Source organism: Marmota monax, unplaced genomic scaffold (genome assembly GCF_021218885.2).
Source record: "Marmota monax isolate L192 unplaced genomic scaffold, Marmota_monax_Labrador192_F-V1.1 WCK01_AAM20220418_F8-fsc00127, whole genome shotgun sequence".
Taxonomy (NCBI): Eukaryota; Metazoa; Chordata; class Mammalia; order Rodentia; family Sciuridae; genus Marmota; species Marmota monax.
The window spans coordinates 2267499-2539895 of record NW_026692894.1 but is presented as its reverse complement, the minus strand read 5'-3'; the positions used below and the strand labels follow the sequence as shown (position 1 = coordinate 2539895).

Here is a 272397-nt window from a genome sequence, read left to right as displayed (position 1 = left end):
AGGTGTACGCCTGTAATCCCCGAATCTCAGGAGGCTGAAGCAGGAGGATTGCAAGTTCAAAGCCAGCCACAGCAACTTAGCAAGGCCTTAAGCAACTCAGTGAAACCTTGTCTCTTATAAAGTATAAAAAAAGGGCTGGGGATGTGGCTCAGTGGTTAAGCACCCCTGGGTTTAATCCCTGGTACCCCCCCCCAAAAAAAAAAATCAACCTAAGATGAGTTTATTTCATGCATTACGCAGAAAGGCTACAGAGCACCTGACAGGTGGTGGTAGAATTTATTTCTGTCTAATGACTGTTCTGCTCTGCATATCTTCCACTTGCCTCCCCAGATCCATTCTTTACCCCATTTCATTCTTAACTGATAGGAGAAATTTTAATACCAAAGGAAGATTTTATGTGTGAGGTTAGAGATCTAAGAGAACATTTTTGCTACTCTTATTTCTAAGACTCTTGAGGTCCTTCCAGAACCAGACAAGAATAAAAGTCACAAAGACATGACATGTGATGCCTCAAAATGTTCCCCCAAACCCGATCACTCAGAGACTGGATATCTAGGCAGGTTGCTGTACAGTGGAGGTCATGGGGGGGGGGGCGGTGGGTAACTGAAGGGTCTTAGTCCTTAGCAGACTCTTTGTTCCTCTGCTCATGACCATGGAGGATGCCCGGCTCCACCAGCCATCTCACATAGAATTCCAGCAATGGTCCAGATGAGATGGTGGAAGTGCACAGACCCATACTGCTCTGAATAAGCCTGTGAGTGCAGGTTCTTTTCATCAGCCAGATGTAAAACTGAACTGCTGTCCTCGCTCCCTTCAGTTCACAAATATAATAGCAACTTCATTATCTTGTGTTTTGAGAGGCTTGGGAACTCAAAACAAAAACAAAAACAAACAAACAAAAAAAACTTAACACCAAGAAACCAAATAAGCCCATGAATAATTAGACAAATGAATTTGACACTGCTTAAAAGAAAAAATACAAGTGGCCAACAAATATATGAAAAAATATTCAATATCATTAGCAATTAAGGAAATACAAATCAAAACTACACTGAGATTTCATCTCACACCAGTCAAAAGGGCAGTCATCAAGAGTACAAATAATAGCTGGGTGCAGTGGCGCACACCTGTAATCCCGGCGGCTGGGAAGGTGGAGGCAGGAGGATCTTGAGTTCAAAGCCAGCCTCAGCAAGCAACTAAGTGAGGCCCTAAGCAACTCAGTGAGACCCTGTCTCTGAATAAAATACAAAATAGGGCTAAGGATGTGGCTCAGTGGTCAAGTGCCCCAGTACCCCCCTCCCCCAAAAAGAATATAAATAATAAATACTAGAGAGTATGTGGAGAAAAAGAAACACTTTTACATTGTTAGTGGGATTGTAAATTAGTTCCACCACTATGGAAATCAGTATGGAGGTTCTTCAAAAAACCAGGCCTGGAACTACCACATGATTCAGCTATACGGCTTCTTGGTATTTATTCTGAAGAATTAAAATTATCATACTAAAGTGATACATGCATACCCATGTTTATAGCAGCACCATCCACAATAGCCAAACTAAGGAACCAGCCTAGGTGTACATCAATGGATGAATGGATAAAGAAAATATAGTATAGATACACAATGGAGATTTATCATTTGCAGGAAAATGGATGGGAAAGTCTTGGGGAGTGATATGAGCCAAAGTGTATTGTTTTATTGTGTGCATGTATGAATATGTAACAACAAATCCCACCATTATATACAAGAATAATGCACCAATAAAAATGTGGAAAGAGAAAAAAAAGAAAAAGAAACAAAAATTATTAAAAAATAAAATCTGCTTTTGGTCCAAGAGAGAGGCTTGAGGTCGTACATAAGAAAAGCAATATAGGAAGCACTAGAGATGGAATGCAAAGATAAAGGATTAGCTCGGACTGTACTTGAAAGTGAAATTCTCCCTCATTTACATTACCCGGGGATCATCTGGGTGTTGAGCATTTTCCCTGGGATCTGCACCATGCTTTCATCACAAGAAGTCATAGATGTTTATTGCAAAGACTGCCACTAACACTGGAGCACAAATTAGACACTTCATGTGAGCTTTGGAAAAGAGCTGAAGCTTTGTTTCCCTCCTAGTCACAGCCAGTCCTGGATGCAATGGGTCACACATCACTAATTACAAACAAGCAGACAATGGCGTTTGTTTCTCGCTCTGAGAATCCGAGCTTCGTTCCCACTCAGATCTGAAATGCATTTGAACCATAATAGAAAGCAGAGCTAAGTGCTTTGGGGCTTTACAATGCACCCAGAAAAGCAGAAGCAAGTGGAAAAACCCAATCTAAGTTTTCGAAAATGAAGTACCTACTACGCGTGGGTTGCTTTATATGTTTTGTCTCTAGTAGGTGAAATAATCATGCAAGTTCACTCTGCATCCTGTTAACCGTGGTTTATAGTTGAGAACACTGAAGCTTGGCGTGGTTATTTCCACATGGGCAGGGCCACCCAGTTAACAAGGGTTTTAGATGGGATGTAATATTATGTCCATCTGGCTCCAAAGCCCAGGCAGCATCAATCATCTCACCATGTGGCTAATTTCCCCCCAGAATTGAGGAATATTTAACTTTCTTCTTGGGTACACATTAATAGGGATGGAAGGAAGGTCTTGCTTCATGTCGACTTTGGCCTTCCACTGAAACTACATTTGAACTGCCTCGGATAAATACTATTTCTGTAACTTTCTCCTATTATTTCTTATTTCTGAGAAGTTCTTGCTTATGTCTGATCCAAATATTTTCTTGCTGTAGTTTAAAGTCTTTCTCTCCTGTTAGGCTCTTTTTTGGTGGGAGAGCGGCTTTACATACAAGCAAGTCACAGACCTATGGGTTGTGAAGTTGTCACTTTTTAGCCCTCAATAAAGTAGAAAACTTCTCCCTGTCAGTCCAGGTAACCCAAGCAACCATAGGAAATCCGACTGTTGTCTGTTGGGATTTGGTGTGGTTTTTAACCTTTCCTGCCTCTGCCAAACAAAAATTCTACTTGCAATTCATCTATCTTCAGTATTTTTTTTTAATAATCAGCCTCATCCCCTATCCTTGCACCATCCCCCAATCCTCAACCATCCTTGGATTAAAAGATAAGTTAAAGAAACAGGAGGTGGAGGTAAAGGGAGTTGGGTTGATATAAAAATGCAAACATCAATCACTGTATGAAATGTCTTTGCTGACAAATACCCTTGTGGAGATCCAGCAGATAGGAACACGGAAGACCAGAAGAGCTAAAGAGGCCACCTCTTTCACCTGGCCCTTTGGCTGCCAATCGACACACCTGGCTGAGTCTGTGTGCAGCCAGTGGAGCTATTCCTGTGGTTGGAAGATCAAAGCAAAAAAGTCCGCCTCAGTCTGGTCCAGCTCATCTGGGAATGAGAGCCGAGCGGAGGGAGGTTGCCCACCGTGGACGGAGATCAGAGGGAGGGCTGGGCAGTGTGGTCGGTGGTTGGTAGCAAGATTCCAGTGCAGGGCCAGGGAAGGCTCTGCAAGGCAGCCAAGGAGCTAGATGGCAAGCTCCAGGCTGGGTTCAGAGGAAGCCACTGGGAAACCAGGATTCTGGGAAGATCAGGGAGCTGATGAACTCCTACCGTTGGCATCTGATGCTCTGCATGCACTGGGAGGGGAGCAGAAGCCTGCAGGGCTGTCTTCTCTGGCTCCTCGAGACATCCCTCAGCTGTTACATCCCTTCCCAGGGCTCAGCCTCCACGTGAATCAAGATGCTCCTGCTGCTGTCTCTGTGTCTCTGGAGTGACAGACTCCTATTTTAACCACAGCCGAAAGTGTCTCATTTAATATCTGAGGCTGAACTTGCCACTCACCTCTTCAAGACTGCCTTTCCTGCTTTACTCCCATCTTTAAAAAAAAAAAAAAAAAACTTTTTTAGTTGTATGCAGACACAACATCTTTATTTTATTTATTTATATGTGGTGCCGAGGATCAAACCTAGTGCCTCACAAGTGCTAGGTGAATGCTCTACCATTGAGCCACAACCCCAGCCCTTTACTCAACTATCTTGATCACTAGTGTGACCACTGCCACTTCTCCCAAACTAGAGGATCCGGAATCCTCTGATCCTCTCACACCCAGATCCCACCCTCATCTGCACCCATACTGTCACCATCCCCTCATTCAGTTCAGGTGTCCCTCCTTGTTCCTTGGAGGAAGAAAACAGCTCACCACGAGCTTACCTCCTCCCTAAACTCTCTGAGTGTGGCATGCCCTGGTATTTGTTGGGCACAGACAAGATTTGTCCTTCATCCTTTGACCCCCAACTAACCTGCCTGACTTCACAGCCTATCAGCCTTCCTCCCATCCCTGCAGTCCCGGCTTGGAATCTGCCGGCTGAGCCTTGAGCCCTGGCTTCTTGGGCAAGGTTTTGATGTCCTAGGAGTGATAGCTAATGAGAGGCATCTGGTTGTGTTTGCATACTCATAATTGACGTTCTGATCTCAGTGGAATGGTGTATATATTTATATATACCACACATATATGTGCACACACACACACACACAAATGCACCTGTGCACCTGCACATATGTCTTATATAAGAAGTATCCACTGGGCACTTGCCTTGTGGGTAGGTTGGGTAGGTACCATTCAAAATGTTTATGAACATTAACTCACTGATTCCTTTTTCAGGCCCTCTGAGTTAGTTATTATTATTAGTTCCCATTTATGAGGAAATAAAAACACAGACATGAAGAACTGTCTCAAAGTTGCATCACTAGGAAGTGGCAGAACCTGGATTTGAACCCCTGCTGTGGAACTCCAGAACACACACTAGGAGCTGTGTGATGCTACACCCTGTCATCCCTTGACCCCGCAGCACACTTCCTCATCAGGGGAGCGCCTCTACTGGCCACCATGGGGGTCCACCCACCACACAACTAATATTAGCCTTTCCTTTGAGAACCCTGAAAAAATGATAACTGGGAGGATTTGGGGTTCTGGTCCAAATTCTCCACTGTTCAGGGGAGTGACATATTCCCAATCACACAGGAGGCCTGACAATCCCAGCCTAGAACCTCCACATTGCTTTTATTTTATGTTTCTGGACATAATTTCACAATCAATATGCCCTCATTGCCTTTCTTCTGATTCCAGACTCTCACAATTTTACTGTATTTCAGAAAGGAAAAAAAAGAGTGTACATTAAATTTATTATTAGTAGTACATGTTTGTACACACATATACTCTACTATATAAAGCAAGATAAGCCCTCGAGATTCTCCATAGTGAGTTTTGCTTGTTTGTTTTGTTTTTTGTGGCGCTGGGGATTGAACCCAGGGCCTCACACATGCTAGGCAAGCACTCTACCCCAGAGCTGTATCTCCAGCCCTTTTTATTACGTATTGAGATGGGCTGGCCTTGATCTTGCCATCCTCCCCTCCTGCCTCAGGCTCCTGAGTATCTGGAACCCCAGGCAAGTGAGCTCTTCATCTCCAGTTCAACTCTGCTTTGCTCTCCCTTGGCTTCTGGCCATAACTTCCTTCCCAGTTCCTGTTGATCTTATCTAGGTTAGAAACGTGGAAGCAGTGTCTCAAAGAGCTAAATACCTTAATGTGCCTGTGCTCATCGGTTACTAATGCCCAGTGAATGCAAACAAGAACTAACAAAGGCAGGAGGATAAACACATTTAAGCCAGACCTATTTTCAGAGAAATAATTTAAAGACGGTTCAAAAACACAAGAATAATGATTTCCCCATGGAGACACTGTGTGCTCGCTGGCTCTATAACTTTGGCCTAACATGCAGAATCCCATAAAAAGTTAGGGGCAAGATGAAAAGAAACAAGTAGTGCACCATGGAAGGAAGCCATTTGTGCTAGAGCAGAATATTCCTCCCCAAAATTACCCAGCGGGAGTCGTCTGTCTGGGGACTCCCGGCGCCTGCTGCTGTCTAAGGAAACCCCGTGTACAGATGCTGGGGTCCACAGAGGACTCCTAAAGGTGGCTTTTTGGATGAGCTTCTTTGTCTGCCCACAAGGTAAGTTTATCTGTGTTTACTTGTTTCCTTTTTTGCAGATAAAACAAGAAAGCAGACATGCAGTTGGGGAGTCGGGGGTGGATGGGGGGAGGTGGATGGCCTGGTCCCCTGGAGTGAGGCCAGAGTTACTCGGTAAACCTTTCTTTCTGACTCTGGCAATGTCCGCCCTCTGCACCTCGGAATCACTGGAAACCAACACAGGTGTTAGCATCTGGAAGGAGGATTCAGCCCAATCCTGAAGGCTACCTTTAGGCTTTCCTACCCACCCCCCTCCAGGAGCCCATATTTGGCAGAGGAGAGTAGGGAGAAATTAGCACAGCCAACTCCATCTGTTCTGATCTGCTCTTAAGTCCTCCACTGGGAAACAGCATCAGGGATGGCAACAGCCCTGACATCTTCCCCCTGGTCTAAGGTTTCTAGGCTCTAGGGGTCCATCAAAAGTAATGAGTTGTTTTCAGTATTTCAAGAAAGCTTTTTAAAAAAGAAGGAGGAGGAGGAGAAGAAGAAAAAAAGCTGGTCTCTTCTGTAATAAGACTGTACATGTTGGCTAAAGAATAGGGTTCTTAGCTTATGGCTAGCATCATACCAATTTGGAATGTCACAATGCTATTAAATCCCGCTCCCAAGGGCTAATTGGCTATTTATGGCAATGGAGGGCTTGCAGGGACTTTTTTTTTTTAGGGCTTCAGACCTGGATGACAGAGCCCACTGTGTGTGTCCTCACTCCTGGCTTTAGGTGTCTGAGAGCGACAACCTGCCTTCATCCTGAATTAGGCACTCCTGGGTCCTCTTGGGCTCCTGGCTTATCACCCTGCCCACAGATGAGGGACTGGAGGGAGCACAAGGACAGGGACGCCCTGGGTTCCCTCCCTTGTGTGCAGGCTGAAGCTTTGAGGATGACAAAGAATCAGAACCAAGGATGGGAATCCTGCAAGCTCAAGAAAGTGCCTTGATTTATGAAAAAGGAAGAAAAATCCCCAAAGACAAGGCAGAAAGGGAAGCATAGATGCTCATCTGGCTGAAAGTCAAGTTCAGGAGCTTCCGGAGCTTCCCAGACTCGAGATTCTCACTTTCCCCATGTCTTAGGTGGTGTTCCCCAGGGGACACCCGAAACAATGACTTATGTATGAGTCATTTATTATGAAATTGCTCCTGGGAATACCCATGAGGGAGGGGGATCTGGACAGGGAAGGGAAGGGAGAAAAACACGGGGTCATTTCAGGAAAAAGTCTAGTGGGGGAGGTCTGACTCCTCAGGTGCCTCTGGCCTGGAAGTCCTGCCCCATTCTGACTTCAGGTACTTCAGGAGTGGAGGGGGAAGGTGGTCACAACCCAAGGAAAATGAGCTGGACTTTAATGCTCCCCATGTCACAGTCATTCATGGCTTTACAACCTCTTGGGTAGGGAGAGGGTCACAAGCAAATTCTGTGGGGCAGGGGAGGGGATGAGGAAGTACAAGGGTGAGCGACTGAAATCATGACAAGAAAAAAGAAGGAGAGAGGGCCACCCGGGAATGGACATCCTCTGTCACCACCCAGCTCCCACGCACAGATTCTTGTCTCTGACCTGCCCTCTCTGGACTGCTCAGTCCTGGGCATTTGGTTTGGAACTGACCACTCAGACTCTGACCTAAGATTATGTCCGTTTAACCTCTCAGTCTGGACCCTGATGGCTGTGGGTCTATCCTGGAAGGAGAACCCCCCATACCATGCCCTACCCACTGAGGCAGAAGGCAAGAGAGACACGAGGTGTAGCCCAGCTCATGGTCACGTTGCCCTGTGCTTTGGATTCACACCCTTTGTGGATCCTACTTTAGAGACCAAAGGGCCTTCCAGGGTCTACACAGCGGGTTGCTGCATGCTGTACGTCCAAGTCCTGATTATCTGTCAGGATGGTTGAGGGGGAAAGGGGCATTTCACTTGTATTTGTGAGCTTGATGGTTTTCTATATTTGTCAGATGAAAAAGCAGAAAATAACAGCAATAATGTATAAAGGTGTGCTATTGTTGAGTGAAGAAATCCATTTTCACTTAGAGCAAACTTCACTACTTGACCATGCCAAGTTTGTTTGCACTGGTGATAACAAATGACAATGACTATTGGGATTAGCGTAAGAACAGCTAGTGCCATGTGTCACGCTCTGTACCCCACACTCATTATGATGTCATTATTTCTACTACCACCATTTTGTACAGGCAGAGGTCCACGCACAGAGAAGTCAGGTCATGTGACCAATCCACACAGCCGCTAAGGCACAGCAAGAGGATCAAACCTAGGCAGGTTCCCCTCCTGAGCCTTTTGCTCACATGGCTGTCCACTGTCAGTTGCTGCTACAGACATGCGGAAAGGCTGAGAAGTTTTAAGAAAACAAAACCAGAGAATTATTTCTGCTGTGGATTCCTTACTTCAGGAGTGGAGGGGGAAGGTGCCACAGGACACTTATGGACAAGAATAAAATGACCAGAATGGCCCTCTGAGTGGCTTTGATCTGGTCTCAAAGGCACAACCTTAATGGAGATGCAGCTCACTGAACAATTAAAGAAAACCCTCGAGTAGACAAATATGTACCATTGTAGCTCTGACCCATATTCTTGTTTACTTCACCCAATTGTTTTCCAACAGGTATCCATTTTTTCTTTAGATTCAAAGAAAAGTCTGGAAAAAATGAGAGGGGGGGTGCGTAAAGGGAACTGGGAGGGCCCCATGAGGGTGACTTGGCTTATGCACACATTCTGGGGCATCCTCAGATGACAAGGGTAAAAATCCTCACGCAAGATCTCCACACCTAAGGTTGCAGGGCTCCTACAATTTGGCTTTCTGGCCGTAAAGGGGCACAGTTTAGAAACAGATGTAGACGCTCGTCTGTAGAAAAAGAGAAGGACCCTCTGTGAAGTTCAGATTCTATTTTTTAACTTGATGACCACAGAAAGATAATCTGACTTGTTTGAGAAAGCTTATTTTTAATCTTTTAGAAATGACTGCTTTCTACTAAAAAAGGGAGACTTGGGGGAAATAGAAATAGTTATCTGTGGGTGATTTATAAAGCCAGCTATTTCGGGGGATTAAAACTGTCTACCTTGGTTTGAGTTATTTGATTATTTAAAAACTCGAATGAGCATAAGGCAGTTAATTTGTTGGCTTTCTGGTTGGCCTCTGTGTCATCATGTCCCCCTACAGACGAGTTCTGGGGAGATTTGTCTGGGGTGGCCCTCGGTGGAGTTTGAGCCTGAAATAACACTTAGTTCCTCTTCCTCCCGACAGGCCCCCTCCTCGGGGCCTTTCACAATGGTTGCCTTTGAGCCCAGAGATCCTCAGTCATGCAGGCCTCTGTCTAAGTCTCTGAGGAAAATGCTGGAATCCCTTGGAACCGAGCGGAACTGGAAGGGGAGACGTCATTATCCCAGAGCTGACTGTAAATTGTGCTGTTTAGTCTGTAAAGCAATTAGGTCTGGGGAGTGTAACGTGATCCTTTTTGGCCTTTGTGGCCTCTGTAGGTCTGTGGGGTTTTTTTGCTGGGCACTAACACAGAGCTTTCGGCCAGTATCCTGCACTCCTTAAGCCAAACTGATGCTTCAAAACAGGGCAGCTTTCCTGTAATCAGTGGAGTGGCTGTTTTTCCAAGGGGCCTGAGCTGGGTATTCAAGGACCTGGGTTCAAATTCCAGCTCTGCTTCTTATTATTTAACCTGAAGCAGGGTCTGTCTCTATGGCTCCCCTGAGCAAGGTTCAATTTCATTAAACTGGCCTCAAAGTCTCTTCCACGCAGGTGTAGCTGAATTGTGCAAGGCCTGGTCTGGGTGCGATGTGAATTCTCCAAAATCCATCCGGGTACCTGTACAGTGTGGCCAGTTACTGCTTGGTGGGTGGCAGCCATGTTGAAATGGGCGCCATTGTTTCTATCTGCTTCTTGAGCACGCTGGTGGCCGGAGACCTTTTCCATATGTTCTCCCTTAACCTTTCTGTGGAATTCTTGCTGTGCCCTCTACTGTCCTATAAAATGTACATCTTCCCTGCTCTCCTCTACCATGGTATCCTGGCTGTTTCCTGCATACCCCTTAGCCCTAATATTAACTTGATGTACCTCTTACCTGTCTTCCTCACTAGGTTGTGAGCTTCCTGAAGGTGTGACCGTGGTGGCTTTATCTCACAGTACCCTGGAACCAGTATAGAGCCTGGCACATAGCAACCATTCAGTAGATATTTTGTAGGATGAATGAAAGGAAAACAATCCATGCCCAATAGGCAGGTTGGAGCAGATATTCTTTTCCTTGTCTACCTGATAAAAGATCAAGGTCAGGGTCCCATCCTTGAAAGGTCCAACAGGGCAGCTTCATCCCTGGTGCCTTCTGAGTACATCTTCACACCCTCAGTGCTCAACCTTGGACTCTACAAATGGACTTGTTGCTTATTCATGAATAAAAAGTCACCTTTGGGGGCTGGGGCGTAGTTCAGAGGTAAAGTGCTTGGGAAGCACAGGCGAAGGCCTGTTTGATCCTTGGCATCATTTAAAAAGAAAAGAAAAAAGAAATAACATTCTCTTTCATTTATGCTACTGTTATTTTAGATCCTCTGCTACATGTAGCCAAAAGTTATTTAGCTGATACGCCAGAGAAATTGGGCTCAAGGGCAGCTGGAATGGGCTAGAGATTTCTTTGGAACAACAAATAAAATAATGAGGAGTGTGTGTGTTTGTGTGTGTATGTGTGAATGTGTATGTGTGTGTGTGTGTGAGAGACAGAGGGCGGGGGGGGTTCACAGGAATCCTGGGTGTGTTTAGTGCAGGAGGAATCTCTCTCCATCCCAGGGAAAGATGGGGCATGAGGAATCCTCTCGTTTCACTGTGTGTTGAGCCGAGTCCTCTGTTCTCTGTGCGGACTCCAGTACACATTTGTTTTAAATTATTCCCTAATTGCTTAAGTGTCTGTGGTGTCGTTTCTCTTAACTTGGGGCCTGGAGGGTGGAAAGAGGGAATCTCACTGTCAGCTGCCCCCTGCCTCTAGGGTGGAGCCCCTCACAGGGACTCCCCCTGCTAGGCCTAGAGAGGCTGGTGGGTTAGAAAGCTGAGACCCTGGGGCGTGAGAAATGGGATGACCACTGGGCTTCCCTTCTAATCCTCCAAATTCCAAGGCCAAACTTGGTGCTGTGTTGGGAAATCCGGCTGTTTTGCTTTCGTGGCAATGCTAACATATACCTCATTAGTCTGTTTGTCTTAAAATCCACCCACTCTTCAAAAGAAAAAGAAAATAGCCAGGGCTTAAAATAGTTCAGTTGTCTGTGTGGGGAGCCATTGCCAGGGCCTTAATAAATACAGAAACCTCTTCTTCGTCTTTGCTGGACCCGCTTCTGGGGCAAAGAGCCGCAGAGACTTGGCCAGGGCTCTCCCTGCTGGGACCATGGGTGGGCTCTTGTGGCTGCAGGGAGGCAGGGCTGCGCATTGAGTGGCAGATAGGAGTCAGACTGCCAGGGAGGAAGAGGCCCTGGAAATCATGGAGCTGAGCCCCTACTGTTTACACCTGAGATAGCAGTGGACCAGAGAGGGTGCACGACTCACCCAAGGTCTCCCAGCTTGGAGTGACACAGCAGTAACTGGAGCACGTCCTAGTTGGCTCGTTTCCCACTGAAAGGTGAAGTCAGAAGAGTCCAACCTCCATGTGTCATCGATGGTCCTTTGGGGATCTTACTCACTGATCTCTTCCTACCCCAATCCAGTGACTTCTGTGTTCCTCTCATCTGCAAGAAAGGTTGGTCGGTTGTTGAATCCTTACTCTAGGCCTTGACCCTGTGTTCTGATGGGAGCTCATTTGATCTTTACGTCAACTTTATGAAGTTGTCATAGCTGTCAAATAACTATAAAGGCTATTAGTAGGCATGATCAACAGATGACTACCATGTCCCTTCTGAGGCTCTGAGAGGTCAAGTTATAAGTGAATGGCCCTGAATCACAGAGTGTGCCAGTGGTGGGGCTGAGACTGGGATCCAGGGATTCTTGTCCTCTGACTCTGGAGTTCATGACACCTTAGCCTTCTAGACTTGTAACACCTTCCCCTTTTGGTTCCAGGATCCAGTGCTGCTCACCAAACATCAGTCGACCCTGACCCTGGAGCAGTTTGTCTTTGGTGAGAATGGAGTTACAGGGATCCATTCACAGTTTCTGGTCTCTCCTGCTTAGTGGGCATACTTGTGGCCCCTGTGTAAAGAATACTTGTGTGTCCCTCTGGGTCACTCCTCTTGATCCAGACAACAGGAGAAGGCACCTCGACAGATCTAGGCTGCTGTGTGAGTTGCTCTGCCACTGGGAATGTGTCACCCAGCATAGCCTGTGGTGCTCAAAGTGTCTGTGGCACACTGGATGCTATCCGGAGCCTCTGCCAGCATTAATATGTGGATCACAGCACAGACTGTCGGGATTTTGAGCAAAGATGTGCCACTCTGTGTGTGGATGATGGCTCTTCTTTGAGAAATGGCTTTGTCTCGCTGCTGGGGCTTAGTGGAGGCAGGTTACCACATGAACTAAGTGGCCTATCATGAACCCAGTGTCTTCGTCTGACACATTGAACCATAAAGTTGGTTATGGGTATATCACTCCTTCATCAGAGGGAAGTGGTTAGTGTACACATGTTTGGGTTCAAGCTGGTCCCGAGACACCAGGAAATTGCATGAACAAGTGGCCCAGGTACCAAGGCCCAGAGTCCTGCTCATAGCTGGCTTCATGGGTTTGTGACCTACACAGTCTCATAGGGCCTGTGCTCAGAAGGGGTCCTTCTTTGGCATAATGTTTGGTTGTCTCTGTCTTAATCATTTTTAACCAAGGAACCTTCAATTTCATTTTGTTCTGGACGTGTCTATGAAGGTGTTCCCGCAAGAGATTAGCATGTGAATCAGTAGATTGAATAAAGAAGATCTGCCCTCGCCAATGTGGGCAGACACCCTTCAATCCACTAAGGACCGGAATAGAACAAAGGGGTGAAGGGAAGGAGGATTCTCTGTGTGTGCGCATGTGTGCGCTGGGACGGCCACTTTCCCCTGCCCCCTGACACCAGAGCTCCTGCTTCCTGGACCTGTGGACTCTAGGATTTAACCAAGAGTCAAAGCAGCACCTTGGGTTTCCAGCCCTGGACCCAGCCTGAGTCACGACAGCTTGCCTGGTTTTCTAGCTTGCGGATGACAGAGTGTGGGATTCTCAGTCTCCATCATCGTGGGAGCTAATTCTCGTAATAAATCTCTGATATGTCTATATATAGCCTATTGTTTCTGTTCCTCTGGAGAGCCCTGAGTAATGTAAGCGCTCTTGTTCCCATAGACAGGATTCAGAGGTCCTGGAATCAAGGCATGGGAATGGAGTGGGTTCCCTTCTATCACCACCAGTGAACAGTTTGCTTCTCGTCCCTGAACCTTGGGCTCCTTTTGTCTAAAGTGTGTAGTTTCCAGAGATGGGGGGCATCCACCACAGCACTGATTCTGTTATCCCAGAAGTTGGAACTGCCCTCGGGCCTCTGGGCACTCCTTTTGCCAGGGATCGACAACAAAGAAGGTGCTGCTGAGCTCACGGCAGTGCTGGGTCTGGTTGAGGGAAGTCGGCTGCTGCTTTCTCCAGGGTGGGGATAAAGGGGAGTAGGTGGGATGTCTGGGACGCAGAGATCCTTTGGGGGAAATCCTGGTCCTCCAGTGTCCTGGGATAAGTCAAAGGTAAAGTCCAAGGAGCTGGTACAGCCTGGGCTGTTCGCGCCCAGATCCTGTGGGGTGAAGGTGGGTAACCCCATCAAGTAAGGAGGCTTGGCCACTTACCAAGGGCAAAGGAAATATTGAATGGGTAGTAGAAGAAGGAGCCACACAGGCCATCTTGGACCATCTGGCCAACTGCAGAAGTGAGAACTATAATAATTGTGAGCATTTCTTTCTTATTTTTCTGTGAATAGGTTGACCTACTTCTCTTTTTTTTCTCCTCCCTTTTCCCACTTCTTTACCATCTAAAATAAGATGTGTTAATGGTCGTTTACTTTGTATCTTAGTATTTGAATGACTCAGCCCCCAAAAAGAATGAACATCACCCACAGATGGATTAAATAACAGAACAAAGCCAAAACCAAAAGTTTCATAGAGAAGGGAGAAGGTTACTGTGGCTCTGATGGCACCTGAGACAACTTCATCACACAAGGCAAAATGGATATTGAGTATGCTTAAAATAAATATGTATGGGCCGGGTGCAGTGGCGCACACCTGTAATCCCAGCGGCTTGGGAGGCTGAGGCAGGAGGATCGAGAGTTCAAAGCCAGCCTCAGCAATGGTGAGGCACTAAGCAACTCAGTGAGACCCTGTCTCTAAATAAAATACAAAACAGGGCTGGGGATGTGGCTCAGTGGTTGAGTCCCCAGTATCAAACAAAAAAGAAAGAAAGAAATATGTTTGGATGCCAGGTTTTCATGGGGTGGATTCTGGTAGCCTTTTATTCTACATTTTAACTTAGCTAAGCAGAACCTGTTTCCCTGAGTTTTCTTCTCTGTATGATTTCAGGTTAGGGTTGGCCTCATTGGCATAATATTTGAAAGGCAGCAGTGAAGCTATTGCCATTTATGCTCTGGGCAGGTGCTGTTGCAACTTATGGACGTGGTGATAATCTGTTGGTGAGGCTAGAAGCTGGGCACATAGCTACCGGTTCTCACCTGGTACCCTCCTTCCTTCTCTGCATCCTGGGCCAGGTGCAGATGGAGCTGTGTATAAAAGTGCCAGTTGTCCCACAGGTCACTTGTGTCATTAAGCATCGAGGTGGTGAGATGCAGAAATGGCTCCAATTTGCCCTTCCAGGTTTTAACCTTGGTCTCCCTCGCCTCACATCCAGATTTCACACCCCACCTCCAGCTCTGCAAACATTGGGCCAATGCCTGGTGTAGATATGGTAGCCTCAACAGAGAGCATCTTCCACTCCCAGCGACACATGCCAGGTCTCACCACTGTAATAAATCTCTTAACTTTATGTCACTCAGAGTGGTTCATCTTTCTTTCTTTTTTTTAAAACTTGTTCTTTTTACTTATACATGACCATAGAATGTATTTTGATGTATCATACATACTTGGATTATAACTTTATGTTCTTGGGGTTGAACATGATATGGAGTTTCACTGGTCGTATATTCATATATAAATATAGGAAAGTTCTGACCAATTCATTCTACTGTCTTTTCTGTTCTCATTCCCCATCCCTTCTCTTCATTCCTATTTATCTAATCCAATGAAATTCTATTCTTTCCTCCTCCCCCTGTCCCTTATTGTGTGTTATCATCCACATATCAGCAAGAACATTGGACCTTCGGTGTTTTGGGATTGGCTTATTTCACTTAGCATGACAGTCTCCAGTTACATCCATTTACTGGCAAATGCCATCATTTCCTTTTTTGTTTATGGCTGAGTAATATTCCATGTGTATATATACATCACATTTTCTTTATCCATTCTTCTGTGGAACGGCACCTACGTTGGTTCCATAGATTAGCTATTGTGAATTGAGCTGCTATAAACATTGATTGGCTGCATCACTGTAGTATGCTAATTTTAAGTCCTTCAGGTATATGCCAAAGAGCCGGATAATTGGGTCAAGTTTTCCATTCCAAGTTTTCTGAGGAATCTACATATTGCTTTCCAGAGTGGTTATACCAATTTGCAGTCCCAGCAATATATGCAGTCCCCCACATCCTCTCCAAAATTTATTGTTACTTGTATTCTGGATAATTGCCTTTGTGACTGGAGTGAGATGAAATCTCTGTATAGTTTTAATTTGCATTTCTCTAATTGCTAGAGATGTTGGGTTCTTCTTTCTTGATTGAACCCAGACTACACCTAGACTGATAGATGGTCTTTCAAAATCCTATTATATTCATCACCCCACTTAATTTCACCCCACTTAGTAGTATATACAGTAACCCCTTTAGGTATATACTACTAACCTCATTTCAAACATAAGAGATTTGATATTAGAGAGGTTAAGTGACTTTCCCAAAGTCATACAGAGATTAAATAGCCAAAGTAAGACTCAAAGCCAGATCTAAAAGATTCTGAGTTCAAATCTCTATGGTCCCCAAACATAATTATATTGCTGAATATGCATCCTTGTTGCTGTTTCTGGTCCTTGTGTAAGAAGAGGTTTAAAAAATAGATTTCATGGGTGACGGTCATGAGATCAACTTTCCTTTTATCTCCTGCTACCCTCTTCTACCTATGGTGTGTGTTTTCCCCTGATACTACATAAAAACTCAGGCTCAGTGACTTTTCTGGTCATTGGTAGTTGATAGAAAATTCTGCAAACATGTTAAGGAGTCAATCATAGTCTCCGTTTAAATTATCCATTTGGCATATTAGTTAGCACTTAAATTTACAGTTAAATTAAGAATTCCTGACCCTCTCTCTCCACACCACCTCATTTGGCTGAAATTGGCTACAGTCTAACTGCCTTTGGGGAAAGGATGTGGTCAGCAGCCTTCTCTCTTTCTGTCCTGATTTTTCCCCTACCCACTTTCCTCCCCAGGATTGGATTTGGGAGGAAGGAAGAGAGATAGGGACTAAAACAAACAAAGCTTTGCCTTCCATAATTGACATACCATAATATCCACCCCTTGAAAGTGTATAATTCAATGATTTTTTGGTAGAATCACAGAGTTCTATAAGGATCATAATTTTAACTCTATTAGAACATTTCTATTACTCCCAAAATTATTCTCCAGCCCATTTGAAGCGAACCCTCTTCCTTATTCCAAGGTAACCCGGATCTGTTTTCTGTGTGAATTTGTCTTTTCCAGACATTTCCTATAAATGACATCATACAACATGCAGTATTTTGTGTCTGGATTCTTTCACTTACCATAATGTTTAGGAAGTTCATCCATGCTGTGATGTGAATCATAAATTTTCTCTTTTTTATTGTTGAATATTGTTCTATTGTGTGGACATACCATATCTCATTTATCCATTCACAATGATGATATTTGGGTTGTTATCAATTTTTTTGACTATTATAAACATGCCACTATGAACATTTGCATGAGTCTTTGTGTAGATGTCTTATGTTATTTCTTTGGGTTTATTCTTTTATAAACATCATATTGTATTGATTATTGTAGCTTTATAGTAAGTTTTGAAGTCATGTAATATAAATACTCTTTGTTCTTCATTTTTAAATTTGTATGGCTTCTTCTAGTTCCTTGGAATTTCTATATAAATTTTAATTTTTTATTTGCTAAAAAATAAAAAAACAGAAAACCCTGCTGAAATTTTGATAAGGAGAAATGTCATTGTCTTAGTTTGTTTTGTGTTGTTATAGTGAAATACCTGAGGCTGGCTAATATAGAGAGAAGAGAAGCTTATTGGCTCATGATGTCTGGTGAACTTCCAAGCACCATGGTTCCAGTTCTGCCTAAAGCCACCCTGTCTGTGTTACCATATGGTAAAGAAGTGCAAAGGGCAATGTCTGTGTGCAGAGGGGCCATGCACATTGGGTGACCTCGCTTGATAGCACACTGCTTTCACAAGACCTAGTTCACTCCTTGAGGCCAGCATTAATCTCTTCTGACCCATGACCCCATGATCTAACCACCTTCCACTGGGTCTCATCTCCTAAAAGTTCTACCACTTCTCACATCACTACACTGGAGAACTAAGCTTCTAGCACACTTAACTTTGGGAAATACACTTAAACCTTATCTAAACCATAGCAATCTTAATAATATTGCATCTTCTTAATGCAAGACCATTTAGAAGTATGTTGCTTAATTTCCATATATTTAAGAATTTCACAGATTTATTTTTGTGGTTCTTTTATAGTTTAATGCCTTTACGATAAAATTCCATAATTTATATGATTTCAATCCTTTTAAGTGTGTTGATTTTAATCATATTGATTTTAAAATTTTAAGTTTTATAGCCTTGTCCATGTTTTTTCCTAGAGAACATTCCAGTGTGTTAGACTAGAAATGGTATTAGAGAAAGGTATTTTGCAGTGATGAGATGTTTATCCAATGGCTGCTGAATGTGTATGGTTTTCAAGCACGTTTGAAGTATTCTCCAGGAATTTTTTTTTTTTCAGAGAGAGAGAGAATTTTTAAATTTTCTTTTTAGTTTTCGGTGGACACAACATCTTTATTTCATTTTTATGTGGTGCTGAGGATCGAATCCAGTGCCCCATGCATACCAGGTGAGCACGCTACCACTTGAGCCACATCCTCAGCCCCTCTCCAGGAATTTTTGAGTCCTGTTATTATTGATTATATCTTCCTGATGTATTTACCATTTTGTCTTTATAAAATATGCTCCTCTGTTTCTATACTATTTCCAGTTCTGAAGTCTATTTTGTCTGATATTAATATAGCCACTCCAGTGCTATTATGGATACAAGCCCATAAAATAAATCAACACACACACACACACACACACACATTTGTTTTTCTATAATAGAATAACAGAGACTGAGTAATTTATAAAGAACAGAAATTTATCTTCTCATAGTTTTGGAGGTTCGGAAGTCCAAGATCATAGTGCTGGTGGGTTGATTTTCTGGCAAGGGCTGCACTCTTTGCAAGGGAGGAATGCTGTATTCTTACATGGTGGAAGGCAGATGGGCAAGTTAGCCAAGTGCTATATAAAGGTTTTTTAATAAGGGCTTAATCCTTTCACAGGGAGAAGCCCTCATGGCCTAATAACCTTTGAAAGACTCCAACTCTTAATACTATCACATTGGTAACACCTGAGTTTTGCAGGAGACACATCAAACCATAATAGGCACATGCACATGTGGGTGCCCACACCCCCACACAAAATGTTGGTTTACATTGAGTTGGTTGGTATAGTTGTTCAAGTCATATGTGTGCTTGCCAAATTACTGCCTAGTGTCTTAATCAATTATTGAGAGTAGGATATTGAATCGTCAAGTATCATTGTTAAACTTTCTGTTTTTCCTCATAAGTTCCCTCACTTTTTGCTTTATGAATTTTGGGGTTCTGTTATTATTTATTATATTTTCCTGATGTGTTGATCATTTTGCCTTTATAAATTATCCTTCTTTGTTTCTGATACTATTTCTAGTTCTGAAGTTTATTTTGTCTGATATTAATGTAGCCACTCCTGTTCTATTATGGATACTGTTTACATGGTATTATGTCCTTTTCCATCCTTTTGCTTTTTACCAATTTGTATCTTTGAATCTAGGATGTGTTTCTTGCAGACAGCATTCAATTGATTCTTGCTTTTTAAATACAGTTGATAATCTCTGCCTTTTCATTATGTTTTAGGCCATTCATATTTAATATGCTTTTTCAAAATTTCTTTTTCTTTTTGTAATTGTAGATGGACAGCATGGCTTTATTTTATTTGTTTATTTTTATGTGGTGCTGAGAATCAAACACTGTGCCTCACGCATGCTAGGCAAGCACTCTGCCGCTGAGCTACAGCCCCAGCCCTAATATGCTTATTTTTGTGGTTGGATTTTTTTATTAACATTTTGCAATTTTTTCTGGTTGTTTTTTATTACTCCTTGACTATTTTCTTTCTGTGATAAATAAGTTTTTAAGGGTATCATTTTGATTTCTTTCTTAAGAACTACATTTTGGGGGTTATTTTGTATTTATTTATTTAGGTACCAGGGATTGAATCCAGAGGCACTTAACCATTGAGCCACATCCCCAGCCCTTTTTATTTGAGACAAGTTCTCACTAAGTTGATTAGGGCCTTGTCAAGTTGCTAAGGCTGACTTTGAACTTGTAATCCTCCTCCCTCTGCTCCTGAGCCACTAGGATTATGGATGTGTGCCACTGTGCCTGACTTATTTGGTCTAATTTTTAAAAGACTGTCTTGCTGGATGTGGAATTATTGGTTTACAACATTTTTACTTTTCTAGTTTTAATTTATTTATTTGATAGTGGGGATTGAACCCAGAGGCACTTTACCATTCAGTTACATCCCAGACCTCTTTTTTTTTTAATTCTGACAAAGGGTCTCACTACTTTGCTTATGACCTTGGTAAGTTGATGAGGCTGGCCTCATGCCTCATCAGGTTATCCTCTTGCCTCAGCTTCCCATTGCTGGTGTTACAGGTGTGTGCCACCATACTGGGATGGTTCACAATATCTTTAGGACTTTGAATGAATACTTTATTGCTTTCTGGTCTCCATCGCTCAGATGAAAACACAACCATTAATCATGTTGATGTTCCCTAGGTGTGCTATTTTTCTTTTTGCTTCCTTGAAGAATTTCTCTTTGTTTTTTTTAAGAGTTTGACTGCTGGGCATGGTGGTGCATGCCTGTAATCCCAACAGATCAGGAGGCTGAGACAGGAGGATCAGGATTGTGAGTTCAAAGCCAGCCTCAGCAAAAGCCAGGCTCTAAGCAACTCAGTGAGACCCTGACTCTAAATGAAATACAAAATAAGGCTGGGGACATGTCTCAGTGGTCGAGTGCCCTGAGTTTAATCCCTGGTACCAAAAAAGAAAAAAGAAAAAGTTTGATTATGATTTGTTTAGTCAATGCCTTTATTTATGTTTATCCCATTTAAAGTCTATTGAGTTTCTTGGGATCACTAGATTAAAACTTTCAGAAATGTTTTCCCCTCTCTCCTGGGATTTCTATAGGTGAATTTTGGCACAGTTTATGTTACTTCAAAGATTTCTGAAGGTTCATTCATTTTTTTTCTCTCTGTTTTTCAGATTGGTATTTCTATTGATCTATCCCTAAGTTCACCTATTCTTTATTTTTCCATCTTGGATGATCTTTTGATCCATTAGTGAGGTTTTTTTTTTAGTTGTACTTTGAAACTCCTGAATTTTCATTTGGATCTCTTCTTTGTAGTTGCCAGGTCCTAGCTGAGAATCTCTATTTGTTGATTCATTGTTGTCACACTTTCCTACATCTTTAAACATGGCTTTCTTCTGCTTTTTAAACACATTTATTTTAAACATTTATCTGCTAAATCCAGCATTTTAGGACATTCAAGACAATTTGTATCAATTGCATTTTTTTCTCATATATGAGTCCAACTTTATTATTTGTGTGTCTTGTAATTTTTGTTGAAAACTAAACATTTAAGAGAACCTGTTGTAGCAACTTCTGTTTCTGATTTTATTAGCCCTGGATGGTTGCTGTTGTTTCATTTACACATTTACTATTTACTTGGTTAAAACTGTTAAGATGCGCAGTATGCAGACATTGATGTCTCTGCTTTATTTTGTTTTTAATAATTTCATTTATAAGTTTTTACTTTTATTTATAAGGTGGACTTCCTTGTGTTTGCATGGTGGAGTGATGAACCAAAGACCTGACTCAGCCTCCACCTAGAGCACCAGAGTCCTTCAATTCTTACCCCAAGTTCAACAATTTTTAAAGTATAGACACTTCTCAGGTTCTTGGACATCTTTGGCTATGTCCAGAGTGCTGAAATGACTGCTTCTGTCCACATATCCAGATTCATATGGCTTTGGGAGATCAGGCTTGTTGATCCCCTCACTTAGCCAAAGCTAGATGCCCCTCCTTCCACAGGGAAGATTTTACTTGACGGGTACTGTTGAAAACGGCTCCGCCAGATACTTTCTCGTAAGCCCTCTGGTGGGTTCTCTTCCATTGGCCCCTCTAACGGATCCTTCTATGATTTTGGCCGTGCATTCTCTTCTTTTAACTGATTCTTCTCCCATTGGTTTTCTAAAAGTCTATTTCATAACAATTCTTGATAATTTCTCCCAGGTAGTCTTCTTGGATGAGATCTAAATGGAGTTCCAGTTCACTTCCTCTGTCCTATTGACCACACATGGTCCTTAGACAACAGGCATTCAATCTTGTCTTGGAAAGTTCAAGGAAAGCCAGCCCTTCCAACAAAAAAACTGCCCTCCTTCAATCTACCACCAAATCAAATCTCCATCTGTGTCTCTTGTCTTCCAGGTTTCCAAGGCTGAAGTCCAATGTGGTCCCCAATTCCCAACTTTTGGGAGTCCTTAGGTGAAGTCCTTGAGTCACACTCTGCAGCTCTCCTGGTTGTGGGGGTGGGGAAAGGAAACCCAGTGCAGGTCTCTCAAAGAAATCCTTCCAACATTCTTTTTCAACCAACACTTGCAAGGCTTTTTATAAACTCCTTATAAAAAGGTGGTTTTAGAGGCATGAAGCTGGGTTCTCAGGTATTTCCTTTTGAAAACCTGCTTCTTACTCTGAAACATTATTTTAGAGTTTCTTATCTATTGTATCTTGCTGCCTCATTAAAAATTCCAATTCAGCATCCTGTTACACGCGTGTTTATTTTCAGAGACTTTTCCTAGCCCCTTTCAGACTAAACAACGTTTCTTAAAGTTATGGTTGTTCATAGATGTTATGTGAAAAATGGCTCCTGTGAGGAAATCACTTTGAGCAACACCACGTGAAGCAAAGTCAGGTGGCCCCTTTAGCTACAGGGATTCTCAGAACCTTGGTTATGCTAATGTGAACTGTGAAGTTGCAGCAGGGAGCTCTGTGGAATATATCATTTTTATCAAACTTTTTCACCAGGCCAGGCCCCTTCCTAACCTTTTTGGTAAACCATTTCAATGGAGTAGCATTCTGTAGGAGATAATTTTGAAATATCGACCCTAAAGGTACCAGTGGAAAGGGCAGGTATTTTTCTTCCTCATCCAGAGACCTCCCCTCAGGTCAGCCACGCATTGCCCTGACCTGCTAAATAAAGCAGTCTGAGCATTTCAAACATTTGTGATTTTTAAAAACTTGAATTGTAATAGGGCTTGATTGTGAGGTCCTTCCAGTGGACTCCGGAACCGCTTTGGTTGGGTACCCTTCTTATTCTTCTTACACCTCACACCTTTCTAAAGTGCCTGTCAGGAGGGGTTCTTTGTGCTTCTTCTTCTTCTTCTTCTTCTTCTTCTTCTTCTTCTTCTTCTTCTTCTTCTTCTTCTTCTTTATTTGGTACAGGGGGTTGAACTTAGGGGCACTCGACCACTGAACCACATTCTCAGCCCTATTTTTGTTTTTTATTTAGAGACAGGGTCTCACTGAATTGCTTAGGGCCTCACCATTGCTGAAGCTGGCTTTGAACTCGTGATCTTCCTGCTTCAGCCTCCTGAGCCACTGGGATTCTTTTTCTTCTTTTAAGGAAGGTAAGAAAGGTCTTCACTCTAGAGTCCCAAACCACAGATATACAGCAGTAAAACAAGCCTAATAGGTGCTTATGACCTCCACCCCCATGTGTGAAAACCTGTGCTTATGAACATTTAACACAGAGAAGGATGCGTTAAGTACGCAAATGTCCTGTGCTCTTCTGAGGGCATTCGGGGTGAGTTTTATCTGTGTATGATGTGTACACACAGCTGAGGAGACCAGTTGCTGGGAACTTTCCAAAAGGAATGAATGGGATGAAACAGTCTGCCAACTTACCGAGTGGTAATTAAGAACAGATTCTTAACATCATCACTTCACCATTTTTAAGATATTTTCCTTCAAAAGACAAAACCAATGAATGACGAAACATGTCACGCTTCTCCTGGAGTCCCTCAGTCTTCCAAAAGTCCCTGTTCAATTGCACACACACATATATGGCAGCCCAAGACACACCTACCTGAACATTGTGAACAGTGTCGGATGATTTTTCAATGGATAAAAGGGTGTGTGTGGGGGGGGATGTGTGTGTGTGTGTGTGTTGCCCATCTTCACCCCCAATATAGTTCTCAGGAAGATTTCTTTCTTTTAAATATTCCCCATACAATTTCATCCTGAAAATGACTGGATAAAATATAATTTTGTGTATGATCATGATAGTGCAAGATTCTGGTTCCAGAAATAACAAAAATAAGCAGCTCTGTCTACTAGTGGGTATGGCCTTCCCCACCCTGGGGACCATGGACTCTGATCATGGACTGTGTGTGCAGGGGTGTCAGGAAGGATTCCACCCCCTTCCCTGCCCACTCAAGCACTCTGCTTACTGCCTGGTATTCCTTCCCACATCTGGCCAGGTGTGGCACATTGGGTCAGAGTTTGCCTTCCTGGCCTCTGAAGGGGGCCACATACCAGATTAGACACACGCGTGGCCTGCCTCACTGTGGGGGTGGAGATGGAGGGCTGCCGCCAAGCTGTCCCAGGATTGTGTGTCTTGTGGTTAAACACTTAGGGCTCTGACGTAGGCAAGGCAGCAGAGCTGACCCTCAAAGCCGCTGCAAACAACCTGAGAAGGCCTCTCAAAAATGTAGTCCCTTGCCTCCAAAGGAGATGGTCTGTAAGGGGGGCAATTTTCCAATCGCTGCCTATTTGGTGTGGTCATGTCTGAGCCAGGGGAGATTTCTTAACTCTGGGCAAAGAGATTTGCAGAAAACAGGATGCCAGGAACCTGGGGAATTAAATGTTAATGTTAAGTGCATTCTTGGTATTAACAAACAGAGGAATGGTGTGTGTTGGGGGTGGGGAGGAGGTGGAGATAGGAAGTGGGGAAGAGAGGAAAAGGTATTTAAGAATAGTGGACATCTGTAAGGTGCAGATATCCCATCATTTAATCCTCACTCTAGCACCATGGATTGATTCTCCTATTAATCAGTATCTTGCAGGGAAGCTAAATGATATTCTTAGCTGCAAGAATCAGAGCTGGGATTAAAACGAGGATTTTCCAAAGCCATATTCTGAGGCCTTTCTATTACACTTCGAGACGAGAGATTAAAATATCTTCAAGCCGCTGTAACATCTACTTCATGTCCTGCTAAAAGACACATTGTAGGAAGAAATTGTAGCAGCTACGGGCTTTCTCTTTCTTTGGGTGTCCTTGGAAGTGACTGTTCGATAATAGACGATGAGGAGTCCTATCCTAAAAAAATGAGGATTATTTACTTTATTGTTAGTGAGAAAAGCATGATCACTCTATGATCAGACCCATGCTCAGAACACCTGATGAATGATGTGTCTGTGCTAAACTGGGTCCAGTTCAGAACAAACTTCTGCCTTCTGTGTATTAATAGCATCCTTGATAATGGAGTTCACCCTCTCCCTGAGCAGAGCACCCTGGGGGGTCAACAGTCCAAGTGGTGTTAAATGTTAGTCTTATCTGAGAAAACACTTTCACAGGAACATCTAAGATAATGTTGGGCTCAATATCTGGGTACCTCGGCCCAGTCAAGTTGACACATGAAATTAATCATTGCAGACAGTGAGCTTTAGAAAGTTACTTGCCATGCTTTAGGTCACACAGCAGTGAGTGGTGGGGCTGGGGATTCAGCCGAGGTCTCCTATTCTAACATTTGATTCCCTTTACCGTTGCCCATAGCCCACATAAGTCAATCGGGCCAAAGCATATGTTATTCATGGAGAGCATCATATTGGTTACATGACATTCTCTTTAGTCTTTCCTGAGTGTTGCTATGGCTCAAGCGTAGACTAGGAGCTCTACCCTCAGCAAGTAAGCAAGGAGGAGGCTTTGTGAAGCCTGAGATAGTCTGTGCCTTGGAAGTACGTGTTGGCCTTTGGAATCTGTGTCAAGGTCACTGAGCTGTTTGAGGACACTGCACCAAGCAGGCCCACTTTTCCAGATGGGTACTATGCTATACACTGTCTCCTTATATTGTTCAGGGAATAGTCTTGGAATATACAAGTGAAGAAAGATGGAAGCCCATACCTGGTGGTCCTGAGAATAAGAGCGCCCCCCCACCTATGTTAGGGCTCTCTGTTAGGGTTGGGGTGGAGGGTGAATAGATGACCTTGGAGACGACTCTTTCAGACTTACCAACCTCAAAAACAGCTCCATAGTGCTGAGAGGCACACAGTTCACAAAATCCTCTGTCTTACTGAGTAAGAGCACCTAGTCACGGATGGGGATGACTCATCTGTGTTCTATGACTCCTCAGCCTCTCTTCTTCTCTTCCCCTGTTCCCATCCTTGTCACACCCCTGAACTGCCACCTTTAAATCTGTGACCCTACCTCACCTCTTCTTTAATTCTATTCGCTCTCACTTCAACTGGACTGAAGTCACTCATTCCCACTTATTCTGTTGCTGTTAATTTCTATCAGTTCAACTATGTTTCCTCTAATTCCTGGACAATTCGAGTGGTGGAATTAGAGTGCAGAAGTGATTTCCTAGGGAGGCTGGTTGCACTATAGCTCCTGATAAATACAAGTGGGTCTTTCATAAAACCCTCTTGTGCCTCAGAAACTTTTCTGTGTCCTTTTTCTTTACAATAATAATTAATAGATCTCATTTATTTAATACACTGGTAAAGTCAGACAATAAGCAGTCAGAATAAAAGGATTAAAGTTGAGAGGGAAATGGTGATAGGAGTACAGACTTATGTACAGAGCTAATGGTTGCCTTTCTCAGTCACTGAGCATATGGTGGCATTAAAAAGAAAGGGTGAGATCACTAGAGGAAATCTGTGATGCTCGGGAAAGGGCTGGCTGCTGACAGAACCCTGGGGACATTGACCTTGGAGAAGAAGAGAAACTAGGAGGAGAAGTGCATAAGGGATGGAGGGATGGGCTGATGTCCAGGAGACAGGGGAGTGCTTGCAGAAAGGGAAGGTCTCTGCATTCCAAAGACGTGAGAATGAGGAATGTCAAGATCGGAGTCACCTAAAAGTCCAAGTGATTTTAGAGCAGCTGCAGGGATTTAGGGCAGGATGTCAGAGGGTTGCTGGGGAAAGCAGGGGCTTAGGAGAGAAAGGGAACTGGACTTAATTGTGAGTGGACTGTGGCACTTTTAAGTTCTAGAATTTACTTGCAATTGGTTTTATCTTGGTTGAATTAAATTGAATTCACAATGAGTTGGGAGGAATGAGGATCCTTCATTGAGTTTTTTTTTTTTTTGTGTGTGTGTGTGTTATTGAAGATGTTGCAGAAGATACACAGATTTGGAGTAAGAAAACTAGATTCGGGTCCAAGTTCCCTCATTTGCTGACTGTGTTGTCTTGGGTAAGACTCTTATCACAGATCCCTTTCCTTACAACAACAACAAAAGAGTGAACCAAAGATGTGAGGTTCAGAGAAGACATATATGAACAAGTTTTGGAAACTGTAAAGAATTAAGCAAGTGCAAGTCATCATGTTAAAGACCACTGTCACATTGGTAAGCCAATGCTCAGTAACTGTTCCAATATTTTGGTGAATTGATGAGAGTATCAGGTAAGATTACATTTGGCCATAAATGGCAGAAGCCTCAAGGATATGCAGGGGTTTCTTTTTCTTATAGAACAAGAAGTCTGAAGAAGGTGGAGCCACTTATGGATGTCATCTAGTGTTCGATCTCCTACTTTCCTGAAAATGGCTTTTGTTCTCAAGGTTGCAAGACGGCTGCCTCATGACCAAGAATCATATCTATACTCCAGGGGAGAAGAAAGGGGACAAGGAGGAATAAGAAACTTTAAAGAGCTGAAGGCGCATGCCACTTGAATTTGACCTTTTCTAAAAAAGTTTTGTGGCAGCTCCTCCTGCCTTCCTCATTCTAATCTCACTGGTCAGAATGGGGTCTCCTAGCTGTCCCTGGATACAGGGGGATCTGGAGTGGTGAAAACTGCAGATTTCCAGCTTCTGTACTCCAGGAAGGCAAGGGAGAAGGGGCTTGCCAATGGAGTTCTGGAAACCAATTCACATGTCTGCTGCAAGGCAGAACTCACTTTGCCAATGGAGCCCTGTCTTGAGGGAGAAGATGGGGGAACAGTGAGATATGATGCTCAGGAGAACAACCCAACAGTGACCAAACAGCAGAGCTCTGGGGCCTTCCATGGTCAGATCAAAACAGTTTGGCTAATCCCTAGACTTGGCTCCTTCTGACAAGCAGCCCTAACCAGCTGCAAATGAAAGGGTGAACACATCCTAAGTCCTGGGGTCCCTCCTGTACTGTAGCTGGGGTTAAGGAACATCTCTACTTCCACACCATTCAGCAACAGAAGGTTCACAAAAGTTGTGCTTTAATGATGATTCTCACTTATCCTTGCCTCATCTCATTAATTCGGGGGACTATATATCCATACAGTTTTGTTATCTACCTGGATAAATAATTTGCATATCATGTGTTCCATTTTAAAGTTCATTCTCCAATCCTTGGGAGCCTAGAAGAATAAAACATACTGGAGGATGGCCCCTAAACTAAGCCATTTCCTCTAGCTCCTTCAGCAGGCTGGAGAAATAACTACTGAATTCCAGACCCAAATGCCCAGAAGATTCTGTACAAGTCACCATGGTGATGGAAAGGGAGGTCTTTTAGAGTGGGACTCCTGAGTGTGGGGGAAATGGGAGAAGATCAAGGACTCACCAGGAGGTGAGTGCTGGCAATCACGGAGGAGAGGGTTGCTTTTGACTGAGATCATTTCCAGTCCAGTCAAGGAGATGGACCACAATCACATTTTTTAAAAAAAATTAAACGTAATTTTTAGAAGTATGAATAAGAGCTATTGTAAAAGGCTCCAACTATGTATATAAAGCAATGAAGTAAGATGAATTGACTGGCACACAGTTGGAAAAGCTATACAGAAGCAGGGAGTGTGGAATATAATTTAATAAAAATAAACTTTTAATATATATATACACACATACTCCCAAAAAAGAAATGGAAAAGTTGTTAGGGTGTGGACCAGGGCTTCTAATTAGCTGCTGGACGGTGCCTGATCCCTCTCCTCTCTTGCTGGGCACTTTCTTGGGACATATTGTTCCAGAAGGGGCACTTTGGTGCAGAGAGGGGATTTCCCCTCCTGTTCAGCTGGGTTCCCACCAGCCTTTTGCCCGCCGCCCAGGGCAGGAGCAGAGGAGAACCCCACCACGCAGGTGACCACTTTTGCCTCCTTGACTCTGACATGCTTCCTACCAGGGGGAACCCTGAAAAGGCTCCTTGCCCAAGTGGGGAACAGCTACCCTTATTGTGTGCCTCGCCCTGCCTGCTGCTCTCTCCCTCCCTCCCTCCTCTCCGTTCTGTTCTAAAAGTGTGAAAATTACAAATCCCAGAGAACTGCAATCAGAACTCTACCTAGGGAAAATTCAGAGTATCCTTGCCATAAATATCCTGCTCCAAGGCGCCTGACGTCAGAGCGGGGCGGGCGGGCGGCGCGAGGCCGGGCGGGAGGGAGCGCCGGGGCTCCTCTGGAGTACAGTCGAGGACAGAGCGAGCGGCGGCGGAGAGCCGAGCGGCCTCCCTGCTGGGGACCCGAGCTGCGGAGCCGCGACGCGCCATGGGGGCCTCGGGGTAGGTGTCGCGCCGCGCTCCGGAGCCGGTGGCCTGGAGGCATCGCCACGCTTTCCGCCCTTCACTTTTGGACTGCGGAGCGCGCACTGGAGAGCAGCACCTCCGCGGGCCGGTTGTTTTGTTTCTCTCTCCAAAGTGTTTGCAGGAGCACGGACACTGGAGCAGGCTCCCGGGGCCTGTGTCTGCCAGTGTGTGTATGGGTGTGATTGGGCGTGTTTGCATTGGGCTTGTGTGAGTCTGTGCGGGCACATCTGGACACAGGAAATGTCTTTGGAAAACTTTAAAATTTTTTTTTTTTTTTTTTTTGTGTGTGTGTGTGCGGCTTTGAAATCAGACTCCTACGTTGTTGTCACAAGTGGACAGATATAGACAGTGGCTCCCAAGCTGAAAACTTTTCCGGGGTGGCTTTTCCCGGTCCAGTTTGTGCCTTCATTCCGGTGGACCCCAGTCTTCACAAGCCCCCCGGCTTCCACTTGGAGGCCTTTCCTCTGGTCGGCAAGCAGGGCAGCCCAAGCAGGGGCTGAGGTTCTTGTTCTAAGGGCAATGGGACTGGGCCACCAAGGAGCATCCCCAGAAAGGGAATCTCTGGGATGCTTGGCACCTGTGACTGGAGCCCGACCTCAGGCCAGGTTGTGGTCCTGACCTCTCCAGCAATGGGTCTCTGACTTAACTGGGAAAGGAAGGATCTGGTCTGGTGGCAGGTAAATTGTAAGGAGGATGCGGAGGATGGAGGAGGTGGTGGTGGCCCCAGGTTGTGGCCCTGTGTCCAGCTCTGCCCCAGAACCTGGAGCAGGGTAACATTTCTGCCACATGTGCCCTTGGTGGCGTGAGCTCCAGGTTCTCCTAGAGTGCTTGGTGTGGTCCCCCAAACAAGATGCAAACTACTAACATAAAGAGATGTGTCTGTGCTGTGGGATGGAGGAAGGGGGGCAGTGAGGGAGAGCGAGAGAGATTTTTATCAAAATTGAACACAGATTGCTGAGGTCTGGGCTTGATTTAACTCTTCGCTCTCTGCCGTGGCCACTTCTCTACAGTTGTGTGGTGGATTCAGAAAGTTCCCTGGAGGGTGGCAAGGAAAAATCACACCTCTTCAGGAAAGAGTCCCCGGAGATTTTCCTGGAAGCCCACAGAGGAATGAAAACAACTTCCCATCTTTAAAATATTTCAAGTTTTGTGTTTACTGACTTCTGAGTTTGGTGTCAGTTTCTTGGATTTCCGTTTTCCCCCAGGACCTAGATGGGGAACAGCGTTCAACTAGGGCAGTGAGGCAAGGGGCTGTGGGTGGCAGGGACTAGTGGGCTCTGGATTGCACAGCGCAGGACACACTGCGTTTCGGTAGCTGGGACCCAGGAGCAAGTGACCGCAAGAGAGCTTGGATTGTCAGCTTGTCTCTCGCCAGGTCTCTGGTTTTGTAGTTTGCAGTGGGAGCCAACCTACAGCATTTGGGTGGGAGAAAGATTACTGGACTCTCCCTATGTCCTAGAAAAAACGAGAGAATGAAGGGACACGGGGAGGAAATCTGGAAATAAAAACAGACCCACAGGAAGTTGAGATTTGGGAAGGATTTTAGAAATTATACAAATTGAACCCCAGGGAAGTGCCATAAACGACAGAGCAGGCAGCAATGTCAGACATGGACTCGTTTAACTTCAGGCGTGTGTCGCCCACTGGAGTGTGGGGAAGAAGGAAATCATCCCGTGGACCATGTAAACAAGAGTGCGTGTAAACAGGGGCCGCCGGGTCCCCACGAGATGACAGCACGCACATGACTGCGTGGTGATTGGCATGGCTTCAGGCTTAGAGGCATCAATGGCCCATTTCTTCATCTGGGCTGGGAACTTCATCCCACCCCCATTTCTTCCTCTAAAAAAACAACTGTGCTATTATTGTCTTGCTCCCTGGTAGCTGCACACTCTGGCCCCTAACTTCTAGCCAGTTTTTAGGACTTTCCTTCTGGATCTTTGGATGCTGAGGGAATACTTGTGCCCCCATCAGGACAAAAAGGGGAGAGAAAATTCTCCTGAGCCTTAGGGCTCAGGAAGGGGGAGGCTGTGAGGGCAGGACCAGTAGTTGGAAGCCGGTAGATGTTTTTGCCTTTGGAGGTTGATGGGGGGTGGTTGAAATACTACTGCTCTCTGTGAGAACATCCCTCCCGGTCCATCTTCTTCCCAATTCCCTGTCTTCGATGTTTTTTGACTTAACATTGTCCTCATTACTGAACAAGTTTGGGTCCAGGGTAAGGAATGAAGATAAAGGCTAAGGTGGCCTCCTAGGGGAACAGATAGTGAGGGTTGTGAGGCTTTCTTCTTTAATTTTAGTAGAGCCAATGGAAGTAACAAGTTGAACTGTTCTCATTTGTTCCCATTATTAAAAAAAAAAAAAAATAGAAGACTAAATACCCCGGGGCGGGGTGGGGGGGCAGAGGAGATCCATCAGATAGGACTTCTAGAAATACTCTTGATCCGGCATAGGAATCCTCAGGGAGAGCTTGACCCGAGGGTTAGGCTTTCAACTCTTTCAAAGTGTGGAGTTTCTCCAGAGGGTGAGTGGAATCCTGGCCCCTCTGGGTTTGCCCTGAGAGACATCTCATCCACCTCAGACCCAGGATGAATTCCCAGGCCACCAACTCGTGGGCTGATATGGAAGTCATCTTACTGTTCCTTCTATCAGCTCCAGCCTCTGGCCAGCTCTTTATCCTCTCTGAGATCAGATTCATTAAGGAGGGTACATCCTCAGGCATTTTTGAAGGTTCAAAGGACAAACACACCCAGCAGAATGAACAACGGAGAGGTTGTCCTTGGCTTTGGTAGCAGTTGACCCTCTAGGTCTTAATAGCCAGAGACTCTGTCCAGGACCCTGTGCCACTTACCTCTGGACCTCAAATGCAGCGTGGCCCAATGGAAAGAGCACAGACTTGCTAGCAGAGCACTCTGGGAGAGAACTGAGATCCATGGAAATTGGAAGCCTGGCGTGCATTACTTATTCCTTCTGGGCTTCAGCTTCCTCATCGGTAAACTGAAGATAAATTCAAGGTTATTATAAAAATGACATTTATGCAGAAGGACCAAGAAGGAAGCCAGGGATACTTAATAAATTGAATGTCATTTAAAAAAAATTTTTCAATTTTTCAGCCAGCAGGAGCCAATGTTATTTAGAAAGGACCCTCGCCCCCGCCCCCGCCAATCTGTCCTCATATTTTCCATGATTGTAGGCCAGTGGCTGGAGTTGCTAGGGCGCAGGTTGCCTTTCCTTCCTCCCTCTAGGAAAGGTGACCAATGAGGATTATCCATGAGCATGACCTGGTCCATTATCCTGAGGGGTGGAGGAAGCCTCAGTCATCCTGGAGAGCTGACCTGCAAATCATTCCCGTGTTGGAGCTATGTGGGGAGGGAGGAGGGCAGCTGAGCAGGCTGTGTGTGTGTGGTAGGGAGGGGGGAAGGGTTGCAAGGTGGGCGTGGTCAAGAACCAATTGAATCTGGAAGAACAAACGTGAAAGCAGAGGTTGGCCAGGCAGCCCTTGCTTCTGGAGGGTGCTCAGGTCAGAGTAAGGGAGAGGCTGTTGGGCTGTGAAGAGTGGGGGGCTCCAGCCTTTGTAAACATGCCTGGTGGGTGCGGGTGGGGGCTGCCCCCTGAACCCTGCTGGATACATTATCCAGGGGAGTGACTCCTCGGGGGAAGGAAGGAGAATCTGATGCTGGAAAGAGCAGCTGCAGGTCCTCTTGGCCCAACCCAGAGCTTCTAAGTTATCCTTCAAGTTGACATTTAAGACTTTGAAGATCACATTTGTTTTTGTTTTGTTCAAGCTCTCTCTTTAACCGTGGCCTGGGATGACTTTTAAGCTTTTAGAGGCTCAGCCAGTGGCCAACTTCTCTTGAGATGGCCCAGATTGGGGGTCAGTGAATTCCTCCCTCCTGGCAGCATCTATTTCTCCAACTCGCTCCTCACATTTTTTGGTTTGTTTTACATTTCATTATGAGGTTCTAAAACTGCACAGTAAGATGTTGTGGAGGGAGGAAGTGTCTTGGCTTTGAACTTGTGCATGATTACATGAGTGCTGCCCAAGGCTTATCAGAACAGTCTGATAAGTCATTAGCTGGTGTTGTGGGTTTCTTTCTAGGTTGACAGAGAGAGGGAGAGACTGATAGACAGACATCTGGGAAAAACAAACTTTAGGTAGTTTTATGTCTCTTTATATCTTGGCCTAGAGCCACACCTGTAATCCCAGTGGTTAGGGAGGCTGAGGCAGGAGGATCATGAGTTCAAGGTTAGCCTCAGCAATTTAGCCAGGCCCTGTCTTAAAAAAAAAAAAAAGGCGGGGTGTGTGTGTGTGTGTGTGTGTGTGTGTGTGCTGGGGATGTGGTTCAGTGGTTAAGTGCCCCTGGGTTCAATCCCTGGTTAAAAAAAAAAAAAAATCTTGGTCTATGAGAATCTGAATAACGTGTAGGCTACCCTGTGGTTCTGTGAAAAGAGCTGTAGAGTCAAGCATACTAGGATTTGAGTTTGGGCACCACCAGGCCATAAGCCGTTCAACCTCTCTGAGCCCTTTTCATCTGTTAAATGAGAAACATAATTATTCTGTTTTCCCAGCATTGTTCTGAAGATGGAATGAAATCGTCCATGGACAGGACCTAGGAAAGTCCTTGGTTGCCCTTCCTGTCTTCCGTTCTAAGCTCAGGAAAGGACGTGGATTTGGACATTTGTCCATAAGACAGAGTAAGCAAACCACTTATTTGAGGCTTAACAACAGTGCTCAGAGGTGAGATGTCCCCGCCTGGAGATGGAGACCTTTATTACAACAGCAGAGCACAGCTCAGTACTCCCCAGCCAAGCAAAAGGCAGCACCCTGTGACTCTCTGTGGAAATAAATGAAAGGGCAGCATCTTACTTACCCGTGAACCTGGGCTAACAGAGAATTCCCTGCAGATCTTGTTTCGAAAACCCCCAAAACTGTCTTGTTCAAAGAATCAAAGTCAAACCTTGGTTTAAAAAAATCATTGAGGCAGCCCCTAACATAACCCAATCATAATGGCACGGTTTAATGACAACAATACTTTACATTTTTGTAACATTCTACAATATGAAAGGTACAAGCTTTCATTTAAACAGCATCTTACTATGAGATTGGTATTAACCTCACTTTACAGCCCAGACTCTGAGGACTTCAAAGATTTACCCTATTTTACATAACAAGTAAATGGAAGACACAGAAATCAAGCTTTTATCCAAGCAGTGGGTCTCAACCCTGCCTGCACCTTAGAGTCACATGGGGGAGTGGTTATGCGCCCATGCTATGTCAATTATATTGGAACCTAGGGGGTGGGAAGGGTGTGTGGGGGAGCCCATGTATCCACAGTTCTATAACCTCCCCAAGTGATCTGAAATCATAGACCAGTTGAGAACCCTGATCTAATGGGAACATAAACAGCACCAAGTAGGCTCCAGGACACTGGCATGGGCAAAAGGAACAGGTAAGACTTGGCCTGGAGTTAAACTCTGTGAAGGCAGGGACTTTGTATCTGGAGCCTAGAATACTGTCAGGAAGACACTCAGTGGACATTGGCTAACTGGATGAATGAACAAAATACTGTAAATAGAAGTTGGTAACATTGACATACATCTCCAACCTGTCACCCTGTTTTATAAATAAAGTTTTATTGGAACACAGCCATGCCAATTTGGTTATGAATTATCTATGGCTATTTTCCATGTTGCTGTGGCAGCATTAAGTAGACGTAACAGAGACTGTATGGCCTACAAAGCTGAAAATATTTACTTTCTTGTACCTTCCATGAAAGATTTGCTGGTTTCTGTACTGGGTTTGACATGAACAGAGCAAGTGTCACTGAGGGAAGATCACTACAGCATAGCCATTATGTTCCAGGAACAGGACACAGTGGTGCACCCTGTAATCCCAGGTACGTGGGAGGCTGAGGTAGGAGGATTGTAAATGCAAGTGCAGCTTGGGCAACTTAATGAGATCCTGTTTCAAAATAAAAGATAAAAAGGGCTGGGGATAACAAAAACATACCATTCTAGAATCAGAAAAACCTGTGTGCCATTTCTGAATTCCCACTTACTTATTGTAAGAATTTATAAATTATTTTGCATTTTCAGTTCTTAGTTTTCTCATCTGAAAAATGGGGATGATAATAAAATAATACCTCCCTCACAACATAGTTTTGTGGGTTGTGAGCCCCTAGCCAAGAGCCTTGGCTAGGATGATTGTTAGCCAAGAAGAGGGAAAACTAAGTAAATCTACATCCATTATCATGAGACAGAACAAAGGCTGTATAGGAGCAAATTAGTAAGTAACTCTGTGTGGTAAAGACCGACCTGAGATTTCCAAGATATGGGGTGTCCTTTCAAGACAGAAGCGGGGAGCCAAGATGGCGGATTAGGAGCAGGCAACATTTCCAGCTTCTCTGTGGCTCAGAATCAATACAGCATGGGTCAGGTCTCAGAGTACATGAATGAGCTGCTCCTGTATGATCACTGCTGTCAATCAACACTTCCCATCATTCCTTAAGAGTGGACATAGGTCTTGTGGCACTGAATTTAGTCATAAGAATGTTCTTCTTCTGTAACCTTATGCATAGATCTCTCTACCCAAAAGACCCTTCCCCAGTCCTATCTTCCTGGCCTACTCATCCTTCAAGGCTTACTCAGTTGTCTCCTTCTCTCAAGCTCTCTCTGCAGGCCTTCTTACAACCACTCCTTCCTTCTTAATTCCATGAACTTGGCACACAACTCTGTCATGGATTTAACAGTCAAGGAAGGACTAAGTCTCCAAGCCTTCTACACGATTGGAGTTCATAAAACTCAAATTGCAATGTAGAATCCACACTTGGGTAGCCAATTGGCATCAGTTAGACCCTTAATCCAATGCAGTAGTTTCTGGGTCAACCCTTGAGGAATAAGATGTGCTCCAGTGTGGATGGAATTGCAAGAGCCAATACCCACAACCAACCCAATGGACAAGAGCTACCCAGTTTACAGACTGTGTAGACACTTTGTGTCCTCATCCCTCCGTTCTCTGAGGGCCCCTACCATCTGGAACACTTCTACTAGTGACTAGCCAGGGATGGGGAAAGATGGAAGAAACTTAAAACCAACTCTTTGACTTCTTGTGAGCAGATGTGGTGAAAAGTTGGGTTTTGGCTTCCCTGAGCTTTTTGTATATATGTGCCAAGATAATTGGGAGTTGGCTTGGTATGGCTGGCTTTCATTAGAGCAGTAATAGAGGGAAGCATGGTCACAGATTTAGCAAAGAGCAGGTAATTCCCACCTTTGCTCTTCTACTAGGGAATGTGTTGCATAGTTTTTATAGATTTTAGAGGCAAATCTTTTTTAGTGGCAGATATATATTATCCATGGAATAATGTTAAAATGAAGTTCTTTTCTAATGGTTATGGAGAAAAGTATGCAAAACCCTTCACCTGGAATTAAATATTTCTTTTGATCATCCTCAAATGGACAATTAGGAGCTGCCTAAAGGGGAAGAAGGAGAGAAAATGAAATGGTATTTTCATATAGGCCCCCCCCTCACATGGTGCTAAGTGAGTCATTTTAAAAATCTTATTGATTATTTGATTTTTACATATTATAAAAGCAATTCTTCCTTGATTAAAGGAGTAGATTAATATCATGCAAAGACGAGTAGAACACTCATCCTATGCCCCCCCACCATACCTTGGCAATTAGTGTTCATATCTGGTAGCTGGACTTAAAGTTAAGTTAAAAGCCTTGCTATTCCTCTGTGCATCTAAATATCTACAGGTGTATGAACAGGCACAGGGCCGTGCGGCTTGCGTATTTGGTTCTCACTGAAATTGAATCTTTCTGTGCATGCTACTCTGCAACCTACTTTCCTTCTTCTCAACCATATGTTGAGGGTATCACTACAGAATGGATCTAACTTTTAAAAAATTTGTTGATTTCTTTATGCCTGGACATACACAGCTCTACCTTTTGGAGATCATGTTTTGCTTGCTAGTCCCCACTCATTTTTCCTTCAGTCAGTTATTAAATGAGGTTTCACCCTGACCCTGCCAGACCAAGTATCCTACATCACCTGGGAAGGCTTTGCTTGGGCTCAGGCTGCAGGATGGCCACACAGCTTGGTGGACCACCTGGGAATGAATGACTCCAGGCTATGTGTGCTTTTCTCTCCCCAGGGAAGCTTGGGGTGTCACACCCCATGGCTGCCTACGTTGGTCAGCTTTTCGTAACTCTAACAAATACCTGAGGTGATCAACTGACAAAGAAGAAAGGTTTATTTGGGTTCACAGTTTTGGAGGTTTCAGACCCTGGTGGGTTGGCCCTGTTGTTCTTGAGCCTATGACAAGGCCACAAATCACGGGGGGGGAAGTTCACAGTGGAGCCAAGCTCTCCACCTCATGGTGCAGAAAAGGAAAAGAAAGGGGCTGGGGCATACCCCGGGCACACCCCTAAGACCTGAAGACCTCCTACTAGACCCCACCTCTTAAAGGTCCACCATCTCCTAGTAGTACCATGCTGGGCCTTTAGTGGCCCATAGGTCTTAGGAGGACATTACAGATCAAAACTGTCAGCAGTGCCCTCTCTGCTCACCAGAGTCAGCCTTGCCTCCTTGGGTCTCCTTAATCCCTGAATATGTTGGCCAGGAAGCACCAAGACTGATAAACTGGATTGGAGAAGAGTCCTACTGGAGTAAGTGAGGCCGCATGGTCTCATGGTCATGTGTTTGGACTCTACACTCAGATCATCTGGCTGGATTCAAATCTCTGTGTGGTAGATAATGGGCAGCACCACCCAGACCCCTAGGCACCCGGTCCTCAGCCGCAGGGAGTGCTGGCCACTGTCAGCCCTCCTTGGAATTAACTCTCTCTGCCACCGTCACTGCTGACCACACTGCCCTCCTGGGTCACCCCCAAGCAGTGGCTGGGGAAGCTACGATGGCCTAATATGGGGACATTCTGAGGAGCATCCCAGCTTCCCATGGGCCTGCAGGAGGCTGCGCTGGAGCTAGGTCCTCTTGTCCCCACTCAGTGCGGCCTTTGCCCTCCCCTCCCTCTTCCAGGCCACCGTCCAAGAGCCCTTCTTGATTAACCTCCTGCCCCCAACACTGTGTCTCATGACCTGCCCCTGAGGACCCTGCTTTGCCATTGAATAACTTGCCCAACAAGACACACTTGTGTCTGTGCTCCAGGTTTTTCACCTGTGAAAGGGAGATCATAACATTCCCTTCTTTACAGGGTCACTGAGACAGTTAAGTGGGAAGGGGTAGAGCCTGGTAAGACTCCATGAGATTTGATGATATTATGTGAATTTGCTTGGGAGGAGCGATTATTTTCTGTCTCTGTTGTAGCTATGTGAGACTATGAAAAAATGCATTTTTTTTGTTTTGTTTTTGCTGAGTTCTATTCCATGTGCTTTCTAGGTGAACATCAACTGATTTTTCTGTAAATAGAGTTGTATCATAACTGGGCAGAGTGAGCGAAAGTCCTGACTTTTAATGTCAAATTCGCATTTGTCTCCCGCCCCATCTGAGGGGTGTGGGCATATCTGGGTGGAAGCATGACCAGATAGCTTTGTTGCTGTCCTGTCTGGAGACAGGGGACTAGACAAGTTGACCTTTGTGGATTCCTCTTCATCTTAGTGGTGCTTTTGCAGTATGTAAAGGGTGGTCTCAGGGGACCTTGCTGGTTGGTCCTCTAGGAGCCTGCATAGGTCCCCTGTCTGCATAGATATTCACATCGTGCCTGCGTGGGTCTCTCTGCCAAGCCTGATTCTGCCTTATAGGTGTTCATTTCTTACTCCTTTGTCCCAGGCACAGGCTGTCTTTGGCACTATGCTTTGAATATTCTGCCTCTCAGGTTATGCGCCCTGATTGCTCAGCCTGAGTGCCAAAGCAGAGCTTGCCTATGTGACAAATGCTTGATGTGCCAGGCCCAGGGACCCAGACTCATAGCCACCATCTGAACACATTCCCGGGGCAGTGTGAGCCCTGCTTCTGGGTTCCTCCCAGAGCCATATCCCCCAGCCTCGGGTCCCCTTGTCTGGAGCAGGGAGGGAAGAAAGTGACTCCAGGTCAGTGGGGAGAAGTGTCAAAATTTTCCCAGTGCCAGAGGCAGATTGGCATTTAGTTGGAAACAAATTCAGAGTTTTCTGTGCACCTTGGACAGTAGAAGGACCAGCCATTTTAACGCTCCTTTTTTCATCTCCATCAATAGATTTATGAGCCTGCCTCCTACCATGAGGCATTGTTCTGGCATTTTCCCAGAGATAGAGTTGGAAACCCCTTCGCCACTCTAAGACACCCAATCGATGATTTACCATCAGCACTGCCCCGAACAGAGGTAATGTTACTGATGCCCATGGTGGCCTCAGTGGAAGCTGGGGCTGATGGAACCAATGGACAGACAGGATTTCATGACTGTGAGAGGCATTGTAAGGCCAGTTTTTCCAGATCATGGGCCCTGGGTTCAGATGGCCTCATTTCTAATGCTGACTCTACTTCTTGCTCTCTGTGACCTTGAGCGGATCACTTCTTCTCTCTGTGCCTTAGTTTCTCCATCTGTAAAATGAGTTTTAAGTGGATAAAATGAATGCCTTACGTGGTTTAAAAGAAAAGGAAGAAGGTACTCAAAGCCGTGTCTGGCACATAAAGCACTAAGAATTGTTGACGTTGTTGACGGCGATGATGGAGAACAGGTACCATGTCTCCTCAGCTCTTCTCCCCACCATCCCTGCGGGTGCCTGGCATACAGCAGGAGCTCAGCAGACATTTATTAAATAAGGTGTCCCACTGCTTGTTTAAGCTAAGTGTCTGCCTACTTAGTCTGTTCAACTCTTTACCAAAGAAAGAAATGTATTTTCCTCTTTAAAACTTTGTATGAACTTCTTTTGAAGTTCAACCTAATTCAGAAAATACACTATTTATAAGGACATTGCTCATTTCACAAACTAGACACCTGGGTAACCAGCACCCTACTCAAAAATTGGAACATTCCAAGCCCTTCCTCCCTCTACTCCATGCCTTCTCCAAGAAGGCCCCTGTACCTGCTTCTGGTTACTGCCCTTCCGTAATCCTGTCTCCTAACATTATTGATTAGTGTCTCCTGTTCTTGAACTTTGTTTAAATGGAATCATGCAGGGGATTCTTGTCATATGGCTTTTTGTGCTCACCATCATTGTTGTGTTCTCACTATTGTGTAATATTCCATTACATGGATCTAGTACTCTTTATCCATTCTTCTGTTGATGGACATTTAGATGTTCTCCAGGTTTGGGGCTGTTGTGAATAGTGTTGCAGTGCACGCCTGTGCACCCGTTGGGTAAACTCAGGGATGCATTTCTGTTGGTACATTCCTGGGAGGGACCTGCTGGATCATTGGAAATGTACATGCTCAGCTTGAGGAGTACTGCCACTCTTATGAAAGGTTTACCATGTTTTCTGTTTTCTTTAAAGATAGGAAGCAGGTACAACTGGGTCATGAAGAGGCTTGAGACCTGGTGAGATACCATCCTCTACACCCTTTCTGTCTGAGAGTTCACATGTTCTGGAACCTGCTGGATGATTCGGTCCTCTATCCAAGGGACTGTTCCAGGCATTTCCACTTATTCTGCTTCACCAGCTCCTCACAGCAGCACCACGAGTTGGGTCTTATTTTACAGGCAAGGAGAGTGAGAGTTGTATGAGGAAACTTGAGTGATTTTCCAAAGATCACATAAGAAACTGTCAGTCAGGAGAGGAAACAGGATGCCCAAATCTAAGACTCATGCCTTTTGGGAACCCCTGGTGACTCATTTTGGTTTCAGGGTGAGCACTGTAAAGAAAGACGCAGACGTAGGGACTGTTCCCTTAGGACTTGGGTGGGCTCTGGCCTGATGACTATGACAAGTTCTGCAGAAGGGAGCAGGAATAAGGCAACCCGATGACCTTGGGAAGCCAAATTGCTTTCCTACCCAGGGGCTGTTGGAGAAAGTCATGAATTTCCCGGAAGGCCAGGGAGACCACATAATTTGCTGTCTGAATCAGGACTCGTTCGAGAGTGAAAGGGCCACTAACTGGATGGGACAGTAGGGAAATAGTGTTAATTGAGACTTTACCAGGTAAGCTGGGATGTATGCTTACTCTCTGGAAGTCTGAGTGGGCATCACTGACCTGGTCACTGAGACTGAATGGGCCATTTTTAACTCCTTCAGAACATGGTGTGGAGTTTGCCCTGAGGTCATGTACTTCTAGTCTTCTCTGGATTTGGCTCAGACAGAGGCTCTTCCTCTGCTCTCCACACATTCCTGGCTCAAATGGGACTTCCTTTGACAGATGCATTCACCTTTGAGATTTGTCTGCCATTGAAGCTTCTAGAAGGCTAGGCCTGTGCCTTAGCCACTGTGGCATTTATAGCACCTACCTTAGGCACAGAGTTAGCTCTCGGGAATAATTTGCTGACAGTATACACCATTTATCAATGTGGTCCTTCCTCTCTCCCTCCCTCCTTCCCTCCCTTCTTTTCTTCCTATAGAACAAGAGGTTAGTTTAGATTCTTTCTTCTTTTTCTTAGTTGGTTATGGTTCCGTTGACCTGGAAGAGAAGTCTGTGTGTGTGTGTGTGTGTGTGTGTGCACATGCACAACCCAAAGTGACAAAGATTAAAAGTGATCAATTTAATTAGTAGCAGATGATGCTATACCATGGCACTTGGTGTGAGGATCTGGGTTTGAACTCTTGCGTTCCTCTAGTTAGCTGAACCACCTTCCATGAGCTACTGAGCTTTTCTAAGCCTCAGTTTTAGTCCTGTGTGAAATGGAAATGACAGAATGACAGTAATCCCTGTGGTATAGGATGGAAGTGAGTCTGAACAATATATGCTTATGAAAATCGCTTGGTGCACTGCAAAGCACTGAATGATTCTGTTGGTAGTGGTTTGGGTTGTTCAAAAATATTTGAGAAGGTGCTGGGTGGAAGAGACTCTTGTGTTGAGTCAGGCTCTGGGAGTGAATCTCAGGGAGATAAAAACTCTCTCCTACATCCAGGACTCTGGTCTCTTAAGTGACAGTGTATGTGTGGCAAGCCCACAGGACTGGGAAATTTTATTAATAAGTCAGGGAGGAATCAGCAAATTCTTCAAGGCCTTAGGGATTGGATGCGGGTGTCCAAGCTAAGGATGCAAAGGATAATTAATTTCTTATTAAGTTCACAGCTGCATTCCACTGGAACAACAGCAAGAAGCATTTGAGAGCCTGTGGAGGCTTAGTAGCTTTGGTATAGCACCGTGGCTTCTAGCTCAGATTCTGGGAATCAGACTACTAGGATCCCAATTCAAATTTCACTACTTTAATAAGAGGTAGCCTTGGAAACTGAGTCTCAGTTTTTTCACCTGTAAAATATGATAGTAATTAGTGTCTACCCACAAAGGCAGATAAAATTAAGGCATGCAAAGTACTTAGTGCCTGGAAAAATGTTCACTCCTTAAATATTTGTTATTATTATTTGCCAGATCATTTCTTTTCACTTGGAATGCTAGGTACTATATGGTGCTAATGTAGTACCTATAGAAGGAAAAATTGTTTTGAGATGGGGAAAGTCAGAGAGGGCTTCATGGAAAAGAGGCATCCCATGGTATATTTTATTTTTATTTTTGGGTACTGGAGATTGAACCCAGAAGTGATTTACCACTGAGCTACATCTCTAGCCCTTTTTAAAAATGTTTATTTTGAGACACTACATTGCTTAGGGTCTCATTAAGTGCTGAGGCTGGCCTCAAACTTGTGATCCTCCTGCCTCAGCCTTCCAAGTTGCTGGGATTACAGACATGTGCCACTGTACCCAGCTCCAAGGTATATATTTTAGAGATCTTTATATCCTGAGCAAGAAGGGTCTTTCGTTTTCATCATTACCCTGATGTTAAAGCTTGAAGAAGACTCAGTATAGAAGAACTCCAATCCCTAAAGAAATAGAGTGCTCTTGGAACTAGGAAATTGAATAACATGTAATCTCCGCTCTCATGCACTTCCAAACTGGTTCACCCATTTGCCACCATCGTTGTGCCAGGGACTTACACATAGACAAATCCCCAAGGTTCTCAGCAGTATCATAGTGGAAAGATCTAGAAAGGAAGAATACTATCCCATCTGATGAATGTTTATGAGAGAGGAATGCTCAAAGTTGAGGGATTTATATTACATTTAAGAGTTTTGGGGTGTGTGAAGACATTATGGAGTGTCTTCACTGCTGGGAAGGTAAATACATGGTGCTTTCTGCAGCAGGAAGATGGGTCAGTGGTTTGTGAGGTCCACAGGTTTTGTATCTTTCAGGTAAAGGTGCACAATGAAAACGTTCAGAACTCTTTTTAGACAACATCAACAACATCTAAAAATGGTATCCCTGCCCCATTGCCTGGGGACTGTGGGAATCACTGCTTCCTCCCTAATCTCATGGCTCATTCAAAGACTCACAACCAGTATGCAAGGAAGGCTTCCCTCTGCATCCGTCTACAGCTCTTCCCCATCCCCAAGTGTTCCAGTGGAGAAGTGAGGAGATGCCCAACCCTGTCCAACTTTTACAAATTAAAAGTTCTTTTGGTTTCTCAACACATGGGAATATGGTTCTAATATTAAGGTAAGCCTATTGAAAGATAAGTCTATTGAAATGATAAGCCTATGAAAAGATACTTTCCTTGGAATCAGGGAACTACATAAATTAAATCACAAGGAGATTCAGTTTTATATTCTTCATATTGGAAAAAAACCCTTATGTTCATTATATTAGCTGTCAAGCCAAAAATAACCGCTTTTCACTGTGGGTAAAATTAAACTGATATGGACATTTCAGAGGGCAATTGGGTACTAGCTAAGAAAATTGAAGATACACTTATCCTATGACCCAGCAATTTCACTTCTGTGTAAGACTAGAGAAATTCTAACACGTGGGAAAATGAGATATGTTCAAGAATATTCACTATGGCATTTTTTTTTTTTTTGGTACCAGAGATTGAACTTGAGGGCACTCAACCACAGAGCCACGTCCCCAGCCCTATTTTGTATTTTATTTAGAGATAGGGTCTCACTGAGTTGCTTAGCGCCTGAGACTTTTGCTGAGACTGGCTTTGAACTCATGATCCTCCAGCCTCAGCCTCCCGAGCTGCTCAGATTATAGGCATGAGCCACTGTGCCAGGCTACGGCATGGTTTTTTAAAAGTTAAAAAGCAACCCAGATATCTGTCATCAACAAGAAGACTGGTTAAATAATTTGATACACACAAATAATGGAATACGGTGGGAAAATTGAGGGTTCTAGAAAGACATGCGCCCATGAGGTTGTACTCTCAGAAACAATTAAGTGCAAAAAACAAGTTGCAGAAGGATGCCATAGCTATTCAGTTTAAAACCATGCAAAATAATACTCTTACTTGCAAATAGTTCAATGTGTGATTAAAGTATAAAATCATGTTTGGGAATAACCACAGATTAGTGAGTTGGCCTCTTCTAGGGAAGGAGCAAGAAAGGCTTGGGAGGGGTATTTATATCTGTAATATTTTATTTCTGCTCCTGAGTGATAGGTACACAAATGTTTATTTTACTATATTTTTTAATTATCTAAAATATATTTTAGTTTTTAAAAAGTTAATTTTTAGACACAGGCACAACTCCTAATCCATCTCCTCTGCCTATGGGCAGAGAGACACGCTGAAGAGCAAACATGAAGCTGTTCCCCTTGCTCCAGGTTCATCCGGGACATTTTAGGTAGATGTGACATCTCTAAATAGGCCACACGTGCATGGTCATTGCTGTTTCTGAACAAAAAATCTTGTCCTATTTATTTTTTTTTCTGACTTGTGGATTTGTTGGGATCATACTTTGGAAATGTTGGTGGAAAGACAAAACAGGGTCATCGTAACAGAAACCCACAGCCTTTCTCGGGCTCGTTCCCATAGTGCAGATCGCTGCAACCACCTCTCCCCAGGCCCTTCCTTGGGAGTTTCTGGAATTTCTTGCACGTGCTAGAAAGTGACCATAACAATGAGCCATGGTCTCAGGTGCCTCAGGAGGGAAGGATCTCCTCCTCCCACCAGAACTGCCCGGTCTCCATGAAGCTCTCCCTCCCTTGGACTTTAATTCACAGGCAGCCAGCGGGGACTCGGGTCTTTTGTCAACATCCTGCCCTGGAGTGGGAAAGTGCCCGCTGCTGGGAATAGCTTTGCTCCTGCTTGAGGGCACCTGCCATGCTTGTTTCTCCTCTGGACACCAAAGTGAAAAGCAGGGGGGTTAGCTCAGGTGTGTGCCTCACGCTTTATTATAGCCCCTGTCCCTGGGAATCTGGTCTGAGCCCAACCCAGGTGACACTGTGTGGGCCTCGAGCGCCCCATCAATCCTCCACTGTGCAGCCTCTGTCCTTGACCCAGCCTTTAGAACCTCACCTCCCAGTTCCATCACAGGGAGCCCCTGTCCAACTGTATGGCACCTGCACTGCAGACTGGGGTTGTGGGTGGCTTTCCTGTTGGCATCCCGCTTGTTTCTGCAGCATATGATTCACCTTAATTAAAAAGAGGAAAATCACAGGAAATGGGGACGTGTTGGAGCAAATCCTGGGAGCAGGTTGCTCTGAGAAGGTCTGTTGTAGTCTCTATCAGCCGATCCAGGTAGGAAAGAGTCCCCGCTCCCAAAGGGTATGACTGATCAAAATGTAACAAAAGGGCTATGGACAGATCAGGGAGGAGAGGCGACAGTGTGGCACCCAGGGATAGGCAACTCCAGGAAGCGGTTACCAAGCCTGTACCTGAGGGAGGGGCAGGGGAAGGGAGCCAGTCATCAGAGTCCCATGCCAGCCAAAGCCATGGAAGTGGGGCCACTTGGCAGGTGCTGTGGCTCAGCAGATAGGGAAGGTGACGTGGAAGAACCCCCCGAGGGCCTCTCCTCCTACTGTCCAGTTAACTGCTCTTGCTTGCCACTGGCCAAGTCCCACTGGGCACCAAAAGCCCAAGCATCTGGGTGATCCATTTCATACAGGTGAGTCTCCGGGGCCAGGAGCATGGAGGAAAGCAGGGAGCAGGTGCAGAGGGCAAGCGGAGGGTAGCTGGTGCCGTATCTATTTCATATGCCTTGCATCTAAAAAGAGGGGTCTGTGGATTCACCCTGTGGTGATGGATCCGGGGCTTTGTTTGCTGTTGAAAAGGCAGGTGTTTTGAGTGAGGTCTGAAGATCCAGTATTGGTTGTGCTTTAAATACTTGGCAATCCATAGAGTGGATGTGTGTTCCTTCGCGTGGCTGGGCTTGGTGGTCTCTGGTGTCAGGTTGTGGACTGGAGACCTGACCCACTCCCAGGCCAAGTGGCATACATTATGGTGATCATAGGAGTTCCGAAGAGTAAGGACATGACACCGAGGATGCTCTTGCCTGGACTCACCCTGCCAGCCTCCTCCCGGCTCTACTGTGATGGGCAACACATTACTCTCGCCCCAAGGCTTGCCCAAGCACGTCTTGTGCCAGAAAGGCAACCTTGAAAGAGTGTCCCTGCATGGTGGAGACTCAGTCTCTAAGCACAATGGCAAAACATAGAGGAAGCAAATAATATTTCTGAGCTCCTGGGGGAGTCCAGGGGTTGCCCTCAAGAATTCCCAGTCCATTAAGTGAATCACGCTGTACACACCAAAGAGTCACTTGAAAAACAACTTAGCAACAAGAAAAGGGTTCATATATACAAACAAAGAAAGGTGAATGAATGAGCCATTCAATTTGGTGAACTTTGGAGGCAGAGAGTCCCTGTTCTATATGTAGTAGCTGTGTGACCTTAGATAAGTCACTTGACCTCTCTCAGTAGGCCTTAGGTTCCTCACCTGTAGAATGGGTGAAATGAAGGTGCATTGCTCATTGGGTGACCGGGAGGATGGCATGTGAGGGACAATATCTCACACAGAATCGGAAGTGCTCCGGGAATTCTGGTTGTTATCAACATTATTGTTTTTCTTTTCTGAAGGTAAATGCCAACCATGTCTTGGAAAGAGGAGTAAACACTCCAAAAATCCAGGAGCCTCGGCCCCTCGCTTGACTCTGTGAATTCTCTATTCGTTGCCCTTTTCTGACCAACGTCACAGGCCTCAGTTCCTGGACTCACACTCAGGACCCGTCTGCTTGGTCCCCTCTAGGTGGAAAGTCATAAAAGGTTTAGGAGGCAAATAAATCTAAAGAGGTCATCTATTGTAGTGCTTTCCAAACTGTGTTTGAGAGAATGCCAGGTTCTCACAATGGTCCTAGAGGGGAAAAAAAAAATACAACAAAACATTTGTGGTTAAGACATTTGAGCAACACCCTCTGTCTCCCCTCCTCTTACCCCTGCAGAGCCACAGTGCTCAGAGAAGCACTGCGGTAATAAACTGGTTTCAAATTGTCTAAATAGCACTCCCCCATTTATTTATCCAAAGAACTTTTTTCCTGGGACACCCTGCAGAACTAGTTTTTGAGGTTTGTATCAGTTACAATTTGTGTTCAGCTACATGGAGAAGGAACTTCAGAGTTTCTCTGTCATCTAGGTTTTTGTTTTGTTTTGTTTTTATTGTATAAGTTACCCCATGTAGCTTATACAGTGAGTTCAGCAGACACCGTTCAAAGTTGGTAGAGTGGTTTGAGTGTCATCTAGGGATCTCTCTCTGCTTCAGCCTTCTTTAGAATGAGATTGTTGTCTCTGAGCTGCACTCTAAAGAATGAGACTTTTGTCTGTGCATTGTTTCATGGTTACAAGACGAATGCATCACCTCTATGTTCACATCTGCATTTCAGGTAGGAAGAAAGGATATTATGAGGCTGAGGTTGTAACTCAGTGGTATAGTGCTTGCCTAGCATGTGTGAGGCCCTGGATTCAATCCTCAGTACCACATAACAATAAATGTAAAACAAAGGTATTTTAAAAAAGAATATTATGAAGCACAGAAGGTACACACTAGCTACTTCTTTAACAAGCTTTTATGCAAAGCCTGTCCAGAAATTGGCCAGAACTATTCCATAGACGTCCCAAACTGCAACAGAGTCTAGAGGGAAGCAGAACATTTTTTAACTGGGCATGTTACTTTTTCATACAAGAGGCAAGGATCTATTAGTATGGCAAAAGGAGAGACAAAGATAGAGGGGGCAATCAGCATTGCGTGCCACATTGATCAAACCTTTGCTTCTTTCTTCCACCGGTGGATTCTGAAAGCATCCCAGGTAAAACAAAATCAAAACAAAGCAAAACAAAAAGCTTTATAATCAATAGAAAATGCCAATGATAAGCCACAAACCACTTGCGGCTCAGAGACCCCAGGTAGAAGATGCAGTTGGTGCCTGAGGCTAGATCCCCCCGTCGCCGGTTACTCTGGCCATGGCACACACCTGGTGGACTACCCTTGGCTTACAGCATCCCTCCATGAGAGGTGCCTGGGAGTTTCGCTCTAGTTGCCTGCGTCTTGCCTGCATCCTGCGCCACTAACTGAAGATGAAGGGGACAGAAGCCCTGCTCCGTTGCCCCTATGAGCAAACATGCACTTCACCCTCCGGAGCTCTGCGAAGACAGGCTGAAGTCAGCTCTTCCCTGCCCTCTGGTTCCCCCTGCCTGGTTCAGGGTGTGCTGAGGTCAATAAACTGCGCATGCGCATCCTCAGCTCTGCTGAGGACCCAACCTCGCTGAAGTGCTCTTCATTTCCCTTCAAGGGCTTTGCCTCAGTCCCGTTTGGTGGGCACTGGTGTACTTGGGCTAGGTCTAGGGGGTGAGGCAGCTCCACCTTCCACCTGCTATGGCGGGGAGGGCTGTTTGCAGCCAAGGACATCTGTGGACTCCTTAGCCCACCAGAGCAGGGGAGTCCAGCATGGCCTCCTCTCAAGGAGGATATTCTTAGAAACATTGATGTGCATTCTTAAGCCCGTGAACTGTTTGAAGGGACTTGTCATGTGTGGGGTGTGTGTGTGTGTGTTGGTGTGTGTGTGTGTTGTGATTTTCCATCCTGTGGCAATGGCAGCTGGGTATTTATAGCTGGATCCACAGGGCCATTCTCACGTGGCTAAAGAAAATGAGAACCTCATGTGGAGCGTGTTTTGTTTTCTCTCTCTGCCTCTGCCATCGCAAGCCCTCTAGTCCTTAAACCGTTGCTGTAACTAGAGCCACCCTGAGCATCGCTACCATGGAGAGGTTATGTAAATTCACTATTTCAGGAAAAAAGTGCCTGTTCTCCTTCAGACAGGCCGCAGGGAAAATGAGAGGACTGTTGGGGAGAGCTCGTGGGTGGCACCATAGGGTAGCTCTGCCCAGGACCATCCTGGCTGGAAAGTCTCTCCAGATGAACCTCAGGGAATGTGGATTCCTTAAATCGCCCCATGAGCCCTCTGCTCTTTTGAAAGAAAGCTATTTCTTTCTCTTTGTGTTTCTGTATTCTTAGGTCTTTAATCTGTGTTTGGTCTTCTGAGTTGGACTGAGAATACCCTCGGCTGTGATCTGTTTGCTCAGGTCACTGGGGCTCTTGGGGGGCTGTAGTAACTCAGGCCTGGCTTCCTCCAGAATGGCTAAAGAACAGCTCCTAGACAGCAGGGTTGGGAGTTTGCCTGATGTGTCCTGAGGAGCCTGCAGGCTTCCCAGCAGTGTTAAGCTGAAGACTTGGATGGACTCATGACCCCTGTGAACCCTCTATGACTTCATTCTGGAGGTCTGGGGCCCACATGTCCACACTCTGCACCTGAGCAGCTGAAATGGCAGAGGATGCATTTGTGTGGTAGGGGTGTGGAGTGGGGTGGTGTAGAACAAATTGAGGCCCTAGAGAGAGAACGGGGAAGGGAACTTGAACTTAACTGCCTTGAACTCTGGGAGTCGGGGGAACCTATGTCTTCCCATTCCCCAGTCATGCCCAGAGATGTCACTGCAGCTGACCCACTATATGGAGGGCTTTCTAATCTCCCACTCTTCAAATTCTTCCATCAGTACCTGCCTTCCTGAGGGCCCACTTCTCTGGGCTAAACACTTGAACACTTTCAAACATTTCATTCTCACTACAACTCCACACGGCGGCTGTTAACCCATTTTATAGAAAAAGAAACTGAGGTTCTGAGAGATAAGGAGACTTGCCTGGAGTCACATAGTTAGTTAATGGTACTGAGGGGCTTCCCAGTACTGTGACCGTGACCCCAGGGCCCACACTGTCCTGCCCCTACTGTCAACCTTTGTGATGAACTCGACCACCAACCTCCTGACTTCCCCTGTGTGGTGACTCTCTGGCCTCAACAAACATTATTCAGTCTCTATCACCTCTATTCACAGAATGGAAGGTGACTTCATTGTGGGGCCAGAGTCACTGTGGACTGCTGGTAACTTGAACTACCTAGTTAGTCCTGCATGTTAACCCTGCCAACCCTCGGCTCTGTTGCAAACATACCCTCAACTTCCTTTCCTGCCTCCTTCCTCACCCAATCCTGTGAGCACTAGAGGATTTCCAAAACTACGGTAGAGCCAGCCATTCATCAGTCTTTGTCCTGTTTCCAAGAATCCCAAATATACAAGAATCCCTCATTGAAAACCAAGCATTCTTGAGGAAAGTGGGTGTCACCACGACAGCAGGATTCCTCACGCTGGGAAACAGGATCCTGGAGCAGCCCAGGACTTCAGAGTCAGAAGGAAGTGGATTGGCTCGTAGTTACCTGCCAGCAGCTCCTCAGCCTCTCTCAAAGCCCAAGTGGGGAACTCACCTTCCCAGTTCCTCTGAGGGCTCTAACCTGATGACGTTTCCTCTGGACAGAGAAGGAGCAAAGAGGCAGATTTGGGGTGTATGTGTGTGCGTGCATGCACACAGTTCTCACCTCCAGGACACAATCTGTGCAGTTCCTATTGGCATGAGCCACTAACTGCATGCAGAGCCATCTAGTGAATTTTGGGGGTGCTCATGGATCTCCTAGGAGCAAGGAGTCTTTCCATGGTGAGGAAGCACTTCCTCCCACGCAGGGCAGCTCAGTTTATTAGAGGTCCAAGGCCAGTGCAGAGGAAAGCTACTCAAGGACTTTTAGAAAGCAGCCTCTCCTGCATATGCAGATTCATAGGCTGGAAACAGAGGACTAGAACCAAGAGGAAGCACGTGAGGTGGGTGAGCAGCGTGGATGTGGAGTGAGTTACAATCAAGAAAAGCTTTAGAAGGATAGGAAGGGTTTTTTGTTTTGTTTTGTTTAGGCAGTTTTCCCTCTTGAGCATAAAAAAGTTCAGGTTCATCATAGAAAACCCCTAGAAGCAGAAGACAAAAATAAAATTAGCCTTAAAGTCCATCACCAGAGGACCAGAAGGGGGGTGGATTTTTCACTCTCCCCACCCTCAGCCCCCAGCTCCCACCTGGTCACAAAACACCACACCTGGAGAACATGTTTTCCCAGGTCAGTTAACATCTGGCAAGTAACATTTCCAGTCTTTTCTCTCTGCATACATTTTTAAAGAGGTACCTTGTATATACAGAGGTGAGTCAGCTTTGTATTCTGGTTTTATACCTTGCCATCTTTGGAAATTACCATCACCAACTTTGCAAATGAGAGAAGTTTTGAGCTTGGTGTGGGGAAGGTGTTGGTCGTGAGAGGACTCAAAACGGGGAGAAAAGGATCCTTAAACACCAGGATGTGATTAATCCAATAGAAACACTGGAGTACCCCAGGGGATGGAAGGTCTTTCAAATGAAGAGGACCTACAATTCCGCCTTATGGCTCCCGCAAGAACTGTGGACAGCAGCTGAGCAAGCTCTTGCCTTGATCATAACCTGCGTCCCCGCCCTGAATAGAGCAATGAGACCATTTCTGAGTCTTGGTGTTGAATAGGCATTGAATGGAGCACTTGATATAGGATTGAGTTTTACAACTGAGATGTAGGTGGTTAGATCTCCATCTTGCAGACTTGGAAACAGGTTTAGAAAAATTAAGACCCTTGAGCCAGGTCCCTCTTGACAGCAGCAGAGTGGCCATTTAAACTCATTCATCTTTCTCTGAACCACACCTTCCCATTCCAGAAAAGAGTGGGGCTCCTGATTACACAATCTTTGCTAAGACTTTCCAGATGGACTCACCACCGAACAAGGGGGCACTTCTAGCAGTTCCAACCAGGATAGGTCATCTGAATAAAGTGTGCTTCCCCAAGGGAGGGAGCTCCATTGCTTAAGCCCTGCTGTCTGGAATGTGGACCAAACACATTTGAAGGACTCAGTAATCCTAGTGTGCCTCTACCCTTTGATTCTTCTTCCAGGAAGTTTTCCAGGCTGAATTTCACACAACACTCATTCTCCACCCGCCACTCCCCATGCTTTTCAGTATTAGTCTGCTCCAGTTTGGAGCCATTCAATAGTTGATATTGTAGCCACATGTCACCTTAGGAGCCCTCTCTTAGAGATTTAGAATAAGCGAGCTGAATCCAACCCCCAACAAGCAGAGGGCAGTGGTTCTTAAATTGTGGGTGCTCTGAAACCAGTGGTTTCAACATCACTTGGGAACTTGGTAGAAGTGACAATTTTGGGCCACTCTAGACTCCTGAATCAAATTCTAGAGATGCAGCCCAACAGCATGAGCTTGATCAGACTCCTATGGAAGAGAGTCTGGCACCCGCTGAAGTCTAAGAACCACTGGTCTTAAGATCTCAAAGAGATGGTGGTTGAGATTTTTCATGTCATCTCTAGCTCTGAGTTCCCATTTCCATCCAATGAGTTAGGTGTATTAATTAGCCCTTGATCACAAGCAGGGTGACCCAGAAGTTAAAAACATGGACTCTGGAGCCGGAATACTTGGGCTTCTGTTCTGCTTCCCTGGCTCACTCAGTGTGTGGGTACCCCAGCGTGAGAGCCTTAGATTCCCTCTTCCAAGACCTCATCTCCTTAACATGGGATACTAATGATGTCCCCCTTAGGCCACTGTAAGTGCTCAGTGAGACTGGGCATGGTAAGCATGTGCACAGTGCCTGGCACATAGGAAGTCCATGGTGAATGTCATGTGCTATTATCAGTTTCATGCAAAACAACTCTCTTTTGCATTATGCTGACCCATTTGTGGGATCTAGCCTCCAGCCCCTAACTTATGTGCATACTTGCCTGCACACACACACACACACACACACACACATTTGCACAAGGACTTTGTGAACATGGTCAACTTTAAAGCTCTGGGGAGACTGATGGTGTTTACATTACAATAAGGCAAACAATTTGAAACTGAATACTAGACATCCTTGTTCTAAAAGAGATTGCTTGGCCAAAAGTCATGTCATCTGGCCTTCTTCCTCTCTCCCTTGGTGCTGGACAAAACCCCAAACAAATGAGTCCCCTCTCTGGATCATGCTGAGCAGTTGGGCTCTTTTATTCCCCAGCCCCACTCCTCAACTCCGCTTCTTGCTTCACTTTGCAAATCTAAAGACATCTTCCAGATAATGGACCATCCCCATCTGATTCCTGAGCGGCATTCCTCCTGCACAGAAAGAAGAGAGCAGCGGTGAAATTTAGTTCTCTATAGATACGAACTGGGCTAACCCTCAAAGTGCTCTGGTGGTAGAGTTTTGGTTTATCTGTAATTTTTCCATCACTCTGTCAATGTTCTTCCTGCCCTTTATTCTAACCCTCCATACCCACATAACTAGCCATTTGTTTTAACCAGGGTTTTTTTTAACCTTGGTATTAGGCCAAATAATTCTTTGTGGTGTGGGACCATGCTGTGTACTGTCCAATGTTCAGTAGCATTCCTGTCCTGTGTCCAGTAGATGATAATAGCATTGTCCAGTTGTGACAACCCAAGACATTTCCCCAAATCACCCAATGTCCCCTGGAGGTAGGTTGTGGGGTGGGGAATACACCCCATTGACAGCCACTAAGCTAAATGCTTCCTGTAATAGTTTAAGCTCAGAACATCTTATTCTGCCCCAGAGTTTATCTCTGCAGTGTATTTAAGGTCAGAAGACTGGGTGTATCTATTGACAAGAGAGATAACAGAGTCCCAGCAGTCTCTGGCTCACCCTGGATTTTCAGGGGGAACCATCAGCGCTGTGTAATTGCATTTCCTCAAAGGCTCCACATGTCACCCGTCTGCATCTGAGCAAAGGACATCTTGCTCTGGACCCTCTCCAGTCCTCTTGACCCTCCCCATGGAGCAGGAAACATCACAGGCACCAGGGAATGAATGGCCTTTGGTTTTTTGGCTTATAAATACTCACATTGCATTTCTAGTACTGAGATTTTTTTTTTTTTCCTTAATCATGTTTAACATTCCTGTTGCCATAGTGGAAACTTTTGTTCTTTGGAGAGCTTCCCATTCCAGGTCCAGGTCAGATTCCTCAGCAGAACTCTGAACATTTTCTAGGGAAGTTTCGCTAGTGAGATTGTACCTTTAATGCATTTACACATCTGTGGTTGGATTCTGGATAAAGACTCCCAGGACCCCAAGATAAATAACTGTGACTCTCAATGGGACACCAGTATCCAAATCCTTTTATGGTTCTATTAGTTCTGTGGATGTGTCTCCTCCACTCTAGCATCTCAAATCCAAGTTGAACAGCCAGCGCTTCAGTCAGTCTAAACTAGATTATGCTTGATAACATACAATTTCCACATTCCGACAGCTTAGGATAACAGGAGTTTATTTCTTATTCAGGCTACCTATTATTGGTCAGCAGAGGCAGAGGGGCTCTGCTGTGCTCATTCTAGTCACCAAGGAACCCAGGCTGGCAGAACTGATGTCACCTCAGATGCTAATGTTGCCTGGGCTAGAGGAAAAGAGAGCCTGGTCCTGCTGACTAAAAGCTCTAGACCACTAAGAACCTGCAGGCCAGCAGGGAAGAGCTCATGTTGCAGCTTAAGTCTGAAGGCAAGGTGGGGGTGAGATCTTTCTTCTTTGGGGGACCCTCGGTCTTTTGAGGTTTTCAACTGTTTGGATGGACACATTATGGCAGGTGATCTACTTTATGCAAAGTCTACTGATGTAAATGTAGATCTCATCTAAAAAAATCATCTTCATGAAACATCTAGACTCATGTTGGACCAAATATCTGTTTCCATGGCCTGTCCAAGCTAACGCATAAAATTAACCATCACAACATTTGATTTCTACTTTTAGCTCATGGACCCGAATTAACCTTGTGGCCACCCTCAAAAACAGACTGGCCAGGAAGTATTTTCTGACACGTGCCTGGAGCTAGGGTTGAGGATCAATAACTAGCACAACTATAAATAATTTTATCTGAGGATGAAGGAAAGCATCACTCTGTGGTATCCCCATTTGAAATGCTTGCTGCTTGGTGGATGCAGAACGAGCCCTCACCTTAGACCCACATGCCCTCCTTTTATTTGTAGGAGATGGAAAGGAAGGAGATGGGGTAGGACGTGGCTTGGCCTCCCTGGTGACTAATTTGATTACTATTACTGAACATCTTCCTCTGTTTTGTCCTGATCTCGTTCCAAGTTCTCTCTGTGGGGTGTTGTATCCAAGAATCATTTATATCATTGGTGTCATTAAAGAATGCTTTGCTAATTAATTTGGTCTTTGTGGTTTACTTTGGGTTCCATCCCTTGAACTTGACTTTTCCTGCTTGGATCAGACTCATCGGAAAGGGCTCAGGAGCCAGCTGTCATCCTGCCACTGTCTCATTCTGTGTTTTTGACAAGTTCCTTCCCAGTCTGGACTCTGGTTTTCCTGGCTGACAAGGGAAGAGTTGGAGCAATGTGATCTAGAATTTTCCTCCTAGCTCTGGCATTTTGTATGCCTTTGGTCCACACCCTGTCCGGGTGGCCCCGATGCCAGGGCTTGTGCACTGGCTGCCTGATTTGGTCCAGCTGAGAGGATTCTGGTAGCAGGGTCTTCCTTCATGAAGGTGGCAGAATTGCTTTGGGTTCTAATTTGAAGCTGTGGCCTCATTAGCACCCTGACCTGCTGCACACCCCAGCCAAGAGACCACATGGTATGCACCAGCCAGGAAGGATCACCCTGGTGCCCACTGTGCCTCTGCCTGGCTGGAGAGGGAGTTGAGGGCAAGGGTATGTTGAGTCAGAGCACTGGGAGGCATGAGGAGGTGGAGGGCAAGATGGCAATGATCTGGCTGAGCTAAAAGGGGACCTTGCCAGCCTTTCAGTGCCATTTTGGGTAAACCTAACATTCAAAGGTCAGAGTTGCAAGAACTCCCAAACACTAATAGTCATAATTGATGCTTCTGATTTCCACCCAGTGACATGAAGTTCAAATGAGAAGATGTGTGATGAAGTGCTGCAAATCCACACTTGACCTCAAACAATAACAACTGTTATTATCATGTGCTGTTTTATTTCACCAATGTTGGGTGCTAGGTGCAGGGGATAGCAAAGTGACCAAAGGCACTAATCTAATCGGAATATAGTGTGGTGAGAGCTCTACTATCATGCTCTGGATGGTGTCTTAGTCGGTTTGGGCTGCTGCAACAAAATACCAGAGACTGGCAGACTCACACAATGAACAGGTTTCCCACAGTTCTGGAGGCTGGGAGGTCCCTGATGAAGGCAGCAGCAGATTTGATATCTGGTAAGGGTCTGCTTTCTGGTTCCTAGATGGCTATCTTTGCACTATGTCCTTACATGGGTAAGGGGTGAAGCAGCTCTATGGGGTGTCCTACCTAGGGGCACTAGTCCCATTCAGTAGGGCCCCACCCTCATGACCTGACCACCTCCCCAAAGCCCCACTGCCTAATGCCATCATATGGGGGAATAGGCCTCAACATGTGAATTCTGGGGAGACACAAACATTCAGACCATGGGCCAGGGCAAAGCTTTGGGGAGCTCAGAGAAGGGAGCAATCATTTCTGCTTGCTGGGTTAGAAGGCTCCATAGCAGCAGTGAATTGGGCCTGGTCTTGAAAGGCATCAAAGTCTTTAGAGGAGGAAAGAGAGGGCGTCCCTGGCAGAAGGCACCGGTTGAACAAATGGCAGAAAACTGGATAGGCTCATGGAAACCTCTGGTAGTCTGGCCTGGTTGCTGGGTGGGGTGGGTGGGACAGTGTGGGAGGGAAGCTGCAGAAGGATTTGAAGATCAAATTATGAAGGGTCTTAAATAACATAGGAGGAATTTGGACTTCATTGCATTTTTTTTAATTACTAGGTTTTGATTTTTTTTTCAGTTTTGACTGAAAGAAAAAAAAACCTGTTTTTTTTTTTGGGGGGGGGTGTTTGTTTGTTTTTATATTTTCTTCAAAGCCTGCCTCTGGGTCTATAATAGGTAAACCTGTACTCAAATAGATTTAATTACAGTTCTGTTGCCCTGTTGTGTTAATTTTGGTCTCTCCTGCCTCTTAGAACTTCCTTGAAGAATACTGCCCCTTCTTGATATAGTCTGGATTGTTTGAAACATTTGAATGGGAGATAGGATTTGGAAGCTTTATTATTTTTTTTTTTTTTACTCTTTCTAAAGAATAACTGCTTATTTGGGAATGTGGAAGATGCAGAAAACTATAAAGATGAAAAATAAAAAGCATAAGTAATTCCACTCTCCAGACAAAGTGGGTGTCAGCATTGGGGGCAGGGGATTTCCTTCCACTGAGCATTTTGAGGGCAGACACCTTATCCTGAATGTCCCCTGTCCTAAGGCCTGAACTTGATCCTGGTGGGTATTTCAGCTGTAGTTGCAGATTGACATAGTGTGGCTCTCACACTGTGTGGCTCTTCCAAGAAGCTTAGTGGCTGACACCCAGTATAGTGGCTCTTATTCAGTCCTAACGTGCCCACTCATTTCCTGTGGGACTGGCATTCACTAGGCCTCAGCTTCCTCATCTATAAAATGGGAACAATGACTACCACCAATAGTGGTAGCTACCTCCTGAAGTTCCTGCTTCTTCCTGCAGAGCCCTTAGGACACTGTGAGTCATTCATATTTGTTACCAGGTAAGTGATGCACTGCCTGGGTGAGTCCAGCTCCGACTAGGCTCTGCAGTGGTCAAACCCACTCCTGGAGAAGGGGCTCTCTGCCCCTGTTCTGCACGTATGGAAGATAGACAAGTTTGTGAGTCCTCAGGACCAGGCTCGTGCCAAGTCAGGGTCCTGGAGCTTGTTCGGAGCTTTTCCCTGGAGGATGCTGGCTCACCCTCCCTCTCTTCCTTCCTCCCTCCTTCCTAGGTTTCCACCCCCCTGCAGACTCTCTCCAGCAGGCTTTCCCTTTAAGAAAGACAGCTGGATTCTGTGCTACTCTGACAGCCAGCCCTGCCTCCCCTGCTGGGTGCTGCCTGGGCTGCAGCTGGGACCCTCCTGGGCTTGATTTGAGAGCTGGAGCTTCCAGAGGAGGAGGCGGGGGTTGCTTTGAATCAAGTGCACACTACCAGAAATCCATGTCCACGAAAGGACTCCTACTGTGGCCCCGGGTTCCTACTGCCCAGCTCTGGCTCTGGGACATAAGAGGATCATTCTTGAGGACTGAGCTCAGGATCCCTAAAAAGAAAGTTGGAAAATAGCTCGATGAACTTGGTAAGTGAAAGATTCTCATGCTGCTTCTTCCTCCCTGGATTGGAGATGGCAGATGTAGGGTTGAGTGCTGGTGATTCTCGCCAGTGGGATCCGGCAGGCAAATGTGAGAAGGAGACGGAGGTGGGGGCTGGGATCCCCAGTGGGCAGCAAGCCTTGAACTTGGGGATAGCCCCGGTCCCTCCACCCAGTGGTTGTCACCCTGGAGGCAGGGAGCTGAGGATTGACATCTGGACATTGCTGGAACCTGGCCAAATGAGTGAAGATCAGGAAAGGGAAGATGTCAGATTTCTCCCTCATTTGGAGAAAACAGTGTGGCCAGTAAGGACTGTTTGTTGAAGATGCCCAAAGCCAAATGACATTTGCAGTCTAAGGGTGAGTGACCCTGTGAGTCTATCTCAGCAAGTGAATCAGGCCAATTTCTCTTCCTCCTGGGTAAGGGGACAGACCAGGCCTTGAGCTTGCTCCCTAGGTTCCCAAGAGGCCTGTGTTTTCCCCTTGGACTGGGGGTAGCTGCCCATGAGCATCAGGCAGTGTCGTAGTGGAGGGGGGCAGGTCTGCCGAGGGCAGGAAAGAATGGAGAGCCTGTTACTGCTCAAGCCTGGGAACACTGCCTCTGGGGGAGGCCCACGCTAGCCAGAGCTGGCACGAGGAGGAATGGGGGAGAGGGCTGCACAGCCGGAGAATGGCTGAGCCAGCACCCCTACCCTCTGCAGAGCACACGGGCCCTGGCCCCGTCTCCTATGGACACAGGTGAGCTGCTTGGCCTTGAGTGCCCAGGTCCAGTTTGGAAGGCTGGGCTCTTTGCCAAAGGGTGGCCTCCCATGGAGGAGGCTGAACATAATACCATCCTCAGCCCTGGCGCTTATCCGAGGCTGGGGTTTCTGGATCAGAGAAGCTCTCTACGGAATTCTGCTTCGACAGATGTTTTCTGTGTTCCTCCTTGTGCCAGACTCTGTGCTAGAAATTTACCAAAACAGAACATGCCATGAAGGAATTGAGAGGGTGTGAAGATCTGGCGAGAGGTCTTACATATGGAAGTGAAGCCATCTTTGCAAAGTAACAATGGGAGTTACCATTTATTTGGTCCTTGAATGCACCTATCGTTGTGCCAAGGGCTCTCTGTCTCATTTCATGCTTGCAGGAATTCTTTGAGCCATGAATAAGTTTGTAAGTTTTACAGATGAAGCAACTAAGACTCAGAAGTTAAGGATCTGATGGAGGAGACAGCTGATGGACTGCAGAGCCAGGACTTGAGCATCTCCTTTCATTCATTCATTCAACCAAGTTGTTCTGATGACTTACCGTGCACCAGCTGTGTGTTGGTCACTGGAGACAGAGCTGGGTCAAAGGCCAATAAAAGCCCAAACCAGCCTACCTCCATAGCCTGGGTCCTCACTTGCACACAGAGTCATTCACACTGGGGCCCAAAGACCCTTGGAAGGACTGTGTGAGTGTTTTCTCCAAGGTCTGAGAACTCTGCTTTGGAATTCTTTTTTTCCTTGAGAAATGTTACATTTTGTTTTCATTTTAGTAATAACTTAAAAATTCTGAATCAACCGACCACCATATAACCTTCCGTTGGCATGAGATTTTAGCCTCCGAGTTGGTGTTTCCATACAAGTTGGCATCAAGTGGTTTCCTGAAATGATAGTGTTTAACTTTTAAATGCTTTGTTGCTTAAGCTGGGTTCTGCATTGTATGCGCAGAAGGCCCAAAGTACCCAATGTTCAGAAAGGCTACACTGATTCTACTGCAGGAAGGAAGGGGTGTGATAAGGGTGTCCTAAGAAAATGTGGTGTGATGTTCCATCTCCTTGGGGACAAAGCAGGTTCCAAACCTTCCAGTCTCCTGGTCTCAGCCTCAGGATGAACCCAGGGCAGAGACTCAGAAAGGAAGGAGTAATCCAGGAGAGAGGAAGGTCCCCAAATTTGGAACTGAGCTCCTGGCTTCTGATTCAGTGTGTCTGACCTCCACGGAGGACTTGGCCGATGGGACGTCTTACGCTGAGTCTAGGAAGTGGGAGTAGGCCTCCCAGGAACACTGTTCCTCCCAAAATGTGATGTTCTCTGGTCATTCACAACTTCCGGCCTCTGTGGTGGGGTCAGCTGTTAGGCAAAGGTGGCCATAGAGTGATCCCGGATGTAGGGAGCTATGAATGTGACTCAGGCCTCACCGCCCCAAGCGTACCCAGGACACACTGCGTTGTCTTAGTTCCTTGACCCAGATGGTACTGGGTGACCAGAACCCCTCCTGGATCAGATTTTCCACCAGGGCAGGAGGCTGGAGAGAAGCCACTCAGCACTTACAACTCCTCTTTCTCCTCCATCTCCTTTTCTTCCTTCTCCTGATGAGGGGTTGAGTTTTGCCAAGAGGCAGCCTGGTGGGGCGGGTGGGGGGAGGTCAGACCTACTTTTGCATGATTGACCAACGTACCTTCGCTCTCTCTCTGTTCCCGGGCCTCAGCTGGGTCCTGGGCAATCACCCTGGGGTTCTTTGTTCATGTTCTACATTATTGGATCTCCAAATGTGTCTTGGCCAAAGGCAAGCTATTTATTCTTGGGGCCACCAGGTCTCTGTCTCACCACTTGGCTCTGCCATTGAAACAGCCACAATCTTTAAACAAATGGGCATGGCTGGGCTCCAGATAAACTGTAGTTCCAAAAATAGGCAGAGGCCAGGTTTGGCCTGTGGGGCATAGTTTGCTAGCCCCTAACCAGATGGAGTCAGCCTCCCATGGAAAGCATGGCCTGCTTTGCTCCTGGGCAGGACAGCCCCCCCCCCCCCCACTTCTGCAGCCCCACCCTGCAGCCCCACTGTGCTGCCACCTGCCTCGAGCATCCTCTTCTCTCCCTTCCTCCCGGCCTTTGCCTTGATGGTGTCCTCCACCCGGACTGCCTCCCGCAGCCTCTCTGCTTGTAAGAGTTGGACTCTGTATTCCAGTCAGATGATCCCTTTTTGTGTCCTGCCCTGACGTCCCACATCTTAACCCTCACCAAGAGGACTTCCTTCTCTTCTCTCTGACCCCATTGCTTGGCACCTGTCTCACTAGTGACCATTTTACGCTATGCTTCAGCAATTTGTTGCCAACTTTATCTCCTTAAGGGCCGGAAGGACAACAGGGCTTGTCTGTCTGCTGCCTCCCCCACCTCCAGCTCCGTGCCTGTCAGGAACTATTGTGAGCAGAAATCCTGCTGACCTCTCTCTTTTCCTTCTGGAGTCTGCAGCAAGGGATATTTGGGGTTCAGTGTGCCATTTTAGGAAATCAGGATCGCATCACCTATTAGACACTAGAAGTAGCTAAATCCACCACTGGCCTTGAGTCCTGAGCCTTCCCAGACCCTGTGCCCCATGACCAAGGGTCCCTGTTTATTTTGACGTCCTGCGTGAGGCATGAGAGATCTGGGTTTCAAAGAAGGATTTTTTTTGTTTTTCCTAGCAGCCACTGAAGGCCAGGCCCCTGCCAGCTCCTGGGCTCCCATGTTAGCATTTTGAGATAATTAAGAAAACAAACCCCAATCCTGGGCAGATGGCTGTGCAGCTAGGGGACGGACCCAGGAGGCTGTGTCAGCATGCAGGAGAGGCCCTACAGAGAAGGAGCTGAAAGGGGAGGTGAGAGCCAGGCAGGACCCATTGTTGCCTTTTCAGCAAGAGTAAGTGCCAAGGAAGTCACACGGGGTAACCAGCTCCAGGCTGGGTCCAGACACAGTTCCTGCTCTTCCTCTCCCTTTTCAGGGTGTTTGTAGAATGGAGAGGTTGGCTGGGGGAGAACAGGGGAGGAGAGACAGAGGACACTTTCTTGGGCCTTGCTAGTCTTTTTTTCAGAGCCAGGCTGTCCCCAGTGTCTAGTGACTTGAGGAGCATGACAAGAGATGACCTGGGATGGCTTTAGTGAGGGGCCAAGAGCTGACCTGCCACCTGCCAAGGGGGAGCCGATGCTGCTCATCGGGTGTGAATTTTAAAAGGGCTTTTGTTCATTAGGAGAATGACAGTTAACTAGGCTACTGCAGAAGTAGCCCAGCTCTGCCGGGGGTGGGGGACACTCACCACTGTCACCACCACTCCAACCATGAATGTCATCAGGCATTTTGAGCTCCGGAGGTTGCAGGAGCACAGGTAGGAGTGGCCGTGTCTGTATGGGAGTGTCCAGCCTGTCATCCGCTCCCAGGTGTGCAAGCCCCACAGGCAGGGTGGGGTCACGCATCCTCTTAGATGGGGGATTCTCTCATAGTTTGCAACCTGAACTCCACATGCAGGAATCTCTGTGCCTCTTGGGCTGAACAGGGCAGGAGACCCTTTAGACCCCACTGCTAAGTGGCCAGGGAAAATTATTTGTGAACTTCCATTTTCTGATGGGAAATGGGCCGATGCCCACTTTTATGTGTCCTGTAGGTGCAGGCGAGCTGGTGAATATTATACAAGGGGTAGATCATGCCTGGCTCAAGGGGCCTGACGCCCCTCTCTGTTCGACGCCTGTCTGGGTTCAGCCTTTGCCCGGTGGCTTGGAATCTGGCTGCCCTGAGAGATGGTGGGGAGAAACAACAACCATGATTGGCATCTGCTCCAGTGGGAAGGAGAGGCCTGGGGAGGAAGTGGTTTTAGGGTCAGCTCTTGGTATCTGGCATGACTAGTCCAGCCAACTGACAGTTGGCAGATATTTTTTGAATTTAAAGAGCTTTCTCTTTGTCCCTGGGAATTTCTGAATTTTATCACTCATTGTACAAAGCACAGCAGTGAGTATCTGGGGCCATTTGGGGAGAGCAGGGCTCTCCAAAGGTGTGGTGTTCTACAGCTGAAGAGGATTTGGGGGGCTTTTGAAGAGCCTTGGTTCTCTCCTGCCTCTCTTTTTGAGTTTTCAGCCGAATCCTCAAGAACTGATGTGTAGCTTGTATGACCCATAGCTCTTCCTTCTTGGGGACCAGATGCAATGCCACCTGACCCTCCTAAAATTCCCAAATTCCTGCACAACAGGCTAATTTGGTTTCTGCTTTCAATGATGATATTTTCTCACTTCATGCTAGGAGTATTTACACATAAAAATTTAGGAAAGTACACATAAAAATCAGATGTGATGCTAAGTGAAACAAGCCAATCCCGGAAAACCAAAGGCCAAATGTTCTGTCTGATATGTGGATGCTAACACACAACAAGGGGTGGGGAATAGAAGTTCATTGGATTAGACAAAGGGGAATGAAGTGAAAGGAGGGGGGACAGGAAAAGGAATGATAGTAGAATGAACCGGACAGAACTTTCTTATCTTCACATATGAATCCACGACCAGTGTTAACTCCACATCCCATGTAACCCCAAGAATGGGAAGTGATACTCCATGTATGTATAAATGTCAAAATACATTCCACTGTCTTATATAACTAAAAATAACAAGTAAAAATATTGAAGAAAGAAAGAAAGAAAGAAAGAAGCACTCTGCAGAGCCCTAGGGAAATTTAAATTTTAAAAAAAAGATGTGAAATGTGAAAAAGTCTTCTAGTGGGAATCAAGTAATGATAGCAAGAATGCACAGCCATAGGTTTACCTATGTTCACCTTGGCAGATCTGAATCTTTAAAAAAAAAAGTTTCTCAGTATACTCCAGACTTTAAAGAGAAAATCTGATATACAGATTAAGAGAAATTGTAAATTAGTTTCTGAAATATAAGGGGATATCATTTAAAGAGAGGGGTGGTGCAGCTTGTACCACCTCAGGAATCACCAAATTTATTGGAAATATTCATTAGTGAATATTGGCTAAGATTTGGGGAATTTTTTTAATTTTTGTGTTGCATTTTGTAGTTGTTTTCACTACACACACTATCTTAGGTTACAACTCAGGGGAAACCAAGAATCGCCCAGGGTTTGTTGTGTGTCTGCAGTCTACTAATAGAGAAGAGCTCTGTGCTGTGAATCTGAGGGTGGGGTTCTAGAAAGGACTCTGTCATGAGTTTGCTAAGGGGCCTGGGACAGGTGGATGCTTCTGGGGCTTCAGCTTCTCACCTGTAAAATGGTCTTGACAGTAGGTACCTCTGTTCTCAGCCGCTGTCCACAGCACTGTGGGAGCCCCCCTGCAGGTCCATCAGAGCAAAGAGCTGAGTTTGTTCACAGGTAGGCATCTCAAGAGGGGAGGCACAGCTGTTAGGGACTGGAGAGAACCATCTTTTCGAGAGTCAGCTAATCGGAGCTGGGCTCCTGCAATGGCACTTATTTTCTCCAGAGAGCAGCAGCCTTCACACCTTGGCTCTCTGTGTGTGGGTCTATGGATGGGCCCCAGGCTTTGGAGGGAGTGGCAAGAAGCTGCTCCTTGGCTCCTTTCCTCGGGGTCCTGGGCTGCAATTCAGCCTCCATCTTTCTCTGTGAAGTGTGCTTCCCCTTGAACTTCTGAACATAAAATCTCTTAATGGGTCAAAAGGGGATTTGGAAAATCTCAGGTCCAGTTTTAGAATGCCAAGAGAGTGAACCCCCATGACCTGGGTGGCTTCTCAGGTCTTTTGCACTTGAGCTGCCCAGGCCTCCCATGCCCCGCCTCTTCCCATTCTCCCTCCTGCCCTGCCCACTACCCAAGGGCCCATACCTAGGGAATAGCAGCCATCCTCCAAACTCAGCTCAAACATTGCCACTTTTATAAAGTATCTCTAACCCCTCTTCATTCCCCAGTTTCAGGTAGGTGTGGTTCTTTCCCACTGCCATTCCCCAATGTCCCCCAAGAGCACAGTGTTTGAAAACGACTGTTCTGTCTAACCACTCAGCTTCCTGAATGCAAGGATCCGACAGGTTCAGTTTTACTTTCCTAGTTTTGTCCATTTAGGCTGCGATAGGAAAAGACCACAGATTGGTCATTTGTAAACAATAGACATTTAGTTCTCATGGTTCTGGAGTCTGTAATGTCCAAGATCAAGGTACCAGCAGAATGGTGTCTGGTGAGAGATCCCATTTGCTTCCAAGATGGTGCCATGTTGCTGATCCTCTGGGCGGGGGATGGTGGTGAATGCTGTGTCCTCATATGGTAGAAGGGACAGAAGGGCAAAAGGAGCCCAGGCTGGTTCCCTCCACGCATTTTATAAGGCACTTTTTCATTCATGAATGTGGAGCAACTATGACTTAGTCACTTCCTCCAAGGCCCCACATCTGAATACCACCATAATGGGTTAAATTTCCACACGTAAATTTTGAGGTGGTCACCGACATGGAAACCACAGCATAGTTCCAGTGACAGGGTCTAGCACATGGTAGATCTCGTTAAATATTTGCTGAATGAATGCACTCATAAATAAATACCAGAAATGTGAGGGGGAACCTATAGGCTTTATAGTTTTTCACTTAGAAGGAAGCAAGAGTGGCCAGTGTTTGGATCATTTATCCAGGGGCTGGCTTTATGAAATGGTGTCCAAACAGACCACTCTAATCGGCATCTCCCCCTTGTGTAATATGGCCCCTGGCAGAAGCCTGGGAAAGGGGCTGTGTATTCCATGTGGGGTGTATGGCTGGACAGCTTAGGTGCCTGTGGCCTGTGCGGGCATCGAGTATGGAACAAGACTGCTTTGCTGTAGATAACAAGAACCACAAACTTTGGCACCCACTGTCTCTCCTTCTGGCCACTTCCGCAGTGGTGTGTGATCCTGTGGCTGTGCCCAGGGCATCCTGAGGGAGTATGATTTTGTGGGGGGCGATGGAAAATGGACAGAACCCCACTGTTTGTTCCCATGCCCATGCTAGAGGCTGAGCCCTACCTTGTTTGGGAAAGTTATAGACTGTGAAGTTTTTCATACTTACCAACAGGAAGTTGGGCAATAGGAATTTTTATGAATGTCATTGGGATAAGAGAGGAGCAAGAGTTCCTCGGGGACAGGAGTGACTGTTCCTCCAGGGTGTTTGTATATCCTTCGGTGCACTCATGCACTTCCTGAGGGGCTTCTGCATATGTGTCTGTCCCCATTCTAGGCACTGAAGATGCAGATGGATCCACATTCTTGCCTTCCCAGGACTTAGTTTCCAGTAAATGTCCCAGCACATGGAGAGGACCGCGTCCTCCTTAGAGCCATTTGGAGCCAGCCCTTGGTGAGAAGCACCACATTCCCAGTGTTAGCTCCTGTGTTCTGCAGGTGGTGGCTCTCAGGGAGTACCTTGGTCCCACGCCTTCCCAGTTTTTCTGCCTAGATTCTGTCCATCCATGCTCCTGTCACACCCTGTGCAGTTCCCCGGAGATGCTGCTGCCCCTCCCTGGTATTTCACTCACGTTGTGGCCCTACTGTGCACAGTGCCTAGCACCAAGTGGGAGCCCAAGCTGGGGGACCAAGGAAGTCATGACGCCAATTCCTGGTTCCATGTTTCCTCCTCTCCATCCACAGTGAAGCCTGAGTGTCTGTTTCCATCTCTTTCCGGGTCAGTCATGGAGAGGGATGGACCCCTAGGGGAAGTCGCTAATAAATTGGGGCATTGTAAAAAGTTAGAGAAATGAGAGAAGCTCTTGGGTGGCGTCACTGTCCCTCAGTGTGTCTTCTCTGTGACTCGGTCCCATGAAGTTCTTTTGCTCTAGCACATACTGCCTCCCCCAGACCTGGGCTGGGTGGGCTGCAGGGCTGGCGGAGCTGGGCTCTGAGGCCGCATGCTTTTTGCCTTCCTTTTCATGAGTGGGGACAAAGTGATGCTGGGGGCAGCCAGCCCTGCAGCCCTCTAGCTCAGGCAGCCCAGCTGAGCCGACGGGAGAGCAGGCCGCCTGGGAATAGCTGGGAAGCAAATCCAGGCCTGGGGCTCCCCTCCTCCAAGGCCAGGATGTGGCGTGGGACCCGGGCCGGCAGAGGTTCCCACTGCTTAGCTCCTGCTCTCCCAAATGCTTCAGGCCCAGCCAGCGACTCTCAGCAAGGAGGGGTGGGGGAGGCCTCAGCTGCCTCGGTCAAGACCTTGTCAGGACCAGGGCAGCCCCACAGTCACATACCTCTGACATTTGTCCTACACCTGGACAGCTGCCAGTGGCCCTGCAGCCCAGCCTTGCCTTGATGGGGGAGGAGAGTCCAGGATTAACCACATCCAGACCTCGCCTGAATCGGCTGGAGGCTGGTCCTTTCTGATCAGTCAGCAGCTGTCAATCATGTACTATATTTACAGACGTCACCTCCTGGAAGCCTCTCGTCAATGTGGGGGTACAGGCATCAGCTCCATTTCCCAGATGAGGAAACGGGGGCCTGTGGGGTTACAGAACTTGCCCAAGTTTTTATAGTGAGTAAGGGAAGCTGCATCTATTTGTTCTTTATTGCAAGGGCCTGTTATGCGCTGGGCAGTAATTCTAGTTATTATGGATCCAACAATGAATGAGGGCCAAAAATGCCCCATGCAGTTTACATTCCAATGGGAGGAAGATAATAAATACATAAAATATATAACCTCCCAGCTGGCGACGGGTCTGTATGGAAAATGAAGAGAAGGGGGGGGGCGGTTTCTGTGTGGGGCCTACGACACGGTGTGCCATCATTCACACTCAGAGCTGATTACGTGCCTGATCACCACGTGCTTCTCACTCACAAATTACTATTAGTGTTCTCACCTTCAGAGGGGGACACAGGCACAGGGCAGGCAGATAACTTGCCGGATGTGCCCCCTGCTGAGAAGTGGTGCTCCAAGTGCATGTAGGCAGTCTCCTCCGGAGCTCCGGCTCCAGCTACCAAGGCCACAGGGACAATAAGTGGGTATAGAAGTGAGGAACAGGTCAGGTGCATATTCTGTGGGGACAGAGAAGTGAGCCAAAGAGAAGGATTCTATGAGGTTTGTGGAAATGTAAGGTCAGGAGGGAGTGGACCCAAGGGAGGGGTGAGTCCCCACCATGCCTCCCTCCACCTCTTGTCCCAATCAGTCTCTGGGGGTCCTCCCAAGATTCAGATAGATCTGAAAAAAAGGGGCTGTTCTTTTGTTCTTTTCTCCCTCCTTGTTAGTGTGGGAATAACCTACCAGTCCTGACGATGGTGCTTACAGGATAGGATGCTAGAGCTCTATTTATTGAAGACTTAATGAAATGGGTAGTGAAAATGAAGACATTACACTCAGATATACAGTGAAAAGTAATCGTTTCCTTTTTAGCTTTTTGGAGTACTGGGGATGGAACCCAGGGGTGCTTCACCACTGAGCTACAACCCCTGCTCTTTTAATTTTTTGTATTTTGAGACATGGTCTCAGTAAATTGCTGAGGCTGGCCTCAAACTTGTGATCCTCCTTCCTCAGCCTCCCAAATCACTGGGATTACAGGTGGACACCATCACACTTGGCAAAGGAATCATTTCCTATAATGGATAACTTGCCATAGAAACCCTGGTAAACAAAGGTACTTTGGTCTCTGATTGAAGACAATTCTTCCCATCCAGTCGCTGTGCAGACTTCCTGTGAAGACGTTTCCCCATTCCCTCCTTCCCTGTGTGGTCTGGTCTCCTGGGAAGCTCCAGCATGCTCAAGGCAGCCAGGAAAGGGCCTTGGACATGGGCAGGGCTGCAGCTGGCTGACACTGTGATGTGCCTTGTTTGCCCTGCTGCATGGGCCCCTGCTGGCATCCACTATGGGGCCAGGGCAGGTCTGATCCTGAGGCTTTTGAGGGATCTGACACTCACTGCTCCAGCTTAGGGCTTCCTCAGTTCGCCTGGGTCTTCCAGGACAACCTGGCGCCTGCACAGGCCTCAAATGTCTAGCTGTGGCTCTGGGATGTGAGGGCTGTAGGTGGTGGCCCTTGGGGGGCCCCGGGCAGCTCCCTCAGCTATTGCTAACCTACCTCTGGCAGAGCCGCGTTGCTCTGAGGCAGGCCTTCCCCAGGGCCTTGGCATTTCCCAGCATGTACCCCTCTGCTGGGACCCTGCAAGTCACTGGGTGATTCCTAATGGCACCACAGTCCCCGGGGAAAGGAGTGCAGTCCTGGCCGTTCACTCCCTTTTCCTCCCAGTTCTGAGGTAGGCACTCTGTTGTCCTTCCAGTCTAGAGAGAGCACCACCTCCTGTCCACCGTCCCCCACTCTATTGCCCTTTGGTCTGGGAGCCGCATCTTCCTTTCCCTGAGAAGATAAGGGCCTGGGCTGGCTCTGACATTAGAAGGGTACAAAAGGGAAAAGAAAGAATCACTTGGATTTCCCCAGGGAAAATACATTGGGAAATATTTTAAATATGAATTTTTAAAATCCCCTCTTTTGAGTCTGTGGCGAGGTGGGTCCTGTTCTCTCTCTTAACCAAGAAAGGTGTCAGCCTTGAAGAAGTCAAGTGACTTCCCCAAGATCTTGCAGTGAGTGGAAGAGCCAAGTCGAAATCCAAACATTCTAGACTCTCAAACCCCATAGTATTCCCGAAGTTTTCTGCTTTTCAGGATGGAGCCTTGTGCAAAGATTCTTTAGCTAGAAATCAGTCATGTGAGACCTGGTCCCTAAGGAATGTCCAAAATCCTTAAAGAAAGGATTATGGCCCGCGGGCTACTGTCATGGGAATCTCCTTGCATTTGGTCTTCAAGTTCTCTGCCATCTGTATGTATTTGAATGCCAACATCTTTCTTTGTCCATTTATTTGGACACAATGATCTTTTACTACCTGTTCAGGGGACTGTGCTGGACAAAAACACCAGGTGATGATTCCCCAGCCCCTGCCCCCATCCCCGCCCCTGCAGCTGACCCACAAGCATTTACTTATTTTTTATATACTTGTACTAGGGATTGAACCCAAGGTACTTAACCATTGAACCACATCCCCAGCGCCACCCCCACCCCATTTTTTTTTTTTTAATATTTTGAGACTGGGTCTTGCTAAGTTGCTTAGGGTCTTGCTAAATTGCTGAGACTGACCTCAGCTTCCCGAGCAGCTGGGATTACAGAGGTCTTTGACTTGCAGCTGTGGCTCCTGCTTGCAAAGCCTGGTCCAGCCCTCGCTCAGTCCCCGTGTCAGACAGAGCCCCACCGTCTTCTCTCTGCCATCGAGGTCTGTGGTACATTTGAAAACAGCCCTGGTCTTTGGCTGTGCTGGAGTTGAAAGGTCGCAGGGTATCTGGGCAGCAAGTAAAAATAATCAAGAGGAAGTCAATGTTTTCTATACAAATTTAACTTTTATTCCACAATCAGCATCATGTTGTTGGTGTTAAATGTTAAATAAAAGGAAGGGGGAACATCCAGCCACCATCATACCCTGTGCATATGAGCACAGGTTCGTTTTCCCAAAAGCCAATGCAGGCTGAGCATTCTGTGATGGAACGGCTGGAAAGAAAGGGAGAAAGTCAGCGAGGCGTGATGAGGATGACCTGGAGTGTCTGGAGCCAGCCAGCCACAAGATCAATTTCAGGCTTCCTGATCTTCTTCTTTAAGACTCATCTCTGGGGTTGCCTCCTCCAGGAAGCCCTCCCTGGTGGGCTCATGAACAATCAGCTATCGCGGGTGTCTCTCTATGCTCCCATCAGTGAGCCCATTCCCCACACCATGTGCTTCCTGCATTGCATTATGACTGTCTTTTATCTGTGCCTGACTGTCCTACTAGCCTCAAGCCCTAAGTCCTCAGGATCGCACTGTCTTTGTTTTGTTACGTCCAGTGCCTGGTACATCCAAGCAGGTCAATCAGTGTTGCTCAAGATGCTCATAAAGCTAAGATGCCCGACACAGGGGCCAGGCAGTGACAGAAGGTGGCATTCCTCGAGGCTTAACCAATCTCTAAAGTCCGAAGGGTGGAACACAGTGTGGACTCATGAAGCTCATTGTCCATGCCTGGTATAGTGTGTTTTCTTTCATGGGTACGAGAGAGAGAAGTGAGGTGAGGCTGCAGCTTGACACAACTGGGAGAGCTCTTCTCATGCTGGAAGTCCAGCTGAGTGTGAGAAGGGCCCTTTTCTCTCCTATGACCCTGTGAGCGCCCGTCACCTGACTCTAAACCAAGTGCTCTGTCCTTGCCCTGCAGGAGGGCAGGGCTACGGGCACAGAGCCTGGGCATGGAACAGGCACTCAGTGAGCCTGCGTGGAGGAGTGTGATGGATGGAAGGATGGATACATGAAGGAAGGGGCTCTGCAATCATGGAAGGTCATCAGGGAACACTGGAGGGGAGAAGCATGAACCTAGCTATGAAGGAGGGCAGGCGTGGGTCAGCATAGACGGCAGAGGGGGCGTGAGGTTGGGCCATGGGAGGGAGGCCCTGGGAGCCCCCCTTCACCTGAGAAGCTCTAACCAGATGGCCACAGTGATGCTGACGCAGAATGGCCATCTCTTGGGGACGAGGGAACCTGGGGGACAGGGACAGTGGGAAGTCATGCAAAGACATGGGCCTAAAGAGAGGATTCCCCCTCTTATTCCTCTTCCTTGCCTCCAGCACTTAGAACTGGAGACATTGCTAAGATTCCTCCAGTGCCTGGGGCAGGGGTGGGGGTGGGGGCAGTTCTAAGGAGGGAGTCTGGGCACAGGCTTGTGGAGCGCCTAGAGAGGAGGGGCGGGGAGGAGAAAATCACAAGCTAGGACAGAGGAAGTTCTATTTTGGGTGACTGAACCTCAGGCCCTCTGCCGGCCAGACTGCGCAGCCCCTCGCCCTCTGCCCAGGGTTCACTCCTCCTGCTTCTGTGGACTGGCTTCTGCTCCCTTTTGGCTCATGTCCCTGCATCCTTGAAGACTTGGTTCAGTCTCACTTTGCGTTTCTCCTCTTAGTATTTTTGCTGGCATCCGAAGCCTCCCCCAGCCTCTCCTGATTCAGCTCATAAGAAACACATGCGGTCACTCACTGGGATCCCTATTTGACACCAGAAGAGGCTGGTGGAGCAATGTGGGCGAGAAACCAGTGTGGGTGGTGAAGCCCTACCTGGAATCACGTGTCCCCGACTCAGGAGCCTGTGCTCACCTGTTCCTTTAGCTACACAGCCTTCTCTTGCAATCAGAAAGAATCTGGGGTGGGGATGGGCGGTCTACACTTTGACAAGCCCACTAGGAGATTCTGGTGCACGTGGAAGTTGAGAACCACTGGTGTAGCTGATTTGGTTCCAACTTGGCGGAAACCTCCTCATCCACCCTAAATTTAGGGAAAGCCTATTTGCTGATGGCCATTACTCATGCTTACTGTTCTGTTTGTTGGCTCTGCACGCTCAAGGCAAGATTCTCAAGTTTCCTGAACACTTGATTCCTTGATTGCAAAATAGGAGCAATTCCAACCCTTCTAGAGAAGCTCCGGCTTCTTGTTTCCAAGAGAGGATCTTTTGTGCTCCTCAACACTGACTGGTGACATCTCAGCATCACCTGGGGAAGGAACTATTGCTCCCTCTTCAGACAAAGTCAGTGGACCCACACGCCTTCCCTCCTCTCGAATCTTCCCTGATGAACCTTCCATGATTTCAAGGTCCCTTCTTCCGTGTTCATCCATCCATCCATCCATCCATCCATCCACTCCTCCATGCAGGCTCACTAAGTGCCCACTCCATACCCAGGCTCTGTGCCACCCAGCGGGGATTCCAGTGTGAAAACCACACAGCCCCACCCCCTGCAGTGTAAGGACAGGGCACTAGACTTGGAGGCAGTCATTCGAGGACAGGCTCAGGGATTGAATGGATGGAGATGGGGAACCTCAGCAGCTCACTCTCCAGCCTCCCTCTCCCCTCACTTCCTCAAGGAAAGAAGCGTGGCATCTGACCCAGGACTCTTGGAGAAGTCAGGCCAACTCCCTCTTCCCCTCTCTTGGATCTGTCACCTACAGGGTGGGGGCATCCGGCTTGGCTCTTGGTGGTGAAGTGAGGAGCCTGCTCCAGGGCACAGGTCCAGTTACCCTCCTATGGTGGTGATTGGGTATGTGAATTGTCCTTGCTCATGAGCAGAACATTAGGAAGGTTCACTGGCCAGAGATCCAGAGCCACATGCTCCCGACTGCTTTCTCAGAAACTTGGCTTATATTTTGACCTCCCTCTGTTTGCTTTAAATATCTGTTTCTCCATTGGTCCTGAACCTGAGCAAGAAAAGAAGAGTTTTCTGTATGAGTCCCGCAACATCCCAGCGCCATGGACCGGACAGGGTTATTATTGAATGTAATGCAATGGCATGTCCAGGCCTGTGAGCTCATCAGTGCTCAGCGAACACTGGTGCACTGGGTTCAAACCAAGCCCTCTCTGATAAGCACTACGTCTCCCTGAGGGACTGACCTCCAAGCCCCAAACCTCTCCCTGTGGCTCCACCCTGGATGTTAACTCCTCAATCACCACTTAAAGGAAGTCAGTAAATGCAATGCCTTTGGTGGTGATTCACAAAGGATCTGAAGACGAGAGATGCACGTGGGCTGTGGAGGGAGGCACATCTGGTTCTAAGCACAGCTTTACCATCAGCGAGTACTGTGGCCTTGCCTCGTCAGCTCAACCTCTGTGGGCTTAGCTTCTTGGAGTGTCAAATAGGGATCTGGTGATGAGACCCTGCTGTGTTTCTTGTGAGTCGAATCAGGACACCTAAAGCACCTCGGATGGTGGCGGGCCCAGAGGAGGAATGAGGATAAATTGCAGGTGTTTTAAAATAAATCCCAGGTTGTGCTGCTGCTGGCCAAGGACACATGGTGAGAAGGTCAGAACAGGTCAGCTCTGACTTGAAGGGAACACCGTGCAGCTGGCTGATTGTTAGAGGAGTCCCTGCACCTGGAAAGTTCAGTGTTTGGCAGTTACCTACAAGTCACCATCCCCCGGAGAGATCTCCCAAAGACGGGAGCCTGGCAGGATGACCGGCCCTTTCCCTGGATTGAGAAGTGTCCCAGGAGGTGGGACTTTCAGTTTTATAGGACCATCCTGTCTCCCCTCAAGCCCACCTGGAGATTCTGTTTTAGTTGGTTGGAACCGGGATCCATGTATCAGTACTTTCTCAGAATGCCTGGTGACTCCACCTGGTAGCTAGGTGTGCTCATGATTCTGGGGGAAAAGGGGGGGGTGAAAGAAAAAGATGGGGCGAGGAGGAAAGAAGCTGGGTAAAATGCTGCAAAACAGGGCTAGAAGAGAGGTGAGGAAGAATTCAACAGTGAGCATCCAGAACACGCACATGGAGAGCTTGTTGAAATGCAGATGGCTGGGTCCTCACCCCACACACGTCAGTCAAACTCAGAGCCTAAGCCACTAGGAGACTCTGGATGCACTGCAGTTTGAGATCTTCTGCCGGAAATGGGAAAACCAAAAGGTAAAGCAAGAGAAGAGACTGGGAAACCCAGCAGTGGTCCAGGCAGGTAGCTTGGTGAGTGCATTTGACCTGAGGCCAAGAGGAGGAGTAAGAGGGGAGCAGTGGGGTCCAAAAGAAGTGGGCCAGCCCGGGCCTGGGCTTGAGGTCAGCCAAACGAGTAAAACAGGATGGTGTCTTGCAGAAACGATTCCAAGCTTATAGCCTGTGGAAGCTCAGGGTGAGTTTGAGACCAGGGCACCGCTGCTAGCCAAATGAGCAGGACAGTGCACGCCCAGCCTCCCAGAGGGTGTGACAACCCAGTCACACCCCGTGTGCCTGAATGGAGCCTGAGGGTGCACACGTGGGAAAGCACAGACCTGCCCCAGGAAGCATTTCCGAGTGTGGAGAATCTGGATAATCCTGGGAGCTTTGGCCAGCCTGTCAAAACCTGCCGCTAATCCCAGCTGGGAAGGGTACACACCCTTTTGTTTGTGACCTTGACCAGGTCATTTGACTTCTCTGTATTCAGGTTTCCTTGTCCTCAAAATTGGGGTACTAATGCTTTTAAGTTTCATGTGAGCATTAAATGAGATAATACATAATGCCTAGGATATAGCAGTTCTCTAGGCAAAGGAAGAGTTAACAGTGCTTCTGTGGTTTTGAACCTCAGGCCTGTGGTGTCATTCCCTGAGGACAGCAGGGGTGTGTGGTCTGAAGGGCAAGGGAGAAAGAGTCCATGGGTGGGGGGGAGTTGAGAGGACCCGCATCAGCTCATCTGAATGGAAATGTACACAGTTGGAAAAACAGAACTGGAGACCAGGGAAAGGAGGGTCGGAGTGATTATCGCTGAACGAATCTGAAATAAGGAGATGGACACGGGGTTTCTAGGGGGAGAAAGGACACGGGAGAAGGGCAGACAGGCAGGGTCTGAGCTTTGGCAGAGCTCCAGCCTATCTAAGGGCCAGGCTTTGTGCTGGGCACCAGGGTTCCTGTTAAACTGGACAGTGTCTGTCCCTGGAGGAAGAGGGTCACAGGCCAGTGAGAGTGAGTGTAATTCAGGAAGCAATAGGTTTGACAATGGGAGGAACCAGGGTGCCGTGCAGGGGGAAGGGCAGCAGGAAAGGCTTCCAGCAGGAAGTGAGACTGGCAGGTGAGGGTCACAGGAGGGGCAGGGGTGGGATGGCTGGGGGTGGCTCCTGGGATGTCTTCCAGGGGAGTCAAAGAGGCCAGAGGAAGCATGGGGTAAGTGGGTCAGATTTCACATGGTCACACCTTGGAGAAGGAGAACTGAGCAGAGGGCCTTGGAAGGGTGACGGGAAGCAAAGTGGTGACCAATGGTTTCCAGGATGAGCAGGTCCCGGGCCTCACTCAGCCGCTGTAGGGAGACCCCTACAGTGGGGAGAATTGGGGTGGAGCTGGCAGGGTGTCAAGGTGGAAGAGAGGTGATCTGGACAGGAGTTCATGCAGCCGGGCTTGGTGGTGCACACCTGTAATCCCAACAACTCATGACGCTGAGGCAGGAGGATGGCACATTCCAGACCAGCCCAGGAAATTTAGCGACACCCTTTCTCAAAAATAAGAAGGGCTGGGGATATAGCTCAGTAGTAAAGCACCTCTAGATTTGATCCCCAGTACCTGCCCTTTCTGCCAAATTAAAAAAAAAAAAAACAGGAAAAGAAATGAGTGCTGTGAGTATTACTCCAGGGCCTGGAGACCTCTCTGGAGGTGGCCTGGTTCCTAGAGGAGACTTCAGCTTCTCAAGCCCTGGATCAGAGCCTCTTTCTCTTGGTGGAAGCACCCATCCCTTGAAACACAGAGAAGACAAATATCTCTTCTGCTTTGCCTACAAGGTGCCTGAGGTTAATGGGATGGGGGCCAGGGATTAAAAACTGGAAACAAAGAAATCAAAGTGCCTGTGCAGAGCTGGGAATTCCAAGGTCTGCTTTACCTTGCAGATTTACAAAGGAGCATTCCTTTGCCTCTTGCTGAGTGTCACTTGAGACACCTCTCCAGGGTGTTTGGCCAAGGTCTGGATGCCTTGAGCATCAGGGAGAGAGGGTGGAAGGGTCTGTGGCGTTCGCATGGTGATTTCTTCTGAGGAGTTGATCCCTTTCTTCACACTCAGCCATGAGGGTTCATTCATTCAGGAGACCTCGCTGAGGACTGAGGACCTGCCACATACAAGGCACTGTGCCAGGAGCTATTCTCATGGGGCCAGAGTCAAGATAGGGGGGAAAAGTTTGTTGTTATAAAAAATATAATTCAAGAAATCAAATAACACCAAGTGCCATGAAGTAGTATATAACGAAGTATCTTATAAACAAAGCAGAAAGGGCTCTTGGGAGCATTGGGGAGAATTTGGGTAGGATGGAAGGCTTCTTGCAGAAGGTGGGATCTGCGTGGGGAATGGAGGGGAGGAGGCAAAGGTGGGCAGGTGATGGGATGGGAGGACACATGGAGGTGGCAGGAGCCATCTTTTACTGTATTTCAAAGCTAAGCTCTTCTCCCGCTTTTATTACCTAATTGCAGAAGGATGAAGGACATATAATCTGTGCAAGTTTAATTTAATGTTATGTCTTTGATTATATGTCTTATAATCGATAGGGTCAAGAGTTCAGGAAATATAGCAACTCATTTAACCCATCAGCTCTTATCAAATTCCTGCTGTGTTGCTGTGGAAAGATCGCCACCGAGGGAGTTGGAGATAAAAACGGAAGTGTCCAAGCCCTCTAGGAATTTCAGTCCCTTGAGCCCTGATGTATTTAGGGAGGAGTGAGTGGGACAGGGTGATTGGAAACCAGGGGGTGTGGGGTGGAGGAGTGAGGTGGAATGAGGAAGGATCAGGGTGGGGGAAGCCCCGTAGTTACTTAAAAGTGGATCAAGGCTGTTTGAGCAGGAAGCCACCCCAGATTAAAGTAACTTGTCTCTGTTCAGTCCTGACCATTCGGGGACTAGAGGTTACATTTTTGGAAACACACTGGGAGTGGTTGTCCTTCCTGGGAAAGATCACTTAGGATGGGCCCCGTAGAGATGGGCAGGACCAGCTGCATGACCCAGTATAAGAGTAAACTGCGAGCCTCCCTGTTGGAAACGTATTTGAAATTTCAAGACGCAATGGCAGAACCTTAAACCAAGTGCCCAGCTCACACACTCAAGATGCTGGCTCCAAGCCAACGGGACTGCCTGGACCTCTCTGGGACTGTGTGGTAAGACGGCGACGTGGGGCATTGAATCTCTCTGTGCAAGTGCTGAGTATTTCCTGAGGGCTGGGTTGGGAGATGAGTGCCATGTCTCCAGGAGCACCTACTGTTTACAGCAGTGCTACCATTTACACACTGCAATCTCCACGCGACAGGAAGGCTGTATCTTGAGTTTGGGAATTGGAGTTTTCACATGTCTTATGAATTTCACTAACTTGGACAAGTTCCTGACCTTCTCTGAGCCTTAAATTCCCTCCATATAAAAATGGCATCATGATACCAACTTGGCAGGATGTTGGTATAATTAAATGAAATAAGAAGTCTGAGAGTTTGAGCCCAGCCTAGCTCTTAATAAATGTTAGTATCCTTCTTTAGAGAAACGTGTTGAATATTTATTTTATTTTTTAATTTTCTTGAAGCACAGAGGATTGAAATAGTTTGGGATACATCCTTGTCATTAATTTGCTTTTCCGTCTCTGGCTTATTGGGGAAGCGGGTGAAACATACCACCCTGATTTCAAAGAGCAGAGGCAGTGGGAGGGCGTGCTCCATCGTACAGCCAGGAGAAATCCAGTCCCATCTGACTTACAAGCTGAATCTGAGTAGGATTGGAACTAGATGGCTTACTATTAGCCTCATTGGGGTATCATCTAGTTTTGCACCTCAGTGTTCTCATCAGCCCCAAGTCCTGACCTCAATGGGTCACCGTGAGATGATAATGTGAATACTCAGCCTCTGGTCCATCCTTTGATAGTCCTTCAAATAGTCTTTGCTCCTCATCCACAGCATGGTTTGTGGAAAACTGAAGAAAAGACATTAGAAACATTCCTAAATATTATGCTTGGGCAACTCTTTTATCAACTAAGAGTGGGTTTGTTAGAAATTGGCATGGGTGCTGCTTTTCAGTGGTCTTGTACCTCTGGTCCTATATTTTGGGGAGCTGGAAGGTTGTCTTTCTGCTTAGGATTGAAAGTCAGTGCAATTGTGTGTATTTGCTTCTTGGAGATAAACATGCAAAAACACACAGTACATGGGCTCATACACCACCCCACATGCACATGTATCACCTACATATGCACCCCACACATACCACTTACACGTACACCCACACTACATATATGCAAGCACTGCCTGCACACACCACCTACACATACACACATAAACAGACATGCACAAAATACACGTGCTGCACACACACCAACCCACATAAACACCCCACCTCTGAGCCCACGGTCAACCCTCACATGCTAGCTTGCGTTAGTCTCTCCACTGCGTCTCCTTCCCTCCCTCTGCAATCTTGCCTGAGCATCTCCTCTACTTGCTTATCCAGTGTGTGAGGATTAGGTGTCTCCCCTGTCCCACCCCGTGCACCCCACTCCCAGTGCCTTGTCTTGAAGACTCCAGGTCATGGCTTCCATTCTTCATCCCCTTGGCCAACCCATTGCCTCTCACGGATTCCTGGACTGTAACTCAGGCTTCCTGGGCCCTGTTCCTGCTCTCCCAGAGTCCTTACTGCGTCACTTCTGTCCTACATCTGGAGACATTTGGGTGGAGCCAGGCCATGCCTGTGGGTGCTCTGCTAAGCTTCTCCCTACTGCTTATCCAGTTATGAGCACTCAGTTCTCTCCATGCGGGTCCATCCCTGGACTTAGCAACCTCTATGCGGAGCCAGGGGCCAGGAAAGGGGAAGAGGGCTCAGTGTGAGGCCCTGCCATGGCAGGCCCTTTGATACCTGCTCTTCATTTGGGGCTCACAGTAGCCCTGGGAGGTGGGCTTTATCATCCCATGTGCCCACGAGAAGTAAGTAACTTAAAGTATGAAAGTGTGTACTACACAGAGTACCAGTGTACCACCTGCCTCATGGAACAGGAGACCTACTGAGCCTCAGGCTCCGGTGGGGAGTCCTTGCTCTCCAATCCCCAATCCCCAGACTATGGAGTCTTTCCCAAGATCTATAAGTGGCTTATTATATTAGTAGTTTTCTGCAGGGTAACCAGCATCAGTGATCTCTGTCCTTGGTGGTTTTAATATAGTAAGGCTATGAGTAGAACTGTTTTGTTTGTTTTATACAGTTTTATTGAGGTGTGATTGGCTCCACCATATGAGTAAAGTATATAATAAGTTTTGACATTTGTATAGACCCTTGAAACCATTACCACAATCAACATAATGTGTCTATCATCTGCAAGAGTTCCCTCTTATAAACCACCCTCCCTCCCCCACTACCTTTCCACAGGCAATTACTGATCTGCTTTTTTACTATAAATTTTCTAGAATTTTAGGTAAATAGAATCACATAATATGTAGTGTCTTGTCTTCTGGCTTTTTTCACATAGCATAATTATCCTGAGATTCATCACCAGACAGTAGAGAGCAATAGTCATTCCTTCTCCTTGTTGAGTCGTGGTCTGCCATATGGATCTACTGCACAGTTTACTGATTTACCTGGTGATGGGCATTCAGGTTGCTTCTGGTTTGGAGCTATGGCACATAAAACTGCTGTGAGCATTCATGAGCAAGTCTTTGGACATATGCTTTCATTTCTCTTGGGAAAATACCTGGGAGTGGAAGGGCAGGGTCATATGTGAATGTGTGTTTGACTTTTTAAGATACTGCCAAACTGTTTACTGCAGCAGCCGTACCATTTCACATTCCCGCCAGCAGCAGTGTGAGAGAGCTCCCTGTCTTACATGTCCTCTCCAGCACTTGGCTGTAGATCTGATTTCGAGGCTTGGTGGGTATGGAACTTGTGAGCCCCCAATGGCCAAGCCCAACAGTTGAAGCAGGTGGCTTTCAGGTTGGACTGGGAAACCTTGGAAGGATCCCAAAGCAAGGACAGCAGAATCAGGGGTTTTCTAGAAGCATTCTTCAAATTGCTGTTTGCAGGATGGCTGGCGAAGGTCAGGGAATGAGAGGTTGGCACTAGCTTCAGCATGAGATCACATGGTCTGGACCAGGCCTGTCGATGTCTGAGAATAAAACAAAACCAAGCTACATCCCCAGCTCTTTTTATTTTTTAATTTGAGACAGAGTCTTGCTAAGTTTCCCAGGCCGGCCTTAAACTTGTGATCCTCTGAGCTCGATCTCTGGACCCAGGGGGATTACAGGCATGTGCCACCATGCTTGGCTTATTTTAGGCATTTTGGGGAAAGGTGGCAAGAGTTGTTAACAAGAAGGGGCATGAGGATCAATGAGCAGTCAGAGGGGACTGTGACCTTGGGAGACTAAAGCTCTGTGAGGGCAGGAGCTATGTCTGATGGATCTACCTTTACAGCCTCGCACCAAGAGCCAGGCAGAGAGTAAGTGCTGAGAAATCAGTGGTTGAATGGATAATGACCAAGTGCGCAAATTATGAGCTCATGGGACCTCATGGGATATGATTCACCTCAACCAGCATCTGTCAACACCGTGTGGATTTTGTAGCACAGATCTGAGTGTCAGGGGTAGAAGGAACTCCTGAGACTATGTGGTTTGACCTATTCATTTGCAGATGAGTTCTAAAGAAACTATGTTCTCTTGTCCAAGGTCATTCAGATAGGCTCATAGACCAAAGCTGGACCCTATTCTAGGTCTCTTTTAGCAATAACCTGTTTTTCTTCCCTGGGAACATAGTGATTCATAGATCTTTGGGATGTCATTCTGCAAACATTCCTCGGACTTAAACGTTGGTCCTTGGCTCATCATAACCTATCCACAGTTTATTTGTCTCGTTATTTCCCTTCCCCACAAACTGAACTCTTATTTATCATGTATTTTTCTAGTTCTTAGTAATGCATTTAGGTGTTCAGCAACTATTTGTTAGAATGAATGAATGAACAGATGGAATTGTGTGAACAAGGTGAGTGGGGAGGAGAGGTCACCTTGGACCTACATGTGCAACCACATTTGTCTCTTAGGAGACAGCTCAGCTCACATATCCCCTCTCCCCTCCCAATGGCACCCCTAAGCAGGTAGATGTACCTATGGTCCAGGATTTTGGTCTAGCCAGCCCCAGGGCACAGGCACAGCCTTTTCTGGTGTGAACGTAGGCTGCTGAGAGGGGTGAGCTGGAGTGTAAGAGAATAGCATGAGCCTAGGGCCCTTGTGCACAGGCCCAGCTGGGTTCCAGGACAGGCTTGCCATCAGGATCATGAGTGAGAGAATGCCTTTTGTCCTGGGACCACAGAGAAAGAGGACCACAAGGAGTGGCCAGTGGGGTTCTCATGGCCAGGCTGTGGGGTGGTGCTGGGCTCTCAGCACAGTGGGGCTCTCAAGTAGGAGACCAAGGTATAGAGCGACGGAGGAAGCTGGCTGCCATTTCCTCTGCACCACTTCACTTCTGACAGTCCCCTGTGCGGGAGCTGGAGGAGGGGTTGGCTTCCTGGAGGCAGAGGGTTGCCCGGTGGAGGCTGGTTTCTCTTTGGCCAGCTCGAGTGGGCAGCAGATCTTGGGTGTCGAAACTCCTTCTTCTCTCAGTTCACAGCTGTCGCCCACAGAGCTCCCCACACCCATCACTCTCAGCCAACTCCTTGTTTTACGTGCCCAGTACATGTCTTGCCAAGGTCCCCTTATCTTGCACCCATGCCAGCGTCTCCCTCCTTACCCTCCTCCAGGACACCTCTGACACCATTCCTTCCTCTCTATTGGGGGCCTTTCAGGATCTCATTAACTTTCATTCCAATGGACAGAGTGGCCACTGACTCTCTCACTTGTCTGCTTCTCCTGCCTGTAATCCACCCCATGTGCTGCCACCAGGAATGTCTGGCCAATATCAGTTCTGACCAGACCCCACAGATTCTTTCTTCTAAAAGTCAATGAGCTATTCAGCCACACGACAAACACCGACCACTGAAGGCCCTGCACTCAAGGCTTTCCTTCATCTGGCCCTCGTCTTGTTGCCAAATGCATTTCTTTGAATCCTACATTGCAGCTTAGAAAGAGTGACTTCCCTTAGCCCCTTGCTCACCTGGGGACATGGTTGGTGCCAGGTCCTCGTTCTGGCACAGCCTTTGTTGAGAATACCCTCTTGGACCCCCATTGCCATATTCCAACCTTCTCCTCCGTGGCCCAGCTTCAGTGCTGCCTCGTCTGGTGAGTACTCCACATCACCCCAGCCTGAACTCATGTCCCTCCCTGCAGTCCCAGGGCTGGCGTGGCACCTCCCCTCCTCCCTCACGTCCGAGGGCTGCCTTGCAGGGATGTCATGGGACGGGGCTCCCTGGACCAGACACAGCTGAGGTCTGGGCTCCCTCTGAACATCTCTCTGACCCTCGGATTCCTTCCACCGTAGAAAGGGGAGGTCAGATTCCCAGAAGAACACATCCCGGGTGGTGCACCAGCAATTGTAACTTTATTGGGATCCTAATCCCTAGGCTCGAGCACAGCTTTCCCAGTTCAGTGGGTCAGACAAGGACAAGGGACAGGCCAGTGTGACATATTAAGTCAACCCAAATGGATGCTGATGTAGATTAAAGATAATTAGATATTGTCAATAACATGGAAATCAACCTAATAGCACAGTGACTGGCAGCGTGTTTCTGCGACAGGCCAGGTAGTAAGTATTTTTGGCTTTGTGAGCCATGTGGTCTCTGTTGCTTGAAAATAGCCTCAGTCAATACTTACACCAACGGGCATGGCTGTGCGCCACTAAAGCCGTATTTACAAAGACGGTCTGCGGTCTGGCTTTGGCTCCGGTAGTCTAGGCCAACCCTTGTAATGTTATATAAAACTCATTCATATATAAACTTTTTGAAACATATAAGTCAACACTCAGGCATTTTTGCAGTTTCTATGTGGCTTTTAACAACATCAACTTCTACGAGGCAATTATTCTAGGTGGTTTATAAATATTAACCAATTCAGTCCTCACGGCAACCCAATGCAGTATGTACTCTTATTATTTCTTCCGTCTTACAGATGAGGAAACTGAGGCTCAGAGAGGCTAAGTAACTTGTCTGAAATCACATAGTTTAAGCTCATGGCAAGTGGTTTCAGGACAGAAGTGGGTGTAAGGAGATTATGAGGGACCTAGTTTGTTGCCCACAGAGCCCAAGGGGATGGTCTTCAGATGCTTGGGGTGGGAGCAGGCGTGGTGTAGGTGGACGGAGGGCCTAACATGTCGCCTGGGATGGAAAAGCCACTTCCCTGCTGTGGGGAGCCAGACACAGGGTAACCTGGGCCTGGGCCACTTCTTAGGTGACTCCCCAGGGCACAGGAGGGCCAATGACAGGAAGCATCTCTGCCTGAGGAGCAGGAAATGGTTTTCATTCCTTCTGCTTCACACAGGGCTCAGGGAGGCTCTGGGCCCAGCCTCAGGGGACCTGGTGGAGAGAGGAAGGCAGAGAAGCAGGCTCCCTGGATGCCTTCAGTTGTGGCCACAAACCAGGGTGTTTGACCCGCCAGTTCCCTTTGCCTGTTGACTGAGCTACAAAGGGACAAAGCCACCAGCCAGGACTCTGTCCCACTCGGTGCCATGCTGGTCTTCCCTCCCTCCATCCTTAGCCCGTGCTGTTCCCCTCTCTGGGACACCTGTGCCATCCCTAACCCCTCCTCAATTCTCTCATCTCTTTTAAGATTGGCCCAATGTCACCTCCTGGGAGCCTGCTTCCCCTTCACCACCCCCAGGCTGGGCAAGGTCCCCCGCACAGTGCCACCCCAACTCCTCTCTCTACCTTCCGTCCTGTCACTGCCTTCGTGTCCCTGGCTCTCCCACTAGGAGGGGACCTCCTGGAGGGAGGGCCTGTTTGCCCCGTGTCCTCATCACCGAGGTCGGTATCTAGCACTTGGGATAGAGGCTGGTGAAAAGCAGGTGTGTGTGAAGGTGACACTACTGCCTGAAACCCAGCCTCCCCACTTACAGGGCTTGGTCCTTGGGCAAGTTGCCTGGCCTTTGGGCGTCTTGACGATGGTGGTCAGTGATGTTGGTGAAGAGTTGGGGGGATGAAGGAGGTAATGCAGGCAGTGGTCGTTACCTGCCTGGCCTCTAGGAGGCACTGTGGAGGAGGCCAAACAGAGAGAGTCAGAAGCGTGTCCTTGCCTTGTTACCCTCAAGTGAGGAAGGGGGGAAGGGGACAAGAGAAGGCACTTTGAATGCCCCAAAGCCACAACATCAACCAAAAGAACTGAAGGATTCGTCAGGGTCTGGATCTGGATTGTCCCCAAAAAACTCGTGTGTTGAAAGCATGGTCCCCAGTGCAGCAGGGCTCCGAGGTGGGGCTTTGAGGCAAGAGTGGATCATGAGGGCTCTGACCTCATCAGCAGATGGAACCACTGATAGCTGGATGAACAACTGGAAGGTGGGATCTAGTGGGAGGTAGTAGGTCACTGGGGCGGGCCCTGGAAGGGTTTATCTAGTCCCTGGACTCTCCACCCCTGGTCCTCTCTGCTTCCTGGCCACCAGCAGCTGAGCAGCTTTCCTCCGCCACACCCTGCCACCATGATGTTCTTCTGTCTTACCTCAGGCCCAGGGCAATGGAGTCGGCTGACCATGGACTGAGACCTCTACAATTGTGAGCCAAAATAAATCTTTCCTCCTCTAAGTCTGTTATCAGGTATTTTTTGGTCACAGCAATAAGCTGACTAACAAAGGGGCTTATGAGTTAGCTTTGGTCGTGACAGGAGCACTGGACTTGGAGTCACAATATTTACTTGGGAGTCCTAGCTCTGTCTCTGAGTAGCTGGGTGTTGTTGACCAAACTGTCACAGCTCCTAAAGACCCAACACCAAATCAACTGTGAGGGGGGATTGTAATCATAACCACCTCCCAAGGTCACTATGAAGCTGCGGTGAGATAGCAGAGCCACAGAACACCTGGCCCAGCTCCCAGGAAATGCAGAATCTGAGTTAGTGAATCAGAATCTGCCAAATACTTGAGAAAACTCTGAGTAGAACTCAGCCTGGGGTATTGGACATGTGTCCTTGTCCTATTGCTTAATAGTTTACCAATCTAGAGTTGTACAGTCCTGGGTTTGAATCCTAACTATGTCATTAGCTAGCAGTATAGCCATGCAAGTTATTTAACCTCTCTAAATTTTGTTGTTGTTTTCCTGTTAATTACTTCTTTAAAATGAAACCACCTATCTCAGACACTTGTGGGCTAAAATGTAGGTACAGCCCAGTGTCTGGCACATAACAAAGTCTGAAGTATTAGCATTAATCTGTACTTTCTGAAGTTTGAAGAAGAAGCATTAATGATATAGTAAATCCCAAAATGTAAAAACTGGTATGTGGGGTGGCTTGGGGGTAAGGATCAGGCTTTTCATCTTTGCAGGCCAAATAGGAAGAATGAGATCAAGTTAGGAGTCCTTTAGTCTTGGGGTGGAGTGTGGGGCAGTGCTCAGTTCAGTTTGAGGAGAGTCCATTGGGAATGGGACAGTGGGAAGGGTCAAGGCTTCTAGGATCCTTGAAGGTCTTTACCAAAAGCCAGCACTGTGCAGAGAGGAAACTGAGTCCCAAAGAGAACGCCATGGTCCCCTGACTCATGACTGCTAATGACAGAGATGGGACCAGTCCTTGTCTCCGAGATAAAGCAATTCATTTCTGCACGGTGTGGGAGAGGGCTGTGACAGGGGTCACAGGAGTGGAGGAGACCCTTCGAGGGGGCTCACAGACCTCACAGGAGGCGCTGGCCAGATGGCTGGTGGTGTAGGGGCTGACAGTCCTGAGAAGACCTTGTCCCCACAGGAAGAAGGGAGGGAGCAAGGAAGCAGGATGTGGAGGGCAGGGAGCTGTCAGCGCCAGGAATCTTTCACAGAGAGAAAAGGGGCTGCGAGTGGAGGTGGGCTAAATCCCCCAACCCACCCCCCTCCTGAGGTCCAGCCCCCTGGGTTTCCTTCTGTTTTCTTCTGTTGCTTCTCAATTCTACTCTGAGGTGGAAACTGCCATTGTTCCTGTTCCCAAAGGGCTTTTGTAGAGACAAAACTCTCTGGCCACCTGGCCTCTCCCACTCCCTCAGGGGTTAGGACCAGGATTTTTTTTTCTCCCTCCTCCCTTTCCTTCTTTTCTTGTTTTTTAAAATTTTATTTTTAATGGATACATAATAAATGTACATTTTAAAAATATGTATTTTTTTATTGTAGCTGGACACAATATTTTATTTTATTTATTTTCACGTGGTGCTGAGGATCGAACCCAGTGCCTCACGTGTGCCAGGCAAATGCTCTACCGCTGAGCCCCAGCCCCAGCCCCTAGTTGTACATTTTTTGGGGGGTCCAGTACGATGTTTTGATGCCTGTCTGCCTGATGCAATGATCAAATCAGGGCAATAGGCCTATCTATCACCTCCAACATTTGTCATTGCTATGCATACGTTTCTAATAAGAGAGAGCTCAGTGCCCCGCGAGGAGCCCCACTCTGGCCTAGATTTCCCATTTACGGAAGGCACAGCTGGGTGACTTCTTAAATCTGGCTGGGCCAATTCCTACAAGGCCAGGCCCGGGTACCTCGGCCTGGAGAAGGAAGAGCTGCAGCTCTGGGCAGGGCAGCCTTGCCTTGCTGGTAACACTGACAGCGAAGCCCCAGCAGCAGTTCTGATCTTTATCTCGTGAGTGGCCAGGTTTTCCAGGTGTTTTACTTCCATTGCTTCATAGACTCCTCACCAAAACCTAAAAAAAAGGAGGAAGTTGCTGTGATTATTTTGGTATCACAGAGGAGCAACCCGAGGCCCTCAGAAGCTAAGAGTCATGACCAAGGTCACCAGGCAGAAAGGTGAGGCCAGGAGTCCCAGCCCCATCTGTCTGACTGCAAGGCCTCTGCAACCAGGAAGCTGGAGTGCAGGGGGGTTAGAGCAGGGCAGGTGAGAAGTCGGGCTTTGGAAGATAGAAGTGGTTCCTACAGATGGAGGAGAGGCCGGTGGACTTTGGGATCTCCCTTAGTCTCTGCTCCTCTAGAGGGGTCTTGAGACTAGAGCAGGCCTTCCTTCCTTCCTTCCTTCCTTCCTTCCTTCCTTCCTTCCTTCCACCCTTCCCTTCTTCCCTGCCTCCCATCATCCTTCCCTCCCCTCTTCCCTCCCTCCCTTTCTCCCTTCCATCCTTCCTTCCTTCCTTCCTTCCTTCCACTGATTGAACCAGGGGTAGTCTACCACTGAGCTGTATCCCCAGCCCTTTTTACATTTTATTGAAAGGCAGGGTCTCCCTTTGTTGTTGAGGCTGGTTTTGAACTTGTGATCCTCCTGCCTCAGCCTCCCAAGTATCTGGAACTTCAGGCTCTTGCCACCATCCCCAGCTGAAACTAGAGGTATTTCTAAACTAAGCTACAGGGGCTGGCTTCTTTAGCAGAGGGAGGTTATTGGGGGCCTATGGGCAAGATGAGAAAAAAGGTCCATTGACAGATGAAGACAAGCTCTGGTGGGACAGTGACTGGACACAGCTGGCCGCTGGAGTGTCCTCGGTTTTCATCCCAGCTCTATCTCTAGCTGTGTGACCTTAGATAGGACGTTTCCTCTTTGATCTTCGGTTCTCCGAGCTGTGCCCTGAAGCTCCGTGCTTTCTGAGGCTCCCTCCTGCTGACAGCCTGTGGTTTCAGCCTTGGATGTTCAGATGGGGCCTCCAGAAGGGGAGGCAAGAAAAGACTTAAGAGGGCGTCTCTGGGAGGAGAGTTGTCTTTTGGAACGTAAACAGACCTGGGAGCCTCAAACAGGCAGCCCCTTAAAAGGGCAAATATGTGCGTGCCCGGAGTGGGACAGGCCTTGCTCTTGGGGGATGGAACTTCTCTCTGGAGGGAGAAGTTTCTACCGTGTCTACCTTTCCCCTCCACTCCCTGTGCTTAGGGAGATGTTGAAACTATTCAATAACAGGTGTGGCCTGGACGTGAACCAGTCAGAGCAGTCAGGCTGTGAACAGGAGGTATAAGTTTGGACCAGAGTGTCCAAAGGTTGGACAGCCCAACCCCTGCGCATGATTTTTCCAGAAAAGTCTGGCTTAGGCGCTAAAGAGCCAAGAGTTGGATGGGGCATGTTGAGTGGGGGAGGCAGGAAGAGGGGACTACTATCCTCCCAGACATCAGCCTGTCCCCCTAGAGCCCTGCCATGCTGCCACCCAGCCTCACCACACCTTCATGCCCTACATGACGCAGTCCAGCTGACCAGCTGCTGGTGCACTGCAGAGCCTTAGGAGACAAAGGGGAGCTGGTCTGTATTCTGTGTGGTCATCCCCTGCTCCATAACAGGCAGGATACCTCCCTGGAGCCTGTTCCTGTCTGCCTGAGGACATGGAGCCTGACTGTCGGCCATCAGGGCTTTGTCTCACACACTCTTGGCCCCTGGCTACCAAGTCCTGTGGAAGTCTCCCTTCCTCTACATTTTCCTCAGCTGCCAGCCTGTCCCAGGCCTTGGGTCCATGTGCCAGGATCACTGTGTTCACCTGCCGTCTGCCTCCCTACCTTCAGACCCTGGGACTGATTCTCATTCCCTACAAAAGTTCCTGATGGCTTGTCACCTGGTGACAGAGATTTCAATCAGTAGTGCCTGACTGAATATTAAGGACCCGTCTTTCCCCCTTTTCCATGAGCATAGGTCATTTCCCAACTGACCAAGAGACATGTACTCAGCACAAACTAAGCACAAGTACTTTATTAGCTATAGAAGTGAAGTGGGTGTCAAGAAGCAGGAGACAGGACCCCTGCCCTCCAGGGGCCTTTGCTGTATTCATGACGGGCAATATGATAATTAGAAGATGTCCTTAGACAATGTGTTTTTTGAGGGTTGCCTAGGTCCGTTAAAAGACTTGTCACAAATCTTGTAAAAACAAAACAAAACATAACATAAAAACAGAGCCAATAAAAAGTTCTAGAATGACAATTAAAATAGATCATGATTTATGTGAAAAGCCGGATGTTACAGTAAATTATTACATGGATAGAGTTCAGAAATAAAGCAATGTTCTCTAGAAGTTATCTTGAGTTCACTAGGAACAAGTTATACCACATGTATCTTGTTGTTTTTTTCTTTGATAAGGTTCTAGAGCTCGGTGCAGAGGAATGCCCTAGATTTAGCATACCTTGAGTTCCACAGGGTTTTAGGAAAAAATTTTTCATTTTGTCATCATAGAAAAGAGGGCTGGATAGAAGCATAGTCATGTGGCTTTCGAGCTGGTTGAAGCAGTGAACCGTGAGAGTATTGATGAATAGTTCTCTGGCATTCTGAGATGAGGTGGTTGTGTTATGGGGCTGAATGTCTTTGTCATTGTTGACATGTTCAGTGACGATGTGGATGATGGCCATAGACCTTCTAATCAAGTCAGTGATCTGAATCAAGGAGAAACAGCTAAGAAGAATTGATCCCCCGCCCCCAAATGAATACCATCCAACAGAGAGAAATAGTCTTATATTTATGTTGCAAAACTTCAGATCTATAAGTATGGGATGGGGAAAATCTAGCTGGGCCTTGTTGCTATTTCACATTTATCCAAGTACAACAGGCTGGGCAGAAAACTGAGCAGATGTCAGAACCTCCAATCCTCTGTCTGTGGGAGGCCCCTGAACTAGGAGCTGTGCCACAGAGTCACCTTGGGGCTTTCCCTGCCAGCCCACCTCCACCCGTCCCTCCCTATTGGATGGTGCTTTTAAATCAGTCACTCCCAGATCCTGCAGCGAGTCGAGTGAGTGAACCCTCTTGGAAACTGCTCTTGCAGAGGGCGGGGAATCAGGTCCTGTCTGCACAGTCATGGAGAGGGTAACTAAGTGCCAGCTCTGAGCACCTCGAAGTCACATTCTGTGATTACAGCCCTCCTCCAGGGGCAAAGAGAGGGATGTGGAAGTGTCTGTGGCAGAAAACACTCGGGCACGGTAGGAAGGACATATAAATGCCTCCAGGTGGAAGGAGCTGGAAGAAACAGAGGCAGTGGGGGAAAGGGAGGCAGCCTTGGCTATTGGTTGTGAGCACCTGGCAGCTGAGGGACAAGGATTCTGAAGGCAGAGTGACCTCTGCCCCCACCTGCCTGACCGACATGCCTGATTGCCGGTGCTGTCTGTCTTGCTTCCTAGATCGTGATGAGGACCTGAGCATCTGCCTGCTGACAACCCCGGCCTAAAGTGACCATGGCCCCCCGCAAGAGGAGCCGCCATGGCCTGGGCTTCCTGTGCTGCTTTGGGGGCAATGACCTCCCTGAGATCAACCTCCGGGACAACCACCCTCTGCAGTACATGGAGTTCAGCAGCCCCATCCCCAACCCGGAAGAGCTTAATGTCTGCTTCGCAGAGCTGGTGGTGAGTGGGTGAGGGGCAGATGACGGCGGGGAGGGGGCAGATGGACAAGCAGAGTGGAACAGAGTGAGAGCCCATGAGCCGGGTCTCCACCTCTCAAGGCTCCTCTTGGGGCTGAGGCAGTCCCCCTGAAACATTTCAGCAATGCAGAAGAAGTCTCTCACTGGGGTGGGCATCATGCAATGGTCCCCAGAAGAAGAGACCCACCTCCTATTCCCTGGGAATTCTCAGTCACATGGTAGCAGTTGGGCTGTCATAGAATGGAGCAGATCCAAATTTTTGTGAAATTAGGCAGTGAAGAGTCTCGGAGAACATCAGAACCCTCAATACCTTTCCCTCTTCTGCTTTCTGGAGTTTCCTCTGGGCCTCTTGACCTCAGGACAGAAGAAAGGACAGGGTGGGATTCTTTAGGCAAAATTGGGCACCTTGGAACAGGCTGTGAGTGGCAAAAATATGGAGGTAGAGGAGTCTAGATCACACCCAGGATCTGATTCAGGTCTGGGATGACCAAGCCCTACGTCTCGCTGGGTTGACCACAGGTGTCATTCACATTGGCACCAGACCTTCCTGACCCCTGGTAGTGCCCATCCAGACCAGAGGCTCCGCCTGACATTGTGAGGATGACCACACAGACAGAAGAGGATGGAAGCACAATTCCCTTTTGGAGGTTCCATGATGATCCAAAGCCTGCCCACCAGGAGAGGCCCGGGCCTGAATCCCGACTTAGGGCCAGAAGCCCAGTTGCTCTGCCACTAGCTCTTGGTTCCTTATGCTCATGGCTGGCCTGTAGTCAAGACATAGAAAAATGGTACAGGTGGTTTGGAATGTGACTTATACATGCTTTTGCTATGAGATAAGGCTGGTGGAGGCAATCCAGTCCCACACATGAGACCCTCTAGGTTATCTAAAAAAGGTGTCCAGCTTCCTTCTCACCTCAGGAAAACTCACTGTTTCCAGATTTATTCCTTTCTCCAGAATAGGATCGGGGAACAAACATTTGGTACTGTAAGTAGTGTTTGGAGTCTGTCTGATATTAGGGATGTTTTCCTAATGTAAGTTTGGAAAGGATGTGACAAGAATTGTTCCCCTTTTTACCCTTTTTGTCCAACAAGTATTTACTGAGCATCTTGGGTGGGCAGGATCCTCACAAGGTACTTTGGCAAAAGCAAGGGTGACTTGGACAAGGCTTGCCTGCAAGGGGTCGGGTGTCAGGTATCCATCAAACAAATGAAAAGCCTTTCTTAGAGAGACTGCCATGCTCTGGGCCCTGCAGGGTCCCAGATATTTAGAGATGGTCTGACAGACAGGGCCCTGCATCCAGAAGGGGAAGTCATCCCGGTAACACTGGTCTGGAAAGCAGTGACAGAGTGGTAAGTCAGGACAGGGAACACTCAGGGGGCTGTGGGAGCTTTAGTCTAGTCAGGGAGGTCACAATGGCCTCCGTGAAGCAGCATTTCCATTGAGACCCCAAAGCCGAGTGAGGTTAGGTAAGTGGATGGGGAGGTAGAATAGAGAGGCTCCTTTGAAGAAGAAACAGCCTAGGGGAGAGTTTCAGGTTAAAATAGAGCTAGGTCATTTTGGGAGGCACAGCAAAAGTCAGAACAACTAAGAATTTGGGCCTGAATTCTAGGGAATCCTAGGAAATCTACGAGGTTGAGCCCCAGTGGAAATTCCCTGGAGGTTTTCAGGTGATCCATCTGCTTTCTTAAAAGACCATTCAGGGTATCTGTTGAAGAAGGGGTTTGTGCTGATCAGTAGGGGGCTGTTGTAGGCCACCAGGCTAGAGGCAGTAGTGGTTTGGACCAAAGTCATGAGGAAGGAGAATGGCAGATTTAGGAGGGATTTAGAAGGAAGGGTAAAAGGCAGGAATCATGGACACCCAGGCTGCTGAGATGAGGAGCTGGGTGGGTGCTGGGGCCCTGCACAAGATAGATACATAGGAGAAGGCTCAAGCTTAGGGGGCTGAGATGATGAATTCAATTTGCTTTTCTCTCTATGCTTCAGTTTCCTCATCTGTAAAATGGGTTGTTGCATGATTCAAATAAATGAATAATAGCACTTTCAACAGTGCCTGGCACATGGTAATGTGACTTACGTGTATGAGAAACCTGAAGAGCAGCAAAGGGGAAAAGTACTGGAGTCAGCTGGGTCTCAGGATCTGGTGGGCTGGAGGAATAGGTCTATGAGGTGTTGGCATAATAACCAAGTCCTTGGGAATGAATGTGAAGCCTGGAGGGAGAACAGAGAAGGACACTGTACCATGTCCCAAGCTTTTGAAGACAGAAGAGACATCATCAAGGGAGCCTGAGCAGAAACATAAAATGAAGTGCATGGGACTGCCCGAGAGTGTGGCTGCTGAAGGGACCACAGAACAGGTTCCATAAGGAGGGAGAGGTCAGCAAAGTCCCATGCTTCCTGGGCTGAGGAGAATGGCCAAGAGATTCCCATTGATGGAGAAATGGAGACTGCTGGCAAGTGCCTGAATATCCAGAATACAAGACCAGACGTAATCCAGGAAGGGAGCGATGGTTCCTACCAGGGAAGGTCAGAGAAGGCTCGCTAGAGGAAGCCGGCGTTGAGCCATGGGAGTTACACCATGGTCCTTAGCCTGGTTGGTAAGAAGAGGAACAGATTTGAAGAAGGGCTGAGTTTGTGCTGGAAAATGTCAGGTTAGGTACATGCAAGTGTCATTTTTCTTTGGTTTCTGATCCTGACCATGGAAAGGAAACCTCAAACAGTGTTCTGATGATTTTTTTTTATTGATTTTTTTAAAATACACGACAGAGGAATGCATTACAATTCTTATTACATATATAGAGCACAGTTTTTCATATCTTTGTATATAAAGTATGTTCACGCCAATTCTTATTACACATATATACCACAATTTTTCATATCTCTGTATATAAAAGTAGGTTGACACCCAATTCGTGTCTTCATACATGTACTTTGAATAATGATATCCATCACATTCCACCATCCTTGCTAATCCCCTGCCTCCTCCCTTTGACCAAGGACATTTCTGGAATATGGAGAGAACCCTTCTAGGTGTCAACCTTTGTTTGACACTAAATCTGCAAAAGTCGTTAGTTCCCAAAGCAGGTGAACTGATGGGCGTTATTTCACATTCTCATTGTATGCATGCACCATCCAAATGACAGCCACAGGCCACATGCAGCTACTGACTGGTCTGAACGGCATGAACTATCAAGGAAAATCCATACTGGATTTTGAACACTTAATTTGAGAAAAGGAATATAAAATATTTTACTGATAAATTTTTACATCAAATATCTGTTGAAATAGTCATGTTTTAGGTGTATTGGCTCAAAAATGTATTTGAGTTAACTTCACTTATTAAAATTTATTATAGTTTTAATGAGGCTAAAACATGTTTAAAATCTATATTGCCCATATTATATTCCTATTGATAGTTCTGGTCTAGGAGAAGGAAAGTCTTAATTGTTTTCCCTTGAATGGAAGTATCCAGAAACGGTTGTAGATGTTGAGATTTAAGACCCTTAAACTACCTTAGTTTTGCTTTCACTGTTGCATTTGAAAATATAAAGTGCATTTAGTAGTATTATGCTTTGTTGTCTTCTTGTGGGTTTTGTTTTTGATTTTTAAAATGTGCACAATTTAATTGAATAGCACACCATGTTCCCAGTAGCCTGTTAACTGTTATCTTTGATGAGCCCTGGGGTTGCTGATGAATTATAGGAAAAAAAACTTCAAAAAGAGCTTTTGTAGGGACCACCTACCATAGCAAATCTGGAAACTCACCCAAACTACGACAGAGTAACCCCCAAATGTGACAACTGCAGAAGCTTCCAGTTCTATTTTCCAGAAATGGTGGGCCCACCTGGAGGAGGCCCCAGCTTTGTGCACGGGCAGCCCTGTGGTGGAGAGGCTAATTCTAGCGGGCACTCCCTCCAGGGGAAGTGGATCAAGGCTGCCCTTGATGTAGCATGCCCTCTGCTCAGCCCCTTGTCCTCACCTGCTCTCCTGGGCCCCTGCTGGAACCCACACGGAGGTTGGGAAAGCCAGAGGTTTTCTGGGGGAGAGACTCAAAAGGCAGTAGATTTGAAGAACAGGGCAAGCATCTGAGAGAGAGGCAGGACTTGCTCTGTAAACAGCCCCTCTCTTTGTCCAGCCTTGTCCTGTGATGTTGGCAAGTATAGGAAGGCTCTGAGCAGGAAGACCTGAAACCCTGGGCAAGAGGATTAGGGAGTAGGGCCAGCGAAGGTCAGGAAATGGGGTGAGCTGGAGGAGAAGAATGGACTTGTCCAGATAAGCCAGGGGTGGACAGGAAGTAAGGGAGTTTGAGTAGAAGTACAGGCTGGGTTGGAACAAGGGATAGGGAAGAAATTCCCCATCTTATCTTTGGTGTTCTTTGGGAGAAAGATAGTAGGCCAAGGCATAGGTTTGGGGGCATTCTAAATTCCGGTAGGGCTGAATATTCTACTCTCAACCATCGCTGGGTTTCAGACATGATTTTTCTTATTGCCTTTGCAGGATGAATTGGATCTCACAGACAAAAACCGGGAGGCTGTGTTTGCACTGCCCCCTGAGAAGAAATGGCAGATCTACTGCAGCAAGAAGAAGGTGACCCCCTTTCTCACCCTTCCAGCCGCATCCCGGGGCCACAGCCAGGGCCAACTCTTGATGCCTTAGTCAAACATTTGTTCAACAGATAGTCTTATGAGCTAGTGCCCTTCTAGGTGTGGGAGGAACAACAGGCAAAAACAGGAAAAAAAAAAAAAAGGCTTGGGGTCACATGTCCATCCTTGGTCTCCTCACTGTCGTGCCTTCCTTCTTTTCCTTTAAAGAAGCTGTGGGTGTCTTGCCTGTTGCCCTCCCTACAAAGGCCAGTGCCAGGCTCCATTGGGTTTCACCTCTGTCTGCTTCTCAGCATTCCCTCCTCCGGCTCTGCAGCCCCTCGGTTCATCTCCTCCTCTCCTAACCTCTCTTATCTCCTTTATTTTAGCTTTTCTGTTTCTTTTACTTTCTATTTTTCTTTTCTTGGTTCACCTTTCTCCCCTCCCTCCATTTTTCAGACTGCAGTTACGGCTCCTTTTCCCAACCTCAGAGTATGGGTATTTGGGGTGAGGATCTGGATACTCCCCCGTCCCCTGGAGAAGACAGGCAGGTCCAGGTGGGGTCTGAGCTGACCCTCTTTCCACTCCCCGTGCCCATTCATAGCTCTTAGTTTACTCTTCCTGGTCAGGATATTTGTCCCATCCCAGGGCTCCATACTGAGCCAGGCTGACCTTATCATGGCAGGTCATAGAATCATAGACCCTTTCAGAACTGGAGGGAACCTGAGAAACAATCCTCTCAAGTCCTTTATTACATAGGAATCAGGGGAGGCCTAGAGAGACCATGGGCTCACCCAGTCACCCACCAGTGACAGCAGGCAGCCAGACCACTGCTGGGGACAAAAGAGCCTCAAGGCACACACTGTAAGACTTTGTTTAATATTGCACGACATGTTTATGTCGTGCAGAATACAATGGTCAGTGTCTACTAACATAAGAAAAGCAGGCCTTGAAAAAGCTCAAGTCTTGGAAGAAAGGAAGAGGAAGGAGGAGAAAATAAACTTTAGGAGCAATTAATCATACTTCATGAGTCTCCGCTTTCCAAATTGATTACTATAGAGTTCCCTTAATATAATCTCTTGTGTAGCTCAAGTAAAAGATTTGTTAAAATATAAGGGCATCTCACAGTACTTTGAAAACCAAATTGTGTATGATTTCCCCATCTACTCTGACACCTGTCTGTCTTCCCACGTGGCAATTTCTGTGTCTCCCCACCTGTCTTAGCCTCACGATTTCAATAACTCTACCCAGTCCTCTTAACCATCCCCCACCCACAGCCTTCTGTTAGATGCCCGCCCCCAGGTTCATTACGGACAGTTCTATAGAACATGTTCCACTCTTTCTCCAGCACTGGACTGTTATAGCAAAGGCAGGATGACTTTTTACTCAGTACCTTCAGGCCTCACCATTGACTGGCATTCAGTAGGTATTCATAAAATGCATATGGAATGGATAGAATAATAAGCCAGCAAATGCAAGAAACTGTATGTTTCCTGATTCCATTGTTTTTGCTGGTGCAATTCCTCCCCAAGGTAGAAGACGGAGTATATGGCATTTACTCACGAAGATTTTAACACATAAAGCCCTATGAGGTCGCTAAGACCAGAACAGGGGCAGGTTTTGCACTGGTCTAAAATTTGCTTGAGTAGGCAGAGCTGAGGGACCAGGGTCAGCTGGCAGGTGGCAGAAGGGAGGGTTTTTCAGGGAGGTTCTGGAGGAGGTGAGTTTTTATGTAGATTTGCAAGCAGGAGATTACAAATCTTGACAGCAGATGAGAAAAGTATCCAAAGTGACCACGGCACAGGGACAGAAAGGAACAGGATGTGTGTCACGCCCAGAGGCAGATCCATTTGGCTGGAGAAGGCTGGATTTCTTTCAACATTAATGGCTTTTGAACTCCACCATGCTGTCCCAAGCAAGGGGAAGAGCTAAGCCTTTCTCTTAGGGATTGAAAGCCACCCGAAGGTCCTCTGCACTGCTGCCCAGCTGGCCAACCCACTTCATTCTGGGAAGTTTGACAGTGAATGAATCACAGGCAGAGAAGGGGTTTCTAAGCCTTTCTAGAACCCATGTCTTGGGATTTGATTTCTTTTTTGTAGTTGCTATTTATTGAGTACCTCCTGTGTGTTTTGCACTACACCAAATGCTTTATATCATTATTCCCAAACTGAAAGACCGAATTTCTAAATTTCCAAACCGCCATAGACCAGTACTGTTGTATGATATAAGAATGACATCAGCCAAAAATGAAAGATGTACAAAATATAGGCAAAAATTTGTATTAGACACAACAGTCATAAAATTACATTTTATTAAGTGTAGGTAGAACAGTTATAGCAGGAGAAAAGAGTTTTAAAAACAGTACATGCCCTCCATTGGAAGTGTCTGCCTGCATAGTTTCTGCCTGTGTCATTAGTGGGTCACAAGATTCAGTGTTTGTTGTCGATTTTATCAAGGAAGAAACAGGAGCCTGGGGAGGTTTTGCATCTTGCTCTAGTTATCCACTGTGGGCAGGGCTGGGAACATTCCCTCTGCTGACTTCAAATAGAGCTCAGGGTCACAGGCCATGGGTCTTGCCAGTTGATCCATACCATCCTTCTTCTTGTTCCAGGAGCAAGAGGACCCCAACAAACTGGCAACCAGCTGGCCTGACTATTACATCGAACGCATCAACTCCATGGCTGCGGTGAGCGGCTGGTCCTCTCCTTCTCTCTCTCCACCTGGAGAGAGTAAGAGAGAGTCAGACCCCTCCGTTCTCTCCGTGTCCTACTGAGGTGTAGAGGTTTTCCATTACTCCTGAGAACTCATCATAATCCACCCCTCCTCTGTGCAACTTCAGAGTGCCCCAACTATTTAAGCATTTATTAACCCATCTGGATGTCACCCAGGCTTGGGAAATAGGTTGGGCCAGTAATTCTTCCTATTTCACAGAAGAAGATAGTGAAGTCCTAGACCAGAACCTGGGTCCCCTCAGACCCTCTGTCTTAGTAAACTAATCCCTGAGGCCTTACTCTTCCTGAGGTGAGGGTGCCCCTGAGTCAAGCCTGGGTTAGGGGACAGGTGGCCCAGTGTGACCAGTTGACCAGTATCCCCTCTTACCTGCTGGCTCCTCAGATGCAGAGTCTGTATGCGTTTGATGAGGAGGAGACAGAGATGAGGAACCAGATCGTGGAAGACCTGAAGACGGCGCTGCGGACACAGCCCATGAGGTGACTGGGCCTCTTTCCTTCCTCACTTCGAGTCCTTGCCCAGGTGGTCCCCTGATGTGCTCTGCTCCTATGCTGGCCCTTGCCAGTTCTACCTGACATTCCTAGACTCTACCTCACCCTTTCACTTCCAGCTCCGTCTCCCCTCTGCTGGGTCGCTGCGAGCTGCTGGGGTGGGGGTGGGGGGAGTAGAACCCGGGAGAGGTTCAGATAAGCCTCGGGTCCTCAGGAGCTCTCTAAAGAGGGATCAAGGGCAGGCCCTTGGTATTTGGAGGAAGAATAGAACAGGAGGGTGGCCAGATGGACAAAGCATGTAAGGAAGGACTTCCTAAGAATGAGGGGACAGGGTGAGTGCCCCAGTCAGGGAGAAAGTGGGTGTGGGTTAAGAATGACTTCAACCAGGATCGGGGGATATAGAGTCAATGCATGAGCTTTGACCATCTCTGAGTGGAAGCCATGGGGGCTGCAGAAAGGAGATGGGTGTCTCCGGTGCCATAGGAGGACTCCTCCTACCTCCCAGACCACAGTGTATAGGGCCCCAAAAGAGCATGAGCTGTAAAGGGTTCCTTGCCTTTGGCTCTGGATGTATCCAGGCACGTGCAGGAACTAGTTGGTGAGAGGTGATTGTTAAATCTTCAGCAATGGGGCACACTAGTTATTAAACCTATTAATTACATAAACTTACAATTAATTAAATTATATCAAAACCAATACTTGAAACATATAAGTCTCTAATTCTTTTTCCACATTTTGCTATTACATATGCTCTTCACTATTGAATTTACACTCTTGAATTTATGCCCTTTATGTGTGTATGGTGGAAACACGGCCTAAATGAGGCATCTCTTTCCAACTCCATGTTCAATGACATCACCACGGATAGCTTGAAATCAGCTAGGCTAGGAGCATTTATGTCCTGGAAATGGGCAAAGAGTACAATCAGGTCTTTTCTGCTCTCTCTCTTTCCCTAAGGAACTAGTTATTAGCATGTGTCACCTGTCCGCTGCGGGGGTATATATGCATTGTCCTGGTCCTGGTTGAGCTCTCTGCCCTGGGACCTGGAAACAGCCTTCAGGAGGGTGGAGCATCCACATCCCTGTGTCCCTCTGCGCAGGTGGGGGTCAGTCTGGGAAGGACATGCATGCAGGAAAGAATGAGGTGCTCACAAAGTAAAGAGGTCGAGGGAAGTTGCCAAGTTCGTCCACTTCAATTCATTTTTAATTTCCTTAATAAAATCTAGATTACAAAAATTACACATAGTCATTGTGGAATTTTGTAGCATACAGAAGAGCATCTGTTAGAAAAAAGGAAAAAAATCTATTATTAATTCGAGAGCATATTCTAGGCATATTTGCATCATAGGTATAATACAAAATACTTATAAATATATTTATCTATTGATTATAGATAATGTTCCCTAAGATCAATTTATAACCATTTCCTCAGTTCTTTGGGTATTATTCTACTGTATCAAGAACTGTAAACCTTCTTTTGTGTGTTGCCTTGGAGTCTGGCACCCAGATGAAACCTATGGAGTGTTTCTCAGAAATGATGTTTTTTAAATAATAAAAGAGATAAATAGGTAGGGTTAAAAAATAAACAAATTCAATTAAAATATAGTTACCAATATTAAAAATGCATGAGATAGCAATAAATGTGCCTCTTTATGCTTTCCACAGCAATAGCTGGCACCAGATCTGATAACAACCACCATAATCTTGACATGCTGTTGGGTATAAATGATTTTGAGATCCCAGCAAAAACTATAATTTGATATGAAAATAGCAGTGGTTTGTTTGGGTGACAGAGTTACATATTCTTCTAATAGCACTCTCTTTGATAGCCTGCACTCATTATTGAGGGAAATGCTTAATTTCAGTTAGAGGTTTTCAAAAATAAAAATGTAAATGTCTTTTCCCCTCCCAGTGCTTGGATCCCTGAATGCTATCTATAGACTCTTTGCAGAAACACAAACTACAGGTTAAGAAACCCTGAACTAAATAGATTTTAATGTTTTCTGCTAACATTCATGATAACTTTGCTATTTTCTTGAGGATCTCCTGAAATATAGTTTTCTAGCCTTGGTCCCTTAGCTCAGTGAGTCTGACGGCCCCTCTGTATTAAAATCTTTCTTGTGCTCTGATTAAGTTCTTCTAATTCCCATTCTCATTAGAGATGGATCTTTAGGTTTGCTGGCCATAATAATTGTGATCATTCCTTCACCTCCATCCCATTTAAACTATGCAATTGAGAGTCAATGCTATGCAAATGCACACTATTTAAAATGCCAATAAAACATGAGTTTTCTGTGAGGACGATAGGGTTTCAGTGCTTTGGGTAAACTTTATAAATGAACCAAGCAACTGCTGTAGATGGGACGTGGTCCATGGCAGGTCACAGGTCATGAGGTGGCTATTTGCAAAATGTACACAGAATGACCTTCAGGATGCCTCTTTTGCTAACGCCTCTGGCTGATAGGTTTGTGACCCGCTTCATCGAGCTGGAGGGCTTGACCTGTCTGCTAAATTTCCTCCGGAGTATGGACCATGCCACCTGTGAGAGCCGCATCCACACCTCCCTCATCGGCTGCATCAAGGCACTGATGAACAACTCCCAGGGGCGAGCTCATGTGCTGGCCCAGCCCGAGGCCATCAGCACCATTGCCCAGAGTCTGCGCACAGAGAACAGCAAGACCAAGGTGGCCGTGCTGGAGATCCTGGGCGCTGTGTGCCTCGTCCCTGGAGGCCACAAGAAGGTGCTGCAGGCCATGCTACACTACCAGGTGTACGCAGCAGAGAGGACGCGCTTCCAGGTGAGAAGTGTGACTCTAGGTGGTGGTGCCAACAGGGTGGGCAGAGGTGACACATACTGGTGGCAAGGGACAGTAATGGAAACTGGAGGAAAAGGAGTCATCATGGGTGGCATGCTTGCTTGGGGAAGGAAGAGAGGACTGGGAACCAGGGGACTTACTTCCAAAGACATGATGGGTGTAGCTGGGGAAATGGGCTGGTCTCCACGAGACTGTGAGTTCCTGGAATATTTGTTGGCCTCATCTTTGTGGTTCTGCATCCCTGCACCTAGTGCCTGGCTCATGGTAGGGTCTCAGTCAAGAATTGAATGTAGGGCAATTGCTGGGGTCAAGATTCTAGGCTCAAAGCCTGGACCAGTGCCTAATGAGGGGACACTGGGACAGCACTGAGCCATGCCATTCTCTTTTTTTCTCTCTGACCTACCCAGAAAGTAATATATAAAGTATCTCAGCACAGTGCCTGGCACAGAGCAGGCCTCAAACTCTATGACTTATTGTCTGAATAGGCTTTTGGTTGATTCTGTCAGCAAACATTTCTGAGTAGCTGCTCTGTGCAGAAAGTAGCCCATAATCCTTTGCAGAAGTTGTAAAAGGAAGGGAAGGTAGCATCCATGCCATCGGGAGCTGGGGAGGGAGTCAACACACGCTACAGCTGGATCTGGCCCTGCAGCCCTGCTCAGCTGTAGAAACTGAGCCTGGGGGCCTCGAGGGCAGGAAGGCAGGTGGGGCAGAGACAGGCATGGAGAGGCACCGGAAGTTCCCACCTGAGGTGAGGTCTGAGGTGGTCCCAGATAAGCTCAGATATGTGATTGGACAGAGAGAGCAGAGGAGACCTCTAGAGACATCAGGAGCAAAGGGGTGGAAACTGTTCTTGTAGGACCCTGACCCCTGCTCCTGCCCTGTCCTACCTTCCCATCCAGACTCTGCTGAATGAGCTAGATCGAAGTTTGGGCCGGTACCGGGATGAAGTGAATCTGAAAACAGCCATCATGTCCTTTATCAACGCTGTCCTCAATGCTGGAGCCGGAGAGGTGAGGCACCTTGACCTTGCCTTTGCTGGCTCCCGATTTCTGACCCTGGGGTACAGTGTGTGTGAGTGTCTTCTTCCTGAGGAAGTGCCATCTGAGAGGAGGGCCATCTGGTCCATGTGCCTGTTACTGCCAACATCACCTTGCGATTATCTTTAGAACCTATTGTTTCCTTCACTTGGGGCCAAGAAAGAATAGTTTGTCATGACCCTCATCATTGCTAGGGCAATACCACTGCAGACCTGGACTGCACGAAACTCACTGCTTATCAGAGGCTCCTCAAAGCTGCCCTGAGGACTGTCTGGCTTTTCTTGACTTTATCTAAACCTGGGAGGGCTCCTGGGGAGTTTCCTGCAGAGGTGGCATGGTGCATTATGTGTACCGTGGTCACACTCCCAGCTGGGCTAGCTGGTGATGGCTTAGGTGGTGGGGGATTGTTTATGGGAGGATGTCAAGTTTTGACCCTTCTTTCTAGAGCTTTCTAGAAACCTGCTTCTGAATTTCTTTATTTTTAAAAAATATTTATTTTTTTTTTCATTTTAGTTCTTTGATTTTCACAACACCTTTATTTTTTATTTACTTATTTTTATGTGGTGCTGAGAATCAAAGCCAGGGCCTTGCCCATGCTAGGCGAGTGCTCTACCACTGAGCCACAACCCCGGCCCCTGAATTGATTTCTGAGTTGGCTGGTCTTGCTTTTCTAGCACCTTCTATTAGGAGGTGTGGTTTCTGGTTTCCCTTCAGATCAAAATGTAATTCTCAGAATATTAAGATAGCAACATTAGAAGAAATTGAAGAGCAGATGAACACTCCCCCTTCCAATTCTAAGGCAATCAGATGAACCCCATCAAGGTGAACTTGAAGGACAAAAAGGGCAAAGAAAGCAACTGAATGATCTAACTTTTCCCTTTTCTCTGCCAGCATACATTTTTTACATGCAAATATGATGACAGAATTAGGCGAGGTAGGAATGGGGAATAATCTGTCCCTGAGATACTGACATCACAGCTCTGTATGGTTGTCATCCATTCTGATTGGGAGTAGTCACATCACGGCAGGTAATTTTTATGAACATCACCTGTACCAGTAAGTTAGTGTTATGACCATTTAACAAATGAGGAATCCAAGGCTTTGCCAAGGTCAAAACACTACGAAGAGACCGAGTAGGGATTTAACCCAAGGTCTCCCTGACTCCTAAGCTCATGCCCAGGTCACTCTGCCGTGCTGCTTCTTGATGCCAAAAGCTAAGAGAACATTGGTAAGGGGCTAGAAGGAAGTGACGTGGGAGACCTAAAAGGAACTGGGCAGTGGGCTTGCTTAGAGGAATAACAAGGTCAAGGTTATCTTGTTCCATCCTGCTTTAGAACCCTGGGACTTGAAGCAGCTCAAGTGAGTTTGCTGCTGGCGAGGTGGGACGATGGCTGGGGTGTGGACAAGGGGTCCCCAGGGGATTCTCTTGGGCATAAGACCAACCACTCAATTCCGTGCTGTTTTGGTGACCCCCAGGATAATCTGGAGTTTCGTCTACATCTACGGTATGAATTCCTGATGCTGGGGATACAGCCTGTGATCGATAAGCTCCGACAACACGAGAACGCCATCCTGGACAAGTAAGGCCCCAGCCACCCAGCCCCACGGCAAACGGGTAGGGACAGTGTCTCAGTTGGAGATGGCCAGGACCATTGTGAAAGCTGCCCTTCCCTGCCATATCCAGCTGTGTATGGGGCAGGTGTGCCCTAGCCTGTCCCCTGTGCTGACCTTGACTCATCACCTAGTGTATAGGCAGGTGAACCCAGTAGTTCTCAACCATGCCAGCACTGCCCCCTGGGGGACACTTGAAAATATGTGGGACTGTTCTTTGATTTTCAAGTTGGTTGGTTGGGGACAAGAACGCTAAACGCCCTGCAGTACACTCTTGCTCAGAAAAGAAAAGCCCATCCAAGATGCATATGATAAAGCCTTTGCTGATCAAAGAGCAGAGGTAGATTCTTGTGTTACCAATGAGTCCCCTCCGGTTCAGTCCCATTAGCACAGGCTATTATTGCACTGGGTCGCAAGGGGGAGAGGATGTCTGGGGAGGAGCGAGCCTGTGTGTTGATGGGGTGGGAAATAAGGGAGACATTAGCTTGAGGGCTGACCTGGGGACAGTAGAAGGACACTGGGAAAGATGGATGGAGGGCAGCAGTTCTTGACTGAGGGCAACTGTATCCCCCAGGAGACCCTCAGCCCTGCCTGGAGACATTTTGGGTTGTCACTCTTGGGGGAGGAGAGGTGTGGGCATCTAGTGGGTAGCAACCAAGATGCTCAACACTTCACAGACATCAGTCTTCCACAGTCAAGGGTAATGGAGCCTAAAATGTCACTAGTGTCAAAACTGAGAAATGCTGACCTTAGAAGATAGGACCCTGGGATGACCTCCCTGAAGGAAGGTCTCGGGCTCTTATAAAGGGCAGGTATTGGCTTCTATCCAGTAGCTTCTCTCTTTTGCCTTAGCCTCACCTGAGTTAAACTTTGAGATTTTGCCAGTCGGGGGAGGTGGTTGAAGGGGCTTAATCCCCAATCAGGGATGTCCTGGCTGTAATGTCTACCCGCTCTGTTCCCCCATCCTCTCTAGGCATTTAGACTTCTTTGAGATGGTCCGGAACGAGGACGACCTGGAGCTAGCCCGGAGGTTCGACATGGTGAGGAGCCTCTGGGGATGGGGTGATTGCAGTGGGGTCCCAGGCAACCACATAACCACTGCTCTGGGTCCTGTGTTGGGGTGAGTCCAGTGTTGGTTGGGTCCCTAGGGGTGCCACATGGCTGGGTCCTATTTCTGGAACTCTTGTGGTATGCTGGCTCCGGTGGCCCCACCTGATGGGCCACACCTGGACATCTGTCCCTAAGGAGACCAAAATGCCACAAAGAAAGACTGTCATAATCTTGTATACAATTAGTCTCAAAATCTTTCTAGGGCTGACTTTCTTCTTGCCTTCTGGAAGTTTTCTGAATCACCTCTCTCCATCCCTAACCAGCTCATGCTTAGAAAACCAAATCATTTTAGCTGTAGCAACTCTGAAGACACACCCCTCCCATGCTTAAACATCACGTAATAAAATCCCTACCTAAACCGAAGCCGCCTCCTGGGCTGGAGGGTGCTTCAAGGCACCAAGAACTACCCCCCCACCCCCACCCCCGTTGTATTTTCACAAAAGCCCGGGATTTTATACATAACAAAGTGGGGGTGGAGAGGAGGAGCATCTTGCCTGTTGTCCACAGCTGGTGAGTAGATCTGGGACTTCAACCCAGTTGGTGGGCCTGGGCCGCCCCAGGACAGGTGCTACCCTGGAGCATCTCTGCCCGCCCCCTTCCTTCCCTTAGTTTGGATCAGTAGTTCTCAACCAGGGCTGGTTTGGTCACTCCCACCACCCAGGGCACATCTGCTGAAGCTGGAGAAGTTTTTGATTGTGACAACTTAGGGAGGCGCAGGGGAGGATGCCACTGGTATCTGGTGGGCAGAGGTCAAGGACATTGCTGCACATCCTGCAGTGCACAGGATGGCTCCAACAGCAGGCAGTCATCCAGCCCACGGTGACAATGTCCCTGGTTTAGGTGATTAACATCCCTGCCCTCCTCCTTTTTAAGTCTCAGCCAGAAGTGTGGGAGAAAAGCTGTCCTGAGAGAGGAGGCAGCGAGGAAGGAAGCAGGGCTTTCTCCCCGCTCTTCTCTTTCTCTGCTGCCTGTCTGTCCCCACTCACCGTGCCCCTGTTCCCTCAGGTGCACATCGACACCAAGAGTGCTTCCCAGATGTTCGATCTGATCCACAAGAAGCTGAAGCACACTGAGGCCTACCCATGCCTGCTGTCTGTCCTGCACCACTGCCTGCAGATGCCCTGTGAGTACCCTGCGCTCATGCTTGCCTACTGGGCCTGAGATCCCCCCAGGGCAGGTTGAGATGAGACTTTGGGACCTCTCTGGGCAGGTGAGACTGCCCACATATCCCTCTGCACTTACCCTTGGGAGGCCAGACCACATGATGCAGGCCCCTCCCTTACCTCCCTTCTTGGGGGTCACGATGTCCAGTGTCACCCAGTAGAGGAGCTGGGATTGGGCCTGAGCAACTCTAACATCCTTGTCAACAAAACAGTAGCTTGATCATTGCAAAATCAAATAGCTCTGCTATTTCTTCATGACAAAGACCATCTTAATTCTCAAAAGAAGTTTTGTGCTTGCAGAGGTAGCTAAGATGTGCAATGAGCATGTTCTTTTTTTTTTTTTTTTAAGGTTCTATCACTTTTTTATTTAGTCTTTGCTGACTCTCACCCTAACGCCTTTGCCCCTGCTTCTTTAGGTATCCCAAATAGCATCTCAGAAGCAGGTGTCTAAGTTCTTAAGATACAGGTGTGTGCAGTGATTGATTAAATTACCAACAGCAACCCCAGGATGCAGGTTGAAATGAGCTTTAACTACACCGCTTGGTACTCTAGCTTTTCACAAAGCAGAATATTTTTTTGTATTCCATTGGCCCATCCTAATGGCCAGCTGAATTGGTGGTGTGCTGAATTGGTGGTGATAGAGGTTTGGTGATCCCAGGGATGGTGTCTACAGATACAATTTATTGTGTGCCAACTTTGGGCCTGACATGACGTGAGGTTCTTTAGCATATCATCCCTGAACTTCAGAATGACCTGAGAACTGTATACTAAGGTTTGCAGTTTTGTCTCTATTTTGCAACCAATGGATCTGAGGCTAAACAAGTTCTTCCGTAGAGAATTTTCCTTTCTCTGGGGATAGGACTTTAGGTGAAAAATGTTCTTTTTACCTGGTGAAAAGTAAATGAGTGACACTGTCACTTGGTAACGCATGTGTTGGTGAAACAGTGGAAAGTAAGACAGAGACAATGAGTGGGACCAGGAAGTGATCAGTTCTCTAAAACTCAGCTCAGAAGGTCATCAGGGAAGACGGGGAAGGCCCCAGAAAGCTGGCTGCTTTTGCTCCCAGTGGTTCCCAAGTCTGGTGTTCCATGAGCAATGCGCGTGGGTCTCTCTACTCTGCCCCCAAATGAGGTTTTGAAGACAATCTGTCAACTCTTGGGTGGAATTTGAAGTCAGGATTTCATTGGTTGACTTCTGTTGGGGGTCTGTGGAGATGAAGTGTGTGGCCTCAAGGACCAGAGAAGACCTAGGGTCTGTCATGTCGAGCTGGACTAGGACTCGAGAGGATGGGAGTGGGGCCTTGTGAGATCAGGCACAGTGTATCATGCCTTTGCCTTCATAGTTCAAGGTCACCTCAGCCAATAAATCCTCCTGGGTTCCATTAACCACTTCTTTGACTCATTTTGAGGTGCTCTCTGTGCACACCTGTAATCAGTTTCCTTTCATCTTCCTCTGTAGAGCAATAACATAGATAATCCTAAAATTTTTTAAAAATATCTTCCCCCGAAGACTTCATTATTTAGAGCATGTAATATTTCAAAACAGGTGCTTCTCATAGATAATGTAAAAAGCAATTTACATTCTGAGAGTATAGTATGGCCGGGGTCCCAAGAGGGAAGAAAGGCAGCCAGGAAGCATTTCATAGAGAGAGAAGTACGTTAGCAGGGTTGATGGTTCACAGAAGGTCCACTGCAGGTAATCAGGAGACGGCTGGGTTCGGGGGTCTCCATTCTCACAGCGGCATCGCACCTTCCATCAGACTAGGAGCTTACCAAGCAGGAGGAAGGGGTGCCTCACCAGCAGAGCCTAGGAGGTCCCTCTGGGGCGGTGTCTCCAGGATCTCCAGGGCTGCGTTACAGATATGGGGCTGTCTTCCCTCAGACAAGCGTAACGGAGGCTACTTCCAGCAGTGGCAGCTCCTGGATCGGATCCTCCAGCAGATTGTCCTCCAGGATGAGCGAGGTGTAGACCCTGACCTGGCTCCACTGGAGAACTTCAATGTCAAGAACATCGTTAACATGTGAGTCGTGGCCGGCCTTTGATCTGTCTCTCTCTCCCACTCTGGGTCTCACCAGTGCCGCCTCCGCTCCCTCTCTCTACCCAGACACCCCCAAGTGAGCAGCATTGTTCAGTCGAACTCTCCAGGATAAAGGAGAAGCTGCACATCTGAACTGTCCAATGCAGGAGCCAAATGTGGCTATTGAGTACTTGACATGTGGCTAGTGTGACTGAGGAACTGAATTTTAAATTTGAACAGCAACATGACATGTGGCCAATGATTAGCGTCAGGCAGCACAGGTGTGTAGGTTGTGTTCTCGACTCTCGATGACCCTGTGTGGGTTGGATGGAGGGGTTATTTAAACAAGTCCACACGGCGCTGAGCAGGAAACTGTGGCACATGGGCTAACTTCCACCTTCCAGCTTGTTTTTATATGGCCCATGAGCTAAGAGTAACTTTTGTATTTTAAACACAAACGCAAGAATATGTGACAGAGACTAGACATGGTGTGTAAAAACCTAAAATATTTACTCTGGCCCATTACAGAAAGTTTGCCCACCACTGACAGAGAGCATGGCCATTTGACCATGAGCATGTTGAATGAGGTGGTCAGAGCCTGAAACCATCTGGCTTATATTTTACCCACCCTGGATATAGAGGAATACAGAGAATCTAAATTTACACCTGTTAATTAATAAAATGACCTTAACATGCTAACTATTTTTTTCTTTTGTACCAGGGATTGAATTCAGGGAACTCAACTACTAAGCCACATCCCCCTTTTTTTATTTTTTTTCAATTTTGAGATAGAGTCTTACTAGGTTGCTTACATTCTCGCTACATTGCTGAGGCTGGCTTTGAACTTGCAGTCCTCCTGTCCTAGCCTCCTGAGCTGCTGGGATTACAGGCATGCATCACCATGCCTAGCTAACACACTGATTTTTAATTTTAAACTTTTACTTAACTTTGGGTATGATTCTGAGCCAGTTTTTCTTAAGGAGATAATTGGGCTCTCATTGAATCATTATATTGCTTTCCGATGCCATGTAGAATGTGAATTCTGAATATTGTTTTCCTTTGCACAATTCATCGGATATTGATTTAGTTAAAACCTGAACGGGTATGTTGGGCCAGGGCAACTAGTAAAGCAATCAAAAGGCAGCTTGTTTTATTTTCTGCTAATTTTTTTACACTATCAGAGGGGATGCTTTTCTACTACCAGAGAATGTCAACTCATTAGGTCTAGCAAAGGCTTTGCTGTTTCTTGGGCAATGGAAGTCCTAAGATCACGTTAAGTTGTTGCGGCCAGGAGGGCTAGTCCTAGGTGTAAAAGGACTTCTGGGCTTGATAAAGCTTTCAATCTCTCCCCTTTACTGATTGGGGCCTGGGGAGGCTGAGATGTGTGGGTGAGAGAGATGTTGGCTTCTTTGATCTATTCCATTTCTCTTCTAATTCCTTCTATTTCCCACCCCTCTTTCCACCAGCTAGTCAGTTTCTGACCCTTCTAAAGGCAGCCTTGGGGCAAGAAGGAAAATGGGAAAAGGTCATTATTGATTGATCAGGCAACATCTTCCTGCTCTCTGAGCACAGCTCAGGCATCAAGATGTCATGTGTTCCTGGGATCTTCAGTAGCCCCTTGATGGGTGCTTCTCACTGCAATAGCCAGCTCGCAGTCATTCGGGGGTTTCCCCAGCTCTCTGGCTGGCTGCTTCCAGCCGTCTCATCAGCCCCTGTGTCACTGGCTGTCCTGTGCACATCGACTCACAGTGTGGACTTTCCCAGTTTCCTCCCAGGTGGACCCTTGGGCAGGACTTACAGTGGCTACAGCCCAGTTCCTCCCTGAGGCTCGTGTCTGGCCCATGGGCATTTTTTACACCTCTCATGGCAGGAAACCTAGGAGTGCCAGCAGCTCCCAGCTCATCAGCCTTTCCTGATCAATTCTCCTCCACCCACTGGATTTCCTGGGTCCAAGCCAGAACCCAGTCTACTCTGTCTCCCTCCTTTTGTCAAGGAACCTGGGCCCAAATCTCATGGGCCCAGAGAAAACCCTTTCCTGGATGGTGGAGGAGGAGGTAGCATCCCAGTGACCACAGCAATCACTGCAAAGAAATCCCATCACCAAATCCTTCCCCTCTCTATACCCCCTCCCTCTTTCTCTCCTTGATGTGGTTGAGCAGGCCAAAAGTCGTGGATCTAACTGGCTCACACATTCACATTCACAAAAGACTGTGGGATCTCACTTTGCATCTTAACCCTCATATATCTTGATGTCTAGGTAAAAGCTTACTTCTGCTACCTTGTGACAGGAGTCTGACATGAATGAGGACATCCTGTATTTTAGATGTGTCCCCTCTCTACCTAGTTGTTCTGTGTTTTGGGGGGTGAGCAGTTTCTCTTGCTGTTACACATTGGTCTTCGGAAGCCTGCACCATGATAGAGCTAGCATTTCTATCTCAGATGCACAGGCCTATTTTTATAAAGGGATACGAGAGTCGTACAACTAAGGAAAGCATGAGATGCAGTCCTAGTTCTGCCGTGGGTTAGCTGTCATCCCCATCTCTGTTCTCTGAGTCTCAGTTCCTTCAAAGACTTAGCTTATAAGGTGTCTCCAGGTCCTTCCTACTCCATGTGAGGACTGGGCAAGAACAGAGACCTGGACAGAGATCGGAGAAGTTAAAATTCCTGCCTCCTTGACGTGGCTAGGCAGTTTGGAGATCAGGGTACATGAACACAGGGCCTGTCTTCTGGGAGCTGTGAATGCTGGGCAAGGGTCACATGGCCCCCTTCCTCTCGCTCCCCCACTTCACCAGGCTCATCAATGAGAATGAGGTGAAACAGTGGCGTGACCAGGCTGAGAAGTTCCGGAAAGGTGAGAGGTTCTGCCCAAGCCTGCTGCGCTCCCCACCCCCAGCCCCACCTGGGACCCCATCTCCTGCCATGGAGAGGGCTGCAGACCCACACCCGCTCCTCCTCCTCCCTGGCCCCTCCCCCATGCCAGAACACATGGAGCTTGTGAGTCGGCTGGAGAGAAAGGAGAGGGAGTGTGAGACCAAGACGCTGGAGAAGGAAGAGATGATGCGGACGCTGAACAAGATGAAGGACAAGCTGGCCCGAGAGTCCCAGGAGCTGCGTCAGGCTAAGGGACAAGTGGCAGAGCTGGTCGCCCAACTCAGTGAGATCTCGGTATGTGGTCACTCTCTTCCCTTTGATGTGGCTCAGCTGAGACCCTAGGCTTTGGAACAGGGTGGGCAGAGTAGGCGTGGGGAGGAGCCAAGGCCCCCAAAATGAAGGAGAAAAGAAAGGGGGACCTCAGGTCAGGACCCAAAGGACCCCTGAGGCTGTATGTGTGCCACCTTATGTTCATTAGAAACACAATGCCCCTTGCTCTGGATGACATTATCCCAGGAAAGGCCCTTGGATAGGAAAGTGCGGGTGGGATATCTGCTCCCCCTTACCCTCGCAGCTGGATGTCCTTGTGCAGTCTGTAGCATGAACAACTGTATGCACCAACCCAGCTGCTTTATTGTGATGACTGTGACTGATTTTCCAGTGTCTGTTTGACTATGTGGGAGGTAAGAGCAGGATTTGGGGTCTAGGATAGATGGAAACTAAGTAAAGAAGGAAATGGTGGTGGGAACTGGTTGGCATCAATGCTGATGGCTTGAACCTTTTGATTTTTCTGTCTCCTTACAGACGGGCCCTGTATCTTCCCCCCCTCCCCCTGGAGGTCCACTTCCCTTGTCTTCGTCGGTGACAACCAACGACCTGCCTCCACCCCCACCTCCTCTCCCCTTTTCCTGTTGCCCCCCACCTCCACCCCCACCCCCACCACCTGGAGGGCCTCCCACACCCCCCGGCGCCCCACCTTGCTTCAGCATGGGCCTCCCCCTCCCTCAGGACCCCTTCCCCAGCAGTGATGTCCCACTCAGGAAAAAGCGTGTCCCCCAACCTTCCCACCCACTGAAGTCCTTCAACTGGGTCAAGCTGAATGAGGTGAGTGGCCAGGAAGGGGGCAGCTGGTCCATTCTCCTGCAGCCAGTGGAGGTCAGACCTCTGCATTGTCTCTTGCTTGACGTCTTCCCCAGGGTTGGGCCCCATCTTTGGTGGTGGGGGGATGGAGTCACAGTTGATGCAGATGAGAGGGTTGCTGCAGCCAGCAGCTCAGCAACCAGGTGCCCTGGGGAGAACGTCTGCATTGGGAGAGATGCTAGGCGTGGGCTCTGCCCATGTCAACAAAGCTACCTGGAAGAGGAGCTTGTGTGTGCTGAGGGCTGACAGAGTGGCGGAGAGCTCAGGGCCTGCGCCAGGCAGGCTGCTCTCTGGACACAACAGGGCTGGGCTAGAATTTCAAGGAGAGGGTTGATTTGAGGGAAAGGGTGGAAAATATAGGCAGAACTGGGGCTGAGGTCCAGATGTTGGTGAAGATCAGGGCAGTGTGTACAAAGGACTGAAGAGTTCAACGGGAAGATAGAGCCATTTTGGCCTCCTCCTGGGAGAGCTGCATACAGTGTTTACATTTCTAGAGCAACAGTGAGAGGCCCTCTAATAAATCACCAATAATCACTAATAATCACCAATCCCAGGCCCAGGGGTGGGAGTTGATTCTTCTATTGATTCACAAGCTTATAGATGCCCCGGGTCTCAGTGGACCCCTAATAATTGAACAATTTGGACAAAGTCCTCCCCCTGGTTCTTGAATAATGGCAAATCTTACTAAGAGAACCACTGGTTTGGTCCCCGGGGCAAATACACTCAGGGTAACTGGTTTCTGCTACCCTGGTCTTGCCGTGTAGGCACCAACTTGGGGCTGGGGTTCATGGATCTCCTTGGACTCTGTTATAGGGGCCTGTTGAACTAACTCACAGGGAATCCATAACTTAGCATTGTGTTGGAGTGTCAGTGAACTCAGATGGAGACTTAAGGCGGAGGAGAGATAAGTAGATAGAGATTTCTAAGCCAGGGGCCTGCTGTTGGTTAGATGGCCCTTCCTGATGGTGGACTAGCTGGCCAGCCAGGCTGAGGTCTGCTTTGCCTAGAACTTTCCACTGGGGATATGATAATGCTAAAGGTGAGAGATGGCACTGCCCCATGAGAGCTTAGAATCTGGCAAATTAGGAAGGTGGTCAGGAAACAGCTAGAGATCTTGACCACATGGGTCAGGGGAGAGGTTTGAACTTTGAACCAAACCCAGTTTGACTCAACTACCTGTCTACATCACTCATCTGTAACTCAGTTTCTTCTCTGCGAGGCCATCTCTACGATTCCTTCCACCTCTGGTCTTCTAAACTATGTGGAAACCCACAGCGTGGACACATCTCCCTTATAGTCTCCCAGGCCTCCGATCATATCCAAGTGGTTGGGTTTTAGAGTCACCTGTTAGCAGCATTTAAAAACAAGACTGTAAAAACTCAGGACAGCTGTACTGCACAGTTGTGGCCCGTGGATGCTTCTCCATGGCCAGAAAAGCAATGATAGCTCAGAAGGCAGAGGGCTCTCTAGACCCAAAGCCATTGCTATGTGGGAATGATCACGGTTCATGAGCAGACTCAACGTTTTTTATTGTGGCCAAGGAGAAATAATATTTTTGTCTCCCATGCTTACCAAAAATTTAAGGTTTTAAAAATGTCATTTTAAGTTCTCATGTGTGCTCATGGTTAAGGAATCCACACAAAGCAGCTGATTTTAGGGGAGGAACTTTTCACTGTTAGGGAGCTTTGGGCTTAGGATTTTCTCTGGGGTCCACTAATAGTAAAGGCCACATGAATTCCCTAGGGACCCAAAGCAGGCCAGAGCAGGCCAAAGCAGGCCAAAGCATCATTACCAGATGGGAAGGTGTCATTTTGATGGAGTGGATGCCTGGGAACATTCATGGGAATTGTAGACTTTCTTGGCAGAGCAGGGTAGAGGGGCATCGAGAAGTATTTGAGAACTTGCTATCCTGTCCCTAATTTTTTAATTGTGCAAAAAGGGCAGATTTTTTAATTGTTTGGGCTTCAGCTTCCCTATCAGTAAAATGGGGGTAATGCTGATATCCATTTCAAAAGGTGGTTGTGAGGATCACTTGAATTAATATATGTTAAAGACTCGAACAGAGACTTGACACATAGGAAGCCCTAATAATAATAATGTCAGATTAGTTATTAGTGGCACTGCCATGTGTGCCCTAAGTATGCTCTCACGATGACCCAGGGAGGTAGGCATCCTGAGACTCAGCTTCCTTTTGTGTGACGTGGGTAAGAAGAGAATCCCTCTGTGCCCACAGACCCACGTGGTGGCAGGGCTGGGGACGTCAGCCCGCCGGCTCAGCCTGTTCCCACAGGCAATGCTCTATGAGGAAGATGTGATGAAATGTGTTTCTGAGAAAGATAAAGGCTAACTGTAGAGGTCCAGAAGTCCCAGGAATCAAGACTAGAGATGATGGGGTCTTGGCCAGGGTGATGGAAAAACTAAATTTGGGAATTATGATACACGATGGGCACCTCGGGGTGACGCAATGACGGTTAGGTAGTGGAGAATATCAGGAACACACTGACCTCTCTCTGGCTCCAGACCTCAGGGAGACCTCCAGGAAGAGCCACAAATCCTTCTGGAAGATGTGAGGAAGCTGGGGTAGGGGGGCTGTGTTTGGAGAAAATGAGAGAGGGCCCAGGTGATCTGTCTGGTGCCTCACGGGAAGTTCTTCCCCATGTTCGACACCCAGCGCTCTGTTCTAGCCCTTTCTTCTTAACCTGACCTCATGAAGAATAAGGAGGATGGGAAGATTTAGCTCTGTGGGCCTCCCTCTCCCCACCTCCACCCCCAGGCCTGGATTTATGCGGTTTTCCTGTCAAGGCGACGATGCTGGGTCACTCAGCGCCCCACACTCCTGCAGCCAGCGCCCCTCCCTGCTTCTCTGATTCAGGTCCCCCTCCCATCTCTCTCTTCCTCCCACATCCCCTTGCCAGGAGCCCAGTCCCTCTCCCCAGTCTCCTTCCTCTACCCCACGCATGCTCCTGGGTATGTATGTACACACACACTCACTCTGGTCTTTTCTGCCATGAAAAGAATGCGTCTGTGTTGGGATTGGCCAGTTGCCTGTATTCCTTACTGCTCTGAGCTTCCCAGCCAGGCATTCCTCACGAGGGTCCCTGGCCTTCAGAAGGCCACAGGAATGTCCCCACCCCCTGACTCTAGCCTAGCCTCCCCCTTTCAGAGTTTAAGAAAATAAAAGTGAGTGAAAGGTACGCTTCTCTCTCCAAGCCTCGCTGAGGGGGACGAGGAGGAGTTATTCAGAAGGTCCCCTGGCTGCCCTCTAGGCAGAGGAGGCAGGAGGTTCTCTTTTCAAGGACAGCATGCTCTGGATGAGGTGAAGATTCCCAGGAGCCCAAGGGTGGAGCATACTGGTGGGGGAGGGTGCACCACACTCAAGTCCTCTTAGTCCATACTGCTGTCTCCTAAGCCATTAGCAGAGTGTCACGAGACTGCTGGACTGTTTCTGGCTTGGCTAACGGGTCCTTTCCAGACCCCAGTGCAAGGGTCCTACAGGGAGGGTGGTACTGTCTCAACTGAGAGACATTAGGACAGAAAGTTCTGGGCCCATCCCAGTCATTAAGGATGGGGACACCTTCCCTGGGTCTGACCACAGGAAGTTGTGGCAAAGCCTGGATGTTCTGAGCAGTCACTACAGGGGCCAGGGTGTCCCAACCTTTGGCATTCATCCACTTTTTGGTTATCTGGGAGAGGAGGAGGAAGACCTTGGGAAATGAAATAGCCAGCCATCTCAAACAGGAAATGCAGCCTGTGCAAAAGCTTTGAGGATCCCAAATCTGTGTGCACTCTGATCCTCCCAGGGATTCCAACCAGGGCGGGAGCAGCTTCTAGCCAACTCTGCCCTTCATGGAGAGTCGGCCCATGCAGGTGGGCGGTTCCTCTGCTTTCCTGTCTCCTACCCATCACTCAGTGCTTCCAGTGATTTCTGAGATGAGCTTACAGTGGCCCCCATGAAAGGGAAGAGAAGGAAGCTGTCTTGGGGCTCTACCCTGGAGCAGCATGTTAAAGAGGGGCAGAGGTTGGAGGGGTAGGAACTGACCCCTTTCTGAAAGTCTGAAAGCCTGGCCATTGTAGTAGGTGTCCCTAGGGGACAGATGCATTGGGCATCTTCCTGATGAAGGCGTTAGATCAATCATAGGTTTTTTTTTTTTTTTTTTTCCCCTGTCCTGAATCCTAGGAGCGTGTCCCTGGCACCATATGGAATGAGATTGATGACATGCAGGTATTTCAGATTCTGGACCTAGAGGATTTTGAAAAAATGTTTTCCGCCTATCAGAGGCACCAGGTAAGACCTTGCTCCCTCTGGCCTCTTGGGCCTTGACTTCTGGTCTTAATTCCACACTCCACACTCTTGGAAGTCAGACCCTCGCCTTCCTCTTACCATCCTGTCCCCTTCCTCTTTACCTCCCTCCCTCCATCCTCCCCTCCCCGATTGGTTTTTCCTTCTGCACATGAATTCTGAATGATTTTGTTCTTGATGAGATTCCATGTTTGTACTGAGGACCTAGATAAGAATGGGAGGTGTGTAGTCCAGCAAGGGAAATGCCACAATGTTTTAGTTACAGACCAAATGACGAAGTAGTATGATGCCATTTCTCATTGTCATCCTGGGGTACTGGAGGTAGAGTCCCAAGGCCTGGCCACCACTGACCCTTACTGTTTGGCCTGGGATTTGGAGACTAACCTAGAAGTTGTGTAACTTTCAAACCACTTTCCCAACCATGTTCTTATCTCCCAACACCCCCACCATGGTCTGTTGAGCAGAAGATGTTAACACTGCAAGGAAGGAGGGGTTCCGGGGGGTGCTGCTCTATGTCGCGTCAGGGGGCTTAAGCTGGACCAGGCCCTCAAAGGCCAGGAGAGGCCCTGGTCTGCTCCACTGGCTCTGTGTACACACAGCTGGACAGAGTCTGGCTCTAAAGCTACAAAGTTAGGGGAGTAGGTTGGTGGCCAAACACAGGGCATTCCTGAGGCATAGGCCTTCGACTGTGCTGGGCACCTGCGGAGAAGCCAGAAGTGCTGATTCTCAGACCCCATCCTCAAGTATCGAATGTACTTCATGACATGGGTGGAGGGTCAGGAGTCTGAGTATAACTAGCACATCTGGGGCCCTTCCCCATTAAGTCCAGTTTGAGAACACCCAGTCTGAGGCTGGAAGGCCCTTGCTTTCTCTCTGGCCTGCTCCCAGGGGCTGCCTCCTGCTGGGGTTGTGTTACCATCCTCCTGTTCTCTCTGCTCAGTCCAGGCTTCCAGACTGGAGGACTTCTAGTACCAGTGATGGGTCTTGGGCCTCCTGGGTCCTGGGCAGTGGCTAGATGCTATGACCTTGCTCCCACAGGTGTCCTACCCTGCTCGGGCCTGTGGATGACCCTTCCGGAGGGCAATCAGGGCCAAGGACATGTGTGACTGTTCTCCCTGGGCTCTGGTCAAAGAGGTGGGGGTGGTGTCAGGCTCAGGCCATCTTGGGATTCTAGAAAAAAACAAGTGACTGTTTATTTAGTTGTAGGTACCAAGGCATTTGAAGGTCCACTCCTAATTCCAGGAGCCAATATCTGGGTCAGGCTGGCATGCCCACTGGGAGTGGCCAGGGCTGTGGGGACTAAAGGAGCCCTGCTGAGCATGGTGCTCGTGGGAACTGGAGCTCCCTGGTGGGTTCTGGGGACAGAGGGAGTGTGCAGGAATGGGTGGGAGTCAGGTGTGATCATCACTCACCTCCCCTAGTTTGAGAGTCTTCCTTCAGGTCAGAGTTCTGGCCTGGCCTGGCCAGTCTCCAAGGCTCTGTGGTGGCTGGGCTGGGGACCAGTCAGAAGAGTTGGTGTGAGGTTTAGGACAAGCTGGGTGTAGGGCCTTCTGGTTTGATGAGTTGAGCAGGAGTTAAGACTGAAAGACCCTCGTCCTGCCTCACCCCTCGGAGCCCAGTCAGTGCAGCCCTGATCCGGGGCTGGGTTCAGCCAGAATACTGTCACTCAGGAGCAGCCCAGTCTCTGTAACTGAAATGACAGCAGCCAAACTGGGGTGACCTCAGGGTCTGTGTTTCCCTTGTCACCTCCTCTTCCTGTCTCCAGGTCCTGGATGGTGGGTGGTGGGCCAGGGGAGGTCCTGGGAGCCATGGCCTTCCCTCTGTGTCCTGGGCAGGTTCTGAGTTGGTAGCTTCAACTCCATCAGGGTCAGGAAGGGAGGACACAGATGCAGCTGTGCCTTCTTGGTTCCCTTAGACACTGAAGGATAAAGGGCAAGGAGCAAGCTAGGGAGACCTGCCCCCCTGCCCTGATGCACACAGCTTCCACAAGCTCCGTTTCAAGTTCTCACCTATGATGAGAAAGAGGAGCTCATGCCAGGTGGAGAGATGCCCTCTGCCCTCTGGGCAGATTCTCAGCAGAGGAGAGGGAAGAGTGGGTGTCAAGGCCTGGGCTGGGGGAGCTCAGCTTGCTCCCCTGATGGAGGATCAGCTGGGCCCAGAGCATGGGGAGGAGCTGCCTGATCTCTGCATGTCTGGCTTCTCTGTGGTGCATGTCCAGGGATACTTCTGGGTTCCTGTTTCCAATCATGGGGGTCTCCAGGGGACAAGTGGATAGTGTAGATGCTGAGGGTGCCCATGTCTGTCCTGCTGCTCCAGGTCCCCAAAACTTTTGACTAACGTTGTGCATGTTTAATTCTCTGTTGGCTGTGGCTGCTGCCTACCTAGGAGCTGATAACTAATCCTCCTCAGCAGGTGAGTCACTCTCAGGGCTCTCATCATTTCAGGTGATGAGCCCACTCTCCTGGGCTGATGCCCTGAAGTGGGCCCAAAACAAGGGTTTGCCCATTTCACCTCCTACCTTCTTACTCATCTGTGGACATCCAGATAGGGGGGCATGCAGGAGGGCCCCCAAAGAGAAAAAAGAAACCTAGGAAAGGGAGGGTGGTGCAGAAGACCTCCGCCAGCAATGGGGGCTGTTTAGGGAGAAAGGAGAAAGCTTCTCGGTCTGCGTCTCTCCTGCCAGGCCCACGGCGAGGCTTTCCTGAAGGTCTGCCTAGGTGGGCACTGCCAACTCCAGGGGCCTAACTTCCAAAGATAAACATGCGAGTAGCGGCCCCTGGAGCTGGGCACCATGGAGCCACACAGGTTCTGTGGAGGAAGTCTCCAGAGTAGGCAGAGTCCACCCGAGAGCCTCACCATCTCCCTCTCCAAGGCCCAAGGCAAGAAGGGGTAGAATCTTTGAGTTCTTGAGAATCTGCTGGAACCCCAGAGGGGAGAATTCTGCTTGGAATTTTGCCCCAGTTTCTGCACCCACCACATGGATGCCCTTTGCCCTGGGCATGTTGGGCATCACCTGAAATCCCTGGGAGTTGGAGGCCGTGGCCTTATGGGGCTTGGACCAACGTCTCATGATCAGCTTGGGGGGGTTGTCTGAGAGGAGGGCATGATGAGTGGGGCTTGATCCTGTGGGGGACATGGTAGGTCATGTCACATTACCTAAAGTCACAGGGATCAGTCAGACCTCTCCCCATTAGAACAGCCCCTTCCACAGGTTACTCAGGGAGGATAATGTCTAAAAGGGTGGTCTTCACTCTCTCCACCAATGCTTTCTAGCTTGTGGTAAAATCCCAGATCCTTCCTGTGAGAGCTAGTTATTCAACACTGTCCTCTTCTCCATCTTCTTCTTTCCTCCTTCCTCCCCCTTCTATTCTAAGTATCCCCAGGTTGGTAGGAGGGTGGCTCCTGGCGGGTGGTCAAGAAGACGACTGGGGAAGGCATACATCTCAATGCTTCCCCTGGACTCATTGCAGAAGGAGTTGGGCTCCACAGAGGACATCTACCTGGCCTCCCGCAAGGTCAAAGAGCTGTCAGTCATTGATGGCCGGAGGGCGCAGAACTGTATCATTCTTCTCTCCAAGTACGTGCTAGCCCTGTCCCTAAGGCCCCTCCAAGAGAGGTTCTGCTGGGAAAGAGTGGGCCCTCCAGGGAGCACGGTCCAAGATGGGGCTAAGGCAGAAGGAAGTTGCGCTGAGTGTCTAACAAGAGGGGTGGCAGAGGAATGGGGTGATGGCATCTCTGGCCTCCTCCTTTGCTGTCCCTTGGGAAGGGAATGGACACTGATCTTGAGTCCTCTCCTGGGAGTCCCTCGTTAAGCAGCAGCCTGGGGCTGTGCAAACAGGAAACTGCCCCAGTCACCAGGCCCCTGACCAGCCTGGTCAGCGTCTGGCAGCTGAGCTGCTCTAAGCCCGTGGAGGGCCCCACTCAGCTCAGGCCACAGAGCAGCATGATCTCAGCCCCTAGGCATTTCCCGCTCCCGCAGAACAAACAGGGCAGTATCTGCACTAACAGCACAGCTTCTGTGCGGGGTCTCCCCCCAGTCAGGGTCAGGGGCACCGCCTCCCGTACTATTCTTAGTGTTGCCCCCAGTTGCCTCTGGGACATCTGCTCCTCTGTGCTCCCACAAGGCCCCAAGCCTCAGTTTCTTTCATTTGATGGTGGGATGTGCTGGATCTCTGGGGCTCCCGTGGGTGTGGGTGTGCATATGGAGGGGCTGGGGAAGGCTGTCAGGCGTGTAGGGGGCTGGCTTCTCCCTGTCCCAGACGGCAAGACCGATTGGAGCAGCTGTGTGGGAGCCAGGAACTGTCAGGGACCGAGAGCAACTCTGTCTCCTGAGAATGAAAGGGGGAGGAAACTCCCCTCAGAAGGCCTGTCCTCCCATGGCGGTGCTATAGATCTTTAGGCATGAGGAGGAGTCTGCACTGGTGATGTCCCTTCTACACCCAAATGCCCCTAGCAGCTCTGACAAAGCCTCAAGCAAGACACCAGTGGCTCAAGTCTCCACTGAGACACTAAAATACTTGTTTTCAAGTAGATGGGATGACTCATATTAGTTTAGTCTAATAAGGCGTGGACAGAGCGCCATCAGCATACTCCCAAGTCCACGTTCAGGACAGATAAGAGGCTGAGACTGTGTCATCTGGAGAAGGAGGTTTGGGGGTGTCTTAGCTGAGGGGCCAGACCGGGCTGCTCAGTGGTGGGCTTTGTCTCAGGTTGAAGCTTTCTAACGAGGAGATCCGGCAGGCCATTTTGAAGATGGATGAGCAGGAGGACCTTGCTAAGGACATGCTGGAGCAGGTGAGGAACCTCATGGGAAGGAAGAGAGCTGAACCTGGGGATAGCCAGCCCCACCCCTTCCCCACGGCCCCCAGAGAGGCTGAGACTCTTGGGGCAAGGAGAAGGCAGGCTGGAGTAGTTGGGGAAAAGGTTTCTAGAAACTTCCCTGGACTAACCTTTCTGGGGGAAGGGTGGAAAAGGCTGCCAGAGATCCTTGAGGCCTCTGGAAGGAGGTATGAGGTCTCAAAGCAAACTCAAGGTGAACAGTGGTCACATCTTCCCAAATCTCTTCTACCTCAATTTGCTGTGTCCTTTAAGAGAAACCTAGAAAACAATTGGACTTCATTAAAATTAAGAGCCACCATCTATCAAAGGCACTGTTACTAGAATGAAAAGACAAGCCAAGAAGAAGTTTATTGCCGTACACATGTGTGTACACACACACACACACACACCCCTACACATCAATGAAAAAATGGCAAACACATCAACTTTTAAAAATAAGCAAAAGACTTGATGAAGCACTTAATGAAAGGATTTCCAAGTGGCCAGCGAACTTGTGAAAAGGTACACAGTGCTATTGGCCATTAGAGAGACCAGGAGCCACAGGAGTAGCTAATACACACCCCAGTAGCTAAAATTAGGAAGATGGACAGTACCAGGTGCTGTGAGGACATGAAACCATTGAGATTCTCAGGCGGTGCATGTGGAGGCTAAACACCTGCCTACCCTCTGCCCACTAACCCCGCACTTCAGTGTAGGCGCAAGAGGAACTGGTACCAATACTGACTAAAATACATACACCAGAATATTTATAGCAACTTTATTTATAAAGCCCCCAAGGTGTGAACAACTGTCCATTGATAGGAAAGTTGTTATAAATAAATAGAATAAATAGTCTGGTATTAGCAATAAATAAGTACCAAATTACCAATACACAGTAAGGATGAATCTTAGACTTTATGTTGAACAAAACAAAACAAAACACCATATAGCATCATAGCCCATTTTCTGGGCTATAACAAAATATGTGAAACTGACTAATTTATAAATAATAGAAGTTTATCTATTTAGCTCATAGTTCTGGAGGCTGGAAATCTGCTTGGCATCTGGTGGGGACCTCGTGCCACAGCATAGCAAGGTGGAAGGCATCCCGTGATGGGACAGAGCAAGTATGCTTCTTGGGTCCCTTTTCCTCTTATGATAAAGCCACTCATACCATTATGGACGCCCCACCCTAGTGATCTCATCTAATCCTACTTTCCTCCCAAAGGCCCATCTCTGAATATCATTCACATGTGATTTGGGGATTAAATTTCGAACACGTGACATTTGGGGGCCATGTTAATCCATAGCACACAGAATGAGGTCGTTTATACAGTGTTTAAGGTGATACAATTCAGCTGAGCTGTATTAGGGGGCTTTCTGAAATGAAGCAAGGGAACTCTCTAAGGGGAAGGAAATATTTTTTACTTTATTCTTACTGTACAGTGAAAGGTCTTGACAAAACCCAATGAACTGCACATTTAAAATGGGTACATTTTATTTCATGGAGATTATAGCGCAATAAAGTTTGCTCAAAAAGAAAAATCATCCAGCTGTGTGGAATTACTGATTTTAAGTAATTTCTTAATTTTAATTCAGAATAATGTACGTCACTGTATGTAAGCTATATCTGTTTTAAAAGGCGAAAAGAAAAAAGAAAGAGGTGCCATCCTCTCAGCACTGGTCCACACGAGAGCACCTGTCTCTGAGCCTTCCTCGTCGGGTGCACCCATCCGAGCACCTGGGCTTCTCATGCTCTGCACCCCCCGCCCCCCCCAGCTGCTCACCAGGTTCTTGTCTGACTTGCCCCTGCTCTTTGCAGCTCCTCAAGTTCATCCCGGAGAAGAGTGACGTTGACCTCCTGGAGGAGCACAAACACGAGCTGGAGCGCATGGCCCGCGCCGACCGCTTCCTCTATGAGATGAGCAGGTTGGGGAAACGGGAAGGAGGTGGCGGGCCCAAGAGGGGGCCAGAGCTGGCTCCTGGGGCTGGGGCTGGTGGCGGTGGCCTTCTGATGTAGCTCACTCTGTCCACAGGATCGACCACTACCAGCAGCGACTGCAGGCCCTCTTCTTTAAGAAGAAGTTCCAGGACCGACTGACTGAGGCCAAGCCCAAAGTTGAAGGTATGGCTGAGGGCTGGGGGAGGGCTGGGATGGACAGGCATCTGGGAACCCATGAATGGGGCAGAGGGAAGCTCCTTCCTTATTCTTAACCCAAAAGGGAAAAAGAAAGGCAAACAAAATTTAAACTGTGATGTTGTAGAAAAATGTGCTTATTTGTATTAATCTCTGTGCCGACCATGTGACACATTTCTGTGTCTCAGCATGCAAACTCTCTGCCCTGGAGAGCATCCTGTCCCACTGTGGAACAGAAACAAGGAGAAGATAATAGCTGCACCTAGAACAGCACCTGGTGCACATTGAGCTCATCTGTTTTGCTCACCTGAGAGGTGCTAAGTTCATAGAATACCTCTGGGCACATTAATTCATGTTTGAGCTACTAAGAAGTAAAAAACTACATACGGTGATTCATGGAGGTATCTGATTTTCTGAGGCAGGAAAACCCCTTCAAAACAGGCCATTTCAGATGGGAAATCCTTAATCTCTGCCTGGTATGGTGGTGCACAACTGTAATCCTAGCTACCCAGGAGGCTGAGGCAGGAGGATTGCAAGTTCAAGGGCAGTTTCTACAATGCACTGAGACTCTGTCTCAAAATAAAGAGGGCTAGGGTACAGCTTAGTGGTGGAGTGCCCACTGGGCTCAGTCACCAGTACCACAAAACAAAAACAAAAACTGAAAACCAACAAGAATTATGATTTCTGACAACCATGTACCAAGCATTATGCAAAAAGAAAAAGGTGTCATTTGGTCCTTATAACAGTCCCATGTGTGAGTGCTATCGTCACCCTCTATGTGCCTCCTTTCTCATCTCTGAAGTAGGACTGTGGTAGTTGCCTGGTGACTCTGGCAGTTGTCACTGGTGGGTGGTGGAGCCAGGGTAAGGATGCACTTGCTGTCTTCCTAACCCACGCCTTTCCCCTGGTCCAGTGACTGTCCACAGGACATCTTCCTGGGGATGCCTGTTGGGATGGCAGAGGAGGGAGGAGCAGAGAGTTGCAGAAAAGGCAGGAGGGCAGGATGGGGACAAAGGCTGGGAAGCCCAGCAGAGGGGAACAAGAGAGCCTGTGTCCCAGATGCTGAGGGTGCAGGGCTTGGGGCAGAGCAGAGCATGGGCCCCCCCTGCTGGACGCCAGGGTCAGTCAGCCCTCCCTGGCAGTCAGTCTAGGGAGTGGACCTTGGTGGAGTCCAGTGGGCGGCTTCCAGGAGGCTTCTGGGGAAGGATGGAGCATGGAGAGCTAAAGGCAGACACTTTCTGTAACCTGAACCCTGTCCCCCGTCATACCATCCTCAGGCAGTGAGGGACCTGCAGGTGTGTTTAGAGATAATGGGTCTGAGAGAGAAGGAAAAACTCAGGAGTGACTCTCCATCCCTAAGCTCTGGTGGTATCTCCTCGCCCTCTGACCAGGGTGATTCCTTATCTTCATCTCCTGCCATACACAGCCTTTGGGGCACGAGGCACAGATAAGGCGTTCAGCCCAAGATGTGTGCGCTCAACAGTTAGTGTGTCCTGGCTCATTGGAGCAAATGGGAGCAACTGCCATTGGAGCTTCAGAAGCAGAACAGCTTAGCCATGGGGTAGGATCAGTTCCAGCTTCCCATTCCTGCTCCTAAGTGCTTCCTGATAGTCTGGGGATGTTCTGGAAGGTCTCCCTTTAATATCAAGCTTCATAGAGCAAGATGAGTTTGGAAGACAAAAGTGCTGGGAAAGTCACTCTCCAAAAGCTGTGCTGCCTAAGACTCGCTCTGCTGGAGGACGTCTGAGGGCGAGGTAGAGAGGGCTGGGTTGGCTATTATAGAATCAGATCCTGTGCTTGATTCCGGGTAGAGAATTATGCAGCAGCTGAGTCACACTCTCCTTTCCAGTTCTTCCAGGAAATATTCCCGGAGGATCCAAGATGGAGCCTATCCTAGCTGGGTCCCGGGCCAGTGACAGCCATCCTCTCATCCTCCAGCAGGGACTCTGGGTCAACTTACCTAAAGCCAATGCACCAACTTGGACAAATTTGCCCGTTCTATGAATATATTCATGAACATATCCTGAAATATATTCCTATGAACACGTTCATTGCTGAGTATACCAAATTTACTGATTCTTATTATGTATTATTATGAATACATCCTCTGAATACAGTCAAGATGAATATGGTTGCAAATGTAATATTCTTATGAATATATTCATGAATATATTCTTCTTGAGTGTATCTCAAATGTCAGGACTGCATAGGGGAGTTTTCCCATTGACACTGATTTCCTTTGAACCCCTGTCATTTTCTGTTTGGCCGACATTTTAGCATTTTTTTAGGATCCCTTTGCAGATTTTTCAAATAGCATATCAACCTTAGAAAAATTATCCCAAGGAATATAAATTGCCAGAAACTTTTAGAACTATTTTTTTCCAAATGAACTTTTTATTGAAATAGGACAAAGCACAGAGGAGAGACCCACTTGATGAATTGTTATAAAGTGAACTCCATATACTCACACCTGCTCAGACCTGGAAGGTTTCCAGACCCCCAGACTCCTCTGTGCATCTTTCTCCTAAATGTTGCCCCCTTCCAACTATTAAGGCCTCCCTCTTCTCCAAAGAGACTTTTAGTAATTTTTTTGTTATGAAATTTACATAAGTGGAGTTATAGGTTCTGAATAATTTCATGCTGGCTTATTTTGCTCAACATTATGGCAGAACTTAAAATTTTTAAGTGCTAGGTTTAGGAAGGAAAAGTATCATATTCATAGAAAGGACATAATAATCATTTTATGCATGAAAAGGTTTTTTCAAGTATGTTCTTGGGAAAAGTATTGGTGCTGTCCGAGAAGACTGGTGCCTTGGTCTTGGTGAGTTCGTCTGTGTCCGTGGAGCTGGAAACTTGGAGATGAGAAGTGGGAAAGCCTCTGGCCCACAAGAGTTGACATTGGACAGTGGCTCTCTGAACTCTATCGTGGCATCTTCTTGGGGTGTAAGGGGAGCAGCTGCCCTGCTCAGGCTCTGACCTGTCCCCCCTTTCCCAGCCATCCTGCTGGCCTCCCGGGAGCTGACTCGCAGCAAGCGTCTGAAGCAGATGTTAGAGGTTGTCCTGGCCATTGGCAACTTCATGAACAAGGGGCAGCGCGGGGGCGCCTATGGGTTTCGGGTGGCCAGCCTCAACAAGATTGCTGACACCAAGTCCAGCATTGACAGGTGGGGACCTGTTTGCCTCCTTAGCCTCCAACTCACCTCACCCTTGACCTCTCTCCCCAAGACTCCCTGCCTGTTTCCCTTTGCCTTCTACCTGGGTCTCCTCCTGACCCTCATTCTGCTTCCTGGTCCCTCACCCCTGACCTGTCATCCACAGAAACATCTCTCTGCTCCATTACCTGATCATGATTCTGGAGAAGCATTTCCCTGACATCCTAAACATGCCTTCGGAACTGCAGCATCTTCCAGAAGCCGCCAAAGTCAAGTGAGGGGTCCCTCTAAGATGTCCTTATCCCCATGATGACATGCACCTTGGGCTAACTAGGAGTGGGCAGCAATCCAGGGGCTGCTTTTGGGAGAACCAGACAGTTTGCTCTTAGATCCTTATTTCAGTGATGCTTCCAGAAAATACCAAAAGAGGAGTGGGGAAGTAAGCTAGGAAGAAACGGAATGCCCAAAACAGGGACCTTGGTAAGCCAGTTACCACAGTAGGAAAGTGGCACCAAGCCCCACTAGGCGACTCCAGGAGGTTGGATATCCCACCCACGGGGTAAGGGCGCTGGGGCAGTCACACAGTATCCTGTGTCATTTATTGGCTGAGGGCATCTCAGGAGGCTAGAACTCTCTGATCATGGGTACAGGTTGAGGAGGCTACCCCAGAAAAAGTGCTCACCCAGCTGGAAGAGTTGGGGCCATGTTAATGGATGGATGGAGGACACAGCATGGGGCATCAACAGCCTCTGCTACCGAAATCAGACCTGAACCCAAGGGCTGATAGAAACCATCTCCAGTGGAACCCGAAATGTAAATGGCTAATAGGTATCCAATGCTTGCTGCATACAAAGTATCCTGTGTCTTCCTTCTGTTGCTATCACATAATACCCGAGACTGGGTAATTTATAAAAAATAGTTCATTTGACTTACAATTCTGGAGGCTGGGCTGTCCAAGAGCATGGCCTCAGGGTCTGCTTAGCATCTGGTGTATCATCACATGGCAGATGACATAATACTGCAAGACAGCAAGTGTTATTGCTAGCTTGGGTCTCTTGTCCTTATAAAGCCACTGATAACATCATGGGGGTCCTTACCCTTATGACCTCATCTAATCCTGATTATCTCTCATCAGCCCTAATTCCAGATGCCATTAATATAACTTTATACAGGAACTTTTGGGGACACATTCAAGCCACAGAATCCTGTTAAGAGCTAATAAGCAGTACCTGATACTAATAAAAAATAGAAGTCTGAGCCAGAGAGCATGCGTTAGAAAATATGGAGCATGGTATTTCTGATCCAAAAGGGTCTATGCAACAGAACTCTATGCACCAGCAGGCAGAAGGAAAGTGATTTTTCTAGGGCCACCTGTTAGTAGCCTAAGCAGAGCTGAGACTGAGGTCCACAGACCCCCAGGCCACTGTGCTTAGTGCTGCTGTCCATCTGAACCAGCCTCAGGTCCTCCTCCACCATGCAGAGCTAGTGACCTCCTCTCCCTCCTGTCTCTCCACAGCCTGGCGGAGCTGGAGAAGGAGGTTAGCAACCTGAGGAGGGGCCTGAGAGCTGTCGAGGTGGTGAGTACGTCATCAAGCATGCCTGGGCTTGAGGGGATGCTGTTAGAGAAACAGCTGCCCATGCTGTCCACTCTGGATCGACAGTAGACCCCAGCCTGAGGCACTTCTGTGACCTAAAGCTCCTGGCTGAGGTCCAGCAATTGGCACAGTGAACACAGCCCTTAGAAAAAGATGATTGAATTATCTGGGGTTTAGGTTTCGGCCCCCACAGAGGGGACAACTGAAGTTGTTTCTATATTCCTGTCCAACATGATGTTCATATGGAAGGGGATGGAGTGAACTATAAATCTGCCATGTTGTAGTTCAATTCAAGTGGATAGGAAAGCGGAGAACTGGCTAGGAATAAGGGTCATGCAGGGTTGCAGAGAGGTCTGCTGGCCCCAGAAAATTCTTCCTCATGTCTCTTCACCCCACTGGGTCAGTGGGGGACCCACTGATGTCCTTGCTGGAGGCTCAGGTGTCCTGGTCCATTTAGGATGCCATGAACAGAGTCGCTTATAAATAAGAGAAATGGCTCCCAGATCTGAAGTCCAGGAAGTGTAAGATCGAGTTGCCAGCTGATTCAGTGTCTGGTGAGGGCTTGTTCCTCAGAGATGGCACCTTCTTGCTGTACCCTCACATGGTGGGAAGGACAAATGGGCTCCTGTGGGTCTTTATTATAAGGGTATTCATCCCATTCACATAGACTCTGCCCTCATGAACCACCACAGCTCAAAGACTCCATCTTTCTAATACCACCCTGTTGGGAGAGCAGAATTTCAACCCATGAATTTGGAGGAAACACACAGACCATAGCACCCGTCTTTGGCCTTTCTCATTCTTGCTCTGATGCTTCTCAGCTAATACCATCTCTGGCTCTAGGCAAGGCAGGCCCAGTATTGGGATGTCCTCAACCTCTTGCCCCTTACCCCTCCAAAACCTTTCCCCTCTTCCTTGTAGGGAAAGGGAAAGTGTGAGTGGGAAATGGACTTCAAGAAAGAAGTGACATCAAGTATAAGAAATAACCTTTTGCCACATTGCGGCAAGGGGTGATTTCCAAACATCCAACTTGTTAGTGTGGTCCATGGACCAGGAGCATGTGCACCAGTTAGGAGCTTTAGAAAACATATATTTTAAATCTTCACATGACTCCCTGGGGGTCTTGTTACAATGTAGATTCTCACCCAATAGGTCTGGGGTGGGCCTGAGTCTATGCATTTATTAAGATTTCCCAGGTGATGCTACTGGTCCCAGAACACATTCTGTGCAGCAAGGCTCTTGAAAAAGAAAGATGACATTGGTAGGTGAGGGCATAGAGGTGGGTGAAGTGGTGGATAACTCTTATTCTGTACTACCCTGAGGACTGTGAACTCTAGGTGTTCCCTCTTCCAAAGGGAGGCTCAATGTCCCATGAGTGGCAAATGGGGGTGGTGATGATCCCTGAATTCCTGATTCGGAATCACTCTTCCTTCTCAGGAGCTGGAGTATCAGAGACGCCAGGTGCGGGAGCCCAATGACAAGTTTGTCCCAGTCATGAGCGACTTCATCACAGTATCCAGCTTCAGCTTCTCAGAGCTGGAAGACCAACTGAATGAAGCCAGGGACAAGGTAAGGGTGTCCCAAGTGCCCCTTGACCCCAGCCGGACCCTGAGCTCCACTGTTCTTCATCTCAGCTGTGTCTAGCAGAGCTCCTTCACCCCTGCCTCCCACAGACAGCCCAGGGGGAACAACCCCAGAGCCACAGAGCTTTGAGGAGGAACTGTCCCCTCACTCCTGCAGGATGAGTGAGCATATTGTACCCATATGGATAACCACATACTGCAAAGAACACAGTCCGCTTATCAGGGTTCAGGTACCACCCTCCTTACAGGTTCGCTAAGGTTTCACAAGCCCACTCAACAAATAGGACATGGAGGCGACATGCCCATGATGGCCAGCTATGAGTGATGGAATCGGCTGAGGAGCCTAACTCTGCATTGCAGCTTTGGACTTGATTGCTTTGCTTTTCCCAGCCGCTTAGGCTGATCTGCACATAGGCCCCGCATGTGGGGGCTTTTGTAAACTGGATTCTTATTCAGGAGGCTTGGTGTGGGGCCTGAGACTCGGCATTCCTAACCAGCATCCAAGAAGTGCAGAGGCTGCTGGCCCAGGGAGAACGCTGAGTTTCGAGGTGTTCCTTAGAGGCTGTTGCTTGGGTTGAACTAGAGATGGAAGCTTTCAGTCCAAACAGGGCCGGACACGTGTAACTATTCCCTTGCATCTATTCTCATTTACTCCCACAATAGCACTACAGATTCTGTTATTTCCATCTTACAGATGAGGAAGTTGAGGCACAGAAGAGTTTAATAAGTAACCCAATAACTAAATGATCTCAGGTTCAGTCTGACTGGGCAGTTCCTGACCTCAGAAAGGGCTTCCCAAGGTCTACACTTCATGACCTGGACCTTCGCCACAGCAGACCCAGAGGTGTCCTTGAGGTGGCCTGACAGTCAGTCCAAATCCCACCTCCCCAGGTGTGGGCCTCAAGCTTTTCCTTAGCTTTGTCCTTATGCATATGATAATGGGGTCTCCCCACTTCCTATAGTCCTGGGCTTTGGACTGGGCCGTGTTCTGGCTGGAGCCCAGCTAACCACAGAGCTGAGCCCCCTTGCTTGATGACTCTCCACCAACCTGTTCCCTCCCTGCACAGTTTGCCAAGGCACTGATGCACTTCGGGGAACATGACAGCAAGATGCAGCCCGACGAGTTCTTTGGCATCTTTGACACCTTCCTGCAGTCCTTCTCAGAGGCCCGGCAGGACTTGGAGGCCATGAGGAGGAGGAAAGAGGAGGAGGAACGGCGGGCACGCATGGAAGCCATGGTGAGGTTGGGCCTGGGGCAGGATAAGGGCAGAGGGGAGGGCCTGAGCGGAAGGTCAGGGCAGGGAGCCACTTGGGGGGAGGGTCAGGGCAGGGAGCCACTTGAGGGTAGAATTGTTGGGCTGAGGGGGAAGGGACTGGGGCACACTGGAGGTGCCAATGCCCATCCTGAAAGACAGCAGTGAGAGGTGAGAGGTTGGGGCATCCTGAGAAGTAAGGTGGGGGTGTAAGTGAAGCACCCCAGTCCAGGGGTGGGCCCCCAGCTGTCAGGCCATCGGTGCAGCAAGGGGACTGTGCAGCTGCCCTGCCTTGGCCCCTGTCCCTGAGGGGGCTCCAGCTTCTCGACCCCCACCCCCAGCTGAAGGAGCAGCGGGAGCGGGAGCGGTGGCAACGGCAGCGGAAGGTCCTGGCGAGCAGCACCCTGGAGGAGGGAGGAGAGTTCGACGACCTGGTGTCGGCCCTGCGCTCTGGAGAGGTGTTCGACAAGGACTTGAGCAAGCTCAAGCGCAGCCGCAAGCGTTCAGGGAGCCAGGCCCCAGAAGCCACCCGTGAAAGGGCCATTAACAGGCTAAATTACTGACCTGGGGAATGGCCATGTGGGCAGCCAGGAGACAGGGACAGCTGAGAGGGGCTGAGTGGAGGAGGAGGAATTCGAGCCCCAGGCTGGGCCCTGGGTAAGGCTGGGTGGGGTTGGTCCAGGTGTCTCCTCACACTTACCTTAAGGGACTCTGCTCACCTCCTCCACATTGATCGTTCTGATCCTAGCTCCTGGGGGGAGCCTCTGGGGTTGGCTTGGATATCCCTGGCAGGTCCTGGCCAGGCAATCTCAGACTGAGGGGCCCTGTTCCTGCTCCCCGCCCTGGGCAAACCCACGTTAGCACAGAACTGTTCCAAGTCTAGACTGGAGAGGTCCATGGACCTTGTCCCAATCTGATCTCCTGTGCAGTGGGGAGTAATGGTGGTTGGGCCTCTGAAAGCCAGGGGGAGGGAATCCAGGCTTCTATCGCTGAAGAGGAGGCTCAGTGGAACATGAATCTGGGAGCAAACTTTTTTCTTGGCTGGAAACCGAAGAGGCCTTATATAAGATGAAGGTGATGTACGGACCAAAGTCAGCAGGACAGAGTAGCAGTGCCTGTTTCCCACAGTGTCAGTCCTTTGGTCCCTCTCCCTTCCCTATCCCCATGTCCATCCTATCTACTAATCTGCAATCCAGCAAATGTACCCCGGGGTTCCCAGGACTATGACTCACTACGAGGTGCTTGACAAGTCTGGTGAGGGAGGGAGTAAAAGATGACTTCATGTGTCCTCACACTTCATGTCTTGGGCAAGGGATCCTGTGACAACTCCCTATTGTCCTGAAGTGAGGGTGACCGCACATGTTGCTAGAGTTCCTGGGAGCCCCTCACCAGAGGGTGACACTTGAAAGCCTAGTTCCATGTAACAGTTCCCTGGGCTCCACACCTTTTGAACACCTACCTGCCCCAGGGCAGAAGTCACAGAGGCCTCCCGCCTGTCCAGGCTGCAGATTTCTTGGAACCATGAAAAGTTGGCTGAGGCTGGCCCTGGGAAGTTGGTTCCTGAGGGCCAAAGCTACCCTCTGCATTTACAGTCACCTCTAAGGATGGTCCCCCTGGAGGCATTCAAAGTCGGGGCTAAGAGGACAGGCAGGGAACACTGGGGAGATGGGGAGACAAGGCCACTGACTTCCTTGCTGAGCACAGTGCTTGAAGAAGCCCAGGGAGGACAGCTGTGAGAAGGCGCCCACTTCCACCTCTGGTGGTCAGTTTGGTTCTTGCAAAGGGGCCCATACTGGTCCTCCTGTCCACCACCTTCATTTTGTCCATACTGAGTTGTGCTTGGCAGGTCAGCAGAACAGCTGTATCTGGACAGGTTTTCTTTCTTCCAAACGGAGGAGGGTGAGATCAGCTCCATCAAGGCCTGTATTTTCTATACACATACCTTCAGGCTAGCCCTGCCTGATCTGCACCATCAGCTGGCTCCTGGTCCCTTCCCTTTATAGTTCTCATCTTCCAATCCCATCTTCCTGGCTCAGGGTCGTTGCCAGTGGACAGAGTGGTGGGCTGGGCTCATTTTTGAGCTGCCCATCTTGGGTCTTTTCCCTATATCAGATTCCTGGGGTGGGATCATAGTAGCTGTGGGGGAAGAAACACAGGGTCAGTGAGGCCAGCATGTGAGTTGGTTTGAGGAGGAGGTTATTAGTGTTTTGGTGGGAGGGATCCGAGCAAGTGCAAGCTTGGTCAGCATAGGTGTGAAGAGGCCATCCTGGGACCTAGGAGAGGATTAGGCAAAGGCTTAGGCTTCTAAGAAGAGCAGTTGCTGAGAGCTTTGTTACCTCCATCTGTACCCCAAGAACCTCTGCTGCAAGCAGTGGGCTCTGGGAGGATGGGGGTTCATGATGGGGTTTCCTAAGGTCCTCTCCCAAACTGACTGGGCTGAGTCAGCCAGGGGCAGCGAAAGGGGAGGGCTCTACTTCTGTCCAACCAGCACCATCCAAATCTTGGCATTCCCAACTACCATGGAAGCCCAGATATGCACCAGCAAAGACATGGAATATGGAAGCTGTTCAAGACACACTCAATTCTCAGCAAGGCAGGGTTTAGTTTAACTGTTTACAGGGGACACATTCTTCCAGAACCCAGCCTTCTCACCCCCAAAATATTTTTTTTCTATTTATTATTTTCTGGATCTGGCCAGTGGCTCTGGCACTAGATGCCACTGTGGCCAGATCTCCAACAGTGCCTTGGACTATGGACCATCACGGTCAAATCAATAAGGCGGCCCTGGTGCCCAAAGTAGGTAGCGGGGTTGGTCCTTGGTGTTAAATGATTAAGCCTGTATATATGTTCCTTGGTTTTGCTTTCCCCAGGATTCCTGAAACCTTCTTACCCATTTGGGGGTAAATTCCTCTAGCTAATTTGTGTCCACTGTAAAATTTATAGTCAACCTCATATGACCCTTCTCAACAGTGGCAGCAGCACCATCTCCCCTGCCCATGATGGATGTATTTAGGGGAGTAAGAAAATTCTCCAGGTGGATGGAGAAGGGTCTGGTCTGGGTTCTCCCCATACCCCTCCCATTGCCACCAACTGGGCAGCCATAACCATCTCTCTCCACCCTCTACAAGGGACCCCTACCAAACTTCACGGCAAGGCTGCTCTCACCAGCTATCTCAGATGACAACTGAGGCTCATGTACAAAATCTGCAGTGTCCTTTTTACCTGCACCTTTTTTTATAAGAATATATTGTAATACTAAAAAATATTAAATCCATACCATCCCTATCCAGGCTGCTAGAAACTTGTGCTTCCTCCCAGAGGGGACTTGAGGTGGGCTGGGAAATGGTCACAGTGGGGCATGTGCTACAGCCAGCTGGTACCGGCTCCACAAAAGTCCGCAGTGTTACGTGGAGAGCTAGAATTGGGAGTATTTGTATCAGGAAATTGCTTTTCAGAGCTGGTTGTTCAACCTTTGCCAGCAACCTCAGCAGGGTCACCACTGAGGAGACCCCCACAGGAGCCCATTCACATTAGAGAACCCAGGGGGCCAGGCCAGTGTTTGGGGGTGTGGAAACAGGAGTCTCCAAATCATTCCTGGTTACCAGTAGCTGGTGATACAAGCAAGGTGGCTGGGGTGCATCACCCCTACCTGACAAAATTCCTCTTAGAGTGCATTCTCACACCTCCCACTCCCCACGGTGGGAGGGGGAACGGGCATATGGAGAGAATGCTATTGGCCTTGCCAGGGTCTCCCTGCTTTTCTTGGGGAGCGGGTCTGTGGGATGGATTGAGGCGGAATGAACCGTAGCAGCCCAACACCCCCAGATACAGTCCTTGTTCTTGCCTCTCCAAATTTGGCACCATGGCTTTATTTGTCTTGAGGGCGAAGATCATCTTCAACTCTCTTCTTTCCCTGACATATTCCAGAATAAAGAGGTGTGTGTGGGTGGAAGGCAGTGAGCAGGTGTGGGGTAAGCAGTCAGCCAAGGGTCCCCAGGGGACCCCAACACGTGCATTCTGTGTAAGAGGGGGACAAGGTAAGAGAGCTGGCGGGTCAGTGAAATTGTTAAGTCCAAAGCCTATAGGTGGCATCGGCCACAGACTAGGGCCAAAGGAAGGGGCAACTGGCTCTTTGGAAAGAGGGATGGCAGGAACAGGGGGGACGGCACAGGGCTGTGGCCACATGAGATCGGGAAGGCCACACTATTGGAGAGAAGCTGTGACACATTCTTAAGCAAGCTTGTGCTTTTCCCTTCTCAAAGTGGGTTCCTCTGCTTAATTAGCCCTTATTTTCTCCCCAGGAACCAGGGGAAGAGAGAACCCAAAATGAGTAGTTACGGGTTGGGTTTCCAGAAGCTAGTGTCTCCAACAGTTCAAAAGTAACACCTGGTTTTCCTGTCACCTGGTGATGCTCTCTGTAGTCCCCTCCATTACCTCAGCGTCTTTGGAAGACTTAAAGGTCTATGGCATCCTCTCGGCGTAAAGGGGACTTCACAGGTTATTATAAATCATCTAGCAGCAAAGGGACAGGCTCTAAGCCCGATGGAAGTCCCCCCGCTGGCCTCCAGTCTTGCTGATGAGTTTGACCTCCCCCACCACGATGTCCCTGCTGACAGCCTTGCACATGTCATACAGAGTGAGGGCGGCCACCGCAGCAGAGGTCAGCGCCTCCATCTCCACCCCGGTGGGGCCCCGAGCCCGACAAGTGGCCTGGATTACTGCAGCGTGGCGCGAGCTGTCCAGTTCCAGCTGCACCTGGACGTGGTTCAGGGCCACATGGTGGCACAGAGGAATGAGCTGGCTGGTGATCTTAGCCGCCTGGATTCCAGCCAGCTGGGCCACCACCAGGGCATCTCCCTTCTTTAGCTGGTTCTGTTGGACAAGTTTGAAGGCTACAGGTCCCAGGAGGACCACAGCTGAGGCCACGGCCACCCGCTCCGTGTCTGGTTTCCCACCCACATCTACCATCGCTGCCTGTCCTTCCGAGTCCACATGTGTTAGCTGGTCTGAGGTCGACCAGGGTCCTGAGTGGGCAGCAGGAACCCGTGACCCTGGGCTAAGGCACTTTGAATTGGTGTCCGAATCTGCATGGGAGCTGTAGTGTCTCTGAGGGCAGCCAGACCCCATCCACGAATGGGTCTGGGGGATGCCATGTCCTTTCCAAAAAGTTGCCATCTGGTTGGAGAAACTCACTGTGGGTCTCAGACCTTGAACATGGAGGGGGTCCCTGGAGAAAATGCTCAGGCTGGCTGGTGGGGAAGAATCTTGGAGCAGCAAAAAGAACTCTGGAAGACAAGAAGGAAGAGAAGAGAGACTAAGTCCAAAATATAGTCTTTTTTCCCTACCTGTTCTCTCCAACCGTCTCCCTGCCCCACCTCAAGTTCTCTTTCACACTGAGGGAAAAAGACAAGAACAAAAAAACAGTGAGAAGAAACAAGACAGAAGACAGACAGAGGTGCCCACAGTTCACGCTTATAGCCTTTTGCCAGGCAATGATGGTGCAGGGTCATCCCTGTCTTCCCTTTGTCACACAATCTTCCAAAATTCCCTTAAGTACCACCTAAGGCCTGAAGGCTGGAGTGTGGATTGAATGAATCCTCAGTGTCCCTTCATTTTCTTAAAAGAAAACTGTAGTTGGTCTCCCCATAAATTATCAATTATAGCTATTTTCTTCTTCACGTTCCCTACCAAGAACTAGTAGAAATCATTTAGTGTACAGACCAGACATAAAAAATACTTGAACTACTTAAAAAATGCCTTTCAAGTTCCCTCTGGCACATCAAAAGTGCACATAAACTAATAGGTTGAGTCCAAGGGTCCAGAAGACCTTGGGAACTTTGCAGGCTCTTGCTGTTGTCCAAATGGTGGCCAAGAGACCAACAACATCAGTGCCATGTTAGAACTCATTAGAGATGAAGAATCCCACTCTAGTCCTCCTAAATCAGAATCTAAAACAAGATCCCCAAGTGGTTCATATGTACATGGAAGTCTGCGAGGCTCTGTCCTAGAAACTTGGGCTTTATAGCAACAGACAAGTCCGTGACCCTACATCCCTGAGAGTAATGGAGTTCCTTATGAAGTCAGGTCTCCCAGCTTCTGACTTTCCATCACACTTTGATCCCCAGCCTTGTCGATATCAGAAGCATACCCTCCCTTCTTGGGGGATCATCAAGGTGCTCCCCTCTCCTTGCCGTGAAGGTGCATCAGCACAGGCTAAGACCCACCAAGAGGACCACACTGCTGAAGTGGAGGCACAGGGAGGTGCTCACGGTGGCGCTTCCCTGGAGAGCTGCCTTCTGGGGTGGCTGGTGTGCTAAGGCTGTCTCTAGCTCGCTCCAGCGTGCATTCCTTTGCTCCAATCTCTGGAGAAAAGAACCCTTTGTTCCAGTTTTAATCATTGTGTTCTCTTGACTAATGGTCTGATTTAAGGGGCCCAGGACTGGATGTGACACAGGGTCAAGGCCTCACCTGCTCTATCTTGGCTCTGTGCCAGAAAGGCACAGTGGCCTTCCAGCTCTTCATGGACTGGCCCAGTTCCCTAGGATAGGAGACCACACATGGCTTTACAAAGGGGTGATGCTTCCCGTGCACACTTCCTAGAGTTCAGGAATTGGGAGGTTAAGATCCTAGCCATCTCCTGCCTGAAATGACTAGTAACATTGTGGCAGCTGCCTCCGTCTGTGCCTGGCACAGATGCACAGCACCAACCTCCAGGGCCAGTGGTCCAGGCGCATGGGCATGGATTACTCCATACTGCAGTGGGCAGAGCCTGTGATTGTGTCCAAGCTAGAAGATTCCAGAACTGAGGAAAGGGTCTCTACTTTAACCAAGAGCTTCACTCTCAAGGGACAACTAACTTAGTGACCATTAGGTAGTCCCTAATGTTCTGCCCTGATTTCTGGTGGGACAGAAGTAATTTCTGTGGCATGTATTGAGATGGGGAGCAGCGGGCAGGGAAGAGAAGAAAAAGTCAAGGCTGGAGGGGGTAAGAAAAGGCGAAGGAGTAGAAGAAAAACAAAATAAAGAACTCCAGGATGAGGTGCAGGAGCTGGGGTGCCTTGTGGCAGGGCCCCACCCCACAGGACCCCCCAATGACAAGGGTGAGTGGTTTACGTACTGATGGGTCACCCACCGATGAGGATCATGGGCCGGTTCTTCATCTGGGAAATACTGAACATGCCTGGGGTAGGGAAGGATGGGGAGGGAGAGGAGAGGGAGGGGCAGAGAAAAGGCAGGAGAGGAGAGTTCACTAAAACGAACGGGAGGCCCATGTGCTCCGACAGCCCTGCACATGCGCTAGCTGGACAAAAAGCCCCCACATGCACACAGCCACATCACCCAGGACAGAGGACAGTCTGGATGCCCAGGGCACTGTACTCCCTAACAGAAGACAACACGTGGAAATAGGAAATGGCAACCCTCTTCTCCAGCCGGTAACAGCCCAATAGAATTTCAGGTCCTCCTGTGCAGCCTCTTCCATGCTCACTTCCCCAAAGGAGAACCACCACCCCAAGTCCAGAGCTCCAGAAGCGAGTTGCAGCAGGGACACTTAGACCCACCAGCTTCTTCCCGGGCTTTCACTCTGCTCACCCCTAATTCTGAACCTCCCTCCTGCTGACCACAGCACCTCCCTGGCCTTCCCACTCCCGGCCTTACCTGCATGACGTGGCTTCTTCCTGCCCACTGCAGCCCCAATGATTTTCAGCAGCTCCTCCTCAGAGGCCCCTGCCCGCAGGTGGTCCCGCAGTGATACCTCCGAGTTCCCAAAGAGGCACACCTGTGTGGGGTCAGGACAACAGGCCCCTCGCCACTGAGCCTGAGCACCAATGTCTGAGCCTCCCTTGCAGGATCATACACAAAGCAGGAAACCCAGCCATGAGGGGCAGAGGGTGATGAATGGAGGGGTCAGAGAGGCTGAAGCAAAAGCAGACTTCCTGAGGCCCATGTCTGATTTAGTCATATTTCCTTTAGTGAACACATCATACTTTGAAAAGTTAAATAGAGCTGGGTGTAGTGGTGCACATCTGAATCCCAGTGACTCGGGAAGTTGAGGCAGGAGGATTGCAAAATTCAAGGGCAGCCTCAGCAACCTAGTGAGGCCCTAAGCAACTTAGGAAGACCCTGTCTAAAATAAAAAAATAAGAAGGGGGCTGGGGATGTGGCTCAAGCGGCAGAGTGCTTGCCTGGCATGCACGGGGCTCTGGGTTCGATCCTCAGCACCATATACAATAAAGATGTTGTGTCCACCAAAAACTGAAAAATGAATATTAAAAAATTCTCTCTCCCCTCCCCCCCCCCCAAAAAAAAAAGAAAAAAGAAATAAGAAGGCCTGGGGTATATAGCTCAGGGTTCAATCCCTAGTACCACACATATTCACAAAAAAATGTCAAACAGACGCCAACAGAGATAATACAAAAAATCCAGGTCCGTATCTTGCTTTGAAACGTTCAATGGAACAGCCTCTTTACCATGAGTGGACCCCAATAAGTTGTAACTGAGTCCTTAGACAGGACTCGCATATCCATCTCACCTCGGCACCTCTTGGTCATTTCACTGGTGGACGTTACCACCTGCCCCACTTCTATTCAAGCCTGTGAGCCCCACTGGGTAGCTAGGCATTTGAGGGCTGGAAGAGATGACACTCTGGTCATTCAAGCTTCACTCAGGGCTTCCCAGCTTTTGTGAGGGGCTGGGCACTACAGGGACTCAGGGACGGATGAGGCAGGGTCAGATGAGCAGTCCTGAGATGAGAACCAAGAGGAGAGATGGGCGGGACATTTCCTCTCTCTGCTTGACATCTCTGGTGGGAGTGGCTTCTCCTCACAGCTGCCAACAATGTCAAGCAGGCCCCCTCTCCTCCAATGCCCGAGCCCTCACTGGGTGACATCACGTCCTGCCTTTTCCACCTAGGTGGCAACAGCTATTCGCTGCTGCTCATCAGAGTGCCTCTATGCGACTTGCAGGTTCCCTTCACCCACACACTACACACAGCCTCCTCGTTACAGTCTTTCCAGAAACCCACCCTCCATTTCCTGCTGGGATACAGGCAGCAGCTTCAGTCCAAGTCAATTCTATGTTTCCAGCCCAGGAAAGTCCCCAAATCTTTTCAACAACCCTCTGGGTGGTTCATTTTGGATGTTAAACTTGATGCACCCAAACTCAGTTCCTCACCTCAATCCTCAGCAGCCACTTCAACACCTTCCTTTCCTCCTCTCCACATCCCGAGCTCTTTGATTCTCAAATCTTCACCTCACACTCCTGAGTGCTTGGGGCACTGCTGAATCATCGTCTAATCAGTCTTCCTTATCTTTAAATCCAGGACAATGGGACTCATGCCTCCCCTTGTTCAGAAACCTTACGAACTCATTCTGAACCAAAGTCCTGTATCATGTGGTCTCCTCGCCTCTGACTTCAATCACTTATGAGCCTCAAGTACACACTCTCCCTCTTCACTCCTACCCCACCATCCTTCCAGGTCCCCAGAGATGTAGTGCTCTTCAGGGTCCAGCACCCTCACTGCCTGTCCAGACACACATCTGGCACAATTGTGGGTCTCTGAGTACCTCCTCTTTGGGCTCACCAGTGAGTTTTTAAGGCCTTAAAGGGAGCAGGCTCTTGCCTTCCCCACAGGGCTGAACACACAGAACATGTTTATCAGATGGGAGGAATGGATGTTGGCTTCAGAGCCGAGCCCCAGGCCCGGTGGAGGGGCTGATCCGGGTGGGTGTGGGGCAAAGTGCACACTGGTCCTTCAGCCCTCCCCCTGGGAGCCCTGAAGCTGGATAGGGGCTCCCAATAAACCAGAAGCTACTTCAGGGGCCCAAGAGAAGAAAAGAGGGAGGGAGTCTGGGTCACAGTGGCTCAGGGGCCATGAGTCCACTGCTCCCATGCTCCCTCCAGATCTGACATTATTGCATCAACCTGTAACCTGCTGCCTCCTCTCCAATCAGGGCTCGGCGGGGGGAAATGAGAGCACAAGGCAGCGAGGGGTCCTTGTGGAGGAGGGGTGCTCACCTTGAGGTTCCCATCAGCTGTGATCCGCAGGCGGTTGCAGGTACCACAGAAGTGCTCAGACATGGATGTGATAAAGCTGACCTGGCCTAGGAAGCCGGGGATTCTGAAGGCCTAGGAGGAGAAGGGCAGCAGAGGCATGGGGACGGGCTATTGGGCCAAGCATGCCTTCCTCCTAACAGGACCCCCTACTCCATAGCCTGCTCTGAGGAGCTCAGGGGAAGGTGGCACCCAAGGCCCTGATGAAAGACAACACCAGTGTGATGAACGACTGGTGCCTGGCTTGCCCTAGAGGGACCTACTGAGATACAGGGACCTGTGGGCAGCACATCTAGAGGCCAGGTAGAGAGGGACAGCAGGCCCTCCAGCTACCTGCTGGAGTGTAACCCTCAGAAGAGATGAAGCCTCATCCCAGCCTCATCTGCTGGCTCATCCAGGCACAGGAGGAGGTCACCAAGGCACTGCTGAAACACACCACCCTCATGCAGCCCCTGCCTGCTCTCCATCTGGGAGCAGAGGCCAGCGGCCTCCCCAGCCTCTCCTTAACCTTGGCTGTGCTGCATTCCTCCTCTGGCAGCTTCTCCAGCTCTGGCCACTGCTGCCGGATGGTGTCCAGCATCTCCTTGTAGCTGACCATCTTCTTGAAGTTCCACTTGTTGCCTATATTTGGGTTGGGGGTAGCAGGGGGAGCTCTTGAGTCACAGAATTGAAGGGTTCTTCCAGTCCATTTTCCCATGCAGCACAGGAACTAGACTCCAGCCCCTTGGATGGGAGGACAGGGACCCCTGCTCAAAATGGGGGACTAATCACACTCCACTGAGAATGCCCAGCACAACGCTGAGCCAGCACCAGCCATGCCCCTCCCACCATCCCTGCGGTCAGCAGTACCCACAGGGTGAGCCCAACCTTGTACACCTCACTCAACCCCAGACCCAATTTCCTTACCCTTGCCTGCCACCCCTGTCACTGACCGTCAAAGGGCATGTACTCTATGAAGCGTATGTCCAGGGGGAGTCCCTTGGTCAGGGTCACGAAGTCCAAGAGCTCGTCCTCGTTCAGACCTCGCATCACCACGCAGTTCACCTGGCCAGGGGCCATGGGACCATGAGGGACAACCCAACATTCTCTTGGGATGACCTTTAGGGCTCTAGCAACTGCAGAGGTCTTCCACTGGGGGACCCAGTCGGTGCCTCTCCCCCCAATTCTCCTTAAGTTGGAGGATTCCCTGGGGCCATGCAGTGTGAAGGGAAGTAGTGAGAGATACACTTCAGCTGTCCTGGCCGGGGACATTGTCCCCAGGGCCAGGGGAACCATGTGAGAGTGGAAGGCCAAGTCAGGTGGGAGAGAGGAGAAGTCAGCGATGTGGTAAGTCCTCACCTTCACAGGGCTGTAGCCCAGCTCGATGGCCTTGTGGATGCCCTCCATGACCTTGTGGAAGCCTGCAGGGAGGGAGAGAGAATCAAGGACCCAGGAACTTCCTCTCCCCCACCGCAGGGAGCCTCGCAGAACACTTCGTCTGCAGAGGGCAAGCATTTTCTATAACAGGTTAGAGAATAAACATGTAAGGTTTTGCAAGCCAAGAGGTACAATCAAGGATTCCACATAGGTAAATGCCATGTAGTATTTTTTGACTAAATTCAAAGTTTGATAATAAAATATCTTTTGTAATACAGATCTACAATAGGATGGAAGGAGGAAATAATTTTTTTAATAAGGATACTATTTTGCTTAATTGGGGTTCACAATTAATGTTCCCAATCATTAATTCCAAATGTTATCTGTAAATCCATTCTGGGTTCAAAGGCCGTACAAATAGATGGCGGGTAGATCTGGCCTGTGGGCTGCTGTGTGCCAGCCCCTGATCTAGCTGAACCCTCATGTCTGGATGAGAAAGTTGAGGGCCAGGGGAGGAACTGACCTGTAGGGGAACCGGGGAGTAGTCTCCCTCTCATAGAATGCAGGTTTCCACCTCTCTCCCGGCTCCCTTCCCTGTCCTTCATCAGCAGTCTGTCCTTCATTCACTCAGCATATACTCTGAGCACCAATCGTGTGGGTGCTGCTCCAGGGCTGGTAAGCCATTACTATGTCTGTTGTTGTCACCTCCCTCTGTAGTTAACCTTGGGCTGTGCCCAGGCCATCCTGAAACTCCTAAGGCACCCAATCATCTGAGCACCAACTGCATGCCGGCCCCTCCCCACTTGAGTTGCTGCAGTCTGGGTGGTGGCCCCAAGGGAGGGCACCTGTTGATAGTCTCTGTTTCTTACAGCGTTTCTGGTTGCCCAGTGAGGGAGGGCAAGGACAGGAATGTGCAGTTTTTATAGAGGACACTGCTAGCCTAATCAAGGACCAAAGTTCCCTTCTAAAGCACTATTCCCAAAGGCAGGTGACAAGAGAGTGAACAGGGGGACGATCTGATGTCAGGACATGCTATCTCCAACATATGCGCCAGGGAAGGACAAACCAGGAGAGGGGAGTAAATGGACATGGAGGTCAAGCCCACAGATGTCCCTTCTGCTTCCCACCCAGAGCCTTTGCAGGTTCTCTGCTCGCCATCCCCTCGGAGTGGGGTCCCTTGCACCAAATCCTCTGGGTTCTTCAAGGTCAGTACAAATGCCTCCAGGTTGACGAGGAGTTCTCTCCTCCAGGTGGCACTTCGTCAGTACCACCAGACAAGCAAAGGTTGTCTGGATACTTCAACTTTTGGTCCTTAGTAGCCTGTCGGGTCAGGGCAAGGTCACATGTGTCTTCTGTCCCCTGCACAGCATGTAGAGCAGCCCTTTTTAGAGGAAGGAGGCTTGGTGCTTCCTCAACACTCAGAAGAGCGTAAACAGGGAGCCACATACCAGCAAAGGGGAGGAAAGAGGATGGGGGAAGGATATTGACACTTTTTCCAAAAAAGTGCCCCAGCCCTGAAGCTTCCACGCCTAGGAGGCCAGACCCTGGCCCAGAGAGACCAGTAGGTCAAGGATGGCTCTACCTGTCTACCTCAGCACCCCCCTCCAACCCTCCAAGGCCACCAAGCAGGAAGAGGGTGTGGGAGTGTATACAGGAGGGGTGAACGAGAGAGGCTTATATCCAGTTGGACACAGGACAACCATAGGGGACTGCTGGGAACCCCTCCCAGCAGGGCCCACCCTGGCTCTGCCATCTCGGGTGGTTACTTCCATCATGGTCTGGCCCACATTTCTTCAGAGCTCACCTTAAGGTGACCAACTCAGCCAGTTTGCCAGAGACTGGTTTTAAAACCCAAAGGCTTTCATTCTGGAAATCCTCTCAGTCCTGGGCAAACTGCAGCTGAGTTTGGGAGTCAGGGAGAGCTGGGTCGTCCTGGTTAGTTAGTATTTGCATTTGGCTCATCTACAGCCAGTGACTGGGCCCCTCACTCAGCCCCAGCCATGCAGGAACTTGAGAGGAACACCCACCCCAACCCGAGTCTGATCACCTTTCCTGCGGACGACGAACTCAAACTTGGCTGGCACCAGGGTGTCCAGGCTGATGTTGATGGCAGTGAGACCTGCTTTCTGAAGTGCAGGCAGCAGCCGCGCTAGGTTGATGCCATTGGTGGTGACCCCGATGGTCTTCAGCCCTTCCAGCCGGTGCAGCTGGGCTGCAGAGACAGCGCGGGGTGGGAGACATCAGTGTTTGCCTTGGTGAAGCCAGGAGAAAGGCTGGAAGGCAAGGCTCAGACCAGAGAGAGGGAGGGAGTAGGGGTTCTCTCAACCTGTTAACCAGACTTGGCTAAATAAAAAGTGTCAGAATAAAAACCATGGCAACAATCACCAAGAAATGAAATATTGACAGCTCACTCAGGGCTGGGTGCTCCGCAGGCACAGCTTGCTCAAGCCTCCCACAGCCATCAGCATTATTTAGTAGATGCTATGGGCTCAGGTCTGGAATGTGCCCAAAGTTCCACTTGCCAGAGGCTTGGTTCCTAAGGTGGTGCTATTGGAAAGAAGTGGAAGCTTTAAGATGTGGGACCTAGTTGGGGGTCCAAAAAATTGTTCAAAGTCTCGCAGCTTCTAAGAACAGCTGAGATTCAGGTCCATGTGTCCTTGAATCTAGGACTGTGTTCCCAACATCCAACACAGGGCCTGTGTGACTCTGTCTAACAAAAACAAAACTTGAGTTCAAATTAAGTACTCTTTGACACCCCCACCCCACAACTCCCTAGGAATAAGGATCAGAAATTTATAGCTGCAGCGGAAGGTGAGAAAAAATTTCACCAATGGCCCAGAGTGACAAAGAAAGGGTGGAAGATAGAAAGTGGATGGAATCAGATGGAGAGATGACCACAGCCCAAATGCACCCGAAGAGGGTTCTGTAAAAAGGTGCAGGTGACCAGTATGTGCCAAGCTTGGCAGTCTGTGTGCAAGAAGCAGAGGGATCTCAAGGCAGGTCAGGAAGCTGCCTGGCTGGGGATCATATCCAGATAAGCTGGGCAAGCTGGCCTCACTCCTTCCCTGAGAGCAGGGGAAGGGAGCGGAAGCAGGGCTACAGCAGCAAGGTGGACACTACGGCAGCCCGCAGGGAAAGCCCTGGAGTGCTGCGGGTCCCCTTGCAAATCAAAACCCACAGATGCTCCAGTCCCTTTTATAAGAGGGCAGAGAATATTCATCTAACCACTGCACATCCTCCCGTATCTCTAGGTTCCTTATCATACCTAATACAACGTAAGAACTATGTAAACAGTTTATACTACAGAGGTTAGAGAATAACGACAAGTCAAGTCTGCTCATGTTTAATACAGATGAAAACGAGGCAGGTCAAAGGACCTAGTGCATGTCAGCAACAGCTTAGTGTTTTTCACTGAATAACTCTGATCCATGGTTGGTTGGTTCTGTGCATGCAGAAACTGATACAGAGGGCTGACTATAGCTACAGAAAAAGAAAACATGACAGGAAGCACAATGTACACATGGAAAATGAGCAAGGTGCAAAACTGAGCAAAAGGAATTCCTGAAGAACTGCACACGAAACAAAAGACCAAAAAAACCCACAACCCAAACAAACAAAAAACCCCACCTGGTGCTAAGGATATAGCTCAGTTGGTAGCGTGCTTGCCTCAGATGCACAAGGATCTGGGTTCAATCCCTAACACTGCACACCCACCTGCTCACATTCAAATCCAATTAATGTCCAGAGACAAGATAAACCGTGTGCTGTAGTTTGGATGCTGAATATCTCTCAAAGACCCACAGGTTAAAAGCTTGGTCCCTAGGGTCGCACTGTTAGGAAGGGCAGGACCTTAGGGGAGGTCCTTAAATCACTGAGGGTGTGTCCTCAGGAAGGGTCTTTGGGACTCTGCTCATCTTATCTCTGATCCTGGTTCAAAACGCACGGGGCTGTGACCACTCACTTCTCTCTCACAAGCTCCAGCCACTGCCATCCACTGTCCTCACCAGAGACAAAAACCCACTGGATCTCGAACTTGAACCTCCAGAAGTATGAGTGAAATAAATATTTTCTCTTTAAAAATTAGTTGCCTCAGGTATTTCACTGAAGTAATATAAAACTGACACTGTCAACATGTTCACAGCAGTTATCTTTGACCAGAAGGATTATAGGTGATTGTTTTTAAAAAATTTACCTACATTTATTTTTTTTCTATGAATAATTTTTCTTTAATAATGTCAGAACACACACACACACACACACACACACACACACACACCCACCCCTTGGTTTGTAGTTGACTTTGTGCTACTGGATAGTAACACTGACTAGGTCTTTCCATCCTGAGACAGGTGCTTCCATCAAACTAGGGAATGGATGGCTCCTGGTGGAGAACCAGCCTAGTTTCCCATGAGAGCAGACACCAGGAGTAAAGCATCCTAGCAAAGCTGGACTGAGAAAAAGGCAAAAAGATTACCAAGTTAATTGTTTTGGTAGGATTGCATGGGAATGCACATGCTCATGGTAGAGGAGAAAAAAATCCTGGGGAGAAGTTAGAGTATGGAACTTTAAAAGGCTTTGACCTAGAATTTCACTTTTATGAATTTAACTTAAGGAAATAATCGGGGCTGTGAACTATCGCTATCGACAAGCTTATGGCAAACTGCAGAGCAACACGTAATAAAGCAAAGGCAGGCAGGACACAAAACAAAATGTTGACAGTGGTCACACACATGGGCAGTGGCAATATTCTTTTTGCTCATCTGAAATATATATATATATATATATTAAAAGAACATAAGAGTTTAAAAATAGCGGCTATGTGAAAAAGCAGAGAGGAACTTCACTCTGGTTCTGCCAACAAGGAAAATTAGCAGTGCTCATTGGCTACCCCTGGAGAAATGTAAAAATCCATCCTGGAGAAATGTAAAAAAAAAAAAATCTTGAGAAACTCACAGGAAGATGAAAGCTACTCTGAACTGGTGTCTGTGTGTGTGTGTGTGGGGGAGGGCAGCTGGGTCCACTGGCAGGGAATGTGAGCAGAGAAAGGAAAGCAAGGCAGTGTGAGCTCCCTTCTTGCTCCTCCACTGCCACCTGGACACAATCACTGAGGTCCCCTTACTGAAGAATCTGTGGCAAATGCTCAACAGAACCAGTTTGGGAGCCCTCGGGAGGTGAACTCGGGAACCTGCCAAGCCCTACTGGGAGAGGAGGTGGGGACAGCAGGTGGGTACTGACCATCCCCTGTGTTCACTCCCCCCATGCTCCCCCTCCAAAGGCTAGGGGACTGTGGATTAAAATTAGGGGTGACCATCTCCTCCCAACTCTACTTCTCACTGAGGACTTCAGGCAAAGACCCACAGGAGGGCCACCTGCACAGCGCCGCAGCACGCCCTCTCATTGCAAGTTCAGTGAAGGAGAGATCTGGTGAGCTCCAAGATAAATAATATTGATATGAAATAAAGTAGATTCTAAAAGTGTAAAAAGGAACAAGACAAAATATTAAATAAAAACATAATTGTGATATAAAGAATGCAGATGACAGAGTCATGGACACAGAGAAATCAAGTGATCTCGAAGACAGGGCTAGGCAGTCCTCAGGAAAATGAGGAAGAAAGGAAGAAATCAAAATATAACTTAGGATGAAGGCCACAGGTAGGAGGAGCAACACTCAGACAGCAGAGTTTTTTAGGGGGAAGATTTAATGGAGAGAAGGATATACATGAAGAAATAATGGAGAAAATTTCCCCCAAGCTTATGACAAACATTTTAGGATTAAAAGCAAAATATTGGGCTGGGATTGTGGCTCAGCGGTAGAGCGCTTTGCCTAGCACAGGCAGGACCCGGGTTCGATCCCCAGCACCTCATAAAAATAAAGGCATTGTGTTGTGTCCATCTACACCTAATAAATAAATAAATATATATATTTTTTTTTTTAAAAAAAAGGTTTAGGAAAAAAAAAAAAAAAGCAAAATGTTGCTGTACGAGGTGCTATGGGAACTGTTTGCCTAGCTGGGTTTGTGTTTTCTTTTCGTTCCATTCCTTTTTTTTTTTTTTTTTTTTAATATTTACTTTTCAGTTGTAGTTGGACACAAAACCTTTATTTTATTTATTTATTTTTATGTGGTGCTGAGGATCAAACTCAGGGCCTCGCATGTGCTAGATGAGCATTCTACTGCTGAGCCACAAACCCAGCCCTCACCATCCCTTCTTTCTCTGCCACTATTTCTTCCTTTTGGAATGAGAATGTCTACTCTTGCCATTTTATAATGGATCTGTGTATCTTGCTTTTGGTTTTTACAAGAGTATACTTTGAGTCTCAGATGAGACTCTGGACTTAGACTTTTGGGCAATGCTGGAGCTGTTAAGGCTATGGGACTCTAGGAGATAAACTAAATGCACTTGAACCGTAAGAAGAAATGAGCTCTTGGTGGCCCAGGGCAGAATGTTAATAGCCTGGATATGAGGTGTCCCCCAAAAGGTCCTGTGTTAATAATGCAGCAATGTTCAGAGGTGAAAGGACTGGACTGTGAGAGCTATAACCTAATCAGTCCATCCTAATTTGAATGGACTAACTGGGTGGGAACTGCAGGCAGGTGGGACATGGCTGGAAGAGAGTACAGAGGGACAACTACTTCATAAAGCAATGCCAAGTTGTTTTCCAAAGTCAAATATTCACATGTTCTATGAGCCAGCGATTCTGCTCCTAGAGAAATCGTATAGGAAATGTGAGAATAACAGTGTTCAAGGGTGAATTTTCCCCACAGCCCCTTCCCCTTTTCTCTCTGCTTTGTGGCCACCATGAACAATGGAGCAGTGCTTCTCCCGCATGCCCTTCCACTAGGAAGGTCTGTGTCACCTTGGGCCTAGGGCAATGCAGTCAACCCACCCTGAACTGAACCCCTGAAAACATGAGCCAAAACAAACTGTCCTCCTGTAAAATGAATTTTAAAAAGTGAAATTTTATTGATACCAACAGAACAATTGAGGAAAATCTTATTCAAGATAGACTACTAAATACTACAGTAAAATTCAAGGAAATCAGATTTAAAAAAAAAATATTATTAATAACTTTCAAAGTAAAAGAACGGAACACCTTAAAGGACCAAGGACCAAAATGACATGAGACCTCTCTCATGTGATATTGACTATAAAAGACAACTGGGTGGTATTTTTTTGTGTGTGGGGGTGCTGGTTATTGAACCCAGGGTCTCACCTGCTCTGTAAGTGCTCTGCCACTGAACTATACTTGAAATACACCCAAAGTACAAGAACGCTAAAAAGTTTGAAGTAAAAAGATGAAAAAAGATATAGCAGACATAATAAACGCTGATACAACTTTGGTAAAATAAAACTCATATATTACCACTAAGGTCTCATTAAAGAGAAAAATTTAGTTAGTACATAATGGCAAAAGGTTCAATTTACCAAAAAGACACAACACCTCTAAACATGTATGTACCTAGTGAAGTTGCTTCAAATGTATAAACTAAAAAGCAACAGAGGGGCTGGGGTTGTGGCTCAGTGGTAGAGAGCTTGCCTCGTACATGTAAGGCACTAGGTTCAATCCTCAGCACCACATAAAAATAAATAAGCAAAATAAAGTTACTGTGCCCATGTATAACTAAAAAAAGTATTTTAAATAAATAAATAAACATAAAAAGCAACAGAATCCCTGGGAGAAATTAACAAATCTATTCATTTATTATTGGCAGGTCAAGAAGACACAAACCCAGCAAAGATCATGACAACACAAAGGGCTGAACACTAGAATCACCAATTTTATAACCCAATGGATGAATATATAGAATTCTACATCCAACAATCGGAGAACAGTTTTCTCAAGTATGCTCAAAACATCCATGGAAACTTCCAAAACATCCATGGAAACTTCCATAAAACAAGCCTCAACAGATTGTGAAGAAGTACTGACTTGTAGTTAACATTCTCTTATCACCACTAATTATCCAACACTGCACACCTGAGGTCCTGGATATGGTGATAGAACAAGAAAATTAAAGGCATATTGGATCAAAAAGAAAAGACCCAGCTTTTAGTTACAGATTATACAGTTGTTAGCATAGGAAAATTAAAAAAATTAAACAGCCTCTGTTTAATTTCTCGATGGAAGAGTTGGGTAACAAAGAAATGTACCAGAAAAAAAAAAAAAAATCAGATTTTTTTTGTTGTTGTTGTTGTTGTTGTTTTGGTTTTTTTAATGACCCTGTCAGGATCCCAGCATAAAATTGAGTTCACCTCAGATGGCTAAATTAGACTACGATAAAAGCTGCTTATAAAGGTATGAGCAGGATGCAAGGACCCAACAACGCACAGTATGGTACTCGGACTAGTGACACCAGGGATCCATTACCATGCCTAGGGCCAAAGATACAGGGGAAAACCCAGCACAGAATAGGAGAAGGGGCCAAAAGACAAGAGACCCTACACAATGTGATCCCTGAGCAAAGAGCAGGACAAAGGAGGAAGATAGCTCTAGGGGCTATGAGCAAAACTGATGTTAATTCTTCCCAATTCAATGCAATTAAGACCCCAGGAGGTTTATCCATGTTACTTGATAAACTGATCCTAAAATTTAAATGGCCAAAGCTTAACACAGCTAAAGCACTGTTGAAAAATAAAAAGGAATTGCCCTACTCAATAATGGATATATTCTGAAGCTAGAATGATTAAGATAGTGCAATACTGGCATGAAGACAAAAACTGAGCAATAAATAGAACATAGTACAACATGAAACAGATCAATACCTATATGACAAATTTATGGGAGGAAATGGGGACTGTGCAATACAAGGAACTAGAAAAAGTGGCCATCTGTATGGAAAAATATTAAATTGGACTCCTAAAAATCATCCATAGATGAACTAAGAATTTTAATGCAAAACTTTAATTTTTTTTAAGCAGAAAAAGAACAGTTCATTTGACCTTGGGTTAGATGTTAATTAATAAGAAAACGCTTAATTACTTAATATCTGCTACTGTTCAAAAGTATCATTATTCAAAGTAGAGCTTATTTTTGCAAACTGGGAGAAGATATTTGCAATATATACAAATAACCTTTACCAAATCAATGTGAAAGGACAAATAACCAAGTAGAAAAATGTGAAAAAGCATGATCAGGTATTACACAGAAATACACATGGCTAGTTAACATGTGAAGAGATACTGGACCTCATTTCTAACATGAGAATATAAATCGAGACCATAGTGAAACATGATTTTACACATTTAATTGGCAAAAATCAAGAATAGTACCACAAGCGTTAAAGAAGCTGCTGAGCAGAATCTGTATTGTTGGTGAGAATACAGAGGGACAACTACTTCATAAAGCAATGCCAAGTTGTTTTCCAAAGTCAAATATTCACATGTTCTATGAGCCAGCAATTCTGCTCCTAGAGAAACCATACAGGAAATGTGAGAATAACAGTGTTCAAAATAGCACTATTTACAAACCCAAAAACCGGTAACCAACTCAAATGCTCACTAAAACATACATCATAGTCATATAATAGAACAGTAGCTCACAGAGAACAGGGAAAGGATGACTCTGGATACCACGCATGAATTTCACTGACATCAAAACCGTAGCCCTGAAATGCTGTATGTTTACGTACAGCACATTTATGAAGTTCAAAAACACTACAGCTGATTTTGTAAAACCAAGGGAAAGATAAACACAGTTTATGAGTGTTTGCCTCAGGTGGTAGTGGGGGGAAAGGGGACAGGATCAGGAAGGGCACAAAGGTGGTTAGAAGTTGTTACCAGTGTTCTTACTCTTAAGAAAAAAGATTGGTCAGAGAGTGAGTTTCCTTAGGAACTGATAACATTATTAAGACAAATGAGAGTAAAGGAAATCAAGTCACATATAGACTAGTGATGAAAATACCTCAAGAACCAAGGAGTTTATTTAATAGATTTCTACACAAGTGGACTCCATCAAAAATAAAAGAAAAAACATCACACTTCTCAAAGTCTGCAGGGGCTGCCCATTGCAGTAGGCTCTCCTGGGCTTTAAGGTGTGAGATCTGCCTCTTCTCTATAAGCAAGAGGGAAGGAGTGAGGGGGGAAGGAAAGAAGAAACGGAAGACAAAGACAGAAGGGGAGAGAGAAGAAAAAGTGGAGACTGCAGCACTGACAGTGACAAGCCATTCTGAAGTCACCACACGTACAAGGCTTTGCAAACCCCTCAACACCATCACGCACGTGCGTACCTGGTTTCCTCTCCCTTGTTTCTTTTGGGGAGTCCCTAACTTTCACTCTCCAACATGGCAGCTGCTAGTCATGAGGCTGTTCATACCGAGAAGGTAATAAAACGAGTTTCACAGCCACATTAGTCACAAGTTAAGTGCTTGAGAGCTACTGTGCCTAGTGGCTACCATAGCAGACCACGAAGACCTTCCCATCATCTAGGACAGTTCTAGTGGACGACAGGACTTCACACCCACCTGAACTGAAAGGAAGGGGCAGAGGAATGTGTGCAGAGGCAGAGTGGAAAAAGGCTCAGGGAAGAGGGTGGCTGTGAGTGTCACAGGGACGGCAGACAGAGGGTGCCAGAGAGCTGCGTGGTGCAGACCCAAGGGTGGGGAGAGCCCTGCCGCACTCAGGTGGGGAGAGCTTGGGCAGGAGTGAACAGGACCTCAAGCTCCACTGAAACCTGTGAGCTGCCACCATCCTTCCACTTTGCCACCTGGGAAGGTGGAGACAAATGTATGTTAATGAACATCCTTCCACAGGCTGGGCTTCTACTTCCTAACCCCAGCCCAGTCCTCACTCCCCAGGAGCACCTACCTGCCCTGCCCTTAAGGAGGTTTTGCTGTGAGGAAGCCCCTCTGGGGAAGACCAGAGGGGCCAGGGGAGGACAGAAAGCGCTCCACAGGAGGTCAAAGCAGGGAAGCTGCCATACTTTGAAGCACTGGAGGAGGGAGGAAGTGGGGAAGAGGGAAATCCTCAGGAGCAGGTCACAGTAGGCAGGTCCTTGTCCTAACCTGTCCATGGGTGCCTGTCAGCACATCACAGCAGGAAAGGGAAAGGTCCTTAAAGTTGACGAGGAGGCTGAGGAAGGGAAGGGGAAGAACATGAAGAAATTCATGGGAGCAAGGAGTGGTGGAACTGGGAACTAGGGCTGCCAAGCTCCCTGGCTCCTGCTCTTCTCACTGTGCAAGCTGATGGCCGCCTTCCATGGACAGCTCAGAGTCCCCACACCATGCTGACCAGCCAGTCATCCTTCTTCCCTTGGCTCCTCCACAGGCCTGGCATGGAGCACTGGGTTTGAAGGTGGAACCCACGCTGTGGCAGGGGACCAAGGAAGTGGCCTAAATGAGGGGGCTGGACTTGGCAACCAGGCGGCTACAGCCCTTTTCCTGGAATCCAGGAAGTCTTTCAGTTCTGAGGACCTGCAGCTGCACAGGAATGCTAGCAGGAGCCCAGGTTGAGTGACCTGTGGGGACTGAGGGTTTTCAGAGGGCCCTGGCCCTGGGCTCCTCCTTGGTACTCCCACAGCACCTGGCCTTCGCTAGGTGAGCCTCAGCACATGGCCAGCAAGCCACTCCAGCAGCTGCCTCCTGCCGTGGGCTGCGCAGCAGCGAGGCCTGCAGCTCGGCTCCCACGTCTTCACGCTCCCACACGGTACCAGGCCTTTGAGGAGGTTCTCACCAGAACATCTACCGAACCCGTGAATGAGGCAGTGCTGAGGAGATCCCATCCAGAGCAGCTGGGAAGGAGGCAGCACCCAAAACATGGAACCTTATTTTCCTTTGATTCCATTATTCATAACAACATGAACGAAGGTCTCTCTCTGCCTGTCTTGGGGATTCAAAGCAGCACAAAGTGAGAGGCCTGTAGAGCACCAGCTGAGTGCTGGTCACTCCTTCTCACTCCCTCCTCAGGTCAACCCTGTAAGATTGTACCCTCAAGGCCTCAAGGCTTAGGATGAATCTTAAAAGTTGCCTAAAGATACACTGTCAGTAAGAGTCATAGCTGAGATTCAAACAGAAGGATGTCTTACTCCAGAGAATGGGCTTTCACCCACCCTGCATTCGTTCAACAGTGAGCACCAAAGTACACCTCAGGCCCAGTTTAGGAGCTGGGAACAAACCCTGCCCTGCAACCTGAGCGTCCATGGTAAAGGAAGAGCTAGACCACTAAAAAAAAACAAACATGCGGACAAATAATCCAGGATGAAATAAATGTTACAAAGAAAATTAAACTAGAGTAAGGGGGAGAGAGCAAGGATTGCCATACTTTTTTCTGTGAAAATCCAAATAATAGACATTTTCAGCCTGTCTGGCCAGTTTTGCAACACAGTCTTTATTGCCCATGGCTGCTTTTGCAGAATTGAGTAGTTGCAATATGGAAATAATTGGGCATGGCTATGTTCCAATAAAACTATTAATGGACAAACTTAGGATTTCATATGAATTTCATGTGGTAGAAACTGTTAAACTGTTATTCTTTTGATTCCCCACCACCACCATTTAGAAATATAAAAACCATTCCCAGTTTGTAAGTCATATAAAAAACATGTGGTGAACCAAATTTGGCCCCTGGGCTGCCGCTTGCCAATTTCTGGGAGGAGGAGTGACTGGGTGTATGGGTGGGATGTACTTTAGACAGAATGGTCAAGGAAAGCTTTGCTGAGGAGCTGAAATTTGAGCAGAGACCTAAAGGAGGTCAAGCAGTGAGCCCCAAGCTCCCCTGGAAGGGAACAGTGAGCATGAAAACCTGGCTGTGTGTCTGGAGAGGAGGGAGGAGGCAGAGAGGCAGACAAGAGGTCATGGACATCAGTCATGTGGGCTGACTGGGGAGGACTTTGGTCTCAATGTGACAGCAAGCCACTGGGATTTGGATTGAGCAGCTTTGTGACCCTGGACAAGCTGAATCTCTCCATGACTCCTTTTCTCATCAAAAAAGGAATAATAAATAGCACTCCTTATAGGACCAAGTGAACATAATGTCCAAATGTCCAAATGAATGACAACTGCCAATATTAAGGTTAACATCTGAGTTCAGCTGGAGGAGGCAGGAGATGCGAGATGGTGATGACATTTGTCCAACTCACCCACAATGTCCACCACATCTGGTCGGATGAGAGGCTCTCCACCTGTGAGCCGGATCTTATCAACACCTTCTTTCACAAAAAGCCGGGCAAGGGTCAGGATCTCCTCTGTAGTCAGCAGGTCAGCCTTGGGGGTTAAGGGGACACCCTCTTCAGGCATGCAGTATTGGCCTGAGGGAAGGAAGGGGATGAGGTGGTAGGAAATAGGTATGGCCGGCAGGCAGGCCCAGGATGTCCCTGCTCCCCAGCTTCCCATTAGGTCAACAGTTCCCCTAAACCCTGTCTAGACACTGGGGAGAGATCTCACCAAGTCAGAAGTCCTATAAATCCCTGCCTCCCTCTTCTCATCTTACTGGGCCCCGCAACCTGGCCTGACCATCCCTCTGTGGGGAGCTGAAAGTAAGGGTTTAACCAAATTAACTGGCTGGGGGCACAGGAACGCTGGTCCCTCAGCCTGGGGTAGGGTCTGCCTAGAAGGGTTAGGACCCTGGGCCCACTTCTGCTGGTGTTATTCGTTCTCCTCCCCTACCTAGTTGTGGCAGTCACTTCTCTTTGGGCATGTCATGAGTGAGAGTATTCCTCTCTGGTCTGGTGAAAGCCACTGTCCTCTGTAGACACAAGTGCCCTCAAATCCACCCTATCTATTACAGGTTATGAGTCTCACTTCACAGGCTGGAAAACTGAGGTGCTCCTTGTCCAGGGTGAGGTAGCAGAAGGGGTAAACAGGTGAGCTGCAGAACAGAAGGAGCACCATTTCTGGGCACCACTTCCTAGAGTGCAGCTTTTTTAAGGGTTGGGTCAAGATGTTATCACAAAGTCAAGCAGCATGTTGGGTCCAGATGTGGATTCCAGAGACTGGGAAGAATAGGTTAAAAAATATAAGAATGCAGCACATGTAGTATGTTTGGTTAAACATTTACCAAATTCGTGTATGTGTGTGTGTGTGTGTTTATTGACCCATGAAGCAAATATATTTCTTATTATGAGATAGAGTAGGAGGGAGGGAAGGAAAGAAGGGGAGGAGAGAAGGGAAAGGGAGAAGGAGGAGTAAGGGGGAAAGGGAGAAGGAGGAGTAAGGGGCAAAGAAAGAAGGGAGGAGGGAAAGAAAGACTCAACTCTGGAAGTCCCCATAGCAGGGGTCACTCACCTAGAATGCTCCCTGCAGGGAATTATGAATGCTCTGTGTGTCAGCATGGTTTGGGGTGATTGGGACATCTCATGGCTGACAGTGTTGACCTCAGGCGCTGCTATATATATATATATATCACCCTTTATAATGTCAACCACCCCGCCCCTGGCCATGTCCTGGACTTTTAGAAATGGAAGGGAAACAGGAGGAAGGAGGACTGAAGACTGAGAGGTCCGGGACCCAATCACAGTACTGTTCTCAAATATAATCTCAGTAGGACTGACCTTCCAGAATCCTGAAACTCAGCCTTGACCTCTCTAGGCCCTCAAAGCCTGCCTGGCTTGGCCAGCAAGGCAGGTGGGTGAGGAAGTTGGAAGACCAACATCAGAGGACCAAAGTGGCTTTCTGGTCATGGGGAGATTTCAGAAGCCACTTCAGGAAAGGGACAACAGCCCAGAGTGAGCCCAGAGAGGGCTCAGGATGGAGACTCACATCGGAGGTTGCACTTCTCGGTGAGGGAGATCCGCAGGTAGTTGTGTTGCCGGCCGAAGTTGTCTGTGAGGAAGGTGGAGAAAGGGGCCACATGCTCCTTCAGGAATGGCTTCCGCCTAGACAGGTCCTGCAAGGACAGGGCAGGGGGAATCATGGGACAGACTTCCAGGATAGGGGAGGCAGGAGGAGACCCACCTGGGGTGAACTCAAGGGCCCAAGGTGAACAGCCCCTCCCCCACCTCTTACATGTGGATAGCACTTCTAAACTATTTATCTGGGCCCTGCAACTTCAGGGGAGTTGGGATTGTCCCTCTGATTGAGAGACTAGGAAACAGACTGGAGGGAAGGACCCTTCTCCTAGACACTTGGCTGAGGATAGGGAATTCTGGTTGGGCAGCAAGTGGAGTCAAGGGTGGGTAGGGATTCTTTCAGTCCTTATTCTTTGTTCTACCTAGTGCCAGAAGGAAGGATTAGCACATATTGTGTGGGGCCAACAGGGAGGAGATTGCTGCAGGCTCCAAACAAGGCCCAAACCAGTTCTGGGGAGAGAAAGGGAGCCAACCCTGCTTGTTCTACAGCTAGTCTGATTTGTCTCCTGCTCAGCCCTCTCCCCTTTCCAGAGCCCAGAGAATGACAATCCGAACAGCAGTGAGATCACTGCTCCTGGTGGTAACACTTGCCAATCTTAAGGTTCCCAAAGAATGTTCTCTGTCCAATTCCCACACCCACCCATAAGGGGTCATTATAACCAAGGCGAGGATGGAGTCCAAGTACACACTAGCAGAATCAGGATTCAAATTCAGGACTTCTCATTCTATGTTCTTTCTTCTAATTCCAGTAGGTAGGACAATGACTAACCTCTAGGACAAAGAATCACGACCCTGGCACCTATCTGTGAGGTCTATGGACAGAGCTCTGGGCTGGGGGCAAGAACCTTGATTTCTGGGCCAGGAGTGACCAGATATAAAAAATTTCTTGATTTTTCCTGGTCTGCTTTCCCACTGTCAAATAAGAACAAGGTTATAGGTCAAGGTTGTCTTGCTAGAAGTAAAGAAGCCGGTAACTTAATAACCAGGATCATCATGATCTTGCCACTTAAGAGCGGAAGGCCTCTGGCCTTCTAGAAGTCCAGGGTAGCTGTGTGCTATACCTAGGAGGAAGAAACTGATAAGTCACCTCAGCCCTGGCTGCACATTAAAATCATTTGGGGAGTACAAGAAAAAAGTTCCACTGGATTCCATCTGAATCCAGATCTTTGTGATCTTTCCAGGAGATTCCAAAGTGAGCCAGGTTTAGGAGTCATTAATTCAATCAAAGATAGAAGGGGCGTGAGTGTGAGAATGGGTAGGTGGGGTCATGATTTTTCTGGGCCCAAAAAACTTTCCTCACTACTAACTACCCCTCCAAGGGTTTCTCCTTGGAGAAACCCTGCTCACAGTCCCATAGGGAGCAAGCAACTTTCACTTCTCTAAACTGCAGGCTGCTATGATTCTAAGTCACTTCCCTTAGAAAAGTCAGGGGTTGCACTATCATCTAAAATCCCACTGACCATTAAAGTCCAGGAGATGAGACAAGGAGGTGAATCCAGAATTAAAAGAGGCAATCAGTATAGATAGGAAATCAAGTCAGATGGGGTCAAAGAGGCCAATTTGAGTTCAGGAAGTTGGAAACTGCCCCCTGAGGGACTGAAATGCCTTCAGAGTCTTCCTCTACCCTATCAAGATAACCTGACCCTGCTTTGACCTGTTGCTAAGGTAACCTGTCCCAGGAACTGCCCCCCCCTCCCTGCCCCAATCCATCTACTTCTCACTTTTTGGATGTCCCACCATCCCACTGAGCATCTCCTGGGCCTAGTCACTAGGCAGGAAGAACAGAAATAAGAGAGCAGGAGGACAAAGGAAGTCTAGGACATATTTAAAAAAGGCAGGACACCTTGATTCTTGGGATACCAGGATACCAGCTATGGCCCCCCACTCCCTCCTGGGAGAAGTCTATGTTACCCTTTTTAAATGAACCCTGCTTTATATGCTTGCCTTGGCGTGCTTCTCTAATATTCAAACTTCCACATGTGAGGGAGCAGAACTCGTCACCGATAACCAGCGGTATCAGAGGGACCCAGGTTTATGGCAGAGCTGCATCCCTTTCCCCTCAACAGCTATTTGCAATGTAATCATGTTGATCACCACAGGCTCTCTACCTCCTCACCTGCCAAGATGTTTTGCTTACTCTAACAGAAGGTGGGGAGTGGCTGGGTGAAGGAGCCGCCAAAATAAATCTGGGAATCGAGCAGGTGAGAGGACCAAGGAGCATGACTTGGCAGAAACCAGAGAACTGGAGGAGCAGGGAGCGGTGGGGAGTGCTCTCAGGCCCTCCATCCTGCCTCTCCTCCCACACTGCAGGTCCTACTTGCCTTCTCTCATTCTTTTTCTCTTTTCCTTAAATCTTCTGGAGGGAAAAAAAAAATATCCACACCAAAGTCATCCAGGATTCAGAGGGGATTATTGGGCGGACAGGGGCCTCACTCACTCAGGACTGGCTGGGGCATGTCAAGGAAGTGGAAAGCTCCAGGCTGCCCACATTCCCAGGGCCCCAACCTGGAGCAGGCAGCTTCCCCTGCAGGAAGCCCTCTCACAGGATTTCATATCTCCCGCATGGAGCAAAGTACGTTGGTACCAAGTGTTGAACCGTCGTGTCAAGGCCTATCTAATGGAATGAGAAAGGTGGCGTATGGAAAATCCACTTACACTGCTTCTGGGCTGGTCTCTGCTATAAAAACAGCTTAACCTAATACAAGGTTCTCAATCTTGGCTGCACATCAAAGTCACCTGAAGAGCTTCTAGAAGTCCTAAGGACAGAGCCCCACCCCAAAGATTCTTACTCAATTGAGAATGCAGCCAGGGTTCACCATGGGTGTAGTGACACCAGGATCAGGTGCCATTCTAGTTTGAGGGTGGTAGTCATGATTCATGAGATAGGTAAACCTGGATTATAAACCTCAACTTGCTGTTGAGCAGGTGTCCTGAGTTCTCTGAACTTTTAAGTTTCTTCCTCTAGAAAGTGGAGATAATAATCCTGTTATTCTACTCTTAATCCTATTATTCTATTCAGTTGGAGGAGTTCCTGACACATAAGTAATCACTGTCACTTTCTTAACTCCTACATCAGATGTATGTGTCCAACTCTACTAATGGCACATGGCTTGCGACTGACTTTCAGATCTGCCACCACATTACCCAAAGAAGGACATAGGGGGTCCAAGTTCCTCTAAGACCACTGATACTAGTGCTACTAACCAGGCTCTAGGCAGCCTTCCATATGCTACTGTTTATCTCTTATATATCCCATACTCACTGGGGTACAGGAGGTGGGAAAGGGTATTACCAAGGCAGTTAAGGGAAGAACTTCACCCTTAAGGGCATTTGGCTGGAAAGGTAAAGGCCAGCTACCCAATAGCTCTAGAATCTAGATAGAATAGCAGGGTTACTTAAGAGAAAAAAAACACATGCCAAACTAATTTATCAATGGTCCCAATTTACCTGCTATTGGGATGATGTATTACCACGGATTCCTCAAAATTAATCTATTCAGTAAGAGGACACAAAGTACCTGGAGCTTCAGAAGAAAGAGGGGTAAACCTGGGCTGCACTAAATCCTGCAGAGAGGGTTGTGTGGGCCACCCCAATCACTGTGGCAGGTCCCCACTTACCTAGACACCACCATGACCCTTTTGTACCTGTGGAAGCTGTTCAACCTGTCTTCAGACCCAGCCAAGAATTCCCCCTTCCACTGTCTTCACAGCCAATTCCCACTTACTTCTCACTTCTCCCTCTCATGGCCACATCCGGACACAAACAATGCCCAGTGACTTTTCATTCTGGCTCTTCCAAAACAGATCCCTGTGAGGGGTGGGGAAAGGGACTCCACTGAAAGGGAAGGTGGGACAGGGGTTCCAGATGCCCCCACCCCTGCTCTTATCAACTGGAAAGCTCTGTGGATGAGTTCATCAGATATATATATCTCATCACACCTCTGAGATTCTCTTGAAGATGGATTTCTGTACCCTCTCCTACTGCATGAGCTAGTCCAACCTTCTGAATTTGTAGACATGAAGCAAGGAAAAGTGACAGTCCCACAACCAGGTGAAATTGGAGGCAGATGGAGAATGACAGTAGGACTCCCTGTCCAGTGCTCAGCCTGCTATTCCCATACTCTCTACTTGCATTTCAAGAAGTCAAATACATCTGCTGATGCCCCTGCCCACACAGCTGTGTGTCAAGTGCCATAGGGAAATACCTAGAAAGGCAGAGGAGTTCCCAGTATTCAGAAATCAGATGTGATTGTTCAGCTGATAGGACCATCCTGCATGTCTGGGAGACTGGGGAGAAACTGATAGGACAGCGCCTGCCAAGGATAGCAAGGATAATAATTAGCACAAATGCTTATGTAACACAGAGGAAAGTCTGGCACATGGAGGTGCTAAGTATATATGTTAGAATATATTAACTGTTAACATCCTATATGGCACAGATGCTGTGAGAAAACAGAGGTTCTGAGAAGTAACTTGCTGAAACTCAAACTTCTAATAAGGGGCAGGATTCAAACCCTGCCCCAGAGCCTATCTCTGTTCTTCCTGCTACATCCAATCTGCCCTTGCAGGGTAAACAAAGAGTAGCACAGCTCCTCTCCCCAGGATCCACATAAAGTTCTTTCTCCCTTGCTTTACAGTAACCTGAGGGATGATATAGCTGAACCACTTCACCTGAAAATACAGGTCCTACCCACCTGATTCTATTTATTGTGAGGACTAAAGGAGACCATGTATTATTAAGTCACCTAGCATAGGCCCTCTCATGAAAAGTACAAAATAAGGGGGAAGGGTAAGGAAACTTCCCTTTTTGAATTCTTTAAAGATATCGCAGTCATCTCTGAACTTCACTGAGGAAGAGATGGGAAAGCAAAGTTCAAGGATACTAAATTTTTTCTATTTCCAAAAGCAATGCTTATCTTAGGATCCTAGAGCGGCTGAGATTTAGGGAAAGCAAGTGCTCTGGACACAAGCCCACCCTCTCATTGAGAAAGATGGAGAGGTCAATGATTGAGTGATCCAAAGAATCCCAGGACATGCTCTGTCCTGGAAGACTAGAAAAGAAGTAGATTAATCTAGAAAAGATGTTTACCAAATGTAAAAAGATGCTGCGCAAATTTTTCTCTAATCACATGACCAAAACAACAATAAACTTAGAACTTGTTAGGACATGAAAGGCTCTGTGGGGCACTGTCAAGGATGGAGGGCTCCTACCCCAAATCCTAAAGAGAGGCAGAAATCCTTAACCCGGAAAAAGCCACGTCCTGCTCTGTAACCTCTAGAATGAGGCTGAACCCTCCCAAGGGAAACAAAGATGAGGCAGAAAGAGCAAGCAAAAGGACACAGCACAAAGCCCTGCGATTACAAAGTAATAACTGACTGTTGGTGACATTTTTAGTGTCACATTATGATGAAGCTGTTATCACAGGAACACCTTATCACACACAGACACCCTCCACTCAGGGCATAACGAGAGAAAAGGTAAAAAAGTGAGACGGGGCTGAGGAGTACTTACAAAACACCTCACAAGATGCAAAGTCCCATTCCTTGGCGGCCCCTATTTTCTGCAAACTGAGTCCTGGAAGCGGGTAACAGGTCTGGGACGGGGGTTCTGAAGCGAGCCTCCAAGGAGCCGCTCCTGCTGGGCTAGCAGGTGAGCCCAAGCAGCCCATCTGGGGAACACATTCGCTGCCTGCCTGAACGCCAAGAGGGTCCCAGAAGGGGCTCGGAGTACAGATCTGGTGCTTCTCTAGGGAAGGGGTGAAATGCTCCGGCCTGGACGGGAAAGGTGCGGGTGCAGGGGGCTCACCTCTGTGGCGAGTTGGGAGGGCTCCCCGGGGTGGGGCTGCGTCACAGGAGCCCCGGAGCTGCAGCCCCGGACACTGGACCGCACGAGCCGCTCCAGCATCCGGGACACGGGCCTCGCCGCCATGAAGCCTGCCCGCGGGGAGCCCCTCGGCGGTGGCCGGCCACGGAGCGCTCTAGCCCCGGCCTCCGCTGCCTGGGTCGTCCGGGAGAGGGCGGCGCCCGCGCAGCCAATCGGCGAGGGCGCCGCGCGGCCTTCTGGGAGCTGTAGTCCTCTTGTCCCCCCCTTTGCCGGGGCAGGGTGCTCTTTCTTGGGCAGAAGCGTCAACTCCAGGGTAACAGCAAAGCTCTTTTTGTCCAGCCTTCTCTGGTCCTGAATTTAGAACGTGCTGTGACAGGTGGAAAGCGCTATAGTCAGGGTAGGAAGAGGGCCAGGAGAAAAGGGCACTGCCTTGGGTGCAGGATTTAAGGGAGTGCCAGTAAAACTCAATTACTAAGGTCAAATTTCAGTGCTGTATTGCGAAAATTCAAAGTTAATGCAAAAACAAACAAACAAAACCCACCAACCATGAAATATTGAATTTTACACAAAAACGAGACCGATCTTACAGCTGGAGGACTCGCCTCACTCACTTCTATCCTCCTTCAAAGAAGAAATAGGTAGACATTCGGGAAAGAAAATAGGATTTTAATCCACGAGTTCTGCATATTTATTCAGGCCTGTCTTGCCCTAAGCCAGTCTCTCTTCCAGGCCTGTTATTCCCACAAATTCCTGGGAAATTTATAAATCTACCACTGCATTGTTAATTCGTCCCCCAACAATTAGATTAAGCAAAGAGGTACCACATCTTTTTTTTTTTTTTTCTTTTTTTGGGTATAGGGGTTTGAACTCAGGGGCACTCAACCATTGAGTCACATCCCCAGCTCTATTTTATTTTTATTTAGAGACAGGGTCTCACCGAGTTGCTTAGCACCTCGCTTTTGCTGAGGGTGGCTTTGAATTTATAATCCTCCCGTCTCAGGCTCTTGAGCCGCTGGGATTACAGGCATTGGACACCTTGCCTTGCAAGGTACCACGTCTGGTTGAACCTATAATTGAGGGAACTTTCTGGTGCTATTGATCATGTAACAAATACCATATCAACCTAAGAATTCTGAGGTTGACCAGACCACCAAGACACTATCTTGAAATGACCAGACTGATACCATTCCTATATAACCTTTCCATACCCACTCCTCACCCAGTTTCCTTTAAAAGAAGAACTAGGAAACCCCTCTCCCATCGAAGGCATCTCTGACATTCAGGATAGCCCTATTCTCCCTTAAATGTCTATTTCTTGCTTTACCACCCAAATCATCTCTTTTCAGATCTCTCTCCCTCTCCCTTGAATTTGTATCTACTTTCCTAAATAAACCTACCTTTGGATAGTGCTAAAATTCTTTTCTGTTATGTATGTCAAGAACCCCGCTGCTCCAGAGTCAAATTTACCCTTCTCTCCCAAAATTCTTCTGACCCTTCTTAGGAGACACCTTTTCCTATCATAACATCCTCTCTGCCCTAGCCCAGACTCTGGTTGTAGGACAGTCAGTTCCCTCTTTCAAGATACCCTTCTCTGATTGTGCCCACAAAGGACTCTAACAATCCTTCCCTCTTGTTTCAGAAAAGGTGTTAATAGAAGAAGTCAAAGGAGGAGTGGAAATGGCTTTTGGAATGCTTCCTACACACCAGGCACTACAGTAAACATCATTGAAGACAACAATGCTGGCATCAATGGTGTGTTCATTTTACAAGTGAGGAAACAGGCTTAGGGAGGCTTGGCAACTTTCATAAGGGCACATACCCGATAGGTGTCAGAACTGGATTTCAAATTGAGAATAATCCAACTCCAACAAGTATACACTTAAGATTCAGTATGTGTCAAAGGAAATAGTGGTGGTTTCAGAAAGTCTCTGAAAAAAAAAAGTCTTTTGAGATTTTGGATGATAATGCATACTTAATAATGAATTTAAATACTAAGCAGCATTATGCTCAAATCAGTCTGTCCCTTATATCCAAAACATAATTGCCATGGAATTGCAGAATCAAACTATCAGAACAGACTTGCTGCCAGTGTATATTAGGAAATGGCATGATGCCCGTCTCGAAGAATTGAGAGATTAGTCAGGGAGGAAAGAATAATTGACTATAACTGACTTTTACAAATGCAGACTGACTTTTACAAATGCAGAGAGGCTATCAGAAAGGTTGGGATGATTTTAGTTTTAGATTCAGGCCGAGTTTCTCATAGCAATACACAAAGTTCAGACAACACATGGTAGTAGTAGTTATGTCCAATCTGTTTGAAACTGGTGGGATAGGTCTGACAGTCTGTTTTCAAGGGGCCCGAGGACCCACAGAGGACTGATCAAACTCTGCCCACTTAAATGTATCTGAATTTTTCAGCAGAACTGAGTTGGGAGTGAGGACAGCTACCATATTTAAAATGCATGAGGCCTGAAGAACCCTCAGGAGTGTTCTCAACCTCAGGCAAGAAGGACCTCATTTTCATATAACAAAATGAACTTGATACAGCAGCAAATCCCTAGAATTTGAAGGAAGCAGAACATCTGTGTTGGTTTTTAATCAGGTCTATTAGTTTCCTGTGGCTGCTATAACAAACTACCACAAATAGTTTAAAACAGTATATTCTCTTATGGTTCTGGAGGCTAGAAGTTTGAAGTCTTAACAGAACAAAAATCAAGATATGCTGACAGGACACACTACTTCCAGGGGTTCCATTAGAGTGTTTCAGTTGCCTTTTCCTGTATCTGGAGTCACATTCCCTGGTTCATGTACCTCTCCCTCCTTCAAATAGTGTAGCATCTTCTGTGATTGCTTCCATCACATGGCCTCTTGTTTTAAGAGTATAAGAGGGAGGCTAAGGGAAATGTATCATTTTACTTAGGGTTCACTTAGGTAAGTGCTTTTATCATGAACCTTTTTGGGGGTTGAGGGATGGAAGACAGTTGGGAGCAGGGAACTGAGGATAGGGTAATGAGAGAAGTATCCCCGCTGGCCAGGGACTAGACAGACCACTAAAGGTAATTATGGTGTGTTAAATCTTTTAAATGGGTCTTCCAAGGCAATCTTATGCCTTCCAAAGGCATCCCCCATTTTTGAGCCCATAAACTGCTGCCAGCTGCAGGAAACTTTTCTAGATTCCAGCCTCTTCATCCAAATTGCAGTAGGCCCAAGGGAAGGGATAAACTCTTTAAAATGTTTTTGTCGGTGCATTATAATTATACATATTGGTGGAATTCACTTTGACACATTTATACATACATGTAATATTTTTTGCTACATTTTCACTCCCTAGTTCTCTCCCTTTCCCTCCTTTATTCCCTCCCTGTTCTTTTACTTCACGGGTCTTCATTTTTCAATGGGTGCATTATATACATAAAAGTGGAATTTGTTCTGATGTATTCAATATACAAGCACATGAGCACAATTTGGTTAATTTCATTCTGCAGTTCCTCCCCTTTCCCATCTCTCTTCCCCCCAAAGTCTCCTTTCTCTACTCCACTGTTCTCCCATTTTTGTGGATCCCCCACATACATTTTTAATTCCTTATTTATCTGTAGTTTCTGCATACGAGAGAAAATATTTGACCCTTGACTTTGAGTCTGGTTTATTTCACTTAGCAAGATGTTTTCCAGTTCCTTCCATTTACCAGCAATTGATGTAATTTCATTCTTTATGAATAAAACTCCATTGTGCATATCTGTCACATTTTCTTTATTCATTCAATCTGTTGGCAAGTACCTGGGCAGGTTTTGTAACTTGGCTACCATGAATTATGCTGCTACAAACATTGACATGCATGTATCACTATAGCGTGCCGATTTTAGTTCTCTTGGATAAGTATTGAGGAGTGAGATAGCTGAAAAGTGAATTAAACAGACATTTCCGGAAAGAAATATAAGTGGCCAATAAAAATAGGAAAAAAGGTCCAAAATTCCCAGCAATCAGGGAAATGCAAATCAAAACTACATTGAGATTTCATCTTACTCCAGTTAGAATGGCAATCATCAAGAACACACATAATAAATGCTAGCAAGGATGGGGGTGGGTAAGTATACTCATACATTGTCGGGTGGGACTGCAAATTTGCACAACCACTTTGGAAATTTCTCCACGAACTCACCTGTTATAGACACTTGGAACTCTGGTGTTGAACAAGACCTTTAAAGCTTACTCAGGTTAGTTTGTAAGATGAAATCTCTATAATATTGCAAATGTAGACACCTCTAATGCAGGTAGACTCACTGGCTTCCTGATATTCCCATCTTAAATGCTTTCCTAAAATTCTTATTTGTATTGAGCAAAAATATATCTCTTGTTGTCAACATATGGTGATTATCTTTAGGATTGATCCTTTAAGTTACCATGTGAAGGCATAAGATTGCCTTTAGGGACCCATTTCAAAGATTTAACACACTATAAACTCTAGTAGTCTGGTCTCTGGCCAATTGATAAATATTTCTCTCATTGTTCTACCACCTGTTCCCTCCCCACCTGTCTTCCATCCTTCACTTCCCAATATGGATTCGTGATTAAGTGTTGTGATAGAGATTTATTTCCACATCTCCAGGCATTAAGAGCTCACAGACCAGAAAAGGACTTTGATCTGAAGAGTCCTTGGATATGTGGTGGGGGGCGGGGAATCTAGAGACCCCTGAAATTGGATGCATAGTATTGTATATATACCTTTTTTTTCCCACGGGTTCAAAGAGGCCCAAGACTGTGCCTCCCAGATATGGGGCATCCTGGTCCAGAAATCACCCTCTGTAATTTCTTCCTGTTGCCCCTCTATTCTGCCCCTGGAGCCCTCTCTATGCCCTCTTTTGTTCAAGAGCTCTCCTCTTCACAATAGTAGCAGTTATTGACAAGCCTTGTAGACATTATGGGAATCACTGCAGCATTGTCCTCTATCTTCCCAAGTACAACCGAGTTTAAGTCCTATGGCTGATTGCTCTTTTGCAAAATGATGGCAATAGTAACTCCTTTCTCACAAGTTTTTCTGGAGCTTTGTTACCCAACAGAACCTGCAAGGGTGGAAATATTCCAAGTCTTCCTGTGGCTGTTGAGTACTCAAAATGTGACTACTGTAACCGAGGAATTGAATTTTAAATTCAAATTAATTTGTGTGTCAACAGTCGCATGTGAATACTCTCTATTGTTCACTGCTGTTCTAGAACCTGATTTCCTCCAAAAAGATGACAAATTAATCCTCCCCCGGCATCGGTTTGTAACTTGCTTATAATCAACACAGCAAGACGAAAGTGTGCTACAAGACATCTGAGTCTAGATCAGAAAAATAGGATCTAACTTCCACCTCACAACTCACCTCTAGTAATCTGTTCTCTCACTGATTAGGAGATATTTGCTCCTTATACCCCATCCATTCTCTCCCCACATGTGTAAATCTCCTAACTCTCCAAAAAGATCTAGGATGGGATTTCTGATCATTTGTCAGATTTCCCTTAAAAATTCTGCTGAGATAGTATCTTGCCAACTTGCTTAGACTGTCCTGCAACCCATGATCCTCGGTCTCAGCCTCCCACATAGCTGGGATTACAAGCACACACCACTGTGCCTGGCTGCCATCTGTTCTTGCTGGTTCCCCAAGTCAAAAATTTTCCCTTATGTCCATTGCTAATAGTGGCCATTACAACAGAGTGATATAATTCATACTTTCTGCATTATAAGCCTTTGAGGGCTGGTGCCAAATCTAAATCATCTGCAATCAGAGCACCTGGTGTGGTGTTTAATGAACTGTATGTTCCCAGTAAGTGTGCATTAAACTATGGTTTCCATATTCTTGGATTGCCACTCCAGTGAGGTGGCTGTATCAGTCAGGAGGGTCCAAATTGTACTGTTAACACTTGTAGATTTCGGCTGTTGAGGTGTTAGGGTGATTCTCTCACTTGTGTACGTGTCCAGCAAGGGCTAGCTGGGGACTTTGTTTCCCATCAGTGTTGTCATCTCTCAGGGTCCCAGGCTGATGGGGCAGTTAATATCTGCATACAACATGGATGGTTACCAAGAGGGGAAAAGAGTGGCACAGAACAAATGGCTTTAGAGCTTCTTCCTGAATTTGCCACATATTACTGTCTGAAGTATGTCACGTGGCCACATCTAATTTCAAAGGGAAAAGAAGTTTAGTCTTATCAATAGAGGAAGCAGATATTTGTGAGCAGTAAGATGAACTTGCCACAGGAGCAAATTTTCCCTCACACTCTAATGTATCATTCAGGTTCCCATTCTCCTGGACAAGGCTTGGGTTTTCTCGATCCTGTCACTCCCATTGCAGGCTGGAACAGTCATGGCAGCCTGGGTCCCTGTCAATCATAGTCCTAGCACCATGACATGCAGGGCTCAGCATTCTCTTGTTTTGAGTCTGTCAGTAAAATTAAGAACATTTCTGAAAATCTCTAATTCAGCTGTTCTCAAGCTGGATTTCCAAGGTCAAAACGATTTTCCTAATAACAGAAAGCTATTGTTTGCCATTTCCACTTTCCTGCTCTTATGACTACACAGGGGAATTTTCCAGGGGCTACAGAATGGGGCGATTCTAGATGAGGCTGCATGCAGAAGCAGAGATGAGAATCCAGCTGCCTTCTGCTAAACCGCACATTAAAGACATCTGCAAAAATTAAGTAAATGCCATTCCTAGTTTGTTTTGGAAAATAGTTATTTTAATAAAAGCATTCTGTTAATGTGTAATCGGTATTATTGGCATTTTAAATAAGTATTTTAAAGACTTCTCAGCTTTAATTTGTAGTATAGCTGTAATATAGCCAATTAATATTAAATGTTTCAAGATACCTATTGTATGATGTGTTTGCTATAGTAATTGTGTATTCTTGAAAATTCCCAAGAGCAGATTTTAAGGGTTGTTATTACAAAAAAAATGAGATAATGCAAAATGCAATATGCATTATAGCCATCCCACAATGCATATATATTTCAAAAAATATTGAATATTACAAATAATTTTTATTTTTCAATTAGATTTTAAACTAAAAAATTTGAGACAAAAAGTTTGATAATTGTTGCCTTAATACATATTCCTATGTCTTTTGGAGACCCAGAAGTATCCTAACAATGGGATTTTGTTTTGTGGAACTAAACTCAGGCATGCTCTACCACTGAGCTGCCTCCCCAACCCTTTAATTTTGAGATAGACTCGCTAAATTGCCCAGGCTGGCCTCAAACTTGTGACTCTCCTGCCTCAGCCTCTGAGTAGCTGGGATCATAGGCATATCTCACTGCATCTGGCTTAATAGTTTTTCATAACTGCTGTGTGTCCACTCATCCCTTCAAACTATTAAAATAGAGTGGAACAAATACATGCCTCTCCTCCATTCCCTAGAATCTTGGAGTGGCTTCCAGCTTTGCTAAGGAGATAACATGGGGATGATGGCTTCAGGGGTTCTTTCATGGCTGACCAGGTTCAACATGAGCCCCCTGCTGGGGAATTAGCCCTGTGTTTCACTTCCACCTTCTTGCATATAATGTCTCCCTGCCCCCCACCCCATTTAGGATTCTGATTAGAAATCAAAAACTGGTCTTCAGATTTGTTGTGAAGTCAATCATAAAAACAACAGAGCACTTGCTTATGTGTTATGATACTGTTTAGGGGGCAAGGGGTCCTTTACCATAGTCACTGAAACCATCTTTTCCCATATGAAAGAACTTGAAGAGATTAGTTCCTTGGGGTTCAAACAGTTTTTATTATAATTAGGTGATTCCTATAAGGGATCCACGGGTTCATTACAAACCATGAATACCTCAGCTCTAATTAGTTTAATTATGTGCCTAAAATAGGTAGCTGCTGAGAACATTAATAGGAAGTAGGATAGGTAGGTGTGGAAATGAGGGGGGAAGACTTAGAAGGTTCAGGGAATGCCAAGGAGGATGGGTCCCAACAGGGCCCCACAAGACAGATCTTCTAGATCTTTCTCAGCGGTCCTGTAACCCTATTATGAAACCACCCTGAACTGTTTGTCTTGCTGATCTCCTCCTGGTGTATGGTAGGTCTTCAATGAAAAGATAGGGCTTTGTTCCCTTCCCTTAAGTCGGGGCTGGACTAGGACCTCCTCCGCAAGCAAGATCCGGTTATACTGTCTGGGTCATGTGATTGATTGATAATTACTCCAATCAGCTTTAAGTGAGTGGGGAATATCCCAGAAGGTCTTCCTGCTTGTAGAACTGAACTGGCCAGAACCTGCGACTTGTCCTCCTGGAGCAGCTAGGGAGGGGCAAGCCTTTGTGGGTAGGCAAATAATGAATCAGGAAAAGCTCAGCCTTGGCAGTGGGGTGATCTGACTGCCAGTCCTCACTTGCTACAAATTTATTGCCTAATCTTGGGTCAGTTAAGTTCTCTGCTTTCCTCATATGCCAAAGGGAAAGCTGCCTGTTTTTTACCCATTTCATAATGTGGCAATTGCCAAAAACAAAACAAAAGTTTTAAAAACACAACCAAACTTGCTGTATTAAAATCCAAGATGAAACAAAGTTAAGGAAACTGTCTAGAGCCAGGCGCCGTGGCGCACTCCTGTAATCCCAGCAGCTCAGGGGGCTGAGGCAGGAGAATCGCTAGTTCAAAGCCAGCCTCAGCAATGGCGAGGTGCTAAGCAACTCAGTGAGACCCTGTGTCTAAGTAACACACAAAATAGGGTTGGGGATGTGGCTCAGTGGTCGAGTACCCCCGAGTTCAATCCCCAGGATCAAAAAAGAAAAAAAAAAACTGGTCTAAGGGTACATAGCTAGAAGTGGCAAGGCTTGAGATTGGAATCTGAAAGTCCAGCTCCAGAATCCAGCTTGAAGCACTATGCTCTGCAGGTGTCCTTGTCCCTAATTGCATTCCTGCACATAGTCCCTTTATAAAGTCTCTTCCAGTGTCCCTTTGACTCTCCCATCTTTCCTGCTGTTCTGCACAATATGCTGTTGATTTCCACAATGTCACATCATAGTTAAGAGGGGCAGAGGAATACCTAAAAAAACTAAGGTTGAGTTATAAAGAACTTTGTTTTATCAACGCCAAAGCCAAGTTTTAGGTAAATAAATTCTATTAATCTAAATGTAAAATATAATCTGATTTATTAAAAAAGAATATTATGGAGTTGAAGTGAATGAGATCAGGAGTTCAAAATTTCTCATATGAAGGCTGAGGGGCTGAGGTAAATTTTTTGAATTTAGAAGTATTTCAGAGTTTTGAAAAATCATACTGAATATTGTACATATTGAATGCATCTGTGAAAGTGGATGGACACAGCACCTATCACAGAGACTGGAAAAGCCTCAAGTAGTCAATTAAATTTTCTGGAAGAAAACATTCACACCAAGTGATATAGATAATTGTCACATTTCTCACAACTAAAACACTCAGGGTCACTCCAGGTGAATTGGGCTGCACAAAATAATCACACAGAGACAGAGATACCTTTTTCTTTGGGTCCTGTGATGGCTCCTCTGATCTTAGGGGTTCATGGAAAGAGAGAGCGAGCATTGGCTGAACCCTTTTATGGAGGAGAAGCCACTCAAATAAGGCAAGGGGTCAGACATACCTTCTGCTTCCCAGGCTGGAACAATGTCCAAGTCACCACGAAATGTAGTGATTGGTCAGAGCCTCTTGCTTCAGGACTGGAAGGCGAGGGTCATTCAGAGCGACTCCCCACAGATAATGTTTACACATAGTTCACAGCAGAAGGTCATGCCACGCTGACATTGAAGTACAGAAATGCTTTCAGTTTTTACAAGTTGTTTGGATTCTGGAATTACATCCAAAGGACTACAGTCTCAGTAATACAAAACTGAGTTAAGATAAACTTGTTTCATCAGCAAGAAAGTTGCACATTTTCTTTTTCTACTTCTAGTTCTCTCCCCAGGAAAGATCAAAGATCAAGGCTGTTTTTCTTTGGTCTTGATCTGGAAGATTTGTTTTTCCTCTGAAGACGGGTGATGGGGGCAGACCCTGCACTGTGAAACTCCTTGATGCTAAGAACTCACAGTTGCTTTGGCCACAGGGTGTGCTTCCAGAAGACTCCATCTTCTCCATGTTGCTCTGGGCTCAGAAGGCGGCCCTGCAGGGATGAACTTCATCCTATGGCTTCTGAGTTGGTGCCATGGGGAGACCTGGCAAGAGACCAGAGGGAGGAAAAGAGATGTGGGGGCATCAGGCTTACGGCTCTTTCTTTGGGTGGCTGCGTCTCTCAATGTCATTGCTTCCCTCAAGATGGTTCTCCTGGGCCTGAGACTGAGAGCTGTCCCCACAACGCAACCTACCTCAGACCTCAAGCCTCTGCAGCCGCCATACATCTCTGGCCAGCAGGGATTGCAAGGGCAGCACACCCTGGCTGGCCGTGCACCACCAGTACTGCCCATTCTGTGCCCAAGGAGCTGCAGAAGCTCAAGGCCAAGACCAGCTTCTCATCAGAGCAAATGGAGCTGCTCCCCTGGAAGTTTAAGCACCTGAGGGGAGACCAGCCCACCATTTACAAGGAGAACCTGGAGCTTAGCCAGAGCCCATTCAAAATCAGCCCCGCCTTCTTTAATAAGAATCAGTGTGAGGGGCCCAGAGGCCTGGCTGATTAGAGCCATTTTGAGGACTTCCTGTCCTTCGCATCCTAATTTCAGCCTATTGACCACCACCCTGAGCAAGGATCAGGTGGAGCCGTCTCAGGGAAGCTGAGATTTCTGTTCCACTTGTAGGACTCCATAGTGACAGCCGCATCATGCTGGAAGAATAGTGAAATGTGAAGTGTTTGAGGAACTTCTCTCTGCAATGTCCCATATTGAGAAGTGTCAGCGCGCTCCATGGCACATGGGGCCACAAAGGAAGGTGGTATGGGGCAGATGGAACCCTATCAGGTGCACGAGGGGATCACTTTTGAGAACTTCCTGAAAATCTGGCAGGGACTCGACCTCCAGACCAAGATGCACCTTGGCTTCCTTAACATGGAAACCATCGCCCTTTGCCACTGATCTGAGAGAAGCCACCGTTTGTGAGGGGACAGCCTCCACGTGGCCTGGAACAGCTGAGACCTGGTGGATAGCCTTTTGCTGCAGGTCCTATAAATAGTCAATGATCATCCACTCGTCTGTGCCCTTCAGGGCATGGTATGTGGGACTTTGCCTTTTTATTTATCTCTAACAATTTAAAAAAACAGAAGGTTAATGAAAGGAGGGGAAGATTTACTAATGAAGGGGGAGGAGGTTTGTTAATGAAGTGGGAGGAGGTTTGTTAATTAAGGGGGAGGGGAAGGTCCTCCCCACATGGCCCTGTCTCCTCCTGGATGCAGTATAGGATCCCCTCCCCTTGCTCCTTCAGCCTAGGAATGTACACCTCATGTCCCAAACAGACATTGATGTGCAATTACTACCTCCAGGAGGTCATGCTTTCCCTTGGGGGTTCCCTACACCCAGTTATCACTTTTATCTCACTTTATTAATCTCTCCCCATTTTAGTGTCCTCTGGGTCCTCACAGGACTGGCACAAAAGCCAAGATCAATTAAGAAGTGATAGCAGTTGAACCTATCTGTGTCTATAAGTTGAATTTGAATACTACTTCTAAGAAGTAATTTAATTGACACTTATGCAGAAATAGTATCATTTAAAAACCATTTGTCTATTAAGGAATGGTTTTATAGAAAAATTATGAACTCAACTTTCTCAATATGGGTAATTGATGCTACGCATCTTAAATCCTTCCTGGAACCATACAGGCATGATGTTGCAAGTCCTAGGGACTCGATGCCATGACTGTGGAAGATGTCTGGGGCTGACCTTCATCCTGCTTGGTTTTAGGGCAGGACAACAGTACTTGGACCAGGATGTACTATCCCGCATGGTCTGGGGATGGTGTCCTATCTGGGCAGTGTCTCTAACAATCACATTACATTCTTTATCACCACAAGAAATATAATGCAAGCCTGGCTCAGGGGAGGGGGTCTCTACACATGTACAGGTTACGTGAATACAAAGACTGACCAGGACTGATGTGCTAAGGGAAGGCCTCAGAAGAAAACCATTTGTGCTTCCAGAAGGCCCCCCACTCCTGGAGAGGCTCAGTAGGCCAGGGAACTTGCAACCCTTCCAAGGTGGATGGGTAGATAGCATAGGGCAGTGATTATGAGCATTAACTCTAGAGCCAGGATGCTCAGGGTCAGATGCTTTCTCCAGCGCTTACCAGATATGTGGCTCTGACAGGTGAGAATATCCCTCTATGCCTCAGTTTCTTCATAATCAAAGGGGGCAATGGTACCTTTGACTCTTGGGAGTCAGGAGAGAGGAAGGAAGCAATCATTGCCTGCTGGCACATCAACTTTCTGAGTTTTGTTCAAAAAGAAGTATCACATGATCTCACTTATATGTTGAATAATTTGAAAAATAAGTCAACTACAGAGATGGAGAATGAACTTATACATACCATGGGTAGAAAAGAGGAAATGGGAAGATGTAGATCAGAGGATACAAAATCATATACAAAATCATAGAATGGAGGATGAGCAAGTTTAGAGATTTGATTGCAACTTGAGGACTAAGGTAGTAAAATTTCATTAGGCATTTTTAAAATAAGTAGATTTTAGGGGTGGTAGGTGTAGCTTGTCTAGTATATGTGAGGACCTGGATTTAATACCTAGTATTTCCAAAAATAAATTATTTAGAAAGTTGGTTTTAGCTGCTCTTGTCATCTTGCCACATACTCAAGAAACTGAAATGATGTATTAACCTGCCTCACTGTCTGAATCATTTCACTATGTGTCTGAACATGTTATAAACCTCAGATTTTCTTTTTAAAGTTGACTGACAGTTCTGGAATCAGTAATTTCCTGTCTGGGCCCAAGGATCCTTGTTTACTTTCAGGACAATTTTTCCCCTGGCACATGGTTCATGATCAATAAACGTGGAGGAATGATGCCGGTACAGGTGCATGCAGGAAAAGAGGTCAAGACATTGGGCTCCGTTTTAACAGAGCATACAGAGCTCAGTTGTGGAAAGAAAGAAATGTATGGCCTAACAAGGTGTTGACTGTGGCCCTCCCCAGCTTATGCAACCAAGGGTCAAAGGGCGAGCTCTGGGGTAACTGCTACACCTCTCCCTGCTATCACCCCCGATTCTGGCCTCCATTTCAGGAAGAGAAAGTGAAGCCAAGAAAAGCTTATCTATAAGTCAATTGGACCAGTCCCTTCTCTGTTGTTCTGTAAGGATTACCCCTCGGGCACATTGTATTTCCATCTACTTTATTACACTGAAGCCTCTAGCTAATATCTCCTTGAAGAGACTTTCCAAAGGCCCCTTTCATGACCTTAGCCTTGTGACAGTGAAAGAAGAAAGGGGTCCTGGGTGGGGTTGGTGTGGCATGCACCCAGCTAACACCCTCCCCCTGGCTCTCTGGAGTTCATGGAGGGTGATGACTCCACAGCTCGGCTGGTTCTTGCCCCCTGCACTCTGAGTGTTTCTTCCATTCAAGAACTTGCTCTGTAAGCACAGGGGCATGAGCACTGGTGGAAAGCATGCCTGCAGAGGCAGCCTGCACCAACAGGGCATGGCCGTTAGTGGCTACATGGTACAGCATCAGTTTCTCAGGGGGGTCCAGAAAAATTAAGGCTCCAAATTATAAAGCATCTTGCTGGTCAGTGCCTTCTAGCTGCCTTTTTTCCTACCTCCCTCATCTATTCCACCTGTCATTGTAGCATTCTCCTCCCAAATAAAGTAGCAGGACTCAAGTATCTGTCTAGGATCTGCTTTTAGAGAAATCCAAACTAAGACAGTTGAATGGGAAGAAAAATATAGTCGGCATTTGCTCTCTCTTACATCCTATTTACTCTCCTACCCACCCATGGCCACAGAAACTGTCATTCTGAAACTCCTAAGACTATCACGCATCCAATGATTTTGTTCTCTTACTTGATCTATTGGTAGCACTTGACTAACCCTTTCCTCCTGGGAAACACATTTCTCTTTGCTTCTGGAACAGAATTTTCCCCTAGTTTTCCTCTCACTGCTGAGATTTCTGACGTGGTCTCATTCAAAGATGCCCTTTCCACTTCTCCCTTAAGTGTCCATGGCCCCCCAAACTTCACCATAACCCTCTTCCATTTCCCCACACCCCCACACTTACTGAGTGGTCCCACCAACTTCAGTAGCTGTGATGATGAATGCCCGTCCATCCACCTCTTCCACCCAGGCCTGTTTTGAGCTCCTCTTTCTGCATTTAACTGCTTAACGAGGTACAAATCCTAGAAGAGTCCATGGTTGTCATTCACCTACGCCCACCAGCTGAAGTCTTTGTGGAAGGACATTCCCTTCCTCCAAGAAATTGTGCAGAGGAAGAGAGAACAATGAGAAGGCAGAGTTGAGAGCACTTATGGGCTGTTTTTGATAAGCACTCCAACTGAAATCAAAGGTAAAAATACACAACAAGCCCAGTTTCTAAGAGGAGGGAAAGACAAGGAGGAAGGAAGAAGATAGGTTCAGATTCCAAAACACTTAAAGGCATCAGCAAAGTAAGCCAGATGACTTGCATTTCCACCTTGAGGGGAAGGCAAAATCATTTGCAGGGGGTGTAGTCAAAAGGAAGATTCAAGGATGGAAATAAAATTTTGGAATGGGTTATCAGTTTGTGTTAAGCTTTCCTTTGCCTAAATCCTAACTGATTGTTAGAAAAGCAATTAGCTGATATCCTTGAAAGTCTGAAGGCAGACCCGAGTGTAGACAGATATCGCTCCATGGGCTCAGGAGATCATCCAGACTGGGCTGCCTGTGGTTCTCTTGTCCTCCCCAGATCCATGGGTTTCAGCAGCTGTAGTTATCATACTCGCACTGTGACATCCAGAGGGAGCGTGTCCCCTAGGGATCCTGCAGAAGAGAGGACATGTGTTTCTCAGAAATCCCTGCATTTGTCTCCTCTGACTCATGGCCTGACTGGCTTTAAGCCCATCGGTGCCAAGTACCCAAACCTGCCCAAACAGTCTCATTGAGAAAGGGGAAAAGGTACTTCCTTGAAAGTCTGGGAAAGGGGAGAATGGATGCTAGAAGTCCACCAACAAATATTTACACTCTTATCTGAGTAACACGCAAGTAGCAAAGGTCAGAAGATTTGCTAAGGTGTGACTGTGAAGCGAGCCTTCTGATGAGCTTGCAAGAGAGGCATCTATAGTGGTTGCAAGCCTCCTTGCTTTATGATCGGCTCCAGCAGTCCCAGTAGGCAGTGGTGGGAGTGCAAAGTGAGCGATTAGATTGATCCAAAGTTGGAGGTTTTCCAGGTACACACTCTGTAAGGAGAACTGGGCAAGATTCAAGTCGAGGGTAATAGAGTGTTTGAAGTGATGGATGGAAGAAGAGGAGAATTTGGAAGGAAGCTGATAGATAAAGTGGAGTGTCTTCAGAGACTGAATGTTCAGATGAGCTCAGACGGCTGATGGGGAGGCAGAGACGCCTGGGTGCATACACATCAGCCAGCAGGCGAGGCCCGGTGTGCTGCAAAGAGAAAGAGAAAGCAATTGAGAAAGGAGAAGGGTACAATACTGCCGTATAAAACTCAGAGGGACAGTGACAGACAGGGGTGTCCTGGGCTCTATTTTATATATGAAGACATTGCCACATGTGTGGCAAGTTATAAAGGCTTCATGGCAACAAATGTCTCAAAGTCCACACCGGCCTCAGAAATCTGATATTTATTCCTTGATATTTTCCATGCCCCGAGAATCATTTTCTCCAGATGTCAGTCCAGCTGGGTTCTTTAAGTCCAACAGCTACTGGACATCTACCCTCTTGCTTTTGAAATGAAACCTAATAATTCTGAGACTTCAGTTTTCTTTCAGCCAGGGAATCTGAAAAAGGGTTGGGCTATTTTACCCTTTTCTTTCAAAGATGTATCAGGCCACTTTGGTTCTTAAGACAGAAAAGAATGGATTGGGAGGATGAAGAAATAGATATATTCTAACCACTTCTTTATAACCAGACTCTTACTCCAGGCTCAGGATATATGCACAAGATTTCTATATAATAAGCAGGCAGAAGGAATCTAAAGTCCTAGGTTGAATGATTTGCTCAACCACTTACATGCTTGATGAATTGAATCCAATGATCTGAGTCAGCAGAGCCTCAGTTTCTACATATGTATGAAGAGTGTGATAACAGGCTCTGTACCAGGGGTCAGCAGTCTTTTCCCATGGAGGTTCAAACAGAAAATTTTCATATCATATACAAATATTAAGTTGAGATGAAACATAGGCCTCATTGTAAATACCTTAGGTTTGGCAAGCCATGTGGCCTGTGTTAAAACTACTGAATCTGTTTTGGAGCGTCTAAGCAGACACTTAACACCTTAAGAAAATGAGAATGAACTTTTTCCATAAAATTAAAAAAAAATTAATGGCACTGAAGGATTTGACCCACTAAAATATAGAAAGGGTTATGGAGAGGATCTCGTAGCCAGGGTTCCTGACGTCCCAGTTACCTAACTTTGGCCACTAACTGGACTAATCACTTCTGTGGGCTGAGCTTAACTCTGACTTGTTTCATCTTCCCCACACCCATCCTCAAATGATGTTAGTGACCAAGACCTACTCTGCCAAGTGAAAGATTCTCCACCTGCCACTGCTTCCCAGAGTTAGCTTAGATGCCTGCGCTACCTGCACCACTGGATGGTGGTGCCTTGAGCCCTCAAATATGACACAAATTATACCATATCCATAGAAAATAAAGTGCAAGTCTGTTGTGTTAACATACAACAGGACTATTAAAAAAAACAAGTGAATAGATAAACTTGTGCTCCGCTTAGACCCCATGTAGTAGGGAGACACATTTAAGCCTGGCATATGGTACCATTAAGTCTGACACGAAATACAAGCTAATCTAATTGATAAAGAAACACACATAAGCCTGACAGGAGCTTATCTTTCACTCCCATCATGGCTGGTGTCTACTGGGGTTGGAGGGTAGGTGGGGTAGAGCCTGTTCCATGCAGCCACTCAGAGATTCAATCTTCATGTGAGTCCATCATTTTTGCCTAAATACAAAAAAAAAAAAAAAAAAAGCAGATTAGGCAGAGTAGGAAAGGGGTGGGAAGAGGAAGGAGGTATGGAGGGTGGTGTGGGGAGATTTCCCTGGATAGGACAAAGTCACTGTCATCTGTTTCATTGTCAGATCACATGGCCAAACTGGAGTGCAAAGTAGATTGTGAAACGTGGGTCTAGACAAAGGCAGGTTTGTTGAATCTCAGAAGGTCAAGGCTCCTATGTTCTCTCTCATGTGTGGAAGTTAGAGAAAAAAAGGAAAAAGCTGGGGGGGGGGGCAGATTCTTATGAAAATGAGAGAGATCAATGGGAGAAAAGGGATTGGGAAGAGGGAAGTTGGGGGAAGTGCTGGGGAGTCATATTGGCCAATCATATTATACCGTGAGCACGTACAATTATGTCAATAAATTCCACCATTACGTGCAACTATAATGTACCAATAAAAAACATGGGGGGAAAAAAGCAGCAGTCTTGTTGTACATACAGGCAAATGGCCACAGTGGGGATGCACTATACAACAGGCAGGATGCTCTGAGAATTACGTTTCCCAGTGGACCACTGATGCTATTTCTGCTGGGATGCAATTCTCTATGGGCCTCATTGTTGCAGTAGAGGCTCTTTTTTATGGATGTCTGTACTACAAATGGTCTTGGGAGGTGGAGAGCAGTTTGCCTTCCTGGACAATAAAGACAATTTCTCAGTGGGGCAGTGGTTAGGCAGGCTTCCCGGCAACATCTTTAAGGATTCAGGTTTTCAAAGGTTGGGGCTTCCAAGGTGCCACAAGACCTATAGTAATCTTAGCTCCTACTGCGACCAGGGTAGCACTGTCCCATGGAATTGGTAGGCATCAGGAGAGCTCAAACACTGAACTCATGCTTCCTGCTGTAAGTGATAATGTCCTTTCTCTCTCGCCCCAGCCTTGTGCCTCCTGGAAGCATCATGAAACTGTCAGACTAATGTCCTAGCTTGTAAACAATTCAAGTCTTTTGAGAATTACCTATTTATTATGGTCGAACCTAATGCATGTCTCTGGCTAGTCAACCATTTTTAACCTATGGTATCCCAAATAGTAGAGTTGGTTTAGGCTTAAGTTAAAACCCCTTGCTTCAGCTAAATGAAATGATGGAATGGTAATGGTATAAACTTTAAAGTCCCTAAGCACATGTAGCCTGATGTGAGGGCCTCCACAGGGTGTAATTCTAGTATTCACATCATCATCTACAAATAAGCAATGTGGCCATGGTAAAGATAAGATCTCATTGTATTCACCAAAGTAAAAAGTGCCATTATTTTAGGTGTCACTGAGAACGAAAAAAGCTACCAATTATGACTAAATGTTCTCTTGTTATTCTATTTTGTATTGTAAAATTAATGAAAAAGCTCTTTTCTACTTAAGACAGAGAAAGGAAAATTCTACCAAAAAAGTACGACAAAATGTTCTCTTGCTATTGTGACTTTTTAATTGTATTATTTATTGAATGAACTCTTGTTCTTAAGGCAGATATACAGTATATCAACCTTGCGTACACACAAGGGAAATAGCTGTTTCTATTCAACATGATACTGGGAAGTCTAGCCAGCATACTAAGAAAAAAAAGACAAAACAGACAAATTAGAGAGGAAGAAAAACCATTGGCAGACATTATTCACATAGACAGTCCTAAAGAATATAAAATAAAAGCTACCATTAACTTTGCCATACGAGGTGAATTTACAAATAGATTTCCATGTGCTAGCAATAAACAATTATTTGGAAAGAAATGTCATGCACAATATGACCCAAAATTCCATGAAGGATTTAGAGAGAAATCAAATAGAACATGTAGAAGATCTATGCTCACAACTATAAAACATCACAGAGAAATCAAAGACCTAAATAAACGGAGAGCTAGACTGCATTCATAGATTGGAAGAGTCAATATTAAGATGTCAATTTTTTCCAAATTGATCTTTGAATTCAACAGAATCCCTAAATCCCTAGCAGCTTTTTTTAGACATAGAAGAGCCAATTCTACAATTTATAAAGAGAAGCAAAGCAACAAAACTAGTCAAAACGGTTTTAAAAACAAGAACAAAGTTGGAAGACAAACACTCCTTGATTTCCAGATTTACTTTAAAGCTCTTGCAATTGAAATAGCATGGACCGGTAAGAGTAGAGAAATAGATCAATGCAAGTGGATAGAAAATAGACCTACAATTTACATGGTCAATTGATTTTTAATAAAGGGACACTCTCTTCAACAAATAGTAATGAAAGAATTGGACATTAACCCATCACTTGTACCATAAATTAAACAGAGATGGACTATTGGCTTTGTCGTAAATATCAAATCCCATAAAACTCCTACAGGAAAACTGGAGAAAATCTTTATGACCTTGGGTTTGGCAGAGGTTTCATAGATGAGATACAAAATTATGCCCCATAAAAGAAACAATCTGACAAGTTGGACTTTGTAAAATTTAAGAATTGAAAGACATCTTAAGAAAATGAAAAACCAAACCACAAAATGAGAGATGCCATTTGTAAAGCACATATTTGATAAAGGATAGAATACAGAAAGAACTCTCATAACTCAAAGAGAGCAACATAAACCACCCATTAAAAATGATTTGGAAATTCCATCAAAGAAGATATATGGGTATCAAAGAAACAGATGAAGATGTCGAGCAGGATTAGCTCAGAAAAGCAAATTAAAATTACAAAGATGGGGTAGGGAGAAGTGGTGGTGAATAGCAGGTACTAAAGCACAGCTTTATAGGACTAAATGCTGGTGTTCTATAGCACACTGGGATGACTAATTCACAATAATCTGTTATGTATTTTATAAATAACTAGGAGAGGAGCTTGAAAATTCCAAACAAAATGATATAGAAACGTCAATCAGTACATATCATATGTGTATTGAAGTATTACTCTAGCTACAAATACGTACAACTATTACCTGTTAATCAAAAATGTCAAGATAAAAATGCTAACTACCCTAATTTGATCATTACACAGTGAATGATCACACTGTATCCAGTAAATATGTGTAATTAAGTTAGGAACACCATGTAATACCACTACAAACTAACATAATGACTAATTTTTAAAAGCTGACCATACCAAGAGCTGGTGGGGCTTTAGAGTATCTGGAATTTTCATTCATCACTGGTGTGAATTTAAAAATGGGGCACACACTTTGGAAAGCAGCTTAGTAGTTTCTTCAAAATTTAAAACTATATTTACCATATGGCCCAGCAATCCTACTTCCAAGTGTATGTCTATGAGAAAGGAAATTACATCTTCACACAAAATCCTATGCCTGAACATTTATGACTTTACTCATGATTGTCAGAAACTAGAAACAATCCTAACAGTCTACATTGGGTAGTGAATGGGTAAACAAATCATGGTATAGCTCTGCTATATAATACTAAACAATGATCTAATGATAGATGCAAAAACATAATCTAGGTGATAAAAGGCTGTGTGACTTTCATGGTTTGGGTTTGGAATTTGCCCCAAAGCTCACATATTAAAGGTATGGACCTCAGTACAGCAAGATAGAAGCTGGGCTTTTAGGCAGTGATGGGATCATAAGGGGTTTGACCCCATCAGTGGTTGAACTCCCTGACAGCTGAATGGACTACTGGGAGGAGGGACTAGTGGGTGGAAGTAGGTCTGTGGGGAATGTGTTCTAGAAGATTTATTTTTCCTGGCCTCTGCTTCCTGGCTGCCACAACTTTCCACCATGTTATTTCTGCCTTGGCAACAGCTGACCAGTGTGCACCTCTGACACCATGATCCAAAATAAATCTTTCCTCCTCCAAGTTGTTCTTGTGAGATAATTTGGTTCCAATGACAAAAAGCCAACTAACACGATGACATTATAGAAAAGTTGATAGAAAATAGATTGGTGTGGGTAGGGCAGTGACTACAAGGGCATAAGGAAACATCATGGTGGATCTGTGACTGTACGTTTTTAACAATTTATAGACATTTGTATCTACAATGGATGAACTTCACTGTATGTCAATTATAACTTAATATCAAGGTTTAAAAATGAAAGCCAGGTGTAACTTGTTACTAAAAGCTTTCCCATTGAACCTAAATTCTGGGAACCATTTCCAGGGGGAGTTGATGTTGGTTTTTGCGGAGTCTCGCATTCCTCTGGGTTACCAGGAGCCTTGGTGATATTCTTAAGAGTTCTCCATTATTGTCTCTGAATTTTTCTGCCAAAGCTTTTGATGCTCATTCTGTAAATTTTGATGCATTTTACTGATCTAAAAGATGAAAAAAAAAAAGAGACATTTTCAGACAATACTCCTTTCTGATGACATACCGGACTACCATAAGCCCTCAATGCTTCAGTCAACAGGACACTTACAGGCCATTTCAATGAGCGCTGGTATCTAAGTGTGAGGAAAGGCAACAACTGCACCACAGCAGCCTCTTGGCCAGCAGCGATTGGCCAAAACCATCCACTTCAGAGCTATTAAAATGTGAAAAAGGTTCATCTTCAAATTGATGAGGTTTCATTACTGGGGGGAGCTGGATTCCAAATGCCCTTTGGAAAATCTTGTGGAGGAAAGTGACATAATAGAATTAGCGTTTGAAATTTTACAGAGTAACTACCTTTTCAATGATTTTAGGTAATGAGTACATCTGGTATGAAATCCAAAACATAAAACAATATAGGGAAAATTATGTTTCCTCTAAGTCCTAATCCATAAAAACCAAGCTCCCCTCCTCCTGAGGGGAGCCACTATTTAAGATTCTTCTGGAAACAAGGCAGAGATGGAAGAGGGAGGAGCAAAAGGCCATATGTCATCTAGGATGAAACGACAGGGGGAGGAGCATCGAAGACAAATTCAGAGTAGGGGAGTATCAAGAACTGCTTTTGTTTATAGCTAATACAATCTAAAAGACAGTGACCTAAGTAAAAAAAAAAAATTGATATTTTCTCATAAAGGAAATTTGGGTGGGCCTGGCTGGCTGATGTAGTCTGTTTTTGATAGTCAGGATTATGTTATATTTCAGCTGTACCATCCTTAGCATGTTGCTTTCACCTGCAAGTTGCCTCAAGGCTGCAAAATGACTGCTGTTCTGAGCATCACATCTAAGTACCAAAAGGAAAAAAGAAGGAACCAAAGCATGCGTGTTTACATCTCCCATATGGCCTAATGCAGATGAGCTTTGTCCTTCTCCCGTTTGCTATCTGTACCACATGCTGTCCAGGATGGGCTACGTTACTGCTCTTATCGATTTTCTGATTGGTTTAAGCCAATAGGGATCTGCGACAAGAGGTTAGGCTATGGGAAGGGAACCCTCTTCCTACAAAATCATCTCTTGTTGGCTTTTGACATGAGGGCGTCTGTTCAAGGCAGTCTGCCCTATCAGACCCTTTCCTTACTGTTTGAGCATATTCTAATCCTGTGCTATTCGTGATTTCTTCGTATTCTTGTCTGTTTATATACCAGTTCTAAGTTAGACTTGATAGCTAAGAGATAAGAGTGGTGGGAACATGAGGTTAAGAGGATAATTGTATAAACTGGGCCTACTGTGCTGACCCCTAGGTGTTCTCTTTAAAAAGAGAATTTACCTGCAGCCCTGCCTGCCATATCAACAGGATATGCTACATTCCCCAGCAAACAACCTGTCATCTACAGAAGTGCAGGCCCAAAGACTCCTCCTCGATGATTAGATGAGCATGTTACCCTGAAGGGGAGTTTTTGTGACCCTTACATAGACCAGATTGCAAGTCTCATGGGACTGGACAATTAGAAGCAAAGCCCCAACCACAAAGTCTGTAAGAACAAGTTCCAGTTAGAACAGTCAGCATGGACCAAAGTAACTCAGTAACCGTGGGTCTTTTTAACATTATAACAACCAAACTCCCCTCCATGGGGCAAGACCCTGTGTCATGAGGACTTGAAAGTCTGATGCAATTCTACCATCAATTGAATGTCAAGAGGGACACAGGCAGAACTCTCTGGAAACTTCCCTGGGACTCCCCCAGTAAAACAGGAAGGTCATGCTGTCCCTTTCCCTTTGAGGGAACTCACTCTCCCTTCTCTCATGAGAGTGTCCCTTTTTACTTTTATCCTATATCATCTAATAGACTCGTGGCCTGTTATGAGCGACTCATCTCAAATCCTCCTTGTGTGGTTGCAGAAACTGGTGACTGAGGACATGTACAGTTGCTTGGGCTCCACAGATGGCCTTGCTGTGCAACATACTGACTTCAGTGAGCCATCTGGCAGGAACACCAAGGCAGACCTGTTCCCGGGAGACATGGGACTCCCACGTTGGCTCAAAGGCAACACAGCAGCTTTGCCTAATTTCATTACAACTTTTCCCTTTGTTTATCCTTCACTCATACTAAGTTAGGTCTAAAGAGCCTCCAGCCCTTCCCAACTCTTCCCTATTTTATTTTCTAGTCATTTCTATAAATAAAACCCTTGGACATTTATTCTGATCTTGGCACTTATATTCGGAGTGACCCAGACTAATACAGTGGCAATTGTAACAGTACCCATCTCACAGCTGTTGAAAGGATACCTGAGTCAATTTAATATGAATATGTTAGTGCTCCACAAATCGTGATAAGTCAGTCCATTTCAGTTATTCCTATTACTAAAGACAGAACTTGTGTTCCATGTCTAGCATTATAGCAGATTAGATAATCCAGAACTGCCATTAAAAAATACCATTAAAGTATGATTAAATATAAAAAAATAGTCTAAATGCATGGCCGAGTTATAAGACATAAATCCTAGGGACCAAAATGGAGAGGGAGTGAGACAGAGCACTAGTCTTACATTTTCTGCAGCTGTCCTTAGAGGGACTGTTCCCAAGGCCCCAAGGAAACCTTTGCACATTAAGCTGAGAGCTGTCAAGAACTTCTTCAGAAAAACGGTAGGAATGAAAAAACCAAAATTATCCCGTCAGCCAAGAAGGATCTCAAGGAAGCCTGTTGGTCTTCGCTTGTATCTGGACAATGACAGAGGATGCCCCGAGACACCTGCTTTCCCTAAAGGAAAAGGGATGTGTGACTAAGAACCCCTAAGCAGGTAATATCTGTGACAAAGTGAATGCAAATCCTCTGGAGGGACAAAACCTCAGTTCAGGATTTCCAGGGTTCCCTTCCAGCTCTAAAGATAAACTTATAATCCAAAAGTCACAGAATATACAAGGAAATAAATCCACCATGAGTAAGACTTAGCAATGCAAAGAGCAAGGCTAGGTTACCAACAATAAGGATAATTGTTTCTCAAAATTCAGTCTGTTTAATCGCTATAATTGGAATTTTGTAAAACATAAGTTTCTCAAAAAGAACCATATACATTTTAAAAAGTTTCTTAGCCAAGGTTCTACATAAAGCTGAGCCTGAGACAAGTATTAAGATGGTGATGTTTTCTTCCTCACCTTCATCTTACTGGCTTGCAACCCCTGGGTAGAATATAAAAGCCAGTGCGACAAGAAAAGATGTGAAGCAATGTGGTGTCATGAGAAGTCATGAAGAGCTGGTCGCTTAGCTGGTGTGTTTGCTTAGGGCCTTTCTGAAGTTTTCAGAAACATTTGATTAGAAGGGAGAAGGGGCAATTTATCTGCTTAGCTTCCTCCTGTTTCACATTTCCCGTGGTGCGAATGACTCCCCATGGATACCTTATTCACTCTGTGCCACTCAGGAAACCAGATCCTATTCCCAGAAGTGGAGGAGCAACTTGGTGCAGACAAGCATGTCCTGTGAGATGTGAGGGTCATGTCATCGCAGGCCTCCAGCCAGTCCAGGGAGCTTGGTCAACAAAAGCAAGAGTGCCTGCTCACTTTAGCCAGAGTTCGGGAGCAGGATGGATTTTGAGAAAAGGGAGGCAGTTTGAGGATACAAAGTTTGAGTCTGATGAGCCACCGAGATGAAGAAAAACTTCCTGGTGGATAGATTAATCAGATCCAGATAAAGACGGCATTGAGAACGGGAAGAGATAACTTTAGAGGTTATTTCTCTGTGCAATAATCTGGGCAAGGAAACACATCACCAACAAAAAGGTAGGAAGGAAGATCAGAGAGAAGTGGTTCTTCCACATCCATTGAGAATTTCAGAAGGTGCAGTGGGCAAGAATCAGATTACATTGATAAAGCATATGGGTCCTTCGATTCAGCTTCTATGTGACATTTTTGACGTTCAAGGGCATCTTTTAGGCATAGGGAAGATCACTTGGTTGGGTTTGATTTGTTTTATTAAAATCATATTTTTTTAAATGCCAATTTCCTTAATTCCTAGATTAATCAAATTTTATGTGATTTTTAACCCAGTAAATTTTATATAAATTATTTTCAGGAAGACTTTAATATAAATTGGACTGATTACTTAAGTTTACTTAATTAAAATCAAATTCCCTTGAGTTGAACAGACTAATTTCCTTTAAACACTTTAAAAACATTCGTAAATTTAATATTCAGTTTTTCTTTACAAAGTTAAAATGCCTAAACTTACGAGTCAAGAAATTAATCCTTCCCATGTTATTAAGCAACTCTTAAAATGGTTAAAGGAACTTATTAAACAGTGATTATAAATTAAATCACTTCCTCTTTTATCATTCAACTTCAAATCAAGCATACATTTAATTTGAAATCACAAGCCAATCTGTCATTTACTTTAATATGCCAAATTCAATTATATTTTACAAGCATTTTAAATACCCAACATTGCAGAGATTATCTTGAATGTAACACAAGCTAATTAATGCCATGGGTTTCATATATTTTATGATTTCTATAGTTCTGGGGTTAAGAGATACTTAACCCATTAAGCTTTACTGTAACTTTAGGTTATTGAGACAGTAAGTCACAATGACTGATTTTCACCAGAAGCAAGTTGGAATTTCTTACTGGTTAGAGAGATTTGGTACAGGGTTATCAGGCCCAGAGCTTCCCATGTCCAAAGTGATTCTTCCCATAGTGCAGATTGACATATCCAGTCTAGTTTTTGACATGTCTAGATTATAGGAGTCCCCCTAGGACATCCTCAGATGGGGTTGGCGTCTCCTGTCTAAATTATACCATCAGGTAACAATGCAAGCTTTCAGTTTTGATTACTTGATTTGAGGTATCTGAATTTTGCAATCCCCTCATTAACTTCATTACTGATTGACTGAACTATGTTTATTTTTCTCCCAAAAAAGTATTTGGAGAATCCCAGCAGACTGTTCTTTTTCTTTGGCTAAACACTGATATGCAGAATAAACACAAGGAAAAAAGTCATAAACTCCCCAAAATGATAGATTATCAGATTGGAATGATAAATAGCAGACTTCTAACACTTAAGTATCTTTAAGTGCTGAGAAGTAATAATGAACCTATAAAATTTTATACCCAGTCAAGCTATCATTTGGGAATAAGGAACAAGTCATTTTCAGAAATCAGACTAGATTTACTAGGCTCTTACTGGGGAAAAAAAAAAAAAAACACAACAACTGTTGAACTACATGGATCCTTCACTAAGAAGACTCTTGCCATTTGCTCTCTGCAACTCAGGAATGAGATGGATTTGCAATAACATGTTACACATTTCTGTTATTAATATCCAAATATGTTATCCAATCCTGGGAACCAAAAGTTTATGTGGTGAGGAAGATTTATACTCAAGATCAAAAGAAATGAAACTCAAGAAGGAATGGAAAGGAAATTAAGAATTTGAATCTAAGTGACCACTGATTGTATAAAAAAAATAAATCACTCTTTGGAAGTTTAAACAAAGTAGAAATACAATGTACACCAACAAGCATAAAAAATTCAGCAGGTGATATGTTCAAGTTTTGGCAGCTAGGAGGAGGAGATTAGAATGTAGATACTGTTGATACTGCACCCAGATCCTCTCAGCCCACCCAAGTTCACTGGCAGTTGTGGTAGGAATTTTCAAAAAGCTGACAGCTACCGTTTATACTTGACTCTTCTATGAAGGATGCCTTTCTCCTGTATCAAACTTGCTCTCCTTCAACAGATGCAGCCTAAAAAGTTTGGGGGAGTTCACTCCCAGGGGTACTTTCAAGCAATGGAGTAGTCAATAGCTAGATGTCCCGACTTCCTTATCCCCTGCTGGGAGAATTGTCAGGCACATTGTTCCTGATTGCTCTGGGGTTTGTGCCCCAGTTGCCCACACTACTGAGTAACCCAATCACAACTGCTCCCTGGGTTGGTTCCGTCTCACTTTCCCATGGCTTCATTTGTGTTTCCTGACATCACTTTCCAAATGCTAGTTCCAAAGTACTTGTTTGAAGGGCAGCTTTTCAGAGAATCCAAATGATATACTAATTAGCTTTAAAATTTAATTCAGACATGCCTGCAACAATTTTAAGAACAATTACTAAAATGATGGATAGAATGTGTAACTTCCAAACAAGTTTAGTAGGAAAAAGAAAAAAGCCCCAAGTTAATAAAGACGAGAGAGGAGTGGAGGGGAATAAATGAACTTCACAAAGGGTAGATATTATATTTTAGACTGAGATGACAAGAGTATACCTAGATTTTTATGCTACTAAGAAAAAAGCTACTCATTACAGCATGAATTATAAGCATTCTAATTTCAAAGATTAAAATGTGTCGTAATTGATGAAATTTGGTGGTACAAAGAAATATTCTAGAAATATACTCAATAATCATAATTAATACCGATGGGCTAAGTCATTTAAAATATCAGATTGTCTAATTGGCTTATGAACAGCATACAGCTAATCTTTTAAGTATAAGTGATTACTTCAAGCATGAAAGGTCACACATAAAAGAATGTGAAAGAAGATAATACTATGCAAATACTAACCGAAACAAAGCAAGCGTAACTATCTCACAATGAAAGACTATTTCTAGAAATTTTTGCATAAGGTTTAGTCCCGAATAATAAAATTCATAGGCAGATATGACATTTCTAATCACTATATACCTAAGAGTCTCACAAAGTATACCAGCAAAACAAAAAGGGAAAATGTCAAGTGTCTGCAATGGAAGAGTTTGTTTTTAAAAAAAAAAAAAAAAACAAACTTAAATTTTGGTAGATCAATAAAAAAAACAAATCCTTGGAAGATGTTAATAACTGATAAAATGAATATATTGAAACAAACCAAATTTTAAAATATAAACTTTATTCAAGCACTTGAAACAATTATGAAAAAAATCAGTCACAAAAAACTGCAAATCCTCACAAATACTTAAAGAATCAATATACAGATTATATTATCTGAGTAAAGTACAATTAAGTTAGAAAGCACACGAAAATATTAAAATACATTAAGTTTTAAAGCATTGCTAAGTTGTTCTTGGGTCAAACATGATGTTTAAGGAATCTTAGGAAATATCTCGAATAATGAAAGTCTATATATCAAAATTCACAAGGGACAGCTAAAACAGTATTTTGAGAAATTTACAGTCTCATGCTTAAAATCTGAAAATTTGAGTTCATTATTCAATTCAAGAAATTAGAATGAGAACAGAGTCCAAAGGTAATTAAGTTGAGGACAATAAAGATAAGACCAACAATTGTGATAGCTGCATTATTAGACTCAATTCCTCACTGTTTTAGGATTACTTTATACACCTGCACCTTTGACCCACATAGATACTGCATGGAAGGAACTGCCAAGTTCTCCGGTAGAATGTAGTAGTTCCCTGCCCCACTCAACAGGGCAGGAGTCAACGGAATGCTGGTAAATCCAACAGGAGCAGGGGACTGGCCAGACATCTGCTTATGCAGTTCAGCTTGGTGTCTTGCGTGTTCGCTGTTCAACAGAAGATCATGCCTCAAGTCCAAGGAGGAAAAGACCCAAACAGGACCTGCAACTTGGTGCCTTGAGCCCACATTTCAGCCTAGCCCAGCCGAGTACAGCAGATTCACCACCTTTAGTAAGAAATGTTTAGTTAGATTCAGAGTCTTGGCACTGTGTGATGCAGCATTATTGCAGCAATATCCAATTCTCTAGTCAAAATATGTAATAGGGCAAACCTAAAATATCTTTTGAAAAGACAATTACAAACTTTTGCCAAAAATAGGGTGGCAGAGAAAGAACTAGAGCAAGGGGATCAAATGACCCATCCAAGGATGAGAAGAGGACAGACTAGAAAAGTCATCTAAAGTCTCACGTCAGGGGACTTTAGAGTGAAAGAATGCCTTAAACAATGGTGCTAATAAATTTGAAGACAAATAAAACGGACAATGTCCTAGAGAAAACAGCTTATTGAAATGGGTTGGGAAAAAAAATAGAAAGTCTGAATAGAAAATGACTATTTCTTAAATGAAATAGTAATTTGGCTTCTAATACAATAGGTGGAATAAATATTAGACAACCACTCTACTCCATCCAAACACTACAGAAAAAAACCTGTAGCCTCACACCCTAGTTTTCATGACATTTTTTAAATCCCACTGAATAGTTTTTACTATTTCCACAAGGTCAGTGGAAATCATGTGGGAGTCTATACCTCCATGTCCACCCAAGACTAATGCTGTGATGGTCTGAGGAGGCCTCACGGGGTTGAGACTTTCACCATCACCTCTACCCCATGGTGGTACTGGGGACCCTCTGGGGCACCGAAGGCCATTTTGTCTGCCAGTCTTACTCCTTCCCCTTCCAAGTGAGTGGCCTGTGGGAGCCAGAATTCCCACCCTTGCCCAACAGCAATGGGGAGCCCTCCCTTTTAGGTGTCCATGAGCGCCAAATGGAAACCTGAACTTCATAGTGAGATACTACTCCACTATCATTAGGATGGATAGCATTGTATTGACAAGGATGTACTATCTATACTCTGGATGGGAAGGTGAAATGGTACTGCCATGGTGGAAAAATATGGTGGTTCTTCAGAAACAAAAAAGAAACAAAACCAAAAAAGACTTACTACATCATGCAGCAATTCTATGCCTCAAAAAAAAAAAAAATTAAAGTAAGGTCTCAAAGGTATTTATGTGTCTTTTATAGCAGCATTATTCACAATGGCTAGAAATATGAAAGCAACTCAATTGTTTAACAGATAAACAAATGTGGGGTGGAATATTGCTAAGCGAAGAAAGTCACTCCTGCAAAACTAAATGCCAAATGTTTTGATTAGTGGACGCTGATCTATGATGGGGGGGCATGGAAAGAATGGGGGAACTTTGGGTTGGGCAAAGGGGAGGGTGGGGAGGGGTTATGGGGGTAGGAAATATGGTGGAATGTGATGGACATCATTACCCTAGGTATCTGTACGATTGCACAAATGGTGTATCTCTACATCATGTAGAACCAGAATTGAGATGTTGTGCTTCGTGTACGATAGTTATGACTGAATGCATTTCGGTTTAAGTAGAACAAAGAAATGAAAAATAAGAGTAAAATAAATAAAATTCCTATGGAAAAATAGACCAGAATAGCCAAAGCAATCCCAGTAAAAGGATAAAAGTTGGGAGGCATCAAGATACCCAACTTCAAATCACACTACAGAGCTGTAGAGATAAAAACAGCATGGTACTGTTATTTAAAAAAAAGATACATGGACCAGTGGAATGTAATAACAGACAAATTCATGCAGCTAAAGTCATTTGAGTATCAAAAACAGACATTGGAGAAAAAGACAGCTTCTTTAGCAAAAGATGATGGAAAAACTGGATATCCATAAGTTTAAGAATGACAGTAAATCCCTTTCTCACACCTTTCACAAAAAAACCCCAAATGGATCGAAGATTTAGGTATTAGACCGATAAATGGAATGACATTAAAGTTTTTTCAGAACAATTAACAGCATCAAGACAGCTTATGGAAAGGAAAAAACATCTTTGCCAACTATTCTTCCAAAGGAGGATTAATATCTAGAATACATAAAGAACTAATAGTAAAAAGGAACCCATTCAATAGGCAAATGAACTGAACAGACAATTCTCAAAAGAAATACAAATGGCCAATAATTATATGAAAAAAATGTTCAAAATCCTTAGTCTATTAGGGAAATGCAAATCAATACTAGAGATTCCATCTAGCTCTAGTCAGAATCGCAATGACCAAGAATACTAGTAACAACTGCTGGAGAGTACATAGGCAAAGAGAAAAACTTACACACTGTTAGAATTGTATGTAGTACAGCCACTATAGAAAAATCAGTATGGAAGCTCTTCACTGACTCAGCTACATCATTCCTTGGAACTTGTCCGGGAAAATTAAAGTCAGCATACTATATAGCAATATATGCATGTGCATTCACAATAGTCAAGCTATGGAACCAGCCTAGGTATCCATCAACAGATGCACAGATGAAGAAAAATGTGTCACACACACATTGGAGTTATATTTAGTCATGATTAAAATTATGCCATTTTGCAGGAAAATGGATGGAACTGGAAAGTGTCTTATTAAGCAAAATAAGCCAGTCTCAAAAAAAAAAGTCATGTTTTCTCATCTTATGTGGAAGTTAGAATGAAGGGGGAAAAAAGAGGAGTCTCATGAAAATAAGGGAGTGGATGAGGCTGGGAGAGGAAGGAGAGGAAAGAGGAGATACTGAATAATGAAACTGAATTAAATATGTTATGTAAAAGGATAAATATGTCACAATATATTCCACTATTATATATATAAAAAAGCAAACAATTGAGCTGGTGGCACATCCCAGTGCTTTGAAAAGCGCTTTAGGAGGCGGAGGCAGGAGGATTGTGAGTTCAAAGCCAGCCTCAGCAATGGAGAGGCGCTAAGCAACTCAGCAAGACCCTGTCTCTAAATAAAATGCAGAGTAGGGCTGGGGATGTTGAGAAACTGATGTGACTCCATTTTTGAGAAACCAGCCTCTACCTCAGAACAAGGCCTGTCCAAAGGGGGAAATGAGAAACTGAGACAACCCTTGTTCTTGGAAAACCCACAGAGTGTTCCTAGGCATATAGCTACCCTGCTGAGTCACAATGGGAAAGGCCTTCGGAGCCAGATATCCCTGACTGCAGTGCCAGATGTCCTTGACTCAGCAATGCAAGTTTCTGGAAAGACCAAAGAATGCTTGAGGCCTCAGTTCTGACAATAATGACACACAAAAACAACCAATCAGTGTGAGACAAGGAAGCTATCTGGAATGCCAGGCAGCCCTCCCAGTAGTCCCAGTGATAGATAACATGTTAAGAAATCGTGTGGTTTATCACGTACACCCCTCAAGACTTAAACCAGTCAGTTCAAATGAATCCACCTCTTGAACTAACCAATCACCCCTTCCTAACTTGTTCCTGCCATGAATGTACTAATCATTGTACTAATCAATGCTAAGAGTTGTTGATTTTCCCGAGGTATAGAATGATTTGCTGTGTGATGTTTAGAGTATCCCCAAAACATAAAATCTTGGACTCACAACCATTTCTGAAGCAGCAGTCCCGAGGAGTGAGTCCAGACTTGAGCTTGTAATAAAGATGCTTGTGTGATTGCATCAAATTCAGCTCCTGGAGGTCTACTGGGGTCCCAGGAATCTGGTATAACAATGTGGCTCAGTAGTTAAGTGTCCCCGAGTTCATCCCTGATACCAAAAAAGAAAATAATGGGAAATGAACTTATTTGAAAAAATTGCAAGGAGATATAAAAATGAACCCAATAGAAGTCTTAGAACTAATTTACTGTATTTTTTTTTAAATTGAAAACTCAGGGAGTTATCTTAATAGCAAGATGAGGAATCATAAACTTTAAGGTAGAAAGTTAGAAATGATGCAGTATAAACCAGTAGTAAATAGCCTTGGGATTTGTGGGACATAAAAAATATCTAATACCTATATCATTAGTCTCATATGGAAAGGGGAAGGAAATTTACCTGAATAATGCCTAAAAATTCCAGATTTGGCAAAAAATACTACAGATTCAAGAAGCTCAGAAAACTCCAAGTAGAGTGAACCTAAAGAAATCAGCACCAAGAGAAAAGTAGTTAAACTTCTGGAAACTAAAGACAAAGAAAAAACAAATCCTTGAAAGCTATCGGAGAAATGTTTTCCCATCTGTAGGGAAAAAGAATTCCAATGATAGCGCTTTCTCCTTAAAATCCAGAGGCCAAAAAGGAATGTCACTCTATTTTTCAAGCATAAGAGACAAGATCTGTCATCTAAAAATTCTACATGCAGCAAAAATATTCTTCAGGAATGAAGGGGGAAAATTAAGACATCCCCAGATGAAGGGAAACTCTGAATTTGTCACTAACAGATCTGTCCTGAAAGGAGTTCTGTTCACAAAAAGATAAATAAGGAATCTTGGAACATCAGGAGGCAAGAACAGTTTAAAAAAAGTGTTTAGTGTATTATTTCTCTTGAGTTGTTTAATTTACTTGAAAAAATTAGAACATTATCTGATATGGTTCCACATGTGTGTAGAATATTTGAGACAATTTATTATAAATTGGGGAAGGTAAAGGGGCATAAAAGGGAACTAAAGTGTTTAAGCTTCATGATAAAAACTCAGAAAAATAGACATGGAAGGGAACCTCTTCAATTTGGTAGATATAGGATTGGGGGTGTAGATGCTGCCTAACATTATATCTAGTAGTGAGATTTAGTTTTTTTTTCCCCTCTTGAGAGCAAAACCAAGACAGGGATGTCCTTGGGCACCACGCCTATTGAAACTGGTGCTGGAAGTTCTAGTCAGCACAATAATGCAAGAAAAGGAAATAAAATGCATATAAGGACAGTTTTATTTCTTATTTGCACACAATAATTTACATAGAAATTATGTAACAATAGAAAACAGCAGGCACAGTGGTGCAGACCTGTAAATCCCAGCAGCTCCAGAGATTCAGGTGGGAGGATCTCAAGTTCAAGGTCAGCTTCAACAGCTTAGCAAGGCCTTAAGCAACTCAGCAAGACTGTCTCAATATCAAAAGGACTGGGGATGTGGCTTAGTGGTTAAGCACTCCTGGGTTCATCCCCTACCCCGCCCCCCCCCCCAAAAAAAAACCCTCAAATGAACACCCCACCATACAAAAACCAAGAACGAAAAACAAGACAAAAAACTTCCAGAACTAATCATTGAACTTAATCTTACAGGATACAAGTATCTAAGTATTTAATAAACCACATACTGGACTTGTACTCTGAAAACTACAAAACAGATTTAAAAAAAAATCAAATGTAGAGATATACTGTTCATGGATTTGGAAGAGAAGATGGCAATAGTAACTGGTAAAGATGCCATTTCTCCCCAGGTTTAACCCAATTCCAATGAATATTTCAGCAAGTTTGTTCCAAAATGCATACAGAAAGGCAGTAACTGGAACAGCAATTAAAAAAGTGAAAATTTAAGACTCACTGTATAGCTATAGTAATTAATACTTGATGTAGCAGAGATCAATACAACAGAATTATTTTAAAAGATAAATGATATGATCTCAATGGATGCAGTGAGATTTTTAAACAAGGAGTAAGACCTTTCTTAATAAAGTGTATCTTCCAAAAACCTATGAAACTATACTGTTAATGTTTTAAAATCAAATAAAGCAGGGCAGTGATAAAGATAAAAGTAAAGCTTTCAGTGAGGATAACATTATATCATTGAAAGCCCAAGAGAATCTAAAGGAATGTGTTTACATGCATAAATCAATGGTTACATACAGCAAGAAGATTTTAATCCCAATTTCTCCATTTTTATCCAAGAGATAAAGGTTTTAAAACCCACTCCAAAGAGTGGTTGAAGCCCATCCTTCTAAGCAGGTTGTTGGCTCAACTAAACTACAGAGAACTGTCCCAAAAGGATGCAATTCCAAACTTCAAGGCATTTCCTGCTGTCTATAGAGATTCCTTCTGCTCTTGTCTCACAGCTTTTGGTCATTTCATCCTTCCCTCAACTTCTTAAACTTAGGTTGTGGTATGCCTTACTGAATGTTTGAGAGTAAAATATTACAAAGCAGAAAGGGAAAGTTGGTACTGGGTACTGTGTATCATTGTTTCTAGAATCTGAAGTCTGCTCATTCATGAGAAGTCTCTTCCAGGCCTTGGCCAAACCATCCGTCTCTTCTCCCCTGCCACTAGCTACAGCGGGAGGACCTTTCCCCTCACAGCCCTCTCCTTTTGCCCTTGGAGAACTGACAGCAAGATCCACTTTGCATCATTTGGTCATGGCTCTAGGCCCTAGACAAAATTATCGAGTATCTGAAACTCCATTCTTTAAAGTTTTCTTTCTGTGCTGAGCATGGTGGCACATGCTTATGATCCCAGCGACTTGGGAGGCAGAGACAGGAGGATTGTGAGTTCAAAGCCAGCCTCAGCAATTCAGTAAGACACTCAGCAAGCTTAATGAGACCCTGTCTCAACATAGGACTGGGGATTTTACTCAGCAGGAAGTGCTCCCGAGTTCAATCCCCAGTACCAAAACAAAACAAAAAACAAAAAACAAAAGTTTTTCTGAACTAACCTTATACTTGGGGCTTATGTGTGGGAATGAGCTTTGACTTCTACCTGTAATTACTTTGGGGATTCTACTAACAGCACGAGATAAAGGTATGCCTCTGATCCTTTCTGCTATTATGTGTAGTTCAAGAACTACCCACAAGCAATCAGAAGCAAACCTTCCAAGAGCAAACAGTTCAGAGGCAGATAAACTAATTCATAAACATCGACTTCAATTACACTAAGGACGTAATCTTGAAGTTCAACCCAAGCCAGCATTACTATACAGAATACCTACTACTGTTTTAACATGAAATATCTAGACTCAGATTGAGCAAATTTTGTTAAAAATGAATTCTTGTTTTGTGTTTAAGTAACTGAAGGGTCTCATACTTTTTCTAAAACAAGACAGTTTAAAAAATGCCAAATCTCTAGAGTGCCTTTTCAACACTTAATCTAAAATGACAAAAATTAATGATAGGCTTAACGTGAGAAGTATAGAATAGTATAAAACAAATTAAGATCTCCCTCCCTGGCTTCAGTTTCCAAGAAGAGCCACTTAAATAACCAGAACTGAACTCTGAAATTTAAATGTCACTTTAATATATCATGTTATGGTTTAGATATGAGGTGTACCCCCCACCCCACCCCCCGCAGAGCACCTATGTTAATGCAGAAACGTTTAGAGGTGAAATGACGGGGTGAGAGCTGTAATGTAATCAGCCCGTTCTAGTTTGGACTGTGTGGTAACTGTAGGCAGATGAGGCAGGGCTGGAGGGCTGGGTTGCTGGGGGTGTCCTATGGTCCCTTCCTTCCCCTCTCTGCCCCCTGGCTGCCGTGAGGGGAGCAGTTCCCTTTACCATCTCTTCCACCATGATGTTCTGCCTTACTTTGGGCTCAGAGTAATGGGTTTGACAGACCATAGACTTAACCTCTGGAACCATGAGCCAAAATAAACTTTCCCTCAAAGTTATTGTTGGGTATTTTGGTCACAGTGATGCAAAGGTGACTAATACATGTTACCAATTCACTTTTAGGCATACCTGTTTGGGAAGGTGCCAAAGTTAGTGAGCTTATGCTTCTGACTCCCTTTCCCTTTGATTTGCAATGCGATTCCTAGTCACTTTGTCGAGGTTTAGAACACCTCTGTACTGCTCTTTGCAACTAACGTGCATTTTCAATAGACTGGGTTTCCAGTTTTTAAGAATCAATTCTTGTATTTGATTCTCATTACTTGGCTTTTATAGCCGAGTCCCAAGCGGCATGGTTCAAGCTTTACTGAAAGTGCGATGATTTGTTCATGCACTTGAAGGGTATCCTGCCAAGCACTGAACTACATGTGGGCTTTTCCACATTTTTTTCAGCTTCCTCTGCCAATCCTGGGGTCTCCTCAGCTCTTCCCTTCTCTCCTATTTCACCGTTTCTTTTTGGATTCTTTTTTCTTGGTACAGTCTTCACCAAGAACACAGGGTTAGTGGGATGCTAACTTTGTGAATCTTTGCATATCAGAACACACCTGAGGCTGCCATGGGAGTGTGCCCCTCAGCTCTTCAACTGCAGGGAGTGCAATTTACCCGTGGTGTCTGCAATCCATCTGTACATTCATGCCGAGGCTTGTCAGAGGCTGTTCCAGGGCAGAGCAGCTGGGCAGGGAAACATCGACTCTGCTTGGACTTGAGGTCTTCCCACAAGCCTTTCTGAACTGTGCTAAAAATCACATGCAGCCCGACGCTCCCACCCTGACCTCCTTCCCCCTCTTCCTTGACTTGGAGTCGGATCATCTTGGTGCATTGCTTTCCTGGTCTCTCCTAGACACTTGTTTGCCCCGATACATTTCTTGGACACTTAATCCCACTTAGAATGTTCTCCTAGGACCTGGATTTACACATTATCTTTGTTTTTCCTTGCAATTTGGCTTGGTATTTTGCACCTGGCATCCTCTGCCCAGCTGTTCCTCTTGGCTCTTTGAGGGCAGGCTCCCTTGCCACTGAACATTCAGAATTGCTGATGTGGTCTTATGTCTTTGATTCCTGTGCCTTTATAGAAAAAAAATGTTTCATCTCTGAAAGCTTTTGAAATTTTCTCTTTATCCTTGAGATACAGAAATGTCACTAGTACATATTTAGGTGTGTGTCATTTTAGAAATTCGTTCTGCTTAGTACTTGATGGGTTCTTTAAAGGCTTATTTTCCTAGCTATTATTTCCTTTCCTCTCGTTCCACTGCTTCTCCATTCTTCTGAGAATTCTCTATTAAAACCACTGCCTCTCAAACTCCAGAGAGCCATGTGTTTGAAGGGGGAGGGTTGGGGTTTATTTTTCTGTGGTAGGTGATGGTGGAAATGAGAGAAGCTCAGGGCAGCTTGTGGAGCCAGAACAGGATTCCTTGGGGGAGGTTCGAGAACCACAGGAAAGAGGATCCTAGAACAGGTGTGTGGCTTCGAATTCCCACCAGGCGAGAATGTCTGCTCAGAAACATGCTAAGTCCTTTGCAGATGTGGGTGAGTTCAGTACAAATTGCCTTTGTTTTCTAGATTTGGTGATGAGAGTATATAATTATGTAATGAGGACACTCCACTGTTGTGTGAAAGCCCACCCCTTCCGGCCCTTCTGGCCCTTCCAGCCCGGGCTTTGGAGCAGCACAGGCTGTTTTCTGGAGAAAGATGAGTAGCAGGGAAAAAAACCAGCTCAGAAGACACTGGGGGTGGAAGACAGCCAATTTCTTTATGGGGACACCGGAAGCAAAGCTGGTACTCAATGACCCTAGGCTACCTCTGCATGCTGTTAGGAACTGGGAACACAGTTCTGGGGGTTCAACTTGGATTTCCTGAGCTCAGTGCTCACTTCACTCATTCTCAGGATCCTCACAGGAGTGAAAAAGGGCCACTGGATTGGCAGCTGTGAAACCCAAGTTATCATTTTAACGCTTAGGTCTCTTCAAATCCTTAGGCTTCTCATTTGTTTACCAAGAAGACACCCCTGACCCCACCTTCCTGTGAGGCACGGGATCTCCCAGGGCCACCTTCCTTGTGTTCCCTGCTCCTGGGTCTCCTCCCTGCACTAACAGCCTCCCTATCGGGCATCCCTCTCCATTCTCTAGCACCACCCCAGCCTGCAAACTTCTCAAAGCAGCCTTTTTCCTATTACAACCCCGATCAGCATTATTCTGCCAAAGAACTGGGATTTCTGGATAGATACCAGGCAAGCACAACGTCTGATAGGACAGTCATTGAAGTCTGGAAAATGAGAAAAACACTACACCTTGTGCCCGACCACGAAGGTCCTCCATAATCCACCTCCCTATGCCATTCTCCCCAGCATCCAGAAATCCAGGCTATCTGGCCTGCTCATTGTTCACACAGGCCAGGCCCATTCCTGCCTCAGGCTCCAGCCCTGTCACGCCCCTGACCTTAAAGCACTCTGCCTCTGGTGGCCAACTCTGCCCCAGCCCGCAGTTTGAGATCTTGCCCAGGACAAGGCCCTGTAGAGGGTTCACAAAGCTGAAGACGACCGCTGGCGAACCAGCTGAGTCTGGGGTGACACAAAGGGGACAGAGGAGGCTACAGTTTTGGTTGGTAGGTGAGCAGACAGATAGGAGACAGTCTAGACATCCAACATCCCATCCTCCCTCCAGACTCTGCCAACAGCCGTTCTGCTTCATCTGATTCATACAAGTGGAATCACGCTTTGTTCTCTCGTGACTCGCTCCCCCCCCCCCCCCCGCCACTTAGCATACCATTAATTTCCTTCCTGTTGTAGGATCTGCCAGACTCCCCTGTGTAGAGGCTCAGGAGTATTTGAGTGTCTAAACCACACTGTGGGAGACCAACCTTGCACGTGACTGAGTCACACTCCCCGGCAGGGTGCTGAGGCGCTCAGTCACAGAAACGTGGCAGAGCTTTCCCCACCCTTCTTGGGTTCGAGGGTCGGTGTCTCATGCATGGGTGTGTCTTGCTACAGCCCCAAGGGTGAAGTGATGCTTACCTATTCCTTTGTAATATAACCCCTTGCCCTGTTAGGATAGAATCTTCCGTGGAAGTGCCTTGTGTGTGTCCCCTTCTCTTACTGTGCCCTTGGGTGTGGCCTACCCAGGTGTCAGTCAACCTGCCGAAGTGGACATCATGAAGATAGATTCAGCCCCCTGAAACCTGACCCCTTGCCTCATTTGAATAGCTTCTCAATAAGAAGGGTCAGTGCCTGCTCTCTCTTCCTACGGACCCTTAAGGTCAGAGGAGCTGTCACAGCGACCCCAAAGAAAAAGGTATTTGTGTCTTGTGTGGTTATTTTGCACAGCCCAGTTAGCCCAGTTTAACTGGAGTGACTCCTGAGCCTTTTAGTCGCAAGAACAGAAACCCGGCACCACATCTTGCCATTCCACTCGTCTGGCAACAGACACTGGGCTGATCCCCCATTTTGGCTACAGTGAGTCACACTGCCATGAACCTGGTTGTGCAAACCTCTGAGAATCTGCTTTCCACTCTTGTGGGTACACACCCAGAGCGGCCCTGCTGAATCCTATGGTAACCTGAGGAGCCACCATGCTTTCATTTTTCCACAGTGGCGGTACCCGTTATGTACCCAACATTCCCATCAGGGTTTCAGTTTCCCCACATCCTTGATAGTGGTTATTTTTTCTTTGTTATAGTGTCCATCCGAATGCTGTCAGGTGGTTCTGATTTTCATTTTCCTGATTAGTGATGTGGAGTCTTTTCAGGTGTTACTGGCAATCTTCAAAGTCCTTTGCCCATTTTTTTTGAATCAGGTTATTTTTGTCATTGAGTTTGAGGAGTTCTATTTATGATCAATAGAAAGTCAATTAGATATAAGATTTGCAAATGCTTTCTCCCTTTCTGTAGAGAAAAAGCTTTACTGATAGTGTCACTTGATGAACAAGTTTAATTTCTCAGAAATCCAGTTTGTTTCTTCTTCAGCGACCTGTGCTTTTGGCACCTTATCCAAGAAGTCACCAACTAATCTGGCGAAGATTTTTGTCCCATGGTCCTTCTACGTTTTAGTGTTAGGTCTTCCATCCACTGAGTGGACATAGGTATGGAGTGTTCAGTATGAGTCTAGCTCAGTTGGTTTGCATGTGGATATCCAAGTCCCCCAGACTGTTGAGAAGCGTCCTTTCTCTATTGAAAGGATTAAGACCTTGTCAAAAATTATTTGACCCTCCATGTGAGGGTCTATTTTGGGGCTAATATATTTTCACTGGTTTGTGTGTCTGAGTTGGGGGGAACACCATCTTCTTGTCAGATTAATTTGTAGGTAAAAAGTAGCAGATAAGACATTGCCAGGAACTTCTTTCCCCAAGACTTGAAATAGTCATTCCTAATTATTAAACCAGGAGACCATATTTAAGTGGAATTGTTTTTATAGTTTCCTGTTAAGATTGTTCATTTGTTGGAGCATTCTGAGCTCTAGCTTCTTCCAGGCTAGTTGAAGTCCTGTGCTGCAGGGGACTTTCAACTCCTCTTCCCTTTAGGTTTTTTCCCCAGCAGATGGCTGGAGAAGACAGGCCCACGTCTTAGAAAAGCAGGATGCCATCAGCCAACAGGAGAGAATGATAATCCTTGGGATTAATTGATGACAAAGCAACTTTGCAAAATGCACAACCAACAAAGAACCAAGTGTCCATTCACACTGTTTCACTACATGGAGACAGAAAGTTACAATTCCACATTACAGGAAAGGCATCAGTAAATCATGTTAAAAAGATCACATGGCCTGAAAATGACACCTCATTTTTAATGGAGCTTTGATGGCATCCTCCTCATTCTTTCCACCTTCTATACCCCCATTTCTTCCCTCCCACTCTTCTTCCACTGGGGTCCAGGGTGAACCTACTATGTAAAGCAGATGGAGGTTAAGGCGTTTTTCGGTCCTATCGATCCATCTGGAATGGTGCTGGGACTCTAGATCCAAGGATCCTACACCATTATCCCTTCTTTCAAGGTAAGAAATAGGCCATCAAGGCTGGGCTGTCTTCTTATACCGAAGCATTTCAGAAAGGAAAGAATCCCAACTGGCTCTGGAGAATGGTGCCAAGTTGCTAATAGAGGTATTGTTCTTGTGATGCTAGGTGCGAGAAAAGTGTATAGAAGTGAGGACAGACAAATGATAGGACTGGAAGGAGAGGTGATTTTCCTTAGTAGAAATCCTTTGCCAGCCTTTGGACAGAAGAGCAGAAGCCTTACATCCTCAGAGGACCTAAGGTTATAAGGGTACCAATGACAACATGGCAGATCGTGACTTTGTAATACCAACTCTGGACTAGCCAACACCTTTAATAGCACCAGTAACTCAGACCTTAGAGGACATTTGATGATGCTAGCCCTTGCTGCATAGATGCTAGTGTCCCCTAAATCTCATGGATCCCCATCTCTTAAACCTGGGGTGGGGTGTGATCTTCATCAAGGAACCGCAGAAGTAATCACAGTGAGCTAAAATGTAATCAAAAACAATAGCAGACATTACACTCAGGGGAGTGGAGTTGTCAACTAGCATTGATAAATTCCCCAAATTACTGGATTGGATCATGAGGCTGAAGGCCATTTAAAATTGTGAAAAATCCAGAAAAAATGCCTCATTTGGACACAATTGTCATCCCAAGTTTGTATCAAGAAGACAGATGGAGCCTAGGAGCTCAGGCAGTACCATTTGACAGGGACCACGGAGGCTGGTGAGCGAGCATAGCCTGCAGATTAGAGAACCCAATTCCCACGTAGAGAGTTAAGTTCATGGGCACAGTAGTGGAAAGACTAGGGTCAAAGAGTCTGAATTTAGAAGAGAATCAGTAAGAGATTAGGCAGAGAGGAAGAGGCATCCTTTTCTGCTTCCTAGATTGATGAGGTGCAGGAGCTGGGGGTGTGTGGGGGTGGGGGTGGGGGGGAGAATGCTGCGAGATGATTTCCAAAGGTTCCCACTAGATGGCGGTGTTGGTCAGAACATGAGTCAGCAAAGGTTTCCCCGGGACCTTTCCACCCGCTAAGAGGAGGGGGTAATCAGGGAGGCAGGGTACACTGGGTCCAAGACTGCCAAGAACAAGAATTTGTTTATTTTCCTTTGCCTCACACCTTTAAGGACAATGTGTCAAGTTCAGATTCTGCTTCCGGAACTCTCAAAGTTCACATTTAATCTCTCCATTACTGATTAAAACAAGAAATACCAGCCTGAGGCATATCAGTTGCTTTGACTGAAGAGAGGTGGGGGTCATGGATGGTAAATTCAGTGACTCCCCCTGGTCTATGAGCTCAAGTTCAAATGCTTAGGGAATTCAGAGGAATACTCACAACTTTTAACTAGTCTGTTACCGATACTCCTTAAGTTCCAACATGGTGCTTTTTGTGTTCTGAAAACCCATGACACTGCTTCTTTGGAATGCATTCCCTGACCCATTTAGGGAGATTTGATCACTGTTGACTTAGTGCCATTAGGTAATCTACACCGGATGGATTTATGATGGGGGTGGTATGATGGCCAGGGACCCAGAAATGCCCACATATCCTCTTCTAATCCCCTGCTAACTCAGTCAGGAGTCCCCTGCTTGTGACAGAAATCCAGTTAAGTCTATCCTAGACAAAAAAGGAAATGTTATTGGCTTCAGGAAGAGTGTGGGTACAGCTGGGAACATTTGATGAGCAGGGATTATATGATCTTTCTGGAACATTCTGCAGATTTCTGTTGCTTTGAGGGTTGGATTCTGTTTTCAAAGGCAGGCAGATTTTTTCCCCCCCCTCACTGGTGGGGGACAGACTGGCTGCTTTCTGCTTATCACTTACCAGCTTTAGGAAAAGGGCTCTTTCTAACCAGGATTTCATTAAGCCAAAAAAAAAACCTGCAAAAAGATGGCCATATGACCACCACCGGCCAATCATTGTTCCTTGTCTGCTTGATCTACCTTGGGTCATGTGCCCACTCTATAGTGTGTGATTGACAATCTCCAAACTTCATAATTGGAGTTGATCAATTTTCTCTAGAAAAAATTCTCCCCCAAAAAACACTGCATAAGCAATTTCCCTGATCCTTATCTGATCAACACATTTACACCCCCCCCAAAAAAATACCCCCAAAAAAGGTGCAGAATTAGAGTCAAAGTACCTGTATTACCAGATAGGTCAGGGATATGTGACCCTCAACAGAGCTCTGAATTAAGCCCAGAATTGGTTTGAAGTCTAAGCAGGCCTCCTAAACCTCAAAGTCAGAATGATAGTTAGAAAAAGAGGTCAGAATTTCAATTGCAAAGAAGGAATTTGGAGAAGTTACCATGAAGACCATGAAGCTTCCTCATTAAAAGTGACAATTGGTGTGTGCTATAGCAGGACCCCTCGCGGGCCCAGCCCTTCCCCAGCTAGTAAGGGATGCCCAACTGACCTCAGCACTCTGATCAGGTAACAGGTCCTCCCTGGGTGGTGAGGAGCTGGGAAAGGGTGGATTGTTTAATGGAGCATTTCCTCCATTTGTCCACTCTGTGCTCTGTTAGCCCAGTGAGTTCAAGTTTATGGTCTTCACTCAAGTTTATGATCATCCAGGAAGACTACCTCGGGCAGTAGGGGAGACCCCCCAGTCACCAAGAGAAAGCCCCGAGGCTGCCTCCTGGCACTTACCTCTGATTTTTATGAATTCCTGGGACCAGAGGAATGGGCAGTTATGGTGTTGGCTCTAGAAGCTTCTGAGATGCGTAGACTAAGACACTTAGCCCAAGTTTTGCAGAGTGAAATACGGACCTCCGATTTCTCAAGTCATCCCTAGTCTTAATAGAAACTGGTTTGCGAGTGCCACAAACACCCAGTGCCCACAATACTAAGAATGTCCCCAGTGGAATCTGTACGAATGCCCCTCCTTGTTTCCATCCCCGTGGGGATATTGAAGTTCCAGTAATGAACTCTCCCTTTCTTTGTTGCCATGGAGAAAAATAAAGTCTACTTTCTCTTGGGGGAAGTTAAAACCCCTGTGAAATAAAGGGCCAGTAGTCGCTGCAGGTTTCTTGTTTTCATTAATCCCAGCTAGAGTCTCATGATGTCGATTCCATTCGCTGCCAACAACCCCACATCTCTGCCACGTAAGGCTGGTGCCTGGGAATCGCGTCACTGGCATTCTCTTGCTAGCTGGCTTGTCGTCAGGCTTATCCCCCCGAGAGCCACAGAAAGGAGATTGGCAAGGGGAAGACAGATGGAATGTTTAGTTCTCCCATCTTCCTTCCCGCTTTGGGCCACATTTTTCACTGTGGCTGTGTATTTGAACACCTACAGATGCCGTTTGACAACCCATTTGCCCCAGTGCTAGCTCTCCTAAGCTAACTCTTCATTATTTAAGGGAATTACCAGCTTGCTGTTGATGCTAGCCTTGGGCACCTCTAGAACTTGATTTTATTCATTCTGCCCGTATCTGACACTCTGTTAGGTCCTTTTCCTTTAAAGGAATTTGAGCAGCATCCTTTTCCCTGCCGTGACCTTGACCTCTCACTTGCCAACCACCCTGCACCAGGCAGCACCTGTAGGTGGCCTCATTGGTGTGTATCGGATCCTTCTAGCAGTTGCAGTTAATTCCACCTTTGAGCCTGATCTCTTCCACTCTGTGGAAGGGTACCCTGCCAAAGGGTAAGTGGGACCTGCAGATGTCACGACACTGACCCTAGACCCATGCTATCTCCTTACAGTAGCATTTCCTAGACGAGACTGATGGTTTCAGAAGACAGTACATATTTAGTCTCTAGACCCACATTGCTGTTGTCAGCTGTAGACACTAATGCAGATGAAGTGCTGTCGGGGGAAATTAAGGTATGCAAGAAAAAATATGGGTTCAGTTTCACTGGGATTCCAGTTGTAGTTGTCAATAATACTGTTCACCAATACATACCAAGTGTCCCTACTGAAGACACATAAGAGGATTAGATTTTCTGGCCCCTTCTGGTTAGTTACGGTCATAACCAATTCAGTCAATGAATTATAGAGGAGACTGGGAAGGATGTATTCATTTGGGACTGGGCATTTAATTCTGGGGTAGACTCTCCAGAGTGCCTTTTCCCTCTGGCATCATCACCTGCCAAGTTCCAAATGGTGACTGTCACCAGCCTGGGTCCCTGGGTGACTACAGTGAGCAGAATGCCCAAGTCTACCTAATATTGACATGAAGTGGAATGAAACAGCCAAAATTTGGCGATTGTGGGGTACTATAATATAATCTATCCCGTCTTGACATTTCAACATAAGCCCAACTTGAACAACTATAGAACCCGCCTGTGATATTGAGATATATATTTGGTTTTCATCCCACTCTCCTTGCATACAGATAATTCCTTTGTTCCCGTCATATGTACACAGTTCCTAAAATACTTGGACTCTCGGGAGTGATGAGCGTTTTGTATGCTAATCAGCTTCAGGATGGGGTTGGTCACTGGAAAGACCAAAGCACGATTAGAGGGTTGGGACTTCCAGCCCTATTCCCTTCTAACCTGTGGGGTGGGGAATAGAGACTAAAAACCAAGTAGATCACCAGTGGTCAGTGATGTACATATATGAAGACACAAATAGTGTGAAACTACTTTGTGTACAATCAGTGACTTGAGAAATTGTGCTGTATGTTTAATATAGATGATGGCAGAATGCATTTCGTAACAAATTAGAATTCATGAAAATATTCTTGAACAGCAGCCGAGAGTTTTTTGGTTAAAGGTGGAGTTGTGACTGACAGCAAAATATACTCAGAAATTAAAGAATTTCGGGCCCAGGCCAGAGCCCTGTCCCCTCCACGTGGAGCGAGGTAAACTTATAAGGACTCATTATGTGTGAAGCCACTTTAATAATCTAATGTCCCAGAATGAATCTCCCCTGATCCTGGGAGAAAATTCTAATGTAGGCCGAGAAAAGATTCAAACTTTATTTTTTTTAAAAAAAATCCTGTACCAGAGACCTCAAACTTTCCACTGTAGTACCTGCCTCCCAGTTTTTATGTATTCTTGATCTTCCATGATTGTAGTTTAGTAGCATTAGATGGGTTTCCATGGGACCTCATCTTTTTGGTTCTCACTATTCCTTAAGAGGCATAAGGAACAAGAGCTGAACCAATTAAGTGGACCAGGAACTCCTCCATTACTTGCTCTTTGCAAACATTGGGTAGAAGCATTCAGCATCTAAAATGGTGCCCAATGATTCCCACCTAGTGGTCTTCACACTCTTGTGGGGCGTCTCCCCATTTTGTAGCGTGATTGGTCAATGTACCCACTAACATGCCACTTAAGAAATTAAGTTATTAGAAGTCACTACTTATATATTAGGTTTTGTGTCTTGATCTCTTGCTCAGGGGAAATCCAACTACCACAATTTGAACATTCAGGATCTCTGGTGAGACCCAGGATGGGGGAGAACTGAGGCGTTCATTTTAACCACTGGGAGAAACCAAGGCCTACCAATGGCCATGTTGGTCAGGTTGGAACTGACCCTCGAGCCTTGGATGCTTTAAGCCCCAGTCAACAGCTCGACCTTACCACTGAGCCAGGCCACCAACCTAAGCCACTCCTGAATTCCTGACCTTTAGAAACTGAGAGTGTTTGGAGTATTGTGTTCCATAGCTACTATGGTTTGTCCTATTCACAACTCATGTTGAATTTAGTCCCCACTGAGATATTTAAGAGGTAGGACCAGGAGAAACTTAAGATGAGAGCTTTGTCCTTACAAATTAGTTCATTTGATATGATGGATTACCTAGAGAATAGGTCTGCTCCAAGAGCCAGTTTGGCTAGATTTCTCTTGTACACACCTGCCTCTGCCTTGGAACTGTGTTAGAAAAGATTATCAGATATGGCCCCCTCCCCTTGGCCCTGGAGAGTAAGTAAATTCTTTATAACTTACCTAGGCTGTGATAATGTGTTAGTAGCAGAAAACATACACAGGGACAATAGCAATAAATAACAAGGTCAAGGCTGACTCCTGGGACCTTTCTAGATCTCTGATGTCTACACTGTGGACTTGGAAGCACCAGACAGCCTCTTGGTTATTCATTTTGGGGTTGAGAGGCATGGCTCTGGTTCCTAGGAACCATGGGGCACTTAGGGACTCTTCTTTTGGAGACAGGGAATAGGTAGGAAATGGGTAAGTGAAAACATGCATGATACCTATGTTAGTACTACTCTAAGTTATTTGTATGATATCTGTTGGCTGAGCCTTGTTCGTTGTATAGATGAAGCCTCACTCTTCTCCCCCCCCCCCCGCCAATGTACCAATGTGCATCGATACAGTCTTTGCTATGAAATTTAGGGGAGCAATTTTGATTGTCAATACTTGCTTCCTGAACTTTCCAAAGTTAGCGAGATCCAAGTCCCGACAAAGCAACAGTAAGAGGCGAGACTGGCTCTTCACAAGCTGGTGAGGCTCTAGATCCAAGGAAAAACCACTCTAGCTCTGGGGAGGATCCTTTTGTATTTCCTGTTGCAACCCCAGGAACTTGGGTATCACTGCTGTGCCAACCTGGGATGGGAGCCCTGGGTTGGTGCGTGTTTCTTGCAGACAGATGGGCAGATTAGACAACATCACCAGAAGCAGAGCAGCCGAGACCCACCCTGGGTTAAATTCTCTTTTGAAATACCTGGAGTGGTTTTTGCATCACTGACTGGATCTTTGTTGATCCATTATTTAGGAGATCAGAGGGGGAGGGAGATGGAGAGAATGAAGATGAGACTCAAGTGGCCAAGAACTGGAACAACTTTCTAATCTTACCAGGTGCACACAGGGGCCACCGTTTCGAGCCTCTGCCAGTCCTGTTCCAGGCTGTGTGTGTGTCTGACAGATCAGCCTTCTTGCTGCATAGCAGAGTAAAGGAACAGAAGTGAGATGTTTTTAGAAAAGAATCACTTCAGGCAGAACTGAACACTTTGAAAAACGCCTTGCTCTGCCTGTCGAGGGATTACTTCAGGCAATGTCCCAGGCAAGGGCTTCCTTTGCACGAGACCAAACCTACGGCACGGAAAGCATACAGACTATTCCTTTGAATATTTCATATTCTACTGGGAGGTTTGGAACATAAAGAAATGAGACTTAGTAACACATGCAACCAATGATTCTTGGTTCGTAGGAAAAAAAAAAAAAATCAAACCAATCATACTTTGATTTCAGGGCAATTGAATCACTTTTTTTAATTTGCAAGTAAATCCTATCAGAAGCCTATAGTTTTCTTAAAATGGTCATTTTTTTAATGAATATAAAGACAAAACAACCTGAAAGCTCTATTGTCAATACTAAAGCCTGTTTACGATTTCTTGATACCTTTAGTTAGTTGCAACCGATTTTGTTGGGTTTCCCATGAGGCCACATTGCACAGGTAGAGAACCATGTTAGTGCTGGCTGTCGGGAGGAGCTGGTCTCACCCCTCCCTGGCAGTAGAACTGTCTTCAATTGAGACCAAGACAGGGTGCACCGAAGTGCAAGGAAATAAAAGAAGTCATTCACTTCAACAGTTCCCTACGTGCCAAAACATCTTGGAAGCAAACAAAACAGTTTGAGAATTACTATGACATTTCAATGCACATGAGATCTCAAAATAAAGTGAACCAATGAACTGGAGTGACTTTATTTTACATAATGGGGAAAATATATGTAGCTATGGTAATGTAGATAATCACAAGTGCCAAAGTGTGTGTATTATGGTTGTTCATGTTTTCATATACTTGTAAATACTGAGATTGAAAGTATTTCAACCTCTTGTGTTCATACACAAGATTTATGTTTTACTCATTAGAAACCCCCGGATGATTTTAATGTGGCTTAGAGGACTTCCTAATTCTTGTTTGTGACTTCTACATATATTTTACATTTTTGTCAAGATTTGCTTTTATTGTTTATAAAAGTGGCTTAGTCAGGATATTAAAATATTGAAATATGAGATTACACAGTACAGGGTGAGGTCACAAATAACTAAGTCAGGCAATAAGTGTATCTGGGACATCTGGGTCACATCTGATTCGCCCTGTAACAATGATTTATTAAACACTAGATATCAGCCTTAATCATAAGTATTTATTGAATTGAGTGAAGAAAACGAAATCTAAATCAAATGTTTGGCCATGGCTTTAACTTTTCCGGCAGTTTGCTTGTGTGTAATTTGAGCATTTTAGATAAATCTTCTAAGGCCAGGATGAAAGAAGTGAATGTTTTAGAAAATGCTTCGAAAAAAATGAAAAACCCCAGCTTCCCAAAGTCCACCATTTAACAGTTTCATCTTTTAATTGTATGTCAGGTCACTGGTTCTTCAACTTGGCTACACAGTGTGGTCACCTGGGGAGCCTTAAACCACCCTAACACCCAGTCTCATTCCTGGATTCTGTTTAATTGCTTTGAGGTACGGCCTGCATACTGGGAGTTGTGGAAGCTCCCCGGGTATGGAGCTTAAAAACTGATGGAATTAGTGTCAGCTGAGTTGCTTCTTAAAGGTGAAGCCATTTGGCTCTCAGGCTCAGCAGTCAAGACCCAGTAGGTGGATGTGAAAATCTAGAACCTTTTTATCAAGTTCCTTCCATGCTTGGTGCAGAGGTCCTCAAAGCCACACTTGGAGAAGCACCACTTGAGATGCTAATTCCTGGGCTCTTTCTATAGGTTGCTCTCACTTGCTTAAACCGTTAGAAACAGCTTCTCTCAATTAGAAATCATAAAGGGACAAGAGGCCATTCCTTGAAAATATCCTAGTCTGAGGCATGCTTCAGAAACATCAGGACACTGAAGACAACTGCCTGAGGGTGGGAGAGCAGCTCCAAACAAGAACACCCCCTGGACAAACAGACCCAGAGCTGAACTTCTTGGACTTGAAGACAGGAGACGAGTCCATAGACGAGTGTTTGGGGCTCAGGCTGCCTGTTCCTTTTTAATAACCCCCGATTCTCACACTTGGGTTAAAGCAAGGTGGTCAATAAAATCCCGTGGTCAACACCTCCTGGCCCAATCTCCTTGGGTGGACTCCTCACATCTGGATACGCAACAGGCTGTACCCTCCTGCTGCTCTGGCCCAATAAAACCAACCATGAGAAGCCTCTAATGGCAAGTGACACACCCTACATGGATCCCTACCCTTTCTCATCTCGTGACTCCATTCCACAATCAATGTTTCCTGGGATTACATACAAAAGTCAAGTACATGCACTTGAATTTTAGTTTTGGTTCCTTCACACAGAGATGCGCAAAGACATTGGGATTATTGGCTTCTTTTAACAAATCCCCATGTTTATAGCTCAATTAGCTTCTGCATATGTCAGTGTGAAGCTCTTGCATAGGAATCACACTATTTCAGTTATAGATAAGGATTTGGTGCTCCTACCTGAACTAAGCACCTTCAATTGTCAACACTCAAGGGGGTTCTTGAACTTTAGACTGTATAAAACTACTCTTGTCTTTCTATACATTGAAAGTGTTTATGTATAGTCACTTGTTTTTGACATGAAGAAAGTGGCTGGTGGGATGTTATAGTTTACAAACATCTTGAGATTGATATCAGGTCCATGCCAGATGTCCATCTTTTGTATAAGATCTCTCATCTCCCCATTGTCATTGTTTGGATCTGGAATGTACCCCATGTGTTGAAGGTTTGTCCCCAAAGTGGCAATGTTGAGAGGTGAGGCTTTGGGGAATTGATTGCATTCTGAGGGCTCTGACCACAATGGATTGATCCATTGATCGTCTCATAGCTGAATGGACTATTGGAAGGTAGGACATAGTGGAAGAGAGTGGATCCTTGGAGGTGTTCCCTGGGGGATCATCTTGTTCCTGACCCATTGCTTTATGTGCTGTAGGCTTCCTAGTGTCATGTTGTGAGATTTGTGGTCATGTGCTTCTGCCATGATTTTGTTGTGCATCAACACAGGTCCATAGGAGTGAAGTCAACTGACCATGGACTGAAACGGATTCAAGAATCAGGAAAATTTATGTTGGCTATCTTATTACATAGACAAAAAATTGACACCCCCGTTTTAGTCTGCATTTTTTTGCAGATCCTTCTTGGGCCCATGCTGTTCCATCCTCCCCCACAGATCTGAATCACATGGGCATGGCATGTGAATCTCCCATTGCTAGTCCCTAGCTCTATTCCCTCCTTGGCTGCTTTCATCTGCCCCCACCTTGGTAGACAGCCTTCCATGAAACCTCCTTCACATCCTCAGAGTGCCATGCATTTCCTGGGGGAACGCTGACACCCTCTCCACGACTCCCTGCACACAACAGCCCACTGTTGCTTTTCTAAAATGTCAATCACATCTTTGACATGCTCCAATGACTAATGGCCCTTAGCTCAAATCCAGGCTCCCACAAGGCCCTGCAGGATCTGTTTGCCCTCACATTGTCATCTTCCCTTTTGTTCTTTAAGTTCAGCCCGACCCAACTTCAGAGTTGCTTAGAACTTCCTTGAGTGTTTACACAGACTGCTCTTTACCTGAGGCAACCTTTTTCTCAGTTTCCTTCCACCCTCGATCCCAACCCTTTACCTGGGTATCTCCTACCTGCAGGTCAGGTCTCAGCTTGGAGGCTACGTGTTCCCTGGTCAACAGTCTGTATTAGGGAACCCCCTTTGCTTCCACAGCACCCATTATTTGCCAAGATCCCAGCAAACAGATCTCCCCGCCTTTACTGCCCTCAAGTCCCTGAAACAATGCTTGGCCAAGGCACAGGAACACAGGGGTAGAATGACCACCATTTGTCCACTCTTTCATGTAGACATCATTTCCTGCTCAGGCTTTAACTGTGGGTAACAATTAAGAACCATGTAGAAGATGTGAAACAAATTTCAAGCAGATTGGGATCCAGATCTAATGTTCATTCTAACTGGGCAACATGATAAACAAAAGCTGTAGAAACAGGAGCTCATACACCATTGTTAAGGTTGTAAATCAATATTCATTATGGAGAACATGGAGGTTCCTTAAAAGCCTAAGAACAGCACTCGCCTATGATTCAGCTATCCCACTCCAGGGTATGTAGCCGAAGGAAAAGAAATCGGTATTCAAAAGATACTTACATGCCTTATTCAAAAAATTTAAAAGAATCATCCTTTGGCCACAGGTCACCCTCTCACAATAGCAAGGATATGGAATCAGCTTGGATGTCCGTCAGTGAATGATTAATGAAAATGTGGTAAACATGAACAAAAAAAATGTGACAAGCAGGCAACATTAACTTGTAAAGAAAAATGGAATCCTGTCGTCTGTAGCAAAATGAATGGTACTGGAGGACATTAAGTGAAATAAGGCAGATACGGAGGAACACCACGTATTCTCATACATGGAACCAGAGAAAAGTAACCCCAGAAGTACAATAGTGGGTAGAGACTGGGAAAGGGGGGCATGGGAGGGGAGGCTGTGAGATGATTAGTGTACACCATGTGCATGTAGTGAAATATGTTGACTCCCATTCCTGTGTAGTACCTATATATCTTCTTTGTAAAGGAAGACGGCAGGACAAGTTCTGTTTATGTTCTTTAGTAATCTCATGTATGTACAATTGGACTGTGGATTAGGTATAATCTTGGTTCATGAAACAGTCAATTAATGGCCGTTAAGCTATTTTTAGCATAAATGCATATAAATTACTCCCACTTCCTACACCCAATTCTGATAGATAAAACTATACTGGTAGACTACTATTGCATACCCCAGTTCTTCCTGTCTCAGGAACCACAATCCTGAGTCCTGTATTTATCACTTTTCTTTCCTTTTATGAAATTATGGGTATGTATCCTTAGAGTGTATTTGAAAATATTACATACTCGAACTACTCAAAGTATCAAATCTTCAGGATTTATTTTTTCACCTTACTTACATTCCCAAGTCTCCCATGGATTGTTATGACATGGTAGTCACTTTACTTGCTGCTAAATAACCTCCCTCTAAAGTTAGTTTACCATCTACTTCACTCTTTTCAGGAATCAAGTAACCGGTTGCTTCCAAAACCCCAGCTAACATTGGCACTTGAACAGTCTGTACACATTTCCTATTGTACATGTTAGAATGAACTAATGTGCTGCACTAACAATCCTCAAAATTTCAGGTTACGACCACATCTCATGCTATTAATTTCTTTGCAGTCAACAGGGAAGGCTCTGCTTATTGAGACCCAGTCACTGCCCCTAATGTTGCCAGCTGTGCCACAGAAGAGCTTTGGAGAATCTGTAATCAACAGATCCTTTCCCTAGCATGGAGGGGATACACATCACTTCCATTTACAACTCATTGCCTGAAACTAGATCTAGGGTCCCACCCAATTTCAGGGACCAGGAAGTACATTTGATCAGAATGTGGAGATTCCAATGTATTTGGAAATTCAGCTTTAGGAATGAATGCCAGATACCTTTTAACCCAGCAACTCCTCTGTATATAGGCAAAGAATTTCACATTGTGGTGTTAATGCTATCCTCTGATGTGATTTTACCAATTTATACTTCTGCTTATAAGCTACATCTTTTGTATTTACAGTTTTCCCAATTTTTGCTACTGTTAGACTAAGTCTTCCATAACATGCTATCTCACTGACTTTGGGTTTGTGTTTTTATAATAAGATTCTTACGTTTTATTGGTTATGTTTCACCTTCTGAAAATACCCATTGTCTTTCGACTATTTGCTGTTTATATAACAGTAAAAAGTATTAAATAATCACAGAAGTCTTCAGTTTGTAACTTAAAGTTCTTAAAAGTATGAATTCTTTTATAGTTGGAAAAATGATAAAGTATTAACTTCAAATTTCCAAGAGGGAAACTTACAAGTCTTCAGAAGATATGGTTAAATTCTTTAATTCATGTGAAGTTACTGGGTGTGGTATAGGTAGTGATCAAATTTCATATGGGTTAAAATTTTCCAGCTCTATTCATTGAAAAATCTTTTCACCCATAGACAGTATTCTGTCATGAACTGTTTTGGGACAGTTTTCCATTTATAAGTTTCCTATCCTGTCAATACCAGTTAAAAATTAACAGCATCACAATGATTATACCTGATCCAGAAATGCACCCTCTGTACAATTCTTGCATTGTAGAACATACTTAGCTACTGTTTTATATAAAATAGTCATCTTGAGTTCCATAAGAATTCCAGCAAACTTATCAATAGACTTGTTAAAAATATTAGAGATCTAAACAAATGGAGGTTTATAAGATTTGCTTTCCCTATAGGTTTTTTTTTTTTTTTTTTTTTTTTTTTAAACACGTTTTGCAAGTCTTACATCCTCGATAGTGAGGTTCTCTTTTCTGATCCTTATTTCTTAGTTGATTGCCCTAGCTAGGGTCTTCAATGCAATATTGAATAAGTTCAGTAAAAATTGATTTTTAAAATGTTTTAATATATCCCTTTAGAAATTGTATTATAAATGGTTATAGGATTTTATCACATGCTTCATCTAGTTCACTTAGAGATAATTGCCCAGAACTGTGAAGGGTCTCAGATTTTACCCTACTTGCAGATTAATAATTTAGTCTCTTCAATTTTGGCTGCTATGGTGTTTGAGTCTTTAAGACTATCCTTTTGATTTAAGTGTTTCTCTTGTAAATTGTTATCTGGAATTTGTTACTGTTCTTAACTCCCATAAGTCACTATTTGTTTTGTAAGTTTATTGTGACTTTCTGAGTACAAACTTAGTCTTATTGTCCTACTCCTATATCTTTTATGCAATTAGTATCTATATCCTCAACATAATTTTAGCAAGATCTGACATTTTGTCCCCCATCTGTGTTATTTTGATATATAACATCTTAAAGGGGAAAAATTACAATAACCAGAATTAAGACAAATAGCTAGAATCAAGGAGATTTGATAATTCGTTTCTCTTGCAACATCTCCTATTCTCATTTCTGCATAAATGCTTCATCCAAAACTGTTCCTAATTTGTCAACATGATAGTATAGAATCATGCAAGATAGGGTCTTCTGCTCCACTAACAATGATCTGGCAGTAATTTGCAGATGAGAGCACCTTTGTGGCAACTTTGGAACCCAGGTAGGGTTATGCAAAAGTCCCTGTGAAGCCCAAAACTGTAAAGAGACTTTGAAAAGTCATGTCTACATCATGTTGACTGGCTAGATAAATATGCTCTGCTACAGACCGTAAGCTACCCTGGTCCTCCACTTGACACTGGTTCCCAAACCATAACCATCTGACAAAGGACCTGGAGGAGCCATATCAATCTGAACCCCAACAGACCCACTGACGTCAGACTCAATTATGCATCCTGAAGGAATCTTTCAGCCTAGCTCTAGTTCCCCTGAGCTATGGCCCTGAAGGTAGTCCTGCTTGCCCAGGAACCCACCCTAGGAGCCAGTAGGAGGCACATTTATACTTTTGGTAGCAGCCCACCGTCTGCAGAGTCGATTATGGTACCAAGAGCAGCCCTGATATATCTGCTATCTGGAAACTTTCCAGGAACTAGGCCTGACTCCTCCCCTAGTAACAGGTGTGCCAATTGATGACCTCAGTGTGAATTCAGCAGTAGCTCCAGTACCGATTGATTCTAGAGGCAGTGCATCAGTCCAGAGATTTGACAGGAGGAAGTTTGTACCTTCCAGAGTTCCTAAAGGTATGAAGCAAACATGAACAGAACTGAAGGGACAAATAGATATCTATATCTATAGAGCAATAGAAGATTCCAGCACCCTACTCTCCATAATGGAGAGAGAACAACAAGAACCAAAACCCAAGCCAATAATAACTGAAGGCCACTATGGATCAAATGAATGTGACATACAGAATTTCCCACTCAACTACAGAAGATTATGCTTTCTTAGTGCAAACAGAACATTATCCAGGATGGACCACAAAACAGATCTGAAGTTCAAGATCAAAATCAAGTTTTTTTTCTAGTTTTTTGTGTGATCAGGAAACGGCACTAAGAATGTAAAGATTCAAATATATGAAAACTACTTTGGGAAAACCAATAGGTCAAAGGAAAATTTAAGAATTGAGAAGTTAGTGTGAAAACAATATACCACGACTTATGGGAAGCAGTAGAAGCAATACAGAAGGGAAGTTTATAGCAACAAGTGTCTACATTAAAAAATATCTTAACTGAAATTCATAACGAGAGGCAATACTAAGCTCGAAACTAGAAGGAAATAGAGAACAGAATAAGAGTAAAACGAAGAACTGGGTTTTCAAATCAAAATGGCAATTTTTATTAGAGTACCAAAGACAAAATTAGAAATGAAAGATTACAACACTAGCTACTTCAAACAAAAGTTAAATACATGGAATAATCTAGAAGAAATAAATAAATTCCTAGAAATATAAGCTGCCAAAACAATCAAGAAAATTCAAGCATCAACTCAATTACATGTAAGACTAAAAAATACAAAACTTCCCAAAAGAAATCCCAAGCCACATGGCTTTGTGCCAAGTTCTATCAGAGAATTGATGTCAATACTTCATTCAAAAAAGGAGGGGATACTTCCCAACTCACAAGGCTAATATCATCCTAATAGCAGAATCTAGATCACAGGAAAGTATAGGCCAATATCCTTGGTGAACATGGGTGTAAAAATCCCAGTAACATACTAACAAAATTCAACAGCATGCTAAAAGGATTATATATCATGATCAAGTGACATTTTCCCCGGCATGCAAGGATGGTTCAATATACAGATCTGAGAGATACATTAAAAAATCATCTCTAGCAGAGAAATGCAAATCAAAACTACTCCAAGATATCATCTCACTCCAGTCAGATGGCAGCTATTATGAAGACAAAATAAGTGTTGGTGAGGATGTGGGGAAAAAGGCACACTCATACATTGCTGGGGGGACTGCAAATTGGTACAGCCAATAATGGAAAGCAGTATGGAGATTCCTTGAAAGTCTGGGGATGGAGCCACTATTAGACCCAGCTATCCCTTTCTTTGGACTATACCCAAAGTACTTAAAACCAGCATACTACAGGGACACAGCCACATCAATGTTTACAGCAGCACAATTCACAGTAGCTAAACTGGAGCCAACCTAGATGCCCTTCAGTGGATGGATAAAAAAATGTGGCATATATACACAATGGAATTTTAATCAGCAATAAATGGATAAATGGTAAATGGATGGTGTTGGAGAAGATAATGCTAAGTGAAGTTAGCTAATCTCAAAACAATAGATGTTGAATGTTTTATGTGATAAGGAGGCTGACTCATAGTGGGGTAGGGAGGGGGAACATGGGAGGAATAGATGAGTTCTAGATAGGGAAGAGGGAAGGGAGGAGGCAGGGAATTAGCAAGGATGGTGGAATGTGATGGACGTCATTATCCAAAGTACATGTATGAAGACAAATTGTGTGTCAACCTAGTTTATATACGGAGACATGGAAAATTGTATATATGTGTAATAAGGATTGGAATGTAAAAACAGTACATGTATAAAGGCATGAATTGGCGTGAACATACTTTATATATGTAGATATTACACATAGAGCATGATTGTTCATAAGAATTGTGATACATTCCACTGTCATGTATTTAAAAATATAAAAGATTGTCATAAACCAAAGAAATTGAAACAAAAATCTCTACAGAGCAACAGAAATAGAAAAAGCATTTGGTAAATTTCAGCATCTATTCAAGAAGTGATGTAGAAAGACTAAAGGCATATATGAAAATCTCAGCCAATTTTAAGTACAGGGAAAACCTGAAAGCAGATTAATGTAATCAAGTAGAGCACCATAGAATAAATCCACCATTACAGTCAGCCGATTTTGTCACAAGGGATTGCTCTTCCATAGATCATGTTAGAGCTGAATATTCACAGTTGCAAATTGGACTGTTATATCACACCATGTTAACCAACTCAAAAATGGTCTAAAAATACGTGGAACCACAAAACTATTGACAAAACAAAGCCTCTGACACCAATATCATATGCAACAAAAGCAAAACTTGACAAGTAGGTTTGGAACAAACTAAAGATTCTGCACAGATTAACATGAAAATCCCAAAAGGAACCTGCAACAATGAAAATGAAGCCTCTGAAGTAGGGGACTATTCTAAATTGTATGTCTGGTCAGAGACTAATATCCGAGACAATTTAAAAAGTGATACCATTTAAAATTGGGCCAAGGACCTGAACAGACACTTTCAGATGACTCACAAATGTCCAACAAGTGTATGGAAAGGTGCTTATCATGCATCTCATCCTTGAGGGGATGCGTCTTGTCCTTGGATGCTTACCCCTTTACTTCCTGGCTATAAGATGGACAACTTTGCTCCTTTATGCCCTTCTGTAATGTACTGCCTCACCACATGTGCGAAGCAATGGGACCAAGTGACCATGGGAAAAAACTTCTGAAACATTGAGCCCCACATCAGTCTTTCCTCCGCTGACTTTCAGGTATTTTGAATTAGCAATATAAAGATGACCAACACAAAAAGTTGGGACCAGAAGTGTCATTGTTGCTGTGACTATCTTGACTAGGGAGTTCAGAAGACTTTGAAACTGGTTTACAAGAGCTTGGAAAGTTTTGGAAATGTAGGCTAGAGAAACCTTACAGTGTTGTAAGCAGAACTTAATGGGACATGCTTAGGTGAGCTTCGAAGACCAGATTTCTGATAGCAATGTGAGCAGTGAAAGCTTCATGTGGGAATGTGCAGTTTCAGATAGGAATAAGGAAACTGGAATAGAGGCCACTTGTGTTACACTCTGGCAAAGAACTCGTCTACAATTTTCTCCGTTTGTTGAGTCTTTGTATAATGCTGCATTTGAAGATGTTGGGCCGTTTAATCTAGTGAAGAAATTAAGGGAGCATAGCATTCAGATTGTGTCATGGGTATTGCTGGATGCTTTTAGCTAGCTACAGTGAGAATTTGGAGCACACAGTACAGAGCTGAAAGATCTGGAAGACTTATTTGTTCCCCCTCCCCCAAAAAACCACCACATATATATTTGTGGTCAAGGAAGGCATTTTGCTGAGAAGATTAGTGACATTAAAAAGAAGCCAAGTACTGTGCATAAAGACAGTATAGCAGATGCCTCGAGAGCATTGGAGTTTGCTAGCCTCCAATCACAGGCTCAAGGGTATAAAGTTGTAAAATTCAGTTGAAAGACTAAGAGCAGTGGAGGAGGGTGTGGTGGTGGGGGAAGACCAAGTGGTGGGGCCAGGTCTCTGGGAGCAATCCTTGTCCCTGTGCCCTTTACCCTGCTTTCTGCCCCGAGATGAGCAGTTTTTCTGTGCCCTTCACTCCTCACCTAACTTGAGGCCTATGGCAATGGAGCCGGATGATCATGGATCAGATTCAAAGGCTTCAGTCTAAAGTGACTCTTTCCTCATTCAAGTTGACTCAGGCATTTTGTCAACTACTAAAGAAAAGTGAACAATTTTGGTGAGTATATCGAGAAAAGGGAAACTCATGCTATTGGTGGGACTATGACTAATATAGCCATTGTGAAAGCAGGTAAGTTTCTAAGACTACAGAGAATCATATGATACATCAACTTCCCCTCTGGGGATATACCTGAAGAAAAGTGAAATCTTGAAGTGAGATGCACCCCCAGTTTTCTTGCAGCATTATTCACAATAGCTCAGACACGGAAACAACCCAAGTGTCAACGGATTAAGAAAACATACACATCATGAATTACTATTGAGTTATTCAGTCTTGAGGACATCCTGCCATTTGTGACCGCATAGTTGAACCTGACGTAGATTATGTGACTTATTGCAATTAGCACACAGAAAAAAAATACACGGTCTTACTTATATGGAATTGAAAAAAGTTGATCTCATATAGGCAAAGAGTAGGGTGACATTTCCAGGGGCTGAGGGAAGGGAAGTGGGAAGACATTTAAAAAGCACCCAAGTTCAATTATGTGGGATGAATAAGTGTACAGCATAGTGACAGTGACTAGCTGATTGTTATATTCCCTGGAATTCGCTGAGAAGTGTTCTTAAATGATCTTAAGCCATAGGTTATGATATGCTAGATGTATTAGGTTGTAGTGATCAGTCAGCATATTTTTAAGAAATGTTGTATGCCTTAAATACATGCAATTTTTATTTCTCAACTATACCCTCAAAGTTGAAAAAGTATGTAGTTGAGAACTTAATGCAATGTGTGCCTTAGGGCAAATATCTAAAGCTTTGATTGCCCAAGAATGTTTCAATCATGTTCGTTTGACTGGATGCTTTTCTAGAGTAGAACTTATTTTCCTTTAATACTTTAACAAACACTGAACACACAGAAGATGAATCTCTTTGTAAGTTTTATAATGATTTTTAAAAAAACTTTGTATTTCATTGAAATGTGTCTGGGTATGAGTTGTTTATTTCATACTCCATCAGCCCTTTCAATCTGAGGACTCAAAATTATAAGAAAAAAGTTGTCTATTATTCAAATGTTTCCCTACTCTCCTCATTGAGCCCTTTCTAGGATTCCTATAATCCCAGTGTTAGTACTTCTTTCTTATCCTTAAAATTTAGAATTTCTTTCTTGTCATTCTTCAGGCTGCTATTTTCTAAGTGATTTCTCACTTATATTTTGCCGTTTGTCTACTGTTGTATTTACAAGTAACGTTATTGCAGGCATTCTGCTTTTCATAAATGTAAGTTTGATACTTTACTACTTGAAACAAAGAACAAACCAAAAAGAATAAACTCAGCATTTTAAAGTATGCTTATTAGAACAAGATTAGTTTCTTTCCTAGTATTTCTACTTTTGACAGAAGTTTTAGTAGTGGATTCCTCGAACTCCTCTTGACCTTTCAGATGCTTTCCATCCCTCACGTCATTCAAAGTTGATGGAAAGCCTAAATTGATGTCCAAGTCTCCACCACAGAGCTCAGAGATTCTGGAGGGGAACCTCTCGTGCAGAGGACCTCAGGCAACAGCAAACCCAACCTCTTCCTTTTGCTCCTCAGCTAAAAGCTAAGTGAGAACTCAATTGAGTCTCAGTAGTTAAACCCGACAGAAGCAACTGTCCAAGTTAGTCAGTCCCTTGCCTCTGCTTCCCTGTGTTAGTCATGAGGACACTGTACACTTGGCCTACGACCTAGTCTATTCCAAGGTAATGGCTAGAAGCAGGCATCTTCAAATTTTTCTTATCAACTGTTCTCTTGTGGCTGTAGATGGTCCCAACCCTCCATCTCATGGTTTCATCACTTCCTTGTGGTGTTTTCCTGTATTATTTCTCAATATACAAGAAAGGAGAGAGCACCAGCTAGCTTAGTACCTTGGTGGGCTCCATTAGGCTTCACTTGTTTTATTAGTACGTGAGAATTGTACAAATTAGATTCATAACCATTTCATGCATGTGATTTGACTGTATCCACCCTGTTACCTGCCTTACTCCCTTCCCTTACTATTCATGTCCTTTTGTATTCTAGATTCCATCTGTGAGAAAATATGATGCTTGTCTTCATGAATCTGACTTAGCTCAACATGATTATCTGTAGTCCTATTATCCTGTAAATTATTTCATTATTTATGGCTGAACACTCCATTTTTACATGTTGCATTCTTCTTTGGTCATGTAGTCATGGGCATCTAGGCTGATCCCGTTACTTCACTATTGTGAATAGTGCCAAAATAAACTTGTGTATGCATGCATCTACAGTGTGCCAAATTTGAAGTCTTCAGACATTTAGCCAGGAGGAATATTTGAGTTGTGTGGTAGACCTAGTTTGAGGAACCTGTTTTCCTTAGTGACCATACTTATTTACATTCCTAATAGTATAAGCTTTCCCTCCTCTCCCCCACCCCCTCACTAGCATTTGTTTTGATAGCCATTATAATTGGGGCGAGATGGTATCAGTGTAGTTTTGACTTGCATTTCTCTGTAGACTCCCTTTTTTCTGTTGCTTTTCTTTGCTATGTAAAAGCTCTGATTTAATCCTATTTGCCGATGCTTGCACTTATTTCCCTAGCTATTGGATTCTTGCTCAGGAAATCATTGCCTATATCTTGAAGTGCTTCCTCTACAGGTTTCTGTAGTATAGGTTTCAGGTTTTTACAATTAAGTTCTTTCATCTGTTTCTAGTTGATTTTGTACAGGGTGAGGGATAGGGATCTAGTTTCAGTCTTCTACAGACAGGAGTCCAATTTTCCTAAATCCATGTGCTGAAGATGCTATCCTTCCTCCATTTTTTTTGGGGGGGGGGTGAGGGGGGGTCAAGAATCATAGCTGTAGGTGAATTGGTGTCTTCCTGAGCACTATTCCATTGGTCTATACATCTATTTTCATGCAAATATTAGATTGGTGAACTGTAGGTTTTTTCCTAGGTTCAGAGTCATTATATGCAAATAGGAAAAAAGTTATTCCTATTTGTATTCCTTTTTCGTGGTTTATTCTGAAGTCTTCAGTACTATGCGAGTAGGGATGGTGAAAATGGATACCCTCTTATTTTACATTTGAGAGCAAATGCTTTCAGTTTTTCTGCATTCAGCACAATGTTGGCAATGGATTTGTCATGTACAGCCTTTATTGTTTTGAAGTATGATCATTCTACACCCATTTAGGTATTTTATCACGAAATAATGTGAAAGTTTGAGGAGCACCTGCATCAGGTCTTTAAACGTCTGGAAAAATTCAGCTGTGAATCTGTACCTACCTAGGCTTTTCTTTGCTAGGGAACTTCATTACTGCTTGTTGAGATATGTGTATGTATAGGAAGCACATGTTTATGCTTTGAATATCTTCAAATTCAGTAGCTCACATGTGTCCAGAAAGTTGTCCATTTCTTTAGATTTTTTAACTTGTATAACATACTCAAGCCTCCGGGTTTCAACGGTTACTGATAATCTCCCTTTTATCTCTAACTCTGGGTCTTTTAGTTAAGCAAAATTGACAAACCCTTAGCCAACTTTTTTTTCAAAGCATCAACTTTGTATTGTTCTTTTAGTCTATTTCATATACCTAAGTTCTATTACTTCTACCAATTTTAGGTTTGGTTTGTTCTAATTTTTCCAAGGCCTTCAACTTATAATTAGGTTATTCGGAGACCTGCTTTTCGTATATTGGCATCTATAAACTTCCCTCTAACTTCACCATGCCCCAGAGACTCTGGGGTAGGTTTTGTTTTCATTTAATTTTAGGATTTTTTCAATTCCAATTTCTTCAAATGACCCACTGCTTGTTCTAAAGTGTAATATCCATGTCTATGTAGTTTCTATAGTGTTACTGTTGACCAATTTCATTCAATTATATCGTCTTATAAGATGCAAGAGATTTTCACATTTGTTACAATTTGCTTTGTGGCCTAGAAAGGGATCTCTTTGAGGAAGTTTCATGAGATGATTAAAGTATGTACTCTGCAGTTTCGTGAAGTAGTCTGTAAATGTCAGGTTACACTATAGGCCAAGTGGACTTAACTGATGTTTATTTTTTTGTCTGGAAGATCTATATTGGTGAAAGTAGGGTATTAGAGCTTTATTAAATTGTTCATTTGTATCTTAAGATGTCTTCTTTAAGTCATTCACCTGTTTATTTGTATCTTTGAATTTGTTGATTATGTTACTAATGTTTTTTGGGGGTACCAGGGATTGAATTCAGGGGCACTTGACCACCGAGCTACAACTCCAGCCCTATTTTGTATTTTATTTTGAGACAGAGTCTTAAAGTTCCTTAGCATCTCATCATTGCTGATACTAGCTTTAAACTCGTGATCCTCCCATCTCAGCCTCCTGAGCTGCTGGGATTATAGGCATGCATCACTGTACCTAGTGTGCTAAGAATATTTAAGAATTCTTAGCATATCATCTTTTATGTCCATGGATTGTTACTGAGGAGTTATGAACTTTCAGTAATTTGGTTGACAGTTTGCATTTCTATGTTGGAAAGAAAGCATCTGTCGGGATAATCTATTTTCTTAGTGAACCACACCTTTTGATGATGTGCCCTGGGATATTTGTTGTGTACTGTTGGGCTTAGCTCTAAGTGGACTTCATAGTTGTCATTTCCCTGCAACTTCTTAATAGAAGAAAAAAATCCACCAAGGAGCCTGTTAGAACCCAAGGGACTCCTGTGAGTGGGGCCCCTTCGCTAGTTCAGGGAGGTATGATATAGGTAGTGGAGCAGGTGAGATGAATTCTGATTACTTCAGACTCGTCAGCAGAGTGCAGCCAGAGACCACGTGGGAATGACTTATGCTAGAGCTTCTGGTGGGTGGGGCAGCTACAATAGTTTTTTGTTAAAGGTCTATTCACTAGACATTTACCCCTTTAGGGGGCTCCCCCATTTGTGCTTATTGGGGTAAGGTTTATTAGCTATGGGAATTTTGTATCCACAGCTTTAACAGGATTAGTGTTGGATATAGTAAGGTATGATTTACTATGAATGGGGCTGGAGCTATAGCTCAGCATCAAAGCTCACAATGTGTCACCACTTTGAGATAGCAACCAGTGACAGCAATAAATTATAGCCAAGCCAGACAAAGACATGCAATAACCTATTGAAGTTACTTCATGTTCAATGGCATAATGTTATGGGTCAGGCTATACAGGCAATGACCAGACTCCATTTTGTCCACATTGTGTAAGGAGTGCTTCTCCCATGGAAAGCTCTGCCTCTGTTCCCATCAACAGTTGCTTAGCATAGCATGTTTGGCAACACAAAGTGGCAATTCTTATATGATGTAAAAGTTTTCTCTTTGGTTCCCCTTTTTCTTGGGCAGTGTACCCTGTCAGGGAATGATTGTCTAGATGTTAGTAACCATTCTTTAACCTGTACACAACTAGGGACGTTTGGGTCACTCCCCCTTATGGTTTTGGATTATAAAAAGTACACTCAACACCCCCCCAAAGGGTGTGTCAAAGGCTGTAGACTTGCAGCCTACCCCTTGGCGCATCAGCTGGAGGGTCTAGACCGCCAGTTGGTGAATAAAGTTCCCATCTCCCGTTTTAAGATGGACTCGGTGATTTATGGCAATCTTGCCTTAGTGTAAGTGATAATAGTAGACTAAAAAGTGACAATAAAGGTAAAATACTAAATCAAATGGGAGTGAAAGTCAAAAGCGCACTGGGGTGGGGTATAGGGAGCAGGGGCCAATAAGGGTCCAAGCCCCAGAAGCAGTGTGTCCTCAATACCTCTAAGCATGGAGGAAGCAGCGGAGCCAACAGGATCTGTGTTGGTGTTTGGGGTTCAGTGGGAATTAAGCGATCAACAAGCCCAAGCTGTGCTCCTAGACAGTTCCATTGCTGGCTTGTTCTTCCTCAGAGATCCAGTTTTAGTCTAGTGCCTTCTGTGTCCCTCTACCTAGGGACTTCCTAATGCCCCAATTTCCCTGACCATCTGACAAAAGTCACTTCCCTGGGCCCATACTGCCTCTCTGTAGGTGCCTACAGAGCCAGTCAAGGGCAGAGGCCATTCATCTTGGTTATATTAAAATGCAGGGCTTCTAGTCTTCTAAGCAGTATGCTTAGTGACAGGGCCCTTTTAAGATAGCTCCCTGCCACCACCCTCAACATGTTGGGAGGTCCCAAGGGTCCCTTCTCCCAGTCCAGCCTCCTATACAAATTCCAGTTATCCTGCCTGCCCAGCCTTCATGTTTGCCAGGTAGTAGACCCAGAATCCTTGGAAGACCCTGGGACTGTTTGCTGAAGGGATACTCCCTCCCCACTGAGCCGTCAAGCACTGGGCGTTGGTGTACTTTACTCCTACCATTGTAAGGGCCAGTATTCCTGGGTTTCACCTGGTCACAGGTGCTCCCTAGTGGTATTCTAGTGCTTTCCTAGGACCCCCACAGGTCCTAACATGCGGTCTGCATGCCCGTTTTGATTCATTCTCATGGAGCAGGTTAGTGCCGAGTGCCACTGATCTGCCATCTGTCACTCAGCCTCATTTCTTCTAAGTGCCACAACTTTGAGTTCCTCTCCAACTTCATGTAGAAAAGTTAAGGTTTACAGGTTTCAGTGACCAACTAAGGCCTAGAGTGTTCTCCATACCCAACTCATCCCAGTGGAGGTCTGGGCCACCCTTCCCACTGTTCTACCTGCAAAGGTCTCGAGTACCTTCTACTTTCCCATCCAAGCCCCCAAAGAAAGATACACGGCTTGGGCGAGTGCTGGCATGAAAGCAGCTGCCTGGCAGCTGGGGTCAGGAGCAAGGGTACTTAGAGACTTTAGCACACCTGTAGGGACAGGGCTGAGCACAGGAAGAAACTACAGAGGATGTGGTTTCCCATTGCTCGACTCCAAAGGCCACACTCATTGTACAAACTATCAGACTTTTCACATCTGACTGTATTCTTTGCAGGAGATACCCCAGAAAGGACTGCATGGGTGTGAAGCTACCCAGGGGCTTTACCAGTAAGTCACTGAATCTGCACCTGAAGTGTTAGGAAGGAGGGGAAGATCCGTTCTGGATGTATCACTGGGGGCATGTCACATGGGGTATCATTTGTTCTACCCATCCTGCTGCTGCCAACAGTGATGCCCCAAAAATGTGCCAAATTCCTTTGAGTATCCACAAACATGGCTCCCTCTTCCTTCACCTGATAAGTTAGGCCTGCTGAGTGTCTCAGCTGTCATCCATGAAGCCTTCCAACAATCTCTCCTCTCTGACCAAAGAGTTCTGTTGTTTGCTAGAAGTATCTACGAAGTGTAGAACGTAGGGTAGGTGTCAGTCATGCCACAGGGCCTCAGGTAACCACCTCACTTAAGTAGCTTATTAGAGGCAATGACTGTCCTCTTAGTCCCCAGTGCCATGGGACAGCACTTTGCTCAGGGGACAGTTTTCTCTGCCTCGTCCTTGCTTTGTGTAGAGCCCCCTTTCAAGTAAGCCTTCCTCTGGCTCTAATGTCAGCAGCCATCTGTATCAGTTGGGACCTTGACTTATTTATAAGGTACAGCTTATGGTTTTTATGTTGTTTTGCAGTTTATAATATATTTATAGTATAGTTACAAGTGTAACTAGAGTGATAGCATTTAACTATATTATTTATCTAAAATGCTTCTGAAAAGTAATGCATTAAGGGACCTCAGACCAGACACGGCATGTCAGAAAATAGACATGAGCTGAAAAGCCACTCAGCCTGCTGGGGTGCTGCTCTGCCCCAGCACTCCCGTCTCTTGGTGCTGAGCCATAGTAACATCTGGCTTAAACCCCATGCTGTGTGCTCTGGTTTGATGGAGGAGTTGGCTCCAGCCAGGATCTGTCCCAGTTCCTGGGCAGCTGCGGGCAGACTCTGCTGCAAGGTGGTCAGGCAGCAGCCACAACCCAGATCACCATACCCACTGGCTCATCACCTGCACAGGAGGGAAAGGGAGAGGGTCTTCTCCGAGCCAGCCACAGACTGGATTCCCAGCCCGAGGCCTCATCTATGGGGGAGCTGCAGTCACCCAACTGGTGCCAACGTCCTTGTTAAATATTTATACTTCATTTGCTGGAACAGCAGGGAAGATACAATTATGGGAAAAGATGTTTCTGAGGGCAAGCTCCTTTCATATTGGAGGATGACGATCTCTTCCATGTCCTTTCAGAGTAGCATCCATCAGCCATCTTTAAGTCCCTCTCAGAGATGCTCTTGGGTCTGTAGGGAGCGGGAAAGTGGGAAGAAATCAGTCTGTGGTGCAGATGGCAGCCAAGGATAGGTATAGCCAAGAAACATCTCGGTGTGATCCAATAGGAACACCTGTTTGCTCTAGGACAGGCCATTGGAAGCATCCAGTGGTGACCCTTTCTGCTGTCTCCGACCACTTGGCAGACTCCCTTACTTCCCCATAGTATGGCGAGTTTTGATCTTTACGATTGGCTTATACGATTATGATTAGTAGACATGCTCTGTATCAACTGTAGCTCTTCCGCAATAAAATGAGCTCAGCGCCACCAAGCCAGACTCCGGAGTCTGCTCACGTGTGTTGACTCTTTCACCTCACCTACTCACAGGAGGCAACCCCCCCAACCGCACCCCAACAGGAAAGGGCATGAGAAGGGGAATACAGACTGGGTAGAGGACAAAAAGGGCCAAAGTTACAGAAAAGTAGGTTCTTGCAGTTGGGCTCACACATAGGAAATTCTATTATAAGACACTCATGAGTAGTGGTTTATAAATTACTTTCATAGTCATTCTTACTGAACCCTCAGTAGATCTGTGGGGTCAGGTTATCAGTTATGAAGAAGCTTAGCATTTGAGACCGTTGCCCCAAAGGCACAGACTACAGGCCAAGTCTGCACACGTCTTCCCGACTGTAGTGTTACACCTCTGGTGGCCTTCCTCACTCCAGCCACTGCTGTCACACCAGCTGGGTAGTGCCACCTGCATCTCCCTTGACTTTTGCATGCATCGTCACCTAGGATCTGTATGGAGCAGTTAGTGCCCACCTAGGGAACTGTTGCACAACCAGCGATGGGGAATAGATGCTCCTGTTTGGTCCTTCAGATGGTCCGTTCTGGAGGCCTCACCGCAGCTGCCTGGGAGTTCCGGTGAGAGCAGACCTCCATGATGCACAGGGGGGCCAGCTTGCTGGGGAATGTGTGCTTGGTTTGGCATCCTCCCCATTTCAAGTTATGTTTCCTCATAGGACTTCCTACAGTCACTCTTCAGACACGAGTCCTCACTTTGAGTTGTGATTTCTGTCTTTCATGATGAGCCATTACGATTCCCTCTTCCACCGGGTCAGGTGGGAGATGGACTGATTTCTGCTCAGTGTGACCTGTGTTCGTTTCTTAAGCCAAGTGTGTGGTCACTAACTTCCATAAGTCACAAGTTTATTCTTCCGTGGTCTACGGGGCCAGGTCTGAGGCGTTGCATGGCCATGCCAACTCCTTCCTTGCTTCTTCCAGCATCTGGAAACTTCAGGGGTTCTTGGCTGGCTGCAGCCAAGCTCCAAGTTCCATCTCTGCCTTCATATGGCTGCTTCTTAAACCTTGATCTTATTCCTTTTAGAAGGATGCCTTAGGACCCATCCTAACTCGGCGATTTCACCTCACTATCCCTAACTTCATTATATTTGCAAAGACTTTTTTAAAGTCACGTGTACAGAGTTTCTATCAAGGCTTTGGAGAGGTCAAGGCTGTGGCCATGGCTGCAGATAAAGCACCCACCCAGGCAACTCCAGAGGCACAGGAGGACCAAGTTCAAGAGAAGTCAGTACACGGTTCTTATAAAGGCCTTTGGTATGAGAGATGGACTGGCCAAGCTGACCCAGATTCCTGGGCCTCGAGTGCAGGTCTGACTTCAGACCTGGAGAGCTCAAAACTAAAGAGAAGCCAGAGAAGCTCTGCAGGAAGGCAGATTGATTAACATAATGATATAAATCCACAGATCCTTCTGGGGACCCCGAGACATGAACTACTTCCCCTGGGAACTGGAGCATGCTTCTGGTCAAGGTGTCCTCTGCGGGCAAGCTGGTATCCTGGACATGGATATGACATGGATAGGACTTGTCTGGCCTGGAGACTCCAGCCTGCATGTGGAGTGAGCCTACTGGGGACCTCTGTAGCTCTCTGTTCGAATTCAACCATGTTATCACCTTCTGCTTCCCCCGAGTTTTCACAGCTGGATCCTACTGGTGCTGGGACTCAAGTTTGTGGAGGGACCTGGGCTGCTGCTACCTGGGAACTAGGTCCTGCATGGACAAGAGAAATATCATTATTCTGGGGTGGCAGGAGTGGTATGTGGGAATAGGGATCCTTGTGAGCAGCCATTACTGTCCCCTTCAACAGTCCGTCTGCATCCAGCTTCTTTCCCTCTGCTCTGGCTTCAACCACAACCAGTAAAGTGACGACTGAGTGTCAGGAGCAACTGTTCCCTCCCTCAGGGAGCCTTTATGGTGCCCTGGAGTGCCCAGCCTCCAAGTGGGTCTATAGTGCAAGCCGCTGCCACAGCAAAAATGATATAAGGAAATGATATAAGTATATATCCATTGATAAGAGATGAACTTAGTGATGATTCTACATTGAAAAATTGAATATGCAAATTTGTTTTCTCCGCCATGGAAATTTCGGTCTCTCAGGCATACTTCTCAGTAAAATTAAGACAATGTCCTTCAGGAAATGCAGGGAGACAAAGTAGGCAGAGAACCTAGGGGTTTTGTTTAGACGGGAGAAAGAAAAGATCTTTAAAAAACTTGCCCCCCGCCCTTCCATTTATTAACACAGTATTTACCGTGTCCTGAAAACTAGACAAAGGGCTCAGGGACAAGATGAAGATTGTCAAATAATGCAGAATAATGCCCTTCTTGAGAGGAGTTAATAAAGCACGATGATTTGTGCAAAAATAAAGTCGTATTTACAGGTTGAGGATTGGGACTCTTGGGGGCTGCTGTTCAGCTCACTCTATCATCCCCTTGGGCAAGATATGGGGTATATAAAAAGGGGAAGAGAAAATGCTAGAGAAAACAGCCAGGTGAGCTGGGTGCAGACATGGCCAGAGAGGCCAAGAAGCTTTCTATGCCTCACATGCAGACAACCTCCCATGGAATCTTGGGCACAGGCCTGGGAGTGTGCTGCACATCTGTGGGCCTGAGAAGACCACCCAACGTTTGGGCTCAACATTTAAGCCCAAGAGAAACAGGTGTCCTCTTCTGGACTAAATGGTGCCAGTGCATCCACGAGATGGAAATATAAAGAGACTACAGAGAGACTACAGAACCGAGTCTTGGTGGAAAGGAAAGAAATGAAGAGTGAGCATTGGCAGTCTGGGAGTTGAGCAGCATGATAGGTACTGCTCTAGGTCAAATTAGAAGGGCATAGCAAGGTAGCCAGATATTTAACTTGTGCATGCCGATTACAGACATGCCACCCATACACTGTGTCCTTCCTAGAACTCAGGAAAGCAGAAGTGTTGCTGTAATTAAGCCTATCCAAGAAAGCCACTGTTATATTTAATGCTTGGAAAAAAAATGGATTTTTACTTCGTTTAGTTTGTTATTGCTTTTTCCCCCCATGTCAAAATAAATTTCAACATCATTTTTTCATGTCTGTAGAACATTTTGTTGTTTAGAGCTACCATAACTTAATCACTGCCAAGCATGTAAGATTACAAATAATTCTTTTCCATTAAAAAAGGAAATCGCAGCAATGACTGCTTATACTCATCTAATAAGACAAAAATCTCAGGAATTAGGTAAGCTCATGGAAGTATGTTAAGTTTTCCTTCTCCTTCAAGCTTAATTCTCTATTGGGGTAAAAATCTATCAAGAGAAGTATACAGATCTTAAGTGTACAACACAATGAGTTAACATACCCACCTAACCACACATTGAAGATAAACTAGTTCATCACCCAGAAAGCTTTTACCCCCCCCCCCCCTTTATATAACTACTCCAACACCCTAGAGGCAAACCGATTTCCATCACAATAGGTTAACTCCATAAACGTGAAAATCAAGGACAGGCAAAATTAGTTTCCCTTGTCTCATTTCTTTTACTGAGGCCCATTATTTCTTCCATGTTGTCCCATGTATTAGTAGCTCATTCTTTTGTGTTTTATATTAATTTGTATTGCACATTTATTCCATTGTAGGAAATAACAGCATGTAAAATCGGAAGGCAAATTGGTATCTGTTAGCCACATGTATGAATGCCACAGTTTGTGGCACTGCTCCATTTTGTTTTATAGAAATGGTCCTGGAAATTCTAAGTACTACAATATCCAGGTCTTAAGGATTATGCCGTGTACAAATACCTTTCCTCTAAGTCATGGTGAAATCTCATTACCAATGCCATGGTGTTGGACATGGCGCCTTTGGAAAGTGATTAGGTGGAGGGTAGAGCCCTCATGAATGGGATCAGTGCCCTTAGATTCACCTGAGAGCCGCTTTGTCTCCTTCATTAGCAAGCAGGCAACATCCATGATCCAGCAAAGGAGTCCTTGCCAGATGCAGCCTACTACTGCTGGGGTGGAATAAGTATTTTGCATGTAAGAACATGCCCAGCTTTGAGGTCAAGGGTGGAAGGCTATGATTTGCCTGTTTGTGTTCCTCTAAAATTCACATCTCCAATTTGATGGTGTTAAGAGGTTGAGACTCTGGGAGTTGATTAGGTCACAAGGATGGAACATTCATGAACAGGATAAGTTCCCATATAAGAGGAGCCCCAGAGAGCTAGGCACTTTGTGCCTTCTACCATGTGAAATCACAGCTACCAGGTGCTATGAATTGGAGACAGATTCAGTGGCTATGAGGACCTATTACCTTGATCTTGAACTTTCTTGCCTCCAGAACTGAGAATTCGTTGTTTAGGCTGATAACAATCAGCTTGGGTGGCTTACACAGACAAGACAGATGCTCATGTCTTCACCCATGAAGACAAATTGGAGATGATCTGACACCCAGGGGAACACATTTGCTCATGGTCACAGTATCTCAGTTCTTGGAGTCTGGGTCAGACAGTTCACATAACAACTTCTTTCAGAAATGAATGGATGAGATGTGGAGGAGAGAACTGGGAACACGTGAGGGTTGGGCTTCTGGATATTGGAATTTCTCCCTGCCTGGTAATTTAACAACTCCAGTACTCCAGGGGGCAGTAACTCTGGAGGAGGTCTGTTAATTACTGCCAAGCTGCAGAATGAAGTTTACCCAAGACCCCCGTTTTCTGGGCTGCATTTCATACCAATTAAAAGTCTAATCCAATGGGACCCTTTTCTGGCAAATTAACACCATGGACTTTGATGAACTGATGCTTTTAATAGACTGGTAGTTGATGGACTCACTCACAGCTGTAGTTGCTCTCCTTTTCAGACCCGATCCAGAGATCCAGGCCATTGGAACATGGAGGGTCAGAAGAAAAGCAGAAAGTTTTTAGTAAACTGAGCTCAGTTTTTAATCAACTCTGTTTATGATCAGCTGTAACTAATAGGAAGTTATGTTGTCCATCTCTTTCAGTCATTTGGTTCTCACATGCCAAACAGGAGTTAGAAAGTGCTGTTCCCATCCTCTGGGACCTGGGAGTTCAGGAGGGGAAGAAACCTCTCCTGCCCTTGACTCATTCAGACCCTGGATCATGTACCTTATTTCCCTTATAAACCTTTAGTTCATAGAAACTATGTATCTAAAATATTCTGCTTGATTATCTGTCTCCCCTGCAGGAAATATATCTACTGCAAGCTATATCCAGCCATAGAAACCAGATACAGAGCAGGAATGATAAGGATAAATGAAGACCAAACCAGAGTCAAATGTTTAAGAAGTGATTTGGGTGATGCCCTGGTTAATATGGTTTGGTTCTTAGCAAAAAGACTTTTGAGTAGTACTCAAAAAAAAAAAAAAAAAAAAAAAAAAAAAAAAAAAAACAAGGATATACTTACTATTCTCTTGCCCTGTGATTTTTAAAATACAATTTTAAAATATGACATACCTGCTATAATAGCAGTCTGTAGAGGTTGAATAGAAAGTCTCTGGTTAAACAACCATATTTTTTTGCTGGCTGGTCCCATAGAATTCTAACTACAATGAAATATGCCATATTGTATGATAAGAGCCACAGCTGAAGGGGCCCCAGCAAACTTCCAGCTGCCAGCTGATGATTGGCTCACAGTGGCCCCAGCAAACTTCTAGCTGCCAACTGATTGGCTCCTCTGCGGTGATGCTCATTGGGCTGTTTCCCCACCCTTTCAGACCACGGAGCTGCTCATTGGGGGACTTTTGGCTCTGCCCACGTGACCCAGCCAATCAGCCTCAAGAGCAGGAGGAGTGGGGGAGGTTGAGAGGCTTGTGGGAAGCCAGTGGTGGCAGTTGGGCTCTGAAGGTTTTTCCTGAGGAGTTGTGTGGTTTGGTTTGTGTTCTAATAAAGTTCGTTTCTTTTGACAAGTGGCTCCTGAATTGTGCCCAGCCAGACTGCGGCAATTGTATCTGAAGTTAAGGCCAATTACTTCATGGTCTTCATAATTTCATGTACATTCCAGAACTTGAGTTTGGTAACATGAATGTTTAGATGTTTGTTAGACTTAAAAGAAGTCCACTGAAAGGATTTAATCTACAGTATACAACTCAGGTTTGAATGTGTTTATTCCCATTACAATTTCAGCCTTTTCCTTCCTGTTGTAACTTTTTTTCAGACAAGAAAAAGCAATTCTGCACACTGTCTTGGAGACTTCAATCTGGCTGTCTCATTTGGCGACAGTGGTTCTAAGTAAGTTCCTATTTAAGTCGGACCCTGAGAATCATTCAAGATGATCTTAAAGACGTTTACCATTTGAGTATAAAATTCAGCAGAAAGACTTGATTTAAGTGCTCTGCACTTTAAGCTAGGTGCTCTTCATCTTTGCCAATGATGGCCCCAAATACATAACAAGCTAGGATATACCCAATGGTTTAGGACAAAAAGAAGGTATGGGAAAGCAATCAGAAGTACCTTCATTGCCAAACCACCACCCTGACACAACCTTAAGGCATCACTTTGTATTTTGCAGTTGTGTGGCCAACAGTGTTCTGTACTAGATGGCCTTCCCCAGCCACTGACTGAACATGTCAGTTCCTTGAATGTGGCCAGTTGTCCAGGTGAGGCAGGTATGGATGGAAGGGAACCAGAGAGAGGAGTGTGGTGGACACCACTGTGTGACAGCTGGGAGGGAATGAGCTCAAACAGGAACACAGAAGAGACTCTTCCTTACCCCAGACACTTGACTGCTCTACGCTTCCAAATAGCTTCCAAAATAGCTCCCTGGGCCAGGTGCTCTCACGAGCTCTGCCTCAGGTTCCAAATGTCAGGACTGTAATTGCTTCTCGCCTCCAAGGACTCTGACATTTACAGGGCCTAGCTTTGCAGCCCAGACACCACTCAGGAGCTCCTTTCCCCATTTGGACAAGCATTTTATGACTACAGCCGTGTGTCACATTTATCAAAACACCTTGTCACCAAGGACTGAGGACTGATGGGACGGTCTTGCCTTCCTTATGCTGAAGGCTGCTACCTGGATCAGCTTTCTGGTTCCGTCTGCTCAACCTGTAAGTTCCATAGAAAATGGCCCCCCTCAAATGGTCCACTTGAGAGTGAAGATGCTGAAGACACTGACCCTGGAGTTGTCCATATTCCTTCCTGGGGACAAAGGTTAAGCTCCTTGTCCCCTCATACCTTCAGCAAAATTGACCCCCTTCTCTCCCACAACAGTGCTTGAGATCAAGTTATTTAAATTGGAGAGGAAACAAAGTATACAAGTCACAGGAGCCTAGATATTCTGGATGAGCAAACCAGAAGAGTGATCTTGAACAACTCAACTTCTGGAATCCTATTGCCTCCTTAGCAAACTAGAGATAGGAACTCTGCCACACTATTTGCTTTGCCTTGTCCCCTTTACAATGCTAAGTTAGGGATCCTAATAAGAGTTCTTTGCCACCTATTACCAGTGAATCAGAAAGCTAATGGGGACCAATGTGGTGACACCATTTTGGTATCCATAACTCGCAACATTGTTAGCTAGTTATTTCTAAGTGATGTTTACTTATCAAGAACTTGACACTGTTTTCAAATTAAATTTTCAGAGTCTCCCTCGAGAACACTCGTGGTTTTTCTATTATTACCATCTTGGTACCACTAAGCCACCATGTGCTCCACAGTTATAGTAGAGAAGAAAAAAAAGAACCACTGAAAACAAGAAGCTACCACTTTTTCCTCAAAGGACAGCGAGATTCTACACACTTCTCTCCTAAGCCAGTGCCCATGGAGTATCTATGGAAAGGAAGGAGAGAGAATCCATCAGCATTATGTGAAATGCAGCCAAACTAGGTCCAAATCTGAGTGGCAGTGCGCCATCTTGGGCTCTTCTACCTGAAGAACAATCTGACCCCCACCCAGAAGTTGTGCCATTGCTGAGTGTTATACTTCTGCGGAGACTGAAGCAGCCGATAGGCCTAGTGTGCTTGAACCAAGAGGCTTAGTTACCCATTTTGAACAATGAGGAGTGTTTGTAGGAGGAATTAGGCTCAAGAAATAGTTTCTAGATAAGGGGTGGGGGGTGGGGAAAGGCACTTTAGTGAGAACTTTCATTCCTAAGAAGTGGCTGCCTCAGGTTCTCCAACTCTCCCCAGTGTTCTGTGCCCTCCCCCTTGGGAGCAGCAAGGCATGTTAAGGATGGGCACGACAAAGTTAGTGTCGCTTAACATGAAAAGCTCTCCCCTTGACAATTCAAAGGGTACAGAGAGGACTGCCTAGAAAGAAGGCAAATCCTGAAGGGATCAGAAAGACATCTTCTCTACTAGACTCAGGGCACAGAGGCTACAGACTCACCTGAAGCCTTTAAAGTAGTCTTTATGCCTTTCTGGGGAAAACATGTCAGTTATTGGGCAAGGAAAAGCATTAATACCTCTCCTCTTAGTACCAATCTACACCCCAATTCTCTAGGGCAAGCTCCAGGCAGATAACCTAATGCACCCTTGGCAGTTTCCTTGAGAAAGCTTCCCTAGACTCAAATCCCAGGATTATCATGACACAGGGAGGGCTGTCCTGTGGCTCCTCAGGAGCTTATGATAAAGGACGTGCTGGTGTGCTCGTACATGTACACAGAGGCCTGATGTAGTCTAATACGTGGCTGGTAAGTGGATAAAGCCCAGGATTTAGTTCAAGCTCCACTAGACAATGCAAGTCGTTAATTTGGGAGATCCAGGGGGAACTGGTCAGGTTATGGGAAGGGAAGAAAGCCAATAGAGCAGGGGCAGCTACCAATCTGTTCTTCTTGGACACTGTAGGGCATGGTGCAAAGAGTCTCAGATTATCTCACTCAAGTCGGGGGGCGGGGTATACGAGAGAAAGGTGGGATGGGATGTTTATGCTCCTACCAGTCACTGAAGATGTTTGGGGAGTGCTAACGTCTGTCCATTTTCCTGAAATTTCAGAAACAACCGTCAGGTACCAAGATGCAGATACTGACCATTGAAAGTCACCCCTGACGACTTGAAGTGCCCTCCACTTCCCTTGGACCTGTAACAGATCCTACCTTGGATGTTAAGTCAGTTAAATTTAACTGTCACAGGGGAAGAGGTATCTCCAGATGAGGGTCTGAAGAGGGACTTCAGTTCAGCACCAACAGGGTACTTGGTTATGTAAGAGAATCAGTATGTGTCAGAGGTTTAGAAAAGTCGATACTCAAGGGAGAACGAGGGGCACCTGGAAAGTGGCTATTCCTTTACCAAGAATGATAGGTCACCTCAAAAATAGGTGCACTTTGGGAGTTCCCAGCTCTTTTAGGAGTGACTTGGTAAGAGGTGGCTATGGGAAGATACGCAATGATGGCATCAGTCTGGTGGTTACAAGGTGCTTTATGGTGGTCTAGTCATTTTCAGGATCCTTCATTCTGATGCAGTCTTCATTTGATCAATAGATGGAAGAAGTCATCAAGTCACCAAGCGCTCATAAGTCCCTTGATAAGGATTAACTGAGTCGTAACTGAAGGCAGGTAGGGTGCAGCTTGAGCTGGGGGGATTTGGGGGGATGCCAAGTATATCCTTAGGGATATATTTTGTCCATGGAGACATCTGCCTCCGTCATACCCCAAGTAGCTTTCCTCTGCCTATGTTACTGGGGTGTTCTACCTCACCTCAGGCCTCAGAGAATGTAGCCAGACATCTATGGACTCATCTCTGAAATTATGATCCCACAAATAAAGTGTTCCTGATCTAATTGTTCTGGTCAGGTCACTTGATCATAGCAGTGAGGAAGCTGGCTACAACAGCAATTAGTGCCAGAAGTAGTATCCTTAAGTAATCCAACTATATGGTTCAGAAGATTTTGAAGCTTTTTGGAATTTGTGTGAGGGATTGAGAATTTTAGTGATGCAAGCTAGAAATGCAAATCAAAACCACTCTAGGATACCATCTCAATCCAGTAAGACTGGCAGCCATTATGAAGTCAGACAACAACAAGTGCTGGCGAGGATGTGGGGAAAAGGGTACACTTGTACATTGCTGGTGAGACTGCAAATTGGTGCGGCCAGTTTGGAAAGCCGTATGGAGATTCCTGGGAAAGCTGGAAATGGAACCACCATTTGACCCAGCTATTCCCCTTCTTGGTCTATTCCCTAAAGACCTAAAAAGAGCATGCTACAGGGACACTGCTACATCGATGTTCATAGCAGCACAATTCACAATAGCTATACTGTGGAACCAACCTAGATGCCCTTCAATAGATGGATAAAAATGTGGCATTTATACACCATGGAGTATTACTCAGCACTAAGAAATGACAAAATCATGGCATTTGTAGGGAAATGGATGGCATTAGAGCAGATTATGCTAAGTGAAGCTAGCCAATCCCTAAAAAAAAAAAAAAAATGCCGAATGTCTTTTGATATAAGGAGAGCAACTAAGAACAGAGCAGGGAGGAAGAGCATGAGAAAAAGATTAACATTAAACATGGACAAGAGGGGGGAGGGAAAGGGAGAGAAGGGAAATTGCATGGAAATTGAAGGAGACCCTCATTGTTATACAAAACTACATATGAGAGGAAGTGAGGGGAAGGGGGAAAGAAACCATAGGAGAGAAATGAATTACAGTAGATGGGGTAGAGAGAGAAGATGGGAGGTGAGGGGGGATAGTAGAGGATAGGAAAGGCAGAATACAACAGTCACTAGTATGGCACTGTGTAAAAACGTGGATGTGTAACCGATGTGATTCTGCAATCTGTATACGGGGTAAAAATGCGAGTTCATAACCCACTTGAATCAAATGTATGAAATATGATGTGAAGAGCTTTGTAATATTTTCAACGACCAATAATAAAAAAAAGTGGGAAACTCTGGTGTGAACTCACGAGAGTTTTCATATGACTGGACAATAGAGACTGGCCTCATGAGGTTTGAGGAAAAGGTAGGCTCTATTGGAAGTTGGACTGGAGGTGATTTTTGTTGCATTCTGGCTGAAGTTTTGTATTTTCCCCATATCCTGAAACTTTGCAAGGCTCAGTTTGAAGGTGACGACTCATCTGGAAGAGGAAATTTTAAAGGAAGATAGCTTTCAGGGGTGGTGTAGGATATTGCTGGTAGCTCTTAGCCAAGTTTATTGTGATAATCAGAAGAAAGCAGAGCAAAAAAAGAAATTTAGAAGCTTGCAGTTTGATCAAAAAGCTTCAAGTAAAATGGGCTAAAGAAAGCATGGTTCTTGAAGATGTAAGTCACTAAGACTATCTTAACCAGGAACAGGAGAGGCGGCTTGAGGGGATCTCAGGCTCACGTGTTTCAAGATTTTAAAAAATCCCTTGAGCAGAGGTCTTCCTTGCATATGAAGTTGTTTGACCATGCTCAGGCACTCAGAGGCTGCTGCATCTCGACTACTGCTTGAGATGGCGGCAGACCTTAGTTTCAACTACGTGGTACCGGTTCTGCAGGATGTTAGAGTCACGGAGACTTCCGTTGAAGATTTCAGAAGGGTCTAGGATTCCAAGCTAAGTGTAGAAAGGTCAGAGCCCGAGGACATCCCTTGAACAGTGGAGCCCAAGATTAAGAAGTGCCTCTTGCTGGTCCATCTGCTGAGGAAGGAACCAAGTGCAGACAAGCCAACAGAAGTCATGGGGGCTGCAGTCTACAGGGATGGAGCTATGCAAGCCTGGAGATCATGATGCCATGTGCTCCAGACGCCAGACATGTAACTATGACTTTTCCCTGCTGGATTTCAATCTTGCTTTAGTTCTTTCCCTTCTTTATATGCCCCTATCTCTATTTTGGGATGAGTATGTTCACCATGTGCTTTAAAAAAAAATTTTTTTTATATAAAATAGGGGCTCATCCTCAGTTTGCCTTGACTCTAGGGAGACTCTGAACTTGGACTTTGGGGCAAGGCCAAGAGTGTTAAGACTATGGGGACTCTTGAAATTCAGCTGGAATGTTATGGTTTAGATAATTCAGTGTCCCACAAAGGCTCACGTGAGAGAACGCAAGGTTTAGAGGTAAAATTGGGTTGCGAGAGCCTTAACCCAACCAGTGAATTGATCCCCCTAAAGGGATTCACTCAGTGGTAACTGAGGGAAGGCAGGGTGTGGCTGGAGGTGGGTCCTTGGGGGATGCTTTAGGGGGTCTGTATTTTGATCCTGGAGAATAAAGTGTTTCCTGTCGTCATATCCTTAGAGGCTTTATTCTGCCACATACTTCTGCCATGTTTTTCCTCTTTTCAGTCCCAAGGAATGGAGTCGGCCATGTATACACTGAAACCTGAAACTAAGAGCCCTCAAATAAATTCCCCTCTGCTGGTGTCAGGTCTTTTTCTCTCAGCCGTTGAAAAGCTGTCCAAGACACTTTCTATGGCAAAGTCAGGTCTACAGGACTTGCATTTTCCCTTTCCTGCTCTTAGGCAGTGGATCCCAAAATATCCTTCCCAGAATGTAACTCATTTTTATCAGCATCTGGAAGTGTAGTCACTTTAAATCTTATATAAAGATGGCTGGATTTGTATGATTCCTCTAACACGAGGATCATCCTCTGAGTTAGAGAGTCCCCTCCTGGTGCACTTATTTAATTTACACAGGTTCGAGAACATGTCTAGAGTGGGCACAACAATGTGTAGAATGTCAATTTAACAAGTTTGCTGGGAGGTAATTTGGCTTTTTCTTGGGTTTAAAAAAGGTCAAGACATTTCATGCTTCTTATCTACCCCACTTCTAATGAAAATCCCCGATTAGGCTATGACAAGGTTTTGACAGGAAAGATGTCAAAACAAAATTGTTTTCAGAGCTCTTGATTGGAACTGGGTCCATTCAAAACTTAGTGAGTCTTGAGAAAAAGGTTAGCATACATTGCTCATGGGGTTTTAAGTGACCCGAGACCACCCATAGCCGTTTCAAAACCCTTTAAAGTAACAGCCTATCAAGTGGTGGCTGCAGCAACCACTGCTCAGTGCTTCTAGAAAGTAGCAAGTCCTTTACTCAGGAGATCCATTCAAATTTACACAACCCTTATAATTCCAAGGGAGTCTGGCTTCCTGAAGAACAATGTGGCTCCTATTCTACTGGCCAGCCTTTAAATAGTGTCATAATGACAGTGACCACTTGTTGGCCATTTGTTTGAGGAGCCGTCCACCCACATTAGCTTTGGAGAAAGTTATGAATCCCAGTTTTATATATGCACGGAAAAGCTCATGAGGTCAGTGGGAATCATGAGAATGGCCCCAGCTCTCCGCTGGCATGTGGTTGGGCCAAATTCAAACCCCAAGACTGATTAGAAGGCCCCATGCCTTACATGACTATTTAGTCTTTCCTTTTGAAGTCCTTCTGTAGTTCTTAAGCTTCCTCAGAAGTGTTCTGCCGGCCTACATTTCTCTTAAGTCCTAACTGTCAGTCTTGCTTACTCTTCACTCACCTCTGGATATCCTTAGCCTACATCCTGTCTGGAATTCTGCTCATTTGCACCGCTACCTTGTCTACCTTTGGAAGCACTCATCTGCCTCCCCAACTAGCTCTGAAATTCCCTGCACCAGAGATCATGCTCTCCAACACCTTTCTCGCTGTAGCTCTCCTAGCCCGTGATGGGACATTAATTTCAGCGTCAAGATGACATTGCATGGTTCTTCCCAGACTCCAGGTCTTGGTGTGGTGTTATACCAACTCTACCCTTGGTGCTGATCTATGTTGTGCATTGGTGTATACAGGGATTTTAAAATCCCTACAATTCACTGTTTCAGTCAATGTATATCATCTTCCCCATTTCCAGATACTTAGACAAGTGGCTTACAGGTTTTTCACATTCCATAATTCCCTGAAATGCCCTTCCAATGCCCCCTTACTACCAGGGAACATGAGTAGATTTGGTCTATGAAGTTGTCCCCAGGCTCAGGCTCCAAATATGGATCTTAAGTCTAAGAGGGGCATCTTCCACATACTCTGCCAGAATCAGCTACTTGCCCCAGTGGGGCTGAGGTAAGCCTGTGGCTGCCTCATTCGTGTTTCCTCTTCCCAGAGGAACGTAATTTCCTTGTCACTGTCCTTTTGCTTGACCTACTCCGTCACCTGCAGAGCAGCACACTTGACCATAGCATCAATTGGAGAAAGTCCAAGGTGTGGTTACTGTGCCCACAGTGACAATGGCAGATGTCTCCAGCCAGTGGGACAGATTGAGAGATCATGACAGAAGCCTTGGGGTGGGGGGTGGATTTCTGATTACTCATGATTTCAGGGACGTGGCATTCTCATGTAATAGATGAGACCAATACAAGTATTTGTCTTGTCAGAAAGACAGGAGGTAGCTACCAAAACTCGGAATTTGAGACCAACATCACGGTTTTCAGGCAGCCTCAAGCAGGGTGCCGCATCTTAGGTTGGATTTGTGGCAGGAGCTGCTGCAAGAGAAGTCTGCAAACAAGGTGTTTATTTGGAGGGCAACTTCAAGATGCCGATAAGGGAGGGGGAAGAGCCAAAGGGAGGCCGTTGCCAAGCTTGTCACCGCTGTGGGAGACTCTAGAACTTTGCTGAGGAATTTTGAGAACCCAGTAGGACACAGTCCCCAAAAGTTATTCTACCAGAGGAACAAGTCAATTCCCATCAGCCATTGACTGAGGGACATTCCCAGTGGCTTTAGTTCCCTAGCTCGCCATATGCTGGCTCCCAACAGCCAGAGAAAGCCCTCGGGGCAGAGTCATAGGTGCCACAGTTGGGAATAGAAGCCCAGTGCTCTATAATGTTAAGGTGGAAACCATGGAGTGGACATGGGTTTACCACTCACAATGTCTTAAATGAATTTCTCACGTAGTGAGAAGTGTGGTAACTCCTGTTTAAAGGACATTACAACATGTATCAAGAGATAAAGGCTCCAAAGTTTTAGGATCCTCAGCCAGGTGGGATCCTGGGACTCTGGCCCGTGGAAATGGGCTTAGCTGAGGTGGAGGAGCATTTAGGGCATCTCCACTCAGGATGCTGAATGGCTTTGTGTCTCCACTGCAGTTATTTCCAGCAGAAAAGTTCTGCCAACCCTCAACAGACTTCTATTAAATAACAGATACTAAGTATTTCAGAACAGGCTTTTCTGTTACAGCATGCCACAGTGGCTATGGACAGTAATCCTGGCCAGACCAGGATAAGAGGGAAATCACTGCCACCCAGAGTGGGGTGGGGGGGTCAGTTGTGTTGGAGCAGCCCCTCCCGTTCTAGGCAAGCCTTCAGATGGCTGCAGCTTCTTAAGAGCCCCTAAGCTAGAACCACAGAACTGAGCTGCCCCAGATTCCCTACCTATAGAAACTACAACATGTAATTCTCGTTTTAAACCATCAAGTGTTAGGGTCATTTTTAAGCCTAGCAATAGATAAGCACATAAAAGCCAGCCTTTCAGCCACGCCTTAGCAGTGAGCTTTGATGGGCACATCCACATACAGGAAGGAGAAGTCAGGAGAACTGTACCGGATGTGCTTCACCTATTCAAGCTATATGGTCTTTCTCTGCCCTTTAGAAATGCATGCATGGATGCCTTTGAGAAGCCCCCTTGCTCACCTCCTCCATACCTTCAGTCTTGGAAGCAGTAACGTCTGTCCCATATTATTGGCCTAGTCCGTGGTTTCTGCTGTGGTCTGAATGTTTGTATTCCCTCCCATTCATGTTGAGGTTTTAACTTCAAAGGTGAAGGAATTACAAGGTGAGGGCATTGGGCGATGTCATAAGGGTGGGGTCCTCATGAATGGGATCCGAGCCCTTATTAAAGCTTCCATGTGCTTATTCCTTCATGTGAGGGCACAGAAGGATGTTCTCTATGCAGCAGGAGACAGCATACCAACCCTTGAAACTTCAACTTCTTGGCCCCTTCAGAACTGATAAGTTCATTTTCATAAGCCACTAGGTTCATGGCATTTTGTTTTGGCAGCCCCAACAGACTGAGACTTCTCCGTCTCTTCCCAGGCTTTGAGATGAGCCCTTTGGAAGGCAACCTTTGATTCAAATTTGACAAAGCCACCCACTCCCTACAGGGACCCTATTAACAGAATCAGAGGGCGAGATTCTGCTCATTTTGATACCGAGCTGTTGGCCTCACCTGGTACCAGCAAGATCCTTACAGAAGGAGAGGCTTAGGAGTTGGTCACAACTATACCAACAGGTGCTTTAGTGTGGGACAGAACACTCACGTTGTCAGCACCTGTCCTACCACCATTCTGAGCAGCAGTGTTTTGGGGTACACAAGTGATCCCTGCTAGACCAAGAGGTGGTGTCTTGTCCAGCACTGTAGTTCTGGGCAAAGAATGGCTCTCGGGTATAGGGGCCAGGCAATATAGCCTTGGGATCTCCAGGCGAGACAGACTCTGGCCCCTGAAACCAAAGGGCAGGGTTTAGCTCAGTCCTGAGGGCTATCTGGGGAAGTCACTCCAATGGCCTTTCCAGCTACAGCTGGGAAAAGCTAGGTAACAAAAGCCCTTGTCTAGACCCCATCAAGGGGACAAGTGACAGGAAGTCAGGTGGCAGCAAGTAGGACAGGGTGAGCGATGGAAGAAAATGGGCCCTGAAGTCTATTCCTGCAACACAGCACTGACTTGCAGGTGACCACATCCACTTCTGAGCTCTGTGACCCTGCCCCAGCTTCCTAGTCCCGTGGTGGTGTCTGTATGGCTCTCCTGTTCCTGCCTCCTGTTCTACAGGGGGCAGGTGGTAGGGAGGGCTGGTCAGAAGGGACCAGGGATCAAAGTGGCAGCCAGTATAACTCAGCTCTTCCACTTGCAGAACCAAACTGTACAACTGCCATCTAGGTGACGAAAAGACAGAAAGTAACCAGTAGAGGTAAGGTTTTCTCCCCTTCAGGGGACGCCAGATGCACTAACCCTCAGTTACCAGTTACCTAGCTTCTTGATGCATCTACTGGAGTATAATTACAAGCTCCATGCCCAAGTTTGCTTCCCAGGGCCTCTGTCCCACTATCTCAGTCTAGTTCTGGCTATTTCAGGGGGAGAGTTTGGTGTTGGGGGCCAGGGATGTATAAAGGAGGCCGAGTTTGGGTTCAGCCAATCTTAAGTTTGAGCCATGCTTCAATACAGAACCCATGATGAGTAGGAATTACTGTGCGTCCAGAGGATTCCATTATGTGGGAGTAGCAAGCCCACCCCTCACGCTCCCTCACCAGGGATTCGGGGGCTGTCCTCCTTCCCTTTCTGCTGTCTGGAGTCAGCAGTCAGCCCCATCCTGCAGACCTGAAGATCCACAGCTGGGAGCATGTTTTAGACATGGAGATGTGCTACCCAGAGTCCTATTGGGACAGGCTCGAGATCATGCCTTACTGGGGCAGTCTGTTCCCGTCACAGATGGCAATACCTGGATGCCTAGAAGCTCTAGTGGGCTGGAATTGCTTCAGAGTCCCAGTCCACAGGGATGGCCAAGGCTTTTGACAGTGTCCAGTCTGCACTATAACATCTCCTTAGTTCTACCCCTCTTCCTCCTTTTCATAGAGGATGTAAACACCCTGCCTCCCACACCCCATCTCAGTATCTCCCTGTGACAAGGAGAAGACTGACATATGGAGGGATCAGAGTCACATCCTTTGAATGAAAGGAAGTCTGGATGAATTGTCGAGTAACACAAAAGGGCCATAAGGGACTCCCGACAGATGGCATTGCAGCATTGACCGGCTCTGTCTGAAGCCTGCACCAATCCAACAGCTCCCCAGCTCTCTCCTGAGGCATACAGGGACTCAACTCCCCTCTGAGCACAGACCCCCTTTGTGTGCAGGGGACTGCTCTCCAGAAGGCAGACTGGACCACTATTCTCCTGGGAGAGGTGCTTTCAAGCTCCTTCCCCGGGCCTTCAGCCAGCTCCCTTCACTAGAAGCCTTCGCTGACGCACTCAGGCATGTCCTTTCATTCAAAGGATGTGACTCCGATTCCTCAGGAGTCTGTTGCTCTTCTCCCTGGGAGGATGCTCCCGTCACTGAACTGTTTAATCACCCCACTTAGAAGCGCATCATTTAGCATCAGTGTGGCGTTTCCTTGACAGCACTCGGGGGGGAGTCTCACACAGGGCTGATGTGCACATCTGCCAGAGGCAGTGACAACCATGTGCAGACAGACCTTGCCACACCATGTGGAGTGTGTGACAGGCATGCACACCTTATCACAGCTCCCCAGATTCCTACAGATGTTCCCCAGTGGTCCAGCACCCCCCGCACGCTGCCCAGATTGAAGGGCACCTGGGTCTGTCTCACAGCAGAGAGTCTCAAAGCAGAGGTGGTGAGGGCAGGTTACCTTAGTCATTGTGTTTGCTCCTCCACAGCGGCTCACCTGTGGGAATTACGTCACCCATCTTTTGCTGTTGTGGATTGGTATCTCCGGAAGGAGATGCTATGAGTGTGGGTTGCAAGATGTTAGGTGTCAACACCTGTGTGAAGGGAGCCAGGAGGAAGGAGGCCGAGAAAGCTCTCCAGCAAGGGTCCAGCAGAGCTTTGGCCAACTTGGGAGGCGCTCTGAAGCCAAGGGCTGCCTATCCCAGTGTCCTAGGTGGAGACAACATAGCTAGTCCTTGAGGGAGTCTCCTCTCAGTAGGCGAGAATGACTTCAAGTTGGATATGAGCTTGGGCGAGTGGTTTACTACCTCAACAGGAAGCCTGCCCTCCAAGGGGTTCTTGGTGGCCTAGCTCCACCTTATACTCATTTCTTGGCTTTTAGTGGGATCAGCCACCTGGGCACCCTCAGATACCAAGGGGACGAGGTAAGGACGAGATATTTCCTGCTCCCTTCAACAGTGCCTTTAGCAGTGACAGCTTCCTTTCCATACCCCCCACCCCACCCCCGTGTCCATCTTGGTGGTGACAGCTCTTCACCATGAGCATACCCCTCCACTTCTTTAAAGACTCCCTTTATTAAGTACTGAGTTATTTAACCCACTGAGAGTTAATGGGTTAATAATGCCATCTTTTTCTTTTTGCCAGGATCTGACTGGATCAGTCATTGAGAGATTTTGTTCTTTGGTCTCTCCCTTGTGCCATCCATTTTTGTACAGTCTGAAGTCTGCTTGTCAGAGGCTCATTTAAGTTATTTAACATAGTGAGAAATTTCATGATGAAAGGCCAGTTTTGTTTTTAAGCCTTGAGAAACAAGTAGCAGTCTGTATAGGAAGAAATCCAACATACACTTTGGATCCACAGTATAGGACTTAGAAATAGACCTTGAGCTAAGAACGTGTATGAGAGGTTTATTAAAGGTCATCAGAAGAAACTACTAGAGGAGTCAGAAACAGGACTAACAAGCCAAGGTCTCATAAGATAAGTCTGGGTGAAAGCTGTGCCTCAATTGATGGGTAGAGAACTCCTTTGCCTTACCCAGTGGCAAAGGGTTACACCAGGGAAAGAAAAATCCAAGCCCTGGTGCCCGTCTAAACCTGTAGATGAGGTGGTTCTAAGCCCAAGGGAGGGAAGGCCTCCACAGAGGTGCGTGCGCATGCTTCTGCCACTTAAAAAAGCCAAGTGCATACAGTTATGAGCATACATGCATTGAACACCAGAGGTCCTAAACGTGATGCAAACATCGAGAGCTCGGTGACTATACAACCCTACGATGACAGTAGGAATTTTCCATACTCTTAAAGATAGAAGACCAATAGAGAAATAGGACTTTACTACCACTGGATCCATGGTACCAGACATGTCCAGAACATTCTACAGCAGCATCAGACCATATGTTAGGTCTTAGTGTTTAGTTAGAAGGGATTAAGATACTAGGTATCTTTGCATCGTCGTTACCATGAACCTTGAGGAAGCTGGAAATCGAGGAAAAGGGAAATTAGAAAAACTTGAGATGAATGACAATGAAGACAATGCCCAAGTATGTTGGAGATTTAGAACTGTAGACAGTCAGGGCAAGATGGCAGAAGTTAGGGGCAGGTCCAACAGAGCACAAGAAGCACTGGCGTTCAATGCACGTATACTTGTAACTGTATGCACTTGGCTTTTAAGTCACGTCAACTTCCTAGCTAATGAAAGTGCTCATGCGTACAAGCATGGGATCCAATAGACAGACTAGGACATGAAAGGGACGTGTGGACACCTGAAGTACCAACAAGCTTAATGAGAGCATGAAGGGAGGAGATGAAGAAAACCTCAAGCCCCTAAAGAGAACAAGTCAGTACTTTCCTATGGAATGGAGCTAGGAGGAGTGTAAGAATTGAAGCCACTTTTGCTGAAAGCTACAGCTCTGCACCGAGACCTGCAGATGCCCCGTGGATAACTCAAAGCAGGATAACTCTTGGCATCTCTGCCTTCATTTTGTATCTATCTCCTTTTTGACTTTAAAATCTTAGGCCAGATTCTTAGTAATTCTCACATAAACACATTAGTCACTGAAGGAGTGCAAGGCAAGGCTTCGTCACCCTGTCATGACCTATCCCATCCCCCTTTCAAAATTCAGGGCAGTGAGGTAAGAACTAAAGTGTTCAAGATTCAGGACATTCAACTTCCAGACCTCTGCAGCGATACCTAGAAGTTTCCAGTCATTGCCCAAACCCCAGTCGCCTTGGGTTTCAGGAACAGCCCAGCTTCAGACCTTCGATGAGACCGTCTCTCATGAAAAGAATCATCCTGTAACAGGAAGGGAGGTGGCCCCTAGGCGGAACCAGTCCTGATATGATGATCAACCAAACCATGGCCTGACCAGGATGACTCAGCTGTGCAGACAACCCTTGCCTTGAAACTTTCTTAAAGTGGAACAGTTCGTCAGTCCCTTGAAGACGTCTTTGTCACTACATTCCTGTGTTCTTCCTGGAAGAGATGCTCATCTTAAGCTCCTTTCCTGCCTTTACCACGGCTCTTGTGAGTGGCAGATTGGAACAGGTTGAAGAGTTGCCTTTTGGGACCACCTGAGCTAGGACCCTAGGCCAAGAGCTCTAATAATGAGGGGGAAAAAAATCATGAGTGGAGATGAAACAGGGAAAGGAAACAAAAAAAAGTTGGTTCTTTGCAGAGAATATTGACTAACCCTAACTCTTGAGGTTCAGTACAATTGATTTTTAAAGAAAAATTGTGTATCTCCAAATATGGTAGCCAAGATGGGTATTTTCTTAGGTTTAAAGGAATGAAGAAAGACTTCCTCAGAATAAACCCAGGACCAGACAGCTTCATGGTACATTCTACTAGACATTCAGGGAATCAAAAATCCAAGTGATTTTTTACTTTCTTAGACGAGTAGGCACAACCCAAGCAACATACATGCAAGAATTCTCCAGAGGCAGAAGCAGCTTCTGGGTACTTGATGTAAAAAGTTCTGACCAAATTAACAGTTGAGTGTTTGGGAGAACATCCTGTCCTGGGTACCCCTGTAGCAAAGAATCTACTGGTTTAGAAGCAATGATCCCTCAGAATGCTAAGGCTTTATCTACTGGTAGTGTCCTCGGTGCCGAAGGGTGTCTGCCCTGACAGGTGAAACTGCAGCCTGCAACGTTTGGGGAGTCCTTGAGTGTTCCATCTGCTGGTGGAGACTATGTTACACATTCTCCACTGTCAGTTGGCCATCTTTTTTGTAATAACTGATATTACATGTTTCCAACTCACTAGGGCCTGTTGGGATCCATTTGTAACTTTGCTATGGAGAAACTGGTCAATTCAATACTCTGTCTTTATAAATATGCCTCTTCTAGAGAGAACTGTCACAAGAAACGTCAGTCCATGAAGAGCTCCGAGTTGGGGCCTTTTGCTTGCCTATGCCGGGTGCTCTCTGTAAGTGAATAGATTCTTCAGTGTTGTCATGGCCCATCTGATCTCTTAGGCACGTCCATTACAACCCTGCAGGGAGAGGATATTTTTCTCCTTGCTACGGACTTTAATCTTCCTGATGCTGTTGATTGGGAGCTAGTATAATCTAGTTCTAACTTTTGCTTCATTTTAGTCTTAAAAAGACCTCCTGGCAACCATGTTTTTTTTTTTTTTTTTGCAGCATTATGTCTGATAGGAACATGCAAGCTGAAAATTTTGCTTACCTGACTTGAGCTATGTAGTCATAGGTGGCCATTTACATTGGAAGTAACTCAGGTCTATTGCAACAGCCATCAGGATTAGCTTCGCAAGCCTGGTGTCAGAAAAATGGCAGTTTAGGTGTTCGTGTAACTCCATACTGAAGTGGCAGACATTTTCTGGGTAGTGTTTGAAACAGGTGCTTTCTTATGTGAAGCTGGACACCAATCTGTCTGCCAGCCCAAAACTCTTGGTAGGTGTAAAGATTTAAGTACAGGAAACTGTTTAATTATTGTTACTATATGCAACAAGCTAGAAATAGAAATACTTGTATCAGAAGCAGCATTGAGTATTTGTAAACTTTGTGGGTCAGTAGTATTGAAAGATACTAGTGTTTTGTTTTGGCATGTGTGTTAGCATGTGTTGGGATTTTTCCTTTAACTGCCAAGTCATCTAGTCCTAAACCACCACTTTTCCCCTTTTGAGAGCCAATACATGCTGCTATTTTGTGTATTTGCCAGTTTTTTTATATTATTGCTATGTTTCTTTGTAGTTCAGGTTTTCATTCTGTACCCTCTTTGTTAGGCATCCTTAACTGCTTATCAATGGTAATGTTTGTTCAAGATGTGTTCTCTCATGGTAGTTTTAGAACAATTTTAAATTCACTTTGTGAACCCTTGTTTCCTTTCTGGGACATACATCAGGAAAATTATCAAAAGCTATTTAAAGCAGCTATGGAGTGGTCTTTTTCCAGAGAAGTCATCTTCAGGCTAACAAACTAGGGAATTTTGATACGTTAGTAGTGAGACTTAAGAAATGTCATTTTTCTATTAGAAGAATGACATTTAAAATTTGTAATTTTTTGGCTTTGCAGAAGGCATATGCAGTATTTGTAAGAGAAAAAACAAATTATTTGTTTAAACAAGGCAGTTTGCAAAAAGTGTTTCTGGTCTTTAGAGTTCTCATTCAAGATGAGTTTTCTAGTCAGTCTTCAAATCCTTAGAAAAAGACATTTCCAATCTCATTTTATTAGGCCAGCATTACCCTGAAAACCAAAACCCAAAGATACCACACACATAAAGGAAACAGAACTACATATTAACAGTGACAATATAAAAATTCTACAACCAAACGTTACAAAGAAATTCAACAGCACACAGAGGATCATAGACCACAACCAAAGGAGATCCTGGAATTCAAGGACGGTTCAGCACATTTTTATGTGATGCACCAGATTCACAGTGAATATTAACATGGCCACATGGTCATATCAAAAAGCATTAGGAAACTGTAGCATCCTTTTGTGATGCAAGACAAACCAGGAGTAGTAAGTTACTTCTGTGTAGTAGAAGGACCCACAGCTAACTTGCCGTGAAGCTGAAGTTCTGAAGCAGTCATGTCAGATCCTATAGAGTGACCTGGCTGAGCTGAACACGATTACGTAGAGGTGTTGCATGCCTGAAGCCAAAACTATGTTAGGCCCTTTAGAAGACTAGCCATTTATTTTTAACCTTTGTATCTGACCTAACATTGAGTATTAGGTAAGCCTTGCAGACATACTATTAAGGTTAGTGGACTGCTAGCCTCTACCAACCCCACAGCTCCGAGTGCTGGAACATCCTGAATCTATAGAGAAGGCTTCTGCACTTTCTATAGGCCCTTTGCCTCATACCCCTGATGTATTTAATGTATCGAGTTATCCTGGGCTGTAGTTTCACACAACCTCTTTCACCTCAGAAGACATCATGGAGGGTAACTTGAATCTCTTTCAGGCTATAGTTACTCATTTGGCTCAGAATATATGGTTGTCATCTAAAGCAGAGTTTCCATTTTATGTACACAATATTCAGTGGTGAAACATTGCAAGCACTTTCTGAGAGGCTGTGCCCTTTTCCATGATCCTGACCTCTGGGGCCACCATCCCCTGGGCACATCTTCATTTCAGCACTTGAAACCGAGTCTGTCCCGAGCTTCTGTGGATGCTTTATAGTGTAGGGATGGTTGATCACTAGCCTTTAGTGATCAATGTAGCCCTCAGAATTCTCTCCCTGGAAGTGGGGCTGAAAGTCTTGAGTTTCTAATTATCCCTTTTCCTCCAGCAACCAGTCCACATTTAGACCCTGTGGGGGGTGGGCAGTCCACTCATTGGCCTACTGTCATTCCCCAGATTAATTTTAAAAGTTTTGTCCAAAAAAAAAAAAAAAAACAAAAAAACAACTATTCACATTGTAACCAAGGGAAGAGTTGAAACCCTCTAGCTTTACTTGCTTTTAGTAGACTTCAAAAATTAGTTTTGAAGGTCATGCAGCTGGGCAATATGTACCTTATAAGTTCTTTTGGTGAGATTTCTGCTCAACTGTGTGGTAACATGTGAAACCACTTAAGGCACCTTTGAAGCTGGTAATGCAAGATTGATTACCCTTAAACATACCTAATCTCTCCAAGACTCAAGACGAGGGTCAGATGTTTAAGGTTTACAGAGGCATCATGATCAGATCACCAGCCACCAGGTTTCACAACATCCTGTTCCAGACCACCGAATTGGCTCCTAGCAGTCTCTGGCCAACTACCCTTTCCTGATCCAAGCCCCCCTTCTCCCCCCTCACCTAAGGAGTCAAGGGAGCTTAAGTTCCAGGCTGGGTGAACATACTGTTTGACAATAGCCTTCCATCTTCTTTGATGGCTTTCCAAATAATTCTTTCTCCCTGCTCAGTAACTTGTCTTAAGTCACTGTCCTTTGAGTTGTGAGTAATAGCACATAACTTCAGTCCTATGGGGTCCAATCTGTTCCTTTGGAAGGATTCAGGGAAGAGTGACAGTTGTTTTCATGAGCTCCAGGCTTTCTTAAAACTTAAGAAAAATCTGATCTTTCAGGTAGTAAGGTGCTTTAAATATTATCCCCACTGACACTTCATCCCCCCAGGGTAACAAGGACTTCAACTATTCACTTTTGCCTACAAATGCCCAATGGGTAGCTCAAAGCAGGATTAAAAACATGGCACTTCTACCTCCATTTTGTATATATTCCCTTTGCTCCGAGTGATCTTGGATTCCAGGAACAATAGGTCTGATTGATAAACATCTGACATGTGGAAACTACCTCTCTACCAACCACCAAGGAAATGGCTTCTTAAGAAGCCAACATAGCAATCCTTAGGTAACAGCCAAATTCTGCCCGAGCCCTGAACAGTTACCCTTCACTTTTGCAGTAGTTTCTCTGATAGCAAACTCCACTGTCACAAAAGTGATGAACTCCAAGTTTTCATGTTTTCCTCTGATTATCCGAGTCAGGACAAGGAACTCGGAATGGCAGAGACGAGAGGGACAGAGGCAGAACACTTACATTGGACCTTGTTACATTGGTGACCATTTTCTAAGCCTGTGTCATGCCACATGCTCCAGGACTGGGTTAACTTGACATAAGCTTAGCTATCAAACATTCTCCCTGAAAGACTCGTTCTTTGTGGGGGTGGGGGATGTAAGCTTGTTAAGTGAGACTTCACCAAGACTCCCACACTTTGGCATTGTCTTCCAATTGTCCCGACTACAGAGTGCCCTTAGGGGCAGATCAACTAGGAAGACCTCAGTTGATACTGGTTTAAGACTGTACTGAAAGTCATTAGAAGGGGCAAAGGAATCGAGCCTTTCTCACAGTAACACCAATTCAGCAGATGTTTCTGGGAGGTATGCCAGGTGTTCTCACCATCGAATTTCCATGTAACCACTCATAAGCTTCTTAAGCGTTACATTAAAGACGAAAATCTATGATCAGTAGAGAAGTGGGGTAGAGACTGGTATTCCCATCATGTAAATGGGAGTTACTTTTCCTGCAGTTGGATTGTCATGTAACTAAATCCATCAGCTCTGGGTAATTGGGTAACTCGGCTCAATTTACTAGTGACCTTGGTGCTCGTGTTGAAATAAGTGAAAGGATTGTATAAAACGTGACTAAGAATGTAGCATTTGAAACTGATCCTTTTTAATGTGTATGTAACTAGTCCAATTGCTGGGCATGACAGTTTCTCAGCCGTGTATTTTCAGAATATTCTGGAAGTATCTGCAACTTCCTATTGGGAAATGGAAGTACATTTGTTATTATCCTGTATTCGGGCCTCTGGGCACCCATTTATTTGCCTGTAAGGTGCCCAGACCCCGACTTGCTTTTTCTGTCACAGGATCCCAAGGCCACTTTAAACCATAGCTTTCATTTCCAGTCAGTTCTGTGAGTGGGGGTGGGGCAAGATGAACACCCTGCAATTGTGAAATGTGTGTCCCTTGTTAGCAATAGCTGATCTGTAATGATGGCTGACCTTTCTCAACCTGCATCACCTCTTCCTTCTGGCTCACAACCCTGCCTCTGAGAAAAGGGGCTGTTAGGTAGCAAATACATTTGGATATTACTTCATAGCTATGTGAGGATCATGGTTTGGTGCTAAGAACTTGGATCGGATTCTCTTGCCCTCAAGAGTGGGGGCTCTTATCAGGCCACACTGGGAACCTGGGGTCATCTCAGGAAGGCGATAGCCAAATGACTCAGCCAAGTTACTGGACTTTAAAGAGTTTGTGGAACACTCAGTGCTTAGCTGTGGCTGGCCATGCTGTCGGCCACCTGTGGAAGACCATAGGCATCTGCAGTCACAGGGCTGCGTGTCAGCTGCTTCACCTTCAGTCCAGGTCACAATGGGGCCTCACACCCTCCCCCACCCTGGGGCATCCAGGGACTGGGCATGTCTTCCGGGAGCTCAGCTGTTGGACAACATCTCCTCCTGAAGTCTGATGCAGATTTTAATTGTACTTTCCTTTCTAAAGGTCTTCCATCCCCAGCGTGCAAGTAGACTGCTAATCTTGCAACTATGATTGATATGTTTCATCAAATGCATTTGATGAAACATTTCTCATTCTCTCCAACGTAAAGTTTAGAGACTAAAAAAAATCCCCTTGTTATAAACTATGTGACTTATGTTGCACTCATTTTAATCAGGTAAGACTACAGGTCCAAGTGGGAACACCAGTTCTCTCATCCCTGGAGTTATGTTTTTAAAGAATGAGGGCAGATCCTTAGTCTCCTATCTTAAAATCAAGACAAAGTCTTCCCTGTGCTTTCCAAATCCAACTTTCTGACATGTTTTGATTTTTCCCTCTTGCCTCTTCAACTTTTCTTCCACTGGTTCCTTCTCAGCCTATTACATTCTCACCTCCTCCTGGTTAAAAAAAACTTCTAACTTCCTGTTGCCCTATGACTAGTTTCCTCATAACCAGCTCTAAAAAACAAGTTAGACTAGCAAACTCTAACCTGAGGTGGATGTAGCCCTATTCCACACCAATGAAGTCTATTGCGCTAGGCAGAGACATTAATGGTGGTCACTTCCAGTAAGTCGGCCCCCACTCGGCTGTGCAGATGGTCAGGAGGACCCTACAACATAGTGTCATGTAGTGAAAAGCAAGTTGTAGCCTGGACATGTGGCTGAGGCTTCTGCTAGCCCAACCCTGTTTTTGCCATGTTGGTGTCAGGCTGCCCAAGTGGACTGATGGATTATATTTGGGATTAATTAATCCTTACATGATGTGCCTGTTCTGTAAGGACTACTAGTGTGAAACTGCAGATTTTAGAAAAGCTAATGAGCCCCTGATAACCAGAGAATTACAAAGCTGGTCTATTCATAATGGTTCTTCTTAATGCAGCTGTTGTAGAACCCATCAGCCCTCCCAAGTAATCTATAAGACTAACTGAAAGTATCAAGACTGAGTAAAATTTGCTGTTAGTAGCAGGTAAATCCCTTCTGTAAGTATAGACAGTGCCTCCCTATGATAGTCATTTTCGACAAATTCATCATAAGCATATAGAACCTGTGGGAGGCCAACTTTGCATGTGACACACTTCCCAGCTGGGTGCTGAGGCGCTCAGTCACAGAGATGTGGCAGAGCTTTCCCCACCCTTCTTGGGTTCGAGGGTCGTTGTCTTGTGCATGGGTGTGTCTTCCTGCAGTCCCATGGGTGAAGCTATGCTAACCTATTCCTTTGTAATATAACCCCTTGCCCTTTTAGGATGAGATATTCCTTGGAAGTGCCTTGTGTGTGTCCCCTTCTCTTACTGTGCCTTACCCAGGTGTCAGTCAACCTGCTGACAGTGGACATCTTGAAGATGGCCTCAGCCCCCTGAAACCTGACCCCTTGCCTCCTTTGAGTAGCTTCTCAAAAAAAGGGGTCAGTACCTGCTCTCTTCCTGCGGACCCTTAAGTTCAGAGGAGCCGTCACAGCGACCCCAGCGAAAAAGGTATTTGTCTTGTGTGGTTGTTTTGCGCAGCCCAGTCAGCCCAGTTCAACTGGAGTGACCCCTGAGCCTTTTAGTCTCGAGAACAGAAACCCGGCAAAAACCGAATCTACGATTCTGTCAGCTTTAGGCAGCAATAACGCCAACCTTCTACAAGATTTCATTAAGTTTAGCAATAAATGTTTAGGAGTGAAAGAAAAAAAAAATCAATTTATCATCGGGGAAACTGTTCTTCCTATCATGATAGGAGTCTCTAGAATATACTGTAAACAAGAACCAACCAAGGCTTTCTTTATCACCAGATACTGTTGGAAGATACACAGGAGTGTGGAGTTGAAGAAATGACGTTTAGAACAAATTATGTGATGTGGGAGAGGTTGCTACAGTTGGATGAAAGTATGTTTTGAACATGTCTCAGATTGTGGTAGATACTGCATTCCATTTCAAAAAAATGGGATGTACTTGAGATTTTAAACCATATTCAAGAAATGACCCCTTCATGAAAAATGTCAGTGTAACCACTGTTGATACCAGGCCGAGTTTACCGATGTGGCAGAGGCAAAAAACCTTCTGGCAGGGACTTTACCAGGAAGAAACAATGCATATTGTGCCAAGATATAGTCAATGAGATTAGTCCTTTCTTGGAAGTTATCCCAAGACTAACCATAGAGGACAACTTATACTTTGCAAGTAGAACTATCAAGTGTCTGTGGCATGAAGATTTTATTACTATCTCATTAAGAATAAGTCAGCTCCCACTTGGCTGTGCAGATGATCATGAGGTCCCTACAACATAGTAGCACATGGGAAAAGCAAGTCCAAGCCTGGACATGTGGCTGAGGCTTCTAGCACAACCCTGTCTACTTGTCTTCAAGAGTACGTTTGTCTTTTCCATGTGTCTAGTGTTCCATGTTTGCTAACCTTGACCCTGAAGAATGTTCTTTTGGAAGATGTTATGGCTTAGATGTTTCCTCCAAAAGCTTATGTGTAAATCAATGCTAGAGTGTTCAGAAGTGGCTTTGCTTTCTGGTCATCGTGTAAGCTGCTTCCCCCTCCATTATATTCTTCCACCATGTTCTGGCTTTCCTCAGAAGGCTTAGGGAATGGGGCCAGTCGTCTCTGGACTGAGTCCCCTGAAACCATGAGGAGGACGGCATTAACATTAATGGGCCAAAAGAAGATTAGAAGAAACACCGACGTAAGTCGACAAAGGAATTGCAAGAACTTCACAAAACGTTCATGTAGAATCTGTACCCGGGTTTTTGAATCAGGGAAGAACTATCAGATTCCATTGTCCAGTACATGTATTACTAACTGGTTCCAAATAGAGCCCAGCTTTCACCCGAAGAGGGAAAATATTTGCTATGCAGATGCCCAGGCTGTAGCTCCCAGCTGTACCACTCCCGGCTCTTCTGTGCCCAGAAAGCTCCATCAGGCAGAGCTGGTGACCTAACTCTAGATAAACAGCGTCCCAGTCAACAGATGTGCTCAGGTTGTAGCTTTGTAGGGACAAGGGCTGCCCAGTCCAAAGTTGTGCTTCAGGGGCTCCTCTGGAGAGAGGGGAGTCCCTGTGGACAAGTCAGCTCTGTTGCTGCCCCTTTGGGAACAAGGGTTTTGTAGTCCACGGGTATGTTCCCGTCACTGTTCTCTGAAGAAGCTTCTCAACAGATGGGCTCCAACCCCTCCATAGTGTCAGGCACTGGAGAGCATCTGGGCTGCCCTTTGGAGTGTTGAGGACACAGAAGTAGTCCTCCAGTCTTTCCTTTTCTGTATATCTCAGCAGTATCTCTTCATCCTTGTCTTCTATGCAAGCCTTTTGACAGGGATGGGCCCGAGGCCAGGGAAAGCCAGTTTCTCCGTTTTACATTATGCACATAGGAAATCAGACTGAAGGAAGGCATATGAAGAGAAGGACCACTGTCATTGTACTATACCGCAAGGTCAGTGGCAGAAAGGGTGATGTCACCTGCAGCAAGGATGTCAGAATTTAGGTACAGATGCTCTTCCACCAGCACCTACCCATGAGCCAAACTTGGGGATCTAGGGCAGCTGCTGCTCTCCCCTCAGCTGCAGGGTCAGTTCCCCCGACCAAAAAAAAAAAGAAACTACACAAACACCATCAAGGCAAGTGCTATTCTCAGCAGCTCCATCCAGTGCCTCCCCCACGTGATTGGCCACTATCCATCCAGTTGGTATCCATCACCCCTGCTGGAACAATGTGTAAGAAGGGACTTTAGAGCAACTCAGGGCTCCAATATAGCAGCTCTGGGATGAAGGGTCTGCCAGAGCTCACCTCAGGGACCAGGAAATGCAGTTCTAAGTAGTAATAGCAGACCAGCCCCCAGTCACCCACATAGTGAGGGAACAGGCCAAGCCTTCCCCAGAAGCATCCACATAATAGCAATTAAAAAAAAAAACTTCAGGGAGGCTCCATAAGGTTTTATTTTGTTCTGATGGAGAAACAGCCTCCATGTAGGCTCAAGCCATGTAGTTTCAAGCATCCAGAAAAAGCCCGGCCTAGCACGGAGTGCAAAACCAATCAGCTTGAAGGTAGCAGGAATAGCCTAATGGAGAACAGCATGTGCAGAAGTTCACAGTAGTCTCCCTGTCAAGGGTTCTTGCCCAGCTCTGGCTACGACTCTAGCATGTGGGGGTGGAGGAAGTGGGAAAAGGTTCATAAATGGGAACTAAGTCAAAGTTTTGGTGTTATATTGCACTCTGTGATAACTAATGTTTATTTCAAAAAAAAGACAGGATTGAGTCTTTTTGATAAAACTCAAAATTGTCATAAAGAAATGATAGCAGGGCATAGGTGCACACCTGTAATCCCAGCGGTTCAGGAGGCTAAGGCAGGAAGATCGCAAGTTCAAAGCCAGCCTCGGCAATTTAGCAAGGCCCTAAGCAACCCTGTGAGACCCTGTCCCTTAAAAAAGATGCATGTTTCAGGAGATGTTTATATTCACCCGAATTTAAACAATATGCCATTTAAAAAACATTGTCACCGTGGTGTATATGCCTACATTTCTAGTAATTTGGGAGCCTGAGGCAGGAGGATCATAAGTTTGATGCCAGCCTCAGCAACTTGGCGAGATCCTGTCTCAAAATTGGAAAAAGGTTGTGGATGTAAGCTCAGTGGTAGAGCCCCTCCCGCCCCCCCCGAGTTTGATCCCCACTACCAAAGTGGTATTCAGCGGTGGATTGATTGCGAGTTGTGTGTGACCCAATAGGTAAACTAGTCTATTGTATGGATTAGTGGGGCATTGACAGAAGAGATGTGGCTACAGGAGGTAAGTCACTGAGGGCATGCCTTTGGGATTTACACGTCTATTTTAAACATTATGTTGTGCTGGGGATTGAACTCTTGAACTCTGCAGTTCCATGCTAAGTGGAGCTCCCTGTCTGGTGGCTATATCCCGAGTCACTTTCCTCATCCTCTCATGTGCCCTTTCACCTTGGGCCCAAAACAGTCTTCTACAGACCAAGACCTCCGATACACCCAAACTTCCTCTTCTCTGTGGTTGTCAGGCATTGTTGTATTTGATGAAAATGCTCACTAAGACAGAGGTAAAGCAAAGGAATCTGTCCCTTCAAGGTTAAAAAAAATTAACACCGCATTTAGAAACCCATGGTCTAGAGGAAGAGATTGTGGTCTAATTTAACCACGGGGACATGCTTCCCAAGTTGCAATTTTGTTCTGGAAGAGTGTAAAGTTGGGCAGTTCATTGAGGTCTGGAAGAGTGTTCTACAGGTTAGGGGGTTTCCAAAACCATTTTAGGAGGACTTGGACTAATTGGTTTTAAGTGTATGAAATTGACACCTTCTTGTTAGTTTGCAACAGCTGAATGACAGGATCCGAGTCTTCCACAGAAGCCAAAGAATCTTGCATGATTGGCGAGTGAACTAAACAGCAGCCTCTCAAGTTTAATAGGAACATCCAACAGTGGGTTTCTTTCATTTAGGAGTTACCACTGTATCTTCTCAGCTGTGACAACCCTTAAAACTAAGGATCAAAGTAGACTAAGCATAGGTTTTTAAGAATACTTCATCGGTGTGGAAAACAAACTTGGAATATAGAGCACTTTTCCCATCAACACCTTATTCAAGTTGTTATTTCTTAGTGAAAAGAGTTTACACTGCTAGATATTAAGTGCTCTATACATTTTGAGAATGTTAAACCTAGGCTGCATTGAGATAGTCGTGCACAAATACAATAGGAATGTATAAATATCCCTGGTCTACCCAGATCACAATTCATTTAGTGCTTGTTATGTTGCGTGACTTCTGTTTCATTCCAGGAACCAGGGTTTAGCTGAATTCATTGGTTACAATTCATTTTTTTGCGGGGGGAAGGGGGGTGTTTCCATTTCTCATCCCTTCAGAACTCTTGAGTTTTGCGACTGTTCCTTGTGCTACCTTCTTTCAGCTATTCCTTCAGCCAGTTTAGCCATCTCAGTTTGCTCCACGGGGTCTCCCGTTGCACTTACTCTATTTTCCCCATGAGTGTACTGGAAGCATTTGATCACTACTTCAGACCCCTTGACCTCACCTTTCCTTTGAGGCATTGCTGCAGGAACAAGTTTGAGCAGCAGTAACCCCACGTTCACCCATCTGGCATCCCGTCTTGGGCCTTCTGCCATTACCATATGCTATCCTGGGAGCCTCCCGACACATGCCAACCAGAGAATCCCAGGGGGTTACGCTTGGCAACAGTCAAGGGGCATATGGAAGTGTTCCTCTAGAGGTTTCCTTTCTTTCCTGGAGCTGAAGCCTGGCCTGAATTCTTACCAGATGGCACCACCTGTGGCCTGTAGTGGGGTCAACTTATATCAGGAAACAAGGGAAAGACGGGATGCTTTTAACCTGCCACGTTCAAGTTACTTCTTGCAGAGTAGCTTCAGTTTGGGTCCCTTTGAAAGCAAGGTCTTAGAAGGACGTGCTTAGTCACTAGCCATCACCCCATACTCCTTAGCAGGTACCCTCTGCCTCGGCATCAGTCCAGCCGGTACTCAATTAACTTCCATACTAATGAACTGGAAGTTAAGCTCCATGATTGACTTGTGGTAGGGTTTGAACCTAGGGCCTTGTGCATCCTAGGTAACCACTATGACCTAGTTACACATCCTAGCTTTTTTTAATGTCTTTGAGGCCAGTCTGGGCAACCTTTTCAAACTTTCGATCTTCCTGCCTCAGCCTCACAGACATTTGCCTCTATGCCCAGAAGCTCTTGTTCCTTATTTTAATGGATACCATTTCCCGAGTTGAGCACTTCTGAGGACCTTGAACTATGAAGACTTTTATTTCCTGAAGTTCTCCACACTTTATACAGTTCTGGTCATTGTATCTGTTAGCCACCTCATAATTCTGTGTATTTCCTGCCACCCCCCAAACATAGCCTTTAGTTCAAATTCCTCACTAGAATGTAGTAAAATCCCAAATGCCCTCCCATCTGATTGTTTACCTCTAGTTGCTTTTTACCCTATTTTCATTGCTTTTATATAGTATTTAGCCCCTATAATTAAACAAATCCGTATAAGCAAGTCATTTCAAGAGATGGAATTTTAGTAATTTTGAAGCCCCTACTTCTCAGTCAGGATTGAGCCTATGAAGTTCTTTGTGTCTAGTACTTCCTTGAAACAGGGTCATCTGATCTGAATGGTTCCAGAGTCTATTGCGGCTTTTATTTCTATGGCGTAGTTTGTCATGTTTGTCTGCCCTTCTCTTATAAAAAGGGACCCAGACTTGATTAGTTCAAATCAAAATTTTTATGAGATTAATAAAAGGAGTAGTTTAGGCCAGGAGACTTAGGGTTTTGATCCTTAGGCAATAACGTTAGCTGACATCATAGTGAAGGACAAAAATCCTGACAGGAAACAGAAGAGGATAGTAAAGTTGAGAAAAGGTGTGCCAAGTGCGCCGTTTTCCTGACAAGCTGGTTGCTCCATCTGCTCAGGTCAGGGTCTAGCCCAGGCCTTGCCTATGCTAGGCAAGTACTCTACCACCGAGCTGTATCCTAGGTCCTTGCCTAGTCTAAAAGAAGCCCAAGGAAGTCACATGCCCAATGAAGAGATTTATACACCAGTTCCTTTCTCAGGGTCAGCGTTTGCCCCAGAGTTTGGGCTGGATGTATACAGCCACACATCTGCATTCAGAAGCTCCCGCCCACCCCTCACAGAATGCTGCATGGCCACAGGGCAGAGCACCACAGGGTAGGGAGCAAGGCTGAGTAACCTGAAGCCTCAGAGAAGCCTTGGATGGAGCCCTATACAATTCATTCGGTTTGTGGCACCATCTGAGGTTGCAAGCCTCCCCTCACTCCCATACTGCAGGAGAGGTGTCAACCAGTGTTAGAGCCACCTGAGCCCAACTCAAGGCAGGTGAGCCCTCAACAGTACGTGTTTGAATCAAGAACTGCTGTGCTATGAACTCCCTCAGACAGTCTCAAAGAGATGAGACATTGAAGGTAATTTTCCAGAATCATTTCATCTGTGGTTAAAGATTCTGATGTATCTTTTGTAAGTTTGTGCACCATTTCCCTCATTCATCTTTCATTTTTAGTGCTTGTTGTAGACGTCAGAATGCCTGGGTTGATGGCTTCTCCGCTCTGGATGTTCTGAGCGGGAAGTGGGCACCCGTGTTCCTACCTATAAGCCATTCAAGCCCCTTATCAGTCCTTCCCATCCCACCGGTCAGATGACCCAATGCAGATGGGCACGAGAATTCTGTGGCTGGGCTCTGGTCAGAACCTATGCTGTAGCAAGAATAGGAGCCATAGGACCACCACCACCAGTTGAGGGGATGGCAATAGGAGCCCAAGGCCATGCTAGAGTATAATGAGATGAAAAAACCCATACTTCAAGTAGAGGCAATAGGTGGCCTCCTAGTGAGCTTGAGTGACAGCCCAACAGGATAGCCATGGTAGTCCACAGTACAGTCCCCATGGGTCAACAGGAAGGCCAGCAATGGGAAGTGCAAGGACGTGGTCTGCATCCCCACAGGATTCCCACAGACCCTGTTACCCCCAACTCAGTTTCTGGCACCAACTGTCACATTTGGCTGGTTCCACTCACATGGAATCCAAGTTCACCAGCTCCTTCAGGTTCTGCATCTGTCAGTCTCCTTCATGTTCTTTCTTGGGCAGCCCCACCCCTTGTAACAGTGCAGAGTAGTTACAACATGGGACACCGATGGGGAACACTTATCACAGCTCCCCCATTGGGGAGATTGGACTTCTCTATCTGCCCGTCACTAAAGTAGGCTAGGGAACCTCCATCTGTTTCATCCATGTTCCTTCCGTAACTCGACCCCAAATAGTCATCTTGTACCCCGAACTACATGCATACCTGCTTCAGAAAGGTGCAAAGTGTGGGTATTTGGTTTTGTTTACTTTTTCCTTTCCCTTACTCAACTGGTCACTGTTTATAGTCTTCCCCTACCACCTATAGAAACCACACACCTCCAACCTGATCTGTACGTTCTAGGTTGCTTGCAAAGAAAGTTCTCACATTTGTCCTCAAGGATAGGTGTTCTTGGTCAAAAGCTTTTGTCAGGTCATGGTTACCCAGATGTCTGTTTCTAGCCCTGGGAGCATCATGGTCTAATAGACCCCAGACAAGCTACTGCCTGGATTCCTTATTGCTTAGCTCTAATTTTGCCTGTCAATCCGAAGCGACTTGGTGGCATCCATTACCAAGTTTACCTTCATGACACAAGGTTCTAACCAAAGTTCGCTTTTTCTTCCCAGAAAAACTCAAGTCTGATAGAACATAAGATTATGGCAAGGGGAAGCACAAGTTCTAAAGTAGGTCCCTAGGTGGTTTGGGAATACTTCTACTTATACCCCCTTGGTGGTAGAACACCATTGCATTCTGCCCGATGTTCCAAGTAGTGGTTGATTGGTTCAAAATGCACATCTCATGACAGCTGGAAAAAAACCAATGCTGATGAAGCAACTTTGGACAAGAGGTTGCCAGGCCAGTCACTGACCTGTAACATACCATGTTAATCACATCCTTTGCTGTCCAGAGTTACAGTTATCTACAGTGATTCCATCTGACTTTCAGGGGCAGTGAAGGAGATAGGCTTGGTTGGGACTACTGTTCCTGCATCTTAAGATGCAACTGGTCAGTTCAGTTGTGGTATTGAGAGATTTATTAACTTGACCATAGGGTGTTTTTATGGATTCTCCCTTTGATCTTTACAACCATTATAACGGTCTGTAGAACAGGAAACAGCATCAAGTAGATTCAATTTTAGGCAATCAGAGTTGTTCAGAGTTAATCTGGAGACTCATTGGATTTAGAGACTAGTGAGGGCTTAATTTAGTCTTAAATGTTTGCTCTAGTAGGAATGTATGGCATCTTTCATATTGGTATCTGAGACCCTGTACCAAATAACTCATGAAAGATCTGAGTATTCTCTTTACCTTAGTATATAGTTCTTTAGGCCAGTGACTATAGAATCATGGAATCCTTCGTAGAAGAAATGGAGGAAGGAATACATGTTCTTTAGGGTGGTATTTAAATCCCCCAAGGGGAATTACAGGCTTTCACAGCAAGGGAGGACTTCCCATTGAGGCAGTTGATGTCTGTTCATTCTCTTTGGATCAGATAAAAATTCATCTAGTGGTAACCAAAGGTATCAGTGTGTAGCCCTGTAGAGTAGGGTCCTTGCCATTTTGTTGACCAATTTGAATGCGCTCTAGATTGGAGGTAGGGACTATTTCCCACACAAACAGTTGCACTAGGGATTAAGGGAGGCCTTTAGGCCACGAAGACTCCCTCATGAGTTAAGCTGGTTGTGGAAGACTTAGAGATTTCACTTTTGACCACTTGTGCTGCCTTTTCCACAGCAGAAAGGCCCTTACTGATAGCTACTGACCTTGAACTTCCCAGAACTAAGGGAGTTTAGAAGTTTCCCAGAATGTTCTCTTAAAGCAGCCCTAAATGGACGAACGAAATCGGTACCATAAGTGGAATTGTTGCCATATCAGGTACCTGAGTGTAGAACTTTGGAATTGTGTAAGGAAATGGGTAGACCTAGATCGTCTGTTCCAGCCTCTAGGAGCAGATGGAAGCCTAGAGAGTCCTCAGCGGAGTGATAAGGGAGATTCTGTTGAGGGCTCAGTATATTCCAATAGAGGGATTGTCTGAACTTAGATGGTCCTGATTAGAATGTTAGAAATGGGTGGTAAAAATCCTTCTGAGGTATCAAATGAGGAACAAGGTATTGGAAAGTGCTTCTTTTGTAAAGAGTTGGAGTTGTGAGCTTTTCCTCGCCTTCTTCCCTCTTCTTGGGTGAAAGGGCTTAAGAGCTATGAACCAGAATATCTGGCTGAAGAAATAGCTCAGCAGCAGAGCGTTTGAAGTACGTGGCTTCTTGTCACTTAAAATGAGAAGTGATTTCAAGGTGAAGTTTGACTGCAAGGAAAGTTGAGTAAGACTTGGAAAGCTCAGGCTGCTCACGTAAAGACGAGTTTGGGAGAGAATTCGAGAGGTGTGGTCTCAGCACCTTTTGCTTAGAGGGATTAGTGTGGAAGGAAGGAAGCCATGTTCTATTCCTCAAGTCAACGGGAGACTTCCCCTGAAGCTCTTCTAGGCTATTGCTCCCGTCTGGCGGGCAGAAGAGTAGCAGGAGATGGACCAGAAACGGCTATCTAAGCCCTCTTCCCAGAGCTGCCTTGAGACTGTTCCTTGTACTCTAGTGCAGGGCTCCTCAGTTGCTCCAGCTGGGGCTCAAGCAGGCATCCACCACGCTGGAGGATGTCAGTGGTAAGCTTAGTAGCATCTCCACTTGGTGCCCACTCCACAGACATGAGAAATTTAAGAGCTGTGGGATCTTGGTGTCCTCTACCCAGATTTCAGCGGGTATTGTGGACCGTCTGGGGACCTGGGCAGAGTCACTGCATAGAGCCAATACTGGGGCAACTCCTAGAGAGGTGTAGTAGTGATATGGCCCCACACCCAAGACTGTGGGGCCACTAGCACACACCTGCATCTTGGGAGAACTGGCTGCAGGCACAAGATTCCAACCTAGTGGAGTCACTGGGTGGACTGAGCCCTGTAAGGTCAGAAGCAGGCCTACATGTCCAAGATGAGGATCAAAGTCAAAGGAGATTATTCTCTAGCTTCGAGACTTTCACGCGGTCACTTTAGGTTTTGGACTTACTGGGGATCAGTGTACCCCTTTTTTCCTTTCAGTGTCTTACCTATGCTTTCCAACATTGTTTTGGAAGCATATAACTTTGTTTTAGAGGTCTCACCTGTTGGTGATTTTGCTTTTGGAGTCTCACCCGTGTCCGATTTAGGTTAGACTTTGGATTTTAGTTGGTGTTGGAATAAGTCTTTAGGGCTACTGGGATCGAGTGAACATATCCTACACATGCTTTGTGAGCCAGAGGGAGTGTTATGTATGAATGTATCCTCCAAAAATCATGTTGAAGCTTAGTCCTCAATGCAACAGTTGGGACCTAGCAGGAAGTCTAAGCCTGGGGGGTCCATCCTCCTAGGAGTGATTAAGGCTGTGATTTGACCTCTTACACTCATTCATCTGATGCCTTCTGTCACGTTTTGATGCAGCAAGATCCTTACCAGATCTCTATATCTTGATTTGATCTTCACAGTTTCTAAAACCAAGGAAGCAATTTAATGTCTTGTGTTTGTTATAGCAGCTGTGAACAGACTAAAATAGGGATCTTGACAGTAATTACATCCAAGTTACCTCTCATGGTCAAATGCTGTTACCTGGCCTCTTATTTCTAGACCTGACCATCCACACGGACACCAGGAAGCCTAGTTCTCTAACATCACACCTAGCAGCTGTCCTTTGCAGGACAAGACTGATAAACTTCTCGGTGCCCTCTTTGCTACCACTTTGTTTTTGGGGGGTGGGGAACCTAAGTAATCCCAGGAATAGTTGCTGGCTTCCATTCGTCTCTTCAGGCCACCTACCAGTGCTTTCACCATTGCTCATTATGGCCCGATAGTCGTGCCCAAGAATTCTATTGACACTGGGCCATGTAGTGAACCCACACTAGGGGCGTGGATAAGACTGCAACTACCAGGTGAAGAGGCAGCAATGGGAAGCCATGGTTAATCTCAGAATAGTTATGTTGAGATGTTTATTTTACATAGAAAATTCTCTAACTTCATCCGTTTACCTGCAAGTGACATGACTTTATTCTTTTAATGCAAGTAATATTCTGTTGTGTATATGTACCAGTTTCTTTGATCTTCTACTGAAGGGCATCTAGGTTGGCTCCACAGTTCAGCTATTGTAAATTGTGCTGCTATAAACATTGATGTTGATGTGGCTGCATTACTGTAGTATGCCATTTTAAAGTCCTTTGGGCATAGACTGAGGAGTAGGATAGAATGGAACCACCATTTGGTTCAACTAAGTTTTCCAAGGAATCTCCATACTACTTTCTATATTAGTTGCACCAGTTTCCAGTTCTACCAGCAATATACCATGTCTTTCTCCCACACATCCTCACCAACACTTGTTTGTATTCTTGATAGCTGACTGGAGATGAAATCTTAGAGATGTAGCGCATTTTTTTCATGTATTCACTGATTATGTAAGGATGGAGTTGGAGACTTATGCTAAGTGAAGTGAGCCAATCCCAAAACAAATGCTAGATGTGTTCTGATATGATGCTGATCCATAATGGGGATGAGGGGAGATCATGGGAGGAATGGAGGAACTTTAGATAGGGCAAGGGGGAAGGGAGGGGAAGGGAGGCAATAGGAGCATAGGAAACATGGTGAAATGAGACATACGTGTCCTTATGGTAATGTCTGATTACACAAGTAGACATGAAAAATTGTATTCTGTGTATTATGAATCGAAGTGCATTCTGCTGTCATAAGAATTAAGACATTAGCTATTCAGGTCCTGGGCCCATTTATTGATTGGGTTATTTGTGCTTAGCTTTGAGTTCTTTAGATACCCTAGAGATTAGGGCTCTGTAAGGGGTAAAGATTTGCTCTCAAGTTGTAGGCTCTATTCAGATTTTTTGTGAAGAAACTTTGAGTCCATCCCATTTATTGATTCTTGATTTTAATTTTTGTGCCACAGGAGTCTTTAAGGAAGTTGGGGCCTAATCCCACAAGATTAGGGCCTACTTTTTCCTTAGACGCAGAGTCTCTGGTTTTATTCAAGTTCTTGATCCATTTTGAGTCAAGTTTTATGCATGGTGAGAGACAGGGGTTTAATTTCATTTTGTTGCATGTGGATTTCCAGTTTTTCCCTGCACCATTTGTTGAAGAGTCTGTCTTCTCCAGTGCATGTTTTTGGCATTTGTCTAATTGTACAAGTGATAAAGTGTTCATCACTAGCAGATAAATGTGAATCAAAAACCACTTTAAGATTTCATCTCACTCCAGTGAGAATGCCAGCTATTATGCACACAAACAATAAGTGTTGGTGAGGACGTGGGGGAAAAGGTACACTCATACACTGCTGGTGTGACTGCAAATTGGTGCAGCCAATATGGAAAGCAGTATGGAGAATTTGGAATGGAACCACCATTTGACCCAGCTGTCCCTCCCGTTGGTCTCTACCCAAAGGACTTAAAAATCAGCGTAGTACAGGGATTACAGCTGAATTCACTAT

General features: G+C 45.9%; 2 protein-coding genes and 1 pseudogene across 13 annotated transcripts; 2 read left to right on the top strand and 1 right to left on the bottom strand.

Moving 5' to 3' along the window:
- The first annotated feature begins 29034 nt into the window (after positions 1-29034).
- On the top strand, positions 29035-134740 carry Daam2 (dishevelled associated activator of morphogenesis 2). Of its 5 annotated transcripts, none has more exons than XM_058581409.1 (26): positions 29035-29162; positions 90816-91037; positions 95550-95639; positions 98244-98318; positions 98747-98841; positions 101317-101650; positions 102568-102678; positions 104182-104285; positions 105290-105356; positions 106432-106549; positions 108471-108609; positions 111399-111457; positions 111587-111771; positions 112282-112581; positions 116795-116902; positions 119303-119329; positions 120292-120494; positions 121627-121711; positions 123558-123664; positions 123772-123860; positions 126868-127036; positions 127191-127298; positions 128541-128601; positions 130057-130188; positions 131270-131440; positions 131797-134740. In XM_058581409.1, the coding sequence occupies exons 2-26, from the start codon at positions 90870-90872 to the stop codon at positions 132016-132018; spliced, it is 3327 nt and encodes a 1108-aa protein (XP_058437392.1). In that variant the 5' UTR covers positions 29035-29162; positions 90816-90869; the 3' UTR covers positions 132019-134740. The 5 variants fall into 5 exon arrangements, with proteins under 5 accessions (XP_058437392.1, XP_058437391.1, XP_046306688.1 ...); XM_058581408.1 differs by lacking the exon at positions 29035-29162 and adding an exon at positions 58298-58574; XM_046450732.2 differs by lacking the exon at positions 29035-29162 and adding an exon at positions 58301-58574 and having other exon boundaries at positions 120388-120494.
- A 562-nt stretch (positions 134741-135302) lies between these two features.
- Mocs1 (molybdenum cofactor synthesis 1) lies at positions 135303-163644 on the bottom strand. 8 transcript variants are annotated; one of them, XM_058581413.1, is made up of 12 exons: positions 163446-163573; positions 161845-161952; positions 157552-157678; positions 155934-156057; positions 144909-145073; positions 142844-142905; positions 142438-142549; positions 142014-142126; positions 141470-141580; positions 139112-139232; positions 138588-138635; positions 135303-136740 (listed from the first exon to the last, which is right to left on the bottom strand). In XM_058581413.1, exons 3-12 carry the CDS (start codon positions 157642-157644, stop codon positions 135989-135991), a joined length of 1701 nt encoding a protein of 566 aa, XP_058437396.1. In that variant the 5' UTR covers positions 157645-157678; positions 161845-161952; positions 163446-163573; the 3' UTR covers positions 135303-135988. The 8 variants fall into 8 exon arrangements, with proteins under 8 accessions (XP_058437396.1, XP_058437395.1, XP_046306692.1 ...); XM_058581412.1 differs by lacking the exon at positions 163446-163573 and adding an exon at positions 161365-161447 and having other exon boundaries at positions 161845-161931; XM_046450736.2 differs by lacking the exon at positions 161845-161952 and having other exon boundaries at positions 155934-156101; positions 163446-163644.
- LOC124096705 (calcineurin B homologous protein 3-like) lies at positions 163567-174470 on the top strand (annotated as a pseudogene).
- The last annotated feature ends 97927 nt before the right edge of the window (positions 174471-272397 follow it).

What these genes read in the sequence shown, in the direction of transcription:
- Daam2 (XM_058581409.1), top strand. Translation starts at nt 90,870, where the DNA reads ATGGCCCCCCGCAAGAGGAGCCGCCATGGCCTGGGCTTCCTGTGCTGC. An exon ending in TAACTAATCCTCCTCAGCAG is followed by an intron (nt 119,330 to 120,291) that starts GTGAGTCACTCT and finishes TTCTATTCTAAG; the next exon opens with TATCCCCAGGTTGGTAGGAG. An exon ending in ACCAAGTCCAGCATTGACAG is followed by an intron (nt 127,037 to 127,190) that starts GTGGGGACCTGT and finishes TGTCATCCACAG; the next exon opens with AAACATCTCTCTGCTCCATT.
- Mocs1 (XM_046450736.2), bottom strand. Translation starts at nt 163,568, where the DNA reads ATGGCGGCGAGGCCCGTGTCCCGGATGCTGGAGCGGCTCGTGCGGTCC. An exon ending in CCTCCCAACTCGCCACAGAG is followed by an intron (nt 157,679 to 163,445) that starts GTGAGCCCCCTG and finishes CTGTCCTTGCAG; the next exon opens with GACCTGTCTAGGCGGAAGCC. An exon ending in AGATGTGGTGGACATTGTGG is followed by an intron (nt 145,074 to 155,933) that starts GTGAGTTGGACA and finishes CTGTCTCTGCAG; the next exon opens with CCCAGCTGCACCGGCTGGAA.